This window comes from Idiotropiscis lumnitzeri, chromosome 13, assembly GCF_059441095.1.
Source record: "Idiotropiscis lumnitzeri isolate Australia: NSW breed Sydney's pygmy pipehorse chromosome 13, RoL_Ilum_1.0, whole genome shotgun sequence".
Taxonomy (NCBI): domain Eukaryota; kingdom Metazoa; phylum Chordata; class Actinopteri; order Syngnathiformes; family Syngnathidae; genus Idiotropiscis; species Idiotropiscis lumnitzeri.
Genome location: NC_142403.1, coordinates 21,201,696 through 21,469,333, shown reverse-complemented (window position 1 = coordinate 21,469,333; position 267,638 = coordinate 21,201,696). Strand labels below are relative to the sequence as shown.

The following is a 267,638-nucleotide window of genomic DNA, read 5'->3' as shown; positions in this document are numbered from 1 at the left end:
CCCTAACCCTAACCCTAACCCTAACCCTAACCCTAACCCTAACCCTAACCCTAACCCTAACCCTAACCCTAACCCTAACCCTAACCCTAACCCTAACCCTAACCCTAACCCTAACCCTAACCCTAACCCTAACCCTAACCCTAACCCTAACCCTAACCCTAACCCTAACCCTAACCCTAACCCTAACCCTAACCCTAACCCTAACCCTAACCCTAACCCTAACCCTAACCCTAACCCTAACCCTAACCCTAACCCTAACCCTAACCCTAACCCTAACCCTAACCCTAACCCTAACCCTAACCCTAACCCTAACCCTAACCCTAACCCTAACCCTAACCCTAACCCTAACCCTAACCCTAACCCTAACCCTAACCCTAACCCTAACCCTAACCCTAACCCTAACCCTAACCCTAACCCTAACCCTAACCCTAACCCTAACCCTAACCCTAACCCTAACCCTAACCCTAACCCTAACCCTAACCCTAACCCTAACCCTAACCCTAACCCTAACCCTAACCCTAACCCTAACCCTAACCCTAACCCTAACCCTAACCCTAACCCTAACCCTAACCCTAACCCTAACCCTAACCCTAACCCTAACCCTAACCCTAACCCTAACCCTAACCCTAACCCTAACCCTAACCCTAACCCTAACCCTAACCCTAACCCTAACCCTAACCCTAACCCTAACCCTAACCCTAACCCTAACCCTAACCCTAACCCTAACCCTAACCCTAACCCTAACCCTAACCCTAACCCTAACCCTAACCCTAACCCTAACCCTAACCCTAACCCTAACCCTAACCCTAACCCTAACCCTAACCCTAACCCTAACCCTAACCCTAACCCTAACCCTAACCCTAACCCTAACCCTAACCCTAACCCTAACCCTAACCCTAACCCTAACCCTAACCCTAACCCTAACCCTAACCCTAACCCTAACCCTAACCCTAACCCTAACCCTAACCCTAACCCTAACCCTAACCCTAACCCTAACCCTAACCCTAACCCTAACCCTAACCCTAACCCTAACCCTAACCCTAACCCTAACCCTAACCCTAACCCTAACCCTAACCCTAACCCTAACCCTAACCCTAACCCTAACCCTAACCCTAACCCTAACCCTAACCCTAACCCTAACCCTAACCCTAACCCTAACCCTAACCCTAACCCTAACCCTAACCCTAACCCTAACCCTAACCCTAACCCTAACCCTAACCCTAACCCTAACCCTAACCCTAACCCTAACCCTAACCCTAACCCTAACCCTAACCCTAACCCTAACCCTAACCCTAACCCTAACCCTAACCCTAACCCTAACCCTAACCCTAACCCTAACCCTAACCCTAACCCTAACCCTAACCCTAACCCTAACCCTAACCCTAACCCTAACCCTAACCCTAACCCTAACCCTAACCCTAACCCTAACCCTAACCCTAACCCTAACCCTAACCCTAACCCTAACCCTAACCCTAACCCTAACCCTAACCCTAACCCTAACCCTAACCCTAACCCTAACCCTAACCCTAACCCTAACCCTAACCCTAACCCTAACCCTAACCCTAACCCTAACCCTAACCCTAACCCTAACCCTAACCCTAACCCTAACCCTAACCCTAACCCTAACCCTAACCCTAACCCTAACCCTAACCCTAACCCTAACCCTAACCCTAACCCTAACCCTAACCCTAACCCTAACCCTAACCCTAACCCTAACCCTAACCCTAACCCTAACCCTAACCCTAACCCTAACCCTAACCCTAACCCTAACCCTAACCCTAACCCTAACCCTAACCCTAACCCTAACCCTAACCCTAACCCTAACCCTAACCCTAACCCTAACCCTAACCCTAACCCTAACCCTAACCCTAACCCTAACCCTAACCCTAACCCTAACCCTAACCCTAACCCTAACCCTAACCCTAACCCTAACCCTAACCCTAACCCTAACCCTAACCCTAACCCTAACCCTAACCCTAACCCTAACCCTAACCCTAACCCTAACCCTAACCCTAACCCTAACCCTAACCCTAACCCTAACCCTAACCCTAACCCTAACCCTAACCCTAACCCTAACCCTAACCCTAACCCTAACCCTAACCCTAACCCTAACCCTAACCCTAACCCTAACCCTAACCCTAACCCTAACCCTAACCCTAACCCTAACCCTAACCCTAACCCTAACCCTAACCCTAACCCTAACCCTAACCCTAACCCTAACCCTAACCCTAACCCTAACCCTAACCCTAACCCTAACCCTAACCCTAACCCTAACCCTAACCCTAACCCTAACCCTAACCCTAACCCTAACCCTAACCCTAACCCTAACCCTAACCCTAACCCTAACCCTAACCCTAACCCTAACCCTAACCCTAACCCTAACCCTAACCCTAACCCTAACCCTAACCCTAACCCTAACCCTAACCCTAACCCTAACCCTAACCCTAACCCTAACCCTAACCCTAACCCTAACCCTAACCCTAACCCTAACCCTAACCCTAACCCTAACCCTAACCCTAACCCTAACCCTAACCCTAACCCTAACCCTAACCCTAACCCTAACCCTAACCCTAACCCTAACCCTAACCCTAACCCTAACCCTAACCCTAACCCTAACCCTAACCCTAACCCTAACCCTAACCCTAACCCTAACCCTAACCCTAACCCTAACCCTAACCCTAACCCTAACCCTAACCCTAACCCTAACCCTAACCCTAACCCTAACCCTAACCCTAACCCTAACCCTAACCCTAACCCTAACCCTAACCCTAACCCTAACCCTAACCCTAACCCTAACCCTAACCCTAACCCTAACCCTAACCCTAACCCTAACCCTAACCCTAACCCTAACCCTAACCCTAACCCTAACCCTAACCCTAACCCTAACCCTAACCCTAACCCTAACCCTAACCCTAACCCTAACCCTAACCCTAACCCTAACCCTAACCCTAACCCTAACCCTAACCCTAACCCTAACCCTAACCCTAACCCTAACCCTAACCCTAACCCTAACCCTAACCCTAACCCTAACCCTAACCCTAACCCTAACCCTAACCCTAACCCTAACCCTAACCCTAACCCTAACCCTAACCCTAACCCTAACCCTAACCCTAACCCTAACCCTAACCCTAACCCTAACCCTAACCCTAACCCTAACCCTAACCCTAACCCTAACCCTAACCCTAACCCTAACCCTAACCCTAACCCTAACCCTAACCCTAACCCTAACCCTAACCCTAACCCTAACCCTAACCCTAACCCTAACCCTAACCCTAACCCTAACCCTAACCCTAACCCTAACCCTAACCCTAACCCTAACCCTAACCCTAACCCTAACCCTAACCCTAACCCTAACCCTAACCCTAACCCTAACCCTAACCCTAACCCTAACCCTAACCCTAACCCTAACCCTAACCCTAACCCTAACCCTAACCCTAACCCTAACCCTAACCCTAACCCTAACCCTAACCCTAACCCTAACCCTAACCCTAACCCTAACCCTAACCCTAACCCTAACCCTAACCCTAACCCTAACCCTAACCCTAACCCTAACCCTAACCCTAACCCTAACCCTAACCCTAACCCTAACCCTAACCCTAACCCTAACCCTAACCCTAACCCTAACCCTAACCCTAACCCTAACCCTAACCCTAACCCTAACCCTAACCCTAACCCTAACCCTAACCCTAACCCTAACCCTAACCCTAACCCTAACCCTAACCCTAACCCTAACCCTAACCCTAACCCTAACCCTAACCCTAACCCTAACCCTAACCCTAACCCTAACCCTAACCCTAACCCTAACCCTAACCCTAACCCTAACCCTAACCCTAACCCTAACCCTAACCCTAACCCTAACCCTAACCCTAACCCTAACCCTAACCCTAACCCTAACCCTAACCCTAACCCTAACCCTAACCCTAACCCTAACCCTAACCCTAACCCTAACCCTAACCCTAACCCTAACCCTAACCCTAACCCTAACCCTAACCCTAACCCTAACCCTAACCCTAACCCTAACCCTAACCCTAACCCTAACCCTAACCCTAACCCTAACCCTAACCCTAACCCTAACCCTAACCCTAACCCTAACCCTAACCCTAACCCTAACCCTAACCCTAACCCTAACCCTAACCCTAACCCTAACCCTAACCCTAACCCTAACCCTAACCCTAACCCTAACCCTAACCCTAACCCTAACCCTAACCCTAACCCTAACCCTAACCCTAACCCTAACCCTAACCCTAACCCTAACCCTAACCCTAACCCTAACCCTAACCCTAACCCTAACCCTAACCCTAACCCTAACCCTAACCCTAACCCTAACCCTAACCCTAACCCTAACCCTAACCCTAACCCTAACCCTAACCCTAACCCTAACCCTAACCCTAACCCTAACCCTAACCCTAACCCTAACCCTAACCCTAACCCTAACCCTAACCCTAACCCTAACCCTAACCCTAACCCTAACCCTAACCCTAACCCTAACCCTAACCCTAACCCTAACCCTAACCCTAACCCTAACCCTAACCCTAACCCTAACCCTAACCCTAACCCTAACCCTAACCCTAACCCTAACCCTAACCCTAACCCTAACCCTAACCCTAACCCTAACCCTAACCCTAACCCTAACCCTAACCCTAACCCTAACCCTAACCCTAACCCTAACCCTAACCCTAACCCTAACCCTAACCCTAACCCTAACCCTAACCCTAACCCTAACCCTAACCCTAACCCTAACCCTAACCCTAACCCTAACCCTAACCCTAACCCTAACCCTAACCCTAACCCTAACCCTAACCCTAACCCTAACCCTAACCCTAACCCTAACCCTAACCCTAACCCTAACCCTAACCCTAACCCTAACCCTAACCCTAACCCTAACCCTAACCCTAACCCTAACCCTAACCCTAACCCTAACCCTAACCCTAACCCTAACCCTAACCCTAACCCTAACCCTAACCCTAACCCTAACCCTAACCCTAACCCTAACCCTAACCCTAACCCTAACCCTAACCCTAACCCTAACCCTAACCCTAACCCTAACCCTAACCCTAACCCTAACCCTAACCCTAACCCTAACCCTAACCCTAACCCTAACCCTAACCCTAACCCTAACCCTAACCCTAACCCTAACCCTAACCCTAACCCTAACCCTAACCCTAACCCTAACCCTAACCCTAACCCTAACCCTAACCCTAACCCTAACCCTAACCCTAACCCTAACCCTAACCCTAACCCTAACCCTAACCCTAACCCTAACCCTAACCCTAACCCTAACCCTAACCCTAACCCTAACCCTAACCCTAACCCTAACCCTAACCCTAACCCTAACCCTAACCCTAACCCTAACCCTAACCCTAACCCTAACCCTAACCCTAACCCTAACCCTAACCCTAACCCTAACCCTAACCCTAACCCTAACCCTAACCCTAACCCTAACCCTAACCCTAACCCTAACCCTAACCCTAACCCTAACCCTAACCCTAACCCTAACCCTAACCCTAACCCTAACCCTAACCCTAACCCTAACCCTAACCCTAACCCTAACCCTAACCCTAACCCTAACCCTAACCCTAACCCTAACCCTAACCCTAACCCTAACCCTAACCCTAACCCTAACCCTAACCCTAACCCTAACCCTAACCCTAACCCTAACCCTAACCCTAACCCTAACCCTAACCCTAACCCTAACCCTAACCCTAACCCTAACCCTAACCCTAACCCTAACCCTAACCCTAACCCTAACCCTAACCCTAACCCTAACCCTAACCCTAACCCTAACCCTAACCCTAACCCTAACCCTAACCCTAACCCTAACCCTAACCCTAACCCTAACCCTAACCCTAACCCTAACCCTAACCCTAACCCTAACCCTAACCCTAACCCTAACCCTAACCCTAACCCTAACCCTAACCCTAACCCTAACCCTAACCCTAACCCTAACCCTAACCCTAACCCTAACCCTAACCCTAACCCTAACCCTAACCCTAACCCTAACCCTAACCCTAACCCTAACCCTAACCCTAACCCTAACCCTAACCCTAACCCTAACCCTAACCCTAACCCTAACCCTAACCCTAACCCTAACCCTAACCCTAACCCTAACCCTAACCCTAACCCTAACCCTAACCCTAACCCTAACCCTAACCCTAACCCTAACCCTAACCCTAACCCTAACCCTAACCCTAACCCTAACCCTAACCCTAACCCTAACCCTAACCCTAACCCTAACCCTAACCCTAACCCTAACCCTAACCCTAACCCTAACCCTAACCCTAACCCTAACCCTAACCCTAACCCTAACCCTAACCCTAACCCTAACCCTAACCCTAACCCTAACCCTAACCCTAACCCTAACCCTAACCCTAACCCTAACCCTAACCCTAACCCTAACCCTAACCCTAACCCTAACCCTAACCCTAACCCTAACCCTAACCCTAACCCTAACCCTAACCCTAACCCTAACCCTAACCCTAACCCTAACCCTAACCCTAACCCTAACCCTAACCCTAACCCTAACCCTAACCCTAACCCTAACCCTAACCCTAACCCTAACCCTAACCCTAACCCTAACCCTAACCCTAACCCTAACCCTAACCCTAACCCTAACCCTAACCCTAACCCTAACCCTAACCCTAACCCTAACCCTAACCCTAACCCTAACCCTAACCCTAACCCTAACCCTAACCCTAACCCTAACCCTAACCCTAACCCTAACCCTAACCCTAACCCTAACCCTAACCCTAACCCTAACCCTAACCCTAACCCTAACCCTAACCCTAACCCTAACCCTAACCCTAACCCTAACCCTAACCCTAACCCTAACCCTAACCCTAACCCTAACCCTAACCCTAACCCTAACCCTAACCCTAACCCTAACCCTAACCCTAACCCTAACCCTAACCCTAACCCTAACCCTAACCCTAACCCTAACCCTAACCCTAACCCTAACCCTAACCCTAACCCTAACCCTAACCCTAACCCTAACCCTAACCCTAACCCTAACCCTAACCCTAACCCTAACCCTAACCCTAACCCTAACCCTAACCCTAACCCTAACCCTAACCCTAACCCTAACCCTAACCCTAACCCTAACCCTAACCCTAACCCTAACCCTAACCCTAACCCTAACCCTAACCCTAACCCTAACCCTAACCCTAACCCTAACCCTAACCCTAACCCTAACCCTAACCCTAACCCTAACCCTAACCCTAACCCTAACCCTAACCCTAACCCTAACCCTAACCCTAACCCTAACCCTAACCCTAACCCTAACCCTAACCCTAACCCTAACCCTAACCCTAACCCTAACCCTAACCCTAACCCTAACCCTAACCCTAACCCTAACCCTAACCCTAACCCTAACCCTAACCCTAACCCTAACCCTAACCCTAACCCTAACCCTAACCCTAACCCTAACCCTAACCCTAACCCTAACCCTAACCCTAACCCTAACCCTAACCCTAACCCTAACCCTAACCCTAACCCTAACCCTAACCCTAACCCTAACCCTAACCCTAACCCTAACCCTAACCCTAACCCTAACCCTAACCCTAACCCTAACCCTAACCCTAACCCTAACCCTAACCCTAACCCTAACCCTAACCCTAACCCTAACCCTAACCCTAACCCTAACCCTAACCCTAACCCTAACCCTAACCCTAACCCTAACCCTAACCCTAACCCTAACCCTAACCCTAACCCTAACCCTAACCCTAACCCTAACCCTAACCCTAACCCTAACCCTAACCCTAACCCTAACCCTAACCCTAACCCTAACCCTAACCCTAACCCTAACCCTAACCCTAACCCTAACCCTAACCCTAACCCTAACCCTAACCCTAACCCTAACCCTAACCCTAACCCTAACCCTAACCCTAACCCTAACCCTAACCCTAACCCTAACCCTAACCCTAACCCTAACCCTAACCCTAACCCTAACCCTAACCCTAACCCTAACCCTAACCCTAACCCTAACCCTAACCCTAACCCTAACCCTAACCCTAACCCTAACCCTAACCCTAACCCTAACCCTAACCCTAACCCTAACCCTAACCCTAACCCTAACCCTAACCCTAACCCTAACCCTAACCCTAACCCTAACCCTAACCCTAACCCTAACCCTAACCCTAACCCTAACCCTAACCCTAACCCTAACCCTAACCCTAACCCTAACCCTAACCCTAACCCTAACCCTAACCCTAACCCTAACCCTAACCCTAACCCTAACCCTAACCCTAACCCTAACCCTAACCCTAACCCTAACCCTAACCCTAACCCTAACCCTAACCCTAACCCTAACCCTAACCCTAACCCTAACCCTAACCCTAACCCTAACCCTAACCCTAACCCTAACCCTAACCCTAACCCTAACCCTAACCCTAACCCTAACCCTAACCCTAACCCTAACCCTAACCCTAACCCTAACCCTAACCCTAACCCTAACCCTAACCCTAACCCTAACCCTAACCCTAACCCTAACCCTAACCCTAACCCTAACCCTAACCCTAACCCTAACCCTAACCCTAACCCTAACCCTAACCCTAACCCTAACCCTAACCCTAACCCTAACCCTAACCCTAACCCTAACCCTAACCCTAACCCTAACCCTAACCCTAACCCTAACCCTAACCCTAACCCTAACCCTAACCCTAACCCTAACCCTAACCCTAACCCTAACCCTAACCCTAACCCTAACCCTAACCCTAACCCTAACCCTAACCCTAACCCTAACCCTAACCCTAACCCTAACCCTAACCCTAACCCTAACCCTAACCCTAACCCTAACCCTAACCCTAACCCTAACCCTAACCCTAACCCTAACCCTAACCCTAACCCTAACCCTAACCCTAACCCTAACCCTAACCCTAACCCTAACCCTAACCCTAACCCTAACCCTAACCCTAACCCTAACCCTAACCCTAACCCTAACCCTAACCCTAACCCTAACCCTAACCCTAACCCTAACCCTAACCCTAACCCTAACCCTAACCCTAACCCTAACCCTAACCCTAACCCTAACCCTAACCCTAACCCTAACCCTAACCCTAACCCTAACCCTAACCCTAACCCTAACCCTAACCCTAACCCTAACCCTAACCCTAACCCTAACCCTAACCCTAACCCTAACCCTAACCCTAACCCTAACCCTAACCCTAACCCTAACCCTAACCCTAACCCTAACCCTAACCCTAACCCTAACCCTAACCCTAACCCTAACCCTAACCCTAACCCTAACCCTAACCCTAACCCTAACCCTAACCCTAACCCTAACCCTAACCCTAACCCTAACCCTAACCCTAACCCTAACCCTAACCCTAACCCTAACCCTAACCCTAACCCTAACCCTAACCCTAACCCTAACCCTAACCCTAACCCTAACCCTAACCCTAACCCTAACCCTAACCCTAACCCTAACCCTAACCCTAACCCTAACCCTAACCCTAACCCTAACCCTAACCCTAACCCTAACCCTAACCCTAACCCTAACCCTAACCCTAACCCTAACCCTAACCCTAACCCTAACCCTAACCCTAACCCTAACCCTAACCCTAACCCTAACCCTAACCCTAACCCTAACCCTAACCCTAACCCTAACCCTAACCCTAACCCTAACCCTAACCCTAACCCTAACCCTAACCCTAACCCTAACCCTAACCCTAACCCTAACCCTAACCCTAACCCTAACCCTAACCCTAACCCTAACCCTAACCCTAACCCTAACCCTAACCCTAACCCTAACCCTAACCCTAACCCTAACCCTAACCCTAACCCTAACCCTAACCCTAACCCTAACCCTAACCCTAACCCTAACCCTAACCCTAACCCTAACCCTAACCCTAACCCTAACCCTAACCCTAACCCTAACCCTAACCCTAACCCTAACCCTAACCCTAACCCTAACCCTAACCCTAACCCTAACCCTAACCCTAACCCTAACCCTAACCCTAACCCTAACCCTAACCCTAACCCTAACCCTAACCCTAACCCTAACCCTAACCCTAACCCTAACCCTAACCCTAACCCTAACCCTAACCCTAACCCTAACCCTAACCCTAACCCTAACCCTAACCCTAACCCTAACCCTAACCCTAACCCTAACCCTAACCCTAACCCTAACCCTAACCCTAACCCTAACCCTAACCCTAACCCTAACCCTAACCCTAACCCTAACCCTAACCCTAACCCTAACCCTAACCCTAACCCTAACCCTAACCCTAACCCTAACCCTAACCCTAACCCTAACCCTAACCCTAACCCTAACCCTAACAACACTATTACACGGAGGTAAAACAAAAACTACACCGTAGCTCAAGCATTAACCGTCAAAACAAGCATTAAAATGAAACCCAGCAGCAACGCACATCATATTAATAGCATAAAACAATTCCACCGTAATACAAATAGGCGCCCCATTTAATTAAAAACATCGGCGAGGAGAGGTGCTTACCATTTGAAGGTCCGGAGGAAAATGGACGAAAATGAGCGGCTCACAGAAGGCTACGCCTTAACTACGGGATGCGCCGAGGGACATATTTCATGCACGCGATTCTGCTGGAGGGAGGGGCGTACATGCGTGAAGAAGCAGTGAGACAAACAAGTTGACGTTTAAATTTTGAACATGGACACGTGACTTTCAGAAAAAAAACTTTATCTAATGAATAGGCAGAGATTGTTTTTTTTTAACCTTTATTGAATTAATGAAACAATGAAACTATATCACATATTCAATTAAAAATAATTAAACCAGTGATAGAAGATTATATTGTATAAGGGTGTCTGATTATTAGATACATTCTAATCACTATTAAATAAAACATTATTAATATGATATGTTCAATAGATTAGTGAATACACGTGAGCATTTTACTGCAGTAAATTTTTATAATAGCAGATTACATCAAATAGTGTTTCATAATATTTGTTCCCTTAACACAATATGTTCAACAGAGTAATGCAAATCAGCTTTTCAGATGTTTTAAAATAATCCTTTCCTCGCTGCCATAGTCTTCATTCTATTGAGCGGATGGAAGTGCAGCTTTGGATCCGCTTACTTGGTAATTGCTGCCGAATACAAAAACAAAAAAAAAAAGTCACAAATGTCCATTAAGCAACCCTTTGGAGTGGTCAGGTCTCACCCAAGGAAGTATTTGCAACTTGGCAAATGTCATTTTGATGAGAATGATTCCACATCAGCTCAGTAAATGAAATTAGCAAGTTAGCTAAATGTCATTTTGGCCATAAATACAATTTGCTTTCGTTCTACTGTCATTTCCTTCAACTTGACTAACTCGATAAGACACAACGCTTGAAATTACATGAAGCTGTTCCAATGTCAAACCTTTTGTCATCATAAAATCTTTGTTTGTCATACTCATACATGAAGGTGGAAAAGATCCTAAGCTATGTACTTCATATAGACCAATACGTTTGTCATGTAATGATGTCAAAATATTAAGTGCTATTCTTGCAAACAGACTTAAGACGGTTATTAATAAACTTGTTCACATTTGCCAGACACGGTGGCCGACTGGTTAGCACGATGGCCTCACAGTGAGAGACAGCATCGGGTGTGGTTTCGATCCCGGCTCCGGCCATCCTGTGTGGAGTTTGCATGTTCTCCCCGTGCCTGCGTGGGTTTCCTCCGGGTACTCCGGTTTCCTCCCACATTCCAAAAACATGCATTGTAGGCCGATTGAACACTCTAAATTGCCCCTAGGTATGAGTGTGAGTGCGCATGGTTGTTTGTCTCTGTGTGCCCTGCAATTGGCTGGCAACCAGTTCAGGGTGTCCTCCGCCTACTGCCCGAAGATAGCTGGGATAGGCTCCAGCACCCCCCGCGACCCTAGTGAGGAGAAGCGGTACAGATGATGGATGAATGGATGGATGGACGTTTGCCAGACAGGATTCAAACCAGGGAGGTTGTTATATAGTGGTTAGGCGGAGTTACTGATTGTTGCCAATAGAGGGTGCTAGTGGTTTATATATGTCAGAGTTAGGAAGGTCTGGAACTTGAAGTAACAACAACCGTTAGTCAGACCTGTTGTATGATGTTCAGTGCTGCATTAAAACAGCCGACATAAAGTGAGCCGTTGTGTGGGCGCATCTCTTCATTGATATCTCAAGATATCACAGAGGTTACGGCTAAGCATTATTAGACATACCCTTCATATAATGTCAACAGCCGGAGAGAATCTGCAACCATCAATGCTTCCACGGATATAGATTGGATGTTAAATCTTCTCCCTAAATTATGCTTCTTTTGTCGTTGCCTATCTGGATCCCAGTTTTTCGATTTAAAAACATCGGTGTCTTCTTTTATTTGGTAAAAAAAGAAGCCCAGAGTTACATTCAAATGCCTGACCAGCAGTAAAGCTTGTGATGGTCTTTTTATTTCTAATAGTGGGCAGTGCAATTGCGTGGAGCTGTGTAGTGGCAGAAACAAAATAAAGAAACAACGTGGTTACGTCTGGAACAAAGCGCATACGCTGGGTCTTTGCCACAAGATTTGATATTCTACTCAATAGAGGGATGGAATGAACTCAAAATGAACAATGTGTGGGTAGAATGTACCGATAGTCTTAACTAACATCAGAAAAAAAGATGAATATCCAGGGCTGTAAAAATATCGGGCCATTGGGAAGGCAAAGGTCTTGCCCTCACTAAATAATCTTACCAGTTTAATTCCTTTCATATAAACAATTAATTGCTCGGCGTAAGTGTACGCTCGCGCACGCGCACGTTCGCGCGCATTGTTGAGCAGCGGGCGCGGAGGAATTCGGTGACGTTGTCGGCGCACACGCCCTCTGCGTGGTCTTGTGCAAGGCGTGTGAGTGTGTGTCTGTCTTGACTTTCTTGACTTTTCTTGCCGCTGTCGCTGTCGCCTCCCTCCGTCCACGGCTGCGTGGTCGCTCGGCTGGAGGGACCGGAGGGGGGAAATGGTCGCGTCCTCGGGGAGGAACTTTCCCGTTGTCTCGGTGTCGTGACGTACTCATTTACCTGAGGTAAGATCACCTTGCTGACTTTGCTCCTTCTTTACTTTAGATTCTCGTGGCGCTACTTTTTCCCCGTTGACAAGCTGAGCAGAACAGGTTGTAAAGTTTGGTCGAACTCGTTTGGACAAAAATGTACTTTAGACTCCCTTACGTGGAAGTTTTTCTTTTCCTCCTCTAAATCTGTAAGGCTTCTATGAATGCCGTGTCATGGCTGCTATGCTCCTTTTTCTATCGATATTTTGACCATAATAAAATAAAGATAAAAAACACAACCCATTTAAAATGAATTGCTTTCTTATTGTTCATATCAAGTGGCTCAGGCGAAATATCCATCACTCGCAACGCAAATGCAGTCAAGACAAGCATTAATTTATTTTCCTTGATATTCATCTTAAGGTCAATATGACCTACTCGTCTAATCTTCGTCTTCACTATTTGTAGCCTGTGGAACAAATGCACAAACAAGTTGCCATTAAGGTTTTCCAGCATTTATTCGACATCAAATTCTGAATTGAAAAATGGCTCGTTTTGAGCATTTTCTTTCCGCGCGCTGCATTCGATGACAACAAAACGCAAGCGCAAAATGGATTGAAAATCCTCCATGCATGGTAGTGGAGTGTCTATGTATATGCATGTGCCTTTAAGGGGCGAGGCCTGATGATGTGACGCATGAGTTGGTGAGACTGCATTTGATTGTCTGGGCATGAAGTGTGGCAAGCCCCTGCGTGAGTTTTTTCCTGCCGTTTAATAAATGACCAAAATGTACATCGGTGACTGTGCTTCTGTTTTCCACATGCGAGGGTATTACAGTTGGGATACTGCACAGTACAGTGGTGCCTATAGACACACGATACAAACCCCCGTTCGGCCAAGTTGTTTTTGTTTTTTTTTATTTTTTTTTTTATAGAATTGCAAGCACAATTTTGAGATCCAAATACTGTATGGTAGCAGCGAACTAAACCCAACTCACCTCACAACAAGCAACGGTTTTGACAGATAGTGAACAATTCTGCAGTGACATTTCTTGCCACTCCGAGTTGAAGATGACATCGGCCCTCATAGTCATATATTCTATATCCTCTGCAGAACACAACTAGCACTGCAGCTTACTAAGCAGTTGTGAGCGTCCAAGTGTTTCTTTCGCAGAAGGAATCACAAAGAAATAATTATGCTCTACGAAGTATTTCATTTTCATTATTACTTTTTTTTGCTAGGCTGACACAAATTAATAGAGTCTCCATTCATTTCAATGGAAAAGACGATTTGCGAGAAGTTTTATCACAAGGCACAACTGTACCGTGAAAAGCCATCAAAAGATTCCTTCGAGAAACAGAAGAACTGAAAATTAATTTCCAAGTAGATCAACTTTCATTGAAAAATTAACTTGATTCAATGCAGCTATTTACACGTTTCATATTTGTATCTTAGCTTTATGCGCTGGAATGAGAAAGTATCGCTTTCTTCTACTTTTCTTCGACCAAATCGTGACTATTTTTTGTTTTGTGTAGAAAATGGCCTTGCAAAACATCACGTGCCACTACGACAAGCCCATGAGCTTTTTCTACAACAACAGCGGCGCTGACGACAAATGGGACAAGACCCAGCTGATTCTGGTTCAAGTGGTGGGCTCGCTCTTTTGCTGTTTCATCCTCCTCTCTAACGCCATGGTCATTGCGGCTGTCATCACCAACAAGAGATTCCACTACCCTTTCTACTATCTCCTCTCCAACCTCGCAGCCTCGGACTTCCTGGCGGGCATAGCGTATGTGTACCTCATGTTCAACACGGGTGAGATCTCGCGGAAATTGACGGTGAAAGGGTACTTTATCCGGCAAGGTCTTCTGGACATTAGCCTGTCAGCCTCGCTGGCCAACCTGCTCGTCATTGCGCTGGAGCGTTACATCTCCATCATGAACTTTAAAATCCACAGCAACCTGACGAAGAGGAGAGTGACCTTGCTCATCGTGTTGGTGTGGGGCATCTCCATCCTCATGGGCGCTGTGCCCAGTCTGGGCTGGAACTGCATCTGCAATCTGAATGACTGTTCCCAGCTGGCCCCCATTTTTAGCAGGGGATACTTGGTCTTCTGGTCTGTGTCCAACTTGGTCGTGTTTCTGGTGATGGTCGCCATATACATGAGGATCTACGCCTACGTCAAGAAGAAGACGTCGTTGCTCACGCCGCACACCAGTGGCTCCATTAACCGCAAGAGGACGCCTATCAAGCTCATCAAAACTGTCATGGTGGTGCTAGGTAAATACTGCTCTGAACTGTTTTTCTTTTGATTCTTACTGCGTTCTTCTATGGCCAACTTTCAACTTCTTAAAAAAGCTCAGATTCCAGGAAATGCAGTCATTGCTAAATAACTTTACAACAAGTATCCCCAAAACTCGAAGCAACAAAAAAACTTTGCCTTATGGCCTTTTAATATGACGGCATATGCCCTCTATAAAAGGTAATAGCGCTTTTCTAACCTTGGGTTCTCGTCGCGCTTCACACTAGTAGCTCCTCTACCGACTGATGACGTCCCACCAGGAGAAACTGGGGGTTCAGTATCTTGCTCAAGGATACTTCGACGTGGTCACAGTAGCCAAGGATCGAAGCTACAACCGTCGAGACATCCAGTCATGTTTTCTGAGGGACAGACCAAACTTTTTGTGGGTACTGAAAACACAGCACTTGTTAATAAATGATGAACAGTGAGATGAGAAAATTTCATATATCAAAAACTCAACAGCTTCATTATAGTAGTAACAATGTCTCTTTGAAAGCCAAAGAACCTTATTAGTTCTTTTTCTTCTCCGGTATTTTTATCAGTCAAATATACCCATCATAGATCATGAATAAGTTGATTATGTTCTTTGTTGAGTGGGTGATTTGCAACGTTATCTCTCTCAATGGAGTCAGAGTAGCCATTACCATGTCTTCAAACTCAATACCCAGCATTAAAGTCAAAGGATGATTTGCTGAAGTCGTAAATTTCAACCGCAATAAGAAAAATGTGTTTGTAATGTGGTGAACAAACGTTTGTCGTCAGCATTTTGAAAGGAATCCAGTTACTTAAGGGCTTTCCTTTTCTTCACTTGTTTTGTTGTTGCAAAGAGGAAACGTGCTGATACTGACCATGGAAGTCACAATGGTACATGACTTTGTGCCTACATAGGCATGAAAACAACAAATGTGGCCATGGCTGAAGAAACAACACGTTTGCAATGCGTCTGTAATCAAAGAAGAAAATATTCAGATCCAGTTTTTTTGCATTTGCCTCAACATTTCGCTTCTGTCATTCATCGTTTAACGGTGAAAAGATATATTGTTACTTTCATTTATTTGTTTAAGCAGTTAACTCGTTTATATGCAAACTGTACATTTAGGTAGTGGTTAAGAAGCGATCCAAACGCCAATCTTGATTTTATATGAGAGGCAATGGAGGTCGACGAGCTTCCCAAACAAGTGTTCAAACTCAGATGTTCCGTTGTCTTGGTGATTGCCAGAGATGACTCAATTTTGCTGGTCCGTTTTCCGTCTGCAACCTGGGCAGCCTTTTGTCATCGTCCCTCTGTCCTTATTCATAAAATAAGCCTCCTCTCCTCCATCCGTGTCCTTTTAAAGGGCTTTGGTCCTTAATTTTCACCAGCCCGCAACCGCCCCCGAAAAAACCAGAAAAAAAAGACGTCCATGCATGACGCCGTGGGAACGAAGCTCACGGCAGAGCTTCCAGGCTTAGATGCATACAACACAGCCATCTTTCTTAACCGTCTGGGAGGATCTTGTGAGTGGATTGAATTGTTTGCAACCGTTCAAGTGTCAACAAGACAACCAACCAATGTTGGTCACCAGACTGACTGGCGATGTTTCAACTTTTTTTTGTTGGCGGAAGAGTGCTCTTCCTTTTGTCCGCTTGAAGCCAAGTGAATTCACTCCCTCCCACATATAAACATGATGAAGATGCACGAGACAATATTTCACATTTGCTCTGAAGAGCGAGGCAGGCTGGGCATCTTTCTGTCAGTCGTCTGTAAAATGGGCATGCGCGAGTACTTGACCCGGTTCGTGACGTTTGCGGACACGGATGAAAACCCACTTCCGTCCTTCCTTAATGAGTCCTTTTTCGAAAACTTCTCATCCTCCGTTGTCTGTCCCCAAAATGGGAGACCGTCATGGACGGAGAAGACGGACCATTCCGTCCTTGGGACGGAGAGCTCATCTCTGGTTCTTCCTAATCTACACTTTAAGCGATCTAACGTTAAACCAGGAATTCAAATGAGACAGGAACACTTTGCCTTTTCGAAATATTTTGATTAATTCGCTCTCCCCACATAAAAAGAAAACATGTATGGGAGTCTTGCTCAAGATCATATGTCGTTGTTCTTCGTCTACACGCGTCCAGTTCGCCCATCCGGATGGCTCGATTACTGTATGTGTACACGCCGTTTTCCAAACAAATTATCTTATCCTGCAAGGACTCTGCTCTGCTGCAGTCCACTAAACACACAACCTTCACTTACCGTCCCCTCCTCCAGCTAAGAAAAACAGGAAAACATAAGACAAACACACGCTGTGCACATTACAACTGGCCATGATACGCTTTGCAAGCCTTGGAAGTTATCTTAGCATTGAAATGTCTTCCTACTTTTACATTTCCGGTTTGATATTCCTGTGATCTTTCCCTTCCAATGTACTACGACGAGTGGAAGTGCAGACAAGGCCACATTGTGTCATCAAAAGTACATGTCAGGCAGGTAAACTGTTAACTCTTGCTCCAGTTTGCTGAGTGGAAGTGGACAAACCAGTTCTGAAGTGTCTGCATGCTTTCAGGGTCCAGTTTGAATGAGTGATTGCGTAACTTTTGGATGTGTTATCATACAGTTGACATACTGCATGTCTTCACATTAGTTCAGACAAAGTAAAAGAGATCAACATAATGATTTAGTCAGTCTGTCTAACGACGAGATTTTTGGATTCTGCTGCGTATTCATGCTTCCACTGGTTTGGTTGTTTGTCATTCTTGTCTTGTTCAAGTGCGTGCAGACAATAGGATTGTCGGTGCCTGCTTTTCTAACACATCCTACCGCTTAACATTATGTCTTTTTTGTCATATGAAGCCACACACCTTGGCTAAGGAATTGGCGATCTACAAGGATGTTCTGCAGCTGCTGACAAAACAGGAATGCACACGTTTAAAGACATGTTTTAATAATATCCAAATTGTTAAGCTGTGATTGGAAAACATGATTGTATCCCGGGGAAGACTTTATTTTGTCTGTCGACATTCTGAAGGTAGCGACATTGTTGGTGGAAGCAAGTTGAAGCTTGTGGTTTCATTTAAGTGCCAAATCCCTTTGGCAGCCCAGTTGTGTGCCCAGACATGTTAGGAAAGATTTACACTGCATCGTTCAAGTGGCCCAACCTATATATATATATAAGTTTTAGGTCTGAATCAGGCCTCTTCCAAATATCATACAAGATAAGCGAGCTCAGCGCAAATGCATGGATTAGAAATCCTCGTCAATGCACGTTTATGCAACATTCCGAAGATGCTGTCTTTTAAATCAGTTGGGAAAGGTCAGCCCAGCTAAACCATAAAGCTAACCCAAACAAATCATGCAAGCGACTCGCTGTGGTGAAAAGTGGCAAGAACACGCGTTTCCTCTCGTGCACACATTAAGAATCTCAAACTCAAGGCGGATTTCACTACTCAAGCAAAATCACATCATGGATGACAGCCACGCTGAGCTGCTCACCTTCAAAGTAAACAAGAAGTCAACAGAGCATTGCTGGTACACGCTTTGGTTTTCGGAGGCAGATTGGGTGCAAATGTTTGGCCTTTGACTTAATAACACACATTGTGCAGCGCACGTCTTCGTCTTTGTTCAAAATATGTGAACCATATAAAGGTATTTGCGCTTTGTTGTGTCTTTTTTAAATGATAAATTGTAACCATCTATATTTTGTTTTTGTGTTAGACTAGCAGGTTCAAGCAGTACTCATTTAAGGTTACTTGAATTGCAGGTGGGTATTATATATTCGGAACGTTTTTTCTGTTTATAATGTGAGAAAACACGTATAACATCTGGTTCACTAACTTTTCAATAAATATTAAAAAATGGTTGCACTTGGAAATGTGACTTTGCTTGAACATAATATAACTTGGGCATTGCTTCGCGTGAATGTCAGGCTGCAACTAACAAATATTTTTTTTGTTGATCCCATGTATGAACTGAGTAAGATGATCAAAATGTATGATTAAACAGCATTATGTGTTGTCATGTTACCGAGTGCGTATGGTTTTAATAGTTGTGGCTTGGCATGGTGACTGACGTGGATGTTGCAAAATGAGAGTGGAGAGTTGTCTGGCTGGTTGGCTGGCTGGCTTCGCATTACGTTAAATGTGAAACTGCACATCTAATAACTTAGCTAACATACTGTCGCCAGTGTTGCTGATCAAAGTTGCACTATTCTGGTACACATTGCACTATATCATCCTTGTCGGACACAAGTGTCTTCAACTAACTCTTTCATCGTGACTCGTCGTGCGTTGTGGTGCTTGCAACGGTCGTAACCGACGTCCATGTGGAGAAATGGAAGACAATTGGCTTCGACCTTCATTGCCATGGACTGATTTAAGTTATTCCGATTCATTTTGCAGCCTTACTTTGATGTGTCTGTCATTTGTTAGATCTGTAATTAGCAGACTAACAACTCTCAGAATCTTCACAGTCCAAGGGTTTCGGTATCGACAGACACTTTTGATTTACACTCCATGAATCCAATTCTTCTGTATGAGCCAAATGTTTTTGGAATCAAATGTGAACCATGTAAAATGAAATGGATGCGAAATTGGGTCCGATATATGTATTTTTTTTAGGTATAGAGAGGCTGCTCACAATCTTGTTAGGATAATCTCACAGATTTCCATCTGAGATGACTGAAGTCCTGAATTATTAGATGGTACTGGTTTCCAATTAAGGAAGCCAATGCATTATTGGACCGTCGGCCGATATGAAATCCACACGAAATAGGAATAAACTGTGTTTTGTTGGCCTAATCAATCTGTTGTCGTAGGAGCCTTTGTGATCTGCTGGACGCCCGGCCTGGTGGTTCTGCTGCTGGACGGTCTCAACTGCACCAGCTGCAACGTCATGAAGCTAAAGCGCTGGCTTCTGCTCCTGGCCGTGCTAAACTCTGTCATGAACCCGTGCATTTACTCTTACAAGGACGAGGAAATGTGGACCACCTTCAAGAACCTCATGCGATGCATCGGCAACGGGACTCGGCGGCAGCGCTCGACGCGAGCCAATGCCCGGCCGCTAAGCTCCACCCAGGACACGGGCAACAGCCAGCCTCCGTCGGAAGAGACAAAAAGCGGCGCTAAGGATAGCTTCCAGACCTGAGAGTGACATTTGTTCAGAACCTTCATGGAGATAATCCGTCGACTGGAGGCAACAGTTGTTTATCTTCAAAGAAAATGTTGCCTAGAGACGAGCCGCAGCGCAGGCTGACCGTCTGTGTCAGTCAAAAGTTTTCGTGACGCTGAGAAGAAACAACACTTGTTTTCACTTTTCACAATTCAATCCGTTTGGAAACAATCTCTAAATGGAAATTCCAGTCTTCTTCTTGTTGCTGTTATTTACGGCTGAAAAGAAACAGTAAGAAGGACACCCCGGGGCATTTTATTTCCCTTTTCCATCCAAACAAGTCAATAATTGCCCAAGGTTGATGCTACTGACGTGGTTGTGTCTCGTTGGCCAATCGGAGGTAGCATGAAATTGTGCCGAGTACGAACCTTTGAAGACTATTTTCTCAACAGTGCTGTCGTTGTGCAAGCGGCCATTTTTATATTCCATCCTGCAATTTATGAACACAATTCATGTATACCAGGGGTGTCAAGATCCAGTCCTGGAGGGCCGCTTTCCTGCATGCTTTCAATCTCTCCCGGCTGCAACCCACCTGATTCAAATGATCAGCTCATCAGCAAGCTCTGAAGAAGCCTGATAAGTATCCTGCTCATTTGAATCAGGTGGGTTGCAGCTGGGAGAGATGGAAAACATGCAGGACACCGGCCCTCGAGGACTGGAGTTTGACACCCCTGATGTATACACACTCTCTGGTACACTTGCGATATTTTCATATGCAGAGCTGCACTGCGCTGTTGCAGTGATTCACAAACTTCATTCCAAAGGGACACATTTTCAAATGATTACCTCTGTCAATGTCAACCACACGTCAATTAGGTTTCATTTTTGCTATTTGGATCTGGTTATATTTGGAAAGTGCACCTGATATCGTGTCAGCTAACATATTGTCCTCATCCATTGTTAAAGAGGCTTCAAAGATGGATCCTGGGGGATTCATTTCAAGTTTATGATGATAACTTGCCGCCTCAGCTTATTGTTTTCGCTTCCATTTGTAGATTCTGCCTGCGGCCAAACATAATAGTCACTCAATTTTAGCGCTGCTGATTGAGGCAAACTTGTTCTCCGTGTAGCATTTCCCCACATCCGCTGCAACTCCTTTTAATGGCGGCTGCTGCTCTGGTGAAACAAAGGCGAGAGGCTTGTAAAAGGACAAAAAAATGGCGTAATACACACACTGGATTCCAGCTGGAGTTTTGTCACACAATAGTTTACCTGCAGGAAGTAAGGAGGATATGACTGACGTAGACATCGTTGCTCCTTCCCACACACGAGGGCTATAAATAACAATTCGCTTTGACGCTCGACAAACACTGACGCTGACGGCTCCTCATGTCGTGTGGCCTCACTAAAGAGCTTTTGTGTTTTTCTTTCAAGTGTCGACTTGTTTAACTGTAGCATGTCACACAGAGTCCTTTTAGAAATTTATAATAATCTGAGTTTTATAAAAGACAAATATAAAAACACCTGTGACCTACCTTGTTTTTTTTTTTTTTTCATGAATGTGTACTTGATGCCTTCAGCATTCATATGACAAAAGGTAAGTACGAACGTGACTTCCCATGCCACATGCGCTTGAAATAGGGGGAGTGGTTGTATAATGGTGGAAAGACTAAAAGATATACTGTACAGCAGCAGGCTTAAGCATTACCGCACCAAAACTCACATTGTCGCACTCGTTTGTCGAAATTGCTATTGGACTCAAAAAACAAAACAACAAGAAACGAAACAGAGCTACTTGACAGAAATGTATTGCTGTTTCGAAGTACGTACAATTGATTCTCTTCCAACATCTTTTCTTTTCGTTTGAACTAAACCTCAACTCCTTGAGATGTCCTGCGCTCGCTAGCCGCCACTTGAAGATGTTTTGCAGGACTTGGTGAAATTTAGTGTGACCTTCCACTCGGTGGGTCCACAAGCTCTTAAGTGGGGGCGACACAAACTGCCTCCGAATTGAATATGAGTTTAAACAAGTGCCTCAAACCAGTAAATGTGCTTGCTGAACTCTTTTGTTTCCTTGCAAAGTGCTTGGAGGAGATAACTGGCCATCCAAGAATAGAAACCACTTTGGTTTTGATCCTCTGAATGGAGCATGCGTCCCTTGAGTACCAGCGGGAACACGCGTTTGCATAGTTAGCTCGTAAAAAGTCAGGTTTTATTTCAGACCTCGTTAAAGTGCAGCAGTTTCCATTCACAAGACGCTCGTTGAGAAGAGTGAGGACAGTCAATTTTGGGTTTCCAGCATTGCTGCCTGCTGTCACCTTTTTGCAAAACCAGAAACATGTTCACTTCAAAGTGTGTAATGGCAAAACAAAAAAAGTATTCTGCCTATTTTCTGGGGCACCGTATTTTCATTGGCTTTTAATCGCACACCAAATTGTTATAAATAAATGTCAGATGGAGGAACTGCAGCTGATTTTCAAACCCAAAACCTCAAACAAACCACAAGGTCATTGCCAGGCTGAAAAATATTGATCTAAAATTAATTTAATTTATAATATAATTTAATCCTTAATTTATATGTTTAAACTCATTCTGCATTGTCAAAAAAACAAATAAAAAACATGGCGCAAATGAAAAGTGATGGGCTTATCATCATGTTTACAGGGATAAATATGTTGTTCGTTCGGATTAAAGATGAGTAATATTGGAAGCTCCATTGAAGTCTCTTCCACTCGCACGTGCACACTTTTCAGAACTCAAGTTGATGACTGAATGTTGATTGGAGAGCCACTTCTTCTGATTGTACAATTGGGGACTTGACTTGGAGGGAGAAGGGGAAAAAAAGGCAACAAGACGTGGTGGCTTCTACAGGAGGACAAAAATCAGCCACAGAACAGGAGACGATGAGCGGCCAAGGACTGAAAGGAAGCACGGAACTAAATACAAACAACCTGACGAGAGACAGCGAGGAACACCTGGACAAGACACAAAAAAGGTGGAGGGAGCTTATTGGCTGACACGAGCGACCAGCACGAGTGGACACGATCAGCTTAACGAACTAGACAAGGAAAAGCTGCAACTAAATAGGAACCAAAAGCCACCAAAACAGATCATGATATTTTTGGGGTTTCCAAAACTTTGAATCATACTACTACATTCAATTTTGCACTGTTCAAAAATGTGATAGCAAGAAAAACGAAAGAATATTTAATATTTTTAATATAGAATCAAGCGGTTGTTGCCGTTTTTTTCTGATCTGTTTTAAAATTAAAAAGCATTTCGTCTTACTTTTATATTCAATGTGTTGTGAAAGAAAAATAACTCAATCAAGTCATCGCCATCGTAACTGCTTGTCTGATGTTATGGTTCTGTTGAAATCGCGAAAGACTTAGACAAGTTAGGATTAATAGATTTGAAGCCTCAGTTCAAGATGGCGGCTAGGTCTGCATGTCCTCAACTAGCTCGTGCTGACCTTGACAAAACGCAGCCATCAAGTCAAAAGAAAAAATAATAATGCAAAATGTGTGCTAATCTCATTTTGAAACCTGAGCTTTTATTTTATGGGCATGGGTGTGGTCACTCGTGCAAACAAGGTTGCAAGCGAAAGCTACGATTCATCTGAAGTGTTAGGGAACGTGGCAAGCAAGCGTTGATACAATCCATGATGGCAGAATGTGCCGGCCCATCCATGAATCCAGGAGTACATAACAACTTGTGTGAGGGCTCCCACAAACTACCAATATCGGCAATTCATGTGTGCGTACGCCATTGTTGCTGGAGGCGAAAATCCAGAAAATGTGCAAAATTCAGAAATCATTTACACGTTTAGATTTAAAAAATGAAACCAATTGAATGGACGGAGCAGATAGTTACAATGGAAAATAATTGAGGGCAATCATTATTATTTTGACTCTTCACAAGCCGTGGGAGGGGGGAGTACGGGAAGCTCATTCGCTTGCCGTAACTACTCGTCCTTGACACGAGCACATGTGAGGTCACTCACTCAGTCAGCTCTGTGACGCTCCAGAAAGGTTGCAGACTTGGTCATGGCTCTGTGGACAGCGGCATCTTTCTTCTTGGTTTTCTTTTTGGTAAGCTGTCACTTTGTTTTTGACATTGAATATTTGATTCTTTCATTCCGACTGCCTGGGCGAGATGTTGATTCCAAAATATTGTAAATTGCCAATGTGGAGTGCTAGGGAGTTATTTTGGACTAGAAAGAGTCCTGATAATGCAAAATCTGCTGATTTATTCCAGTTTATGGAGGAGTAAGATGTCATGGAGAAATTGTTCAAAATGTTGAATGTTTCCTGCCGTGATATGAGGTGGTTTTATAAAAGCGAATCATCTGCATTTTATATATTGTCTACTCGTTTGCCATATTACTGCTGCAAGTGGTTCAATGAAAGTGGCCAGGCACGGCACTGGCACTTTTTTTCTCTGCCAGGGCTGAGGGGGCACTTGCCACATATCTGTGTGTGCGTGCGTGGGGGTGCGTGCGTGTGTGTGTGTGTTGGTTTGAACTGAATAAATAAAGATTTTCAAGACTTAGCTTACTTGTGAGTCTTTTCAACAAAAGTAAGATACACACCACAGGCAAATGAACGGAAGGGTGGAAGTGCCAATTTGAAGTAAACATTTTTGACTGGCAAACTCATCCGAATGAATTTGGCAAGTACGTTCGAGCATAACGTGGGCTAAAGGCTAAAAAAAATGTTTTCCCATAATGCTAGGGGATGTTCATTCATTGGAGGTTTAATGGGAAATTGAGTAGTCATTGATTGTGCAATTGGTGCATGATGACTGATTATAATTTTATATCAGAATCAGAAATCCCTTTATTGTCACTGTACTCAGTGTGCATTTCATTAATATATTACGTGCGTGAGTTAAAAAAGTCCAATCCTTCATTAGACTGTACTCAGTTTTCAACAGCACTTGCTTTTTGTTCACCTAACGTGTCCCTTATTCGATTGTGTACATTCTGTTCTTTCTTTAAAAAGGAAGTGCTTTCTTTTCAGATGCCTTTTCAAATATTTAAGCTCTCTTATATCGGTGTACACAATTAACCAACGTCACCATTTGAAGTTGCCTCTGCTTAACCCGAACGAGTTGGGTTGTTCGAGTAGGCTCCTCCTGTGGAAAGAGAGGACGTGGTTCTGGTCAATTGATGGCATCCTGCGTGCACAGGTTTGGAGGGCCGCTTCCCTTGCATCTTTTCCAAAATTCCAAATGAGCAGGATACTTGTCCTACTTGTTCAGAGCTTGCTGATGAGCTCATCATTGAAATCAGGTGAGATGGAAAGCATGCACGAAAGCGGCCCTCCAGGTCCCGAGTTTCACGCCGATGCATTTGGGGTTCACTTGGCGAGCTTCAGAGCAGGCAACCTTCCGGTTCAATTCCCACCAGTGACAATGGGAATGCTTTTCTGTCTCCGTAATTTGCCCCACGGTGGGCTGGCGACCAGCACGGGATGTCAACTGCCTTTTGGTTGATGTCAACAAGGCAGCTGACTTCAGCTCTTCTGGACCCTGAACTGGATTACCCGTGTTGAAAATCGCAGCCATGATTGTGTTGCTTTGCCATAAAAATGAGCAAACATGCAAATTCATGTCTCGCATCCTTGCATCAAATTGTTTCCGTAGAGTGTTCATTGCTGGCATGATCTGGACAACACCGAGTACGACTGCTGGCCAAGCAACAATCCAAATGATTACAACATGATAAGCTGCGGTGGTATGTGTTGTTTTTCAGACCCATTTTCTTTGTTTTATGTTAGAGCGACATGTAGTTTGACTGAAAAATGTTTCAACCCTCAATTGAAATCATTTGCTGAATGCAATTACTCTATTGAAAGTAGTTGCCACTTATTCACTATCTCAGGTCTGGAGATGGCGTGGGTGCAGCGCCCCCCGGAGAAAGTCACCAACGGGCAGGAATTCAATGTTTCATATACAGTCACAGCCTCAGATTCCTTCTACGACTACGCTGTCCACAACAAGATTTTCCAGTTCAGGTGAGTGACTTTCAGAAACATTTGGAATCTTTAAAAGTTGCCGTGCCCGGAAGCTTCATATGCACACACACTAACACACGCGTAGGCGCAAACTGAAAAGCTCAAAGATTTGGGCTTAATTACTGTAAAACTTGAATGAACTCAAATGACGGAGGTGTAAAATGAAGGTGACTTTCATGGCAAGTCATACTTCTATATCTTGTTAAAACTGTAAAAAGAATGTGAAAAAAAACCTAAAAAAAAAAAAATCACAAAAACCACAACCCAAAGAAAAAAAAGTATTCCGTTTTTCCTTGATTGTCTTTTAGTTTGCTTCTGAATATGAAACACTTTTTGCGTTTGAGTCAAATTCCACCATGGCCATACCCGACACTTCAAACCTTATCTTGTCGCATTTTTGAGCGATTCCCTTTCGGACTATCGTAACTGCGCTGTAGCAAGGGGGTGATTTAAAAGAAATAACAGTGATGAGGAAGTGAATTGTGCAATAAATCAGAAGGTCACTGAGTGTTGTTGTCCGGATCCATGACAGACGTCCACGCTGAGCACAATCTGTCTGCCTGCACCGGATGGATTTGCCCGACATACACGACTTGTTCGATGGCGATTGCAGAGGTTAAGCCGACTTTCAGGCACCAACTTGTCAGGTGTGCCGGGAACATGTCAAATGAAAAGCTCTTACGCCAGACTACTCAAATTTGGCCAAAAGTTTGCCAAATGACCAAACAGACGTTTGCACCAAAATCAAAACGTGCCACTTTTTACATTCGCGGCAGCGTCGACAAATATTCGGCCCTGGTGGTCACCGGCAAAACAATCCAAACTGCATTTTTTTTTTACCATTGGAGAGAATGGAAACTCTGTGACGGATGCTACTCATATCCATCCTCCCTTTTTGCATCTAGTGACGCTGCAGAGGCGAAGCGGTTCTGTCATGAGCACGAGTGTCCGTCCAACTGGAACAATGCTAATGAGCTCAATTGTTGCGTGTATCACGCCAACATCCACTCGTGTCCTCTGGGCCTCATGGTGAGCGTCGCACAACACTCGTGACATCTCGCCAAATGCAATTTTCTTTGATTTCACACGTGCACTCATTTAGCATAAAAAGGAGCAAATTGACAGAAAAGGAAAGTGATTGAAGCGAGCGCTGGTGCCTTACAGAAACAAGGCGGCATCTGTGGCCCGTGGATTCCCGATGACGGCAAAATAGTCACTCATACCGTGTCCAAAGCAGGAAAGATGAGCCAAAAATACTGGACGTCTAAGGTGAGCGAGCAAACGAGGCTGCTTTGCACGTAAAAAAACATTTGAATGATATCTGAAGATCGTAGCGGTGCGGTGACCCCGTGGTGACTTTTGTGTGTGTGTCCTTTGGGTACGTTGGCTTCCAACTGCGTTCGAAACGTATGCAGGTTGGGTTTATTCGTACGGTTAAATTTGCGTTTGAATTGTTGTTGGTCAAGATGACCTCTGCAATTGTCGGTCTGGATGAAAAAACGCCACAAACAATTTAAAAAAAAGAAAACGTGCGATTCTGCCAAGCCACGCTGCCGAAGGACGTGCATGTACGAGTCCGTTGTCATCATGAAAATGGTGAAATTGAACCAATTTCCGTGCAGGTGGTGCTGATCCACGTGGGCGTCACTTCAGTTATCGCTCATATCAAAATAGGGCAAATGCACGCCGCTTTGGAATCCAAAGTGCTCGTTGTCAGTGCACAAGGTCAGTCTGCGTTGTGCGACGCGCTCGCTAACCCTTTTTGCATCGTTGCCATGACGGGATCAAAACACAAACACAAAGGTGAAATGGTTGCCATCGCGGCTTATTTGTGAAATGTTGCAGTGTGCGGGGACGACGTCTGCGAAGCGGACGAGAACTGTCTCAACTGTCCTGCAGACTGCGGCATCTGCCCCATGTCGGTGGCCATCAAAGTGTCCATTGGCCTCCCGGTGGCACTTTTCAGCGTCGGATTCATCCTAACCATGGTGGTGAGTGTGCGTGCACGAGTATGAGACTCTCTCCCAGATCCCCACACAAGCTTTCCCGCTGATTTTCAAGGCCTAAATATTTGTCTTCATTCCCTTCCCTCCAGTGGCTTCAGTACCAGAAACAGAAGATGTTATGGGATGAAAGCTGGATCATTGACTATAAGAGTATAATATTTGGTAAAAAAAAAAAATTGATGAAATGAATGCTTTTGTGTGCGTGGAAGAGGGGTTGAACCGCTTCAGATGTTTCGTAGTCCAAATCGATAAATCAATGACATTTGTCCAACCTCGTGTGACAGGTCCATATTTTGAAGACATAGCAACAAATGAAATGATTAAAATGACATGAAATGTCGTTGATGTGATTATTGAGAGCCCCGCTCATGCTCTTCTTTTCAGTCGTTTTGCAAAGCGCGACTTTATAAGGCGCGTCATCGTAGACAGGCAAAAAATACATTTCAAAAAACGTTTCACTTTTTATGCTTCACTTTTTCATTTGAAGGTATTTTAAGATAGACGTGCACATTTTGCAAGTGAAAATCTTTGGGATATATCTCACACACGCGTCGTGATGTTAGTGCGCTTCGTCATAAGATTCAAATTGTCATTATCGCACCGTTTTTCCTCGCCATCAGGCTGATGGTACCGCCGGGATGAATATTTGGAATATTAGCAGCAACCGAGCTAGCTTAGCTAGTGAGGCCAACGCTTTCTTCTCATCCACCGCCAACTTAATGTTGTATTCGCCGGACATATTGCTGTTTTATGGACTGTTGCAGATGTTCTTTGTTCTTTTTTAAAACGGATGATTGAAAGACCAGATGCCAAACGATGAAATCAGTTGGGCTGAGCAGGTGTCACGTCCTTGTTCGATAGTCGGGCAGAGTTTTATAAATTACTGAAAATTTTCCGCCTCAAATTGTTTTGCATTTAGCACATGTTTAATTTGACTGACATTTTGTGTGGCAGAGTGCTTTTTTTTTTTTTTGTGGTTGTTGTTGTTTTACGGGGAAGGAAGTCATAAAAGAAGGCAGCGGCCGTTGCGGCAGGTGTGTGAAGCAGGTTTGCTCCGTTCCAAGCGTGACGGCCACGTCGCTCAAATTGGATGGAACGAAGCGCAAACTTTTGTCCGTCTGTGGCTCAGCGGTGCGTTCAAATGTGCAGAGGAAGTGACGAGACACGTAAAAGGGAACAGTGGGCAAATATTTCAATGTCTAATCATATTTCGAAGCTCATATCGACACCGAAAAACAGCAAAAGTCTTACGAGGAGAGTAAATGCAGAGTTGATTTGACAAAATTGTTCAACCTGAGACCAAAAAAGAAAACAATTAAAAAGAAGAAAACTAAAGACTTTTTTTTCTTCAGGTAATATCCTCGTCAGACTACTGTTTTATCATTTACATGATTACATTGAAAAGAAATATTTTGTTCAAGATGGATTTTGCACAGAAGAGGAATAATTTAGAACATTGCCATATCGTCAAAATGATCTTTTTTTGTTTTAGTTTCAACCTATAAAGTGCAGGCATCATTTAAATATGTGCTGTGCAATATATTGAAAAAAATATTATCCATGTGAGACTGGCACATGCAGAGGAGAATTCTTTGATCTGACTTTGACCAATCAGATGCAACCTTAAATGTGCATCGTCATCCAATAGGAGAACAATATTTCAGGGCATTACTAATGAACACTAAAGAACTTAATTTGACAAGGATACATTCATATTTGAAAACATTTCTTTGGGTTCAAAATCTTAAATGACTTCATAATATCGATAATGCAATATGAAACACCGATGAGTGCAAATCCGAACCCGTTTTTCCAATATTGTGAATATATTTCAGTTCAAACGTATGCTGTCTTTGAATATCAATCAAGTACTGGAGGCCGGGCCTAGTGTCCTCCTTTTTGAAATCGAAAATTTAATAAGTTAATAAGTCGTCGAAATTGCAAAGTGAGTTAGTCGACCAATCGGTTCAACCCCCGGTGCGTATGCTTGTATAGAATTAACATCTGACGAAATGCCGCTGCAGGGAGCATGTGCGACTTTGGCAGCACCAGCAGCCCCCAGCATGTGAAGAGCACTTCAAATGTCAGTCAGTTGACTGACATCACCATTTGCACCGGCGTCAACACCTTCTTCAAGCAGGGCTACATCCAACCCGGCATCTAGTAAGGCAACGAGGGGGAAGAGCACTCAGTAGAGCATCGACACCCGCCGAGGAGGGGGGGGGGGGGGGTTGTGGTTGAACATACTGAAAGAGCACCTCTTATTATCACCCAAGAAGACGAATGAAAAGTGAATTGAAGATTATTGGCTTGTGGGCGCCACGTCAGTGTGTCGTCGCCTGCCGCTCATCGGCCGCATCTTACACGCCACCCCAACGAGGAGCCACTTTTAGAGCGTCCAAAATGCTCTCCTACTTGACAAGTAATCCAACTCTCTTCTTTTAGTGATGGCCGAACCGTTGCAGTCAAACACATCCAGAAGAAACATTTCACTCTGTCTAAAAGTATCAGGAAGGAAGTGAAAGAAGTCCGGTGAGGGAAAGCACATTCAAACCGGGATTTTTTTTTTTTTTTTAACTGCTTCATTTCACTTCTAGACAAGTGGACCATCCAAATGTTTGCAAGTTCATCGGGGGCTCCATTGAGGTTCCGTACGTGGGCATCATCACAGAACACTGCCCCAAAGGAAGTCTGTCTGATGTCCTACTCAATGATGAAATCCCAATCAACTGGGGCTTCAGGTAAGGAAAATCGAAAAGAAAAAAACAATTACCCAACATGTTTGTGACGTGGTACAATCGAATGAGATCCAATCAAAGCGTTTTACAAAAACTCTGTCAAAAAGAGAATCGCATAAAAGCAATCGTCACTTTACACAAGAGCTCTTTGTAATATTCGACCCATTTCGTGTTGCTTCAACAACTCAAATACAACAACTGCAAAGTGAAACAACCTGACAATTAGCTGTCGATACTTCAATTGGGTCTTAACACTCCAAATGTTTCACAGACTGTCCTTTGCCACCGACATCGCTCGTGGGATGTCGTACCTGCACCAACACAAAATATTTCACGGCAGACTTCACTCCAGGAACTGTGTTATTGATGATCGCTGGGTTTGCAAGATCTCTGGTAAAAATAAAAAAACCACAACAACAACCGAAATCTAGAGTGCCATATTGGAACCAATTTCATTTTCTTCCCGTCTAGATTACGGCCTGACACTCTACAGAAAAGAAGACTTTGATGCCGTCAGCAACGGCTTCACTTGTGGTGACGTCAACCGCGTCTTCTGCGCTCCCGAGGTCCTCGTGGGAAACAGCTCGACGATGACGCCGGCGGCAGACGTCTACAGGTTGCTGCTTTGATTGGAACGCGTGCATCCGCTTTCGTTTGGTCGGGGCTGACGGTGTCAAATGCAAACTGAAAATCTCGTCTCAGCACATCGAGTGTCTCGTGAGAGGCAAATACAAAGAAGATAGATGAAAATGTTTTTATGATGGAAACATTACGAGTTCCGTTTCTTCAACGTTGTGTTCTTCGTCTCAGCTACGCCATGATCCTGCTTGAGATCGCCACTCGCTCTGACCTCATTTCAGTACGCCGCCATTTTCTTCTTCCCTCTCAATTACGACCTGTGGCGTTGCCTCCATCTTGACTTTCTAATGTTGATGCGAACAGGACCAGTTGGAGGGAGTGAGGATGGACATCATATGGCGTCCTCCTCTCCCCGAACTCAAAGCAGGAAAAAACGACGTGGACTGTCCCAGTCAGGAGGACTACTGTGAGGTGTGACATCACGGCGTATCGTTTTGCATAATAGCTCACACCCTCTCTTCTTTGCTGCAATTTGGGTACCGAATGCTGTGTCCTTTGACAACGGGCACGTACTGAACATTTATATGCTAACTAACTAATTAACCAAGTGTGTTTTGCAGCTCATCAAGAAGTGTTGGGCTCATAACGTCACCTCGAGGCCCACATTTGAGCAGGTCAAGAAGATGCTGGACAAGATGAACCCGCATAAAGTCAGCCCAGTGGACATGATGATGAACCTGGTAAGGTTGCTTCCAACATGTTGCTAAAGACTTTGTAAGTGTGCAAAAAGGTCGATCGCCAAATAATTGATTGTTGCGGGGAGGGGGTGAAGCAACATTCTGATATTTGAGCAAGCTTAACATTCATTTCCATTATGTGCAGATGGAGAAGTACAGCAAACATCTGGAGGCCATCGTTGCGGAGAGAACGCAGGATCTTCTTCAAGAGAAACAGAAGACTGATCGCTTGTTGTACAGTAAGTCTTGCATCTTAAATGATCACATTTCTAATCTCGTAAATAATGTTCCATCCATCTGCACCGCTTCTCCTCACGAGGGTCGCTGGAGGCGCCGGAGCCGATCCGGGCTGTCTTCGGGCAGTTGGGGAGCCACTTAATCCCAATGCGTGGATTTTGCTGCCCTCCATTGGCCAGTTGCCACTTTTCTCTGTCCAAATCCCTGCCACTCTTCATTTATTTCCTCTGCAGGCATGTTGCCTAAACCGGTTGCCGATGACCTCCGCCAAGGCCGAACCACCGAGGCTCAGAGCTTCTCCAATGCTACCGTCTACTTCAGGTCGGTTTGGACTTTTCAGTGACACGCCGATGAACCGGAGTCGACTTGGTGCAGCAACATTTGCCTCTTTGTGACAGCGACATTGTGGGCTTCACGCAGCTGTCTGGGGCCAGCACGCCCCATCAGGTTGTGGACTTCCTCAACCAGCTCTACACCACCTTTGACGACATCATCGACAATTATGATGTCTACAAAGTGGAGACCATTGGCGACGCTTGTAAGTGACGAGTTGTGGGCAAGCCAAAAAAGAAGACAAGAAAGTCGACTACTTGTCAAAAGAAGCTTGTCATTTTGCTGGACTTTTTTAGATGCTTGACTTGGTATGCCTTGGTTAGAATCATTTTGGAAAAAAAATGAGAATAAAGTGAAAAGACACCATTTCAGTGCTAGTGGTCCGATTTGCAAAATCGGGAACTTGGCTCAATAAACACGTGCTGTGAATAATACAAAATTGTAGGCAACAATAAATCCCCCTGAAAGTATTATTTCACAATGAATGCATTTACTGTATTTTTTTTGAACAGTTGAACATTACATAAGGTGTTAAAAGTAGCAAAGCTGCGGCCACAAAGTTGAGCACTCAATTTTGCCTTAACAAGCAATTCCACGAAATGATTAATAATTAATTGTCAGTGTTATTATTCATGATGTCTATCTCAGGATGGCCGAGTGGTCTAAGGCGCCGCGTTCCGGACCCAGTCTCCCCAGGAGGCCTGGGTTCGAATCTCGTGGCTGCCAGGATGGCCGAGTGGTCTAAGGCGCCGCGTTCAGGACCCAGTCTCCCCAGGAGGCCTGGGTTTGAATCTCGAATTTCCCCATTGTGGGACTAATAAAGGCATTATTATTATTATTATTATTATTATTTTTCTGCTTGGGGGTACAAAAAATGGTTATGCCATAATTATTTTCATGATCTTTAAAACTGGTGATTGTAGCTTGCAGGGCACCAATGATCTCCTGCTGTTTCTCTAACGTGATGCATGAAAGTAACGTTTGAGAAAAAAAAAAATAATAATAATTCTTGTACATTTTTTTCATTGTCCCCAACAATGGCTGACTGATCCAGACATGGTGGTCTCAGGGGTCCCCCAAGTAAATGGAATCAATCACGCGGGGGAGATTGCCAGCATGGCCTTAGATCTGGTCAGCGTTTGCCACACTTTCAAGATCCCCCACAAGCCCAAAACGCAGCTGAAGATCCGTGCAGGCATCCACTCAGGTGCTTTTAATATATACGCCGTTGACGTTTGCAAATGTCAAACAAGAGCAAGTGCGCCTGACTTGTGGTGTGCTGGTTTGTCCCTTTAGGACCGGTCGTGGCCGGTGTGGTCGGAACCAAAATGCCTCGATATTGCCTATTTGGAGACACGGTCAACACGGCATCGCGGATGGAATCGACGAGTGAAGGTGAAGAACAGAAAAGTAGATTGCATGCATGCATGCACGTAAGAATTCAACGACTCGAGCAACATTTAACAGCATTGCTGGATAAGGGAAGCACCTTAAAGGCAGACGTGTAAGGTTTTTTTTTTTTTGACATGTTTCCATCAAAGCCCTCCAGCGGTCAAGATTCATAGCACACGTTACGCATGCAATTTCTCGTCTTGAAGAGTGTGAGTGACTAAACACAACAGCTTACTGCTGGGCCAACGGTGTGATTCTGGATTTTATTAACAAGATAATCGGAGGCGGAGCTCGGCAATGGAACGGGCACACGAGCAGCTTCTACTTGCAAAAACCAGCGACCAGATTGGAGAAAAACAGCAACAGCTCAAGTTAACCAAAACATTTTCACTTTGTGCGTTTGTGTTGCACGGCCACTGCATCAACAACTTCACCGAGCAAACAATTATGTGCTGCTTATCACCCTGCATGGGAAGGCCGGCAGTCCAGCGAGCCAACTATTTGGATACAAACAATTAAAAAGTCACATTTCCCTAACTTGTCCCCTCATTTTTCTAGTTTATGTGAATACAGCAGCTTCCTTGGACCTTTGACGTGCAACTATTTGTACGCAAGGACGAAGCGTAGGCTTCGAGCAGATCCCGCCTTTTTGTTGCCGTTCCCTCGATTTGGAAAGAGCTCCCGCTAAACGTTGAGCAAGCCGCCTCGCTCGCGTTTCCCATCTTTTTAACTCGTTTCTTAGCTTTTGACTCCACATGAGACTTGCTTTGACTGTTTTGGTGCTTTTCCAAGTCTTCATTATTCATTTGTTGTTGTATGACTTCCTTTTTCGCTACACATGCGGCAGCGGTCGTCCTAAAGTGCTCGATGAATAAAGTTGAGTTGATTTTTAACTTGAGATGTTTCCATTTGTCCTGGTTGGCAAGCGTTGAGGATCCAAGTGAGCGGAGCCACAGCTGACCTTCTCCACATGTTGAGAGGATACGTTCTAACCTGCAGAGGGATGCTAAATGTGAAGGTAATAAACTCTGGAAAATGCTTTCTAATGCTACACTTTCAAATTGCTATTATTTTAAGTATTGTTATGCTTAGAATATTTTCTAGCGTTAATTTAGGCAAGCAGGGTCTACTCTAAGTGGGAAAAAATGTAAACACTTAAATCCAGATTTCAAACGATGCCTTCGATTAATCATATTTTGAGCATTTATTTACGTTTTACGCAACATATCAACTCCATTGCATTTGAAATATCACAAAAACTGGTCATTTGAACGAGTGTGTTAACTTTTGATGATATCCGCTTCGTGGGCCGAGAAAATAAGCGTTATGTTATTCAACGTTTCCCTCAAAGGAGATAAAAATTGGGTGAATTCTTCCCATTGACGCTCGGAACTTCAGAGCTGCATTCAGCTGTCGTTGACGTGATCTTTTCTTCTCCGTCCACTCTTCTGTTTTGAGCCCAGGCGGGTCATGATGTTTTTTCCGTTGCTTTTGCTTTCATATTTAGTTTCATGTTTTTCCTGGTGTACTGATCGTGTCCACCCGTGCTCGTCGTCCCTCTCTGGTGTTTGCCAATCCGCTCCCTCCACCTCTTTGTGTCTTGTTCAGGTGTTCCTCGTTGTCTCTCGTTCATTTGTTTTTTTCTCTAGTTCCGTGCTTGCTTTCCAGTCCTCGTCTCGTGTCGAGCGTTCCTCAGCTCAGCGTCGTTCAGTTGTCACACTCACAGAACAGGTCCAATTTTATTTTGCTAGGCTTTATTTTTGTTACTTCAGCCATATTAGCCATTGGCTATAATCTGGCATATTTATGGGAAACTGTTTGATTAATATGTACTGTCCCTGTATACTTTCAAAAATAACATAAATACAAATACAAATACAAATTTTGTACTTTGCTATTTTTGTTTATCCCTGTGCTTTGTTTGCCTTTTTTTAAATTAAATTTGAGTGACTTCTTTTTCATGTGCCTGCGTTTGAGTCCTCCTCCACCACAACAAACCTCCTTGCAAAACCTGCCAAGGTGTGGCCTCAGCAGCTGCTGCTGCCGTCTTCTCTCCACCATCACGTTCCCTCTTCCAAATGTTAGGTTGAATATCTTAGTTATTCCATTGATGTCTGCTTTTCCTCTCGTCTCTGAAATGTTTTCATGTTCCTGCTGGTCCCCCCTTCATTCCTGAGGGCAGAAAGCATTGTTGACCTAGGGATTCCCTAATAAAATAGAGGGCTCGGCGGAGTGTGCCTCAGAACGAAGTTGGAGATGTAACTGAGCACACCTCCGTTCGTTTTCCTCGCGAGTAAAAGATCAACCCTTGTCTTCCTTTCATTCATTTTGCCTGTGTTCAGTGAATGCTTAGGTGATTAAACCTGACACATCCATGAAGAGAATTGCCTTATTTCAAATTCAAGAAGACATATGCTTCTAACCCGGACCTCCCGTCCAATTTTCCATTTGAACAGGGCAAAGGAGAAATGGAAACATGGTGGCTTGAAGCCAAGCGAAAGGAGTGTGTGGATCCGCTGCTCAGCACGTCAGAGTTCGAAGGAGGTCCTGCGCCAGTGAGTGACTGAAGCTGGCCAACGTGATGTCATCTATGCGCAGCGACGGATCGATTACATGTCTTGTGCAATTGCTTTGTGTTGCATGCAAGTCTCCGTGTAGTGACAACGCCGTTTTCTATTTATGATGCAGTTGCAATGGCAAGTGACATTCAACTTTTTATTCAATTTCTTGATTTATTTTTTTTGGGGGGGGGGTCATGCAGACTCTGCCTCAATATGAAGCATTACTTTACTGAGGTATAAGACAAGAGCTGTAACATAAATAATCTTCAGAAAATAATGTTCACATTGTCACCGACTTGGTGATTTAACGATGTTCATGTTATGGAGGATGTCATTGGGTTGGGGTTTTTTTTTGCAAGCATCGGTGTGATGTATTCGCAATATAAAAGAGATGCAACGGTATTCCCTTGCAGTTACAGAAAAAAGACTGAATCAGATTACAGGTACATTTATTAAAAATGTGGATTATTTTGCAGGATTCCAATGCCAAGCGAGGCCATAGGCACATTTGTTCATATTTTCGCTAAAATTGTTTTCATCCGGTTGTTAGTGTCATGATCTGTATTTGTTATTTGTGGTTTAGTATTTAGTTTCAAGTTTTGGCCTTGTGTTCCTGTCTTCTGTCTCATCAAGTGTCCACCTGTGTTGGGTTACCCAAGCCCTCGTGTTAATCAATCAGGTCCTTCCAACCCTCCGTGTCTTGTCCAGGTGCTCCTCGCTGTCTTGTAAATTTCTTTGTATTTAGTTCCCTGGTTGCTTTTGTCCCGTTCAGTGATCCGTGTCAGTGTCCACGTCCGCGGCCTTCCTGCCTGTCTCGTCAAGTTTAATTAAGTCATGTCATTGTTTTTGTTGCTTCCAGTTGTTTTTTACTTTTATGTTCTTTTTTTATTAAATTCCACTTAAGTTTCCCATCCCTCGCCTCCCTGTATTTTTGGCTCCTCCTCTTCCTCAACCTTCTCGTCACCACCGTAACCTGACAGTGTCAACAAGTGACACTTTTCCTTCCACATTCGAGTTACGTTGCCGGCGTAGTCACGTAACTGAGGATCCGTGTACGCATAGTCGCTCACAAAATTAATAAATATCTCCTCATTGTCATTCTGACTTGCTTTATTTGACCACATCATCTTAATTATTTCGGCACACTCAAACCTAATGGAAACGTTATTTCAAAATGAAATCCATGAGCCAATCCTATGGGTTGATATTTCAGCCACTAGAAACTGAGTATGAATATTATCGATTTGAATGTGACTTGCTTAACTTGAATTGAAAACTGAATTATTGAATGACAGTATTCAAGTTTTGCAATTCACATTCAAATCGATATTCTGATTCAGTTACTCGTGGCACATCGGGGTGCCTCTTGGATGAGCAATGGATTCCATGTAACATAGATCTCGTCGGCCAATCGGCCCCTTCGTTTTGAAGGCCGTAAACTACGTCATTAGTATTGCCAGCCGCCATCCTCAGTGTTACTTTGATTGTGCTTTTGCAGGACCAAAAGAGACCTCTGGAGGGCGACGTTCAAATCAATATTATTCAGATTCAGTTTCTAGTGGCACAAACATCAGCCCATACAATCCAAAGAGTTGCTGGACGTTGCTAAACGAAATCCACGAGCCAATCAAAAGGATTTTTGTACGTTAATAAGCAAAATCCACGAGCCAATCAAAAGGGGTTTTGTACGTTGCTAAGCAAAATCCACGAGTCAATCAAAAGGGTTTTTGTATGTCGCTAAGCGAAACCCACGAGCCAATCAAAAGGGTTTTTGTACGTTGCTAAGAGAAATCTACGAGCCAATCAAAAGGGTTTTTGTGCGTCGCTAAGCAAAATCCACGAGCCAGTCAAAAGGGTTTTTGAACGTTGCTAAACGAAATCCCGGGCAAATCAAAATGGTTTTTGTACGTCGCTAAGCGAAATCTACGAGCCAATCAAAAGGGGTTTTGTACGTTGCGAAGCAAAATCCACGAGTCAATCAAAAGGGTTTTTGTATGTCGCTAAGCGAAATCCACGAGCCAATCAAAAGGGTTTTTGTACGTTGCTAAGAGAAATCTACGAGCCAATCAAAAGGGTTTTTGTGCGTCGCTAAGCAAAATCCACGAGCCAATCAAAAGGGTTTTTGTACGTTGCTAAGAGAATTCCACGAGCCAATCAAAAGGGTTTTTGTACGTCGCTGAGTGAAATCCACGAGCCAATCAAATGGGTTTTTGTACGTTGCTAAGCGAAATCCACGAGAAATCAAAAGGGTTTTTGTACGTTGCTAAGAAAAATGCACCAGCCAATCAGAAGCGTTGTTGTACGTTGCTAGGCGACACGTCATCCAATCCACGTGTGATTTATTTATTTATTTATTTTTTTTGCTTTATGTGGTCTAATTTGGAGAGACGAGGGTTGCAAAATGTTCCAGCGGCGACGGAGAGAAAATGCACTTTTGTAAGTCGATCCATTTGTTGTTGTTTTTTTGTTTCATTTATTTCATTGATGTACAACTACGTTGTGAACAAGACGTCAGTGGGTTGGGTCGTAAACGAGGCGACCCCTCCGCCACACTTGCCCCTACTTTGCTCCCCACCTAATTCAAATAGCCCTTTTTGCGCTGCTTAAAAGTTGTATATAAACCCAATTTGTGATGATTGCGCTAAGACGTGTCGTTAGCTCATGTTTGTTCCCTCATTGCATTAAAGCACGTCATGATCATGACGCGCTCCCAGTTATTCCAAACGATTGCATATTGCGTCACCCGACTTTCACTTTCACCACTTCACCATTGTAAATTCAAGTAACCACCTTTCAGTTGAACTACAAGGTAAATTTGTGCTTCTGTTTGGATTATTGTGTTATACCGACATGTATTTGGAATAGTTTGGAACTTCCTAATTTAACTGTAAAAATGTGTTTCGCAAATGCACAGATTTTTTGGTTTGTTTTTTGCCGAAACTGCGTCCTGGTCGACACAATTCCAAGTTCAAATGTATTTTAAATGAGTGGGGAGAAACATTGAGGGTGTTGTTGTGCAGGTAAAGCTGCAAAGTGCCTGTTCCGGATTAGCCTGATCAGATCAGCAAAAGAGCTTTAAGATAAGACCCTGTTCGCAATCTGTGAGCTGTAAAATCGCACCACTAGAATCATGAGGAAATAATAATAATAATAATATTCCCTTTATTAGTCCCACAATGGGGAGATTCGAACCCAGGCCTCCTGAACGCGGCGCCTTAGACCACTCGGCCATCCTGGCAGCCAGACTAAGGGGGTATCTGGACCCCCTTATGATGGCTCTTGATAAATTGCAAAAGGCTGGAGTGGATAGACAAGCTCTGATAATAACGATTTATTGAACACTTTATTACTGTCTATAAAAGTTTGTGCTTGTTTTAATTAGTTGTAAATTGCAGCCATCCAAATTCTAAAAACAACTCTCACGGTTTGACTTAACTGTGTCTGTAGTGAGTGTTAACATACTGGGTTTCACTTTTTGAATGAAAATACTCAACAATATTTGAACGTATTACAAATAACTGAGATGAGCAGACTACTACGAAGGTCAATAATATCCTACTTGCTGGAGTCGTAGTTGTGTCGGTTGCCAGCCTTGCATAATAATAATAATAATAATAATTTGTTCTACTGAATTTCATCAATACAAATGGTGATTGAAGCACTAAAACATTCCACCCTAAGAATGTTTATGCTACTCGTTTAGGAGATTTATTAGAACCAATGCAATCATGTCACTTTTTGTCAAGCACAAATGTATCACTTAACACAAATATTCACTTCATTTTCCATTTGTAATTGCGAAATCAACAACACAAAGGAGGACAAACGTCCGCGCTGGGAGGATGAGCTGAGCAAGTACCGGGAGATTAAAAAAAAAAAAAAAAAGAAATATCACCTTGGGTAGGAGTGTGCATTCAAGACAGCTTAGCAACCTAGGGTGGAAGTTTAGGATTTTGGGCCCGATTTCTTGGTTCCATATTTTTGTTTCGCAAAATCCTTCTCCCTCCTCTTCCACATGGTGGACCAAGGACCTGGGTGGTTCAATACTTATTAGCTTAAAACCAACACAAAAGTCAACAAATGAGCATGAACTCTTTTCTAAATCTTTTCCCTTCTTGCAACTGGATAACCTTCCGGCCAAAATATGTTTCATGAAGGGGCAGCGCGTTGGACCAGTTGTGTCCACAATCTACAATTTCCTCACGATTTCCAATATAAATTGTGAAACTTTAATGTTTGTCCGGTCTCTTGTCTCACACACAGACAATGAAAAACGACTTTTAATTTTTTGATGAAATGAACAGCGAGAAATAAAAACATGATGTTACAATGGCGATGAGGACAACAATGTCTTTATCTTCAACCCGATTAAAAATAATCAAATCAATAAAATGGCCATCAAAGAGCCTGTTACTTGACTGTCATTTCTATTTCAGGTGCTGGCTGCATAAGGAGCAAATTGGAAGACAAAACGTGTGCATGTATGCAGTTATACGTTGTGGATTTTCAAAACTTCAACAATGCCAGAATCTTCCTCGTGTGAGTTGAATTTTTGAAAATGAAAACTCTAGGTAGTAACCTCAAGCGGATTAGAGCCCGTCTGATATCGGATATTTGGGGGCGATAGTGATAATTGGGGCTAAAACAAGCCGCTATCCCATAATTTGGGCGATAGACGAAATCAGCACATTAACATACGTAGGATGCTGTGCAGTGTGCATGAAACCAAATTCTTATAACACCCAAAATAGAATTCAACCGGACACGGAGTAGAGACGAGACACATCGGCATTGGAAGAATGCCTTATTGGTTGAAATTCAATTCATTCTGCGAGCACACGTCATTGTGGCTTGGTGTCATACAATGCGACCGTTACTTCCTAAATGCTCAAATGCAAGTGAATTCACGGTAAGATGGACTTGTGATTGGCAGTGGCATGTTCATTCGTCAAACACCTATTCTGAAGACACCACATGTTTTTGGAAAAGAAAAAAAAGTTGCTGACCCTTGAGCGGTCGATAGCCATTTGCAGGGCACAAATATACAAGCAACGAGCATATGCACGCGCACTTTCACACCCTTTGCATGCGTGTTTTGGGAATGTGAGAGGAACTTTGGGAAAATTCCTGTCGGCACGGACAACTCGTGCAAATTTCACAAGGGAAGGCCGGAGCCTCGCTGGCTTTGGTGAACCCTTTTTTTTTTCCTATGCCATCTAATGTGGATGAAGAACAACTACAAAGTAGATCATTTGGAGGATTGGCCATGAGAGGCGGCGTTCATTTCTGTTTCCAGTTTTCAAAATAAAGGTTCCTTCCAGAAATAACTTGCTTGTCTTGCATGCTACGCATCTAACTGACATTTGTTTTGTCAGATGTTTGCAGCAGCTCTATGAAATGTCAAACGTCGCCCCAAATGGGCTACTTGGAGCCGTCACCAGCACCTGTGCACAGGAATTCCTCCATGCTGCTGAACTTCTGCTCGGAACACAACGTGCCAGAATGTGGAACACATATCAATCAGGTTGGTGACCTCTGCTCTGATCACAGAGTAAGAAAAAAATGATTAAAAAAGGCAGCTTGTCGTGAATAGCAACGTTCATTTACTGTTCCCTCAAAATAAACAGTTGGCAACAAAAGTGAGGAGACCCCCAAAGTGAAACTGTTCCCAATTTCCCTACACAGTGTCATGTCACTGAGACGTATTCCAAGACATGGCAAAGAAATCTGTTCTGATCTAAAAAAAAAAGAAATTGGCTGTTCTACATAAACATGGCCGTGGCTGTAAGGTTTCCAAGACACAAATGTGAAATTGCGCACGATGGCCAACACTTTAACAGAAGAGCTTTCTCTCTTCACGACAGGCCTCGCTATGGTCGACCAAAGAAATTTAGTGCACGTGCTCAGCGTCACGTACGTGAGCGATGTTCCAATGCCTTTTTGTGTCACAAATGTTTTGGCGTCCGTTTTCATTCACAGGAAATGTTATCACTGGGACTTCCGCCAGTTTGGATGCCGTCGGGCAACCGCTGGGATATGAACGTCATCTCGGTACTCAACTGCATGTACGAGCTGCTTCAGCTGCACCGCAGAGGCCTCCAAACTCTGGAGAACATGGAGACGGAGCAGTTGAAGTCAAGCAACCACGTTGACTCCCTGCAGCTCACCATCACGCGATTAAAGGTGACGTCATACCGGAGAGATGCACTTTTTTCAGCCACTCCGCTTCAATGATGTCACTTTCTTGTCTATCCTCTTGAAATCACCCTAATTGTGCCCTTTTTTTTTAATGTTCACTTTTTTAATTAAATGAAATTTGCACACAGTGAAGCCTTCAGATCGCTATTCAGATGTGTCGCGCTGAAGGAGCCATCATGCCAAAAACTTTATCATGCTGGAATTGACACTTCCCGTCTCTCAATGTTGTTTCGATAGGAGCAGCTCGAAGTTGCCAAAAGAGAGAACATGGCACATGCTGAGCGGGAACGACAACTCCAGCTCAAAGTGAAGAGTTTGCAGAGCTGCTTGAAAAGTGAAAAGGAAGAGGTAAAGATAAAGATAAAGATGTCCTTTATTAGTCCCACAATGGGGAAATTTGAAGTGTTACAGCAGCAAAGATATAGATATAGATGCTTTAAGACTGGCAATTGGAGTGACAAAACACAGCGTGTAAATCACGGGAACCTGATGGTTGTATATGATCTCATTATGACATCTGTCAGCCCACCATCATCACGCTGACCACATGACACGTTTCACATTTTGTCATACATTGTCATACGAAGAGTGACCAAAAAAAGCAAGTCAGCCTGAATATTGTCCAAATCTTCATTCATGTTGCGATGTCAGCAGTGCTTTCAATTACACTCCGATTGTGGCACATTTCGGGTCAAAGGTCATCCCCGACTGGTGTCGTCGTTCACTCACCTGACCTCTGTGCAAGCAAAAAACAAATTGCGCCGTGCATTGGACATCGTCACTTGCAATGTTTTTGTTCCAGATTCACAAGCTGCAGAACATCGTCTCGAGCCGAGCCAGTCAGTACAATCATGAGATGAAGAGGAAGGAGCGAGAGTTGAACAAACTGAAAGAGAGACTGAATCAGCTCCTGGTCGACAAAAAGGACAAGAGACTTGGTTCGATTTTCTCATTTTTGCCATCGTTGTCCGACTAACGCGCCGATGTATGCAGATGATGACTTTCTGTTGCTTTTAGCTATTGATTTATCAAACAAACTTGGAAGAGCAGATGGCAAGAGAAGCCTTTGGAAGACGGAGAAGACAGAAGCAAAGTAAGTTGACTAATTAACACCAAAAAAAAAAAAAAAGCTGAATTGTGTGTTTCCCCCCCAGGCACGAGGGCGACATGTACAAAACTCTGCTTGGGGACTACGAGAGCAGGCAGAAGGAGCTACTGCTCGAAAATGCGGAGTTGAGAAAACTTTTGAAGCAGATGAAAAAAGAGATGGCGATTATTCTTCGTTCCAGGAAGCCAACTGTCAAAGGAGACAAACGGGACAACGCTGCCCTCGAAGTATGTAGATCACAATCCGCGTTCACAGTCTACAGTACTTGTGCGTACTGCCATGCCCTTGAGGGTGGGAAAGGAGAGCCACAACCAGATTCACTGACGTCACCTCTTTAGACACAGATGCTACACTACGCTACGATGCGTATTTACATCATTCATCGCCATCACTTGAAAGGAAAATGGCCCGTTTGTTGTGCTAATAACTTTCACCACTTATTATATATTGGCCATTCATTTGTAAAAAACGTGGGTCTGAAATGTATCTTTGCAATACAGGGGTATTCACTTTATAATGATCACAAAGCTGTGCTGATACAAGAGAATGTTTTTATTTTATTTTATTTTTTTGGTCCAGGTGGACTCGGATGAAGAAGAAGAAGCGATTGATTCCTGTAAGGAGAGAGTGGAGCTGTTTAGTGTTCACACTCGAGAAAAGCTGCCCAACAGCGTTCGGCGTCAGTGGAGAAAACTGAAGAACCACGTTGAGAGACTGGGCAGTCGAGGTAGTCAAAAGTCAAGTTAAAACATTGCTATAGCCCTTAATCAAAGGAAAGTTTCAAGAAAGTTGACAAATATGGCTAAGGTTTTTTTTAAAGAACATTCCCTGATCTTGAGCCCAAGGAGGGCAAGGAAAAACTAAAAAAAAAAAAAGAAAACGGGAAAAATAGAAACCTTGAGAAGGAGCCAGATGGGGAAATCCCCCTTCCAGAATGATTCCAAGTAGACAACATTTGCACATCTTATGATGATGTTTTACAATGAAATGAAGTTCAAATCAAATCAAGCGCTGTAGGTTGACGTCGTCGGTGAAGTGGCTTCCTGCCCAGTTGTTCAATTCTGAAATCTCCAAAGCAGCGCCTCCCAACTTGTATCGGTCAGTTGCTGTAGAATCCAGTCAGGGTCTTGCAATTCGGGAGTTTTTAAACAAATAAGAAAACAATTGAATTTCATTCAATTCAGCTCACAATCTCTATTTTAGTTTTCTCTTCCACACCAATCTCATCCAAGTATGCCTTGGACAATATTTTTGTAGGAACACAAAACGGAGACTCCTGAGCTGTTCCCTCAAATTTGGAAATGGAATTTTCCAAAGATGTTAAAATGAAGAATTAAGATGAACAGTTCTCAAAGGACAAGTGAACATCTTTGTTTGTCGTTGACTTGGACAGATGACAGCGAAGACGCTGATAATGTTCCAGAGGAAACGTCCAAGGAAATGAGCAAACGGAGACTCGAGGTGCGGCAATGTAAAGACTACATTGAAAAACAGCAACGCCTCTTGCAGGTTAGAAACAAGATTTGGGGCTTGCCAAATCCGGTCTGGTCTTTTTTGCTCCCTTCCTCCGGTAGCAGAAGCTGAGCACTCAGTGTGAGGACGAGATGTCTGCCACGCCGGGCGACTGCCACGTGTTCCACGAGAACGATCGTCTCCGAGATGAGTGGAAGAACCTCGAGGACCAGAGAACGAGGTTTGAGAGGGAGAGGAGGAACTTCACAGAGGCCGCAAGTCGACTAAGTATCGAGGTGATCGCGGCAAAGAAGCCATCAAGGGCCACAAGATGCATGATGAAGACTTTGATCACGCTGCTTCTTTTTGATCTTCTCGTACTTGCAGAGGAAGACCTTTGAGGAAGATCGCGCTACGTGGCTGAAACAGCACTTTTTCGAATTGAGCCCTTTTGCCGACTCCAACGAACCACCGCTGTCAAAGTCACACTGTGCGTCTTTCTCCTTCGATGCACATTGTGCTGATCATTTTGGTGTACGCGCCTTGGCCACCTGGGGGCAGTATAAGACAAACATGGATACGGAGTTGATGGGAGCTTGATGCATCCAGATACGAACAGATTCCTTCTTGGGTGATGCCGACCTGGTTGCAGACAGCGAGAAAGACAAGACAGGTTATCGTGTACTGAAGACTCAGCTCTGTAATGTCATTCTTTGCAGAGGATAAAGAACAGAGTGGGGCACTTGACCCTTTTTTGCCGGTCAGTTTTGCATGCGTCAGCTAAGCATGGCAATAAACACCTGAAAGCTTCTCTTTTGATGAATATTTACTAAACGGCTGCTTGTTGTCAAGTGAGTTGAGTCACAAAGTGCATCATCGGTCGATGATGTTTTTTGATGCAGATGGCATCTCATATTTTGAAAATTGATTGTCAAATCATTGTTACCAAAGCTGTGACTAATTGCTCATTTCTGATGAAATCGTGACAGTCACCGTTGTTTCCTGATCTCCGCAGTAGCTGAAACAGAGCTGAGTGGAGCATCACTTCCAGAAAGGCCCGTCAGCTCGCCCGTCCGTGGACGCGCACCAACTCGATCGTCCTCGTCGGACCTGCTTCACACATTAAGCGTCATGTCTGAAAGCAGGTAGATGTTTATCGTTGTTTCATGATGCTGATTTCAATATTGCTTGTCCAATCTCCCAAACTTGTGACTCTCAGCTCGACCAAAGCAAAGAGGAGCAAAGATGCGGGAGATGCCAGCTTCTTGGCGGCACAGCAAAAATGGTGGAGCAGCGGTGGCGACCACAGCAGACTGACGCTCACGCACGACAGCGGCGCAACCTGAGAAGCGAGCAACGAGAATGGCCACGCACGCCTCTTTGCTACAGAACAATCCAAAGTGTTTTACAATTCAACATTTTGTTGGTCAGTGGAATTTGCACATTTTGTATCAACTGTGGCTGTTTAGTTTTCATTCAAATGTTTTCTGTCCAGCTTTTGTGCAAAATGTTTTCTCCGATACCAACTGTTGTGTTTAGCTATCTTATTAAAGCTCGGACTCCAAAGGAGGTGTAAAGTACAAGAGAGAATCATGAGGCTCGTCGGTTAGGGCTGACATTTGAACAAGACTGCTCAAGAATCGAGTGGACGCTGAATTTCTGAGTTTTCCAATCTCGTTTAGATTAGAAATCCCTTTATTGTCATTGTACTCAAGTGTGCAACGAGATTAGAGGGCTTACATGAAGGGGCATTCCCATTCTGATTATCGGAGCTGGGAACTTGACCCTTTTTTGCCGAATAGTCCGCCGCCCTGCGGCCGCGTTCTCTGAACCGTTCCGGCCTCAACCCCCCGCGCCCCTGGTCTCTTTCAGAAAAATTGTCAGCCCCCCACCCCAGCCGGGCTGGAGGGCCAAACCGTCCCACCCCCGCCGAGCTCTGGAAGTTTCATGAGTGAAATATAGAAATGTTTTGTGTTGTGTTCAGTGCTAGTGAGGAATGGAGACACATTTGACTTTTGGATATAAACGTAAGCATATTGTCTGATGGGATGAGACGTGTTCACACTTGAAATGTGAATTTTTCTATCCTAATACATTTTATACAAACACTTCTGGATGAACTCTATTCTTTTTAACGCCTATTAAAAAATACATATATCCCACAAAGCTACATGTTCCTTTTCTTGTATGGTGAAAAAACAAATGTTGAACCCAATTTGCAAATGATCATGGTTAAAGTTAAAACTGTTCTACAAATCTTGCCCAATGTGGCTTAGTTGTGTTTTTAATCTTCATAATTCACGGAACCCTAATCAACGAATCTTCCAATTCAGACACCCAAACAGTACACGTCGATATTTTTATTTAAGCGTAGGTGGGGCGGGTGTTAATGTCCAAGCAGCACAACGTACTGAAAAAGAGTCCGGTTCAGTTATCCGGTGTTGCCTTTGGGCTGTTGTCGATGAGCTCCTTGTTGAGGGTCTCGATTTGGAACCAGGGGCCGTCTCCTCTCTGCCTCATGTGTTTGCGCACCTCAAGTTGGGCCAACCTGTTGAGCACACGCAGACACAGCATCCACTTCATGAACACACATCGGCAATACTCCAAAGAAAAAGATGACAAAGGAAACCGTTTGTCATGCAATTAAGTGCTTCACTTATTTGGATAGTGCGTGAGTCCGTCTTTGTAGTTGACATTATACTGCACAAGCAAATCATTTCACAACAAGTTTTACAACTAAAGACACACTATTTCTTCAAATCTGAGTATCTGTCAAATCACTTAGAATAACGTAAACAAAGTTTTGTTGTTTGTTCAATTAAAAATTGTACACCCTAATGGAAATTCTCTTAATAGAGACAGAAATATATCCTGATTTATGTTCTTGGGATTTTCTTTATAGCTCACAAGTTTAAAAAAAACAGAAATTTAAAAAAGGAGGTAGAAATTGGCCTTGTAAATCATTTTTTCCTGCTTTTGAAAAATGTGGATAATATTAGATTTTCACTTCATTGAACGAGTGAATTTAATGAACATTATATGATGCGTTAAATTTCAATGAGATCAAAAGACATTTGTCTACTGAAGAACAGAATATTGAGAAACAAAAGCAGTTTCACATACCGCATGTCTGCCTTTTCTTTTTCTATTTGGATGGCAGCCATCATCTTTTCATAGTCCTTCACTGGAGAGTCAAAGAAGGTCCGAGAAATCCACCTCGTGATGGGATGCTGCAATGTCGTGAGAGAGAATTATTTCCATTGAATAGATCCGAGGTGGGCAGGTATGGAGTCTGTGCAAAAAAAATAACTAAATAATAATAAATAAACAATGTAGAAAAGTTGACTTGCACCTCTGAACATTCCAAAAAATGTTGACCAATGTAAGTGATAATGTTGAGGAAGCGGCTCCATACCTTGTAGTATTCCCAGTGCTCAGGCTCATAACTCTCAGGGGTCTCCACCAGCTCTGCTTCACCTTCACAACACAATCACGCATGATTAGAGGCCACAATGAAAGTTGAGTTGAACTCAAAGAGATGGATTACTCACCAATGAAGAGATTCACAGATGTGACGATTATAGCGACCGGAATGCCAGTCAGCAGGATGTAGAATTGCTAAGTGAAAAACCCAAAATGGTCAATCGTCGTCTTCTAAGTAAGATTTGGAAAGTTGCCAACTTGGCAACACTAAATAAAAGGAAGCATTTGTGTCATCCTCCAACGCTTGTGCTTGGCGCCGTCCGTCATCATGATAACAAAAGCGTGTGACAAATTAAAATTCAGTGAATTGTCCTTGTGCGTAATTTGATACGAGAATGTCAGAGAACTTTGAAGAAGACAGCTGGGAACAGTTTTTAAATGGTGAACAATTGCACCAAACTCACCAACAGACGCAGAAATCTCTTGTCATAAAACTCAGTTGGTTTGATGACAAACATTTTCTTCCCATGACCCCAACGAACAGCCACTGAAAACACAAGAGATTAATGAGCATGGAGCGAAATGCGTACAAAAATAATTCTGTATCAGTAGTGAGTGCTTCAGAGTTCTGAGGTTCAGCATTCGAAACTTTGCTCCAGACACTCCGTGAGGGCTGTGTTTGTTTGTGGGCTTTCTCCGGCTTCTTTTCACTTTCCAAAAATATGAATAAAGCACAACCCAAATTGTCCAGAGTTGTTAATATTTTATATGTATGATTGGCTGATGACCAGGCCATTTGTCAGCCAATGTCAACTGCAAGCAACCTCATTGAGGACAAACACTAGAAACAATTTGTGGCTGTGGGGCAACAGTCAAGAGAGATGTTCTAAAATGTTGAGTGTTTTTGTTGTTGTTCTATAAGAGGCAAAAATTCCAAAGTTCAACCAAATTACATTTCAAATTAATTGCAACAGTGTTGCAGATATACAACTCGGACATATAAGTCATAAATTTAATGTCATGAAAATAAAGTTGATTCATAGTGTTACTTCATATTGATTGCAATTCAAACTGCAGCAGCTAGCTATCGTTAGCATGCTAACAAAACCTTTCGCAAGGTCACAGGAAAAAAACGACAAACTTATCTCACAAAATTCCAGCGCTTGACACATTCGTGGTTTCATGTACCTTTGTCCGTCCGCGCTAATGTTCGAGCAAGTAGATTTCTCGCCGCATTTCCCGATTTTGGTGGACTCAGTCTCGCTGCGATAGCAGCCACAGACCTGAGTAAACTCAAAGCCGCCATTGCTACTGTGCGATGACGTTGGCAACAACACGGGCTGTGATTCGCTGTTGGGCCTGGAAGCCAAAACCGCTAGAGGACCAAATTACCTTTAACAGATATTAATTATTTTTAAATTCTCTATAAAAGTAGAATAACGATGACAACAACACACACATAGAAGATTTACCGTCATATACAAATGAATGCAATATGTATTAAAAAACATCGTCACGCCGAATTGCATGCTGGGTAAACGTCGTGAAGATGGCGACGTCCGTTTTAGTAGGACGCGTCTTTAGTCTTTGTAAACAATTCCAGAATGTTTGTCAAATATCTTTGCAACGATGTCCTGCTAGTTTGACAAATCAACCCAAATTTTCTCTTTGCAGGTAGGACTTGGTTGTCTCATTCGAATTTGGGCGAGTTCATCATTAGCTTCGTTTTAAACTCAAGATTATTTTCCCTCTTCGACCTTAAGACACATGGCAGGTGGAAATGAGTTATCAACACGGTTAAACTTAAAGATTAAACTGTCTGCTCATGTATTTCATAGTTTTATTGTTGGATTTTTTTATTGGCTCTCTAGCAATCATTCGTTGTGCGTATATCTGAGAAGGCAGACTGATCATGTTCCCCACCACCAGGAAAAAGTTCCCGGATGTTGCCCATTGCTTGCACAGTCGAAGCGTCTCTCTAGTTCAGTGTCACGCCTTGCACGCAAGCGTCCACCGAAGGGGACTGGAAGAGTTCTTTGACCTCCCAGAGAACTGGGGAGAGAGCACAGTGAAATCAGGTCACCCAGAAACAAGTAGCATTAGCGCATGATCCCAGATGGCGAACAATTTGTATTTGCCACCAGTGTTCTGATTTAATATTGGGGTGGGGTCTGATCGCAGGTGCTCCTTGGACCGCCAAACAACTGAGAACAAAGAACAATGAGGACTTGCATAAACTCTGGTAATGTTATATAGATGAAATGTTATCTAAATGTGCATTTTTTTGGGAGGGGGTATATATTTAAAGCTGTTATCTTTTGTCAGGTATGTGCTGTTGAAAGAAAGGAACATGCTTCTCACAGTGGAGCAGGAAGCGAAAAGGCAAAGGGTTCAGATGCCAAGTCCCGAGAGACTACGGAAGGTTGGCGTCACGCTTGGATGACTTCCTCACTGTGAAGGCAGATTGTGCTTGTTTCTTTTTCTATATTTATTTCTTTTCTCTCTCTCTCTTTTTCCCAGGTTCAGCGGTCAATGATCAGGCTGGAGACGGTGGTGACTGAGAGAGAGACTTCACTGCGCCTGCTCCAAACAGGCCAAGAGAAGGGCAGACCAGGTGCCTGGAGGAAAAACGTGTTTGGATATGTCTATTGGTGAGAGCTTGTACTCTGACACTTTTAAAGTATGACCAGAGATTTCTGGGATAATTATATAAATTAAAAGTAATTTGACCAAGTGGATGCTGATGCAAATCATATAGATAAAGGGATGGATGGCTAAAATTTTGTCCATAATGGGCAGCGCCATATATGGTGTGTCACACCCGCTCTACAAGAGTTAAAATCAAAATCAGATCAAATAAAAATAACTGTTCAGATTTATTTGCTAAACTTCACAAACTAGTATTTTGCCTGAAAAGCATAGATACACACCACACAGACAAAAAAAAAAGCCCTATTTGCTGTTTTTGTGCTGAGGTTAAAGCTAAGTATTTGCTTGGCAGCATCAAGTGGCTTCTTGGTGCACTTGAACTGATATAGTCAGGCCATTACTGGGTGCATCAGCGCCATCTTGTGGCGTCTATAGGTAATTATAAACCTTTTTGGGTGGGCGACACTCGCAAATTTTTACTACTCACAAATGCGAGTATAGCAGTTTTCACTGTAGCTGGAATGGCGAGGGGCTGAAAATGACAAGACATGCTTTGCAACAAATTCCTTTACTCAAATGAACTTTTGCCCCTCATCCAGGTATCGGTTCAAAGAGTATGCCATTCCTTGGTATATGAATACAAGATATAAGAGAAAGAAGTTTTACACGCCCAAGTTTGTTGAACCGCACATCAGGTAGGATACAGCACACAGACAGCGGCCATGACGTCTGGTTGTACATGAAATGTTTTTTTTCTTTTGTTTTGCTGCCCGTCTTGCAGGTTACGCATTGAGAAGTTCTTAAGGCAGAAGTACAGGAAAGCAAACATGGAGAAGAAAAAGATGGCCAAACTTCAAGAGAGGTTCCCCCATATGAAGGTTCCAGCTTTGTGAAAACTGTCAGTTATTGTTGTCGAGTACAAGTCGCTGTCACACACTTCATTGGAGATGGACTCAAACTATTAAATACATATGAGGAATCAACTTTTGTGATCGTGTACTGACTTCTTTTTTAAGATCATTTCGCAATAAGGTGGAGCCACTGAACAGTAAACAATTACCGTCGTTTTATTATGAGTTGAAACTCAGAGTCAAGGAGTTTTCGTTGTAAACACAGGTTTACAAAACACACTATAATTATTCAAAGGGAATGTTCAAAAGTACGAAATCAAACTTGTGTAAAAAAACAAAAATATGTAAAGCATCCAAATAAAATGTTGACTTAGTTACTGTGAGCTTTCCATAAACCGCTTCAACAAAGCAGCACATTGAACATTATGGCAAAGAAATTTAATCTCACTTCAACAAAGTGATAGACATAATTATGAATGTGTATGTTGCTACAACACATCCACAAACACAATATGCTTAAAAAAAATACAAAATGAGATTGGTTTGTTGGTTTTCTGTAAATCAAGGGCACTTTCTGTCCACGCACTGCTTTCCTCCCTCCTCGTATTCTTGTTTGGAGATCCACATTTGCTGGAAGGTTCCCTGGAAGACAAAGAAATCGTTTGGTGCGTCGACTCACGTGTGGCAAATGTCAGCCAGCAGCGCTTACAAGTGATGCGAGAATGGAGCCTCCGATCCACGCGCTGAACCTGCGCTCGACTGTGGTGTTGTTGGCTATCAGCTTCAGTCGCATGCTCTGCAAGTAAAACAAAACATGTCCGCGTATTGTTTAACCCCCAACTTGATTCCAAGACGATAAGAAGTTGTGCAGTCGTGGAGCACACACAGGCGGCGTTTTCTGGGACAATTCTCTGTTAAGGCGGTCAGTGAAGCCCTGAATCAGCGTGTTTCCTCCCGTCACCACGACGCTGCCGTAAAGACCCTGACACAAGACAAGAAGATTGCTTTCAGACGCCAAACTCTCGTCAGGTTTCCGATCACCAAGAAACGTGGTAACACTAAGTTGTGTTGATATTCACCGGCCGAATGTCAATGTCGCACATTCCCACGCTGGTTGTCACCACATGGCCGACTCCTAACATGGTGTTTCCAGACAAACCCTGACGGTGCATCGTAACGCGCTGTTAGTGTGTGTCTGCTGTCGACAAAATGAGCCATGCAAAGCCTACCTTGGCATTTGAGGGGTCAAAAAGGCCCTCTGGAATTTTCAACCTCTCTGCCCCAAAGTCACAGTTGTAGCCATTGGGAAGCTCATAATGCACCGTGGGCATCTGGGCAGCAACTCTGAAGGTAGACGAGGGCATTCGCTCTTAATTCAATCGTCTTCAGAGTGGATTCGAACATGCGGGATAGAGTGAAACGGCTCGTCTCTCAACACTTTGACCGGATGGTTAATACAAATAGAGCGTCAGAATTGGACATGGGTTGTCTCAGATTTGCTCTCGTATATCGAGTGTGTGAAGGATTCGACTTTCTTACTGTTCGTCGTACGGCGAGTCGGAAACCTGCAGCACAGATGCCTGGAAGTCTTGGATGACGCACTGCATCACAAACACGAGACATGTTGCGTTAGCATCAAGTCGAGAAGAAAGTTGTGCGTTTGAGCTTGCTGCTATTACTGACATTACACATGTAGTTGTGCCATGAGCGAGTTACTTGAGGTAGTTTCTCCTTTTTCTTCCAGTTGGCCGGCGAGCCCTCTCGCACCGGATCCTGGCATGAGCAATTAAATAGTCATGGAAATTCCCACTTGACATTGTGCAATTCACTTCAAGTGACCAAAAAATAGCAAAGTAGTCAAAACATAACTCGCTCAAATAAACACCATGTGCAAAAAGTTCCATCAGAAATTCAGAAACGTGAGCATCAGCATGCACGATCACCGTGTGTCCGATAAAAGACGGCTCACCTTTGAGGAAATCATATAAGGTGGAATTATTTCAACGTTTAACTCTTGGAAGAGTTCTCGACACTGCATGCTCATGAAGTCTCCAGCCAGAGGCGACTTGACGATTCCTGTCACAGAAAACAAACCAAACTTGCAGTTGCTTACAAACAGTGACATGACAAACGACAAAGATGTGGAAAGGTTGCAACCATCAATTCGCACTAGTTTCCTTGGAAGGAAAATATCAGTTGGTGGCGGTAATTAGGTCAATAAGCCCCAAAGAAGAGGAAGGACACAGCCAAAGATTACGGCTGTGTCTTCCTAAGGATGCATTTTCCTGCCGCATGACATCACTTTTCGAAAGTGGTGTCCAAATTCCAGAGAGACAATTGGCGGGCTGAGTTCTTCGAGGCCTTGGAGGGCTTGGCCCGTGTCCAATTTGTGCAGGATGAATGTGATTTTGGTGGAGTGACGTCATGCGGCCTTTGGAGGAATTTGGACGCAGCCTCTGTGTTACCTTGCTGCAGGACGTAGCCATCATGCACCGGAATGGCTGTGGTGTGTGTGGCCCCGCTGTCCAGGACCAAGCCCGTCGACCGCCCGTTGGCGAAGCTTCTCTGAGTAAAGGAATCCATGCGACACATGTATGACGTGCCTATTTTCAGTCTTCACTAACTAACATGCATGTTTGTTTGGTTTTTTTCATGTGAGAGGAAGCTTGACGACATGGACAATTCCCACACAAGCAACTCGATGAACATGCAACATTCACACAGGAAAGCCCGAGACAAACTTCAAACCTCAGAACTGTGAGGCAGAAGTACGTATTTACAGTCCAGCATGAAATATGGAAGAACATTATTATTTAAAAAAAAAAGAAAAAAAAGGCAGGCTTGTGCGTGAAGGATACGCAGACAGCACGGCAGATTTGCAAAGAAAGAAGGCGGGAATGTTGTAGTGTTCGAACATCAGTTCAGTCAATTTCTCTCGTTTTGCTCGTGTATTCCACTGTCGAAACAAAACACATAATTTGACAAGAGACAAAAAAAAGATGCCATATGCACGCCCACCTCCAGCTCGCTTGCATAAACTCACGGAGGCTTCAGACATAAGTACGGGATGCAGGCCAGGTTCGGACTTGAAGTGCATCCTGTAGGTGTGATCCAAAATGGCTTGGAAACTGTCCCAGTCTTCAACTATTTTGGAAGCAGACAAAAACTCAAATTCAAAAAAAAAAAAAAAGATGAATGTAGAACCTAGAGAATAAATCAGGGAATAGTCATTTGATGTGGCGCACAGACTTTCAAAACTAGCCATAACTAATAACCAAATTTAAGCACAATTATGGAATATGATGAAGTGATTTGGAGCGTTCACGTTTGGCGTTCGCAAGCTGAGCTGTGATTGGTTGTGACCTGAGCCCCGAGCAGCTGTGATGTCATTTTCAATCGACATCAAGTGGCAAAATGGCCGCCCCCTGATATAGATCCAAATATTCATATTCCATAAACGCAATATTATTTGGAATGCCACGTTTAGACTGGTGGGGGGCTTACAACATATTCGAGAGAAAATGTGGGGTTGACTTCCCTTATAAAACATTCGTTAAATTGAAAATGAGATCATTGACAGGCGGCACGGTGGACGTCTGGTTAGCTTGTCTGCCTCACAGTGCCGAGGTCGTGGATTCAATTCCGACTCGGCCTTCCTGTGTGGAGTTTGCATGTTCTTTCCGTGCCTGTGTGGCTTTTCTCCGGGTACTCCGCTTTGCTCCCACATTCCAAAAACACGCATGCTTAGCTGATTGAGCACTCTAAATTGTCCCGAGGTGTGAGTGTGAGCGCGGGTGTTCGTTTGTCTGTGTGTGCCCTGCGACTGGCTGGCAACCAGTTGAGGGTGTGACCCCACCTACGACCCAAAGGCAGTTGCGATTGGCTCCAGCATGCTTGCGACCCTCGTGAGGAGAAGCGGAACAGATAATGGAGATTCATGAATTAATCGGATGAACTCATTGAATCGGTTCCCATTTACACAAAAGTCAAGTTGTTTGTTTTGCTTTTACTGTCCCGTAAAGTGAGAAATGTGCATAGCCAACCGTGATTTTATAGCAGGCCAACCACAACCGCTGCACAAACAACGTTTACACCTTTGCTATGCACGATACTCCTAAAATGACCTTCCAAATAAGATATGTACTCTTACTGCGTTTATGTGTGACAAGAACAAAAACACGATCGCTTCATTGTCACTACTGGGTCAGTTCCATCGTGAAAACTAGAGCAATGCTAAGTTTTTTTAGATGCTAATTTGAGCTGCGTGCGCCGATGTTCCAGGCCAGGCCTCTAAGGGAGGCCGCTTTGCTGCAATTAAGATTGGTGTCACAATGGCCTTGAAATAGTTTTGTCTCCACGGGTCGCCATCCTCATCCACATCGTCAGCTGGGCCGGCATACTTGACATTTGCCGACTCTATAATTAAGTTGATGTAGCTTCGCTTAGCTTAGCTGGATTGATGTTATTTGGGAGCAGGCGATAAAGTCACATTTTCTCTAAGCTAGCTGCTGCAATTTGGGATCAAAAACACGAAACGCCTCATTTGCAATGTAAATATGGACTGGCGACAGATGAGCGTACAACAATTGATCACGCTGGTGAATTCAAGACGAGAAATGTAAATAAACGACACGACATTCTGTACATCAAACATCGGTAAAAACCATTTCCATGAAAATGACGGCTATCCTTTCATAAAATGTTGTTGTTTCATGGAACTTGGACTTGAAACACTAAAAAGTACTCACTCATGCCGTTCTTGAGGGGAGACATGACCTCCATGCTCTCCCTCGGAACTCTCAGCTGGTTGGTGTCGATGTAATAAGTGGTGCCGCTCTGCTTGCCTTTGTCACCATCCGTCTCCATGGGAGTGGTGCCATCCTCGCGGTCAAGGGTCACACCGATCACCGTCGGGAAGTCGGCCTTGGGGGGGGGGGTCACATACACTCCTTTAGTTTGCAAGATTTCAGTTGACTGACAGCAATACTCGCTCATTTTCGACTGCCTATAAGAGGCGGAATATAAACTTGTATTCTTAATTGAAAGCGCTGACATGCAATGGAAACAAATCTTTGGTTGGCCTTATTTTTGTTCTTTTAATTAGACATTCATTTCTTCAGCTTTTTTTTTCCATTATCTTTTTGAATGTGTTCCAAAATTAAGAGTTTAAAATGTTAGAATCACGTGTGAGATTTGTGAGGCACATTACACCATGTCAAAACTATTACAATTTGACTTAAATTACTTTTCTTTGATAATTTCTTGGATAAATTCCTTGACCACGGATGTTATTTGAGAGGCCCTCTCACCTTGGGACAGTCTTCTCCTGCATAGCCGGCTCTCACCGTGTATGAGCCAATGTCGAACACCAACGCTCCCACTTCATCTGGAGAAAATACAAGGCAACAATTGTAGTTTCCTTTGGCAATCAATATATTCTTCAACCGACTGCTCAATTTTACCCCAACAACTGCAAATTTGCCAACATGCACACACAAAAATATTTTTGGGGGGAGAAGGAATGATTATGCACGCGAGTCCATCCCATCTGACTTCAGGCAAGAGGCCAACAACAACCTGGATTGGCGACCAATCCATTTTTTTACGGTACATGGATTCAATCAATTAGTTCTACTCATATTCACAATATCACCGTGTGGGAACGGAACCCATTCTTACAAATGCTGCCTCCATTAAATCCAAGTGAAGTAAACACTACACCATCAACATTTTTAAAAATCATTTAATGGTGCACACGCACAACCATGAAAGTTTAGCAAAGATAGCTTTTCATTGTGAGTGTTGTCATTTAGTATGGACGCTGTATGTCAAAGCCAATGAATTTGTTATTGCACCAATTTTGGTCAAGACGACAAGATTATAAAAACCAACATCATCATTTTACATAAAGAGACAAGGCAACCATCTTCTCAAATAACCAAATATTAAGCGTTAGATAAAATACAAACATTGAGTATTTACGACTTTTTATCTCCATTATTTCATCTGACACCAATATTATTCAATGATTATGATTATCATTATAAGGAGCTGCTCACAAGAGTCCCAGCAAAGCAGCATGGATTTATAGACAATTCCGAAAAAGGTGTTATGGGGTTGTTATAATGCAATAAATTTGAGCTCATGCTGATTGCAAGTTGCAACGGTAAAAAAGAAAAGAAGTAAAAGAGCTCAACCTTAACTCCCTTAGACATGATTGTAAATTTCGTCCTGTCCACTTTCATTCATTTTATTGCACTAAGACGAAACAATTCAAGGCCATCTTCACCGTGGGGAATTGCAACAAAAACATGCGTCTTGGCGTAACTAATTGCGTGTAAACACGATTGCTCAAGGTTGTGCACGTGATGAGCTGTAAGAAATAACTAAGTATATTCCATGCACACAGCGAACCAGTCCGCTAGCTTGGCTGCTTGCACACTTATCTAGCTACGCACACGGAGAGGAACAACACGGGAAAGCGATTGCTTTCTAGAACTTTCAAACGTCACTCACCGCCCCCGTACACTCCGCCACTCATCTTGAAAGTGTTCACAGCAGAGCGTTTATGCGACAATATGTGCTATTATTGCAGAATCGCAACCGCTAGACGGCTAATCACAACAAAGGAGCTGTGCTAGTTAGCATAGATCCGTAACGAAGCTAGCGCTACCTGTGCGTCACAGCAGCTGTCCAATGAGAGAGCAGTATAATGGTAGTGGCGTGATGACGTATAAATAAAGCGACGACCCTGCTCCATGCTCTAGAGCGGACGTGGCCCCGTGTAGCATTCAACACAGTAAGTGGCAAAGCTGCAAGGTATTCGTTAAATAAAGTTTGAAGTTGGTGATAAATGAAACATATTGCTAGGTCATAGCTGCACGACGGTGACAGTCAGTGAACATAAAATTTAATATATTGAGCCACGATCGATTGGGCGCGTGTCACAGTTCTGGGCCACCATTGCACTTGACAAAATAGAAATGCGTCATGTCACGAGTACGCACTAGTTGGAGTTTGGAAGTTGTGAAAACAGAAATGTGTGCATGGCACCGCAAGTTTTTAATTGGTGTGATGATTATGATGTATAATGCAAAAATATAGAAAATAATCAAACGATAATGTCAAATACATTGAAAATGACATTTTATTTTTGTAACGTGTTTAATATTGTTTGCAAGTGTCATTGGATGACAAATGGACATTGTTTTACACCCATTCGTCATAATATGATCACCTGCACAAGTGTATGTGATCCATTACAAGAGCTGTTTCTAGTACAAACGTTTTTTTTCCTGGCAGTTGTACCCTGCTCATCATTCAAGATGGGGGAAATTAGCGTCTCTTTTCTTATTTGCTGGGTTTAGCAGCAACGTTCAACCTTATGGGGTACTTAAAATATCGTAACTGCAATTATAGAAGTAGTGCAACCATTGGATAATAACCGGTGTCATGATGTTAAATGTTTTTGGGCCAGCAGTGGCTTGAAATGAGGCAGAGGAACTTGCCCCAAAAAACTCTGATTGCAATGCAAGTTGTACATCGCTGCAAATGCCAATTGTGTTTTCATTTAAGTGTGGCCTTTGTCCAAAAGTTTGGGTTGTTTCCAAATTACAAGCTTGAGTAACATTTTTTGTTTGCTTACAGCACTCATGCAGCGCTGTCTCAACTTGACCACTGCCCGATACAGCAGGCTCCTCTTGAAGAATAAATTGTCTTCTGTTCGCCAGTCAGCAGCTATGTCAGGTCTTCTCATTAGCCAGCCCAAATACGCTTGGCTGAAGGAGCTGGGCCTCACTGAGGACAACCCCGGTGTCTACAATGGAAGCTGGGGAGGCAGCGGGGAGGTAATCACCTCGTACTGCCCCGCCAACAACGAGCCGATTGCCAGAGTAACCCAAGCTACGATGCCGGAGTATGAAGAGACAGTTCAGAAGACGAGGGAAGCCTGGCGGTTTTGGGCTGAGATTCCTGCTCCAAAAAGAGGAGAGATCGTGCGGCAGATTGGACATGGGCTGAGAGACAAAATCACAGCGCTTGGGAGCTTGGTGTCTTTAGAAATGGGGAAGATCTATGTTGAAGGGGTGGGAGAAGTTCAGGAATTTGTTGACGTGTGTGATTTTGCTGTGGGTCTGTCGAGGATGATTGGTGGGCCCATCTTGCCTTCAGAAAGAGCAGGCCACGTCCTGATCGAACAGTGGAACCCGGTTGGTCTTGTCGGTATCATCACAGCTTTCAACTTCCCCGTGGCCGTCTACGGCTGGAACAATGCCCTCGCTCTGACGTGTGGCAATGTTTGTCTGTGGAAAGGCGCGCCAACCACGCCACTTACGAGCGTGGCCGTGACCAAGATCGTAGCTGAGGTGCTGGAGCGCAACAACCTGCCGGGCGCCATCTGCTCCATGACATGCGGAGGGGCTGATATTGGCACAGCCATGGCCAAGGACGAGCGGGTGGATCTGTTGTCTTTCACGGGCAGCACTCAAGTTGGCAAGATGGTGGGCATGATGGTCCAAGAGCGCTTCGGCCGCAAGTTGCTGGAACTCGGCGGGAACAACGCCATTGTTGTGTTTGAGGATGCCGATCTTAATCTGGTGGTGCCCTCTGCGGTTTTCGCATCGATCGGAACCGCTGGCCAACGCTGCACTACCACGAGGAGGCTAATGCTGCACGAGAGCCTCCATGACACCGTGATCGAGAGGATCACCAAAGCCTACGAGCAAGTCCGCATCGGCGATCCGTGGGATCCCAGCACCCTGTATGGGCCTCTGCACACCAAGCACGCGGTGGAGCAGTATCTGTCCGCCATTGAGAAGGCCAAGCAGCAAGGCGGCACTGTCGTCTGCGGCGGAAAAGTGATTGAGCGTCCCGGGAACTACGTGGAGCCCGCCATCATCACCGGGCTGGCTCACGACGCAGCAATCGTACACACCGAAACGTTTGTCCCCATCCTCTACGTCCTCAAGTTCCAAAGCGAGGACGAGGCGTTCGCGTGGAACAACGAGGTGAAGCAGGGCCTGTCCAGCAGCATCTTTACCAAAGATCTGGGGCGGATTTTCCGTTGGCTCGGCCCAAAAGGGTCCGACTGTGGCATCGTGAATGTCAACATTCCAACGAGCGGCGCTGAAATCGGAGGGGCCTTCGGTGGGGAGAAACACACGGGAGGAGGCCGAGAGTCTGGAAGTGACTCGTGGAAGCAGTACATGAGACGCTCAACCTGCACCATCAACTACAGCAAAGATCTTCCTCTTGCGCAGGGAATCAAATTTGAGTGACACCTCTTTGTGTTGGTGGTCAGGCACAGAACAGCAAATGACAATGATGATGTCATCGCTTCTGTAAGAGGAAAAAAACAAAAGGTCGGCTTCATAAGCATTTGTTTGAGTAATAGTCGTAGATTTCTGATTTGGGTGTTGGATTGAGGAGTTAAAGTTTCTCGACAATTTGCAACACTGAAAAAGTTGTTGATTTTGTAGTTTCCTACAAGCACTTGGAAATTGAGTTGAGTGATGCGGCTGAATTGAATAGTTTGTCATAAAACAAAATAAACTGACCTTTTATTCAGGCTGAAACAATGGAATGGACAATCTTATTGATTAGTTTCTATTACACACAAAATGAAAACGGAAATTACGTGGGCGTCTTCATCGTCACTGAAATAATTGACTTGTCACTCCTGAAATGTTGACTTGATCAATTTCAGTTTCACAATTTTCCACAGTTCTAATGTGTTAGTTTGGTTAAGTAACCTGGATTAAGTATTAAATGCTAGTTGACATTAAATTAAGTCAACATTTCATTGTGCATTCTTGTGTCACAATATGTTAGGAAGCGCATGAGCGTAAACGTACGTGCACATTTCCTCTGAAAGGTAACAAATGGTGACTGGCAAGATGAAAAAGTATGTTTATTCATGCTCACAATTTATCATTGATCACTGTGAATAGTCAACAAAAATGATTTTATTTCAAATTTGACAAAGTGAGGTCGGAGCTGGGCACTTGACCCTTTTTTGCCGGTCAGTCCCCACCCTCCGTCCGCAATCAGGGTACCGTTCTGGCCTCGACCCTCTGGCCTTATTCATGAAAATTGTTGCCCCAAAAAAAAAAAAAAAAATGCGCCCGTGCCTGACGTCGCCACAGGAGAGATGCTAACAGCAGAGGTTTATTCAAAGATCATCAGCTGGCTAATTTACTATTCCATCCCGCTTACTTTATTCTAGGCTTATTATCTTCTTCATCTCCTTTTTCTTCTTATTCATGAACGTGCCCAATGCAAGTAAGTACGCACAATTGGTGTTCTACGGATTGTGGCATTGCCCCCCCCTCCCCCTCTCTTGTGTGCCGCAGTAGCAGGCAGGTTACGTGATGTCAGAATACGGAAATGCAGGCACGCTTGACCACGCGTGGTACTGTCTCATGTCTCTTCATCCACAAAGAGTTGGTCACGGCGCTAAAGCGGCATTCAAAGGCAATTTTTGTTGTTTGCCCGTTTCGCGTGTCGTTCATCACACGCACGAGGGCCAATTTGTGGGCCGGACTAAAATTAACCTCACGCCTTTGTTAATCGCCCCCTTTTATCAAATCCTACCCTTGTTAAAATGAAGGCCAAGTTCTTAGTTCATAACTGTGGGAACGACGGTACTCGTTTTGTACACTCCAGATGTGCAAAACACAACATTCCATTTTCCTGAAGTCACCGGCACTCTCGTCCTTTCTGCAACTTTCCATCATTGAATTTGTTTGCAACGACTTGCAAACTTGATCACCTTCTGTTGAGGTTGCCGCTCTTGTGGACGCAGCACACTGGCCCTTTAACAAAACTACTACGCCACCTCTCATCTTTTTGTGCCTCCCTTAAGCTCAGCAGCCTCGTACTCCACCTCTGCTTGGCTCTCTCCTCCCCAAAGCCTCCGCACGTCGGCAGAAGGAAGACCCAAAAGCACCGCGCTCGTTCAAGTGCCTGTACACATCCTGTGCTGATCTTCTTGCAATCGGTAGGAAGGCTCCGCTTTTATTTCCTGTTCATTCAGCGCTGCATTTTTGGCCATCCGTAGCTTTTGGGACAGGATAGAGATCATTATTTCATTGTCAGAAATGTATCTTTCTATGATCTGAACTTGAAATTGTATAATAATGTAACAAAGATGGATGGATACCTTTCCGCTCTGATCATTCAAATCTCAAATTAATAATAATAATGCAATGGAATGATCGTGTTTCCACAACGGCAAGAGCAATTTGAAGAGATTATTAGACATTATTCCATGTGCGTTGCTCAATATGTCCTTCCAAATTTCCTGAGTGATTCACTTGTGTGGAAACGTAAGAGCACGTCGCTTCATGTTGAATGTTGCTTGTTGCAACTCTGGTAGCAAAAGAGTTCACTTCGCTGCACATTCAGTCCTTCAAGGCTTTGACATGAATGATTTATCAACGACAGAAAAGTCGCTTCTTTGCATATTTGATTCATTTACTTCACAGTTACCCGATGCCAAGACGACACGATTGATTGGGTCACCCGCTTTCGGGTGTTGTTGCCTTGGAGTTAAACATTCATACATTGAATTTAGCTTATCATCAGAGTTGTGGGTGTGCTGGATTGGTGGGGGGGGGGTCAATTCCAGTTGACTTTGGGTAATTGGCGGCCAGCGTACGCCCTGGACTGGTCGCCAGCCAATTCCAGGGCACTTACGGACAAACAAGCAGTTGCAATGACCTTCACACTCATGTATGGATCATGTGCTTTCCTGCAGTCATCATTTGGGGCGCCACAACATTTGGTTGTCCTGGCGCCACAATCGGCGTCCAGTTCACCAATCTTGCAATTCCAACACATCACGAGAGACATTATCACAGAAACGACGAGGGCACTTCACTAAACCTTTGCTCATGTGCCAACAATAGAACCGTGATTAGACAAGAAGCTGTCAAAGGGAGACAACGTGTACAGTAAGATGTCATCTTAAACCATCGTGGACTCACTCAGGAGCCTCAATTGTGATTTTTTTTTTGTGTCTGACCGCGTTGTGGCAAGCGGGTGTTTCTGCAATCTGCAACACGCGTTTTGACAAGAATAAGGAAACAAACGGCAATGAATGCAAAATCCCTCTTGACACAAATGTCTGTGAGCACTAGTTGGCTCATGCAGCACAACACTAGTGTCCAGTTGACGAGCTTTCCCTCTTGCTTCTTTCCAGTGCCGCGCTCCTCGTTATGTTGACCTTGACATGCTATCACTTTATGACACAACACTTCTTTGCTGCAACCTTCCAACTTCATCGCTCATTTCAAGTCGCTCTGATTGTTTGGATGATGCAGAGTAGAACTGCCACACGTTTGTGAGTGTTTTTTTATTATTATTTTCAATTATATATTATTCAGGATGTTATGTAACAGAGTGTTATGAGAATAATTTTTATGGAATATAATAATGTAATGGCTGCACAGTGGCGACTGTTTAGCACGTTGGCCTCACAGTGCAAAGGTCGTGGTTTCGGCTCCGGCACCAGCCTTCCTGTGTGGAGTTTGCATGTTCTCCCTGTGCCTGTGTGGCTTTTCTTCGGGTATTTCCACCCACATTCCAAGAAACATGCATGGCAGGCCGATTGAACACTCTACATTGCCCCTAGGTATGAGTGTGAGCGCGGATGGTTGTTGGTCTCTGTGTGCCCTGCGATTGGCTGTCAACCAGTTCAGGGTGTGACCCCACCTACTGCCCGAAGACAGCTGGGATCAGCTCTCGCGCCCCTAGTGAGGAGAAGCGGTACAGATAATGGATGGATGGATAATAATGTAACTTTAGGGAGTGAATTGCTATGTTTTTCTCCGAATTCTATGACTTGATTCCTGCATTTTTTTATTCTGTTTCATTCTATGCCCAACATTGCATGTCCACGTATAAGCAAAGAAATGCGCGTGAAAAATACATGGAATGCGCACCGTTGTAAAAAAAATAAGACTTTGGGTATTCTTGAACATGCTATGGACTGTCCAACAAACAACAACATTCAAGACTCTAAATTTGATGATTGGAATAAGATGACAGCCAAATAAGAATTCAAAAAGAATAAGAAAAGTTGTTGCAAAGCATGTTACCCAGATATCTCGATTTAGCTCAGCTCCGCAAAACTTGCATTGCCTTTCTGCATCCTCATGTTGCACATAATCCCCAAGTTTCAAGAGTCTATCTACTTAGTGGCAGCTGGAAGAATTTCTTGTTCTAGAAACGTTAACGTGATCAATAAGATGCAGTGTTTGAATGAAGCTGGTTCATTTCGTGTTTGCCAGCCAACAAGTTAATGCTTTCATTTGATAGCTTTAAAGGGACACTTGAGCCAGCTGAACATTGCCATAGAATCGGTTTGCATGACAAAATGACATGAGTACTAAAATTCTCCCCCTTACAAGACTCCGTTGTGATTGAAAGTTTTTTGTTTGTTTGTTTGTTTTTTCTTGTTTTTTATTTTGGGAGATGAGATTTACGACCAATTGGCACGCCCCCTACTGGAGCTCGGCTTATTTTTTTTTCCGGTGTCAGCTTTTTACGTCACTGAAGGGAGACAAGTGAGGTAATAGTGCTCCAATTGTCAGTTGTGTTGTCTAAAACGACGGCCGATCGCCACCAAAATGCAAATCTTGTCCACCTCAACCTGTGAAAATGGAAAAGCGTTCTGCACATTCCTTTGGATTTATTGACGTCAAACGTGAGCTCATGTGATCACTGCCACAAAATCCAAAATACGGTGCCGATCTCTTCTCTACTGACTCAGGCTGAAGCGGACAAGAGCAAGAATGTGCACACAAACCTCAACTGGTTCGATTTCGGACATTTCGGCACGCTAAAGTTTTGTTAAGTGGCAGGCGGCAACCGGCAGGCAGGCATGGACGAATTTACGATGACTTTGAATGGACACATTGTGATCGGACCCTGGTGGGACTTCCACCAAGACATGGAGGGAGGGGGAGGGGGCGTGGCCACATCCTTTATTTTCTGTGGGAGGTTTTCAAATCATTATTTATTCCCTGGTTCCTCCAAAACAAGTAAAATTCAATCCAATATCATTTTCCTGATCCAGGAATACATTAATGGAGCTGGTTATTGAAAAACGTTGAACGAAGTCCTGAGTTGAGCACAACCGACGTATTTTAAGTCACTTCAAGACAGTTTTTTTTCTCCCTCTTAATAACCCATTATGCATAGAAGCTCTGGCTCTCCCTGATATTTCTCCTACCTTCTTGACGTCAGTAGCCATTTGTGAGAGTTGCCTTGGCAACGGCCAGCCTCCCCGGGTGATGTCTGGTGGATAAGACAGCCCTGATAAAGCCTTTTAAGGTACTACTGTTGCTACACCTTTTAATTGCCTTTGATCGAGTGAAAATGTTAATGCATCGCATGTGGGTCAAAAAGAAATTTAAAAAAAACAAAAAACATTTTCAACGTATTATTTCAAAACTCATTCAAACTTGCCCCTCCTTCTCAGTTCATATATATATATATATATATATATATATATTATTTTTTTTTTTTTTAAATATCAATATATTATGTTTTTAAAACTAAACTCAAAACCCATCTGTTCAGCCTTACTCTCTTTAAGTCCAGATATGTCCCTCGTCCACTTTTGTATTTTATCCAGTTTGTTTTACGTTTTGGTGTTTTTTTTTTTTTTTTTTTTTTACCCCTATTTGTGTTTTTACTTTTTATTTTACTCTGTACAGCGTCCTTGAGTGTCCTGAAAGGCGCTTCCAAATCTAATATATTATTACTAGTAGTATCATTATTATTAATAAGTTTGCCTTCATCCAAACTCCCATCAACAATCCAAAAAGAGGAAGCAAAGGTGTACGTCCTAAACACAGTCACACACAGAATCCAAGTGAGTTTTTGCTAACTCAATAGGAGGTGTTATAAAGTCATTTCCTCCAGAGCCATAAAATGTTGAGTAAAAGTGCTACAAATTCAAATCCTCGACCATTACTCTGCTTGATTTTTTTATTGCAAAATTATGATGTGCTGCAGCTGACAATCCAATTGAGCTACTGTACATCATAACCTGTCGAGGCTCCCAGATGCTATTTATATCCTACCTGACGTGTGACTCTTTTTTCCAAACATAGAGCTAGTGATGTTCTATTTTTATAGAATCAATCTGCCCCCTCCCCTTTTGGTTGCCAAGCAATGGACCGGGGGACCTGATTGGGCAAAGATGCACCTTTGGACACTGACTCTGAATCTCAGTTGGCTGAAACATTCAGCCGCTTTTCACCAAATCTAAATGAATAAAAAGCAGGGGCGCCAACCTGTTGTGTATTCTTTTCCTTAGATAATTTTCTGATGAAAAATACGTAAGCGCCCTTGCGCTGCAAGAATTGAATTACTGGCAAACTGTGATTGCATCATGTTGTTGTCATCTTGTGTTGAGCAACTTCACGTCTGATCTGAAAGACTCTAAGAATTTGGCACTAAGGCCTGACAGGGTTGCTGCTTGGTCTTGCTTGCTTTTATCAGTGCGCATACTTGCAGGCTTAGAATTCGTGATGACTAATATTTGGGGATAAGACGTTTTTATTGGTCTTTTTGTTAATTCACAAGTAAGCATTATAAAAAAAAAGATTGCTAGCTTCGTAACAAAGCTGCCGCACACAGTACGTCACTAATTGTCATTGTGTATTTGGAGGCAAATGAGTTGGACACGCCTAAACTACTGCTGGGTGTGAATTCAATTCGAATTAATCTGACCCCATGCCACTTCGAAAGGAAACCAAATGCTGGGCAACGTCATCTTCTCTGCATTGATTATCGCTCGTGCAGAGATATGGAACAGACTACGCCACTGCTACCTTTCATTGGCCTCATTAAAAATTCATCCCAATGTAATAGAAAGAAATCTCTTTCGATGAGCCAGATGCAAGCTGGCCGTCATTTGTCATTGTGAGATTTGGCACAACTGTGTGAGTCAAAACCAAATATTTGGCCATCCGACATATATACATACATATATACATATACATACATATACATACATATATATATATATATATACGTATATTTGTATATATATATATACGTATATTTATATATATATACGTATTTGTATATGTATATATGTGTGTATTTGTTGTCTTTTGGGGAAAATTTAGATAAGTGCCGCACTTTCTTCAGCTCTGATTGAATCAATAAGTTAAGTGTCTTGTCAGTATTTAAACAAATCCGTGTTTCAACTTGACTCAGTAACCAGTTTTGTAGATTTTTTTTTAATAGTTTTGTAGATTTAACATTTTGCTTCCTGTATCCTGGTCGCTTCCCTTTTCAGTCGGGGAGCGAGCAGACTGTACCATTTGCGAACAGGGAATGCTTTAATTTTTAGGCTTTTTTCAAACGTTACAGGGACTGATTTTTATTGAAATTAACCCACGATAAAAGAGTCATGACTTTAAAAATTGGGAGTATTGACGATTTCTGATGGGTTCTATTCGTTGGGGGAAAGCTCGAGCCCTAATTGAACCCAACGCACCCCTTCGGCGTAGGCTGTTGCCATGTTCCCACTTTCATGGGTGTGGTGATTAGCTTGCTTGGAGAACAATTTGCCAAATGTGGCCACCTCGTAGCCAGGAAATTTGCCAACATTTGCCCAACACAAGCTCCATCTCGGCTCGGACGGATCATCTTGTGACCGGCGTGACAAGGGCACGATTGTAAGCGGGAGGGGAAGAAACAAAAAAAAAGCTCATTTTCAGGTAAGGACGTGATGTGTCTCCCAACGACGTGTTTTGTTTCCTGCTTTTTTTCTTCGCGCCACTTTCATGTTGTCATAAAGCGAAACAAAAACGTTTTTTTGTTGTTGTTGTTTTTTTTTAAACACTCGTCAATTAAAAAAAATAAATCGAGTGACACTTGACGTAAATGTCCGCACTTCCTTCCTCTAAAATGTCTTTCTTGGCGTCATAGCAATCGAGGCGGTCCGATTCCAGCTTTGTTATTTGCTGCATATTTTGATTGGGACAATTTTATTTTATTTTATTTATTTTTCTTCCAAACGGGTTCAACACGCCGCCGCCATCCTTCCAAGCGGCCACTGCTAGCGTGACCGAGTTTTTTTTTTTTTTTGTAATGTCTTACTTGGATTAGGGAATTCTAATAACTATTTTGTTTCTGGCTACTAGGTCAATTGCAGCCTTTTAATTGCATGTTCCTTGATTTACAGCTTTCAAAGTCTGAGCATTAGTGAGTAAGTTGTTCATCTTACTCCGAAGGAACAATTCGTCATTTTCAATCGTTCTGTTGTCAAGATTCTCCACAAGTGGCAAAGAAAATAGCCTGTGCAGTGGTACCTTGACTTCCACACTCGACTCAAAACACTTTTATCTAAAATCTTATTTGTCCATAGAAACAAATCAATATGGCGTTAATCCGTTCCAGCCACACATTAAAATGTATTATATTGAGAGTCGGATCTTTTTAGTAATCAGCAGCAAAACCTGCTTTAGTTTCTCCCCAGTTAAAAAAAGCACAAAAAAAATGCTTCTTGTGAAGATGTTCTGCACAAAGATGTGATGTGCACAAAAGTGATTTTGATATGAGTCATTTTCAACATCTGAACGGTCTTTTGCATCTATAAAATACCACCAACAACAATGAAACAGTGCTTCTGATGGCCAAATAATCAGGCCGGCTGACTATGGCCGTATCAAGCGGCTGATGTCTGCCGATTTAATTTTTATTGTGACCTTTTATGTGCTCTATTTCCAGCAATCTATTCCATAACCTTTTATAGTTAAATATTTATCATGAAATTATCAATGTATAATTGGTTAGGTAATGCCAAACAAAGCAAAACATGCATTTTTACCAGCAATGTTTATGTGAGCAGTGCAAGTTGTGCAAGGAATTGACCTGGACATCACAATTTTTCACACAACCTTAAGCCACTATTTGTTTAAAATAAAATGATAAATGATCAAATAAAAACTGAAATGTAAATATATGCCAAATTAACTACTAGTAACACAAACACGCACATGACAAGGATTAATGTCCTCATGACTTCATCACATAAATCGATTGCCTCATGCAGTGCATTCTAGGGGCTGAAAAGAATGATATTTTTTTTTTTTATTTGTTCACAGGAAAGACCAGGATCGCACGTGAATAGCAAAAATCCGCGTATAATTGATGACCATTGAAATGCATTGGGGTGGGAGGAAAAAAAACTTTATGTATTTGATCATTTTTAATTAATCGGTAATCAATATTTCATATCAGCCTAAAAAAATCTAAATCGGTCCGGCCTGAATGTATTTTAAAATAATCCCGGGTGTAAAAAATTTCCGTTTTTAAAAACGATCTGCACACTAGAGTAATCCCTCGTTTTCGCTGTTAATTGGAAACAGAACCTGCGCAAAAAGTGGAAAACTGCAAAGTAGGGATTTTTATTTTGTATTGGATTTATGTCTCTATTATACCGTTTAGACCCCCCCCCCACCACCAACATGGTTCCAAACCTTCTAAATATTTGTCAAACTGAAAAATGCAACTTTGTAGATAGAAACTGAAGATTGAATACAGAGTTGCAGGTTGTGAGAGGAACGTGATCTTTTACGATGGAATGTTGCCGACTAACTAAGTTAAAGATTTCATATTGATCCTGAAGTTGCCTTCCCTTAACTCGACTGTTGCGGTGCATTTTTGCTATAGGTGCATTCCTGGTGCGTTAATGCAGTTTTTGAACTCGTGTCGTTGTTGTTGTGCTAAGCCGAAGTTACTGTCATACGCCGTTTCTTGTTCGTTGTCTTCTTTGTTGTCGCGTTCTTCTTTATTCGCACTTCTTTTAAACACATGAAGATGACAACGCACTCTCGTGGACGTCATCATGGCTCAACTTTGGCCTCGCACAATAACAACAACGTGCTTTGGATAAAATGCAGCGCAGCATTCAAGTTAAGATTACTGTATTTCGTGGAATATAAATATTCATCAAAAATCAATATCAAATTAAGCTGCTTATGCGTCGATGTAAAAAAAAAAAAAAAAAAAGAAGAATCGATTTCCAACGCCATGTTAACTGGAGCCGCTCTTATGTCAATGCTGTAAACAAACTGCACACGCCCAATGTCTTGTGCGCAACACACATGCGCATAGGTGCTAATCCGGGTCGGCCGTGACCTAAAACAGAAGCATTGTGGGTAATAAAGGTTTATGGCTAAATCGGGTTACTATTAACAACAAAGTGCGAAAGTTTGCCAAAAATAACTTCATGCAATGCCAAGCTCCGTTTCACAGCAGCTCGGCCGTGATGAACGAGCATCTACAGAGGGAGCACGTTGAGGCTGATGCCTGTCTTGAAGTGCTGATACGAAGGCCTTCTCAAATTTTTGAGGCAACATTTTGTGGGCACTTTTTGCCAGGCAACTAAGTTTAAGTGAGTTGAGTTGCTTTACGGAGGGCTTTGCTGCCATCTTGTGGTGTTTTTTGGGAACAGGTGGGCCATTTGTTAGCCTGTCTGTCCTTCTGCATGACGCTAGAAGACTTTCTTTGTTTCTTTTATCATAGTCAATTTTGCAGTTAACGTCACCTGAGCGCGAGAAATAAACGGCTTGAAGTGAGCATATTGTCACTGTCCCGGGAACATTCATTTTTCAATTGTTTTGTTTTTATGTTCATGGAGTTTCTGCGTTAGACATCCCATTAACATGAAGATAAAAAAAAAAGTGACAAAATTGGACGTGTGTTTTTCACAGGACGGAGACAAATTATTTTCCCTCTTATTTGGAATTGTTAATTATTTGTTGAAAAGCACACAGCCGTTCTCTTGGGCCAAAGGGGACATTGGCTGACTTTTTCAGTTCTCTGCAAAGGGAGATGAGATTGGTGGGCAAGATCGGGTTCGTCGCCCAAATGAGGGAAATCTGCAGATTGAGATTGATTTGAGCTTTGATGACTTTTTATGCGCACGAAAATGTATTGTTGATAGCGGTTCTCCAGTTCAGGGTGGCGTGGCGTGGCGTGGCGTGGTGTGGCACAGGAGCCTATCCCACCACAGGCAGGCTACGCTCACTACACGACCGTACTGGTCACCAACCAGTCACGTGGCACTTTTCGACCCGTGACAAACCACCATCTCCAAAGGAACTTACGCTGCATGCACGTGAGTCAGGCAAATGTACCGTTACGCCGTCACTGACTGGGATCAAATATTTGATTAGGAACTCTACGTGGATTATTGTTTTGTGTTTGGAGTGATGAAACGCAAACGACTTGTATAATTTGAGGTGTGTTGACTTTACGCACCGTAAAGTTCACAGGCACATAATGACTTGCGAGAAGCAGCAAGTCGCCTTACCGGAAAATGGACTCGAAGCTACAAGCGCATTGCTGCGCATTTCTTGCATTCTCTGAATGTTTGGCGGCGTCAAGAACCGGTTGTTGGAACATGTTTGTCCACATCTGCTTGATTTGCGCTCGTGGCACCAGTTTTTGCAGACGTTTGTGAATTGCTACTTGGTCGTCGGGACTGACTCAAAGATCTTGATGTTGCTTCTCAGGAAAAGGATGGCGGACCGAAATAAGGTTCAACTGTTGGTCTATTTAAGGCTGTGTTCAGACTGCAGCCAAACGTGACCCAAATCAGTTTGGTTTTTTGTGACTTGTCTTTCTTTACCTTTTTTTTTTTAAGTGACCATCTGAACGACTCAATTTAGATTTAGTTTTTCCAATCTGACATACGTGGTCCTAGATTGGATACGTATGGAAGTAATTTACTTTTTTGCCATGCCACCTCAGTCTGAGGACAGGTCACATGACTCTTAATGTTCCGAATGTCACCATTCTGTGCGGTGGCAGCAGTTGAAAGTTTGCTCCAAAAAATAAATCTCTCTCCTTAAATTTTTATTTTTTTTTCAAACTAGTCGATTGTAATCTTGCGGACTTTGATTGTAAAAGAGAAATGCGACACAAGCGTGAGTTGCTGCGTCCGCATCTATGTGACGCTGTGAGTGACGTCGTCTCTTCTCACTTTTGCGTCACACATCAGATCCACGCCGATCGCAATTAACAATGTGAACGACCGCACAAAAATCGTCTTTTGCTTCTTTCTTTACTTGAGGACACGCACAAGATACCCAATCTGCCGTATTTGTTTTGAACTTTTCCAAATGGCAATAAATTCAGCGATATTTTCGGCATTGCCGCCATGAATTTCCATTTAGCGCACCTGAAAGAGGCACCTCTTATTTTTAGGAAGGCAAATAACTGGCGGTGCCACTCTATGGCTGCAATTACCTTTTATTTTAGCCCCTTTCTGGGTGTTTCTTTAATTCCGAATTGTGTTGTTCACTAACAAACCAGCAAGACATTTATGCTGAAAGTAAACCACTCACCGGTGGATTTAGATGACATTTAATTGCCCTGGTTTTGATTTTCGGGTATCGGCGTACTGGGGGGGTGAACACAAATGCACACTATACTATTCAGAAGTATATTCGCTTACAATTGTGTAAACTTTGTTTCTCATTTTCATTCCACGTCGTACGTTCACATTTGTGAGCGAGCGACATTTTTCATTCTCATGAGCCGCTTTTCCATGTTTGCCATCTCAATTGAAATCGTTCCCAACGAGGATTTTTTTTCCATGCGTTTACAATCTGCGTGTTCTGCCGTTTACGTGCTCCACTACGTTAGTCAGCTCACTCGTGTTGCAGCCGTGCGACACTCGCAAATTGATGTCAGCATTTGTCAAGATGGTATTCATTCATCGATTTAGCGCCGTCGTCGTAACATCTTGTGACAAGTTGCGAGTTCTTTCTCCCGGTGCAGAAGTGCCACTTGGTTTGTTGCTGTCATTTTCAAATGCAGACACGACGACGTCACTCCGCATTGATGCTACATCGAGAGCGGCACGTCTGCGCTACGTCGACTACGTTTGTATCGGCGACAGGGAAAGAACCGTTTGTGCGTCCAAATGGAATGGCGTCCTCATTGTGCCTTTTTTTTCCCTTTTTATTCTGTTGAAATATTAGTCTTAGGGAGTGTCACTGGCCGCGTCCTCACAAAGCGAAGAAGGCCTGTGCGCATGTGGCAGTATTTCTTGTGGCCACCACCTTGCAAAACACAGCCACACCTCCGTGGACTTGGATTTCCTTGTAAACCTTGAATCTTTTTGAATATCCTGGCTGGTCAATTCAGATGTGTCATTTCAGTCTGATACCTCTTGAAGTGGAAAAAAAAATAGAGAGGCGCTCATGTGTTCCAAGAAGAAGTTATGGCAGCTTGCGTGTCAATAATTTGGCTTGGTTCAGAAGTAATGATTTGAAATAAACGTCTCCGTCTTGACATTTGCTGGCTTTCCACCAAGTGTAATTGTTGAATTATAGAAAATGCAAGTGAAAATTTAATCCGGGGCGAGTTTCTAAGTGCTGCGTGACCCACATTCGGGCTCCCCAAGGTCAAGAAAGCGCCTACGTGCACGCAAATTGACACACGGACGTCCTACCAATCAACCAACTGCGTGACCACAACGCGTATTCAACACCGTCCCAGTGTTAGATTTCACACAATCAGGAGAAACATGAAATGAAGCCATCTCGGGCACATTTTTTTATTTTTTTAAATTTATTTATTCATTAATTTTTTTATTTAAGTTGTTAACTGAGCAGCAACATAAATCTTAAGCATTTTGGCCAACGTTTAACAATTTTTGCCTGCCATACAACGAGAAGGAAAAGAGGTAAAAAGTGGGATTTGAGTAATGATTCACTCAAACTTCGATTCGGTTTTCAGTTACTGATTTCCATTTGATTTTCTGCCACGCTTGTCTCGTGCGCTCGTCACAAACGCAACACGTGTAATAATTTTGCTTATCGAGTCTCCATGCTGAACTCTCACACGCAACTACCCTTACCTTGTAGAACTGCCACGTAATGTCTTTTTATTTATCCAATTTCATATTTTTCTATTTAATTATTTAATCTTTAATTAATCTAATTTATATATTAAATACTTGTTGTATTACACTGCAGAGGGGAGCTCTCTAATCTCGTTGCACACTGAGCACAATGACAATAACGGGATTTCTGATAACGTAGTCTAAACAAAATGCGACCACCCTACCTCAAAAAAAAAAAAGAAATTCTTAAAATTTATTGTTGAGTGTTGTCATCATCAAATGAGTCATGTTGTTACTTTGAGAACTCGAATGTCCGAATTTCAAACTGCAACACTCGAGCGCACGTGCTGTTGCTGTTCGCTGTCAATTGCGCGTAGCCAAAAATGCTGCTTTGGTTTTTAATAAACATGAATTTGCTGACTAACGCCGCCATCGTCCACAGTCGATGCTCCAATATTTTAGCGTACCACAAAACGCGTGTGAGGTTCCATTGACGAACATAGTCGTGTGTGCGTGCTAACGGCAGCTGGCGTGTCCTCGTGTCGGAAATGAAATTGCATCAGCATCGAGCGTTTTGCTGTGCGGGGGATCGAGAATGCCAAAAATGTTGATTCTTCTGAACCCAATACGGTCAATTTGGAAACTTAATAATTCTTTTGGTACTTGAGTATTTAAAGTATCGTGCCAAAAAGGAAAGCGATGGCAGACGCACACGTGGAGTTGAGCAGAATCTCGGTGCAGAAAATTGGTTACATATTGACTGGTAGCGGCTTAGTGGATGCAACATCCATATGTGGCGCCCCCCCCACAGATAAAAAGGAAACGTTGTGACTCGGCAAATGAAGACAAAATATGCAAACTGACTGCTGAGCCGATCGGTGGAAATTCTTGCCTTCATTGACGAATGCCCTTCCGCTCCCGGCATCTCACCGCCGCTGTTACAACCGTGAGACAAATTTGCCAAGTTAGTGCTTTTTTTTTTTTTTTTTTCCTCGACGGAAGAGCGAGATGGAAAAAGAAGTTTCTGTGTTGCAGGCCAACTTGTACGATAGTGCGCAACAATGCAAACGGCTCAGTGTGTCTTAAAGGTCAGAGTGTGGCTCAGATGGGATTTTTTTGAACCATGCTGGGGGTATTTGAAGAACCAGCCCCCCAACCCCTTGGCCCCTGCCCCCCACCGGGCTTCAGCCCTGCTCCACCCTTTGCTGCTCCCCAAACAGGATTCCGAATTATGAAATATGTTTGTTGGAAGTGACTGGCCCTCTCGCTGCTGAATTGAATTGAATTGTTTTTCTTCCAGGAGTCAGGTGGGGAGAGAGTGTCTGTTTGTGTGAGCGTGTATGTGAGAGTGCGTGCGTATTCGTCGCTCAGTCAGCATTTGCTGTGGATTGGGACCTGAACACATCGGAGGCGCCATGAGTGAGCTGGAACAGTTGCGGCAGGAGGCAGATCAGCTACGCAATCACATCCGGGTACGATAACGTTGGGTGGAGGTGACCACACACGCGTCAACACCGCCCCCCAAGTAGTACCCCTTCTGCACCCCTGCTGAATGTGCGTGCGTCGTCAATGTGCACACGTGAGCGACTGTCCGCTCACTGGAAGTTATGACGCAAACACTTTGAGATGAGCCAGTGAAACACGCCACGTTTGTCTCCCGTTTTTTTTTTTTGGAACGCGCCGTGCACGTGCTGCTCTTTCAAAAGTATTTTTTTGTTTGTTCCCTGCAGGATGCCAGGAAAGCCTGCAGTGACTCGACATTGTCACAGGTGCGTCACTCTAGACATGAACTTTACTCAATAAAAATCTTTAATTCAAGTGTGGGGGAAAAATCTCACACTGAGAGAGAAAAAAATATTGGGCATTTTCCGATCACGTGATTGCAATTCGGGACTTTTGTTCCGTCGTCGTGGTCCCAACACAAATGCGACACGTACGTGATGTGACACGCATGCGCGCAAAGGTCTTCTAATGATGATGTCATGTCATTGCCATGCTGAATTTGTCCCATCAGCGCAAATGACAACTTTCGGCCTGAAGCGGAATTAAATGAAAGTCAACACTGTCCCTCAAAACGATGCCGCTTGAGTGTTCATAATATAGACGCATTGTATACATTTTCGATTTCACGGTGGCATCCAAAAGAAGCGCAGGTTGGGTTTAGAAAAAAAAATAAAAAAATTAACGAGGCGATAAATCAATTTGTTCTCTCTAAATGAGAGAAGTCACGCTCGTATGGCTCCACTTGAACAATTTGTAAACGTTTTGTTTCTTGTTGGACAAATCAAAAGCGCTCCGAGGATTTTGTGTTCACGCTACATTGTCCATTTGCAAACTCCAATCTGGTCTTTCGATTGTTTTGGCATTTATATCTCTTCTATTCAAGTCTTCATTGACGATGTTCGTAAGTCGCAATCGTCGCAGCAGAATGAACGACGGAGAGAAAAACTCAATCCTCACTGAGCTTAAAGTCTTGCGTAACGTTGATTGTGCGTGATTTTGGTTTGACTTGATTGGAAATGAATTTTTTGGGGACTTTTGAGTTTTTTCCCCCAAAAACTTTGGTCTGTATGCAAATGTCCAACCGGTTGGAAAATATGAATTTTGTGGCTCACACATTTCCCGTCTAGAAGAATTTCCAATTTTGGACATTCCAAGGTGCGCGCAATGTAGCGGTGCAAAAACGGGATGCTCAATTACTGGGTTGTGATTTGCAATTATTTCAAGTCATGTTTTCCGATGATTTTTGTGAAGATGCTTGAGATTATCTTTGTGCGTTTCACATGATTGTTGACAGATATGGTGTGTGTGTGTGAGCACTGACACGCCTTCCTGTGTTTTGGCAGATCACAGCCGGTCTGGACTCGGTGGGCCGGATCCAGATGCGGACGAGACGCACTCTCAGGGGCCACCTGGCCAAGATTTATGCAATGCACTGGGGGAGCGACTCCAGGTAGCAAATATTTGCTTTAGCAAACCTTGTTCGTTTGAACTCAAGGCGATTGTGTGGAGTCAAGTGCCAACAACTTTCTGCGTGTCGTGTGTGTCTTAAATGTTTCTTTTGTCTCCCAACGCGACGCACTGGGCCAGTGACGGCAGTCCCAGGTGTGGGACTTTATTTGGCTGCTACTACTAATACGACTAATATGTGAATGCCACCTGGACTTGGCGTGCGTTAGCACAGACTTGCACTCTCATTCCGATCACACGGATGTTGTTTGCGGCGGCATCAAACCCAGCTTGTTGAATTCCACCTTCAAGATGCAGTTTGACAACTTTTCCAATGTGGCTGCGCTCGTGGATTTTGCACAGCATAAAAAGCATGCAAACTGCACCAAGAATGATTTTTTTTTTTTACATTTGCATGAAGACCCGGCAACAGTTTAGATTTTGGGGGGAATTCCACAACCTTAACCTTTTGATCTCAGGCAGATGTACTAACTATTTTGAACATCATTTGAATGGTTGCCATGACAACTTAGTGTGATCCAGCAGGGAGTTGATTTTGTTCACCGCTGCGGCCAATTGTGCTCGGCGGCTCCCTGCTTGATCGTGGCGCATCCCCATCAAGCCGCCGCCTGTCCCTCGAGAGCAGGAAACATGTGCTCGGGGTGTTTCGGCATTTGCGCTACTTCTACATGGCCGTGTCGTTGAATTCTCTCCTCACTCTTCTCATTTTGTTTTCTCGAGATTTCTCATATTTGCAGTTTCTTTGTCCCCCCCCATCAAGATTGTCACGTAATAAAATGTGTGCATCGTGACAAATTTGACATGAAGCAGGACAATTCAAGACTGAGCACAAGATGAGGATGCCCTTTTGTCAGTCCACCTTCAATTTGATCCACGACAGAACACGCACGGCGGCTGCCTGTCATCGCTTTGAAAGCACCACACGCATGCATCATCGTCCGATGAACGTGTCACGCATGCACACCGCGCCTCATCTCTTTTTTGTCTTTTTCAGGCTTCTTGTCAGTGCCTCGCAAGATGGAAAACTAATCATCTGGGACAGTTACACCACAAATAAGGTCAGAAAAATCACCTGTCACAGTAAACGGTTCATCTAGAAAAGCCTTTTTCGGTGTGTGCCTTAAACAAATTGTCAGGCAGCAGCGTTGGTTAATCATGAAAAGGCTCTCCACAGATGCATGCCATCCCTCTGCGGTCTTCCTGGGTGATGACATGCGCTTATGCTCCCTCTGGCAACTACGTGGCCTGTGGTGGCCTGGACAACATCTGCTCCATATACAGCCTGAAGACTCGCGAGGGCAGCGTGCGTGTCACTCGCGAGCTGCCGGGTCATACAGGTGCGCGGAGCAAATTGCGGTGAAAGAACGTGCGAAATTGGTCCATGTGGAGAAAGACTTCTCGAATCGTGTTGACTAGTTCCAAAAGTGATGCATGGATCTTTCTTCTTTCAGGTTATTTGTCCTGTTGTCGTTTTTTGGATGACAACCAGATACTGACCAGCTCTGGCGACACCACCTGGTGAGTGTGCGTCTTTGTCCTCAATTTCAACACGTGAATTTACTTTTGATGGAAGGCCATGTAAAACAACTGAGTATGAAATGCTGTGCGGCATTTTACAAAGTGGAGATGAAACAGACAAGTCGATAGATTGTCGTTAGACTAATGGTGTTTACAAAAATATTTACGTACGTTAGGTACCTGCCTTTGGCTGCCAGGATGGCCGAGTGGTCTAAGGCGCCGCGTTCAGGACCCAGTCTCCCCAGGAGGCTCGAATTTCCCCATTGTGGGACTAATAAAGGGAATATTATTATTATTATTATTATTATTATTATTACCTGCTACGAAAGCAAAAAAAAAAATGAATTGACAAAACACAGCCACATTGCGGAAAGAGATGAATTGACTCGGCGACTTTGTGGGCACTCAAACAAGACGCGTGTGATTGATTTCCGGCCGTGAGATGGACCAATGAGAGCATGAGTGGATTTATCCCGTGAGCTGATAGGCTGCACAACAACCAATCAATGTTTTCCACCAAATGTCCAGCCCACACAATTGTGAGCAGTCTCAAAGATGAAATTCAATTTCATTCTTAAAACTCAAACTTCAACATTCACCCGTCCCGTCCTTCTTGTGAAGTTCGCTTTAGTCATTGAATGAATGAATATTCATTGCGCAATCATGACGCCTCTCAACCTTCCAGCGCGTTGTGGGACATCGAGACGGGCCAGCAGGCCACTACCTTCACTGGCCACACGGGGGATGTGATGAGCTTGTCCCTCAGTCCGGACTACAAGACTTTTGTGTCTGGTGCCTGCGACGCCACCTCCAAGCTGTGGGACATTCGTGACGCCATGTGCAGGCAGTCTTTCACTGGCCACGTGTCCGACATCAACGCTGTCACTGTGAGTCAAAACGGCATTTTCTTTTTTTTTTTTGATAGCCTGAGATGATCATCAGCTTTAAGAGTGCTCGTTTCAATCAGTACTTCCGTCACGGGATAGCTACATAACATAACATCACTTTCGGTCACGATGGGTGAACTAACGCGATTCGCAAAAATAAGTCTATCAGATTTAAGATAAGAACAATTAGCCAAAGGCAGAAAGGTTTTTCCAAAACGTACTGTTGACAATGTTTTGAACAAAAAGTCCTTGGGAATTAAAAGGCCGCAAAAAAGTTTAGGGTTAGGATCTAAGGATCGCCCCTAAAACGAACATGGCGAGCGTATTTCTCGGTCTGTAAGTGACACTTTTTTTTCATAGGTTGGCTGGTCCTGCGACTTCTCCGTCAAAAAAATAAATACATTTAATAAAAATCAATAATTTCACCGACAGCCACTAGAGGGCACTCTAGAGCAGGGGTGCCTTCTCTTTTTCGGCATGCGAGCTATTTATAAACCCAAGTCCATGTGATCTACCAAAGATGATCAGGATATCGACACTTTGTCTCGTGCGACATTGAAAGTACAAAAGCAAGTGTCTCGGAAAGAAAAAGAAAACGAATCTCGTCGTCATTTGATTTCTCCTGTTTTGGTCCTTGCCGCAGTTTTTCCCCAACGGAAATGCCTTTGGCACGGGCTCAGACGACGCCACCTGCAGGCTGTTCGACCTGCGTGCCGACCAGGAGTTGATGATGTACAGCCATGACAACATCAACTGCGGCATCACATCCGTGGCGTTCTCCAAGAGCGGCCGTCTGCTGCTGGCTGGCTACGACGACTTCAACTGCAACGTCTGGGACACTCTGAAAGGCGAACGGGCAGGTGAGTGGGCGGGGCCACCTCAAAAAACGCCATTGAGATCCATGCACAATTTAAGTACAGTTTGTCAATTTGTATGTTGAAATTGAAGGTATCAAGTTTTATCTGATCCAAATTATTACGGGTGAAATGATTGTAATGCTCTGTGGAGTCACAAGAGGACGACAACAAAATGGATGAGCGTCTTTGTGGCCTCACATTCAGATGGCACTTAGTTTCTTTCAACAGCGTGTTTTCTTACCTGCTAGACAATTTATACAATAAAACTTTATTTATAAAGCGCATTTCACAACAGCCGCAGCTGTAACGAAGCGCTTTTACATAAAATAGCAATAATTAAATTACAAAAACGGTGAAAGAAGTCCATTAAAATACAAATGAATGATACAAACGCATCCAAAAAAAAAGAACAGTCTCAAATTTGGTTGAAGGCCAAAGAATAACATGAAACTTGTATTTTTCTGTCACAGTTCTGTCATTCTTCAGCTAAAATTAAAAAGTGACAGCACACTTTGTTGAAAACGTTGTAGTTGAATTTGGCCTACCGTGTGTTGCTTTTGTTACGTGGCCGAGCGCAGGCATGCGATCGACTCAACGTGGCTGACTTTGTTGCTGTAGCTTTTCGTGTCGTTCTCGAAGATGGCGACACCTTGACTTGTTGTTGCGTCTCGTTGACACGCAGGCGTGCTCGCCGGCCACGACAACAGGGTGAGCTGCTTGGGCGTGACGGAGGACGGCATGGCTGTGGGCACCGGCTCCTGGGACAGTTTCCTGCGGATCTGGAACTAAATCAAGCTGGGCTGTCCTCCATCAGCGCGCGCACACACACACACACACACACACACACACATTAATACACGCACGCACGTAACAAGACTCATGCGGGGCTGTAGCTGAAAAAGTTGACACGGTATCAGCCCTCCAAACAATCTTTTTATCTCTTTGTTCCCACAAAACAGCAAGCTGAATATTTTCAAACAGTCCAATCAAAAACAGTCAAGGGATAAATTACTAAAACGAAACAAACAAACAAAAAAAATCTTGTCTAATTCTGCGTGTCATTTGTAAATTTATATATAAAAAGACAGTATATATGTATAGCTTTGTGTGTGTGTGTGTTAATATGCATCTTATATGCATATATAATGTTTGTGTTTTGAATTTGTTGATCTCATTCGGCTTTGGTGTTTCCTTTCTACTTGTCGCCATCATGACGCATCCGTGTGGCTTTCGCTCCCCAAATACATGCTCATCAGTGACAGCGGGGATTGCGCGTCTCACCCCAAACCAACGAGTTTTCGAGGAAGATCGGCACGCGAAGGAGCTCGCCAGGCGCTTCGATGGAAATTGCAATCTAGTCGATGAAGAGCGCAGGCGGTCGGCCACAATCGAGGACAGGCTTTCCCAAACAGTGTCAAGTAAAATCGCAAAAAATGAGACGGCAATCGCCGCAACTCAACTGATTTGGTCACTGTGGAGAATGCTGAGATCACATAAAAGCACAGGTGTCAAACTTTGAAAAAGAAATTAAATGTCGTCATATTTTAACAGACAAACCTCTGATTTCAAAAATAGATATTCATCAATTTGTTGCGTAAATGTAATAAGAAGCAATCACAAATTAATTTGGCTTCAGTCAGATCGGCGCTTCGTTACGACGATGTGGCCCATGACAAAAACAATTGTGTGACGCTCTTGCATAGAAGTGTCGAAAGATTTTTGAATCAAACTTCAGCTGCGGGACTTTGAAAATTTCACATCACTATAGTCTCTGCTCAATTGTCTTAGAGAGCACAGGTGGGAAACTCAAGTCCTGGACGGCCCCGTTCCCAAATGTCTCGCAGCTGCAACGCATCTGATTCAAATGATCAGCTCGTCAGCAAGCTCTGAAGGAGCCTCACAAGTTTCGCGCGCATTTGAACCAGGAGAGATTTAGGAAAATGGGCAGGGAAGCGGCCCTCCATGACCCAAGTTTGATCTAGAGCACTTTAAAAATAAATAAATACTTAAAAAAACAGAAACCAGGTACCATGCATCAATAAAATTAAAGCTAATAAAATGAAAACCCAAACTACGACATTTAAAAAGAAAACCGAGCTGGCTGCTTACCACCGCTCTGCAAAAAAAGAGAAAACAATGTCACAATTTTCATCTTTGCAACGTATTCGTCACCAAAACTGACAAGAAGACTTCCAAGCTGGGAAACGGAAAGCCAATCCCAAAAAAATGAAATAGTTGAGCTTGGAGAATTAGCTCTGATAATTCGAATGGAAGCGGCGGCCATTTTGGGAAAGTCTGCTCCAGGAAATTGTGCGTACAAGTCCACAGTGTCGAAACGTTTCCGTGGAAACCTCAACAAGTGATGTGGGCCAGAACCACCAAGGACTCATGTGAACTTTTTCATAGAAACCAAAATGAAGGAACCTCAAGTCTTGGTGTCAGCAGCATGGACCTGAAGTCACAAAAAAAAAAAAAAAAAAAAAAAAAAAACACTTTCTGTGCTTTGTTTAGTTTCTTCACCAAAGGTTTTTGGTCAACTATTAATACTGCTAAATAACGGACAATGTGTTGAAGAGAAATGCTAAAAATGCACTCACAAACAACAGCGCATCTGCTACAACCTCAGAGGGATGATTTGGAGAAAGAAAATGCTTAACATCTTTGCTCTGTTAGGATAACGCTTCCTCAGCCCTGATTTTCATGCGAGGGGGATCCTCAACGGCTCACCCCAGTTTTGACATGCTCACTTTCACACTTGAAATTTGATATTGATTTCCATATGGGCACATTTTTACATCACTAGTTGAGGAGCACTGCAGTCTTAAAAAGAAAAGGAAAAAGCTTAACATTGTTGGGCCGATCATACGCCATCTCAGGTGCCAGCGTCCAAACGTTGGTTAACTTTTCTGCCTTGCATCCGCCTCCAAGCAAAAAATGCTCATCGTTTTCCGTTGGCCCACTTGAAGCACACACTCGTGAACACTAAGGCACACTTGGCATCGAGCAACACGAGCCTGTGCGGAGTCATTCCACGACAATTCATAAAGGTGCAAGACTTGAACACGCTATAGCCAACTTTTTTTTTTTTTTTTTTTTAACATTCACGGCTCTTAATTTAAAAAAATCCTTGGCTCGTACGACCATCGCAATCAACATTAAAATACACACGTGTAAAGCAAGAGAGGTTTTGTTCTTCTAGTTAAATCCAACTGAGGCGTACCTGAGTTTCATGTCTACCGTGCTGTGAGCATTTTTCTTTGTTTGAACAGAATGTCAAGCAAATAGTTCCGTTGGGGATCTCGAAGGTGTGTCGGATGTGATGAGCGCGTGCGCTAAACATGTTGATTGACTCATTTTGTGCCAATGTCATTCATGAACGCTTAAACGGTGCCATTGTTGCAGGATGCTAACTTGCAACCCTTAAAGCAGTGTTTCCCAACCTTTATTGAACCAAGGCACGCATTTTACATAAGAAAAAAAAAATATCATGATGCATTATCAAAGCGAAATGTCCTCAAAGGTGGACATGCAGCTTCAAGTGAAACGATTCTACGTATTTTGCTAGCACAGAACAGAGTGCATGTACAACTACGTATTCTATTTTGATATCTTGCGATACGTGGAGTGGGGATCACTACTTTAAAAGAATACATTTTGGGGAGGACACGGTAGCATATGTACTGACGTTAGCTTGTAGCCAGTTAGCCTAGTTTAGCACAAAACAGCCTTTCACCCCAGCGCCTCTAAAGCAAAAAAAATGAATGTCTGACGGGGAAACCGTAACAATCGCATTTCAAAAGTTATTTGTTTTAATAAAACTGAAGTGACTCATCTTTTGAATGGAGAAGGAAGCTGCTAATCGTTAGCATTCCAACCTTTCTGATCTCACAATTGGATCCATTTTCTTTCCGATTCTCAAATTGACTTGCTTTGTGCGGGTTGGACTTAAATTTGGTTCTAATGAGTGATAACTCGTTTATTGCACAGGTTGCCATCTAAGCTAATCAGCTCATTAAGGGCAACAACACTAAAAAGTTGAATATGTGTCCCAGTTAATTTGCGTTGTGGCTTTACTTTCACTCGGACATTATCTTGAATGAAATTAGACTTTGAGTAACACGCTAAGTGTAAATTTGTTACACTGCCAGTGATTATTCAGCAAACCGGCGACCATCACACTAAACAATTGTTTGTAAGCATGAAAATTCAATAACAAAAGGTGCTTGCTTTGAATTTATTTCACAATTTGTACGTGCTAAATGTTTCAGTGCAGATTTTGCTTGATTGTTTTCTACATGGACACGTGTCAACCTCAGTGCCAACATACAATCTAGCATAACAAACGCATGCAGACAGTGTCGTTACATGCCACACGCATGTAATGCACGGCCTTTTTCATTCTCTCTTGCTTTAGCTCCACTTTGTTTGCCGTTTTAAGCCAGTAATGACCAAGGACTTGGTGCCATGATAATTCTCTGACAGTGCAAGTGTGTGAAATAATCACTTAGAGAATAATTTTTATAGTCTCTTTTTCACACCAGATCTTTGTTTTTTTTTTTTTGTATTTGTACAGTGGCTTGGTGATACTGATATGTTGCCATGAGTTATTGTCATCAATAATTATATAAAGCTTTTGACAAAGAACGTTATACTTGGTGTTTATGACTCATACTGTGCAGGATTGTGATGAGAGGCAGCAGAAAACGGTAGATGTCATTTACAAAAAAGTGAGCACTAAGAAGAATGTTAAAGCTGGAAATCATAAAACGAAGTGAGTTGTGCACGTAGGAAGATTAAGTTCTGTGGAAATAAATGTAGCAATTTTTTGGGGGGGTACATTATTGCTTTTTTTATTACAATCCATTTCATAGATTACAATATTATTAATTCGTAATTACTATATTAATTATAAAAACTAAAGTACATTTTAGTGTAATTTTGGGGGAGTCTGGAACGGATTAATGGCCTTTCCTTTCATCCAAATAATATGTGAGTGATTTCAATGTGCTACTTTCAATTGGTAGAAAACAGTATTGATCAAATTGTGTCCGTGTCCCCAAATAATGCATCATCCACTTGATAAAAATGCCAGCCCCACCCTAGTCTAGGTGTCATAATGACATGGCATCTGTAAAGGTGAAGTTTATAGACAAAGTGCAGAGTGAAGAAGCATTCAGGAGTGGGAAATATGAATGACACTCATTGCCGTTGATTAAATAGGTACCCTCGGGCAACGTTTTGAGGGAATTCCTTTCTCCAAATAATCTATTTATACAATAAATATGCTCGATCACAAATATCTTTCATAGTCAATGTATTTATTTTTACTTGCTAAAATGCATGTACAGTCTGGCAGACACGAAGATGATTGAGTTCACAAAAGTTTAGTCCAACCCCACCCCCTACACGCGCACGCACACACACAAAGGCATATTCACAGTTTGAAGTGGTACAAATATAGTTTGTTGGTATTCTTTATGACACTAGCGTCACATCATGGAGTGGACAAGTCCAAGACTTAAATGAGTGGTTGACTCTCAAACAATAAAAATCAATTTATAATGGAACTAAAGGAGAAAACAAAATCATATATAAGCTTTATGGCTGTAAAGATTTGGAAAAATGCTTTTGCTGATGGATTGTTTGTGCCTTTGAGTAGAAGAAGGTCGGGAGGATTGACTTGACTATTGAGGCTGCAGGTACTGCTGCGTAAAGGACTCCAACTGTTTCTCCAGCTCGCTAGCTTTATGCCTGAAGACCACACACAGCAGATTAGCGAGTGAGTGAGGAAAAAAAAAAAGGTCATCCAGCTATGACAATAAATGAGGCGTTAGTAAATGTTTTTTTTTTATTGAAAGACTTCATGAGAACAAAGTCATTGTGTCAAGGGGGGAGGAATTTTTTACTAGAGTGAAGAAAGAAAATGTAGATTTGCCGGATGAAGTCGTAATTACACAAGAACAAAGTTGCATATTAGGATGCAGGAAGTATAAAGTTGAAATACAAGAAAAGTGTTTTACTTGAGAATAATGGTCAAGTTTTCAAGACAATGTACGGCGCTCCAAGAGTTTATTAAATTACAAAAAAAAGGTTGAAATTTGATAAAAGGTAATTTCACAAAAGATTTTGAGAAATAATACGGAATTTCAAGTTAAAACTTACTTTATAACAAGACAAATGTATTATGACAATGACCCAATTTTGAAGAAACAATTGAGAGGCGAAAAAAAAGCATCTTAAGTCTCGTTTAATTGAAGCAAAGTGATCAAGCATCCACTTCTGCAGCGGTCTAAGCTCAGCTGTGACAAGAGTCTGATAAGCCACCGTTGTTTTGGGGGGAACAAAAGCATCTAGCGGTGATTGCAATGTAGATAATACTTATACTTACAAATTAATAACGTGGAGACCCGCATTGATTAGTCTGAAGCAACAAATGTATGTGCAAATGAGTTTTTGGTTGTTGGGGCTTTTAATCAGATGCGTTATGCAATGAGAACATTCCGAGACTTACCGCAGGCTTTTGGAGCACCTCTGGACGTTCTCCAGCTGATTGATGGTGACACTCAGCCGGCGGATTTCTGCCTCCAGCTCCTCCTGCGTCTGCTCCACCTGATGACACAGTCGAGCGAAGGTGGTCGCCATCTCCCTGGTAACGCGCAGACTTTTATTTTTTTGGGGGGGGGGGACTTTTTGTGGGCGCTACGATGCTTACTGCTGCACTTGGTGGCTACAGTTGGCGCTGGTGAAGCTGACGATGAGCTGCAGCTTGTCTGTGGCGTAGTCCACAAACTGGCGCTTCAGGCTGCGCTCTTTGGCCTTGGTGGTCCACGTGAGGCGCTCATACAGGTACAGCAAACCGTAGAGGGACGCCATCGTGCAGATGAGCCTCCAGCCTAGCGTCCTCCACACCTCAAGAGACACACGCAAAAACAACGGCACGCTTGGAAAACCAATAGTAGGTCGAATGCGGAAAGAACATACCACTCCTCCGACCACAATGGCGCTCATAGATGTGCGGGACGTGAGGGAGGCGGCGTTGGTTGCCATGGCGAGCATCAGGTCTTCCTGGTTCATGACGGCCGTCTGGTGGGCGGGCGCTGCGACTGTGGACGGGGGTCCCGACGAGGGCGTTGCAGCTTGCGACAGCGCTGGTCGAGAGGCCTGATGGACATGAAAGTGATGTTGAGCTCATTGATTTCAACTTTTTACAGCATGAATTATTAAACATCTGCACTAACTTTTGGTTTAAACCAGAATGGTGAGTACTGTAAATCCCCAATTCGACTTAATCTGAGAATTTAGCCCACTAGTGCAGGCCGCACCTGCAATTTCTGGTCCACAAGTTTGAGCGCTCTGTCGCCGTTGACGGAGCCCAGAAAGCGGTGCACTAAAGCCGTCCAGCCAAAAGAAAAGCGAAACTCGATGTCCTCCTGGAAGTCGTTACACAACGAGGCACAGTTGAGGTCGTAACTCAGGTCCAGCTGCCTGTTGGGCACCAGCATGTGGATTTGGTTCTGGCTGGCGGAGGGCAGCAGAGGGAGCATACTGTCTGTAGACGGAATAGGAGGGGGGGGGGGGTCACTGTTTGTTACTCACATGTAATGGAATGTCATCACAGTGCTGTCTAAACTTTCCTATGGAGGCCTTCCAAAAAAATATCAAAAGAGTGGCATTTTGGGTTTTTCTTCAAGACGCTGAAACCAATTTGAGGTGTAGTAAAGTAACCCTGTTATGCACCAAACATTGAAATAATGACAACTGTCTAAATCTATCTCGGTGTTGTAGGTGATAAACCGTCAAACCGGCCATCGTTCCAAAAACGTGAGCGTCTCAGGAGCGACCTGAAAATGCAGCAACATTTTCAAAGCCAAATGCAGGCAAGAAAAACTTGTTGCGTCATTTCCAACAAGCTTCTTTTCAATACGTGACCGGACGATATTTTCTTTTTTAATTCATTTGCAAACAAAAATCTATTAAGATGGTCTGCTGCGTCAACATAATCGAGAAATAAAATGACCTTTTGGATTTTGGCAAATGAATGCAATGACAGACAATTGATTTTTTTTTTTGCAGCGGTCTGGTTGTGGTTTGTGAATGCAGAAGTGCAAATATTGATGACACCTGTCATGAATCTCTGAGTTGATTGGACGGAGGCGTTGACGGCGTCTGAGCAGCGGAAAGCCAAGTTTTTGCCCATCCCCTCTTCCACATGGGACAGCAATTCCTGTCGGAGATGCAAAAAAAAAAAGACCAAAATATTTCACTTCCAAATGCACACGACAGAAAAAAAGGTTGAGTGGTGCATCATATTTTTTGGACGACTGAAAAGGCAGCTGATCAGAAAAAGGATCAAGAAACGAGTGTGCGTGTGTGTTTGGACTCACAGACTTGTAGAGCTTGAGCACTTGAGGCGATGGGTGGAAGTCGGCATGGAACTCGTCCACAATCACATGAAGACGGCAGATCTCCTCGCTCATGGCGTTGGACACCTCAAGAAAGGACAAATTCAGCACAACGCGTCTTCCGAGCAACATCGAATCGTTCCCTTTTTTTCAAACGGAGTCGTGTTTGCGCTTCCGCCACCAAATGGACCTTTTGTCACTTTGCTTCCCGAGTACAACCTCCTTTAAAATGTTGGCTTCGGTCACCTTTTAGCGCACCCGAACGGCCGGCCTGCAAGTTGACGACGACGACAACGTCCGGCGTGAAACGAAGCTACGAGCGACACGGAATCGATTTCCACATTTCACATTTTTTCAAGTCAAACCGCTTGAAGAAATTGAGATGCCGGCAATTCACGTGCAATCTTTTTGGAAAGACGCGTCAAACATTCGGCAGTAGAGACGAACCTGTCTGAAAAGCATTTTGGTGGTGCCACTTGGCAACTTTGTTGGCGCCTCAAGTCACCTTTGACTCCACATCCTCAGTGATGGCCTTGATCTTCGCATCGATGTCGTCAATCAGCAGTCGGAGTTGATTCCTCACAAAGTCCAGCCGGTCCTTTTGATATTCGCGGTCCTCCAATGCCGCTACTCTAAACGGCCATCCGACAGGGCGGCCATTTTAGACGCTCGTCTTGCAATCAAAAGCCACGACGTGCGACTCACCTCTTGTCGGCCGCCTCCATGTTGATGGCGTCCATGATGCTCTGGACTTTTTGGGTGATCTGCTTGGCCCTGATCGTGTGCTGCTCAAACTTTGTTTTCACTGCTGACTGCGAGATACACTCCTGCGAGGCCATAACACGCACACGCAAACGTTACTGTGACATTGTCGGGGCGAGACTCGCTCGCTCGCGCACGCACATCCGCTGCTTTTTACCTGAAGTCAAAGCAAACGGCGGCAGCCGATTGTGCGTGGCCCCCAAAAAGTAGAAAGTCACAGTAACGTGGCGGTGAAAAGCAGAAAAACATCAAATGAACACAACGTAAACATCAAAACGCTTTTGTGTGCGATGCCGACTGATTTTGTAAACGCTGTTAAGTGTGCATTAGGGAGAAAATTTAAAGCAACGGCCTCTTGATGTTGTTCTGCTCAATTTGCATGCAAGTCATTTTGCTTTCAGCTTCACGACAGTTACGGAAGCAACTGCGGCCAAAAAATTGTTTTTGTGGGTGTGATGATGGAATTTGCTGATTTTTCTTGTGCAAAACAAACCAACAAAAGGGGAGGGGGGAAATTCAGAACTAAACGGAAAACCTATCGAAAAGGAAAGTAAAGCAGGAGATGCCCTCGCCTTAGTGAATCTAGACTTCAACAATGAAGACGCAAGTTGATGAAAAAAAAAGAAAAAAGCACAGAACACGCAGCAGCTCGTCGGAGGTTGTTTGAAGACAAAGTTGATAGCTCGCGCAAGCTAACAGCGGCTAATGTTGCGATGTGGAAATTCCTGCAAGAGAGCATCTTGGACTCGGGTCGCCGAGCTGCGCCACTGGACAGTAGCGACCGCGTCTGCTCAGTGTGCAACAACTCAAAGCAGCTAAAAGCGGCCTTTGCTTTTGCAACAGCAGCAAAACACTCTCCCAACACACACACACACCAAAAGGCCGCTAACACACCTCAAAGCTCCTTTCAAAGCTCTGGAACTCTTTGAGTCTCTCCTGGAAGCCTTCAGCCAGAGCGCCACCTGGTGGATGGAATCAACATGTTTTTTGATTCAAAATACTGCATCGGTGTGAACGTCAAGTTTGTTTGTCTTTTTGTGCCCAGAGACGGAGCGGCATCTCTCACCCAAGGACACGCGCTATCGAAAACGGATGTCTCGATTGAGCGCATATAAAACTTTCGTTTCTTCCACGACTGGCTTTGTTCTACTCGTGCTTTATTCCGCAATGCCGCCATGTTTAAGAACAGAAGGCGCGGCTCAAGTTGACGAGATGCTGTGCGAGGATTTGCGCCCATTTCGCATCGAGATGACGTTGCCGCTTTGTTGCTCGTTTGGCGACGTAAAATACATGGCGGAAACGACGTCCCGTGTCAAGCGTAGCGACTTGAATTCAAAGGGCAGCACGTCGTTTGTTCGTTCGCAACCTTGACGCAGTGACGTGCGCGTGGACGAGTATAAAGACGCCTTTTGACTGCAACGGGAGGTCGATGGAGGGGTGAGCCCGAAACGCACTTTTGATGCTGCCATCCGGTTCCGAGTTGTCACCTTTTTGAGCAGGTGTCATCGGACCCAAAGCCTCACCTGTCTCGGGCATGCCTTGCGCCCGCTGCATGCGAGAGATGAGCACCTCTTTGGCGGAGACGAAGAAAATGCGGTTGGGCGCTTGGTCACGGTCCACAACCTTCAGCTCTTCCACGAGGAAGTCGACGCAACGATCTGTGTGCTGCTTTCGCACCTGGGAGGACGAGGGCAGAAGGAAAGCATTAAACAAAGAAGCCATCCCATCCGCCCGTCTTCGATATCGCTTCTCCTCACGAGGGTTGCGAGCTTGAAGTGGATGCCAGCCAATCACAGGGCACGAATGAACAAACAGAAGACAAGAGAAAAGCCAGGCCACGCGAGGACGGGAGATGTTGGATTTGAACCGCCAACCTCACCCGGGTGTCACATGACCGACCGTCTTGGAAGGGATCCAAACGTTACTCACGTCTTCCATGTATTCCGGCTCGTTGGCTGAAGCGTCCCAGCGATTGTTGAGGATGAAGATGTTGGGCTTGGACAAGCGTTCGTTGACTTTGTGGAAGAAATGTTTTTCCTAGATGGTGACACAGGAAATAAGGTGAAGTGGTCACTTTTGAAAAATCCCATTTATTCGCGGTTGGGGGGGGGTGCAAACTTTCGCATTAAAAGTTACATCAGCAACATGATTCTACCGATTTTTTTTTTAGAGGCAGCAAAAATGAAGACAAAAGCCAACCAAGCTTTGAAGAGACATAAAAAAACTCCCTTTTTTTCCTCCGAAGAACGCGGACCTCATTTATCAAATAGTGCGTGCATCAGTTCTAAATTTGTTTAAACGACTGAAAGTTAATGTGTGCAAAAAGACCCCCCCCAAAAAAAGTGCATTTATCAAAGCATTAATTCAGTTTGGAACAATCTCGCCTGTTTGCGTCTCGCCTCATTTGCATTGAGAAACTTTTCCAGATTATTTTGGATACTGCCATACGAACTTTCGGTGGGGAAAAAAAAAGGAACGCAAGGTGTAGCAGATTGACCCACTTAGTGGATCGATCCATCCTTTTTTTTTTCATGCAAATTTGCTTATTTTTGACTTGCGTGTTTTTAATGTGTCAGCTTTACAAACACGATAAATTAGCGAGCAATTTAGGAACTTTCCATTTATTTTTAGATCTGCAAATAGCACATTCAAAGGATTTGGTTGATTTTTATTGCGCTTTATGCATTCTAAATGCCAAAAAGATTCATTCAGTGTGTCAAGCTCTCATGTCCACTTTTAAAGACACATTTCTATTCTTTAGTTTTCGACTCAACGTGAGACCGTCGCTGTTCGTCGGATATCCGTTGTCACTTTTAATTTGGTTCCGGCGCAGGCGTAAGGTGACATGGAAGCAAGTTCACAGACATGCGGTCAAGTTGAACGCAGCACGAGTGTCATCACCGTGTTCATGAGCGTGGATTCAGAGTTGGCAACAAGCACAAAGACGTCGGCATCCAGGCAAAACTTGTCGATCCAGCTGTCCAGCTCTGATGTCACATCTGTTCCCGGGCTGACGGATGACACAGCAGTTATTCAATGGGCCACTCGTTTTACATTCCTTCAATTTTGAAGGTGGCACATGATGGAAAATGGAATTGTTGAGCAAATAAGCGGCGCATGATAGATGACTTGACGCCTTTTGTGCCACGTACACACAAATTGCGCCGCTCTGCTCCGGCAAGCGCAAGTTGCTCGAGTTGTTGCCACGGCCAAACAAATAGTAGAGAGTCGCGCAGTTGCAAGCGGGTCTCTCAAAACGGGGGAATTGCAGCGAGACAAGAACGAGTCTGATGAACGCATGTGAGCCATTTCATTAAAACACATTGCAACTCTTTTCAATGGTGAGGAAAAAAAAAGGGTCTACCTGTCTACCAGCACCAGGTCATCCCGAAGCAGGGCACACTTGTTCTTGGGCCAAAATACACGAACGAGGCAGCCGGCATCCAAACTCTCGTCCATGTGGAGAGCGTGAGCCAGCTGGTTGACGGTCTGCAGATTTTGGAAAGACGCAAGTGGGATCCTCTTTTTCAGAGTTCTAACAGGCACCGTTTGAAAATGAGGGAATTGAAAACTTGAAGAACATTAGTCCCAAACCGTAGAGAAAAGTTTCATTGCTCAAATAAAAAATGTATTCTTCTTATTGTTGAGATTTGGATCTTTGTGTCAAATTAAATGTTTGCGGATAAAATAACACGACTCGATTAAGACACGGCTGACCTTGATGCTCTTCTCCTCGTCCGAGCCTTCCGTCTTGAGGTAGGCCTTGTCCTCATCCGTCCCCTCCACGCTCAGGAAGCAGTTGGTGGTGTGACCGATACCGCTGGGCAGCACGCGGTCCCTCAGCATGGCGTTGACAACTGTGCTTTTACCGTTACTTGTCCTACAAGCACAGAATACCTCGTTGACGACAGATGGCTCCTTTTCTTGCTCGCCGGCAATGCTTTCTGCAAATGTGGCTTTGAAAGACGCAATCTATCAAAGATGGCGCAGCAACAATTCAAAGCAGAATCTCTCTCGAATGGAAATCTCTAAACTGCAAATCTCTGAGAGAATTGCGCAAGTTCCTCCGTCACGGGTTTACCTTCCAAAAAAGGCCACTTTCATGTGTCTGCGAGCCAGGACCTCCTTGATGACGGCAAGTTTATCTGCATAGGCTTGGATCTCCAACTTTTGATCTAGACTTGCCATTTTGCCCATGGCTTTATTCCTGCAGGTTTCTGTTCAACAAGCACAGTTAGACAACATCAACACTATGCATCTTTTTTTTTAAACGTGTGTCACCTGCATCTAGCAAAAAAAAAGAAAAGAGAAGAAAATTGAGGTCTATGACCTATTCTCAAGAGTTGCCTTGAGCATTTGATCAGATTCAGAACAAAAACATGCTTGGATGAATACCGCTGCCATCGCAAATTGATTTCATCACAAGTTTTAGACAGGAAGGCTCAGCAACAAAAGAAACAAACACTGATGAAAATACAATGTCCTTAGGATACAGACACAGAATGACAAGGCTTAATACAACATTTCAAGGTTACAGATAGCAAGACTACATACACACACAAAACCAACAAAAGTGAGTGTCACGCCAGTGTCACGCCGTCCCTGCACACAAATAATTATGGTAAATATGACTTTACTACTCCATGAGTAACGATTAGTGATAGCCACTGTAGGAATGGAACGTCGAATGACATACAGTGAGGAGCCCATTTAGATATCGGCGGTGTTCCACAGGGCTCTATACCAGGTCCACATCTGTACCTTATATTCGGCATGACTGCTACAACTGCTTGCCATTCCAATAGAAAACTGCGAGTATCCCACTCCTCAGTTCACTGATTCTGACAGTACAGTAATTTCTACACCAATGTCAGCACTGCAGTCGAAAATGAAGGCTAGTCAAAAGAGCAAACAACCCAAAGTACCTTCCACAAACTCGCTGGTCTCCGTCACGTAACTGAGGAGCTGCTCAAATAGGCCACTTATGGTCTTCTTGGCCACCACAAAATGTTTCAGGGGGGAAAACATTCCTCTGGCTGAATCGGTGCGTTGAAATGGGGGGGCCACGGCCATGGCGACGACAACTACACAAAAGTCACAAAAGGTCAAATGAGTAGAGTACAACAATCGTGACATTGGCGTGGAATCACGTTACTTTATTTTGATCCGTTACTGGAAGGGGGGACCCGGTGGACGTAAACAATAGCAGCTCGTGTCAATGCGATCATTTAACATCTGATACTTCGACCACAAAATGTGTACGAAGCAAGCAGAGATCACGTTTATGCACCTAAAAACGAGTTTAGACGAGTTGCCGCTTGCGCATTTGGCCAGCTAGCCGGTTAGCTGTGAGCTATCTAGCTAGTTGCAAGCAAGCAGTCGTCAAAGCATGAGCGTAGTAAACCTTGTGCTAATTATGTTATTACCACAGTCCTAAAACCTCCAGGGTCCTCTTCTCAATACATGAACAGGCAAATTGCTCCTCTATGACAATGTTGTTAATCCCTGCGTGCGGTGGATGAGCATTTGTTGCTACTCAGGGTAACCTTATGTTGCTCTAATAGAACGTATTGTCAAATAAATTTCAGAAGCAAATAAGGAAAGAAATATTCAAAATAAAAGAAAATCATCTTGACAGCGCATGATGATTTAAAAAAGTCACCAAATAATTTATAAACCTTACAAAATTAAATACTAATACACAATACAGTACTTTTTGAGAGGTAGTCTCGCTGCCTCCGTACATCGACGGAGATTTCGTTACACTTTAGGATTATTGTGAAACTTCTAACAAACAATTTCCGGTCATGGTCGCGCAAAAATTGGCTTGATGATACTCAAAACGCCACGCAGAGGCAATAGCCAATCAAAGAGCAAGGATTTTTATATTATTATTTTCATTATTATTATTTATTTATTTATTTATTTTCAGTTGGCAACTTAATAAGGCTCACTCACCTGTATTACAGTGCAGTAAAGTTCACTCGTCGCCCTGCAAAGCATTGTGGAGCCAACATCTGGACTGCCACTTGTCCGAGCCACCATATGCGTTTGGAACGTTAATAAGAGTTTCGAGGGACGCACATGTTGAAATTTGGGGCGGTGATGGAACTTCCATCACATGCAGATAATGTACGTGATTCACTTTTTGTAGTTTGTGTGAGGTCTGGGCAGCTAGACCTCGTTTTGAACCTATGTTACATTTCTAATTTTAGAGTACGTACTCTTTGGCAACGATGTGAAAATGATTCTGTTGCTTTGTGAGAATTCTAGTATGACTGCGCAATGAACTTGAGTTCATCATTCAAATCGAGTCGTTAACTTTGCATTTTGCTTCTATTGAGTTGCTGTTTTTGTTTTTGCTTCTCGTGTTGCTGCAAGTGGATGGAACAATACAGGAGAGGAAACACCTCTTTGTGCCTCCATGCGTGTGTTGGTGAATGTGTGTGTTTTGTGAACGTGTGTGTCCTTAGCACACCACCGTCACCAGCCAGAGATCCCCAACACATCCACAGTGGCATCCAGCTTCTGCTTGGACTTTGAGTAAACTTCAAACTTGTTGTCACTGAAACTTGGATTTAATCTCTTCCTGTTTTCTTTTTCTGCTTGTCTTGATTTTATGCTCATTCGTGGACTTATTATGGAGAATTAAAATGGTGAGAAAGAAAAAACTGCTTGTGTTTGAGTAAGTATTGCTCCCGTCCTGATGTGTTCTTTTATGCCATTGTGCTTGCTACCTTTGACAGCCGGCGTTCCCAAACGTTTCCAAGACCGCAATTCATAGCAGAAATGAACAGTTCTCTCAGGGAATAATTTACTAATACAAACAAGATTCAGAAAGCGATTTGGCAAGAAAATGTGTGCGTGATAAACGACTCAGGACACGATGTTTGGGCTTCTCCACTGTTGTGATTTATATTGAATGTTTGTTTTTCTCTTTTTCGATTGTCTTCTATGATGGGAGATATGAATTAGAACGTGTTTTGATGCTTCCAATGTGTCATAGGCTTCATTCTTCCAAATAACGTCTTTCTCCTTTTCCTCATGGCTTTATCGTCACACGTTCATTCTTAATGAAACTGCTTTCTTGCAAATGTATCACTCTCATCCACCCACTAGTGTTTTTTTTTTGTTTTTACAGTTTATGCAGACGGAAGTGTTTTTCATGTAACATAAAATGGACTGAAGGATTTTTCTGCCGGCTTCCGCATTGTGTCAGTGCTATTGTGGCAGCGATGTGTGTGTATTGTATGTGTGTGTTTGTTTGTGTGTGTGAGAGCTGAGTGGTATTGTGTGCTGCGTAGGTACGCGCACGTGACCTTTACACGGTGTGCAACTCCATCTAGCATTCTCTGTCATATGTTTCTTAGAAGCCCACTCTTATGCTGTACATTGTAAAACTGTGCAAAAGTCTTGAATCACTACTCGATTTGTTACCCAACTACATTTTGGTGAGGTGCTGGAAGGTTGGGCAGACATGTGTGTATTTGTTTTTACCATTTGAATCATAATGATATAAATGGACGTCCTCCACCGGAGATATTTCTGACCGCCACCTTCAAGATTGGAAATGCTAGCTGCTGTCTGCTTATCGTCCTCTTGAAAGCAGAATGTTGCTTGCTAACTAATAAAGTAGATTGTCAAGGAACGGTTCAGTCTCAGTTGAGGTCTGCGTCGTATTGAGACGTGCTTAAATCAGGTTGCGGCAAAGTTCTGTTCCTACAGAACTAATAATTACAATAAATCTTAGACTAAAAAAACACTTGTAGGTCTTAAATAAATATCGTATCAATGAAATGAAAAATAAAAAGGACGGTTGTAATTCAGCATGCCTTCTTGTGACCACGCATTTTTCCGCCAATGAACAAACGGGTTCAATTATAACCTTGAAACATATAGAGAAAGTCTACACACCCCTGTTCAGGTGTTAGATTTTTGGGCTGTTCCATGATGAATACATCCAAAACTTTTTCCACATTATTGTTTGCGACAATCTGTGAAACTCGGTCGAAAAACGTTTTGATCTTTTTGAGTGATTTTGGTTGCATTTGCGCCAAACATACCTTTTGGAATGATGGCCAATAAATTAGAATTAGAATTAGAATTAGAAATCCCTTTATTGTCATTGTACTCAAGTGTGCAACGAGATTAGAGGGCTCCCCTCTCCAGTGCAATACAACAATAATACAGACAAATATATAAATTAGATAAATAAATAAGAGAGTGCAATGGAATTTAGTACTGAATAGGGTAAATAAAAACACATCACAATGCTGTTCTGCAAGGTAAGGGTGTTCTCGTGTGTGTGTGAGAGTTCAGAATGGAGATGGCTCTCGGAAAGAAACTGTTTCTCAGTCTAAAATGTAACCTTAGTTCAAAATTTGAGTCCAAAACTCTCACAATCTTGGTGAAGTTGAATTGGTCTCATAAGAGCAAGGTTAAATTTTCGATCTCTAATTCCAAAATGCATGCTTGTTTTTTCAATATACGCTATAGCCACAATGTGTATTTCAGGACAGGAGTGGAAACAGACCAACTCCTGTGCAGTCGTTGTAGCTTTGCTAAAACAAATCTAATGATACAACTTCATCTAATAATAAGATTGCAACATTCTATTTGCTCAAAGTTTATTTTTCCAGCATCAGTTGACAGTCAAGTCACGCTGTGTGTGTTTTCTTTTTTCCTCATTAGAACTTGTGGAAGTATGTTGTGGGATGGATAAACGGCAACACAGCTCTAGTGTAAGTTGCAATTCATCTGAAAAGTCTCAACGCGACGTGAAACATCTGCAGCAACTGTTTCATCAAATTCCAATTATAATTCATTATATAATTATTTTTCAGAAGGTCAAGAACTTCATTTGTTTACACACACACAGACAGACAGTCCAATCCAATCCAACGTTATTTCTAGAGTGCATTTCACGACAGCTGGAGCCGTAACAAAGTGCTTTCCATGTGGTGTCGTAGAAATTAGCGGGAAATTAGAACACAAATTAAAAGATAGCAGAAGAACAGCAGAACAGCGACAGTCTCATGTTGAATCGAAAGATCACTCACACACACACACACAAATGCATATTTTATTCGGGTTCTTTTTTTTTTCTTCTTTTGGGTGTTTTTAAAGCAGCGTGCTTCAACTCAACTGTGAATTGAAAAGAGACAATTTGTCCAAATCGTGTGTACAGATGGCCTCGAATGACCCCGCTGATCCCGTCGGCAACCCTCGGCCAGGCGATCTCATTGAGATCTTCAGACCAGCCTATCAGCATTGGGCGCTCTACCTGGGGGATGGTTACATCATCAACTTGACTCCTGTTGGTCAGTGCCAATCGGTGATCACGTACGCAAAAAGAAGACCAGGACAAGAATCATCATCTTTCACATGAATGTCAAATAAGTTTTCACGCTTGCGACATGTTGATTCTCTTGAAGATTGCGGCCGTGCTGGAGCTTATTCCATAGGCGGTGTCGCACCCTGAACTGGTCGCCAGCCAATCGCAGGGCACACCAAGACGAACATCCATTCACACTCACCATCACAATTTAGAGTGCGCAATTAAGCCTCAATGCATTGTTTTGGAATGCGGAAGAAAACCGCAATACCCGGAGGAAAGCCACGCATGCACGGAGAGAACATGCAAATCCCACACAGGAAGGGCGGAGCCGGAATCGAACCCACAACCTCTGCACTGTGAGACGCACGAGCTAACCGGTGTCCATCGTGCCGCTTATCGTATAGTTGGTTCAGAAAATTGGGACGTGATTGTATATGTGTTATGAATTGCAGTTTTTAAGAGGTGGACTGAGTCAGGCAACTTACTGACGGTCCAAAAGCTCGGCCTACCGCCGTTGTCACCTACAGTCGTTATGCTGAAACGGTTTTCTGTTCTTTTCCGATAAATATCATGTTGCAGAAAAACAAAAGTGTTTTTCTCTCATCTCCAGATGAGAGCCAAGCCGCCACCATGTCCAGCGTGAAGTCCGTCTTCAGCCGCAAGGCGGTGGTGCGCATGCAGCTGCTCAAGGAGGTGGTGGGAAGTGACTCGTACCGCGTCAACAACAAGTACGATCACAACCACACGCCCCTGCCCGTCTGTGAGATCATCCAGCGAGCGCAAGTCCTGATTGGCCAGGAGGTGTCCTATGACCTGCTGGGGAGTAACTGCGAGCACTTTGTCACCTTGCTGCGCTACGGGGAGGGCGTGTCTGAACAGGTGCCTCATACTCAAGTCATCAGCGTTTTGTGGATCCGTCCACACCACAAACGGTTCATCTAACCACATCTTCATGGATCCGCTCTGTAATCTTGCGGAAACAGAAAAGAAAGAAAACCACAGAAAGAAAAAAAAAAAGACTAGATATTGAAACGAGTCCATTCACTCACTGATTAATTTCTTAAAAGTAAGAGGAATGTCGTGTCTGTTGTCAAGGTTGCAGATGAAGCAAAAATACCACCCGAGTCTTTTGGGTCTTCTACTAAGTACTTTCAAATAACAGAGGTGTGCACTTGACCCTTTTTTACCGGTCAGTCCTCCGGCCCCGACCTCGAACTCCCGGACTTATGCGTAAAAATTGTGTACGATCTTCAAAGAATGCCGGCATTGCGCAACACCATTTTAACATGCAGCAGGTGCCGCCCTAGCCTCGGTGACATGCCTTTTAGAACTCGGAAGGAGAAAAAAAATTGCCGGCTCCCTCTAGCTTTGGTGTTGGTGCCTTCTATACAGAACAGCAACTAAAAAAAATATTCTGGCTTGGTGTCAAATGATTTTTGTCTGTTTCCTATTTTTCTTTGTTTTGTCGACAGGCTACAAGGGCCATCGGGGCCATCAGTTTGGTGACGGCAGCAGCAAGCGCCTTCTCTGTCCTGGGACTGATTAACACTCGATCCAGAAACCGGCCCTTCTGACGGCTCCTGTGCAGTTGCTGCAGTTCAACATATTTGCGACAGAAAGCCAGCAGATTGCTGGTGAAAGGAATCAGGAATAAAAACAAACAACTCAGGGCTGATTGTGACATCTTTCATTTGTTATTAATTTCTCTCAACTGAGAAAGGCACATAATGATTAGAAAAAAATTCAATTTATTTTTTGTTAGTACAGCACAGCACACAAGAGGTTAGTACGTCCGCCTTACAGTTCACAGGTGCAGGGTTTGATTACGGGCTTTGGCTTTCCTGTGTGGCGTTTGCATGTTCTCCCCGTGCCTGCATGGCTTTTCTCCGGGTAGTCCGGTTTCCTCCCAAATTCTCAAAACATGCCCATTAGGTTGATTGGACACTCTGGGTGCGATTGTGAGAGCCGATAATTGTTGTTCTCTGTGTGCCCTGCGATTGGCTGACGACTAGTTTGGGGTGTACGTCGCCTACTGCCCGAAGACACTTGGGAGAGGCTCCAGCACGCTCGTGACACTTGTGAGGAGAAGCGGATCGGATAATGGATGGATGGACAGTTCATATTGCCAACAAAGACATGAAAAGAAATGGCTTAAAAGCCGGAAGCAATGATACATAGTTTTTGGTCTTCTTACCATTTATGGGCAATAAAAAGTCAATGAGAGCTATTTTTTGTGAAGAGAGAGTTTGTTTTTTTCCTTGTGTAATACAACAGTAAGAATACATTTTTACTTTTGTACTGAAGTACATTTCAAGTTGTATTTTTTTTACTTTCACATAAGTAAAGTAGTTAAATACGTACTTATCCTTTTAGGCAAGCATCTGTACTTCTACTTAAGTACAAAATGCTAGTACTTTGCACTTTCGTAAATTGCCATCATCGTTTATTCCCGCGAAGCAAAGAGAAGAAAGTGTTTTGTGCTCAGGTTGATATGACGAGCAGATGCAGCCAACGACCGCTAAATGCGCTACTGTGCCTCATTGCGGCAAAACAGCAGCACGAGAAGAAGACGAAACGCGTGACGTAGAATGTGTGCGCGCCAAGCCTCACACGTGTTGGTCGCGTCACATGCGAGAGATTTTTTTTTGTTCTGTTCGTTGGAGCTTTCGTATAGTCGTGTTCATATCAAGCGTTAAACTGCCATCAACGTAACTATGGGGAAGAAGCTCAAAGTTGGAAAGGCCAGGAAAGATAAATTCTACCACTTAGCCAAAGAAACAGGTAGCACACCTATATTAAGAAATCTATCAGTTTATATGATGCAGCCTGTGTCATGTTAGCTAATTGTCGCGTTTTTTTTATTTCAGGTTATCGCTCTCGTTCATCATTCAAACTCATCCAACTTAATCGTAAATATCAGTTTCTACAGAAAGCTCGAGCTTTGGTGGACCTGTGCGCTGCTCCTGGAGGATGGTTAGTTAACTGTCCACATCTGAACTCAAGTCATCTTGTTTAAATGTTTCACTTTCAGCATTTAACATATTTATTTGTCAGCTGCTGAAATGAAATTCTGACTTTGCTCGTCTCCCCCCACTCCCAAAACAATATACAAGTTGCAAAAACATTTGTGAATAATGAATGATAAGTAGAACCAAGTTAATCAGGTTAAAATCAATTATTAAAAAAAAAAGTGATAATATTGACTTTTTTTTTATCCAAATCACGCTTTGTCTTTACAGGCTGCAAGTGGCGTCCAAATTTATGCCTGTTTCAAGCCTCGTCATTGGTGAGTGCTCCTCTACTCTGACACAGTAAAAATGTGTTTTAAGTGTATTTTTAGAGGGTGACACAAGAGTGGATTTTCACTCTTGTCCCATCACACTCCCAGAGAAAAAAATCCTGTACGGTGCCGTACCATCCGGACCCAAAAAAAATAAAAAATCCTCTCCCTTTCCATAAAAAAACGACTCCCACTCCGGTACTGCTCCCATTTTAGAGGTCTACAAGTATAAAATGTCACCACCTTTTCCTCATGGACTCTTCCTCCACCGTCTGCTGCCCTGAACTTTTTATCCTGTGTCAATACCATGATTAAAGGTTAAGGTACCTTCCATCCCGCAAAATCCGTGGCAATCCCGAAAAAATGTCAGCCTGTATGTGCTCCTTGCAGGTGTTGACCTGGTGCCCATCAAGCCGATCCCCAATGTTGTGACCCTTCAAGAGGACATCACCGCCGAGAAATGCAGACAGGTAAATCCTGCTTGGACAGTTTTAACTACAGATAAAAAAAATTGCTTTAAGAAAAAAAAAGGCAGTCCAATTGATCAAATGGACTAAGAGGAAAAAGAACTTCTTGCTTTCCTGCGTTGGGATGATTCGTTGATGATTTGACGTTGCACTTCCAGGCCCTCAGAAAGGAGCTGCAAACTTGGAAGGTTGACGTTGTGCTCAACGATGGCGCTCCAAATGTCGGAGCCAACTGGCAACATGACGCTTTCTCCCAAGGTATTTGACACTTTGCGAAAGCAAATTACTTTCTTAAAGTTGACCAATTACATTCCCAAAAAGTAATTGACTCTCTGAAGTCCTTCATGAATGTTCTTGCCTTGGAATGTTATTATTGCTATACTTTTTTGAAAACCATCATACATGTAAAGTATTTTTTTTTTTCTTCCCCATGGCCAGTTGCATGGTGTCGAACAATATAGACAGGTCGGCACTGAATTCAGCTTAATATTTATTGACTCTCAAGCCAAAAAGTGGTCGGCTTAGTAGACGTTAGAATCGATGGGTACCTTTCGATTCGATTCCGATGTTTCACTACATTGGCTTACAGTTTATAGTCCATGTAAAACGCTGGTAGCTTTAAAAAAAAAAAATTGAATAACTAAATATGATTTGGCATAAATTTGAATCGTCTAAAGTGCCAGCATCTGCGTAACTTATTGAACGCTGCTTTTTACGAGGCTGGCGCCGCTTGGCTGAGTTTTGCTTGTTCCGCCGTCTTGTCACGTAGTAGCTCAGCCTCAGCACAGACATCTGACGTACAAATGCACACAAGCACTATTTATGTGCACCGACAATGGTGGCTTTTAGGTTTTTTTTGTATTTAATTTGATTTAAACATTTAATTTCAATTATTAATACCTCTCAATCGACGCTGAATCTTTTTATGATGAGAAACGATGCATCGAATGAACTCTTTGCATTCCCACCCGTAAGGCTGAGTGTCGGCCAGCTTGCCTTTGACCTCAATGACGAGTCGTAACTGTCCGTCCATCGAGAAAAATGTCCGTTTTAACGTGACGGTGTGCTCGGCGCTCGTCATTGTTGTCTTGTGCGGATGTTGGCCAAATGTTGCGATTTCTCACAACAGCCTGAACTTGCATTTTTTACTTGTCAAATTTGTGTGATGTTGACCAGCAGCCGATCTATTTCTTTTGCGACCAGCCCACCTGACCCTCATGGCCTTGAAGCTGGCCTCTGAGTTCTTGACAAAAGGCGGCACTTTTGTCACCAAGGTGTTCCGCTCCAAAGACTACCAGCCACTGCTCTGGATCTTCCAGCAGTTCTTCAAGAAGGTTCAAGCGACCAAGCCTCAAGCGTCGAGGAACGAGTCCGCTGAGATATTTGTGATTTGCCAAGGTGAGTCGCACATTTGGATGCTGTTTGCATTTGTAACGGTGAACCAATGATTGTATTCATGTGCAAACAGGTTTCCTGGCTCCAGACAAAATTGACGCCAAGTTCTTTGACCCCAAATATGCCTTTAAAGAGGTGGAGGTGCAGGCCAAAACTGTGAAAGAATTGGTTCCGGACAAGAAGCCAAAGGTGATTCAGTACCCGATTGTTTAAATACCTCTGAATGGTGACGTGGTGTACAAGTAAACGAGTTCCCCGCCTCTGATGTGCTTGCGCCAGCGATGGCCATGTTCGCCGCGTGACATCACTCTCCAAGTCAAAATAAGGAAAGTAAAATGGGAACGGACTGTTTCCAAAAAGATTAAGTCGTCCTAAAATGGTTGCATACCTCTGAAAGAAGTTGGAGTCGGTCCCAACAAATTGTTGAAGATTCTTGCGTCGTCTTTTAATGACTTCCTGCTGCACTTTGAGGCCTGGCTGCTTTGACACTGGCCTGTCGTGTTTTAACATTTTTGTTTGTGTGGGCCCACATTTCTCGTTTCTTAAAAGTAACCAAAAAAAAGTGCTTTTTTTTTTTTTTTTCAAACGTGTCAGAGCGGGCTCAAGTTATGTCACACTGGAATCTCTTTACATTGGAAATATATTCAAGATGTCGTTTGGCCAATTTTATTTTGGGTCTCGCTTTGAAAAAAAAATGGTATTTTAAGTGCTGCATGGTGGCGACGAACGCAACTTGACAACAAGCAGCACTTTGGCAGGTCGGGAACAATACTTGACAAAAGAATCCTCTCGCTGTTTATTGCTGTCAAACTAAACATGAAACAAAGAGAATTCAAATGATGTTTTTAAAAGGACTGCATGAAGTTAATGCTTACAAACAATGCAGCGCTCCACGTTTCCAACGGCTTTAAAGATCTTCTACTGACCCAAATGATCTTCTTGTGCCTCAGGCTGAAGGTTACGCCGATGGCGACCTGACACTTTTCCACAGTTGCACAATTACGACCTTCGTCAAAGCTGAAAATCCGGTGGACTTTTTGGCCAAAGCCAGCGAGGTGACGAGTCAAGCTATTTACCCGCAGATCAACGTTAAGTATTCTTTATCGAATTTCACGCTATTGATTATTCTAGATCACCTTTGACAACCCAAACTTGGAGTCTCACAGCTCCACCACTGATGAGATCAAGGAGTGTTGTCGTGACATCAAAGTTTTGGGTCGCAAAGAACTCCGGTATAAGCTTTTGTCCCTCGTGCCATTCTTTACAAGCTGACAGGTTACGAGCATGTGATGTTATGATTGTTCGATTTATTGTTCAAAACCAGAATGTTGCTGAGCTGGAGGGCCAAGCTGAGAAGATACTTGGCCAAGAAATTGAAGGAGGAGGCCAAGAAGCTGGACGTAGAAATGAGGTACAAGCCGGCGGGATGATTTCTGCCAAAGTTTGTGAACTGACGATCGTCGCTCTTCCCTCTTTCGGTAAAGTTCTGAAGAAGAAGGAGATGATTCTGATTCCGAGCCGATGAAGAAGAAGGAGGAGGAAGAGGTGGAGGCTGACCAAGAAGAAGAAGAAGAAATGGAGAAGAAACTGGCCCAGTTGAAAGCGGAGGAGGTGGCTGATCTCAAGAGGTACGAACGACGCTACTGCAAAAAAAAAAAGAAAAAAGCCTTTTGGTCAAAGATTGAAAGTGAACCGTCGCTATTTGCGCTCAGGAAGAAGAGGAAATTGCTGAAAGAGCGCCGAAAGCAGAGGGAGAGGGTGGAGCTCAAGATGGATCTGCCGGGTGTCTCCATCGCCGACGACGACGACGTCTGCTTGTTCTCCCTCAACACCATCAAGAAGAAAAAGGTGACGACTGGAACGCACACACGCCGCAATGACCTTCAATACCTTAGGAGCTCCTCAACTTACTTGCCGCCACTGGAATTAATTGAATTCAACCTTTTTTTTATTTGAAATGTGAATATTGCAAACAGTCATTTATTTGTAGCTGCCAAAATCGTCATCAGAAATTTGAAAAATCGTGCTGCTCTCACTAAACATCACGTTTGAATATCGACATTGAATGCAAGTGGGGTCTCTATGATCATGTTGCTGTTAATGCACTTTATTGGGAAAAAGTTTACACCGCAGTGAAATAAGTTGCATGCAGGTGGTGACGCTCGCTCACGCACCCGGTCAGACAAGAATGTCTCACTTTTCTGACACATTGCATCACAGCCTCACAGAAAAAATAAAACTTCAGAGTCAAATATAATCGAATCAGCTCTCAGTATGATTCACACCACTGCAAACTACAACCGCAAAAAGGAACATTATCTTTTGTAAATATCATCATCTTCATGTAGAAATAATGTTGCAGCTGGTCAGTGTACACAAACAAAAGTTTATGGGTGATTAATTTGAGGTGCATTCTGCAAATTCTTGTTCCACCCATCAGGTGCTGGCTGATCTTTCCAAGGGTGACATGCAGGCAGCGGAGTCCCTAGCGGAGGGGGAGGACGACATCCACCTGTCTGATGAGGGGGAAGCAGATAACATGTCCCTTGCCTCTGACTTGGATGACAACGAGCTGGAAGAGGTGGAACGCAGACAGCAGGAGCTGGAGAAGAAAAAAAAGAAGTGAGTGGGCGATATGAGCAAAATGGAACGCTTCAGTCCTCAATTGTTCATATTTTGCCCGCGGCACAGCATGAAGCGGATGCACGTACAAATAGAGAGCGAATCCGGCCGACACTAATACGTAGTCTGCCCGTCTTCAGAGTAACATTCGCCCAGGAAGAGGAGATGAAGGACGAGGAGGAGGAGGAGGAGGAGGGTGGCTTACTGGTGGAACTTGAAGGAAAAGATGAGAAGAAAGAGCGTGAAACCAGCTTGTGGTTCAGCAAGGTATCGCCAAGCATTTGTCCCGTGACGCAATCCTTTAAATGACCTTTTCATTCCCACCTGTAGATGAAGGTTTTGTTTTTTTTTTTTTTATGGGGTGAATCGTTTGATTTTGTAGGACATTTTCTCTGAGATTGGGCTCGACGGAGATGCTGCGAGCGAGCTCAGACAGACGCAGTGGCTTCAAAAGCAGCAACCAGGTAAAAATCGTTGATAGAATCAGAAAAGTGCTGTTCAGATTCTAGGAAATGCTTGATGTGTGTGCGTGGGTTTGCAATTACATTTTCCAAAATGAAGGTCCTTGGTTAAAATCTGCTGTAAGTGGTCCAGAAATTTGCATGGACACAATCAAATAAAGCTGCTGTTTTCTCTTTCTTTGTTTTATGGAACCTGAATAAGCACTCACAATATTTTGGGGGGCGTGTTTGGAAAATGATACATATTGTGCCAAATATGTCTTCAATTTCAAATATTGATATTTGTTGTGTATATATATATATCAAATATTCATTATGGTCTTATTAAATGAATAAAACATCTTTAATTAGATCAAAGGGATGCTAAAACGGTTTTACGTTTTGGCTTCCTTAACCCTGACAATAAATTCATGACGTTAGTCGCAACATGTTTAAGTTCATGCATAGAAACATCAAAAAATGAAACTTTGCAATTAATCAGAAGTGCTCAATGCTTAAATCTTAGCCCTCTATTTACAATTAAAGTTTCTGATAATAGACTAGAGTTGGGTTTTGGAATATGTTTTACTTTTTTTTTTTCTTCTTTTCTTTAGGAAAAGGCAGAAAGAGGACCGCTGAGGCAGCCGAGAAAGATGAAGATGCTCCTCCGACTGTAAAGGAAGTGGCGAGTTCTTCAAAGGAATCTGTAGAAAACGGCAACAGCGACTCGGATGACAGCAATGATGAAGAGTGATTCAATTCATTTCAATTTTCTTTATGTGGTGCACAGGGATGGAATGTTTTCTGGTCAAAAGTTTGGACTAAATTTCCACGGACATTCAAGCTGGGAAATTTGCGAGTTTATTCACAATGAGTAGTTAGCGTTCGAGAAATGAATCAAGGCATTATTCAGCAAATTAATTGAAGTCGTCTGCTTCTTGTAGATTCATTTCCAAGTTGAAAGAGGCTAATGGTGGCACTGGGACCGTTGCGGCTGACGACGACGACTTCCAGGTCGTTCCGGTGGAAAGCACCAGTAAGTACATTTTGCTCATACAAAACGTGTGAAACGATCCGATTCTGATGAATCTGTTTCTTGTTGAAAGTAAACGCGTGTTCTTGTGCTCTACCCGCTAAGGTAAGAAAGCTCGCATCTTGGATGCTGAAGGCCTCGCCCTTGGCTGCCAGATTGCCACATCCAAGAAGAAAGCTCGAGACCTGGTGGACAACTCCTTCCACAGGTGCGTGAATCAAATGAGCCAACTGTAGATGAAACGAGGAGGAGAGGGGGAAAAAAACAAACAGTCCGGGTTTATGCTTTTACAGGTTTGCATCGTCTGACCAGCCTTGGGAAGTACCTGAGTGGTTCATGAAGGACGAGCTGAAAAATAGAAAGAAGCCAGTGCCGGTCACCAACGAGATGGTGGAGGAATATAAACAGAAGTGGAAGGAAATCAATGCCCGACCAATTAAGAGAGTCGCCGAAGCCAAAGCCAGAAAGAAGAGGAGGGTAAGATCATCCGATCGGCTCTTTGACTTGACTGCAATTTGTTTGGGTTCGAGTTTGTGGAAAAAAACAAAACGGAATGCAATTTGTTGGTTTGTCACTAGATGCTGAAGAAGATGGAGCAGGCGAAGAAGAAAGCGGAGGCAGTTGTGAACACAGTTGACATTTCTGAGAGGGAGAAGATGGCCCAACTTAAGAGGTTCTGGCTTCTCAGCACAAGGTGAAAATTCAACTTTGCCCGCTTGACTAACCTCCTTCTCGTTGTTATTAATTCTGTCAGCATCTACAAGAAGGCCGGTGTGGGAAAAGAGAAACGAGAAGTGACGTATGTCGTTGCCAAAAAGGGAGCTGGGAGGAAAGTGAGACGGCCTGCCGGTGTCAAAGGCGCCTTCAAAGTTGTGGACGGTCGCATGAAGAAAGACGTGCGTGGCATGCAAAGGAAAGAACAGAAAGCAAATGGTGGCAAAGGAAAAAGAAGACCAGCAAAAGGAGCAAAGACAAATAAAGGGCGAAAAGGAACATAAATCACAAAGGAACCGTTTGTCTTCAAATGCATTGAAAGAGCTTCCATCAAATGGAGGATTTCAGAGTGCTCTTGGTTAAGATTACCTGTTTGTCTTTCTTGAAACAAAGTGCTTCTTCTGAACTCTCAATTGCAGAAATTGCGAAATGTACCCTTTGTTTTTTGTAAATAAGATGACAAATTGTGATTTTGGACTTGTGACATTTGTGTAACGTTTGATGCCACATGATGTACACCCCATCTTCGGGCAGTAGGCGGGAGACACCCTGAACTGGTTTCCAGCCAATTGCAGAATTTGTGTTTATTAATTAGTTTACGTCACCATATAAAGCGCGCTTTGTTGCCGCTGTTGTGAAATGCGCCGTATAAATAGTTGTTTTATTGTATTGCATAGGCGCGTCCCAACTAGCCTCCAATTCAGAAGGTGGCGCTAATGCGCCACAAGCACCCCCGAAACCGACACATCAACTTCCTCTGATGCTAAACTCGATGATTCTTTTAGCTGACAATAGTCGCGCCTCTCTCAATTTGGAGATTTCGTGAGGTGCAAGCCCCGTCACGATGTTCCTCCTCGTCGTTGTCGTCTTGTTGGCTTTTGTGACGTCGTCGTCCGGTCAGCAGCTGGACGACGACTGGATCGATCCTTACGATTTGCTCAACTACGACGCTGGCACTAAAAGCATGAGGAAGCCCAACCAGGTTGACCTGCTTTGAATGTGACGAGCGAACTTTGAAATGAGTGAGTGGTCGTTAATATCAATGTGTTTATTTGTAGAAGCCAGCAAGTGATTTACGTTTGCCGAACTCACGAAGCGGGCACGTCGACTGTGCCCAAGATGAGCTGACGGCCTGCAAGCAAAAACTTTCTGATTTACAAGCTCAGGTGAGTTCTTTCTTCTGGCAGCATTTTCAGCAACACCACTGTCGATTTGGAATGAAACAGTCGAGTTGTGTTTTAAGTGCACACTCTGAGCTTCCTACAATTCAATCCAACTTTATTTCTAGAGCGCATTTCACAACAGCTGGAGCTGTAACAAAGCCAACCACAAATAACTCAATGTAAACAATCTTCAACTATCAAGTGTAAGCGTTTAAACAGGTCAACATGCACTTATTGTAAGTAAACAAACCTTTCAAATGTAAACCCATTGCGGATGTTGTTCCAGAACAGTACGGGCGCTTTGCGATGTTTCTTCTCAAATTTCCCCATTGTGGGACTAATAAAGGACATTTTTATCTTTTTCCTGTTGTTGAGTCACACAAACTGTGAAACGTTTGTACGTATTTCTTTGGGTGATGTCTTCTATTAAAAGGGAAGTCGTGGCAACGATGTTCTCCACATTAATGTTCAATGTGTCCCTGCTAGTCTAAATTTTGAATTTAGCAGCAAATGCTGACATTTTCATTTTCCAACATTTTTGCCACTTTACAAGCAAGCAAGTGGATCGCACTTGTCAATGTCACATGATCAGACTCCGAAAACAAGCGAGCCGTGATTTGTGATGACCTGAGTCCCAAGAAACTGAGATGTCATTTTCTGTCGACAGCAAGTGGCAAAATGGGAAGAAAACGGCTGCATTTTGCTGATGAATTCCGATTCCACCAATTCCAAAGCAAGCCGAATAATATTCAAAAGATGTTTGCATGGACTTGCGCTTTAATTTTAGATTATTAAATTGTATGCGCTCAGGTCTTGGAGCGTCTTCTTGATCTGGTTGTCAAGATGAGGGAAAGAATTTCTCTTTCATCCAGCACGCATGTTTCCCGTGGCCTTTCCGGATCTTCTGGTGTTGCCGAGCTCACCGGTGCCGTCTCTATGTCTCCATTTCCAAGTGTTAATTTGATCTCTCTGCTGGTTTGTTTTGAGTCTTCAGTCGCGAATAGTGACTTTCAGTCCAGTTGTGGAGGCACATTTTGTTCACCTGATTCGGATGTAAATGCCCAGATAATTTTGCCAATAATTGGAAAACTTTGACGCTGCACTTAAAGCACACCTTGATGGTTTCATTTCCAATCTGTTGTGGTGTTGAAAAGAACTGGAAAATTGTTCTGACGTCCGGTGTTGACTGTAGATGCAGACTTCGTGGCGTGCCTGACCAGCCATCAAGTGTGAAATTAATTAAATCCTGCACAACTTTGACTGACAAGACCTTTAATGAATTCTCTGCTGTCATTTTGAATGTTCTGTATGAAATGTGTCTCAAATATTTAGTTTTCGCTCTTTGCTTTTCTTCAGGTTGACGCTCAAAAGAAAAGTATGAAGCACATCCCGCAGCAGGTGACGTGCAATCCTGTTTTTAAACGATTCCTAAGCCGACTCTTGAAGGACGTACAAAAAGTTGAAGCGGTACGTAGCCGTTGCAGAATGCAAAATGACAATTGGATACGATTGCTCAGGATGTTACTGAGTGTGTTGAAATCTCCTGCACGATGTTAATGACTGCCCTAAGTTACGTGAGAAGACACTAATTGAACGAACCCTCAACCCCACTTTGAATCTTTTGCCAACCTCACCTTCACATCAAAATGTTTTTCTCTCGATGTGTAATTGCCCCATTTGACCCATTTTCATGTCTCCACCCCCGCCTGACACCAATGCAGCCCCAAGACTCCGCGGACTACGACGCCACCATCCGACTGTCCAGACAAGCCGTGGCAGAGATTCGGACCTTTCTTCAGGGAGACGATGGCTGTCGAACGGGCGCTCTGGACGACGTCATCAGTCAGATCCTGGTGGACCTTCGACCGCACGACTACGAGGCCTGGCGATGGCGCTTTGAAGACACTTTTGGCGTTGAGCTGGACACGCTTTTGAAGGTAAGAAGCGGCGAGTCGTGAAGACGTTGCGATCACGCCATGGTGGCTGTCGCGACTCTCGTGATGCATTTTGAAGCCAATGTCAAGCGCACACCAGGCGAACCCTTCACTTCACATCCAGCGGCGTGCGGGGGGGGGGGGCGTGTTTCGCATCACTATGCCAACCGAAGCGCAACAGCAGAAACGAAGCACTTGGACACTTTTCATTTTCGTCACTTTGCTGTGCTTCATTGCTCCCAATCACTTTTTTTTAAAGGGTCGAAACCTGTCTTGATATTGCGAGCAACATGGCATGTTCGCTTGCCCGCCTTTTTGGGCTTTGTGGTGACGAATGAAGTTTCATGTCGCCGTTGTTGTGTCTTTAATCTTTGTACCACAACACTTTTTTTTTTTTTCCCCCCAAAATCCAACAACATGATTCTAAATGTTCGCATCCTCGGCGCTCTTTCCATCGCCGTCGATGTTCGCTTTAGCCACTTGGACACGAGCACGGGCGCCACAACGCTCTCTGGGTTGCCAGGTTGGCCCGACTGAACCAAAACCTCCATTTTGAATTCCCTCCCTAAAAAAGGCAAACTGATTTCAAATGAACATGTCCGACTTTCTTTCCTATCTTGTCCGCCAGTTTGCGCTCTGCATTTTGGTCTTCGCGGTCATCATCTGCACTCAGCTGTGGTCGAGCATCTCCTGGCTCGTGCAGTTCAAACGGCTCTTTGCAATCTGCTTCTTGGTCAGTATCGTCTGGAACTGGTTGTATCTGTATCAGGTGAGTCGGAATGCGTTCGGTCAACAATTGACAAAGGGACTCCGATTGAGAAAACTTTTTTTTTTTAAGACTGCGTTTGCTGAGCACCAAAACAACATTGTGAAGATGGACAGCGTCAACGACAAATGCACCGGCGTGAAGACGATCGACTGGCGCGATAGTTTGAAAGGTACGCGCACGACTTGGAAAGGAGATTCAGCTCTCGGAGGAACCTCGAGTGCACTAAAACGTTGACCAAAAGAACAATTTGCTGCAATCGTCCAAAATGGCGGCGCGACTTGGAAATTTGGTTTCTTGTTGATGGCTGGTGACCTGATGACGTCTCACTCTCTTTGCTCCTTCAAAGTCGCCAGTTAGATGACGCCACCGATGGCGATTAGTTGAACTCCTGCGCAAGTTAGTTTCATATTGAAAGTGTGACGGCAAGTATTTTGGATGAATGAAGCCGAACGAAAAACAGCGTGCTGACACGTGAGTCGCATCTGTGCAGAGTGGTTCCGAAGCACGTGGACTCTGCAGGATGACCCTTGCAAGCGATACTACGAAGTCCTCATGGTCAACCCCATTCTGCTCGTTCCTCCCACCAAGGTACAAAGTGCTTCATAACCTCTAGCGACATTTGCCCCGAAGAGCAAATGGCACTTTCAACAAAGCGCCAGTTGTGTGATGCCAACGAACGCGTTTCCTCGTGTGAAGGCGATCTCGGTTACAATCACGACCTTCATCACGGAGCCGCTGAAGCACGTCGGCGTTGGGATCAGCGAGTTTCTCAGGGCGCTCCTCAAAGATCTCCCGATCACTCTCCAGATCCCCGTTCTCCTCACCATCGTGCTCGCCGTTGTGGTAAAGATGCTTGAATTGTTCGCATCAAAGTTTTGCAGCCGAAAGACTTTTGGCGAGTCGAGCCATCACACTTGAGACCAATTTTGTTCCTTTCCAGGTGTTCATGTATGGAGGCGTGCAGGCCGTTTTCCGGTACGGCATCACCGCCCCTCTGCGGCGCCATAGAAAGGATCCAAACCCTCTGCCGCTGGAGTCGCCTGGTCTCCAAGAAATTGAGGCTGACCACACGCCGCAGCCTCGTCTGGGCCGCCGCGCGGAGGCGGCCGATCGGTTGTGCCGCTCACGCATGGTTGTGGAATCCTTGCGCACCGCCGCTTCCTCGCACACGCGGCATGAGTTAGATGGCGAAGGACACGGGAGGCGCGTCGAGGCGGGCCAGGGGGACGACGCTGACGACCCTCAAGGGGACGCTGACAACTTGGCGGAGGAGGAGGAGGAGGAGCAAAGAAGCGGCAGTGTTTTGAGGTCGCAATTTGACACCCCAAAAAGAGCAAAAGCCGCCGACTGTGACTCGTCCAAGTCCCAACATTCCAAAGACGGCAACGGCAGACAGAGGACGCCATCTGGACTCCCTCGACCTCAACAGGATGTGCGGGTAAAAACGCATCACACAAATGTTGTGCGAACAAATCGTACTTTTTATTTTATTTATTTTATTTCTTTTTTTTTTAAATGACCGTGTCCTGTGGCTGCCTCACAAATAAGACAGCTTTCTGCCTTGCGAAAGAAAACAAAAAAGACAACGACATGCTAATACTGCTTGGAACAAGTTTCCTTTGACTTTTCACAAATAATCCCCAGGAAAAGTTTGGTTCAATTCCAAATTGTACTATTTCTCGTCATAGACAGGCCGATTATCACGTCTGATATTTGGCATTTTTGGACTGATCGCCATCTGCCTTATTTTTCAATTTCAAGGCTGATGAACGAAGAGCCGGTTTATTTTGGCTCGCTGCAGCACATCTTTCTCTTTCTCTTTCTTCCCCCTCCCCTCACAGCACCATCTGATTGGTTCTTTGTGCAGTGGACAGCAGCCAATCAGCTGAAAGCTGCCTGTTTGCACGCACTACGGAAGGCAACAGACTATGCCCAAATTTGAATAAATGTCAGTCCACTCCAACTCACAACAAACAGAAAAGGATTTGCCTTCGTACATTTTCAAGACTGTTTGTTTTCATTGAACGAGAGGAAAGTCTAAATTTGACAACGCTGTTATTTGACATTGCAACATCTGCTCCTGCAGGACGCAAACGTGACGCCCCCAAACGTGGAAACGGTCGGCAGCCCTGTTCAGGAAACGTTACAATGACGACAACGGCCGAGAGCTTGCGGCTTCACCGGTGGATGTCACGTTGCCGAAAAATGGCGGCAAAGCAGCTCTCGTCTTTAACAGATTGGACGAGTTAATCTCTAAATCGAGACGTTTGATCGCGGACAACACTGAAACGCTTGACGGTCGAACGTCGCTGACAGCATTTTTAATGTGGAATATTTTTGACGTGAATCCATTTTCCCTCCATGCTTGTCGAACCGTGCGCTTGTTTACTGTGAGGTGGATGTGCCTAACCAGTCGTTCACGGTGCCAAGCTTCTTTTTCCAAAACGTTTTTATGCCAGATGTAGTCTGCTGCCCAAATTTCTGATTTCAGCTTTTCTCATCAGTCCATAGCGGTGTTTTTTGCTATCTGCAACTTCTTATGAAGAATTCCACCTCATAAGAAGAAAAGAAATGACCCTGCAGTGACTGTGCCTAATGTTGTTTTACTGTTTTGTTTTTTAACTGTTGCGCATTAAATTATCTGAAGAATTGTCTGCACACTCAAGCTTTAATTTAGTGACGGGTGTGCACCTTTATGGGACTGCTGAAGTCAAATCAGTTCCGATCAGCTGAGTGTTAAGAGGGGGGGGGCGTGTGTGTTTGTTTAAATGTGTTTCAATACAAGGCATAATAAATGTCAACATCAAAGTCGATCGCTTTGAAGAGTTGCGTTTGGAAACTACCGAAATAAAAAGGTGAGTTTAAATTGGCAGGAAGGAAGCCCCGTATCGGCCGTTCCCTGCCGAACCTTTCCGAATATGACCCACGCGGTCTCCTGTGATTGGCCGAGCGCTTGACAAGACTCGGCCAATGAACGCGGGCCACAGGTGTGTCTTGTAATTTGTCTGTCAGTCACCTGACTGACTTTTATTCGCGTGTCGGTCGCCGGGCTGCAACGTCTCCAGGCCCAACTCAGCTCAACTAAACCGAGCAAGCGATGCCGCTGCCGGCCGCCGTCCTCGTTTCGCTCGTCGCGCTCGCGCTCGCCTGCTGCAGCCGCGCCAACGCCAACGCCAGCGTCTTCTTCAAGGAGCAGTTTCTCGACGGAGGTGCGGTATGGACGCGCTCAGCTGCACATTTTCTCGCTCTTTGGCCGCAAACTGCGCTTTTCTTTATATATATTTATTATGAGTTCGGCCACAAAACATTGACTTCAGGCCTTCAAATTTAAATTTAGCTGCACAAAAAATGTTGACAATTGACCAATCATATTGTTGGCTAATTTAGGCCATGATAATGATTGCTTTTCTCCCAAGAAAACTGAGGAAAAGGTGACATTAGACCACAAAATGTTAGATTTAAAAGTAAAGTTGCACACAAAAAAACAATGTCAGAGCACAAAAAGTTGTATTTGGGCACAAAATACTTGCTTCAAAAATGACACTTTGATATTTTACGATTTGAAATGGGTCCTTTGCTTTCCCAAAGCCCGTAAATTGCCACGTGAACTTTTTCAGCAATTCGGCCTCCATCCGCGACCTGGGCACCCTTCCGTCCTTTAATCATAAAAAGAATCGCCCGCCGTCGCCGATCATCTGCGTCCCTTTAAAACGCTTCCGTCCTTTCATTAAAAGAAAAAAACGTGCATGACGAGAGGCTAGCGGCAGATGTTTCATAATTCTTAAACATTACTTAATGCTCATTAGCTGGCCAATTTCCTATTCACATCCACTTACCGTAATTTCGGGACTACAGAACTCGCCTGATTAAAAGTCACCATAGCTAAATTTAGCCATAAAAACAAATTTGTAATTACCTCATGAATAGCCGTAGGTCTCCATGTTATCTCTTTTGTGGCTCTTACAAGGCAATAAAGGACAATTGCACTTCATTTTTTTGTAGGCTGAAGAACAAGCTTACACGTATTTTCTACCCTACAATTACAAGATGTAGGGAAGTCAACACGTCCAAATTAAAGTTATTACACAACAGCAAATTACATATCATCCCTGTCTCTCTCTTTCACTTTCTCTGGAGCACAACCGGTAGATGCTGATTCACCATGTTTGTGTTGAACTCTGGGCTCCACTAATTTCACGCGAGTCTACAGACCTAGCGACCTACTGCTTTCATGTCCAACCAGGTTTAGGGATTAGAGATTTATAGAGCAGAAATTTGAAATCTATTCCACAGCTGACTAGAAGCCAGCGTAACGCCTTTAGGACTGGTGTATTGTGTTTTTCGAGCTCTTTGTTGTGGTCAGAATCGAAACTGCAGCGTTCTGAACGACTTGTGGCTGGTTGATGCTGTTTTGAGCCAGAAGAACACAAGGAAAAATGAAATACAATCATCATATTTGGCCTTAAAATGGAATTAAAATTGACTCGTTTCAGACGGTTGGAGGAGCAGGTGGGTGGAGTCCAAGCACAAGGACGATTACGGCCAGTGGAAGCTGAGCGCTGGAAAGTTCTACGGTGACGCCGAGCTCGATCAAGGTGAGTCGAGAACGGTACATATTCTTTATCCTCTCTGAAACACGACTTTTTTTAAACACATCTTTGGGAGTCACTTTCAGTAGTAGAAGGACCGTCCGATTGTTGGCGTGATTTCTGTGTTTGGATGAAGTCCAATATTGCCGCGTGCTGTTTTTTGTGTGTTTTGATATATCGGGCTGGTCTGTTGTTCTGCGTCGTCATCTCTCGTCTTTCGTGCCTTCCTTCGCTTTTCCCGTTTGCAGGCGCGCAGACCAGCGAGGATGCGCGCTTCTACGCGCTGTCGGCGCGCTTGCGGCCCTTCAGCAACGAAGGCAAAGTCCTGGTGATCCAGTTCAGCGTCAAGCACCAGCAAGGGCTCGACTGCGGCGGAGGCTACGTCAAAATCTTCGACGGCCAACTCCAGCAGGCCCACATGAACGCCCGCTCGCCTTTCTACATCATGTTTGGTCAGAAAATCATGCTTGGCACTCTCTTCAAACCGCAACCTCGGTCTGGCTAAAAGAACCCAGTTTGAAGTCCCAAACTTGCCTTGGCCCAAGTTTGAAATTTTAAAGCTCAAATCCATTTTTTCCAAACCATAATTTGAAGCCCTAACCTGTATTATGTTTAAAGCTCGTGCAGAATTAGCTTGGCTTCAGGTGAATCTTTTTCTTTTTTCTTTTTTTGTCACTCGAACTTAGCCTTGATTGTCGTCATTTGTGTTCGGACGCAGGTCCGGACATCTGCGGCTCGGCCAACAAGAAAGTTCACGTCATCCTCAACTACAAGGGACAAGAACATCCCATTAAGAAACATATCAAGTGCAAGGTCAGCAAAAAGATGGATACTTTTTTTTCCGTTACATTTTTAAATGATCTGCTTTTTTTTTTCTCGAGAAAAAAAATGTGGCTTTATTTTTCTGGTGAAAAGTGTGACTGTTCTTTGGTCACCTTTGCAGGATTCTTTCCCTTTCCCTTCTGGAAAAGAAAAAGTCAACAATATTTGAAAAAGACATTTTAACAATTTTCTTGAAGAAAAAAAATGCCACCTCATGGAAAAAATTCCAACTTTTCCTATAAAAATGCAGCTATTCTAATTGCATATTTAGTAAAATTTTGAAAGATTATGAAAAATGACTGCTTTTTCTCCTAAAAAAAACCCAAAACAACAAAAGAAATCCCCCCAAAAAAACACCTCAAGACTGCCTCAGAAAAAAAAATTAAAAATGCTAACTTGCAAAAAATGAGGACGTCTTTGGGGAAAAATTCAGACTTTTTCCTTCAAACAGTTCAGGGTGACTTTTTTCAATGAAAAATGTGTGTATTGTCTGAAACCTTCCAATCGCCCGCGCCCCCCGCCATCCGGCCTGTCCCTCAAGTCGTGCTTGTCTCCGTCAGGACGACGAGCTGAGCCACGTGTACACGCTGGTGCTGCGTCCGGACCAAACGTACGAGGTGAAGATCGACAACCGGGAAGTGGCGTCGGGCTCACTGGAGGACGACTGGGACCTGCTGCCCCCCAAGACCATCAAAGACCCGCTAGCCAGCAAGCCCGCCGACTGGGACGACCGGCCCACCATCAACGACCCCGACGACACCAAGCCCGAGGTGAGCGCGGCGCTCGCCACCTGTCGCACGTGCCACGTCGTCAATGGCGCGCCTTTCGTCTAACTGCTCGAAATCCTTTCTTCCCGTTCTGTAATATTGCCCGACGTTTTTTTTTTTTTTCTCCAAACGTCTTTGGAAGCCGAATCAGTCTTTGCCTTCACTTCACTTTCTGACTTTATTTGACAAACTCTAAAGTGAAGAGAGGCCAAGATTGGGTTTATGTGAACCAACTTCCGTCTTCAGTTAGAAGACGAGCAGCAGCATTTTGCAGTTGGCGACGTGTGAATGAATGCAAGTTGCGCGACAAGAATAACGAGTCAACTTAGAACAAGTCCAACAGCTTCTCATTACGGGAAAAACATTGTCGTTTCCTGCATGGTTACTTACATAACGGCTAACGTTGCATTTTGTTCGCTGTCTAGTCCGGGGGGGGGGTGTTCACACCGTTGCACTCATTCGCTGCCATTTGTTAATTAATTAAAAAAAAAAAAAAAGTTTCTTGCCAATTGGTGGCCACAACTATTTGGGATTAGGAAGGCTAAGGATGGCCGAGTGGTCTAAGGCGCTGCGTTCCGGACCCAGTCTCCCCAGGAGGCCTGGGTTCGAATCTCGAATTTCCCCATTGTGGGACTAATAAAGGCATTATTATTATTAAAAATACAGATTATCAATATTGCCATCATTACAGAAGCATAATCTCAGAATGAAAATTGTAGACATGGTTGAGCGCCGTTTGCTGGTTTATTTAGTGGTTGTATGCAAACTGTTTTTGTGCAAATGTAAAAAAAAAAAACCACCACATTTCCCGAAAAATTGTGCTTTTATTTTGAAAAAATTCTGACTTTTGACTGGATATGTTCCACCGACGTTGCCCAAGCGTTGCCATGGCGACCAGGACGGTCAAAAATCGATTCCTATTTCAGTGGGCATCTGATGTCAATTCCACATCAAATAAGTGATTTGATGAAGAATTGACATCAAATTCCAACATATGAAAACGGAGGTCGGAGGTGTTGAAGTTTGTACATTTGGACTGTTTTTCCCGCCGCTGTCTGCATTGATACCTTTCACGCACAACAGCGACACAAGAAAAAGTAGCGCAAAATTCAGACAGGACGGCACAAAAGTACCTCGTGACTCCTCCTCACTTGAAAGTATGAAATTTTAATTTTTTTCTTTTTCAGGACTGGGACCAGCCCGAAATCATCCCGGACCCCAAACACCGCAAACCCAGCGACTGGCGAGAGGACATAGACGGCATGTGGTCACGTCGCATGATGGCCAACCCTGACTACAAGGTGCGTCCGTAACGGACGCGTGTCGATGCGTCCTCGCCGCCTCATTTCACTCTTTTGTGGCTCGCAGGGCGACTGGATGCCCAAGCAGATCGAAAACCCCAAATACAAAGGCTTGTGGGTCCATCCCAAAATCGCCAACCCGGAGTACGTTTACGACGCCGACATGTACAAGTTCCACGACATCGGCGTGCTGGGCTTGGACTTGTGGCAGGTGAACGGCAACAGACAGACGGCGTCCGTTCCGCGCACAGATGGCGTGCTCAACGGTGTGTCTGTCGCCCCCTTCAGATGAAGTCCGGAACCATCTTTGACAACTTCCTCATCACCGACGACGTCCAGGAAGCCGAAGAGTTTGCCCGGCAGACTTGGGGACTCACGCGGGTAAGGCCGCACGACCGTTCCTTGTCGACGCCGCAGACTGCATGGAGTCGTGCGAGCGAACTTCACTGTTTGCATCGAGCGTTCGCAATACAACAACTCAGCATTTTGAATCGTGACTTAGGGTCACATTTGGCGGCTAATTTTTCTCTGGTCTTTGCTTTCAATTCATTGCTGACGCTTCTGTCAACATGATGCAGACAAATATTTGTGAGACATTCCTTCGAAGCAGAGCTGGTCTCACATGTTTTCTGGCTTGGGTCATGTGATATTCACAAGCTGAGCCCGCCCGGCACTGCAATGTCATTTTCAGTCGACCCGCAGAACATTTTATTGTGAAGAAAATGTTTGACTGAACTTTTTTTTTTTTTTTTGCCTGGACTTTTGCGGACTATTTTTGGTGGTTGTAAGCTGTTGGTTGCCTTTTGTGCTCACCAGGCCGCCGAGAAGAAGATGAAGGAGGATCAAGATGAGGTGGAGAGGAAGAAGTGGGAGGAGGAGGAGAAGGACATGAAGGACAAAGATGACTTTGACTTGGATTATGATGACAAAGTCGCTGATGAAAAAAAAGCACAGCCAATTGAACACATTGAATTGTAGTCCTGCGTTGGGGTGGGGGAGTTGAGTTCGTTTTAACCGCCGGTTGCCCAAAATGCACACTCAACGCAATTTGTACGGCAGCACCACTTGGACAAAATACAGGAAAACACCATCGGGTCTCAAAGTCCCATGCGCAATTTGAATAGAAAGTTGGCGATGAAATATGTTCGTCCAAGGCCCGATGTGATGATCATCTTGCGGATTGGGGGGGGGGAAACAAGGCGGTGTGGGGCCCATTCAACAATTCTTTCCGTTGTATTTCATATTTTGAGGTATAATGTAAATTTCCTCCAAAGATGGTGGCAATGGCAGATTAAATTCTGTTGGCGCATGTCAAAAGTTTGCATGTCCTCCCCGTGCCTGCGTGGCTTTCTTCCGACATGCATGGTGGGTCGTTTGGACACCCTGAATTACCCCTCGCGTTTGTGAGTGCAAGTGGGGGTTTGTCTTTATGTGTCCTGCCATCGGTTGGCAACCAGACCAGGGTGTAGCCCCGCCTACTGCCCGAAGACGGCCGGGTTGGGCTTCAGCACCCCGCGACCCACGTGACAGAAGCGGCCCAGATGATGGATAGAATAAAAGTGCCACTGCCACTTACTGTCGCGGATGTGCAGTTACACTTGGCTATAAAATTGTCACATGCGCCTCCATGGCATAGCTTTGCGCCCCACTATTTGAGAAAAACTGATCTTGTGGTAACTCAACTTTTAGAGTTGTATGATGATCAACAAACGGATTCCTCTTCCTCAAAGTGACAAAATGTGGTTGAAATGTCTGAACCCATTTAGAAAAAGGGCTGTGCTGGTATTGAACCACAACCACTTGCCCACAGACGTTAACGTGCCTGGGAAAAGCGGGGGTGTTAAAACGCTAAACTCTGCCGCAGGCAGGTTTTGTGACGTCTAGAGTCTAGACTGCCAGGGGCAGTGCTGTCGATTTATCGTCAGCACTCTCGTCGGGTTTGCTTATTTCCCACTGTACATGAAGGCAACACGGTACTGCAATACTCTCACTGGGTTGCTAGAGGGCGCCCTTGTGCCACCGACCAGCTTCCATTGAGTTAGACAGCTGAGTCACTCACTGAGTGTACTTCAACGAGGACTCGAGTCTTCAGCAGTCTGAGTGGCGAACGCAGAACGAATGTGAAGTGCGAGAGGAGTTATTTGTGCTCCCACCCCGCACCCTCGTGTGTATTTTGAGTTCTGGCGGCTGGCAGGATGCTGACAGTAACGCTGAGGACGCTCCAGCAGCAGACATTTCAAATTCACATCGACGCCGAGGAGACGGTGAGTCCAAGTTGCTCGAGGTAAACACATCGGCGGCCAGGAGCGAACCGAGATGCCAGCGGACCGGCGGGCTAGCTTGTAGCCTAGCCTAGCCTAGCCTAGCTTCGTCTTGCCGCGCGGTTGTTTGTATTGACGGTATCAGGTCAGAAACGCTCTTGAAATATTTAATTTAGTTAAAATGACAATTAGTTTGTGAAGGGGGAGCACACTAGCTGACGTGTTTGCGGGACCTCAGTTCACCTGCGCGCGGAGAAGTAACCTCAAATGAAGCTAGCTCAAGTCACAGCGGTACATGCGTCTTTTCCCTTCAAAGTAAAAAAATAATAGCGTCCAAAATGGCACCACGATGTTTGGTCAAGCTGTTAATGGCAATTGTGTGTCACGAAAGTTATAACATCGCCATCCAACCTTTGTAATGTTTTTTTAAACAGCTTTAAAAGCGAAAACAGAGTCGCGCTCGGTTGTACTCTGAAGAGCATATAAGGGAAGTGTTGCTCTGGATGTTGTTTTCTTTTTGCACTCGTCTCGGTGTCACCGAATGACTCTGCAATATTCCTCATTGTTTGTGTGTCGAAAAGCCTTCAGATTTCCGTTAAAAAACACATTTGACGACCTCCAACTGGACTTTTGTGTGTTACTCTCCTACTTATTGTAATCGTAAAAACCCCAGTAGGCTTAAAAAACAACGTACAGCGAACACTAGACTCACTTGTGTACTTACAAGTGAAGATGAGCTGCAATAATCAACTTAAAAACTGCTAGCAAGTGGGGAGAGTCTAATTTGTAGCAAGTCAAAAGTATCAACATAATCCACAGCAATGTTGCTGCAGCAATACGAATGCTGCTTAAAATAGTCGAACAGAAGAAACAAGAACATGTGTCCATCTTTCATGACAACAATCTTGTTGAATGAGCTTCATTTGTGGTTGGAAGGAGGCATTTTTATAGAAAACTGACTTTTAAATGTTTGGGCACAATTTGGTACCCGGGCGAAATTTACCTGACTTAATGCACCGCTTAATAGCACCAACTTTCATATCACAAGTAGACAAAAATACGATTTGATAGGTCGCAACTGTGTCAGCTACGTCTTGTGGAGCAGTTCACAATAATCAACATGTATCTAAGTTGAATCTAAATCATCATACTCACCCAAAACGTTGATGATCAAATATTGGAATGTGTGCAGATCACTATAAACATGATTTGCTCTTGGGATGTGATAGTTAATTGATGACTAATCTGTTATCAATTTAATTGACCACTATTTTGGTAATCGGTTAATCAAGTAGAGACTTGCAATTGTCAAAGTCTTCAATTTCAGCCGGTGTCTGATTTCTGACTTCTTTCATGGAAAAGCAATCATTTCCTTTTACTTTGGAAACCAATGATCAACATTTTTGCCCACAAATGTTTCAATCCATTTATGTTTGTGTTATTTTATACTGTCACATAGAAATAATGTTGTTTTCTAATGAAGGGATAGAAATTAAATACATTTATATTCACGGAACATAACAGAGCCGCCTTTGAATTTGCCAATTACAAGAAATCTATAAGAAATATGCTGCATCTGGAATATTTGATCTTCACATTTTTTCCCAATGAAAACGCGTCACTGAAGGCGCCTGAAACATTTTTAAATTGTGTGAAATAGCGTCGTTTGTCTCATTGACATGCATGAATGGGATAAATGACCAGGCGGCCGTTTGCTGTGTCAAGCGGTGTCTTGAATTGTCAACGTTTCTGACTGAAACGTTGTTTTGTGCGTGTCAGGTCAAAGTGTTGAAGGAGAGAATCGCGGAGGAGCGAGGAAAAGATGCGTTTCCCGCTGCAGGGCAAAAACTCATCTACGCAGGTGACGGACAGATGCCGCTCATCAAAATGACAAATTTTGTTTAAAGAAAAAACATGAAAAAGACGCTGCGCTACTCATGTCACATTTCCTCTGCGCCAGGCAAAATCTTAAACGATGACACGGCACTGAAAGAATACAACATCAGCGAGAAGAACTTTGTTGTTCTCATGGTGGCAAAGGTCAGTGTCAATTTTTTGTATTTTATTTTGAAGGGATTTAAAGCAAATTTTCATGAGGATGACTTTATTACAAAATCTGACAAATACAAAACACAAATGTGTGAGCAGTTTTGACTTTAATTTAGTTGGCATCAGAGAGGATGGATGGAAATTCCCTGAATGAATCGAATTCGACTTCCACGAGTGCAATATTAATCATAATCATGTTTAGTTTAGTGCTGGCACAGGCAACTTATTTTTTCACACGCAGAACAAGTAAATGCGGTTTAGTTCCCCTTTAGATACCTTTGACAATTATGATTTTGTCATCTCGCGTATTTCCAAACATTTGACCTTTTTTTTTTTTTGTAGCCCAAAGCAACATCCGTACCTCAACCCCCCCCAAATTCGACTCCCCAATCGGCGCCGCCGCCCTCTTCCTCCTCGACGTCAGAACCGGCATCCTCATCTTCATCCTCGCCCTCCTCAACCGTGTGCGTCCCTACACACGAAGACCCCGGCGCCACGTCGTCTGAAGCGCCGCCACCACCTCCGCCGCCCGCCCCAGAGAACACCCCCACCACTTCTCCTGAAGATGCGTCTCCCTCATCAGCTGCCGCCAAAGATCCCCCTGATGCCGGAACCCCCCCGACGGTCACGACGGACACGGAGAAGCCTGGCGACTCGCCGACGGAGGAAGCGGGAAGTCGAGCCTTCGTCCATTCGTCAGCTTCCAGGTGAACGCAAGATGCAGGAAATGGACATTTTTGCCGATAATATCACTGTGAGGAAACGGGCTTGCTTCAAGCTGTTTACTCGTCACGTCCGGTGTACTGTCAAACTGACACATTAAGCAAAATATTAGTAAAAAAAAAAAAAACGCAATTCACACAGAAAAAACGTTCTGTCAGCTATGCATATCGGTATCGGTGGACTGGTATCGGCAGCATTTGCGAGTACCCGATAATGGTAATTAAGGCGGGTATTGAATACCACGTATCGTATCGGTATTTACGTATCGCTGATATTTTCAATGTTTCTTAGTTTTCTTTCCAATTCGCTCGACAAATGTGTTGGTTTGTGTTTGTCAGCCTGGCGGACGAGCTGGGCCTACTGGAGGAGGCGGCATCCATTCTCGGTAAGAAGGCGACTAATTCGTGAATTGAAGGCGTGGGGAAACAAAATGTCCGACGTCTCTTCCTCCCCGCTTGGCAGTGACGGGCCAGGCCTACGAGAATCTGGTGTCGGAGATCATGTCCATGGGCTACGAGCGCCAGGCGGTGGTGTCGGCGCTGCGGGCCAGCTACAACAACCCCGACCGCGCCGTCGAGTATTTACTCACCGTGAGCGCGTCAAATTGAAAAACGTTCCATTTTCGCATGTCATTAACATTTCCAAAGAGGTTCAAACAATTAAGAAATAAACGAATGGTAGGAGCAGACACGGTGGCCGACGGTTGGCACGATGGCCTCGTAACTGCCCAGGTTGTCCTCATGTAATGTTTATTTTGCTATTATTTAATTTATAAAAAAAAAAAAAAAATCAATGAACCGATTATTTTGAATGAAAATGTCAATGAAAAAAATGCTAACTGCGTTTTGTATTTATGGCGGAGGGTCTCCCTGCTGCCGGGGCCGGCGACATGCCAGCTCTCGGGGACTCACCAACAGACCCCCCCGCTGCTCTGGCCCCCGCTATGCAGACGACGACGACGACGACGACGACGACGACGACGGCGGCGGCGGATGCCAACCGTAAGTGCAAAACAAGAACGGAAACCATTTTGCGCGCAGATGTCTCATAGTTTTGGACTTGGACGCGCTTGTGTCTCATGTATTTGCAACATTCTGTCATAAAGATCGCAAAGGCTTTTCATGCCACTCATGAAGACATCTCAGTGGCGCCTTGACTTCTAAGTTGACCGTGTTCTGTCACGTGTCTTTCTTCACTTTTTAGGCCCGTCGCCAGGTAGCGTGGCACCGTCGGCGCGGAACCCTCTGGAGTTCTTGAGGAACCAGCCTCAGTTCCAGCAGATGCGTCAGATCATCCAGCAGAACCCGGCCCTGCTGCCTGCCCTGCTGCAGCAGCTGGGCCGAGACAACCCGCAGCTCCTGCAGGTGAGGGGGGGGGGGGACCTGATCATCGACGCCCCCGCCTGCCCCCTCAACAGGCTCGCCATATCTGACGCTTTGCCGTTTGTTGTCACACAGCAAATCACGCAGCACCAGGAACGATTTGTTCAAATGCTCAACGAGCCTCAAGGTGGCGGCGGCGGTGATGGCGGCGACAACGGAGGAGGAGGAGGAGGGGGCGGGGATGCCCGCGGCGAACCGCGGGCACCGTCCCGTGCCAACTACATCCAGGTCACACCGCAGGAGAAGGAGGCCATCGAGAGGGTTAGTAAAGCTTCTGTTGCCTGCATAAAGGAATCGGACAAAAAGATTAGGACACAGGAAGGTCAATTAAAAAGTTCCAACCGGTGCCTGCATCTCAAACTGACAAAGATTCCCAGAGACACACTGTGTACCAAAATAAAACTGAAACAAAACAACAAAATTAAAAGCTCAGACTGGCGCCCAAAATTCTCATGCCAAAATTGACACTTCTCAAAACCTCTGGTGGCCACTTTCATTAGCATGATTCAAAAAAATGTGGCAGTAGTAATGCGCCAAAAGTATTTGCCAAAAAGTCAGAAGAACAAACGGAAGAAGTAGTAGTAGTTAAGCATGTGCCAATAAAAGATTTTGCAAAAATATTGCAGTCTCACCGTCTTCGAATGACAGCTTTCAAATCACCTTTGTTGAAGTCAAATCACAACCGCTTTTATTTTTCATCAATTTTTGGAATATTTGGCACAGAAACGTGCAAGGTGTTAGGTTCAAATTGATAATTGTCAACATTTTCTTCTTCGTGTCTCCCAGCACTGTGAGCTGTTTTTAGGACACACCCGTGGGCTACTCTGCTGGCACCATTTTTTTGGTTTAGTTTTTTTCGGACAATGCACATGAATCAAAAGCACTAAAGATATCCTTGTTTGCACGCTGTGTCATTCGTCTTTGGGATGCATTTTCCATTACCCCCAAAAATTGCGTACTGAGGTTCGGCATCGCTGCATGAGGCTACGGAAACCGTAAACATTGAATATTGTCTCTTTTTTTTGTATTCTCGGAAAAACGTTTTCTTTTTACTGAAGCGGATCGAGTTAATTAAACTTTTTTTCTCTTTTGAAAAGACTAAGTTAGGATGTGAATGTGTTATTTTGCCTCAAACCAGATGAGAAAAAGCATTTGATTTTGCCATTAAAATGATTCTTGCCACTTTAGTCTCCGTAAATACAAATATTTTGTCATGAAAACACTATTTGGTCAGAAAAGGCGACGTTAGGCTGGAAAATGTGACATTTGGTCCTGGTCAGTGTCCGCTTTTGTCCGACCTCATTTTTTGGTACAAAAGCGTATCTGCAAACTTCAGTGCGTTTGTTTTTGTTTCAGTTAAAAGCGCTGGGCTTCCCCGAGGGTTTGGTCATCCAAGCGTATTTCGCCTGCGAAAAGAACGAAAACTTGGCCGCCAACTTCCTGCTGCAACAAGCCTGGGATGACGAGTAGTTTTTGATTTGGTTTGCCCCCCCCATCCGCTCGTCGCATGTCAGGACCATGTACGATGAAAGCGCTGTCGTTCGCCTTGGCACTCCATCAGTCTTTGGTCAGTTTTTGTGCGTGCAGGAGCAGTGTTGCGATGGATTGATTGATTCAAATGTTGAATAAACATCACCTCTCATGGTTTCCTTTTCCAAGCTCTTTTGTCATCCACAGTTGCACTGTTCAGACGTTGTCAGTTCCGAGATTTGAATGAAGCGGAATTAGTTTTTTCTTTTTTTATTCTTTATTGGGTCCACAAATATAAGCTTCAATTTCTGCTCCACGTTACAAAGACTCCATTTGGACCGCATGCAAATGAAGAAAAGAAATATTCTTCCTTTGGTGACAAAATCCTAATTTTAGTGGAATAAGATCTATTTTTTCAAAGATTTTGAGGAAATACCAGATATTGTAATCTGTTGAGACTAATCGAACAGTTAGTCGGATTTTGTCACCAAAAAAATAGCATAATGAAAATAGTCACTTTTGTTTTTTAGCTCGTTAATGGTATGAGAATTAAAGTCCAATTTAAACATATCCAAATATGTACATAACTTTTTTCAATTAAAAAGTTGTAATATTGTTATGAATTGTTGAGATTTTTTCCAAGAAAATCATTTACACTATTTTGTCTATCACCATTTAGTCATTTATTTCAAGAAAACTTTCAAATACTTTTACTCTAAGTTTTGATTTAAAAAAATGATTTAACATGAATAATTTGCATCTTATTTTGAGATAAGGTAGCTTTTTCCTGATTAAGAAAGGTGCATAAAAATGGAATTCATCTGACATAAGTTTGTACAAAGTCAAGTCATTTTTTTTCTTTGAATGGGAGAGTAATATTCCATGATTATAGTCAGAAAAATGGCACTGCACAAACACTTTTTTCTTGACTTTGTGCGAATGCCTTTTCATCTCACTCTTTTGCCTCCATTTGAATCATCACTGAAAAAAACTAAACCAATCACAGCCTTTCATGCGCGTCTCTCTCTCTTTCCCAGCATTCTTCCCTTTAATGAGTGAGACAAAGTGTATGATGGTTTGTTTCTATCTTGTCATTTTGAGTTGTGCACATTTGGTTGATTTGTTCTTGTTGATGATGGCCTGACGGCCGTCTTCTTTATTGTCAAATCAATAAATGCAGCGCTGGCTTCAGTGTACTTTTCTTGTCATGTAATTCTCCACACCGCTTATCCTGTACAGCAGGCATCACCAAATGGCGGAACCGGACCGCGGGATGGTTCGGACCGGACCCATGGCCAATCTATGATGATTTTTTTTCAGGGCGCATTCGCAAACGTTGGCGCTGCAATTCTAGTAAATACGGAAAAGGCGTCACTGATTTGAGCCAATCAAATCTTTTGTTTACGATCCACTGCCAATTGCGCAGCCGACCGGAAGAAAGTGCTGCTGACAGTATGCCTTGCTAAAAATGTTGCGAGGTCGATGCGTCTTGTTTTAAATGGATGGATGGAGAAATTTAGTTTGGTTCTGGCTGCAGCCAATTCAAAACCAGTGTGCATCATATGCTCCGAAACCGTCGCAACATTGCGAAGCGCCACTACGAAACAAAGCACCGCCCTTTTGTGCAAAGTTATCCGCTGACGTTTGAGGTGAGCGCACGCAAAAAACATCGAACTTCGAGTGCAGTACAACAGATTTTTACATTTTCGTTTCCATCCCAGCGGCATGCAAACGCGAATATTCAGTAAAAGTATCATGGATTTTGGGGAAACATCAAAAACAGTTCAAGTGATGGGGAAGTTGTGAAGGAGTCCTTAAATGTGGTTGCACAAACATTTTTTATCGGAAAACACAAAGCCCAGATGTGTGAAATAATCGACCAAATCCCAATGGCCCTGACTCCGTTCCAACCCAGATTTAAGTCACTGGCAGGGCAGTCACAAACTCATTTTTCTCATTAAGAGAAGTTAAAACAATATTCAAAAGAAAAAGTGGTGTCAAAGCTCATTTTGAATTCGTTTTTCATGAGGACAGCCATTTTTATTGATTGTGTACTGAACATGTTGACCTAGTTTACTTGGATAATTAGGCTTTCTGGTTTTTTTAGCCTGATAACTCTTTGATTTAAAAAAAAAAAAAGGTAAAAGATGTTAACTCAATGCTTAGCACTCGATATAGTTCTGCAGGCGATATTGAACTTTTTTTTTTCTGGAAGTGGCACCCTTAAGTTCCTGGAGCCACATTTTCTTGAATGTGAAATAAACGCCTTATATTTGTTTGACTGGCAAAGGTGTTTAATGGGAACATTGCAAAATATTTAGTATATAAGTGCGCTCTGTTAAAAATGACTAAATATTGAAACTATATAAAAATGTGAACATAGGCTAGACATTAAGGGAAGTTGGACTTTGGTTCGGACCTTTTAATTGGAAGAAATTTTAGTCGTGGACCTCTGTGACTTTTAATTGAATACCTCTGCTGTACAGGGTCGCGGGAGGGTGCTGGAGCCTATCCCAGCTGACCCCGAACTGGTCGCCAGGCAAGGCTGGATTGGTGATGGAAAAAACTTCTGGGACACTCCAGTGGTTGGAAAAAGATTTTATTGCTGTCAAATCAGCTGATGCCAGAAGTTCCCCAAAAGAAAGGTGAAAACGTTTAATCAAGAATACTTGATGGAATTTGAATTATTTATTGTGTTCTTTTCGTTGATATGAATTTGATTCGAAGATTTATTTGATGTAAAAATTTCCAGTGTGGTATACATACATAATTATGTAAAATATCAAGGGGATGCAATGGGTACCTATTTTGTGTATAATTGACGGCCATCATAATTGCATTGAAAACAAAATCATCTTTTTTTTTTTTTTGTTAATGCCCCCAAATCCTGAATTGTGGTAATATACCTTATATAATAAGCATTTTCTCTTAAAAACCGGGCAAATAAAAGGAAAAATAGAGAAAAAATGACCAGGAGGTGTCGAGTACGTCAATAAACCGAACGCACTAATGGGGGCAGCATTGCACTATAAATGCGTCTCGTCTGTGAAACGAAGGAAAGCGAGCAAAAGCGTCCGTCGCCCTCAAGCAGCGAGGCACACGCTGTCCGCTGGGGGGCGCAGTTTCCCGGCTGTGTCGGGAGGGTGCGTTCCCGCAGCAACAGGGAAGATGGCAGCGCTCACATCTCTCGGCCAGGTAAAGGATGCAAGCCTTACCCACGACATCTTTTCAAACCCACGCGACCGTACACGTTCGCTTCGCGTATCCCCAACACAACGTGTCATTGTCGTTTGCCCTAACGTCGCCAATCCGGAGGGAAATGGGCAGGGTCGGGCGGTCGTGCCAGGCCCAGTGCGGCAGCGGTCCCGTTACGTAGCGAGCTCGTTAGCCGCCACCGACGGCCACCGAAGGCGCCCCGAACGCCGCTCTTTGAACCGAACACCAGTTGTGCTCTCTGCGGTTGTTTGGTCAGGGCGTGTCCCCGACAAGCCGCGTCCTCGGAGCTGACTCCTGCGAGCTGGCCTGCCGCCGCCGCCGCTAGCTGGTTAGCATCGTCGGAGCCAAGCGGGCTAATCTGCAAGCCGTGACGAATTGGTGCTGAAGTAAGTCGGGCCGACGGCAAAAGACAAGACCGAAGCGCACCCTGCTTCCAGCAACGCAGACTTTTCTTCTCGTTTCTTGGGTTTCCTCGCTGAAGCTCCTTGCACTTCCATATGTCTTTGACGGACTGTTGAACTTTCGAATGTCATTTACTATAAGCACACTTTACTTTCGACACCCACAGTCTTCGCATTATTAAGGTCCATCATTTTGTCGCATCCGCTTGCTCTGTTGGTGTTTGATATATTGGTGAAATTGTTCCACATCCACCCAGTCAACACACTGCGTGACCTCAGCAGTGACTGGCATTAGTCAAAATGAAGGTCAGGTTTAAAAGAAACACAAGATTGGCAAGACACATAATACAAACTCACTACAATATCCTGCCTGATGCTTTTTTTTTTATTATTCTTTGAGATCGTAAGACGTGTTGCATTACTTAAATTTGATTAATCATGCCAGACAAGCATTGGTGCAAATACCTTCCACTTGTCTTTCTTGTATTTAATGCCATACTCTGCTGCTGAGCCCCCCAACCGATTAAACAAATGAAAGTAACACGTGTCTGTCTGCGACAGTTGACGAGCGGGAGCCCCGTGTTTGAGAACTTTTACAGACAGGTAAGATAGCCCCTGGAGACTATTTGAGCATTTTAGCCTGGTGTACTAATTGTGATTTTGTGTGTGCGTACACCCCAGGTGGATCCGGGCAACACAGGGAGAGTGGGACCAACAGAAGCCGCGCTGTTCTTGAAAAAGTCTGGACTTCCAGATGTGACGCTGGGAAAGGTAGCCGCCATCTTGTTGTTACGATCTCTTGCCGTTCTTATCAAGTGTGTGAGTTTTGGGCTCCGAAATCGAACCCGCTTTGATGCTGTTCGCCCCTTTCAACATCTCCAACGACAATTTATTTAGCCAGAACTCCAAGGCCTCGCCTCACGCTTTTAATTGTTTTTAATAGAAAGGAGCCGTTTACTTTGCACGCTTGCCTCGTGCACGGCCTTCTGTTTGGCTTTAAAAGACGCAAAACCGACTCGAGAAACCTCACTGCCCTTACCGGTAGCGTACACTCAAGCCTCTTGGGAGGAAAGCGGATGTTGCGGACGCATCACACCGAGCTTCTATCGCAAAGCTAAGTGTGATTGTCCCGAGGGTCCAAAGCGGTAAAAAAAGCTCAATGTGGACCGGCAGGAAATGACAGCAAAGCCCGTAGGAAACGTTGTCAGCAGGAAATGATGTCATCACCTGCTGGTTTCCGGGTTGATTGACTGATTGGAGCGGAACACTATTTTTGTTTGCTTTCTGAAAGAGAATTTTTCACTGGAACATTTGCACTTTTTGCAGGCGTCTATGCTGGCGAATGTTAACATTGACCACAAAAACGCCACAACACAAATTGACAAGCATTTTTCTTTTCATCTGATATGACCGGCCATACTGTGTTTAAGATGAAGATTATTTTGCAGCCCTTCAGACAACTAATCATTTGTCCAATTAGTCTACGTGAAGATGATGATAATATTTTGTGACAAACAAGATGACTGATCTTTTTCTCTTTTTTTTTCTTTTCCTTCAGATTTGGGATCTTGCTGATCCAGACGGCAAAGGCTACCTGGACAAGCAGGTAGGAAAAATGTCCTTGAGTGGAATTTAAAGCGATGACATCATCACATTTAACATCTTTTTCCACCAAAAAGGGATTTTACGTGGCGCTGCGTTTGGTGGCGAGCGCGCAGAGCGGCCATGACGTCAGCGTTTCCAGCCTTAATCTCAGCGTACCACCGCCCAAATTTGTGAGTGGCCTCCCCATCGAGTTCTCCATTTGGAAAAGATATACATGAATATCATATCATTTCCCTCACAACAGCCGCTCACCTTCAAAGCGATCCCATTTCAAATCGCCAAAAGATTTTGTTTTCCATGACAAACTTTTCTTGATGATGATCGGAGCTGAATTTTGATCACGTGATCAAATCGGGACGTCCCTAATTAAACACGATTGTTTGTACAATTTCATTTTGACAGTGTGTTTTTTTTTCTTGACAGCAGGTTTGTTAGCTTTTTGTTTGTTGTTCTTTGTTTCATTTTTATTAGTGTTGGTATCAGTTTGAGTGCAAGATAAAATAAATAAATAAAATAATGGGATCTTTGTAGAGCGCACGATAAAAAAAAAAAGTGTAATAAAGTTGAGTAAATTCCAATTCTCCGACTGTTTGACCTTCCTTCTGCATGGTCGCACAACGAGAACAAAATAAATGGCGCTAATTGAAAGGACATTTTTCTACAAACGCAAGATGTACTTTCAGTTGGTTTTGGGTTATCTAAAAGCGTTTTTATTGTATTTTTTTTGTGCAAATGTTTTTCCAATTTAAATTTTTGTTGTTTCCTACATTTTCATGAACGTCCAAATGTTGCTTGTCTGGTGTTCTGCTTCCAGAAGGACAGCAGCAGTCCCTCTCCGAACACCTCGGCTGAATCCCACTGGGCCGTCCGGGTACGAAAATGCACAATATTCTCGGGTTATTTCTTCAAATTCAAACGTGAAAAAAACTCATCACAAACTTTTGTTTCAGCCGGAGGAGAAGAACAAATTTGACGGCATTTTTGAAAGCCTGTCGCCGGTCAATGGCCTGCTGTCGGGAGAAAAGGTCCGACCCGTCCTCATCAACTCCAAGCTGCCTCTGGACATCCTCGGCAAGGTCTGCACTTGCTTGTTTGTTTGTTTGTGGCATTCTTGTCGTCACCTGACTCCTCCAACTAAGTGTAAACGTCAGTCTCCTGCTGCTCTTCTGCACCGCTCGCAGGTTTGGGACCTGAGCGACATCGATAAAGACGGCCATCTGGACAGAGACGAGTTTGCTGTGGTGAGCCATTTTCGCTACTTTGCCATCCTCAAAAACTTTATTTTTTTTTTAACTGTCATTACACGTCACAAGGCAACTGAAATGAAGATTGCATCGCGAAACAGATCCAGATATGCAAGACTTTATTAGTGCTGGAGGACCAATTCAGTTTTACAGTCAACCCGTCCAAAATGTGTGCACGTGTATGTGAATGTTTATCCATGTAACCAAGTCCAAGACACAATTAATTGGCTCTTAATTTGTCATGAAAACTTTCCATCATCAATGTCCAACATGAGACGCTAACGGCTGAAACATTTTCTCAAAACAAATCTGACTTATTGTTTAAAGATAAAGATGTCCTTTATTAGTCCCACAATGGGGAAATTTGAAGTGTTACAGCTCATTCCTTTTAATTGTATGGTGTAAAAGCGCATTGTAAACATATATGTTCATGAAGCACCTGGAAAAAATGACATTGACGAGCTTTCAATTAGGTTCGGTGCTACCTGCAGAAAAGCTTTTTGCGATTGCCTCCTTCGGATGTTTTGCACTCCCATGAAAACTTGGCAGAAACCGTTGCATTGGTCTCGTTCGGTGACAGGCCATGCACCTGGTGTACCGAGCGCTGGAGAAGGAGCCCGTTCCGAGCCACCTGCCCGCCGCCCTCATCCCCCCATCCAAGAGGAAAAAAAGTTTGGGCTCGGTGGTGAGCGGCGTGCCCCCGCTGCCGGCCAGTCCGCCGCCGCCCAAAGACTCTCTGCGCTCCACGCCGTCCCACGGCAGCATGAACTCGCTGAACAGCACGGGGAGCCTGTCGCCCAAACACACCCTCAAGTCCGGACAGGTGCCACACGCGATCCATCGTTGAGTCGGATCGGTTCAAAAGTCTTACGGAGGCGTTGACGTTCCAGCATTCCGTCAACTGGGCGGTCCCGGCGTCAGATCGCGGTCGCTACGACGACATCTTTCTGAAGACGGATGCCGATCTGGACGGTTTTGTCAGCGGCTTGGAGGTCAAGGACATCTTCATGCAGTCTGGACTCTCGCAAGGCGTCCTTGCCCATATATGGTAGGTTGGCGCTTCGCATCCTCCTCCATTCACGTGCTGTCGCCGAGTTAGAAATCCAAATACGAGCCGCCGGCACCTGTACCGGCAAAACAAAAGGAGCGCAAAGCGCTCGTATGATGACAAAGAAATACGTTTTAAACCTGCCGCACATTGCGCAATACGTGGACCGGATCCTCGCATGGAAACCTTTTGACCGTTATTAGCGTCGTCCTCCTCTTCTGACCTGGCAGGGCTCTGGCCGACACCAGACAAATGGGCAAGTTGACCAGGGAGCAGTTTGCCCTCGCCATGCATCTCATCCAGCAGAAAGTTAGCAAGGGTGTGGACCCCCCTCAGGCGCTGACGGCGGATATGATCCCGCCTTCGGAAAGGGGAACTCCTGTCCCGGTAGGTCACGGCGACCACTTTTCTACTGAGGTCTACGCTCGCCGCCGTCCAAAGTTTTGAGCCGTCATCCGTAATAACATTTGGCATTGCTCACGATGCCATTTGTTAGGGGAGGAAAAAAAAAAGGCTACGTGGAAATTGAAGTGGCCTTTGCATCCTTCATTTGACTCTTGGAGAAAAGACGAGTAGAAAGTGCCAAAATCAAACAGTCCAAATAGAATTTCTTTCAATTTGTTAACAGAGCATGTCTGGGTTCATGACGCCAGTTGGATCCGAGATGGCGGCGCTGTCGGAGATGAGGAGGGTAAGCCCTTTTTTCTTCTTCTTCTTTTCTTTTTTTGCTGTTCTAAGCGTGATAGGACGTGTGCAGCTGACGACTCCACGTTCGGGGTTGGGGTGGGGTTTTCAACTTTTTTATTTCGCAATGTTGTGGACCGTCTGACTCGTCCACAACTAACCTCTCTGCTCTCCTCTTCGTCCTCCTCAGGCCATAATGTTCAAGTTGTGGGTAGGTAACTTAATCGGACCTTCACAGGGCTTTCATTCGCCTATGCTTTCAAGTCCCCAAAACGCCCGGAAGCATTTACAGAACATTTATACCCCCAAACAAACGCCACTCCATACTATTCCTGTGGTGTCCCCCCCCCCCCCCCCCCCCTAATGTGTACGGTACATCCACCCGGCGGTCCGGCATGGAAGGTGACCCATCACCCGCCCGCTCGTTTGACCCGCTCCGCTGTGCTCGTACTCTTTCCTACCACGTTGCCGACTTTGTTTGCCCGCACTTGACTGACTCTTTCTTGTTGTGTCTCTTCCCCCGAATACACCCCCCCCCCTCCATGTGCAGGACAGCTCCAGCTCGGTGGGGTCTGGCGAGTTTACAGGTGTCAAGGAGCTGGACGACATCAGCCAGGAGATTGCCCAGCTGCAGAGGTAAGAGCGAGTCACACGATTCCACAGCCATCTTGAACACCACCGTTCCAACATCTGAACCCCGACCTAAACCTCCCTCAGTAAGAATCATCACTCGCCAAAAAGTTTGAACCACAATGTGACATTGGCGTTAAAGAAGTGCAATGTAAGTGTGGTTTTCAAATTCAGAAACGATAACCAAATACAACAAGCCAGAAATGCCGACCGTTTTTCTTGGCTACACTGGGGCTCTCTTGAAAAATGGTGCCCCCCCCCCCCACACATTCCCGCCCCCAACCATCATGCTGCTTCCTCACATGCGTCTGTCAACCCGATCACAACACGCAAACGTGTGAGTATTTTGTTTGCTCATCACTTATTCTCTCCAAAATGCTGCGTCAGCACTCTTGCTTTTACGCAGTGGAATGCGCTCAGGTAAATCGCACAAGTCACCTACCGGACCTGGACTGGCATTCTCACTGCGCACCCACACGCAACATAAATGATTATGTTTGGGCTTTAAATGGAGCCATGTGTGATTTTGGCCTTTGAACGGAGGGAAAGGCGTTTGTTCGTTAGTTGACAAAATTCGTACGTATGTGGAAATTTCTCGTCGTAGCGTTTAATTTGAGATTTGACTCAATATTTTTGAACCGCCGCTGAACTTTGAACTCAAGCGTTTGTTCCTCTTGAGGTCATGTCCCATCGCCACAAAAAGCGAGCTCATTGTCCACCATGTTTGGAGGCGAGTTCCTTTCTGATGTTGTGGCCTTGAACTTTGAACTTGACCTTGATTTGATTTGTGGAAAGCCGTGAAACTAAAGAAACTACAAGTGTTGTGGCGTTTCTTTATTTTCAAAGTGTGAGAGTGAAAAGTGTCTTGACCTGCGCCGGTGTTGAATGTGGAGCTCTGTGGCGCTCGGCATGTTGTGGGGCAGCGTGGTTGGTTGCACATGCAAGCCGCGTGAATCCAATTAAAAAAACAAGCCGCGTCTATAGCAGCGGTATGCCAGCTCAAGCGTAATATTTGTGGGGTTGATGTCATTCAACTTGTTTGTTTTCGATGCCGTCGTCCGTATTTCCCCTTTCTTGATTTGATTTGTGTTTCGAATATGGTAGAATTCCAGTCCGGTGTCTTTCTAGATGAACACAGCGCTGCTTGTTTTATTGTTGTTTTAATTCTCTTTTCATTTTGGGATTTGCATGTGCGTGCGCGCCAGGGAGAAGTACACGCTGGAGCAGGACATCCGGGAAGCAGAAGAGGCCATCAGGCACAAGAGCGCCGAGGTGCAGGTAAGCTGGCCTCTGGCACGCGTTGGCCAACGTGGAGCCAGCGCGTGGCTTCACGATGGTCGTCTTGTGCTTTCAGGAGATGCAGAACGACCTGGACCGAGAGGCAGCCTGTCTTCAGGAGCTGGAGGCGCAGAAGCAGGATGCCCAGGACCGCCTGGAGGAGATGGACCAGCAGAAGCACAAGCTGGAGGACATGCTGAACGAGGTCCGCATCAAATGTCAGGAGGAGTCTCAGATGGTGAGCAAGAAAACAAACAAGCGTTACGACATTTCATTGAAAAATGTGAAACTTGAAGAAGTGACAAGGTTCTTGGGGGGGCAGCGATACTTGTGATTGTTTTTTTTTTTTTGCAAATTGCGCCATCAACTCACCTCATCACACGCACATGGCGCGGTTATGTTGAATTTTCAAACTCTGGCAAATCTGCATTTCCCCGCCTCGTCCCGCGGCGTTTCTGGCAGATCTCGACGCTGCAGAGTCAGATCCGCTCTCAGGAGTCGGACCTGCAGAACCAAGAGGAGGAGTTGAGCCGCGCCAAGGCCGACCTGGGCCGGCTGCAGCAGGAGGAGGACCAACTGGAGCAGAGTCTGGCCGCCGGCAAGATCCAGCTGGAGACGATCATCAAGTCCTTGAAGGCCACGCAGGATGAGATCAACCAGGTACATGAAAAGAAATTGAAATGGTCTCATTTAGTCGAAAACTCCGATTACATGAAATTGCCTCCTTGTCCAGAAAAGTAAACATGGGTGTCATCTGGTCAGGAAATATATATTTAAAAAGAAAAAAAATGTTTAGTAACCTAGATGTTGTTTTGCCATCGGGAATAAAAACCATTTCATCCAAATTGTATGATTCAACCCATTAAACGAAAATGCCTTTAAAAACGTTCGGGGCTTTCTAATTGGCACAAGCGAGCCAAAAGCAACAATTTGATGTCAACAGTTTTGATCTTTGATCATCAAAGTGCCGAAGTTGGAAATGATCAAATCAGACAAAAGTCACCACCGACGCTAATCTAATCACCAAATGCCGTCGTGAACAAACAAAATGAGTGCTTAGGTGTCGTTAAGTTAGAGCGGAGAGCAACGAGCTCCAAAACGAAAACGACTTGGAAAGCAAACAAAACGCTCGAAAAGCACAAATGAATCATTGAGGGCTGACGTCAGTCGAGACGAGGCGCTTCAAAAGTTGAAATGATTTCCAGTGTTTAGAAAATCGCCAATGTTGTTTGCATTGCTTTGCGCGATTTTGCACCACAGTTTTGAGGTCCAAATGACAAACCTTTTTGAATCAATTTAGCGTAGCCTTGGTAGAGCGCGCATCTCGCTGAGCGCCCAAGGTTTGCACACGTTGCCAAGGTTGGCTTTTCGTTCGCGTTGCAAAGACATTTGCAAACACTTTTTCTTGTCGCCATTACATTTTGAACATGTTCAAAATGTTTTTATGAAAAAAAAATATATATATATATTTACCTCGAGCGCAAAGACTCACAAGTTTAATTCACCTTAAGAGCCTTTTTTATCTGGTGAATCGATTCCATGACATAAAAGAAAAATCCACAAGTTTACAAAAAAAACCAAGCAAAATGTTTCTGAAAAATCTACTTTCTGGCCCTTTTAACAGGAAATGTTTGCCTTTGAAATTTAAAGAAGCCATTCAGCAAGATTTCCGTTCAGTTTTTACACCTTGAATCTACAATACTTTTGAATTTCGGGCCTGCAGTTGCTGTTTGAAGCGGTTGAGTTGCAAGCAAAAATATGGGAAAATATATTGGCTTGTAATCTTGAAGTCAGAAAAGGGATGGCTGGCACTTGTACGTTAGAAAGCATTATGATGTCCACTCTTCCGCATAATTGTGCATGTATGACAGCAAGCGGCAGGTTTTTATTGAACTATTTGAGAAACCCCGAAAACGGACGGCCTGCCTCACTTTGCTGTGCTCGCTTTGAATGTTTCATTGGCATGATATCATTTTCTGCCACGTTTCCAATATCTTCCTGTACATTGGGAATATTTCACGGAAGAAAATGGCTGCCAGAAGCCTCAAATTGTTGGATGACGTGAGCGTGATTGCGGTGTTGACCTGCTTGTGTTGTGTAGGCGCGCAGTAAGCTGTCGCAGATCCAGGATAGCCAGCAGGAAGTGTCCAAAAGCATCGAGCAGTACAACAGCACCCTGAACGGAACCCACGGAGGAAGCATGACCAACCTGGCCGACATGAGCGAGGGCTTCAGCGACAGGGAGAACGGAACCTTCGCCTCCTCGCAGTCGGATGTGGCAAAAGTAGGCGCACTTTCTAGTCGTTGCTCATATTGCTCATTGATGACAAATTGGAAAGATTGAGGACTAACTTGTAAACAAAACCAAACCGTTGCGCTTGTCAGACTTTACGCCGCCACATGAAACAACGATCAAATGAGCTGTCGATTAATCGGTGAACGCTTGCGCCTCGATTTTTAACAAAGTGCCCATGAGAGAATGGAAGCGATCAATCAACTGATGTTGATTTTTCAGGCTTTTGATTGGTCAAAATGTGCTTGAGAGTCAAGAGATGTTTGAATGTGAATGCGGATGTAGATTAAAAAAAGAATTGAGCATGAAGGTTCGATAATGTCCATTTTTAAAAATGTCCCTTTAGTTTTTTTCTCGCCCACTCCAAATTGTAAGCCAAGTAGAAAGAAGTTTATTATCGTTTTTGTCAAAGCCACCCGGAATGAGAACGGCCTCTTGGTGTTTTCCTTCTGGCGTCTCGCAGGAGGATCCGTTCAAAGTGAAGCCGTCGGTGTTCAACAGTCAGCCTCAGGAGCTCCACGCTGACCCCTTCCACTCGGAGGACCCCTTCCGGACGGACCCTTTCAAAGGTGCTCGCTCTGCGCTCGCGCTGCTGCTCTTCATCATCTTGTTGTCGTTGGCAGCGTTTGCTTCGTTTCCTTCTTTGCATCTCCCTCCTTTCTACAGGAGACCCTTTCCAAACCGACCCCTTTGCAAAGCCGCCAGCAGCCTCTGCAGGTACTCGCTTTCACACCTTCATTCTTTGCTTTAACGGCAGGAAAACCCCCAAAACGTTTTCATTGCTGCTTAGAGATTCAACAATCATGATTCTAATGACCAACATGATCACAAGTAGCACAATCGCTGCGTTCTAAGACTTATTTCGCGATGACTATAAAATTGGGATTACAACTGTCGAGTATTGTTTCAATCGATTATTCGACCGTTTAACCCATCGATGAATGAAGTTGTCGGATAGAAATTGATTTGACATATTTCAGCGGCAAAATGTGCATGGCAGGTGCAGCTATTAGTGTTCAATTGGGATCTACATTCAAATATCTGTGACTTTGCGTGTGTGTGTGGCTTTAAAAGGCCAGAAGCAGTGATTAGTATATATGAGCAGAAAAAAAAAAGGGATGATGCAGCCATCACAGAAAACGAAGCCGACAAGCGTTGTCACATTCGGCAGTGAAGAACGGCGACGCCTAAACTGTGACTTGTGCTTCACTTAAACTTGCTGTCTGTCTTCCATTTTGGCTCTCTCGCATATCGTCTTCCCGCTTACTTCTTCGGCTGCATCGTGTCGTGATGCTGCTCTCGTACTTGGCTGGCCTCTAAACCACAGTCGCTCACTCACTCGCCATTTTTTTTTGGTTACGTTTTTAACTCTAATTTGACGATACACTGCTAGAAACAACAAAAGTCAACAAGGATGCTAATGTCAGCGCGTACGTCACAAGTCTACGCCACAGATTTTTTTCTTAAGGTGGAAAAGGAAACTTTTGCCTTCTTCCATTATTGGTTGTGAGCATGTATCGGTCGTGGACTGTTTTTTGTAGTTTTCTCCGTTGAAGATAAACAAAGTCTTAAATGAAGCTAACATACACGTTTCATTTTTTTAAAAGACCATTTTGTGATGTGAACGTCTCGATTTTTATAAACAAAGTAACCATTAAAGCCAACATGCAGATTTTTAGAGGCATTTTTTTTTTAAGTTAATCTTATGAAGTTAACTTTTTTTTTTAGAAGTCTCCAATAAAGCCAACATGCAGGATTTAAAGGCTCAACGTTCACATACTTGTTCTTATTAACATTATTCAAGTCTTTGATGAAGATAACATGATTGACAATTTCATGTCTTTTGTCGACAATTTGATGAAGTTAGTTTTTTCTAAGGAAGATATCCTCTGCATTTTTCTTCGTAGTGTATCAATAAAACCGTTTCAAAGGGGTCGTGTCATTATTTGGCCTTCCAGATCCGTTTGGTGGCGACCCGTTCAAAGAGACGGACCCGTTCAAAGCGTCGTCGGAAGATTTTTTCAAGAAGACGGCAAAGCTGGACCCCTTCGCCACAGCGGACCCCTTCAGCAAGAGCGCCACGCTACCCTCCAAGGTAACACATTCAGGCGTTGCGTTCCATCGCTTCACAATACAAATTCAAAGAATAATTTGTTCACAAGCATAATTAGGCGTCTCAAGTGTTCGTCTGCCCATGAAGTGTCAAATTGGACAACCTACGAAATAAAGCTTTTGGGATCAGACTCTTCCTGAAAATGTGTCTGAGATTTTGCAAATGCAACTTTATTTAAAGAGCACTTTTACGACAACGGCCGCTGTAACAATACACGCACATCCAGTTTCACCGGCCATGACTGGGTGAAGATCTAGAAGGTCAAAGTCAGAAGGTGGTTAGCATTTTAGATTCTGATTAGCCGTGCAGCCTCAACTGTTGAAGAGGAAGTTTGCAATTTGAAAACAAACAAACAGTCACAATCATTGCTCTGGACTGCTTCTCAGCAAAAAACAACCAATCCGAGACCAAAGGTGTGACTTATGAGCTGCAAAATCAAAGTGAAAACGGAACACTCCAGTCAGAAGAACGCTTGTCCCAAAAAGTGAATGCGCTTTATGCATTCCTGGTGTTCATTTCACCTTCTGTAAACCTTTGGAGGCACGTCCAACATGCAGCTCAACGGCACAACATTCACCACAGCTGTTTGATTCCTAAAAATTTGCACGGAAGAGGAATTGAAGTTCAGCATTTTAGGTTCGTCGTGAACGTTCGCCCAAAAGATTTAATCTCCCGAACGTCTTGCTACTGGTGCGGGGGCTCCTTGAAATTGTGCACATTTTGCAAATAAAAAAAAAAAGTGTTGTTCTTTTGCAGCAAGTGAGTCATTTCACGAGTGTCGACCCGTTTTCGGGCGGCAACCCCAAAGCCAAAGGAGCAGGTAGGAACTCGCCCATCCAAGATGACTCCTTCCAAAGTGGCCGTTTTCTTGACTGCCGTCCGTCCGACCGTCTCCTTCAGATTTGTTCGGCTCTTTGGATCCGTTTGGCAGCGGTTCGTTCGGAAGCAGCAGCAACAGCGGTTCTGCCGGTTTCGCCGACTTCAGCCACATGGCCAAGCCGCGAGACCCATTCGAAGGCCGCGCCGGCTGGCTGCCGGACTACCAGAAGGTAGCGCGCGCCGATGCGCTCACGCGAGCGTGCCGGCGACTAATGCGATCCGTCCTTGTGGCCAGGCTGCATTTGCGGACGATCCATTCAGCAGGAAGAGCGACACGCCCGCCTTGCCCCCCAAAAAAGGAGTTCCACCGAGGCCCAAACCCCCCAGCGGTGAGTGCGAAACTTGTGAGTGACCCTTTGAGGGATGACTTTTTTTTTTTTTTTCAACAATTGTGAGGGGGCTGTCCGATTGTGCATTGAAGAGGTTCTTGACGAGGCTCTCGCCTGAAGCTGACGTGGCCTCACCAAACCAGCTTTCATTGACCACTCTTTGCTTTCACGGGCACACAAAAAAGAGTTGTGACGTTTTTAGTTGAGCTCCTGATCTGAAACTTGTCGAATTTGTGAGTCGACCGAAGGATGACCACTTGGTGCCTGCAGGTAGGACGACGCCAGTGAACACGTCGTGCCCGACGGACCCCCCCAAGCCAAGCGACCCTTTCCAGCCGTTCGGCCGGGACGCCGCCGACCCCTTCCAGAGTAAAAAAGGCTTAGGGGACCCCTTCAGCGGCAAGGACCCCTTCGCTCCGCCCTCGTCTGCACCAAGTAAGACTATCCTTCGGTTCTCCTAACCTTCACTTCGGAAGCTTCCGTTTATTCCGTGAATTCGTGAAAGATCGTCGCTATAAAGCTACAGAAGATTGTTGCGGTCAGGGGAACACCTGGCATCTCCGAAACGGCAACTTTGTCACGCCATCCGTCGGTTGTTGCGCAAAAACATCGAGACCGCACCTCCCCCAAATCAAGTTCAATGACTCATTTGAGGGCTAAAATGGATTCCGACTGTCGAAGACGCCATCAACTGCCCGACAAAGTCTCCGCTCATTTCAACCCACTGACCGGACAAAATACTTGAGAAAACTAAGCAACTGCGGTTCCATCGTTTTTGCCAAAGTCTTTTTCAAAGGTCTTGCAGTCATGAGCGCTGCCAATAAAACGACGGGCGGACTTAGCAGGTTAATCGGTGAAATGAATCTCCACGCGTGGACCGGTTCCTCCTGCACTGAAGCAGTACGACAATCCTTTTGGAACAAACGTAGCTAATCAAACTATTTTCACTCGTTATTGTTTCAAAAAAAAAAAAAAAAAAGGCTTTCAAGATCGAGGCACCAGAATGCTGTCCAAACTCCCGTGGACGGAAGACGTGTCGAACGACAGGTCGAGTCAAGGGAGCCAATCGATCTTTTCACAAGTTGTTTTAAGTTTAAAAAAACAACGTCCCACCACGAGACGATACGAATTTGTGGTCATATTTGGACCTTCGGCCTTTCTACCAGACAGCAATATGAGACTTGAGCCGCTGAATTCATGTATCGCTAACGTGTGTTCTCTCACCCTTGACAGGACCTGACAAAGTCAAGGTGAGTTTGACTTTTTGATTTCAAGATTAAAAAAAAAAAAAAAAAATCAGCAAACATGACATTCTTTCATTTTGCGTGGCTAAGATATCACATTTGTGATGAGTTTTCCCGCAATTTAAAATGTCAATCGCCGGTGCAAGAGGTCACAACGTTGCAGATTTAACAGCCAATCAAAAATGCAGCAAAAGTTGTTTGTGTTTGACAACACTACTTTTTTCAAAAGACAAGATTGTGTAGCGTGCAGTCGCTGCTGCCAAAATGCATGCGTGTGCTGCTTCAAGTCAGCGAGGGAGACTCCAAATGTTCACGCGCTATCGTGTGGTCTCGCCATCCTCCTTTTGATGGTTTCCTAAAGGTGATCAAGTTTTAAAGCAAAGCCTAAAAAACAACCGACTGGCTGTGGAGCCTTTCAAAGCGAGACATGATCGCAACGCATCGCGACATGTGTGGGGCTCATTCCACTCGGGTTTGGTCACTACTTTATTAACTTCAAAGACGAGAAACAGAACCTTGTTCTAAAACAACCTTCTAGGGGACAAATGACAAACTATAATGTGGAATATGACTAAATGACATACTGCAAGCTGTGTCAAGCTACCTTCTCAAGAAAAGTCACGTTGTGATTCACCAAATAATTCCAACCCTCCGCACAAAACCAGACGGGGAAAAAAGCGGCCCCGGATGAGCGTGTGAACAGGACTTCAGACGAATGCTTGGACGCGTTAGCAGAGGCTAGCATTGAACGTGCGTTTTTTTGTGTGTGTGTCAGTTTAATAACGAGGCCCAGCAGCTGGAGTGGGCCAAGCGGGAGAGCGAACGAGCCGAACGGGAGCGCCTGAAGCGTCTCCGGCAGCAGGAGCAGGAAGACTTGGAGCTCGCCATCGCCCTCAGCAAGGCCGAGATGTCCAATGCGTGACTGCTCACCCACTGACTCTTAACACACACACACACACACACACACACACGTGACAAGATTGACACCTCCAGAATGAACAAAAAAAAACGCAACCCACCTCTGCATCTTGCCTTGAGCCAAGGCAATTTTGTCTCCTAAAGGAGCGTCGGTTAGCATCCGGTGGTGCTTAAAAAAAAAAAGAAATCAGAACGACTGAATGGGATTAGACGCTCTTCATCATCATCATCATCATTGTTGTTGTTATTAACAATTCACTGTGATGAGAAGGACAAAAAAGGCTTGAAAACCTCAACTCATTTTTTTTTTAAACCTCCATTGTCCAAATGTGCCACTTCTGAACAAAAGAGACACTTGGGATGTTCCTATTTCAAGCATGTTATTTCCCGAGGGGTCCAATCCTGATCTGACTGGACAACAAAATGGAGGACAGGTTGGAGAGTTAGCGCTTAGCGCCATTAGCTCATGGCTCTCAGTCTGTAGTTGCTCATTGAAGACTCGAAATTCTCCGTCAGTGTGATTGTTTGCCCAAATTGTGCCCTGTGATGATTGGCTGGCGACCAGTCCAAATTCAGCTGGTATAGGCTCCAAATGGGTGGATAGATTTCCGCTAACAGGCTAAAAAAAATGGAGTAGCACTAAAGCAGTATTAGCTCGTGATTGCATACAATTCACAATTCATGAGGGAATCGTTTGGTTTTGGTTTTGTTTTATTTTCTTAACACAAATGTTTTAAGCTTTTAATTTTGACATGTTTGAAAATAGAGCTGACAATCTTCTTGGATGTTTGAAACGACAGCTGGTGTTGCTCAGCTGAACAGGGCGCTGGTACAAACTGGAAACGTGCTAACCACTCACTATGTTTTTGTTGTTGTTTTGTATTTGAAGCGGCGGCCTCATGGACGTGACTGAACACACTCACTGCTGACTTTTTTATCATTTATCTGCTCTGTATGAGACCTGGCGTACTTATTCCTGATGACGGGAAGGTTTACATTGTGCTCCCTAAACCACTTTAAAAAAACAACACGTAAATGCGTGTTGGATGCTGTGATTGCAGTGCTGGATGGAGGAGAACCAGATTAGCCACTCCTGGTGGAAAATAAAATGTGCCCATGTCCGAGGATCCCCAATTTTGGGGGGCTAATGTTAGTTGTCTTACTCCTGAGTGAAGCGCAAGTGGTTACCAAAAGAGCGAGAAAGTCACCAAAAATGGCCAATATTTGTCTTTTACCCAATAAGTATCCATCCAGGACCGTAAGAAAAGATGACTGAACTGTAAAACAAGCAAAAGGCTTTCTTTTTATTTGTCCCTATTGCAAATTTTCCTGCGAATGTGAAGTCTCTAACTGCGTCGCCATGTAGACGCCACTTCCACATTTGGTGTCTCATCATGCCTTTTTGGGGTTTACAGTCCACACATCCGCTATGTGCTGTTTTACTTTGGAATTGTGTTGCTAAGCTAAAGGCACCAACACTCCGAACTAGCAAGCCGACCGTTTTCTTGACTGAATTGCTGAAACAAATATGGCGGCTCTGCTTGTGCTTCTTGTTGAAGCATGTGGCTAGCTGGCAGGCTAGCTTTGCTCCTGTTAGCTTGTCTTCTTGCCTGAACTGCTAACCTTTTTTATTTTTATTTTGCTATGATATGTCATGTCAACAAGCTAACAAGCTATTTTGGGGATGTCTTGGCGGCTCGTACATGAATAATTTGCTTGAGTCTGTTGATTAATGACTGCGCCCCTCCAATTGAGACAGTACGCTAGTTAGTAGCCAAACACATAGCATTGAAGCTAGCTCTGCTCATGTTAGCATGTTTGTCTTCCCAGCTGGACTGCCAACATTTTTAGTCACCTATTTAATTTTCACTTGGCTTACAGATTTGTGAACTTGATCACATATCGCTACAATATGATTTGGTTAGTCACTAGCCATGAGCTAACCAGATGTTTATGGGCATCATTTAAAGCGGCTGGTAAGTGTCATCTTGCCGGCTAGCTCTGCTCTTGTTCGCTGGTCAAAGATGTGCATTTTCTTGGAAATTTTGCAAATGGGTTTTGAAAAGCATTTTTCGCGACAAAGCGACACGAACAGTGGTTAGCCGCCAGCTAGCATGTTTCTAATGCGCTGATTTATGATTTTCAAAGTTGCTTCATTACCATTGTCCCATCTGCGTTTGTGCAAAGCTAATTAGCCTAGCTTACCTGTTCCATTGAGCTCTACTGTGAAACTGTTTGCTACTTTTTTTTTGAACGGCGACCATTCATACCGTTCATGCTGTATTTGTCTCCCTTGTGCAATAGATGTTTTATTTTTATGTATCGGTAATGTACCGTATGTTTTTCATATGTTCGTCAGTTTGATGCACTAGCTGCTTCTGATCCGTTTGAGGCAATGAAAACATTTGGGAGAAAGAATATTAACAAGTGTACGTCGTTAACCCCGCGTACATTCAAATGTTCTTTTTCTGAGCTGTCTTGATCCAGATGCTGTGTATACTTTCACATCTCTTGTATGGAAAGAAAAAGAAAGATAACAAGAGTGTTACACAAACAATCGGGTAGAAAACAGTATCTTCTACTCCATCAGACGTTTGTGTTGAAAGAAAAAAAAAAAGACTTCTACCGAATACGCATCTCTTCTTTTCCTTTGGATGCACCCTCACGCACTCACACACACGCAAAAAAAACCGAATCTATGACAATTGTCCTAAGTCGTAGAGGTTAGTAGAAGACATTAAAAGTGGTGGAAAGTAGTAATTTGACAATGGTGTTGAATCATAACACATTCTTCAAGGCACACTTGTGCAAAAGAAGGCAACATTTTCCCAATTCTAAGAAGCCTGACGAGACTTTGCGATTTTACACACTCTTATTACGGTCAAAATACTTAAGCAGAACAAATGCTGACAAAGTATAGTTAACATCTTGATTATCAATGTGAAATTAACTCGCCATAGAGTGTTCAAATGTTTAACATCCGCGTCACCAGGTGGCAATGTTGCCTTTATTTTGAAGGCGTAGCCGGAAGTGTTAATTTGGATGTTGTCACGACTTCATAGAACGGATAGCATGTAGTTAAAGCTTACGGGCGGTTTTTGTTTTTTAAATGAATTGCTCGGCCTTTGAGTGCGTTCTTGGATAAGACGGGTCAAGTGATACGACTTTCTACGCGGAGGTACCCTTTCCATGCTGCCAGATTGTTTGCTAAAGTGCTAAGTGTTAGCTAACATTGACGATGATTGCGTGTAGTTCGAGACTTCAATAAAAACCGAATCACCTTTAGCGCCGTCTCGCACTTGTTCACAAATTCTCTCTTTGTCAGACGCATGAAATGTTACATTTATATCTTCAAATGTGCTGTTGTTTATCTTTCTTTCGTCGTCGTTTAATTTCGACTTTTTTAAGCACTTACCTGTGGCTTCGATGCCCGGCCCAGTAAATTCTTTCGTTATCACGCCATTCAAAAAGCAGTTTCTCATCTTGTGTTGTCAACGGTCAGATGAGGGTGCTGGTGACTGGAGGCTCAGGCTTGGTGGGGATGGCCATCCAACAGTTGATCCAAGAGGAAAGGGCAGGCGACCAAGATGAAGAGTGGATCTTCCTCTCCTCCAAAGATGCCAACCTCACGTGGGCACATCTCACTCAAGTCCTTTTCAAGATTGTTGCTTAACGTCTTTCTTCTTGTGCGTGGCTCTTGTAGGAGCATGAAGGAGACGCAGGACGTGTTCAAGAAACATCAGCCAACCCACGTCATCCACCTGGCTGCCATGGTGGGGGGACTTTTCAAGAACCTAAAGTGTAATCTGGATTTTTGGGTATAATAAATACATGCAAGTGCATTTTCAAAGTATATCGTTTTGGTATGATGATGAACAAATCCAGCAACTGTTGTTTCTGTTTCCAGCGGAATAACATCCACATCAATGACAATGTGCTGCAGGCCGCGCATGAAGTCGGTGCGATTAAGGTGGTTTCTTGTCTGTCCACCTGCATTTTTCCTGATAAGACCACCTATCCCATTAATGAGACGATGGTAAGTGTTTCTGTGGAATGAGATCACTTTTGTGCTTTTGCGAGCAACATAGTCTGCTGACTCTTCAACGTGTTTTGATTGCCATTTACTTGGGCAGTCATGATCCCCCACACTCAGCTAGCATTGAATGTCTGCCTGATTTGTGTTTACACTGCACATGATTTAGTCGATGTCCAGTTTGCATCAGTCAGAATCCTCATTTAGAAGAAGTCAGATTCTGAGCTTGGAAGTTCTCAATTTTTTATTTGAGGTATTTCCGCTGTCGTGGCGCAAATCTCACTTGGATCACTTGGACAATGCAGTGTAATTCCACCTGAACTGCATTTGTTGTGTTCATTTGGATTTTTTTATTTCTTAAAAATCTTTTTCACAGATCCATAACGGCCCACCTCACGATTCCAACTTCGGCTACGCCTATGCAAAAAGAATGTTAGATGTCCATAACAGGTAGGCCAATTGGGTGATTGAATGCTTATGTGAGGATTAACTGCAAAGGAGGACCAAACATGCCTTGTTATTATTATTATTATTATTATCCATGTTTGAACGGATTTGCTTTGAACAGACAATAATGTTTTCGCTTGTTATGTTACCAGAGGACACTCAAAATGAATTTTAATACAACTAAAAGGCCTTATTCTCATCAGACCTCAAAAAGGTTGCCGTTCTCAACAAAACATCTTTACACTTAATGTCGTCACAGGCAGTTGACGGTTAATTCCGTACCCTGCCCAAATTTGATACTTGATATTCCTTTTTACCGCTCTTTCAATTTCAAACTTGCAAGTTTATTTCACATCTGAGCGGAGCCTTACTGCTGATATTAATCCAAGCTATCTTTCTTTTAAGCTTCATGTTAGTGTTTTCAGCCAGCTTTTTGTCGTTTGGAGTTTTCAACTCATTGTTATTCAGTGATCGCTTTGTGGAGACTATCGGCAGTTACCCGTGAATGTTTCCAGTTGTGTGATCAACGGCATTGATGTTGTTGCACAGGGCCTATTTCCAGAAGCACGGATGCTGCTACACAGCCGTGATCCCCACTAATGTGTTTGGTCCGCATGACAACTTTAGTATTGAAGATGGTCATGTGTTGCCGGGCCTGATTCACAAAACGTACATTGCCAAAAGTAAGTTACATCGTCTTATCAAGTCAGGGCGCAGGTTCAGCACTTCATGCATTCAAATTCAACTTGTCACGTTTTCAGTTTACACTTGATCTGAAGTGATGACACGTGTACTAACTAACAGAACTTCTGATCACTATGATCGTCATGCTGCTTAGAAGAGGGGAAGCCTTTGGTGGTCTGGGGCTCCGGCACACCCAAAAGGCAATTCATTTACTCTTTGGATTTGGCACGTCTCATCCTGTGGGTTTTGAGGGACTATCCTGAGGTAGAGCCCATCATCCTCTCCGGTAAGTCTTTGTACTTCATGTACGGCCAACTCGGGAGCGCTGAAATGACAATAGAATTGTTCTGTTTGTCGACTTGAGTCGGAGAGGAAGATGAAGTCTCAATCAAAGAAGCAGCAGATGCGGTTGTGCAAGCCCTGGACTTTCAAGGCCAAGTGCTTGTATCCTTAAACACAGTGCATGCGGAGGCATTCGAAAGGCTGCAACACGAGTCGGTCTATCATCACTCAGCGGTTATTTTGATTTGCATAACTTGATGAAGTCCTGGGAACGGGTCCATGAAAATATTATTACAAATGTACAACACGTAGGTCAACTTAAAGATGTGATGATGCCGCTTAGGAGCAAGTTAAACCAGCAAGCCATGGCTCCTTTGGTGCGAGTGAAATGAATTGGTGTCACCATGACAACAGCACTTAGTTTCTTGGTGTGGTTTTATAGCCGACAGCCGTCAATCTGAATATGGATATTAGTTGAGCTCAAAGCCTCTCACTTTGATTTCCTCCAGACAGGACAAACGTGACGTTGAGGCAAAAGCCTCCTTTTTTGATTAGCGGGACCAAGATCGGATGATCGGACGTTTTCTTTGGATGGCCGGCAAACACGATGAAATCAAAAGGGCCTCCAAAATGGAACGCCCCAAAAGTCTGCCCGTCATGTTCAACGCAAAACGTACATCATTCATCCGTCGGACTGTGAAACGTGACCGTCAATTTAGTGATCTTGGTTTGATGGCAAAAATATTTGGGACAAAAATGATAAAGCGTCATTGGCTAGTGTTTACTGGAAAGGGACTCGTGCCAAAAATAGGCGGTTGACCGTTAACAACTTCTTTTGTAAAAACAGATCTCATTTTGACAACATAACAAAATTGCTCTGCTTGATCCGTCAGCAACAATTAACTTTCAAATAATTTTTTGGATCCATTTCTGAAAAACGAGAACAAAAGAGCATTTCACTGTTGTGGAAAAACAACAATGTGCCAAAAGTAGATTGAATATCATTTGGTTTGCAATAACCATTTATTTTAAATTGCTAGTGAAAAGATAAATTACTGACGCTGCTTCTACAATGCAAGAATTAGGGGAAATATTCTGTCATTAAATAGCGAGTTTGATTTCTCTCAAACGTGTTTATTTCCCTTGACCATGGCTGCAGTATGATAAGAGCAAATCAGACGGGCAGCTTAAAAAGACGGCCTGTAATGCAAAGCTGTGTCGCTATCGCCCGGATTTTCGCTTCACGCCCTTCAAACAAGGTGGGATGATGAGAAAATGCTTCTGTCAAGGCTGTCAACTGACTCTTCTGTTCTTACAGCTCTCCAGGACACATGTGACTGGTTTGTGACGCACTACGACACAGCTCGCAAGTGAAACAAGTGTGGACAAAAGCACGCACGTCTGCAAAGTGAGCTTGCTGCGTTGAAGACCAGACAGGTGACGTTGAGAACGTTGCGTTGCACACAACCTCTTTTTTTAGGGTTGCACCAGCAAATTAAAAAGAACTTGCTTTCGTTAAATATTTTCACGTGCAAGCCACTTTTCACCCTTATAAAGTTTGTCATCCGAGTCAAACGTGGAAGTGTCGGTTTGAATGAGTTTATTTCAAGCTTTTACAGAAAAAGGATAATCTTGGGGTAGGGGCTTGATTTTTAAAAAGAAACTAGAATAAATTAAGCTTAAAAAGCTGAAATCCAGCTGCTTTAAGAGGCAATATTTCACTTCATGTGTGAAAAGAGGGGTTGAGTCTGCCTTCGTGGACTCTGCAGTGATCTAGTCCGAAGAGCGCTTTCTTCTTGCATGCCGTCCCAGCTTTGGTGATTGAGTTGCAGAGTTTACGTCCTGACAAAGAGCTGAAAAAAAGCAGCAGTTGCATTTTAAAAATAAAATCATGGGATCATTAAGATTTGAATCTTACAAACGACTCTTAAAGATCGATTCTATAATTTTGTTTCAGGAAAAAAAAAAAACACTGCTTTTTTTTTTTTTTTAATTATCTGTCTTACAGCTGGGCTGTGTATTGAGATGAACAATTTTGTACCACTCACCTGTTGCAAATTGATGGCGTTGGAGTTGAACATCTTGAGTCAGTCACTAAATAACGAGAGTCATTCAAAGAGTCATCAGCGCCGTTGATGTTTCTGGAAGGAATATTGTCAATCAAAGCCTTCAAAACAAAAATCAGAAATGCACATTAGTCATTTATAACTGGGCTGTGATTTAAACATTCCTTCATTGTGCTTACTGCTGAAAGAACAGGCTGTGGAAGAAATTGGGGTTCAGGTTTCCTGTGAGAAGATGCTACAGGTATACCAACGTCACCTGTATATAAAAAAGAATATAGGACACATCCAACTACTCTGAATTTGAATATGGTTGGAAAAATATTCAAACTTGATGTAGCGCCATCTTGTTTCAGTAGGTTGGTCTGCTCAATGCTGCTCTGCTCTTTCCTGAGGAGGAAAAAGATGCCAAGTGCACAGTTTTCAATTCTCTTGCCTAACTTCAGCCAAGTTTGAAATAAAAAAAGCTTTGCAAACCAACTTCTGAGGTGTGGAGGATCGTGGATGTACGTTACGGGACTTCAAAGGCTCCGCCAAGTCTAAAGTAAGAAATGGCAATGCAGCAGATGGGTTTCCCCTGCCTGCAAATCGAACCCACAACTGACCCACAAACCATTGTCCTGAGGAGAGACGGAAAAAAAAAAGGTGACAACAGATCGTCATCAAATTGTATTTGCACTCAGCTCGGAGTACGTACCCATGGAAAGTGTCACTAACAGCAAGCTGAGACTTGCCAGATCCAGCGCCGGCTGCCGGTTCACCTCCGCCACCGCATTCAAGGGAACAGTGAGCAGCAGCAGAGCACGAGAGAAAAGTGGACAACCCAGGAATGACTGCAGGACAGCAAACAGGACAAAATAGCTGCTGTGTGCGATGCACGTCCACATTGCAGCCATGCTTAAACCTGGAAACACAAGAAACACGAGTAAAAGGGGCGGGGACAAAAGAGGCAAAGCACCAAAATGCAATTCACCTGCCCAGCCAAGGAAACGCTGAATCACACGAAGTCTTTCCTCCATGCGGTCTTGCATTTCATCCAAGAAGTGAAGCGCAAATCCCAGACTGCTGTTCATGCGCTCCAGTTTGCTCATGAGATCCGTGTAGTAGTGCAACGTCTGGTCCTGATACTCCAGAAACTCCGACATGCTGTCGTCTGGAGTCGCGGGTTGAAAATCATGTGACGGCAACATGTCCAAGCGTGAAGTTGGACATTCGTACCAAGTTTTTGATGAATGCCCTGAGCTTGATGTCTGACATCGGCAAGGTCTTGTAGGATTGCTCGATGGCTGTCCTGCACTTCGGAGCCTTGGAGCTGCACATTCTCACTCACAAGAGCTTCAGCAGAAAACATCCGTTCACATTTGCGTAAAAATGACACGAATAATCGGAATGTGCTTGGTGGAAGGGAGTGAAGCTCAAAATCATGGATTGGATTTTAAGGTATCATTGGGTAGACATGATATAAAAAAAAATTTAAAAAGTCATGATTACTGAATAAGGCGTGTAAATCACAAACGTGTTTGATAATTGACCTCCAGGCAGGGTGAGGGGAAAAAAAATAAAATCGCAAAAAATAATCTGCTAGGCAATCTCAAATAACGTGCGTGTGGCAGGCTCACTAGTGTTAGTAATGCATATGCCTGATTTAAAAAAAAAATAAAATAACCTTAATCCAAAATTTGATCTTCACTCACACCCCTAAACCCACTGCCATTCTTCTGACCAAAAGCATATACAATAAATCAATGCATGTTGCCATTTTAAAAAGTAGGCTCCAGAATGCAGAAATAATACTTAAGTCAAAATCTGCCAACACGGACTCATACTGGTGAACGCTGCGGCCTTTGTGGAGGAAAAGCACTCACCCATTCTCTCTGTGATTCCCTGAATGAGCTGCGCCACCAACTCCTGTCCCGAGGCAATGAGGGCTTTCTCATGACCCAGACGCTCCAGGTTGTCCCTCAGGGAACTTTCCATTTGACCCTGACCTTCTTGCAGCTTGACCTGCTGCTTCTGGAGAGCACCGTGTCCCTTCACAAGCTCGTCCAGTGTTGCTGCAGTCATCTCTCTTAACGCCAACTGGCCATCCTGTTACAAAACACTCAATCGGGTTTCATATTCCCACCTCCGCACAAGTCATTGTTACTTCTACACCCCCCCCCCAAAAAAAAGTACGCACTACCTTGAGCTCTTCCATGGCAGACAGTTGGCCGGCAGCTGTGGATAAGAGCATGTTTACCGTTTGCTCTGCCCTGCGCCGAAAGAGCCGCTGGCGAGTTGCATAGCACACAGCGCGAGCCCGGTTGCTCACGATGTGATAGGCATTCCATGTGTCTGAGTCCATGTTTGCTGTACATTCTTTGATACTCTGAAATGGCACACGAGTCAACGCCATAAGACCCAAGAATTTATTATCTGAAAGCGCCATTTTTGCTCCCTTAAAAATCACAATGCGGGAATGGGGCCAGCGCAACACGAGGTGGACGCCAGCAAACCGAGGAATCATATCGCATAATACACGAGAACGAGGGAAGATCATTTTGGAGGGCGATCTGCACACCGGTTAATTAAAAGTTTAAAAAAAAAAGCATTTGTCTAACATGCGTCTGTAAATATGCCATGTTACAACACGCAACGTGCTTTACAGTACAGAAATGTTCCATCATTTAGTAAAAAAAATGGACAGCTTACCATCTGCTCTGTACATGGATAAGTTTTGCGACCCTCAATCTGTGCTTGGCAGTTGAACAATATGACACCAAGTTTTGCCAGCTCCTCCTCTGAGAGACCTTCACAGCTCGCCTTTAACTGAGCAACCACCTGCGAGAGAACAGCATGTTAAGCCCGTGTTAAAATGCCAACACGCCTGTAAGCAGAGCATTCATACGGTGCAACGGCAAAAACATCGGGAATCGAAAATTGGAAATGAAAAAAAAAAAATCTGAGTTGTATGCTGAGCAGTCCCGTTACCTTTTGGTGGCAACTGTCTAAAGGATTTAGCTCCATCTGCTTGGCCTCAGCCACAAACTTGTCATCAGCAATAAACATTTCAAACTGTGCATCCTTAGCTACAATTGCTGGAGCTAAATCTGCAGGTGGAGAAGGAGGAGGCGCCGTTTCTCCTGGAGGATGCTCAGTCTGCTTCAGCCATTCAAAGAGCCCAGTGACTGCAGGAAACCAGACGGCAAAGATGCAGAGCAGCAGGAGGTAATTGTGGGAGGCACCCATGTCTGCAACAAGAAAACATTGCTGCAAGAACTTCAAAAGAAGCGCCCGACAAATGTTTATCATCATAATGACCAATACACTCTTTGGATAGGAACTTTTTCGGTTTTGCAAGATTGCTCCAGCATTTATTGAACAATACACACAGCTGTTATAAATGATATGAACAAAAATCACAAGATCATTCCAAACAAGAGTGTGACAAAAATGCCCTAATCATTAACGAGGCTTTGCCCAGACATGTTCGCTACGAGGCTGAGGCTGAGCTCACATGCGCCATGAAAATAAATGTTGCTTTCAGATGAAACCACAATGAAACTTTTCAGGGCAATCGCAAATCGACCTTTTCTAAACTTTTGAAGAACAAAAAAAAATTAAACGTGGGCCAAAATTTGTGACAAAACACAAAGGCAAAGCGATGCGCAATTGAAGTTTAAAACATCTAAAATAAAGACCGAAAGCAAGCCTACCTGTCAATTAATGTCGCAAGTTAACGTTTCAAAACGGGCTTTTTGTGCTTTCTCACAGCTGATGGAAATGAAGAATAATTTGGTCCAACCAATCTCCGCCCTTTACAACCAGAAAGTAACCAATGAAATTTCTCGATTAACAAAAGTGGGCAGGCTGAAGGTGCGCTCGATTTAACATCCAGATTGACACGGAAGTGCTTCTATCGGTTGTCCTCACACGATGCCGGAGATCGCGGAATTCAATGCACGCCGCCTATTTAGAACTCTTGAATTAAAGGGAAATACTTGAGTTTTATTTCTCAAAATAATGTTTCGCCTCACTTACTTGTAGACGATTGCTCGATAGTTCACAACGCAAGTCTCTATGGTTCATAGACGAAACGCGATTAAAAGAAAAGAATCACTTGTCCTCCGAGTCTCATTTAAAGAGAATACAATACAATTTTATTTATATTGCGCATTTCACCACAGCTGGAGCTGTAACAAATCGCTTTCCATAAATTGACAACTGCTGAAAAACGATTAAAAGAAATATTGGAATTGCAAATAAGATGCTGGCTGATGCTGAGAGATCTACTCTGTAAGATTGAAATATTTTAATGCACCTTTGCATGAAGTCTCAATTTTCTGAATACTGTTTACACCACCGTAGCACTGAAGTTCAGAATTTTGTACTAGTACCTGTTTATATTTTCAAAATGACGATTAACACCCCCCACCCTCAATAAAAAAAAAAAGGACGAATGCGCAAACAATGGTGGCCGCCCATCTCGTGCAAGCGAGGTTCAAATCAAGCGAACCGCCTTGACAAGGTTGCGTGAGCCTCCTTGTTTGGTTGATGCAACGGCAACATTTGGTGAGTCCAACTCATAGAAAGTTTGCATTTCGACAGTGTTGTCACTCTCAACTCCAAAAGCATTTGGCGATTATCATCCAGGGGCAAAGTCGTTGTTTAATTCTCTGCTTGTGTCTTCTTCATCTGACGACCATGCAAGTGCAGCTGAAGAGTACTTGTCGCGTGTCGCAAACGCAAATGTCGCCATTGGTCCAAACCGACATGACAAGACACGCCAGCGCTCGGTAGCAGCCGACGTGCTCGCGTGTCGCCATGTTGGCAGGGTCCACATTACTTTGAGAGGCATTTGCGCATTTCGCCACCGATTTTTCTCGAGTCTTGTTTTTTTTTTTTCAGAGCAAGCAAATTCGCTGTCGTCCGATTCAATTTTTGACATATTTCAGTGAAAGCAGCACGAAATGCAACTCGGGACCTTTCCCATCCTGTTTTGTGTGCGCGCGTGCGCTTGCGTGTCTCAAAGCGGACTAAAACATCGAATAAACTTCTATTACGGAAATATATTATTAAAGAAAAGCACAAATCTAACGTTCTGTTTGCTTTCAAATCCGCAGGGTCATCAAATCTTAGACAAGGTCTTAGATTTCATTTTAAAATGTCTTAAAAATCGATTGACGTTACTTTTGTTTTTGTTTTGAGGATGCTCTAATGCAAAAGTCTTCAATCCTGTGGGCGCGTTCCTCCCTGTTTTCCAGCTCTCCTGATTCAAATGATCTGGGCGCTGTGTCTCAGTTCCCAATCTAGAGGTTGTCGGCAATTGTGACCACGTCAAAGTATCCTTGAGCAAGATTTTGCTCCTGATGGGATGTCATCAGTCGGTAGATGAGATAATAGTGCCATGCGCTTTGAGTCCTGGAGAAAGGAAAGCGCTTTACGAGTGACAGCCCATTTAGCATCAGGATGGTTATCTCGCTTCTGCAGACTTTGTTGATTATCCGATTATTTGAATCGAGTGTGTTGCAGCAGGACGGCTCCTTGAGGAACCCTGCTCACGTAACTAGAAAGCGGGACTCAATTTAGCCACATTTCCTACCTGTGCTGCCGGCTCAGCATTGATCAAACACCACAAGCCTTTGCTGCGCTTGTGCCGTGAGTTTCGTTGCTCCGTTTGTCTAGCGACGGAGAAAACTTGCAACAATACCGACTACGGGCGTTGCATACGTTGGTACGGGAAAGTTTGTTGTGTTGAGGACAAACATTTCAATGCATGATTGAAGCCCATTGGAAATCTGGTAAAGCAAACGCAGTCTGCCAGCCATTTTTTGATGCATCAAGATGTGCTGCAACTCCAGTCGTCCTTCGGACGGTGTCGGGGTTTTCACTCACACTAAAAGCAGAAGCGCTCCGGACTTTTCACACGCTAACGAGGCACCGGTCATATACATCAATTGAGACCTCATCTGATAATCCCAACCTCAACATCAAACTACTCGTATTGAAATCTGATGACGTTGCTCAGCGCACAACCAAATATTCTTGCAACAATTGATTAGTGTTGGTCTTTGTTTCAGTGATTTTGTTTGTCTTGTGAATTTCATTTCATACACCCGAAAAAAGGTGCTTGAGTTGACCGATTCTCCTTCTGTCACCTGACCAATGCGGATTAAAAGGCAACCTGAGATGGAGTCGTGCTTACAAATTGGCTTCATTGGTGCAGGGAACATGGCTTTTGGCATTGCAAAGGGCATCTTGTCTGGTCCGTATTTAAGATTTCACGTAAGCAGGCAGAGGTGTTTAAAGGAGTTGATGATGTCCTTGTGTCATTGAAGGGAACATTTTGCCGACTCATGTCAGAGTGAGTGCGCCATCGCTCAAGAATCTCGGACGCTTTCAGGTAACATCGTCCTTCTTTTATGTCGCAACCCTTCAATGCATCTGTCGGATCATTTTACGTCTCACTTTTCCTAAAATCCGAAACGTAGCAAAATAACGGATTAATAATAAAAAGGAGAATACAACAAAAATGACGATGCAAGTCAAATCCCCTTTTTATTTCTTCAAATCAAAATTTGGTTCCTTGTGAAAAAAAAACCAAAAATCGACATGCTCCTTTACAAAGGGCAAATTGTTCTCACGAGAGTGGCTGGCGATGAACATGACAATGTACAAATTCACTTTTTAAAAAATTTTTTTTAAGACATCGCTTCTGCAAGGAAGCGCGTGACGCCGAGTGCTCGGTGGCTTTAAATTGCTGTTTGGTTGCGCCACTTGAAAGCTGGTGGCCAGTTGGTCGCACGGACTTCCCCCATTGGACCAATTTGGAAACGGCTTCGGAGCAACTAACGCCTTGCTTTGCTTTCAGGAACTGAACATCTCCACAACTCACTCCAACACAGAAGTTGCGTGCAATTCCGATTTTATTTTTCTAGCCGTCAAACCTCATTTAATTCCGACGGTTCTCCGTGAGATCTCGCGTCACGTCAGTGACAAGCACACCGTTGTGTCCGTTGCAGCGGGCGTCACCATAGCAACATTAGAGGAGGTGAGTGACCAAACGTTTCTGTCAAGCTTTTTTGACTTTTGACTTCTGATTTCTTTTGCATCACCTGCACAAAGTTCCTGCCAGAGGGTTCACGCGTCATCAGGCTGATGCCAAATCTTCCTTGCGTGGTCCTGCAAGGTGCACTCTTATTTACACGAGGCACTCACGCTAAACAAGAGCACGGTGCCGTGTTGCGCTCCTTGTTGCAGCGCTGCGGTTTGGTCGTCGAGGGTCCTGAGGCCTGGATCGACATCCATACTGGACTGAGCGGGAGCGGAGTTGCCTTTGTGAGTGTGCCCTGACAACCTAAGGCCAGTGGCGGATGCAATCATTTATGCGTTTCTCGTGGCATGAAACGGATTACTGATCGTTTTCACTGGCACGCTCTGCAAGTCAAATATTCATCCCGTTTGTGAGTCACATGATTTTGCTCTGCAGGTCTATCTGTTTGCAGAGGCACTGGCAGAAGGAGCCGTTAAAATGGGCATGCCCAGCGCTCTAGCCCAAAGAATTGCGTCTCAGACTGTTCTGGTCAGTTTCATTCACGCTTGTGCTGTCAATATCAATGTTCAATTTTTTTCGCGTCGTATTTGCACCGGATAAGTTTCACTGCCATCTGTTGCAGGGTGCCGGTCAATTATTACTTGAGTCCGACAAGCATCCGGCTCAGCTTCGTTCGGAGGTCTGCACGCCAGGTGGAACGACCGTCTATGGGCTTCATGCTTTGGAACAAGGAGGTGTGAGGGCATCGACCATCACTGCTGTGGAAGCTGCAACGGAGCGAGCGAGGGAGCTCGGTCGAAAGTCTGCGGCACCAGAAAGCAGGAGACCTTAATTGTTCGCTGCTTCTTAAAACTCTCACGTCTTAATCGCAAAGTACATGTTCTTTTCGATCATGAAATTTGAAGATAAAATATTTGTTCGGACTACTTTATCATATTGTTGTTTGTCTGCTCACTATTTTGATCTTTGAAACAACAACAAATATAACAAAAATAGAAATCTAAAACTAGAAAGGTTGCCACTTGGTTGCTCGAGTGGCAAAGGAAACGGAAATACGTGATTGCGGGTAAGGCGGTTGACTGAACTCAAAAGCGAAACGGTTAATTTTGTCTTCAGCGATTGGTCAGGCTGAAAATTTAGTGACGGCGTTCAACTTCCTGTGGATCCTTCAGAAGTCTCGAAAGCAATTAATCCCATCACCCTAAAAACAAGGCCAAAATTAATGTGAAAGTTTCATATCCAGTTTTTAAATGACTTACAGAATGTTCATATATGATTTTATGATTGTAAAAAGAAAGTAGTCGAATGTAAAAATTAAATTTCAACAAATCTGATACTCTTAGCGCAGATGCATGGCATTTACTGCCTGGATGTACTACAACGTCCATTGTCCTCCCCACTCCGACTTTGCAACTCGGCCCAGTTAAAAAGGTTGTTCCAGTGCCCTTTTGCAGGTCGGAAATGTTCCGATTCCCACGTTCCTCGAATGCAGCATAAGAAGAGACAGTGAAAGCGCAACTAAGCCACGACTGCCACCTAGTGGTGATATTTCAACTTCAAACTACAGTCGATGTTCTGCACTCGCAAATTTGCTGAGATTTTTCCATCCAAATCAAAATAAATTACATTTCCAGTTTTTTTCACCATTCAGCCCCCATTTTCATGGAAAATCCGTATTGAAGGTTTATTGACGAATTTCTTGGATTTATAAAAAAAATAAATAAAATAAAATGAATCAGGGGGCCGCCAGTTGCCCATCTCGGTTTAAGTTGGTCCCCCCCCAAAAAAAAAACGGGCTTGCTACAAGACCTATTACTATCAGCGATGGCCACTTTTTTTTTTTGCACGACAGTTTTGTTTCAGCACACTCGTGACATCACAACGTCACAAGAGCAAGGCGCAAACGTGCTTTTGTCCCCTTCCTCCTTGTTGGCACATCATCAGGAGGAAGCGTCCAGCCTCTCCTCGTCTCCTTCCTTGCCGTTGTCACGTTTCGTCCGCTGGCTGCCGCATCCACACCGACCCGAGCAAAAGCCCAACAGTAAGTAAATGTGCCACCGACTGACAACCGCGACTTGGGAATCGGGCGTGTTTGCTGCCTTTCGTTTCAAGAGAGCGCGAGGAACAAATCGAGAAGCCGCCGCGAGTGTTTTTTTTTTTTCTTTTGCAACTGGCCATGTGTTAGCCACGGCTAGCAAAAAAAAAGCTCGCGAGCCGAACGGGGCCGACAACAAAGCGGCAGAAAGCTGGACTCGCCGCTTTTGACGCCGTAATGGTCAATTTGAAACGAAATGACGTCATTGCTAATGACATCCGGTTGATGTGACGAAGCTTGTGAAGGTTGCAATTGAAGGACGACATCGCTGGCGAGCTTTTGCATTGTGCGACATCTTGCATGATCTCCTCCTCCTCCTTTTCTTTCTCCTCACGACGGCGACGTCACCCCCCAAATTTGCTGAAGGGCTTCTTTCATTTTCCCCTGATGGCCTTTCGCACTCGCACTTTCCATGAACTTGTTCCAGTCGCCTGCTGCTGTGCAAAGGTTAGCGGAGTGAATATTTAACACCGCAATGTCAACGGGAAGTAGTTCCCTCAAGCTCAACTGGAAATCGCCAAATGTCATTATTCAGTTGCCAATCGGCGAACTGTTAAGCAAGACAAAAAAAGAGAGAGGAAAAAAAAACGTTTAGCGAGTAGTTGAGACGCGCTTGCTTTTCATCTGGAAGAAAACAACGCTCAGATTTCCCTCAACTAGATCAGCAGACACGTCACGTGCTCAAAATGACGTGGAACATTTTTAAAAATGATTTCTTGTGGTAACAAACAAAAAATGTTCATTTGTGTGTGTGTGCGTGTGGTTTTGGTTGAACACAAAATAGAAATAAAATAAACTTGAGCAATGCATGTAAATGTTTCGTCTATACAACGCTAATGAACTGAGGTCATCATTTCACACGTCGTTTAAAAACTACAGGCAACATGAACCTCATTGTGCATAAACGACCCGCATTTCAGATGGCGACACGTACTTGCTAATGCACGACCACATTGCGAATGGAGTCAACTTGCGGAGGAACTCAAACCCGTTGCGTTCGAGAGTGGGTCTTAATGGAGGTGGCCAAAAACCTGCAAATGAAAGTGCACTCGTAAAGTTGTGCAAGTGCACACATTGAAAACAATCTGGCCTTTTTAACAGATGTGCTGCGACGACCATATCGTCGACATTTTAATATTGCGATATTGCCATTTTCGTTCCATCCGTATAATTCGCCGCATCTGAGGCAAAGCAGCCCCAGAACAGAACCGAGCCTCCTACTTGATCTCGTTACCGTTCGTCTCTTCGGTTTGTCATCCCTTTTCCTCCCGTGGCCGCATCGATCCGGGACGTGTTCCTTGCACAATAGTTCTTTTTCTGGACGAGGTTTGAGGCATCATTTGCGATGGAGAAATTTGTTTTGAAATTGGAACCTCGTGGAGGTCATCTAGTGTCACGTTCAACTTTGGAGCTTCGACTGAGAGCATTGAATTTTTTTTTTTTTTTTTCAAAATGATTTATTTTGTACGTTCTGTCCCACTAACTTGTTTTCATGCTTTGCAAGATGGTGATTTCTTTTTTTTTTTTTTTTTAATTTCTTTTGCAATCGCTCGCGGCTAACTGGATGAAAAGAACATTTGAGCCTGGATTTTAGACTTGAGACTCGCATCTTCCCAAGGACGGTGAGTTCCGACTTTGATCGCGACGTGCGACTTGACTGCAGCAAATGACTTCCCGAAGACGACGAGCAATCCGTTCGTGGCTTGTTCAACGTTGTTGACGTGCAAGCGAGAGCGCAAAACATTTCCTGCACTCAAGCCGACGGCATGAACATCATCCGAAGCGCACGGCCTTGGCTCATCATGTCCAATTTCTTTGCCGCACCCCGTCGGGACAATTCGGACCATCCGTCACTTATCATTTCATTTTCTCGATACGTTTACTCTCGTTGAGCACATCGCAAACTTTTTGTGCCGTCTGCACTAATTGATAAAACGATTGGAATCCATTTAGCGTAACTTTCTGTATTTATGTCGTCGTTCGTCTTTGTGTTTTCTAAAAATGCTCTTTCAACTTTTGACATTTCTGTTGTCGGTGACGCATCTCTAACGCGTTGTTTTTAACGCAGCTGTGACCCAAAAATATCCAAATCAAATCCGAATGCGTCGTTAAACATTTCGATCGTAAGTGGCAAAAAGCGCGCGCTGTCAGTCTGCGAATTCTCACCAACGACACGAGGCTTCCTGGCACTTTCAGATCCGCAATTTGAAGTTTCCGTGAATGGATTGGTCAAACTTTGCGTTTGATGAGCTGGACGTTTTGTCTTTTGAAGGTTTCGTTGTATTTGGAGCGGCTCACTCACAGGTCGCTGAGTCGTAATTATTCCCGAATCCCAAAAGAAAAAAGATTTGCTTCTGCTCGCCGCGCTCATTTGCATGATCATTTCGCTCTCTTGCATGCTGCATGATGATTCCAAACAATTCAAGATCTTGAATTCCAACTTTGGAGTTTCCTTTTCACACTTGCCGCAAACACTTGAAGTTTTTTCTTCCTGCCGGGCCGGCCGAGCGTCTTCAGTTGTGAAGTCATAAAAACGAGGCCCGGTTGCGGCCAATGAATCCAACTCAAATGTTGATTTATTTTTGGTCTTATCAAAGTCTGTCAACAACAATTTTGTTGACATGGGCGACACCCACCTCACCTTTGACCTTAGTCAAGATAACACCTCACCTTGTGTGTTTGCAGCTCCCAAAGCGATTTCTCAAATTCCCAATTTGAATTCATATTGAAGCTGAAAATGAATTTCTGCCCATAAAAGTCAAATGTGGCCAAAAATCCCCAAAAAAAAAGCAACCTCAATTTGCAAAGCTCGTGTGAAACGATCTTCAATCGTTTGTCCCTTTTGAGCAGTTTGTTCTCGCTTTGCTCCGACTAATACACGAGCGTGTACTTGTTTTCTTTTCCCTGCGAACTGATCAAAGATGCCACAGAAGACGGCCGATCCGTTGGATCAAAATAAAGCTTTCGAGCGTAGCCCGGCGGCCTCTGCGGCCAACCTGCTCACCGAGTGTCCAAGCCAGCAAAACGGGGGGGCGTGGTCCTCCCCGGAAAGCGGACGCTCCGATGGCGACGCCAAGCCGAGTGGAAAACGGCGCCGGAGCAAAAAATGCACGTCCAAATCCGCCAATCACTCCGATGGGAAGATTCACGGCCGAGGCAAAAATGAAGAGAAATCCGAAGACAACGGCAGCCCGCCGCCGCCGCCGCCGGAGCGCCGAGCCGGATTGGCCGCCCTGCGCTCGGAATGCGCCAATGTGTGGTTTCAACGAAGCGTTTACGAGCACGCCGAGAGCTTCTATCAGTGCCGGTTGGCAAACTCCTCCAAAACCGGCGCCGAGTTGAACGGCTCAGCTCCGAGTCCGCAAAACGACTCCTCGGCCACCAAAGTCCCCGAGAAGAAAAGTTTTCGCCAAGATGGCCGCCAAACGAAAGAATCCTTGCCGTCGGCCGCTCCCGACGCTTCGGACTCCCCCCACTTGATCTCACCCCGATCGCCGGACGAAGGCTGCCCTTCTCGAGCGCCAACTCCTGGACGTTCTCGCCCTCGGCGGAGCGAAGTCGCAGCGGCGACGGGGCCGGCGCGTCACGAGGTCTTCCCCGTTTTTGCCGAAATGTTTCAAAAGGTTTGGCTGGAGAAGCCGCTTTACGATCGCGCCGAAGCCGCCTTCTACCAAAATGCGTTTGGCGACAATTCACGCAACCCGTCGTCAGGAAGTGGCGAGCGGCCTCAAAGCGCCATCCGAGCGGCGGACGAAAATGGCGGCGCGGCGCCGGGCAAAGTGGAGCTTTTCCACGCTCTGCAGCCGATCCGGGAGGAGGACGAGCCCGCTGAGATGCTCGCCAAGCGAGACGGCCCCCACGCGGGACGTCGCTACTTTCTTCATCCCGACAACGAGCGCGCGTGGTTGGACAAGTGGAGGTACGATGCCGCCGAGATCCGTTTCCACGCTTGCCGCGGAAGTGAAGCGGCGGCGGCGGCCAAGAAAACAACGCTTGTCTTCACTGTCCCACCGAGGGAAAAGTACGATTAAAGCCGCACATGAGATGCGCTTCGGGCATTTCGCTTCTTTTCATTCTCATGTGCTTTGAAATTGAAAACAAAAAGAAACATTCATTTTGTGCAGCATTTTTCCATTTGCTTAAATGATTGTTTGAATTGGCTTTTGTTGCGTAGGACGTCACAAGTTTCCTTTTTCTTCTCATTTTGAGTTGTTTAAAGTAAAAGTGGTCCATATTCATGGAACGATTGAAGAGGTTTGTGTTGCCATCCAAAAATTGTCATTGCAGAAAGTTTACATGCCAGTTTTATTTTTGTGATGTTAAAAAAAGAAAGAAAAGGAAGCCAAGATAAAGATAAAGATGTCCTTTATTAGTCCCACAATGGGGAAATTTGAAGTGTTACAGCAGCAAAGATATCGATCACTGATTCCAAAATGTTTCTCATGGTTGACGTGACCTACAACCCGTTCAGCTCATTTGGAGGGAAAAAAAGTCATAACGACTCAACTTCGATCATTTGTTTGTTCGAGTGTGCGCTCGCTAAGTTGTGTCGTTGCGCCGCTCACGAATAATCAGTCTCGTTTCGACTCAAGTTTGTGACCTTGAAGTGGCGCTCGTTCGCACGAAATGAAGTTTAGTCTGCCGCTTCGGAAGGGGCGGGGCCTCCGTTTGAACGGATCAGCAAAAGAAGTGAATTTGCAAGTGAAAAAATGATGAAAGTTGGTCAAGAAGCCGACAGCGTCGTTGAATTTCTGAGCTTGACAAAGCCCGATTGTGGAACTGTTGGCCAAGAAAAAAAAGAAGCAGGAAGCGGAACAGAAAGAAGAACTTGATTTTGCAATGAGCTCGACTGCGCTTAAAAATGGCTCAGCCAGAGTCCGGACCCGAATCCCATCAAAGATCACAAGATTTAAGATGTCCGACTGCGGTCCTCGAGGGCCCCATTCAGCCCGTTTTCGATGTCTCCCCCCTCTCCAACACAACGGATTCCGCTCGTCTCCTCTGATGACGAGCTCTGCGGGAGCCTGATAACGATTGGAGGAGGGAGACATCGAAAACTGGATAAATGTGCTATTAGTCTGAGGGTGTGCGTATTTATGCAACCAGGCTATGCCATGGTTTCTATTTGTATCCCCCCCCCCTCCAAATATTTCAATGGAGTTGTTCATGTTCCAGAAAACACGAAAAGTGTAAACGTTTTGAAATTTTCCAAACGTTCTTTTTTGACATCACAAAAAGTTGACGTTTGATTTGGCTCGTCTGATTTTCTCGAATGCTTTCCGCGTCTTGTGGGTTCACGTCGCTCTTGTGCTTCCTTCGGTCTTCAGCAACATGAGTGCCGTCAACTTCCTCGCCCACGAGAAGATCTGGTTTGACAAAAGTCGCTACGACGAGGCCGAGCGACGCTTCTTCGAGCGCGTCGGCGGCTCCTCGCCGTCGACGCGAACCGTCTGCGTAAGTGCAACCTCGCCGTCATCTCCATCCTCTTTTTCCGAGCACTCGTCTGCATCCTTCGAGAATAAGAATTTGGTTCCGATTGGAGCGCGTTTGATTTGAAAAACTTGGATTCTTTGGAAGCGCCGTTTGTTGATGTCGTCATCGCCGCTCAGACTTGAATTTTGTAAAAGCTCAATTCCAACTTCCCCGTGCGACTCACGCAAGTCATCAAATGCGTTTGTTGTTCATCTTCAGGATGCGGGAGCCAACGCCATTCTTCAAGACATCGCTCGTGCTCGAGAGAACATTCAGAAGTCACTCGCAGGAGTAAGTTGCTCACAAAACAACAAAGCCGACGATGACGAACGAAAGGGACGGCTCGACTTTTTCCCTCATCGGTTCCCCCGTTTTGCTGATGCGGCTTTTTTATTTGAGAAAATAAATGGAATCTTTTTGCTCTTTGGCGGTAGAGCACCTGCAGCGGCACCGCAGCCGATCAAGAAGTGATCTCGCGAATCAAAAGTTTGGAGCTGGAGAACAGGAGCTTAAATGGAGGTGCGTCACGTCCTGACTTGTCTGGAAGAAAAATGGCGTCGACTGAAATAGTCGGGCGCTGAGTGAAAGTGGACCGAGCAACATTGCAAAGCTTTTTGTTTAGTGGTGGAAGACTTGCGGGCGTCGCTTTCCAAGCTGGAACGTCGAGTTGCCGTCTTGGAAAGAAGTCCTGCCGCCGTCCGCTGCACAAACGTTAGTCTGCTCATTTGGTTTTTGTCCGTTCCTCCTCGTGAGCGACTTTGTCCATGTGTTCAGGGAACGAGCGGGGGCCTCGCAAAGCCGCCGCCGCCGCCGCCGCTTGACGACGACGACGACGACGTGGACTTGTTTGGAAGCGATGACGACGAAGAGGCGGACAAACTCAAAGAGCAGAGGTTGAAAGACTACGCCGAGAGAAAAGCCAAGAAGCCCAGCGTCATCGCCAAGTCGTCCATCTTGCTGGACGTCAAACCCGTAAGACTCGAAATGAACGCCAACGTTTTTTTTGGGGGGCGGGGCCCGGCTCAACGCGTCGCCGTCCTCGTTTCTCCTCAGTGGGACGACGAAACCGACATGGCCAAGCTGGAGGAGTGCGTGCGCTCCGTGCAAGCGGACGGCCTCCTCTGGGGAATGTCCAAACTGGTTCCGGTCGGTTACGGCATCAAGAAGCTGCAGATCTCCTGCGTGGTGGAAGACGACAAAGTTGGAACGGACTTGTTGGAAGAAGAGATCACCAAGTTTGAAGACTACGTAAGTCGCCGTCCGTCTCAAACGCGCCACCGTTTTGTCCACATCGCCGACGTGCGACTTGAGTCGGCCCGACTTTTTCAAAAGTCTTAAAAGATCTGACGACAGGTTTTGGCCCCGCCCCCTTTTTTCATGCGCGCCATTTTCATTGTTGGCATGAAAGCGAGTGCAACGCACGCAAGCCACGTTTTTTTTCTCTTCACGTCAGCGGCTGCAGGTTTGTCTTCGTTTTTTTGGATGACTCGTATCATGTCAAGAAGCGCAATTAGTTTCGGCGACAATTTGATGGGAACGATTTGCGACTGGAAAACAAACGAGGCAAGTTGGTTTTATTTTAAGGGCAAGTAGACAACAAAATGAGACGTTAGTCGTTAAATGGATCTCTAAATAAGTCAACGGGAAGCCAACAATGTTGGTCCTTAAGTTCGGAATACGAGCGGAAAGCTGCACCAAAAATCTTTTATTTGGTCTTAAGAAGTTCTCCGCCATTTTGATCCATCGTATTTTGAATGCGGCTCAAAATGTTTTCAACAAAGTCAACATAGAATTGACGACATTCTCGGTCGTTCGCATCGAATGATGCCATTCAAATTTTTGGCTGAAACTAATGCAAATGTTTTTTGTTTTTTTTTGCTTTCAGGTTCAAAGTGTGGACGTCGCAGCTTTCAACAAGATTTAAATAGTCGTCGTCTCGTCTCGTGCCGTCCTTGGCCACACCTTGTGTCATTGTCACTAAATAAAAGATTCTTGCACTGAGGCCCGCCCGCGTCTCGTCATTTGCAAAACGGAGCCGCTCCGGAGCTCTTTTTGCTGCAATCCACCTGCGAGAGGAACGCGGCCAATCGGAATTTGGAGCGGCACAAGCGCCGACATTTTAGCGACTCTCGTTTTGATTGTTGGCCGCTGGTGTCAGTCGATGGGGCAGAGGCTGACGGTGGCTCGAGCGCCGAGCCGCATTGCCGCGTGCAGAGGCCGCTGGAATTTGCCGTTCACCTGGCGCAAGAGCCGAACGCCTTCCGACTGCACCGCGTAGAAGCAGAGCAGTCCTTCATCGCGGTGCAGGAAAAGCCCGATGCGGCGCCGACGGGGAAGCAAATTGTCCGATCGTCGTGGATGAACGCGGAAGAGGAATCGCTACAGCAAAGACTCCACGAGAGATTGTTGTGTCCCAGCCTGCTGCCGTTGGATGAGCCCTGAAAGGAGCAGAAAAGAACCGACAGAGAGAACCCATTTGTATTTTGTCTTACGCCAAAGACCGCTTCAAAATCAGTTGCTTGCCATGAAACAAAAGCGTCTCGTCGTCATCCGCAAACGCAAGTGGTCAACTTTGCTCGCGAGCGCCCTCAATGGGACTCACCTTTCTCTCGATGGTCTCGTAGGCGAGCCCCGCCGCCACCTGATGGCCGTCCCACTCCATTTCCCAGTAGCTGATTCCTTGCAGCCCCTCGCGGCACAACACCTGTCAAAGCGGTCCGGGTGGTCCGAGTAGGGCTGCACGTGTCCTGTTCGACTGGCCACGCGGTTCCCTCGAGTCAGAGCGAGATCCCGGTGTGCCGTGAACGGGTCCGGCGGAAGTCTGCCAAGAAAAGAAATATTCACCGGCGCCGGCGGAAGACAAATTGCTCTCGGAACAACTTTTGAGAGTGACGGACTGGAGCGACTCGCACTGCAGGAGAGCACTTCGGTTATCCAAAGCGGGGACGGCGCTCAGCCTTCTGCACGTCTCCAACTCTATCAAAGAAATGCAAACCGTTCAAAAGAAAAGGGAAATATCATGGACATTTTTTTGTGTGTAACCAAGTTAAAAATACTCATAGTTTCTACTGAATGTGGTTAAATAAGTTCGTAGTTTAGGAATAAAAATATCAAAAGTACAACTATATTTACAAGCAATGAGGTTATGGGGTTTCTTAATATGGGAAGGTTGAATAGTGGATGATGTTATTAAATGTCTAACTAATTGTTTGTTGTAATATTTCTTTTGGAATATTTTTGTTATAACAGCCCATGAAACGATTTAGGTACATGTTATGTTATGAATTTGTGTATTTCTTTTCGTTATCCAAATGAGCAGATCACTTCCGGGTGGGGGGGTAGAGAACGTAACGAAGGCGAGAGCTCATTCAAGGGACCTTTTATCATTGTTGGCGAACGTGTCCGACTAAAAGTCTTTCAGGAAAGTTTAACAGTGATAGAGTTGGTCAGTTTGAGTGACTCGATGCAAAACCGACGTTCGTGGAATTAGCAGCTAACAGGCTAATCAGCGCGTCTTTACCCTTGGGGGGGTCTTGGCCATCGGGCAAGTTAAGTGGCAGACAACTTTCATGGATTTGTCTTTTGTCTTGTAAATTACTGTCCTCGTGTGTTTCCGTCTTCGGGTTTTAGATGAACGCTGAACCCTAAAATGGGTCGTGGACAGGTTGTAAAAAAAATACTGGTGGTTTCGGCCGGTGCCGAATGATTCTTTGTGTCTTTCAATGAGTTTGCAATTTATTTTGTTATAAACAAGAATTAACAAGCGAATCTAAATATAGAAGCTCATACCTCGTGCTTTTGTCCAGCTAAATTATGCTTTTTAGTATGTAAACGTTAAAAATAGTTAAATAAATGCCTCGTCCAACTCAGTGGTTGCAAACTTGATTAGTTTCTGTCAAGCCTTCAAATGCGTCGACATGCGCGAGTTAAATACTACTTTGATTTATTTGACCCGCCTACAATCCCACACAATATCCAAAAAAACGTGAGTTTGCAGATTTACCGGTGACGACAGCACACCGGAAAAGGAAATACCCGCCCATCCCCGTCGCGGAGGGGCGGGGCTTCTCTAAGTGTAGCCAATAGTTAGCCTGCAAAACAAGCAGCCGGAACCTGCAGCCTCCGATTTTTTTTTTCCACAGCTTCCCTCCAGGCAATTTTTTCAAGACGTGCTTATGTTGTCGATGGAGTACTCCATTTTTCTCTCAACCTGCCAATTTAATTTGATACACATTAAAGACCGCCCCCTTTTTTTTTAAATTTGTTTGGGCTTCAGTGTTGCCGGCAGACCAACTTCAATGCTGGAGGGGGCTCATATTTTTCAATTGCTACAACATAGGACCACTTCCGAGCCAAATGACATATGCCACTTTAAAATATGGACAAAATACACGCGCCTGTGCAAAATACATGCTTAGAATGTCTTGAAGTTTTCGTCATACATCTTTCAATTCATGTCTAACGAGCCAAAAAGGTTTGAAGGAAACAAAAATAGATGCATATTGTACTTTTTCCCCCAGTGCAAAGGTTTATTCTGCATAAAAAATACAATTCAGGGATGGCCCAAAACTGTTAACAAGAAACCAAATCAAGTCCAAGAACTCTTGTTGTACATTTTGCCATGATAAGTCACTCAAAATTTTAATATTATTTTGGTCGTGCATTTCATTCCAAAACTGCAAAAAAATAATTTGGCCCACTCACGTGGTATGGGGCAGTATAAGACCCAGTGTAAGCACCACTAAGACATGTCATCTTGTGGCGATTGACTAAAACTTAAAACTAGGACTGTCCAAATTGAAGCGTTAACTCGAGATTGATTTCACATTTTTTGATAGTCAAATATTTGAACTCGGTTAACTCCCTTTTATTTGCATGAAAATAATTTGCATATCTTGCAAAGCCAATTTAAAATACTGTATTAGATTAGCTGTCCATCTTTGTCGGAACTAAACGCCAAGCTCAAGTTAACACTTGGCCTCGCAAACCAACACTGCTGGAGTGTTGCTACGTGTGGGCGCAACGAAATGTACTGTCGACATTTGGAGAATTGTTTCGAGGAAAAATACCTGCAAAGATGATTCCGTTTAGATGGTATTCAACAGTCTTTGAATTACAAGATGCTTCATATTTGGTGATTTTTGAATTTCTTACAATGCATTATTCAAGTAAATTCCTGTTAAGCTTCATAAAAAAATAGTTGTTGTACATTTTGGTGAATCACAATTAATTACGCATTTGTTTGCGATTAATTAGTGATAAAAAGTGACAAGTGAAATGCTCACCTCCGTTTGGACTTGTTCCTACTCTCCTTTGAAGATGTGGACTATTTACGTGCTTTCTCCTCCTTGAATTGACTTGTTTACTGTAAATGTTCAATAAACGACACACGCGCACATACTGGCTTATGTGTTAGTTGCAGCGGGCTGGGTGCGCGCCGGACCCGCACGCGCGCGCGCGCGCACGCCCGTCCAGCTGCTGCAGGAACTTCAAGTCCCAGCGATCCTCTTCGCGAGAGTGGACTTGGAACGCGACTTTGCTAAACATGGCAGCGCCTTGCAGCGGCACACGCGAGGCCACGGAGAGGTCCATCCTGCAGCGGGTTCCGCCGATGCTGACCGATCTGTACCAGTTCACGATGGCTTACGCCTATTGGCGCGCCGGGCGCCATCTCGAGCATTCCGTCTTCGAGCTCTTCTTCCGAGAAAACCCATTTTGCGGCTGCTTCTCGCTCTTCGCCGGCCTCAACGATTGTCTGCTCTTCCTGCGAAACTTTGGCTTTTCGGAGCCAGGTGAGGAACCACTTTGGATTATAAATGCTTCTCAATCTTTTTGATCTCGATGAAAGCTCGTCCCTCTGCCGCGCGCACGTTTCACGTTTGCTATTTGGTTGCGCAACCGCCCAGCGCGCGTCCGCGTGACTGGGGCTCTTTGCAGAATTTGAATTCCGAACACACCGAAGCTCGAACTTCCTCAACTGCGGCGGGCAGTGAGCAAATGTTTGTTTCCAGTCCAGAAACGTGCAGGAGTTGAAATCTCAGTAGCAAAGTGGCAAGGACGCTTTTTTTGTTGCGAAGAAAATTACGGCAATGTTGAGGAACTTCAGTCTGCGGGTTTTAGTTCAGACGCAAATAAATACAAAGAATCCAGAAACCCTTCGTGCAAAACCCAAATGTCCCAATGCAGTGTTCAGACAGAAGAACAAAATGAAAAGATTTATTTGGGCGCTGCAAAAGTGTCCAAATTGTGAGGCGCGTTCTTTGATTTCGTGTTGACGTGAAAGCACGAGACAAGAGTGTTGCGTTTTCGTTGACATTGGATGCGCAATGCCGAAGAATGCACCTTAAGTTTGAACCTGCCAATTTGAGAAAAAGTATTGGAACTCTTTCTTTTTTTTTTTTTTTTTTTTTTAGGTGTTTCCACGAATAGCGTTTAATGTTGATTCTCAGTTTCACATTTGAGGTGTGACTTTTTGTGCCGGACATGATGCGAGAGGAGTTGGCCAAGTTTCTTATGACGAACTATGTGGATATTTGGAAAAAAAAAACGTTTCCCTCTCAGCAACGTGCATTTGTTTTTTGTGGCTTGCGTAAAAACGAAAGCAAGCGTTTCCAAATAAGAGTTGGTAACGTAAGAGTGAACTGGAACTTGCTTGGCAGGCTAAACGACACCCAAGTGGCGTGCTGGCTGCCCAGCCCCATCAAGGAGGAGCCACGCCTCTCGGAGTGCCGCTCGAGGCGTGGCTAAACCTTTAAGTTTGACTCCGCCCACATACCCAACTACCTTTTGTTTTTCTTTACTTTTCTGTTACACTCTTTCCTTGTTTTTTCTTTGAATTTTTTCCAAACTACTGTTTGGAAAGGTGTTTAAATGACAACATTCTTTGAATCATTCCAATGAACAGCTTTTTTCTTTTTTTTGCTGCGTTCAAACGTCTTCAGCCGTCACATCTGTAAATGCGTTTGCGTCTTGTGCTTTAGCTTGTGTGAAGCACATTGAGTTGTCTTGCTCATGAAATGCCTGCGTTGCCTCCTGAGAAGCTTGAAAACGGCCTCGTCACAAGCGAATACCGAATAAAAGCAAAGCGAGCCGACGGCGCCGCCGCCCAACACGGACGGTTGTCCACCATGTGGATGTCGTCCGGCACAAATGTGAGCCGGACGTGAAGTCAGCCACACTTGTTCACTGCCACGTCGGCGATTTCACTCATGAAGCGTTCCATTTCGTTAGCGACGACGCTCGGTCCGTGATGGCGAGGGAACGCGTCACTTGAGAACATTCTCAATAGCAAACTTTACGGATGCAGATGTGGCGTTCCTGCGTTCCGTTTTACCGACAGCGACCGAGCCCGGCTTCTTCCAATTCCTGCGAAGTCTTGACTGTTCCGGTGTTACGCTGCGCTCTGTCCCAGAAGGCTCGGTGGTCTTTGCCCAGGTGAGACGCGCGACGTGTGCGACAGCAAGCGTCCGAATGTGGACGCTAAATTGTCATGCATGCAACACTCTCTGCAGGAACCTCTGATGGAGGTTTCGGGTCCGCTGGCTGTGGTGCAGTTGCTGGAGACCAGTTTACTTTGTTTGGTCAACTATGCCAGGTGAAACCACCGCATATTTGAATTCATTTAAAAAAAAAGCGGCATTTGTTTGCATTGTGCGGCGTTCAGCTCAACTTTATTTGCAATCCGTCACTTAACGAACAATTTGGCTTCTTCTAGTCTAGTTTGCAGTAATGCTTCCCGCTTCCGCCTGGCGTCCGGCCCCCGCAGGAAACTTCTGGAGATGGGCCTGCGAAGGGCTCAGGGGCCAGACGGGGGGCTGACGGCTTCCCGATATTCCTACATTGGAGGTGACTGCTGCCGCACGGGAGACGATGGGCGGCCGCGGAACACCATGACTCCCGTTTCTCTCTTTCAGGTTTTGATCTCACCAGTAACGTTCAGGCGGGCTTGCTGTTCGGGATTCCCGTGGCCGGGACCATGGCTCACTCTTATGTCACCTCCTTCAGCTCTCTGGACGAGGTCTCGCCACAAGTGAGCGTGCACTCTCATCGGGTGACCTAAAAAAAAAAAAAGAAAGTCCAAGATGTGCAGAAGGCCTGCACTATAGTGAATCCGTTCGGCTTCTGGTGTGAAAAAAGGGGCGTGGTCGACGCCATCTTAAACCTGGTTGTGGTTTTAGTGAGACAACTTTGGGAAACACGAAGCCCTCCGCTCTCCTAATTAGACGAAACAAACAAAGTGAATGATTCATCGCACAGCTTGTTGATATCAAATCGGATTACATTTTGTGACGGCGTGACGCTCGTTCGGCGGTGGAGGAGGCGTGTCATCTTTTCCGAAGACTCACCGCGTCCTTTCGCTCCCGATTAGACCCTCGCCGATTTGAGCGGAGACCGGCGGCCGATCGACTTCATCTCGCTGACCAAGGGTCGGCTGTCTCGGGTGTGCGAGCTTTTGGGGGCGGAGCCCGCTCGCATCCATGAAGGCGAGTTGGCTGCCTTCGTGTCATACGCCGTCGCTTACCCGCACAACTTCCTCCCGGTGATTGACAGCTACAGCGTCCCCCGGTAACCGCCGCATTCTTCTAAAAACTCGTCAATTCGGCGCCAAACCTCCAAAGACGTCTTTTGGCCTGCCGGTGGCGACTCTCCGTTTGTTTCTTTTAGCAGCGGCCTGTTGAACTTTTGTGCCGTGGCGTTGGCGCTGTGCGAGCTGGGCTACCGTCCGCTGGGCGTTCGCTTGGACAGCGGCGACCTCTGCAAGCAATCGGTGCACGTGCGTCGCGTCCTCGCACGGTGTAGCGAGCGGTGAGTGACGAGCCGTCTTGCACATTTCCGCAAATGAAAATCTCCTCGTTCCGAACTCGACTCGCGTGCGCGTTGCCAGTTTCTCCACGTCGGCCTTTGATTCGCTGATCATCGTTGGGACCAACAACATCTCTGAGCAAACGATGGTGGAACTCAACGACAAGGTGAACGCCGAACTTTTTGAACTTTTTTTTTTTCCAATGAATTTCTGACTTTGTCTCAGGAGAACGAGATCGATGTGGTCGGCGTGGGAACGCATCTTGTCACGTGCACTAAACAACCCTCGCTGGGTTGCGTGTACAAGGTACCATAAGATGGTCGCGTCGGACTCGTTGCGCGGCAATCGTGTTGCCGTTTGCGTTTTTGTGACAGCTGGTGGAGGTTGGGGGCAAGCCCAAGATGAAGATCAGCGAAGATCCACGGAAGAGCACCGTCCCAGGAAGGAAATGTGTGTACCGGCTAATGGATGCTGAGGGTAAGAAGAGTTCCTTCACGGCAGCTGTGGGAAGTCGCAAAGTACACGTTTTGCATTTTGCCGCTGTACTTGACGAGATTTTTATTGGATGACGTTTGCGAGATGCGTGACTTTAAGGTGGCTTGATTGACAGTGAACTTAAAATCGACAACTTTGCGTCAGCAACATTGAGTTTTTTGTGCAGGATATCCCTTTTTGGACCTGTTGTGTCTGGCGCTGGAGCCTCCACCAGACGCCGGACGTCATCTCAAATGTCATCCGATGGCTGCTGATGCGACTCCTCTCACTGTCACGCCAGCTCAGGTCATTTGTCTGCGCCAGGAAATGTTCACCAAAGGGCAGGTGCGGAGTCTCCATTTTGTCTTTATTATTTGTTGCCTTGAAAATGTAATTTATGAAAATGAACAAGACTGAAGGAACTATTTTGCTTTTTTTACGAGGTGGGCGTCGGCAGCCTTCATTTGGAATCATTGGATGATGAATTCAATTTATCTTCGCACTTACCGTATTCCTTTTTAAACCATAAACCAAAGAAAACATTCACAACTTGACAAAAGCTTAGCGCGCTGCGCTCGCTGGGGTGGCCGCAAACGCACGCACGCATGTTAATGAGAGTGACCTGCATCTGTGAAGTGCAATCTTGTATTTGTGTCTGCCACGTTTTCCAGGTGACCCAACCTTTGAGCAGTGCTGCAGAAACGAAAGCCAAAGTCCAGGCCTCCCTCCAGAACCTTCACCCTCGACATAAGCGACTGCAAGAGCCGGACTCGTATACTGTAAGCAAACATTCCAGAAATGTGTCGCCTGAACCGCAACGGTCCCAAAACATCTTTGAGCTTGTCACTTTGGGCATCTTTCCACCAGGTGGCGCTATCAGAGAAACTATACAACTTGGTTACAGATCTACGAAGAGGAAGCACAAAGAACAACTTTATCTTAGGCAATTAAATCTAGAACATATTTTATGTTTTTAAACCCTGGTTTTGTGTCTTTTTAAGATGAATCTTCACAACTGCAAGTGCCAACTCAAAGTGTAAAAACACAATAGTTGTTCAAAGTCAGACTTCTTAACCGTTTGAGTGAAAATATAAAACAATGAGACAAAATGTCACCAGGTTTCTGCTTAGTCGGTTTTCTGTAAGAAAACAAAAATGGATGATTTGAAATGTCATGATCGTGATTAGCTCATTGAGCTGGCATTTTTCGCCTCTGAAACGTCTTTCACCGCAGAACATGCAAACGACAGAGTGACACACCGTGAACTTGTACTCGCTCTTAGTACAGAACTTAAGTCACCCCCTTCCTTGACCTGCAGTCGAGTGGGAGGCAGAAGCCGCTCCTTCCGAGTAGCGGTGGCTGCAGAGCGCAAATGGAGGTGTGGCTCAAGCCAAACGTTTGACTCCGCCCACATGAATTCTCGACGTCGAAGTGGCTTCTTTTTTCATTTTGGGCGGTTTAAATTATTTCCTTGGCGGCTTTGACGATGCGGTGTCTTATAGCGTCACATTTTAAAACATAAATTCACATTGTATATTTCAAACTAGCAAGTGAATGACACTCAAAGGAACCTTGAAGGAATGCGCCCTCTGCTGGGCACAAGTGGTACTACCAATTCCACTCACTCAAAACCAACACCAACTCTCCCATTTTCGGGGCCCCTGAACACGAATCACACGATTTGGTGGCGCTACGACCCTCTGTTGACCCAGAATGGACGTCCAATTGCTGTATCGAACACTACTGTCAAACATTTCGTAGCTCTGTCCCGACTGAATGAGCGTTGAGAGTTTTTAAAATATAAGCGTGACATTTTAAGACGGCACCACCAAGGAAATAATTGAACCAAAACGTAAAAAAGAAGGCGCTTCGAATCCGTGTGGGCGGAGTCTCGCCGCGCCTCCAACTGCGCGAGGGGGCGGTACAACTTTACAACGAACCGCTGCTTGCGCACGGAAAAAGTCTTCGCTGAGGAGAGTTTGAAGCCAGTCGGATGGGGAAGTGCTCACCGCGGTCTTCCGGTTCTCCACGTGGTCTCGGTGAAAACCTCATCGCAGCACCAGTCGCTTTTCCGAATCTCCGCGTATTTCACCAAGTAGCCATGACCCACCCCGAGTGTGTTTGTGCTTCCCGCCCCCCACTCACTGAGTTCTTTTAATGTGTAATCAATCTCATCGCCACTCGTTTGCGTTGGAAACCGGAGGCCAGTAGTGATGAAAAACACACCGAGTGGATTTTGGTGCTGTGCTGCCTGCCAGACGCATCTGGAAAAGATAACACCCCCCTGTTCTTTGCACTCCCCTCGACGAGAGCTGAGGCGCAGTCAGTCAAATTTCAACTTTGTGCGAAGTGGCGTGCAGCGTAATTGGGTTTCAATGTGAAGCTTGTCCACTTGAGCCTCTTCGCAAAGTCACGCGCAGCAGTCGTCGAACTTGCGGTGAGGATGCGTGCAGCCAGGGTCGATGTATGCCTCAACGGCACCGGCATCGGTACCGGAACCGGCACCGACGAGACGTCAGGGCTGCCTGCTGCAACTTCCAGGATGACGACGAAGATGCCGGACTGGACCGAGGCCGGTCCGCGTATCCTCCACAGCCTGCGGATTGGCACCGTCTTGACCCTTTTCCACCACAACGGATCGAAAGGAGGACGGTCCAGATCAAGCAGGACACCAGACAAATCGTGTGGCGTCGCAGCTCGGACAAAATGAGTAGAAGGTTTTGCTGATTTCTTTTTGAAATTCCATTTCAAGTTTCACTGAGGACATGCTGACAAAAGGAAGGACAGAAGAAAATAGTTTGGCAGGTTGGTGTTTCTTCCGTTTGCCTTTTATGAGCGTCAATATTTCACAAGCATTGGCCGAACTGTACTTCAAAGGAGAAGATTTAGTTTTTCGCGAATTTGGTAACATAATTGTTTTGCAAAATGAAACTGCACACCTGAAAATGTAAGTTGTTTTTAGAAGAAGATACACAAAGATTATAAACGTTTGCAATTTGGATTTTTCCACCTACAAAACATGAAGAATATTTGTGATTTTTGACTGTAAAAGACATCCAACATGTCCGCATTGTAAAGATGTTTATGATTATGACAACTGCAAGTTTCAAACGGATGTCGTAGGCGAGTTTGCTTTTGTTCTGTCGTGATGTCGAGTGAGCTCTCCAACAAAATTGCTTTGTTGGAAAGTTTGGGCTCACCGGATTTCATCTACCAGCAAAATGCAGAAGATCTCAAAGTGGCTCAGGATCAACTGAGTGAGCTGGTGGAGGCTCGCAACCGCAGGTGACTTCCTATTGAGCTTACTCAGACATTTTCTCCCTGGCGGTGCACAATTGAAACGCAAACGCAATCATGCACTTGACTATACATTTCAGGCTCATCGAGAAAAAGAGGCGAGAGAGGCTGAGGCAACTGGCGGCAGCCAAGCGCACTTAGTTGCTTTGTCCAGCAGAGGGCGTCAAACTGCAACACAACTTTTCTTTTGACTCTATTCAACTTTTTGGGGGGGACTCAAATCAACTTTTTTTTGGGACTCAACTCAATTCCACTTTATTTATTCCGAGATGGTGAAGTTAGAGGATGGCCGAGTGGTCTAAGGCGCCGCGTTCAGGACCCAGGTCTTCGAATCTCGAATTTCCTTCCCCATTGTGGGACTAATAAAGGGAATATTAAAAAATTAAAAGTAACGTGCAATCTTTCAACTGGAAACTTATTCACAAAAATGATGGATGCTTTTTTTTTCCATGTCACAAATGTGATTTTTTCCCCCATGTTGTAGATGATGAAATTGTAGGAAAGAAAATTATGGAGGACTTCAACTTCGGTCTGAAATCTCTGACGAGCAAATTGGAGCTGGGCTGCAATGGGCTTTTTTTTTTCTTTTTCTGCCATTCGATTTTAGTCACAGCAGCCTGGAGGGCAAAGTTATTTTTTCAGCAGAAAACCAAAGGTCCCAAACTTAATACTGTACTGGAATTTCTATTCTTATTTTTCTAATCAATATATTTGTATTTTGTATTATCAAGATGCTCAATGTCAGAGGTTTGCATGAAAAATATAGTGGAAGATTGTAAGTTGGAATTTCTTTTTCAACTGCTCAATGCCTTTGTTTCTATCCTCTGTATCTTGAAATCAATACAATTTAGTTTCAACAATTTGCTGGAATTGGAAATGAAAGAATGGACCTTGTCATTATTATCAGAGTTCTCTTGCAATCGAAACGTGAGGAAATAACAGCGATTATTAAGAAACTATTACTTTCGTTCTTTCTTTCTCAAAGATTGTGAATGTGTGTGCGCCTTAAGAAATGAGGACAGAAGCTTGTTACAATGTTGTCGTTTTTTTTTCAGGGCTAAGTTAGGAAGAACAAAAGTCAGGTTGCAAAAGCTTGGCTGGATGTTGTGGCACGCTCATGTCCTTTTTTGTTTGTTTGGCATCGAAAGCGACCAAGAGTTTGTCTCAACTTTGATTAAACGAGTATTTTTCTGATGAACTGAGTGTGTCTGTTGGCCTCAATTAAAATGCGCCTTTCGAATGTGCGTTGCATTGTCGGAGTTTCCGCGCAAACAAACCAGTTTTGCTGTTTGCAAGAAATGCAGACAAAAGCACACGCAAGATTTCTTTTTGTAAAGAAAGATGGCGCTGCACTGAGGTTGTGTCAGCGTGGCGTGATGACGTCATGACGTGATGACGTGTTGGCTGCTTGTTGTCATGGTGAGGCCGCCACTGCCCTTGAGCAAATGTGGCCGTTTGTTTGTCGCTGGTTGATCGTTTGGCTCACATTGAAGAGGAAAACTAATAGTTTGGCTTTGAACTACCGTAAATCCATCTCACGTGACACCAGTCCTGGAAATGTCCAGACAAACACGTGGCGCATGTGTACAGCAAGTAGACACATTTTGCTCTGAATTCAAGTTGGATAGATTGGACTGAAGTTCACGGGAGAAATAAAAGTCGTATAAAATGATTGATTTCACAATTTATTTTTTTCTAAATTCATTTCTTATCTTATTCAGTGGTAATTCATGTGAAAATCTTCATTTTTTTTGTGCTGTCATTTGCCATTGTCATGGTCTATATTTGTTGTTTTTGATTTTGTCTTTTGTTTCATGTTTTTCCTTGTTTGTGCTCTGATTGTGTTCACCTGTGCTTGTCGTCTCACTCCCAAGTGTGAACCAATCAGCTTCCTCCATCGCTTGACATCTTGTCCAGGTGCTCCTTGAGTTTGTATTTAGTTTGCTGGTTGCTTTCACTTCTTGTTGCTCCATCGTTGTCGTCGTCGTTTTCTGATGTTTTCATACCCGTCTCACAGTCAAAGTTTAGTTTAGTCAAGTTGTTGTGTTTTGTTTGTGTCTGTTGTTTTGCACTTTTTCATCCTTTAGTTTTTCCAAGTTCCTTGTTTGCCTTTTTTTGTTTGTTTTATTCAATACCCTTTAAGTTTCCCCTGCCCCGCTTCTCTGCATTTTTGGGTCCTCCTCAACCTTCACATCACCACAAATCCTGACAGACAACATTGTCGAGCCACTTTTCATTTTTCCTGGTTGCGCTTTGGCTGACTTCTCAAATGCAATTAGATGGTCGTGTTAATCCAATCGCCGGAACGGACTGTCTGTGTTGTTTGGCCATCTGCCTGCCAGCCTGCATTTCCACAACACGTTTGACGGCACATCTGATCCTCTTAGCGATAACAAAAACAGCCAAACAATTTTTTTAAATGCGTGGCCGCCATATGTGTTTGTATTCACTTTTGGTCATTGGTAGTCCTCCCCATCATCATCGTCATGATGATTTTCATTTTTATACTTGGGCCCCGATAGGGTGAATTCTAAGTGGGGAATTTTCTCCCTCCTTTTTGCTTTGCAGGCTAAAGTGTGCAATCTGAATTTCAGCAATGCGTTTTCTCCCTCCTTTTTGCTTTGCAGGCTAAAGTGTGCAATCTGAATTTCAACAACGCGCTGCTACTTCATCTTTTCCTTCACTTTGACTTCTGCTTCGTTGATGAAAACAAGCAAATAAAAATCCATTTGTAAGCAGCCACAACATAACATGATGACGTTTTTCAAGAGCCTGGCGAGTTTGTCTTTATTTCAAATGTTAATTTGCCTCTTTTGCGCTTTCGCCATGTGCATGAAAAATGCAAGCTGCGATGTCATTATCGCGCTCCTCGCTGGAAAGGCGACATCAAATCAATCTTGACCAGAAGCGCAAATGGTTTTCTCCTTGCTCGGGTTGCGTACCAGAAAATAATTGAGAAGCACCTGGTTGGGGTTAGGTTAAGGTCAGTCTTTGGGCTTAGGGTCGATCAGGGTCTGGTTTGGGATTTGAGTTCGGGTTAAGGTTGGCGACCTTTAAAGGCCTCCGTGTGCCAATCGGACGACGAGCCAACTGTGGCGTCAGCACGTCAGACTAGAAAATGACAGAAGAAGAGATGCCAACGCCGACGCAACCTCTGCACTGACGTGAGAAGTAGTACCCCTCCGTGCCACCGGGGGCGATAGTCTTTTCATATAATTCCAATAACGGCGGTCTTGGGTGATTCGCCTTCACACTTTCCTGTCCAGCCGATGTTTTTGTCCAGAGAGGAAATGTGAAACATGAGCAAAGTTGATTTAATTCTCGTGGAATGGCTTCACATTTCACGCCATGTCTCATATCTGAGTTGTCTTGAATGTGGCGGCTCGTAGAAACCGCGACAAATTCTCTTCAAAACAAGTCCCAAGTCGTCATGGAGCAAAAGGCGCGCTTGTTTTTTTACACCGAGTGTGCGCGAGGACCGACAAAAGTCTTCATCATCACCTCCCAGGAAAATGTCCGCCGCTTTTTGCCACCCCGTTTTTGACTCTACGGGAATTGCTGATTCCTAAATTGGCAGCAGGTGGGCAGTGACACACGAAACTGCAATTTTCCCAATTCCAGTAATGACGGCTGTGTGTGCGTGTGTGTGTGTTGTCGTCAACATGGTCGATTGTGCGCGACGCCGTGGCGATTGAAGACCAAGGCCTTTAACGACACGACTTGTCGGTGAAAGTCATTTCTATTTTGTCAAGTAGGTTGAAAATGTTGGCGCTGTCTGACGATTATTTAATTGCTGACGGGAATGCTCGTCAAACCGGCCCGATGACGACCTCTGCCAATCCACAAACCCGTCGGGACACATTTGGGCGGGATGAGCTTGGCGACAATGTTTTCTTTTTTTTAAGCCGCAAAGACAATTTGCAGGCCAATTAAGGCCGACGACGTTCCGGCAGCGCCCGGAGCAGAACCGCAAGCAAGCAGAGATGTCGATGAGCTGCCAAATGTCAGCGTTCCCGACAGGACAAACCGAACCAAGAAAGATGGAGTCATGCTGCAAAGTTAACGGCTCCACAAATGTTTGGTTTTTTTTGGGTGAAAGGTGAAGGTTGTGAAGAAACAAGACGCTCACCTTGACTGGCGCTGCTTCCCGTTCAGATGCGATTCTGACTTCATGTTCATCTCTTGAGGTCGCGACAACAGCAACGACAACACCGTTTTTTTGAACGCGTTGAAAAGTGACATTTGTTTTTTCTTTGATGTTACACAATCAGTGGAAAATATTGCGCAACGAAAACCGACGAGACATTTTGCCCATCGTCACCAACGTAAATAGTTTGGCCGGCGAGTCCCGGACGCAGGTGGGCGACGACCTCCGACATCTGCGAGGGGCGCAAATCCGCAATCATTTCTTGCTGCGACTTGACGTGAAAGACGACACCACTGTCCGCGGCCGCTTCCTATTCAACCGGCCGCCGCAAATGTCAGGTGATGCATGTTAAACCGCTGGCATTTTAATGAACAATGCTGAAGGGGATCAAGCGGCATTTCGTTTCACGTCTAAAAAAAAAAAAAAGTCTTCACTTGTGCGGCACGAGGCTTTCGTCTCGCGGTCCTCGGTGTGCGGAATCCGACCCAGCTCGCAACTTCCGATGTGTCGACCCACAACATCCCAAATGTCGTCTTACAACCAAACACGAAACGATTATTGTCGTCATTTGGACTTTGCAGACACTTTGTCATCGTTTGGAACGCGTCTCTTACATCCTGAGTAAAAGAATCTCGACCCACCATCAAAGTTGCCTTCCTGTGTTCTAACCGACGCACCATCCTGTGCCCGAAATGCACCCAAAAAAAAACAAAAAAAAAAACAGACACTCACGCGCAAGACGGCGGCCATCTTTTCTTCAAGTCCCCCCCACGCGGTCCTCAAGGACGTCGAGCTTCCGGCGGCACTCGCATCCCCTTCGCATTCAAATGGGCTCGTTGCTATGACAACCCGCACGGCAGCATAACATTCTCCTTTCACAATCCGAAACAGGATCAATGAGTGATGACATCGCTGCATTGTGCACGCCGCTCAAATCCGGATCATCGTTTCGTCACTGACAGGCCCGCATGTACAAACAGCGTGTGCGTGTGCGTGTGTGTGTGCGTGTGTGTGTGTGTGTGCACGCGATGCCACACACTGTCGGGCTCCATTTTCATGGCGAGCTCAAGTCGAGCGCAAATCGCCGTCAAAATGTGCACGCGGGTGCAGTTTTGCTTCTTTTATTTTCCTTTGCATCGTTGCGCGTCACTGCAGGACGGAACGTGGCCCACTCAAAAGAAAAACAAATTGATAAAGTTGCTCGTCAAATGAAGTCATTGATCGGAAAAACGGCTCGGCAAAGAAAAGAAGTTAAATTGAGCCCGTTCAACTTCTTTCTGGAAGTTGGCCCGTTGCCATGGACAACAAACGCAGAACCGGGACACGTTCGCGACCTTGTTGGGGATTCCGGTGAAGCTTTTATGTCCCAACGAATCGAACGTAACAAGGATCGGGTTTTTTTTTGGGCTCGCTTGCGGCATCCCAAATACGACCCCACTTCCATTTTTGGGACGTCCACATGGGGTGCACTCGCTTTTTTGGAGCGAGAAGATGACAAAACTGTCAGGATCTGTATTTGTTGTTTTTCCTTTCGAGTTTTGGTCTTGTCTTGGCGTGTCTTCTGTCTCGTCAAGTCGATTGTGGTTTCCTCAACCAATCAGGTCCGTCCGGGTCTTGTCCAGGTGCTCCTCGTTGTCTCGTCAATTTCTTTGTATTTAGTTCCCTGCTCGCTTTCACTTCTCGTCACTCGTCGCTCGTCTCCTATTAATTGTCTGTCGTCCGTTTCTTTGACTTTTTCCGTTTTCTCAGTCACCGTCTTTTGTTCTTTTTGTTATCCGTTCCTGCTCGGTTTCCTCCTGACCGTGGTCGGGGGGGCGCAGGGGAGATTCGTCTCCAAGGCCGGAGTTGCCCGGGGATCGTGATCGGCGCACGTCGTCGGAATGCGGAGTCCTCCCAATCAATAATAACACGCCAGCAGGGAGACAGTGGTGTACCTGTAGCCTCGCTTTATTGTTTTCATGCTCTTCCCTCTTCCATTTTCCACTTCCTCCTTTCATTCATTCAACACTCCAACAACATCCGCCCCCTCCCTCCTCCACGCATGCGCTCCCCACACGTCACGCAAGCTTGTCACCATACTTGCAACATTTTCTAGTCCGTGTTTTGTTGATCTTTTTTTTTTTTTTATCTTTTTGTCGTTCTCCGTGCCTTGCTTGCCTTTTTATTTTTCAATTAAACGCCATTGAAGTGACCCAATGGACGCCTCCCGACGTTTGGGTCCTCTTCAACCCCGACCCGCAACGGGACGCGGGCACGCTCGGGAGATCTTTCGGCCCGAGTTGGAGAATGTCAGAAGACGCGACATGTCAACAGAAAGTCTGCTCTCCTTTTCTTCGGCAACGCAAGAGCACAAACGTTTACAATCCAATTTAGAATTTGAAATCTATTTATCCGCGCAAAGAGCAAGCTGCAGCGGCGCCAAGTCAAAATTAATCTTCTTTGGACAAATTTGGATTTGACTCAACGACGACGTGCCAACATCACTTTTGAGATAAAAGCTTCTGATGTTCACGTTCCTGAGATCCGTTTTTTTTCTTCTCTTGTTATTGTGTGTGTGCGCGCGCACAAGTCTCTCACTTGACATCTATAGCGAGGAGAGAGAGAGAGGAAAAAAAGAGCGAGAACAAGAGAGCAGCAAGAGGGAGAGCAAGCGAGAGAGTTCCATCGGGAGCGCAGCTTCGTCCTTGGAAATTGTGTTGCCTCAGTTTTTCATCCTCAAGACACGTTAAATATTCTTTTTTCTTTTGTGATGAAAATAGATTTGGAACTTGGAGTAATATGCCCCCCCCTCCGCGGAGATTTTCATCAGCAAGGCAGCAGCGAAATCAAGACCAAAGGTTGAAATGGTAAGATCATATTTTGCTTCCATCACACGAAGCTGCTGCTGCTGCCGCAGTGTTGGCGTCGTGTGTGTTGTTTTTTTTTTTGCAGGATCTTGCGGCATGTGTGGCGCTTGCATACTTGCTGACGCTTTCCCTCGGCGCGATTGTGTCTTGCACAAATTCCAAAAAATGATTCAAATGTGCCGGAGTGTCCTTCACCGTCTGGGTGGGAGGGAACTGTCAGATGCTCATGTTCGTTTAGGTAACTGACTTTGTTTTTTTTAAACTGTTTTTATTTATTTGTTTCAAGCTCACGCTTAGGCTTAAACGATTCCGGTGTTCTTCACGATTCTTGTTTTGGTGTCGAGCCACCCGCCCAACATGGCAAGTTTACCGTGCGGCGAATGTTCGTTTCTTTCCCGCAACAAATCAAAGAGTTGGCGCCACCTCCTCCTTCCACTCTTGTTCGCTTGCATTCGTGTGCTCTTCCCAAATCACTCAAGACCGGAAGTCACGTCCGCGTCGATTAATCGGCGCCAGAATTCCGAGGGCTGAATATAGAGCGGCAGAGTTGAGCGAGCGCCGGCGCCGACGCCGCGCGGCTTGATGAACACGAGAGGAGGATCATTTGGGTTCGGAATGTTGGCCGCCCCGCCGGACGTTGCCGCGTTCAAAATGCACCAAAAAGTCGAAGGTGGCGAATCGCTGCTCGAAAGCGGAGCTAATAAATTGCGGTGAGGAAAAGTCTTCGAGTCCGCCGAGCATGTCGAAAGACAACGACATCATCTCGTGCGGTCCCGCATCCGAGAGCCCGTTCGGCGGCGGTTGCGGTCAAGTCGTTTCCTTTGTCGCTCGCATCCAATTGGAAGCTGACGATTCTTCTCGGTTTTCGCCAGCAGCCATTTTGTCGTCGAAATCCGTCTTCTTCTTTCGCGGCAAAAAGACGCTGAGACGATGAAGAGGCCTTCAATTTAGGGCTCATCGAACATCAGACTGTCTTGTTGAAAATGTGGCAAGTTAGTGCGCGCACACACACACACACGTGCACACGCACACGTGCACGTGCACGCGCAAGGGCTGAATCAGTTGTTGAGCTTCTCCATGGCGGAGTTTTGGCAGCCCCGCGTGTGGCCTTGGCAAAATTCACCTCAATTCATCTTGGGTTTTTTTTTTTTTTGTTCGGACGTATTCAAGCTGCCGACAAACCAAAGCGCTCTCATTTGCATTTTTGAGAACGACAAGTCTTACTTTGAAGTCAAGTCAAATAAAAAAGATTTTATTTTGAGAACGTAGAAAAAAAAAACTGCAGAAATAGTGTCGGTAAAGTCTTGCCCAAATCTGAACTCGGCAGTCCTCTCAGCTGTTGCCCTTGACAACAGTGGGGGGGGGGGGGGGGGGGGGGGGGGGGGGGGGGGTTGTCAGGCTGTTTCTGGCCGGGCAACACGCGAGTAGGACAGCCAAGCTGCCAAGCAAAGACCGCATACTCGTTTGAGCAACTTGGCTTTACGTCGACGACCCCCCCCCCCCCGATGACATGATGAACATTCACTCGAATGCAGAGCACACTCGACAGGCGAGGAAATCGGCGCACTCGTGTTGGGTCGACCGCAAACGATTTCCAAGCAAATTTTGTCACTCGGCGGATGACGATCAACGTTTCAATGGAAAGAAAAATGCAAAGTTTGAGAAGCCTGCGTGTGATAAACGATGACATTGCGCCAACTTTGAGCAAGTGCACGTGACGTCGTTTTGGTGAAGAGAGGGCGACATTTTCACGTCCATCCTTGTCGTCTCTTCCGTTTGTCGTGTTTTTCGTGTTCAGATCCCGAGCTGAGCCGCGATCCGCTCGCTGCGCTCGACGCTTCCGCCTTCGGAAACAAGATGTCAAGCGCCGACCTCAAGCCGCTCGTCTTGGTCTTGTTTGTCCTCCTGCGACGGGTGAGCACGAACGTCTTGCCGTTTGGGATTTTCTGTTTGCAGGAAGACTCAAATTTGAAGGAAATCAAGAGAAAAACTTTTAGCGGGCGAATGCCGGGAGGAGAAAAGTTCCGCGCGCGCGATCCGGACGGTGGAGCCGATGAGCCGATGGTCTCCGCGCGGCCGTCGCTGATCTCGAAGGAGGACGCCATTTTGATTTGGCGAGGCCGACGGTGAAACGGCTCCAACGGCGCCGACGCCACTTTGGCTAAACGACACAAACGTGATGTGGAAATCAATTTTTCTCGCTTGAATTTTGCTCCAGAAACCGCGCCGGCTCCTCTCGCAGCGTTTATTGAAAAAAGTCCACCGAAGCCGATGTCAGACTTGAAGTGTCGTCAAACGAAGGCGACGAGTTTCTTGCGAGTCACGCCGACGTGACGCGCGTTTTCTTTTCGTTGACAGTTTTCATGCCAGCAAGTTCCTTCCAATTGTGTCATCAAGAGGGAGGCGGAGAAATGCGGCGAGATGATGGCGGCCTCGGATGAAGCGGCCAACGCGTCGCAATTTGGTAGCCGCAAGCAATTGTCTCTTTCTCGCCATCAATGCAAAATGTTGAATTTCAAAATTCTCAAAATCTGGACGAAACGGCGAGTCGGACCAAGCAATCGCGTGTGGAGACGGAAGTGTGTGTGTGTGTGTGTGTGTGTCGAGGGTGTCCGTGGCTGTGGGACAACCTGACGTGTTGGCGGCCCGCCAGCGTCGGCGACGTGGTCGAGGTCAACTGTCCCGAACTCTTCTCTCAGTTCAGGACGGAAGACGACGAGGGTGAGTTGCGGAGACGGCTGAGTCGACGCCGAGAGACGTCGGCCTCATTATTTGAAAAAAACAAAAAAAAAAAAAAAAGGTCGCCCAATTTGATGATTCCGACCTCACATTATCGATACCGACATTGGCAAACCGAGCTCCGTCTTTGCTCGGTCTTGGATCGATGGCAAACTTTGGCTCCGACCAAGTTAAGCGTCAAAATACATCAAATGCGGGAAATGAAAAGAAAAAAGCTCAAAAGTTTGAAGTCGTTTCGACGCTTTCCGATTGTTGCCGTTGAGCGAATGGCGCCGTTTTGTTTTGCATTTGCAGAGCTGGGGAAGGTCCGTCGGAACTGCAGCGAGTTGGGCTGGTCCGAGACGTTTCCGCACTACGTTGACGCTTGCTTTTATGAAGAAGGGAATGCCACTCATCCGGTTTGTGCGCCACGTCAAAGAAAATCAAACAAATTCTGTTTTTCCAAATGACGGATTTTCCTTTGAAAGAATTCAAAACCTTTGCGCGTTTTATCCGATTGTGCTATTTTACAAATCCAAAAAGAGAAAAGACACCCGGTCGATGTTTTAGATGCTCTTCTAGCCCATGAGAATCGTTTTTCTGGCCGACATTCCAAACGGCGCGACTTTAACGTCACCTCAAAGTTTTTCTTTGTTTGGCTTCCAAACCAGGAGGCGTATTTCGCGTCGGTGAAGGCGCTCTACACGGTCGGCTACAGCACGTCTTTGGTCTCGCTCAGCGTCGCCATGGTGATCTTGTGCAGGTTCAGGTGAGGAAAACAAAATTGCAAAAAAATGCAATTTATGATGGAGATTTTTTTCTTCAAAATGTTTATTCCACGTCGTCTTTTTCTGCTCAACTGCAGCTCTCGTGCTTCGAACTTGATTTAATATTGCCACGGAGTCGTCGTTTGAACAACTTCACTTAAATGTTCAAAAGTTGAACAAGACATCAAGAGTTTCGCTTTGATGTCCATTTGTGGTGCGCAAAAGTTTTGGGACGACTCGATATTTTGCGGTCAGCTGCTTCTCCGGTGAAACTTTTGAGCATCAAATGGAGAGTCAGGCCTCCTTGGGTGTCGTTTAAACGTTGTCGCTGTAACTCTGTTTTTGTTTTTTTTTATTCCTATTCAATGTCGTGAGAATGGAATGAGCGGGACGAATGAGAACATCCAAAAGTTGATGACGGAAAATCATCATTTGGTCCATCCATCAAACGCGGTCGGCTCCTCTTCTGGCGTCGCCTTCGTATTTTTATTTTCCCGTTGCTGACCTGCCGAACGTTTTTTTCTTCAGGTCTTTCTTTGCAGCGCTAAAACGTCCTCGACGACGATTCCGCGCTTTCAAAGTCTCATATGGCAGTTTTCAATCTTCACTTCTTCAGATTCCTCCGCTGAGATTTCAGCTTCTTAGAATCACTCGAATGTTTGAAAAGTGAATAGAACAAAAGACAATTTTCATCTGACTGGATGGCCGAGTGGTCGAAGGCGCCGCGTTCAGGGCCCAGTCTCACCAGGAGGCCTGGGTTCCAATCTCGAATTTCCCCATTGTGGGACTAATAAAGGGAATATTTTTTATTATTATTATTATTATGAAAATAAAACGATTGTGTTGAACATGAAGGTTTGTTTTGAACTTTCCCTCCTCTTCTGCTTGGTTTGCAGGAAGCTGCACTGCACGCGCAATTTCATCCACATGAATCTTTTTGTGTCGTTCATCCTGCGAGCCATTTCGGTCTTCATCAAAGATGGCGTCCTTTACGGCGCCCAAGAGGACAGCGAGCACTGCTTCATCCGCACCGTGAGTCACCCGCGCGGCCGCTTGGCCGCTTGGCGACTTTTGTGACTTGCTCTTGGGACAAACGTGCGTCCGCTCTTCCTTCTCTTCAAGTTGGAGTGCCGGGCCGCGATGGTCTTCTTCCATTACGGCGTCCTCTCCAACTATTTGTGGCTCTTCATCGAGGGTCTTTATCTCTTCACCTTATTGGTGGAGACCTTCTTCCCCGAGAAGCGATACTTCTATTGGTACATCCTGATTGGCTGGGGTGAGGCCGATGACGTCAGACGGCGACGCGGGGCGGGATTTGATTTTCTTTTTGGTTTCTCGATCGTCCGTGACAGGAACCCCGACGGTGTTCGTCACCATCTGGGCGGTGCTGAGGCTCCATTTGGACCACATCGGGTAGGACGGGCACATTGTTGAGCGCCAGGTTGGAAGGAAAGTGGATTGTTGTCGAATTTCTTTTCCATTTCAGCTGCTGGGACACGAACGACGACGCCGCCATCTGGTGGATCATCAAAGGCCCCGTTTTGGCTTCAATTCTGGTGCGTTTTCTGACACTCGCTCGGCGATTTTCTTTTGTCAACATGATGCTTTCATATTTTTTGCTTCGCCCCCACTAGATCAACTTTGTCCTGTTTATTGGCATCATCGTCATCCTCGTCCAGAAATTGCAGTCCCCCGATATTGGAGGAAACGAATCCAGCATTTACTTGTAAGAGTCTTTTGAAACATTTCTCTTCATTTCAGGACACTTTCAATTCTGCAGTGGCAAAATGATCAACTGTGAGGACGTTGCTCACGTTTCAAATTCACAAAAAATGCATTTCAGTGAGTGTGAAATGAGCTGAAATGCGTTTTTGTTGTCCCGAAACATCTCTCGGCATGGATTTATGCATCGTGCGCGATCCATCTGATGTGCTCCAACTTGAAGATCGTTCGCTCCTGAGCTCAAGTGGGCAAAATATGTCGCGGCGGTCGAAATGGAACGCTCGACGGCTTTTTCTGGTCCGCTTGGCCTGCGCTCGACACTTTTCCAAGAATACGAACGGACTCGTACTTGGAGGTAATGCCAATTCTTTTAAAACGAAAAAAAAAAACTGGAGCCCATCAGCACCTGAAATAAAAAAAAAAAAACAACTAAAAACCAAAATCTTCAGACAACAACGACCGCCATCGCTCTTGACATCGATGACCTTTCACTTCAACTTCTATTTGAAAAAAAAACAAAAAAACAAAACATGAGGCCCGCCTTAAAATGGTTCCACAAAGAGGAACATTTTCCTGACGTGATTGACGTCATCATGCTAATGAAATCTCCCCCCCCCCCAAAAAAAAGGTCCTATTTTAGAGACAACCACTGCTTGCTGAGATGATGTGATGGCCGCAAAAGATTGTTTTTGCGCTCACGATGACATCATCATCATCGCCCACGCGACTGTAAGATGCCATTTTCCATCAAGTTCGGTTTGGGAACTAACCGAAGCGGACGGCGATGTTTCGCTTCGGCAGGAGGTTGGCGCGGTCCACTCTGCTGCTCATTCCGCTCTTCGGGATCCACTACACGGTGTTCGCCTTCTCCCCCGAGAACGTCAGCAAGAGGGAACGTCTCGTCTTCGAGCTCGGCTTGGGATCCTTTCAGGCGAGTCGCTCGCTTCTTCCGACGATGAGTTTTGCGGCAACGCGACTTGATTTGGAAATGACAACATTTTGCCGCAAGTTGAGCAAGTTTCTCGTCATTTTTTTGCTCGCTGAACGAGACGTGGCGGGCGGCTGTGAACGGATTTCAGCGTTTACATTTTGTTCTTCTCACTTGCTTAGTTTTTTTTTTTTTTGCTCACTCAACATTCGGTCGCCACCGGAACGACCGCAACGATCCTTCCCGTTCTTCCGGCGGTCTTCAAGAAAAACGTCGGCTGCTTGTTTTTTTTTTTTTTTTTTTTGTCGGTCAAATTTGAATCACCTGCAATGAACATTTTTGCATCTCCTAATTTGCCATCGTTGCCGTTTTAGGGCTTTGTGGTGGCCGTCCTCTACTGCTTCCTGAATGGCGAGGTAAATTTCTCTCTGGCTCTTTTGAGTTTTATTTTTTTCAGAAATGGATTGAATGATTCAAAGTGACGTTGTCGGGGGCAAAAGTCGTCGTCGTGCGCGAGTCGAAGGCCCGCGCGCGCTCCGAGCCATCAAAATGTTGGACCGCGGGAAGCCGAGCTCGGCGGTCGGCGTCGCGTTCGTCGCCGAACGAGCTTCTGCGGATCTGCGGCGCTGACGAGCCGGTGACGTATTTCCCCGCAGGTGCAATCGGAGATGAAGCGGAAATGGCGCAGCTGGACGGTGAAGCGCTACTTTGCCGTGGACGTGAAGCGCCGGCACCCTTCGCTCGCCAGCAGCGGCGTCAACGGGGGGACGCAGTTGTCCATCCTGAGCAAGAGCAGCTCGCAAATTCGCGTGTCCGCCTTGCAGGCCGAGACGGCGGCCACCTGAGCCTTCGCGTCGTCGCCTTCTCGCGGCCGACGGCCTCGCCCGCGCTTTCCTGGATGCCCGCCCGCATTTCCGCCTGGATGAAAACGAGAAGCGCTCGCAAAGACGTCGCCGAGCCAAAGTTGCAAGCGCGAAGGAAAGTTTCGGACGACGGCCAACCGGACCGGCAAAGTTGTGGTTGGAGGAGGACAACGCAAACCCGAACGACGGCGTGACTTGGAATCGGGCCGAATTGACGAGCCAAAGAAATCGGCTGGAATCTTTCGTTTGCACGTTTTTGTGTCGTATGGAAAAAAAAAAAAAAAAAGCACATTTCATGACTTTGTCTTCATATCCCATTTTTTTTTTTGCATATCGCATTTTCCGATCCATCGACTGCAATTGGAAACGTCCACGGAACAATTTTGCTCCCTCAAAGCCTTTTGTCAGATTTCGTCTCCGTGCGTTTGATTTCGTTTTCGTCGTCATGTGCAACACAAAACCGCCAGGAAAGTAAAACCAAAATGGATGTGAAGGCCAAAATTGTTTTTGCCTTTTCTTGCGTGAGAGCAAAAAGCGAGAAAACGTGTCCGTTGCCAAGCAAACGAGAGCCGCGTGGTTGAAAAATGTACGAAAAACGGCAAAAAAGTCGCAGACTCTTTTGAAGCGTCCGGCGATCGTGAAAGGGCTGAAATACAAAACTAGTCCGTCAAGTTCTTCAAGACAATCGACACGGGTCCGACTTTCAAGCACCGACTTTTTTTTTTTTTTTTTTAACTCATGTGAGACTTTGTTGATGTCCAAAAACACGTTCCGTAATAATCACTGAGCAAACAATTTTCAAGGTCTAAAATTGGGAATAAAAGTGATTGAAAAGGTCTGTAGCAAAATGTTGCGAATAATTCAATTGCAGTTTTATGTGTCAATGTTGTCGCTTGTCAAAGAATTTGTTTGAGGATTGAAAACAATAAAAAGTTGCCTTGCGCCGTGTCCTCGGATTTGTCTTGGAAAGTGTTGAGCGTGTTTGCTGAAACGATGCTTCAATTTGTTTTGTTTTCATGCAAAGCACAAATAAGAATAACAAATGAATGCGGAGCTCTCGGGTTGGAGGGCGACACAAAAGGAAACATGACAAGACGGTTTTGAAGATGCAAATATTTTGTGTTGTTGGGCTGAAAACAAAAGTCTCTTGGGCCATCAAATGTCAAATATTTTGTCACGTCTGCTTTGCTGGTTTCGTTTTTTGACTTCCTTTTCATCTTCTGCGTCGTTTGCGTCTCGTCACGCTGATTGGGTCCACCTGCGTTGGTTTAGCCAATCACGAGCGTTGACCAATCGGCTCCCGCCAAAAGCGTCACGTTTCGTCGTTTGTTTGGATTTACTTCCCGCTTTGCTTTCACTTTCTGTCGCATCGTTGATCTCGTCCGTTTCCGTTTCGGTTTTCCTTGTCTTTTGTCATTTGTTATTTTGTATTTCCCCGCCCCTTGCTTGCTTTTTTTTCTCTTTAATTGAATAATATTTAAGTGAGCTGCGCCTCGCTTGCCAGCGTTTGGGTCGTCCTCCACCTCAACCGCCTTACAAAATCCTGACATGTTATTTTTGCAGCGTCTTTTAAAATTGTCGCAATATCTTTTAGTGTGTTCGTTTTTTTAATGTGCTTTGCAAAAAAAAAACGCACAAATGACACGAAAAGTTCGTTCATGTTAACGTTCTCGTCATAACTAAACATTTTGAAGCAGTTATGCAACTGAGTCTTCTAAAGTAACACATTTTTTTTATCACCAGGCTTACAAATGTTTAACATTTCATGCAAGGGCAGATGAGCGGTCAAATGTAAATGGTTTTCGATCACGTGACGATTATTTGTCTGCCATGTTGGAGATGACAAAAATAAGCAAGCGTGAGAGGACGACGAGTCTGAGTCCTCCTCACTTTTCTTCCATCCGTTGCTTGCTTGCGTTTCATGAGTGCCACCACATGGGGGCGCTGCTTTCACAAATACCAACTCATGAGGAAAGTCACGCCGGAAGTTTGCTCGGTCTCTGCATTTCCTTTCGCTTTGTCGACTGACGTTTCGTTTGAATCGCTCGTGCTGGTGGCAAAGATGACAAGCGACAGAATTGTTTGTGTGACGTCCGTCTCAGCAGTTTTGCTTCTTCTTGGAGTTTGTCAGGGTAAGAATCCGGCCACTTTTAATTTAATGTCGATAGTTTCTGCCTCAGTCGATGTCTGTTATCGTCGTGACTAAACATGAGAAGAACTTCAAGCGAGACCAACATTGACATTTTTAATGAAGCAATTGGGGCCTTGCGGAACAGATTGATGTAATTGTGAAGCGCTCTTTTTGTTCATCGGTAGGAAGCAAACGATTACCTCGGGTGACGTTTGGGCTCATGGATTGGTTGATGCCAAATTGTTCATGGCAATAATTGGTGCTTTTCAGCGGCATTTCCAGACAATAAAACGATATTGAAAAGCGGCACTTTTATTGGACTCCATGCCAAGTGCAATAAGCGACAACAACAACAATTCTTCAATTCCTGTCGCAAAATGGAAGCAGTGAGAGCAAAATGCACTTTGCGCGCATTTTTGCATGAAACCAACTTACAACTCTTTTGAACTTGACTTAATTTGAAGAAACGGTACAGTAGTTCCCGACAAAGATCCAAAATAGTAGAGCAGGTGTTTTCCTTTCCTTGGATCAAACTTAAACTGGTCGTAACAAACTGAAAATGGTACCGACACACCACAAATGCGTCGAGCGTTGGAAAAAGGAGTTGAGAACATTCAAAGTGGGTTTTGATGCTGCGACCGTAAACAAGGATGGAGTTTTTTGTTTTTTTTAACTAAACATCGCACAAAAGGTAGCAAAGGCGGCTCCTCAATATCTCTGCAATCCTTCAACGACGTTTATTGATTGGATGTTTTATTTGTTGGCCTGACTCAATCCGTTTCCTTCATTATGAGAGACTCCTTTGTGCTTTTTGGTTGGCAACCGCCTTAGCAACAGAGTTCAAATGGGAACTTTTTATTGCCCGTGTGAACAATTTGGCATCTCAAACCTTCTGAAATATTTTCTTTCCCGGATCTGAAAAGCAAAGGTGATTAACGCATCTAAGCGAGGATGTCGTCTTGAGCCACCGGTTGTAGAACGACTTCTTATTTCATTGTTCCTTGAGGTTTTTTCTGCTTTTAGTTTGAATCTTTATTCATAAAGGTTTTCTTTCCTGGAAAATAAATGTGGAAATTATTCATTTAGTTTTTTTTTTCTGCTCTCAACAATTTCAAATTCCAAAATGTTTTGGGCCTACAAAAATAACAATGAAATAAAATGGACACAGCGAGCTTCAATGCGCAATGATGATTTTACTTGACGGCATCCTCCTCGTCATGATCCCAAATGTTGATCACGAACATAATATCTGGCTATTTTTCAAACGCGATGACAAATTTGCAGGCGAGTCACAAACTGAAAGATTCCTCTTAACGAGCTGCGCGATTTTGTCGCTCGCTCGCTCGGGTTTGAATCAAGCGCGCCACCGAATTTGTATAAAGCGTGCGGCTCGTCAAACTGCGGAGATGTTGCGAGGCGTGACGACACTCGCGAGAGCGTTTGCGCCGCACGCCGGCTGCTCTTTGGGACTCGTTTTGTCAAGGACGCAAATTTGAGTCACGGTGCTGCTTTCGGTGAACAACGTTCGCCGACGTTTACTGTAGCGCAGGTAATTCTGAGTCTGCCACTTCCAAAAGCGCTTCTTCAGTTCGGCCTGCACCTGCGCACACGCACACGCACACGCCCACACACACACACACACGCGCGCAAAACAAAAGAAGTCACTTTCCAAATCTTTCCACTTCTGACGTGATGACAAGTGATTGTGTTCCAAAGTGGCTCACCTCCCCATTTAAGAAACAATAGAGCAGGGCCACCACAAATCCCTAAAAGCCAAAAATGGTCATTGTCATTCGATATCGTTTCGCCAATGCCGCCAATTTTCTAAATCAAGTGGTTTCCGAATGTCCGACAAACGCGCGGCGATGTTGAGATGGCACCTGAAAGGATCCCAAGCCGAGCTCGATGAAAAGACGAGCCTCCGCTCCCGTGTTCTCGGGTAGGAACGCGAACGCCACGTAGTGCGTTCCAAAAAGCGGAATGAGCAGCAGAGTGGATTTGGCCAATCTCCTGCCAGTGCGCAAAAACGCGAAATTCAGACGAGCACGTTTTCCGCGCGCATCGCGGTGGCGTGGCGCCTCACCTGAAGTGATTGCTGTGGTTGCCTCCGACAGCGGGCGATCGCAATTTCTGCACCAGGATGCGGATCACGTTGAGAAAGATGATGAAGTTAACCTGCACAAAGAACAAATTGCCAGCGCCAAACAATTTTGTGGGCTAAAACATTGGGCTGTCAAAGTGTGGCTTTTATTGTAAAGAACAAAAAGTCCTCTTCTCTAAGGATCAGACTGTCACTCTTGGCTGAAATTCCGATATAATCTATATTGTATATATTTTGAATGTTTGTATCTATTTTTGTTTTTGATGGCGCTTGCCGCGTCGCCATCGTTGTTCGCACCGTAACTCACCAGTAACGATGCGGTTATGGGCACTTTTATGATCCACCAGATGAAGGCCACATCTGTGTCGTCCCAGCAGCTGAGGCACACCACAAGCGTTAATCACATCAAGAAAATCTTGTCGCGCTTCCCGCCAACTACGCGACCACTTTGCCACCAAAACACATTTCGACGACTTTGCTTTCGTCTTCGCTTTCTTCTTGACGGCTAATCTTTTCTCTTGGAATGATTTCCGTCACCTGTGGCTCGTAGGCTGGAATCGGCGGGACACAAAATGGATGAATGCATCGAGTGTGTTCTTCTCAGTCGGCGTCACCTCACCCTCGGTTGTCCAAGAAGTGGCGAGTCAAGATCCACGCGGTTATAATTGTCGACGGGACACCTGAGGAGCGGCGAGACGGTTTAGCGTGAAGATGGCCCGCCCGCCGGCGACCACGGCCCGTCGACGCTCACCCCAGCCGACGAGGAGGCAGCACCAGAAATATTTCTTCTGGAAGACAAACGTGAGCGCCAGCAGCGTCTGCAGGTACATGCCCTCCACCAAAAGCCAAAAGTAGTTGGCCAAGATGCTGAACTGGAAGAAGGCCACGGCTGCCTTGCACGACGTCTGCAAGAAAAAAAAAAGGAGGGGCGCCATTCGTCAACGTCAAAGCCTCTCGCAGCAATTTGTTCGACCGCTCGCTTTGTGTTTGGAAACGCAAAACGGCCCGCTTAAAAATTGAGCCAAGATCGGAATCGGATGACGCTCGATTGACGTTTCGTTCATGGAAAAGCGAAACGACGGGCCACAAAACGTTTTAGATTATTTTTCTGAACAATTTTATCAATGTTTGGATTTTAAAATGGCATCTTTTTTTTTGGTTTCCTTTTTTTTTTTTCTATGACTCTCTTATCTCTGTCAAAAGTTTCATGGCGTTTCCACCCAAAAATAATTAAAAAAAAAAAAGAAAAGAAAAGACGTGTTGAATTGACTCAATTTGGTCTTGTCAAGCGGTTGCACAAAATGGAATCGTCCAATCAGCTCCCTGTGCCGCTCGTGTCGTGTCCAGGTTTTCCTCGTTGCCTCGTCGCTCGCTTCGATTTACGTTTTCGGGTTTCTTTCCGTCCTGCTCAGTTGCGTGTTTGCGTTTGCTGTCCGAGTCGAGTTTAACTTTTTTTTTTTGTGGCTTTTGTGATTTTGATCATCCAAGTAGCTTGTCCGGTTGTTGTTTTGGAAACTAAATCACTCATTTTGTTTTGGACGACGTTCTGCTTCCCTCCTCAACCTCTCGCGCGCACTCTGACAAAATGGTGAAATGCGCCGAGTCTTTCCGCACACGATGCAAAACTAATTTGAAAAACGGCGGCCGCTCCGTTTTGTGACTTTGCAATGCGCCGACGGTTTCGTTGGCGGTGGCGCTCACCGTTGACATGAAGCAGTGGTCCAAATCTTCATTGGAGAACAGAATTTCATCTTTAATGAAGACGGCGCTCGCTCGCAAGATGAAAGAGAAGAAGAGGTTCATGTGGATGTAGTTCCTCGCGCAGTGAAACTTCCTACACAAACACAAACAAAGCCAAAAACGCTTTGGTAGACAACTTTTATTCTCGGACCACGGTGCGCGTTTCAATCGGCGCCGCTTGTCGTCATTTTTACCTGAAAACGCTGAAGACCAAAATGGCAGATAGAAGCGAGATGAGGGAGGTGGCATAGCCGGCCGTGTACACCTGCTTGAAGTTGGAGAAGTACGTCGTCTGAATCGCAAGACACAAAAAGGAAAATAAGTTAGTGTCAGCGTTCATTCGAAGGCGTCCGCTAAATGGAACGCCAAGTAAAGACGTGGTGAAAAGTTGAACAAACGTAAAAGGTTGAAAATGTGAAAAGTTGAACAAACGTAAAAAGTTGAAAATGTGAAAAGTTGAACAAACGTAAAAAGTTGAAAATGTGAAAAGTTGAACAAACGTAAAAAGTTGAAAATGTGAAAAGTTGAACAAACGTAAAAAGTTGAAAATGTGAAAAGTTGAACAAACGTAAAAAGTTGAAAATGTGAAAAGTTGAACAAACGTAAAAGGTTGAAAATGTGAAAAGTTGAACAAACGTAAAAAGTTGAAAATGTGAAAAGTTGAACAAACGTAAAAAGTTGAAAATGTGAAAAGTTGAACAAACGTAAAAAGTTGAAAATGTGAAAAGTTGAACAAACGTAAAAAGTTGAAAATGTGAAAAGTTGAACAAACGTAAAAAGTTGAAAATGTGAAAAGTTGAACAAACGTAAACAAGCTGCCACAACTGTCAGAAACGTTAACCCAAATGATTTATGTTTTAAAAAGTTAACCAAAATCGGATTTTGAATCCCAAAATATAATTAGCATTGTTGCAAAAATGTGAAATGTTTTAAGGTTGCCAAACCGGAAATGGAAAAAAAGTCTCCCGAGTCATGATGCGCAATCGTCTTTTCTCATCTACACACACACACACACACACACACACGGTCTAAATGTGTGTCGTGTAATTTGTAGAAGCAAACGTTGGAGTTGCATCCACAAACATTTCTATTCGTCAATGTCTAACGTCGATCGGAGCGGACGTCAACGCCCCCCACGTGAGCGAGCATTCGTCAAAGCCGACGCTACGACTCCCGACTCAGCACGCGGCGCCCATCTGCTTTCAGCGGCCGCGCCGGCGTTTAAGAACACAAAATACGGTCAAAGATTTATGTCGAGCGCGTGCGTATTTCTTGTCTTCTGATGTTCTTCGTTTCGAGTTTGAAGCGTCTTCAATCTGTTTTTCCAAGTTTACTTGACATAAAACTCTTTGAATGCGCTGACGGTTGTTTCTCAAGAGCTCTCCAAGAAAGTTTGTTTCATGCTCGCTAACGAGATGGCGCGATTGTGCAAAGTTGCGGAGACGCCACGAAATCTCGCATGAGCCGATTCATTCATTGGAAAAAAATCTTTTCCGACTCTTCTCATCTTATGCCAAATTCTGAAATGAGAAAACAATTCGTCTTGTTTTGATGATGTCATCATCTTGCGACATTTTCGACTCTGCAAATGTCTACCTCGGATTCGCCTTCGCTGTCCTCCGCAAACTCACAAGCGTCCGTGTAGGTCGGGTAGAGCTCGGACCAGCCGTTCTCCGTGCAGTTCCTGTAGATGGAACCTACGACGGCAAATTTGTCGGAATCAGAAAACGCACGTTTGGAAAAGCGAAAAAAAAAAAAAAAAAATCGAAACGCAAAGAGAAATAATCGTTGACAGGACGCGTCAACGTGGCCAATCGAGACGATTTATCGTAGACGTAGATTAAAAAAAAAAAGCATCGATGAAGAACGTGTCGTCTGACGCCGACCAAATGCCAGTAAAAGGAAAAAAAACAAGAGGGGTGAGCGAACAAAACTTTCAGGAACTAAAAACTGAATTCATTTGGATGAGGGCAAATGTTTTTAGGCTGCAGAACGACGACAAAGAAGTAGAAGACGGCAAAACGTCAACATTTTCAAAAGAAGCTTCCTCTCAAAGCCGCGTCGTACCAGTAAGTCCGTTCGGGACTTTGTTTGGCTGGCGCCGATGACCCGGACCGACCGGACCGGCCTGAAATGCTGACGCGGCGCCTGATTTTAATCTGCAGCTTCGTTTGCAAAAACAAAAAAAAAACTTTGCGAGTGTGCAGCTCCTTCCCTGCACTCGGGGCCACGTCCTTTTTTTTTTTTTCCTCCTTCTCACCCTGACAAATGCGCCCCATGCCAACAAATTGCCGTCACGTAACGGCCCGAAGTGCCGATGATGGAGCTAACTCGCTGCGCTCGTCAGAAATGCAAGGTCACCGGGTCTCCCGTTTTGGCGAGCGCGAGACGGAGCGATGCGAACGGCTCACGCAAAGCCGCCCGCGCGTCCAAAGAGATTCAGTCGTGGGAGGTTTTGCTGCAGCTCCGTTTGACTAAAGAAAAAGTCAGGTGACGCGGGCGCCCCCGCAGCCGCGCCGGGCCGTAGGCTGAGGCGACTCGGCCTCACTTCGCCAGCCTCGCGATCGACGCTTTGATTTTCCAATTTTTGATTTGGCCCGCAGCCGTGCCGCCGTTTGGATCCACCGGAGCGAACGGCGCGTCGAGGCGTCGAGCGAGCTTGACTTTTGCCGGCATCCGCGGGGGCGGAAAGCCGTCGAGGCCGCCGACGTCCGGTTATGAGGTCATCGTTGTGCAGGCGGCTCCAATTGGAAAACTCGGATCGGCGATCGGGTCCGGAGAACGATTTCTCTCTTCCGAGATGCGAACGGCAACGGGCGAGCTCGTCTTCTCGGTTTGCGAAACGTCACCCGTCGTTTCGAGCCGATTTCAGGCGGAGCGAAAAAAAGGACAAAGATGAAGCGAGACCGCCTCGTCACGTTTCGTCCACAAAACTCGACTCTTGCTTCCATTTTCTTACAAGAGTTCATCCAAGAAACGCTCGGCAATCGCACAAAAAGCCGCGTGGAGTTTGCGCTCATTGCATTTATTTTTTTTTTCCGCGCGTGCCAATTAATTAGAAACAAAAACCAAGGTTTGAGATTCGGATTAAGAATGATTTTTTAAAGTCAAACTGCAGCAACGATGACACAAAAGGAAACCCCCAAAAACGCGAGCGTGTCCAAGTCAACAAAGTGCTCACAAAAAGGGCAAAATTGCTCAAAACTGAAATGGACGCTTCAGATGCCTCATTCGCTTTTGGGGATTCCTGCAAAAGATTTGACATCCCATCATAAACAAAGACACAAAACATAATTCCGAATTGCCGTTTACTGTCAACGTAAGCGAACCAAAATGTTTCTTTTGTGTTTGCTTCCAAAGGAAAAACAAAACCAAAACCCAAACGTTTACCTTTGTCGAGAAACATCTGCGAGACGTTGGCACACGACACGCCGACCACCTGACCCGTCTCCACGCCGAACCAGCAGCGAACGTCGTCCCACACCGTCGGGCAGCCTGAGGCGGGAAAAACACAACCTGAAGCGCACGCCGCGGCGCTCGCGTTGCCGTGACGACGACAATGACGTCCAAGGCCACGTTCGCACGGCACATCCTTCCGATTTTTTTTTTCTCCACGTACGCGTCCCACATCTGATTTTGTTGATGCGGCGTGAGCATTTTTCCCAACTTGTCATGCGACGCGTCCGCGGTCGATCCCGCCCCAAATCCCGTCAGCAAAAACGGGATTTGTTCGCGGGAGACGAGCGACGTCGTCTCGGTCCGATTGTCTTCATCGGGACCAACTGCGCCAAATGTTCCTTTGGTTCGATTCACGGAAGGTGCGCGCCATCGCACCTTTTCTGCGTGCGTTCCTTTTCATTCGCTCGCCGTTATCTCGAAGGGACTTGAAGTTGACGATGAGCAGTCCCGACATCGCAATGCAAACATTCAAGATTGCGCCGCTTTCTGACGTCTGCACAATCTCGACGCGTCTCCTCAAATTCTCCAGATGAAAAAGTTCCATCGCGGGCGACGGTCTGCGAGGAATTCGTTGGCGCGTATTCAAACGTACTCGAGTGCCGCTTCACCCGAAACGTCGTCCTGCCCAAAATTGACTCCCCTCCCCACCCCCTCCAAAGTAAAAACAAGTCATCTCGTTTCACGTTTGCTTCTCGCTGCTTTGCGGCCACATTCGGAGATCGAAATCCTGTTTTGCCGCAATTTCCGTTCCGAGCCCAAAATGTCCAGCGAAACGTCTCGGGAATCCTCTCGGACGCGCGTTCGTCATCTCGCCGCTCGCCTTCGCCTCTCCTTGTTTTGTCGTGTCAGCCAATAAAAGATTTTTCTTCATTGCGGCAACCATAATATTGTTGCAAGGATGACGAGAGAAAAGGCGCCGCTGGGAGATCCGCGCCAATATCCTCCCTTTAATAAACAACAAAGTGATAAGGCGGAAGCGACGGCCGACAAGAGGCACAAAGGAGGAAAAATGCGGCGCCGCTTCGTGTCCGATGACGAAAACAAACGTCTTCTTCCGACGACTTTCCGACATTCTCGCAGACGTCAAACCGAAAGCGCAAAATAACAAACGTGTCGAGCTAAACTCGATTTGCGGACGAGAAATAAAAGGCAATTGCCACGTTTACGATGAAGTCGACTTGTCTGGAAAGCAAACCGACGGCAAATGTTCGCGAAGGACCTGCCGCCATTTATTTGATTTGATTTTTGAGCGATCATCAATTTTCTGGGGGTGAAGATTTCCATTTGGGTTGAATTCCTTTCATGTTCCATTGTTCTGATATGACGCAATGTCAAGCGATTACAATTTTTGAATTCATCGCGTCGATTATTGATTGCGATTAATCGCATTTTTCAACTTCTTTCATTTCCTGAACGGTGAGCCGTCGAGCAACTTTTCAAGTAAAATGACGTCAAAGTTTTTCACTTTAATCTCCAAAATTGATGCTTTAACTTTGACAGCTAAGTAAAAATGCTTTGTTTACCTTGAACATCGAATTATTATTTTTTTATGCAAAAATGGATGAATTTGAGAGTTACATCAAAGTCGTCCCAAGATAAACGTTTCTTGTGGTTTACAAGGACATGAATTTAAGCAAGATGGATTCCCTGATAAAAATGTAATTAATTATTTGGGTGGGCAGGCCCGCCTTCCTTTTGTCAAGTTTCGTCTTCATCCGGCGCGACCGGACATCGCGGCGGCCGGACTTGGCGTCATTTTTTTTTTTAAAGGTCACCTAAAACATTTGAATCGACTTTGAAGCGTGTGAGTGGGACCCAAAAGTGCCTCTCGCTTGCGTCTTGCGTACCCGTTGCAGCGCCGCGCTTCTTTTCTTCCTGGGCGATGATCCGGCCGCATTCTTCCTGAGCCTTCATGTGCCGAAGCACCAGGGCGCAGTCGGGGTGCATCGCCGCCGCCTACACGGCAGCAGAAAACATTTGCAATCATCGTCGTCATGACGACACCGAAGACGCCCGACGAACACGCCGGGCCGAGCAAACGGAGGCCGGGAGGCTCGGGTCCGAAAGTGTCCCCGACGTGCAACCGTGAAGACGTTTTCATCAAGTTCCCAAAGCGCGCCACGGTCGTCGCGAGCCGTCCGTGCGGCGACGCCAACCCAGATAATGCCGATGGAAGAAGGAACGAGCGAAAGCGAGGGAGAGGACAACGCAGAGCTTCCTCGTGAAAGTCGGGACAACAACTTAATCGGCGAAAGCGTTTGAAATGGAAATTCTACGGGAAGCATTTTTGCATTTTATTGTTGAAGATGTCCAACAATTTTGTTCATATCAGACAGATCCCGCAAGTCCAAAAAAAAAATGCGGGCGGGGGGGCGTTAGGATATTCGAAGCTACCGAGCGAGTTCTGCCTTGCTGCAAAAACGATTTGGGCCTTCAACAAAATTACCGCTTGGATACAAATCAAATATTTTGCGAACGTGACAAGAAATCTTTTACAGAATTGCTTCAATTAGGCAATTAGGGAGGCTTTACACACACACACACACATCTATATATGTGTACTTTCTTCCTGAAGCGCATTTCACAACAGCTGGAGCCGGAACAAAGCGCTTTCCAGATGGCGTCTTCTATGTGTGTGCGTGTGTGTTACGGCAAAGGTGAATCATTTCCCGTCTTTCGTATCTGTTCAACGACGTCATGAAAACAACAAACATCAAGACCTCTCCATGTTGGGAGCGGCGATTGTGCGGGTGTGGTAAATTGCAAATTGCTTTTGAAATGGCGAGCGTGAATCGGAAAGCGACTCCAACGAAATCAGCGTCATTATTGAAGGGCAACGATGGCGTCAACCGTGTCCGGCGCCATCGTTACGATGACACGTAATTGGCGTGCCCTCGAGGCCGATGAAATGACGGCGGCGCCGCTTTGTGCTTCTCGTCCTTTGGTTTGTTGTCGTTTCGCGGCGACACAATAATTGCCAATCGTCAGCTCGGCGACGCGCTCGCCTGCTTTCCTCGTCTTCGTTTTCGCGTTCAAAAACGGACGTATTGATAACGTCAAACTCCTTTTTCCAGTACGCACCGGAGACAATTTGACCGGAAAATGTCGAAAGTGCGTCACTGCAATCTCACATCCAAATTGCTGCCGGAGGAGGTTTTGCAAAGACGATGAAAGTCTGTGAAGGGAAATTCGGGCCGGGAAATGCGTGGAGAATAGCGTCCATTTTCAAAACCCGGAAAGACCGAGCCACTTTTGGTCCGCGGACGACATTTTTGTCAAAAGAGTCCGAAACTCAAATCAAGGACAGCAAGTCGGGGACGAGGGAACGTTAGCCCGCCCGTGGACATTCCCGCTTTAAACGCACTTTGACCAAACAAAATCCTTTTTCGGAGAATCATTTCCTTAAAAGAAGAACACCGCAACGTCTGTCAAAAAAGGTTTTGCAGCTTTGCTCACGAGCGCCTCAGAAATAAATCATTTTCACGCTCAAATGATCAATCAACTGGCAGATTGTGATTTTAAAAAAACACGTCTGAAGCGTTTTTACTTTCTCATCGACAATTTTAGCAAATGGAAATAAAAGAGGAGCGCCGGTTAGCACGATGGCCTCACTTTCCAGAGGTCGTGGCTTCCATCCCTTCCTGTGTGGAGTTTGCATGTTCTCCCCGTGCCAAGGTGGCTTTTTTTCCGCCCACATTCCAAAAACACGCCCGACAGGTTGATTGGACGCTCTAAATTGTGTTTGTGAGCACGGACGTCTTTGTGTGCCCTGCGATTGGCTGGCGACCAATCAGGGGTGTGACTCCGCCTACTGCCAGAAGACAGCTGGGATCGGCTCCCGCGACCCTCGTGAGGAGAAGCGGGACAGATAATAGATGGAAGAATGGGAAGGGTAGTTGACTCGGGTTTTACAAATTTACAGACGTGACATTTGGAAGGATTTACAAATGAGATTTGAGTTGCAGAGGTTTTTCCTCTTGAAAGTATTTATTTTGTGTTCTTTAATTACCCGCTTTTGTATAAAATGATTAAGAAACTCCAATCAGCTATTCAAGTCACATCACAATTTAGATTTTCCGGATTGCGAGATGATCTGGATGGAATCTGCGCATTGCTGCTGGAAAATCATGATGACAAAATTGCTGCACATTTGATATGAAGACCATTTCATGTTTACGCTGTCTGAGTTATATTAGCCCTCGGATCCTTAATTGAGGAACGTGAAGGGATGATCATCACGTGACGAAATATTTGAACGTGATCAAGTCGAAATTCGGAAAGTCACTCACCGTCTTCAACAACATCTGCAGCAGACACAGCTGGACAAATGTTGGCGCCCGTTTGCACCAAAATTCTTCAGACGCGGACATGCTGCGCACGCTTTTCTGACGTCGTTGCGGTTATTTCCCGGCAAAAAAAAAAAGGAAAATGAAACAAACACTTTCTCGTTTGTGTCACGAAGCAAACAAGTCGCGGCGAGATTTTTTGGAGCCTCTTTCAAAATGAAGGCAAAGAATGGAGTTGCTTTTCAGTCCCGGTGCACGCTTGACAATGAAGAGCCGGACTCAAGTGAGCCGAGGAGGATGCACGCGCACGCGCTCGCTCGCGCGCACTCGCGGACAAACGCGCTACCCGGAGCGCGAAAAGACGCGCCCGCTTTTCGATGGCGTTCAAGTCATCAATCACACGAAAGTCAAAAGTCAAAAGTCAAAAGTCAAAAGTCAGCGTGCATTCTGGCCTAAAACGACGACTCGCTTTCACATTAAAGATAAAGATGTCCTTTATTAGTCCCACAATGGGGAAATTTGGCTTGTCGTGTGATGGCGGTGGGACGCTCTTAAAAAAATCGAAATAATCCAGAAACTTAGTTATGACATCATTCGTTTGATCCATCCATGATGCGCTTTATTGGGTCTTGATTTCATCCAAATTCAAGTTACAATTTGAGAAAGTGAGCAAGGCGCAGTTCGTGTTTGTGCACAAAACGGGACGCCGACTGTTTGCGGCTGCGAGTCCACAAACATTTTGCAGAGACGCAAGTGGAGGAGTCGTGCAGTGTTTGCTGTTTTTTTTCCCTTTGTTACGATGCGTGCTTGTGTGTTGTGCACGCGCCACTTTCACAGTGATTGGTGGCGTCACGGGGGGGGCGTGGTCTTTTCTTATAAGGAGGTTCACACACCTGAGGGTCATGATTGCTTTTATGTTAACGTATGTTTGCTTTCAACCTCCCGCCACTTGGGGGCAGTGTGGTGTCCATTGGCCACAGGGCTATTTAATCAATGGGCTAACAAGACCCAGGTGGTTACTATTGGGGAAGCAAAAAAGTTTTAGAGCGTGACGGTGACAAGGTGGGAAGAATGGCGTGAGCTGACTTGACGGACAATTGGACGACTTTACTTTGGAAAAAGCGGAACGGACACGCGTCGAAACAACCCAGGCCAGTAGCAACCATAGTGACCCGTTTGATAGGCAAAGGGGTCACTACAATTGCTTTTGTTTGGATCATGCGGTGGAGAAGAAACCTTTTGCTGATCATCAAATTCTGCGTAAAGAACATCGTCGAAAGCAACGGTGAGCGCACATGTGGAATGGACTTGGGGGTGAAACAAACGTCCAACGTCGGCCAACTCGTGCTGCGGAGAGAGAGCTGATCGGTCCAAGAGAGCGACCTTGAATGGCAACTGAAGTAAGCGGCTGACATTTTCCTCCGCGATGGATGCGCCTCGAGATGGCGATGATGCAATAGTTGGGCTGCGTGCCATTAATGTTTCAACTGCTCTTGTCTCATTTTAGTTGGACAAAACAAAGCCGCTGCACTGCTCAATCATGATTTCTTTTCACAAATCAAAATTATTAGTCATGCAAGAAATAGGTGACCTTCCGTCATAATCTATATTTTCTTTTTTTTCCCCTCAACTCGTGGAAGACGGAACCAATAAGACAAGTTGTTAAGGACCAGAGAAGACAAAATTTCCATCGGTGCCAGTGGCGGGCGGTCAAGGCCTGCAAGGCCTTCTCTGCTGGCCGAACACAATTAAGAAATCCTGATCATATTCTTCACGTTGATGTCATCTTTTATTTTTAGGTCAGTGTTTTTATCCAATCAGAATTCAGCTCGCTCGTGTCGCCAGGCAGATTTCATGATAGGAGTAACGCGCACTACTCGTCCGAGGCCTTCGGTCGCAATCTCGCGGCATGAATGAACTTTTGCAGTCATTTGCGATAGCCAATCGGATCACGAGTTGGCGACGGTGACGCCTTCTCGCTGACCTTACGCCGAAGGTGATGAACGCGGCTTGCGATTGGATACTCACTCGTGAGGGGGCGGCGTTCTGCGGAATCAACACACCCGAAAGCGCCGTTTGGAAATGTCAAATAGAATTGAGCTTTTTTTAAACCCCAACGGCCGAAGGAGAGAATTGAATTGCAGTTCGACTTGCCAGGACATTTTCAAGAGAAGCTCGGTCGTCCAACACTCGCTCAGTGTCTTTCTGTATCTTATTTCTCCAGCCGTGGCGCCATGAGATCCAACTGCAGTTCAACACCACTGCAAAAGTGGTCAGAAATCCGATTGGCCGGCGCAAGCGATCGTCGTCGTCGTCGTCGTCGTGTCAAAGCGGGCCCGAGGTGGGCGTGAATGCCGGCGCGTCTGACGGCGTAATCGTCCGTTTCCAGAGCGCAACTCCTCCCAGGGAAGAAACGTCGCCGATTGGAAATGAGCCAAAGACAGAAAACGCCATCGCGTCGTCGCTGGAATGCGGCAGCTGAGCCGGAGCCAAGCGAGCGACGTTTGAGCGAGCCGCGCGACATCTGGAACGGCTGCAGGGCACACCCGAGAAAACCAAACTCACGACGACAATCGAGTTTCCAGAAGCGAGCGTCTCTCCAACGTTCGATTCTTGAGGGCGACGATCGGATTTGGTCCGGCTCGGTTCGAGAGCCTCGCGGATGAAATGACATTTTGCATCCGCGCGGACCGACTTGTCAGGCCGAAAATGTCGCGGTTCCTTGAAAGATCTCTCTCTCTCCTCAACCTCGATTTAAAAGCGCCAGTTGGATTTCATTTGAAGAACTTGAAGTCGCCAAGTCGGCAGCGGAAGGCCGCCGGGATTCAAATCGATTTGATTTGATTGATGCGAGCAATTTGCCGTCCGACTCAGGAAGACGTCACTCCCAGCTCATCAAGACGGACGGATGTTGGCTTTTTCCGGACGGCGCGTCGTCAAAGAACGAAGACGGATCCAAACGTGCTGAAATGCAACGCGGTCCCATCGATTGTTTGACTCCTCCCTGAACTCACAAAACAATAAATTGTACAAGAATAATTAGAATTCTGAGTTTTTTTTATTTAGGGGAATCGTGTCACATAATGAGAAATAATCCCATTGCAAAAGAAAAATAAGATGCAAAAAATGTCTGCCTAACGACCACAACATGCGTAAATTTATTTTAGAACAGAAGCCAAACTCGTCTTCGGGTCCGGAAATTGCGGCAAATTTTTGTAACCCAAGTGAGAGAATTCCGTTTCGCTGTCGGGATGTCGAGACGACGTTTTCTTGGAATGCGACTTTTGAGGCAAAAAGTTGAAAGGCCGTTTTTGGCCTCTTTCGTCAGTTGAGAGGTCGACCGTCCGGAGCTTTTCAAGTGCGGTCGCCTGATATCGGAACAAACTCGATTTGTTCCGCTGTCAGATCAGCTCAAGCGGCCGCCCGAGACCACGTTTGAATAATCATCGAGACTTTGGTTGCAACATTTACGGCAGTTTGACTGGTCCTGAACACATCGTGAATCATTCCAAACGGAATGGAAAGAAAAACCCCCAAAATATTTAAATGTTGCGGCCGAAACGTGCCGACTCGGCGACATTTTTTCTTCATCGGGCAATTTAGGTGAGATGATGAAATCTTTGTCCAAGTTGGCTCTCGTCTTTTTTGTTATCGACGACGTACGAAGCAAATTGAAACATTTCTGCAGTGTGTCCCCCCCCCGCCCCCCCCCTTCAGCGATAAAGGCACGTGTTGGTTCTCTGATACAAGTACATGTAGGCGTCACAGAAGAGGCGTTTAGCCACGCCTTTCATGTCGCGAGGAATCTGAGCGGCCAGCTCGGCCGGAGACATGTCCAGGTAGACGGCAACTTCGGGGCACGCTCGCACTTCGGGGATGTTGAAGCCGTCGCTGCCGCCTGCGTGAGCGCAGCACCGCATTGAGTGGACGCACGGCAACGAGAGCGCCGACATCGCTCACCTTGTCGGTCGGCCATGCTGTCGAAGAAGATCCAGTGGTGACGGTCGGGTCCGTATTTGATGAACGACACGTAGTGGCTGGTCTCGATGCAGAGGACGGCAAACAGGTCCACGGTGTCCGGCGCCGGCGCGTCACCTTCGGGAACGTGCAGAGCGCTCGTTTGATGGCCGCGTCGCCGGGGATGCGAATGAACCTGAAACGCGCGGAGCCGATTTGGATTTCCCGCTCGGGCGACGAGACGAGCCGTTCCGGAGGCCCAACGCGAACGGGAGGGAAAGTCGACGCTCCGAACCTGAAGCGAGCACATCTCGCAGAAGACTTTGCATCCCGTCCGGCTGAAAACGGGCTCCGCAAAACAGCGGCGGCACTCCTCGCGGGCCAGACGTCCGCAGAGGATGCACTGCCGAGGACCTGAAACACGCAAAAAAGCCCGTCGGTGGCCGAGACGGCGCGAGTCGGCGCCGTACGGAACGCGCTTACCTGCGGAGAGCAAATTGGTGACGTCTAAGTCCAGGGAGGGCACGATTTTGTCAAACATTTTGAATTTCTTGCCAAAGCGAGGCATCTGAAGAATGAGGCAGGACGGCGCCTGAAATCATCACGCGGAGAAGGTGAAGATAGAAAAAGTCATTTTCAAAAAGAAAACATTTTCATCATTTCATTTGAAAAAAAAATCTTTTGGCGGAGAAAAAAAAAAAAAAACCAAAGCGCCTGGTTATGGAAGGACGGTCGACAACTAAAAGTAAATATTCTTCAAAAGAATCTTTTGGGTTTGGCCCATCCTCCGTCGGAAGACTCGTCTTCGAAGCGGGCCTCGGTTTTGGTTCGACCGGGAGGACGTACGTTGGGATCAAAGCGGACAAACGCCCGTCTCACCTCGGCCAGTTTGAGTCGTGCGTCGTGAAAGGAATGTTCCAGCAACTGCTGCACCGTGGGAAGAACCAAGCCGTGGTTGTGCTCCAGGAAGATCTGATAACAATAACTCTCCTGCACTTTGCCGCCCGCCGACCTGAAGCGGACAGCCAACAACGGCACGTGTCAAAGGTCAAGTGCGCATGGCCAGCGACGCTGGCGGCCCGCGGCGGCCACGTACAGTTTGAGGAGAGGATCGAGCGCCAGAATGCGATGCATGACGACGGTGAGAAACTCCTCGGGATCTGCAAAAGAGCGGCTGGATGAGAGCAAAAGCGCACGCGCGTGGCGACTCACCTTTCTCGTCGGTGGTGAAGGAGGGCGAGTAGCCGTGTTTTTCCAGCTGCCGGCGGAGCTTCATGATATGTCGTCCTTGCACAAAGCCCTCGCTGAAAAAGCATTCAGAGAGAATTGACGGCGCCGAGGCTCCGGCTTCAAAGCGGCGCGCACGCACGCACCTTCGCAGAGGGTTGACGATATCGTTGAGCAGCGTTCTCTGAATCGGAGCGTCTTGCGGTTCGAGCGCTTTAAACAACATGGAGTCCAGCACGGATGAGCACGAAAACAAACTGCAAACCCAAAAGAACCAACCGGGTTACATTCAGAATAGCTGCAGGGAAAGCCGTCGCACTTTTTCAAATGCATGTCGGAACGCTTTGGCCTCAAATGGCTCCAATTGTTTTTGGAAACGACGCTGGTTTTGACACGTCGAGTTTGGACCGCGACCGGGCCGGAACCCCAACCAGCTTATATGGGAGGTCATTTTGAAGAATAAAAATGGCAGCGATCCATCAAGATTGAGATGCAAATGCAATGAAGACGAGCAGCCGACGGGTGCGTTTCTCCTCCTCACCTGAAGAGGGCAGCATCCATGTAGCAAGAGTTGCAGTGTCCCTGGATGCCTTTCATCCGTCCGATCAGAATGTGCTCCACTTGATCCCAGCCGATGGGAGCCACGGGATCCGTTTTTTCAAGACTCTCTTCTCTTTGTCCGCCTGAAGCAAAAGACATTTTCGGGGTGACTTTCAAGGTCGCCGGGTCCATTCAAACGTGCAAGTTCGGAGGCTTTCCACCTCGACACGTTTCGACTTCCGCGTCGACGTTCGACAATTTGTGCCGCTTTGGATGGAAAACGAATCCGAATTGTGTCCCGAGTCATGTTGTCAAAAAGGAATCGTTTCACATTTGCATCGAGTGTTTCTTTGCTCTCCGGCGCTTGGATGATGAGACTCGGGTCTGCGTTAGTCAATTGAAATTCAATTGCATACTTGATTTCATGTCTACAATTTCAGAAGCACGCATACTTCTTCATATCGAGGGTTGGTTGGATGACATTCCCAATTAGTTTTTGCTCGATACAACTTGGCTATCATCGCAAAGCGGCAGAATCCATCCAATCGCTTTTCTTTTTTTTTTTTGGTGTCAGTGGGCTCACTCAGGCACGCTTTTTTTGTTGCAGCATTTGTGATGTGATTGGAAATGTTTGGCTTGCAAACGGAATTTGCATGAAGCAAATTTTGCAGCCTTCGGGTGCACACGTGGCAAACCCGCAAAAAAACAAAAACGTGCACACGGAGAAACACGTCAAAGGTCCAACTTTGCCGGCTACGTCGGATGCCGACCTTCGACTTTGTGCTTCGGTGACACGTCGGGCTCACTGCAATTGAGAAATCGTGCATCGGGACGGCAACAGCTATACTTGACAAAGAGCGCTCTCCTGGGAGGACATTGGAAGAAAGAGACGTTTTTGAAGGTGCCGTCACTCACGCCGATGTCCTCCTCCTGCAAATGACAGCAAAAGTTTCCGTCCAAATCAGATTGCGTCAACTCGAGGTTCACACAAAGGCAAAAGGAAGACCTTACAAGCTCAAGTCCAGCCATGATTTCCGTCCGTCCGGGAAGGCTTCCGATCCAGCGGATTATTCCATACGAACTGCCTCGACCCAAAGAAACCTCCACCAGGGAGTTTACGCCCATGTCCGATTTGGGTTCCAATGCAGGTTTGTCAAGCGCGGTAAGATCGGACTCTAAGAAAAAAAAAAAAAAAGCGTGTTTGGGCGGAACGTCCCACAAGTAGGATTGAAACTGGCATGATCCTACTGGCAGGATATTCCCCAACAACAACAAACTGGAGTGGGACTTCAACTTCGCCAGTCTTCCCAGTGGCATCGATGTCCTGAAAAAGAACAAAGTGAAATTGGTCATCGCATTTGAATATCAGATTTTTATTTTTTGCTTCCAAAATGGAACCTTGGCCCTGGCGCAACTGCAAAGCACACTGGCGCCACCTGCTGTTCAAATGAAGCAAAGGCCAATGAGCCTCGACCCTACTGGTGAGGAAGAAATGCTTCTAAATTTAGGATTTTTGGGACACAACATGTGCGCGGGATCGAAATAAAAATGATTTCTCTCCAAAAAAAAATAAAAACAAGTTTGCAGCAGATGTGGCAATTGATTGCTTGTTACTGACAACTGCTATTTGAATCAAGTTCCAATGCCCGAAACCATTTTTTTTTTGCTTACAATATCAAACTTGCCTGTTTGAAAATGGGCGTGTTCCAACAGGAGAACTTTTTTTTTTTCATGTTTTTATTGCGCCAATTTCAGGCGAACCTCAACCGGTGGCGTTTAAAAAAAAAAAAGTCCATGTGTGTGTCAAGACCGGTTGCTTGCAAAAACATTTGAGAACTGATGACTTACGGTAGAGATCAACACAAAATGTTTGCCATCCTTCTCCTTGACGTTGAGCACCATTCCGTAGCAGCAGTAGTCTTCGATGAAGTACGTGACTCTGTCTCCCGGGACCGGTATTTGCGTTTCGGAACCGGAAGACGACTCGGCGTCAGCCGCTGACGACGACTCGGAATGACGTGGGCGAATTCTGGAAAAAGGAGCGAATATGCCGCAGTCTGGGTCACAAGTGAAGAGCGTGGCGTGTTCGTAGCGGCCGTCCGTATTGCCTTTGCCTTTGCCGTCGCCCTGCAGCAGCGAAAAACGGCACACTTGACATGTGCATGTGTTTGGAAATGTGAGATCAAGAAAAAAAAAAAAAGTTTCCCGGGAAATGAGACGGTGTGATTGCGTGTGGAAACGAGCCGTATCGCAAAAGTCCTACCTTCAGTTCAATTCCAAAGAACGTTTCCTCCAACGGCTCGTCGGCCGCCGCTTTTGACGGATTTCCAATGTAGCGGATGATGCCATTCAAGTTCTCTCCTCCTTCTTCCACAACGACTTCAGTCCCCTCACGAAATGTCAGCGCTCGATGGAGAACATCTTTTTCTCGGAACCATTTGAGCCGTTCAGAGTCGTCTGCGAGGGCCAGCAGCAGAGCGGCCTCAGTTGCACTCAGTTCTTCCAAACATCTCTTGGCGATCTCGTCGTACAACGTTGGATAGGAGCCCAGGACGAATACTTGCAGTTTAGTGTCAAAGCCCAAACTTTGTTGGTGGCCGTACATGTAACAGATGCAACCGGCGTTATAATGTCGAAGATCAGGTGTTTCCGTGACGATGAAGTACTGGATGCCAGTTGACGTCATGATCCTGAAGGAGGACGCTGGAGCCACTGGAAAGCCAAAAGAAGTCCATTAGCAAAAGCGAGAGTTGCAAAAAAGGGTTCTGTTCGGAGCGATGGTCGATTTTGTGTGGTGCTGGAGCAGAATGTTTGGGATGACGGGATGAATCGCGATCCGTCGGAAAAATCAACCGAAGCGTCTTTGTTCCCCAAACGGAGAGAACATTGCAGGGGTTGTGTGGAAACATTGAAGATTTCAATTCCGAATTCAGTCTAGGGCTGGGCGATAAACCGAAAATTTACCGTTGCCGAAATTTATTACAATGACCGTGCATTTATCGTTATCGAGGTAAAATTGCTCAATTTCTCGCGATATTGATTTGAGGTCATATCGCCCAGCCCTAATTCAGTCTTCTTCTAATCTAAGAAAATGTTCCGTGTGCTCTGCAATTTGTGTTCCTGGGTTGACGAGTGTTTTGTTCCCGACAATTCAAGTTGAAATGCCTCTTTAATGGGAACTTTTTCAAATTAGCTCCATTTTTGGGGGGTTTGGGGGGGGCAGCGCCGATAAATATTATTGGTTATTCCCAACAAAGACATGTTTCTGATTCATTTCAATGTCATATTTGATGTATAACCTGTATTTAATTTCAAGGCGACAAATTATTTTATTTGGATCAAATCAGTTGTGTTAGACTCTACTTTTGGAGAATTATGAACCTTAATGACGGGGATGTCGTGGCTCAGTGGTCGAGCGGTCATTCACATTGGGCCAAGTGTTCTTGAGCAAGAAATTGAGGGCCCAGTTCCTCCCGATCGGTGTGAAGGGCTTTGAGTGTCCGAATAAGTGGAAAAGCGCTAGACACGTGAACGATCATTTTCCATTTCCTCGATTTAACGGTGGTTGATGTAATAATACATGAACTGTGCATCATATACGAACTATGTGGTTGTGTATATTGCAATATTTGGTTTGATTGCGTCTTATTTTGCAAGACTTACCAGTCTAGAATGACTTCACATTATAACACCGTCATGCATATGAATATGCCAAAATGTACTGAAACCATTCGAAAAAGAACATAAATCGCTTCTCTTGGCAGCATCGTCTCAGTACAACCTTGCAAAATCTCAAACGTGTCAACAACGAGCACGCGTTTAAGGTTCACTTCAAATAAAGTAGCAGTCCAATATTTGGACGCACTTCCTCAAGCGGAACGATAAGAAAGGTTCGCTTATCCGACTGATGCTAAATCACTAATCACGGCATTGGTTTTTTTTACCACCCAACGAAAATGTGTTTCCAATGACAACGCAATCATAAAAATGATCTTTTCTGTGCTTTTGGCCCCAGCCAGAGAAATAAATTGGCTCGTACAACCTTCGATGTGCAGTTTGTTCGCTGTTAAATTGGAGGGACAGCAAATGGTCACTCACTCATTTCGATTAAATTGCGTCATTAAAACCAAATTAAAGTAGCAATATACCTTAACTCGTCCGAAAGAGTTTGCTGTTATTTTGTCACCATTCGATTGGTCTTGGACTCTTGATCGTCAGAAGAACTTCCCCCTTCGATTTTAATTCAGAAAGACGTCGTCTGTCATATTCATTCTTGTGAGAAAAGTGGCCAGTTTTCGGGCAACTTGTCAAATGCGTCTACAAGTTCGATTCTATATTCTGCGTTGGCAACTACTTGTTGTGACAGCGACATAAAAACTGCGTTACTTTCGCTTGAAAAGACGAAGGCCACATCTCATTTCTTTAAATGTTCCTCGGTGTCCTCACGCCTCTGTTGACCACAAAGCTCAGCAAGAAGACTGATACGGGGAGCACAAGAGAGGACTGACCTCAGTTGGAGAACTGAGACGAACGTCAATGGCTACGTCATTTTATGGAGACGGCAATTAAAGATGACGAAACGTCATTTACTAATGTGTAATGTGCATGCATTTGCGCTTTGTACTTTGTGTGTTCGTTGGGATGACATGAAATTCAAATATGTTCAACACTGTTACTTTAAGCAAGTCTGCAGATGCACAGACGATCGTGAAGGGGCTTTACACCACATCACAACACACACACGCACACGGACACACACTCGAGTGTGGTTGAAATCTAAAAGTCCTCCAAAAATTACTTGTCCAAGATTAAGCACAAAGTGGAAAAATAACTAACACTTACTGAGTAGCTTTCAAGTAACTATTTTTACTCAGTCTGACTGGCAAATTGGCAAAAATATGAAACGAATGTGCAACTTCAAATAACTGCCTGAAAATAGAACCGTAACTATCTTCATAAAATAAGAAACGAAAGCAAATTAAGATGCACAAAATAGTCATCATAAAAGGATCTTTGTTCACACACATTTGTAATGTAACCCGAACCTTCACCGCGCACAGATTGATTGCGGCTATTGTTTTTTCGAAGTGATTTGAAAGTAAAAACTCAATTACTTAATCCGCCCCCAGTGGTTTATATATTTAGTGTTCGTTTTTGGTAAAATATTGAATATGAAAACAATTCGTCAATCAAAATAAATTATGACCTTATTAAAAAAACACAAAAAGAACACGTGTTGTAATTTTCAGGATCTGGTGGTGATCATTTACAGACAGATTTAATATTTGATGCTTGTTTTTTTTTGTTTTTTTAGCGGGTGCGGGTGTTTCATCCTTTCCTCTTCCGGAGCAGAAGGGGGCGCTGACACGAATAATGTGGTGGGAAAATACCGTCATTACAGGAAGAAGAAAGAAGTGAGATAAACATGGAGCAACGTGAATCGCTGAAACGACAAATTGATCTTCTACAAAGTACGTGTTTGTGTTCCTATATTTTATATGAGAAGGTTGACATGGGAAAGAACTTGTTTTTCCCGTATGGCTGGCCTTTTTGTTTGTCTGTAATTTCTCGATAACCGTTTGTTGTTACGTCAGTTGAGCTCCATCAGACTTTTCCGACTAAATTTCCTGAACGTTAGCTGGCGATTTATTGAGCGCTATCAATGTTGGGCTGCCGTCATTATTGTCACGTCTGATGTCCAACCTTAAAACACGAATTTACACTGAATGGCTGTTTGCAGCTTTAACGTGATTGAACGAGCACACGCAATTTACATTTCGCTGTCAATGATTCTCACTAAAATGTTAATCTGTTGTCATCCCAAGTCAACCCATCAGAACTTGGCATAAAAAATAATGTCAATGCTGTCGTCAACAGTGTTGGTATTGACAATTGGGACGCTATGTGAATAAATATTTTGTTTTTAAAAACTGCGGTTTAGTGTATTAACGCTCCATTCTTACAATTACTGTTGGTCAGTATCTGAGAGTTCAAACCACATATCAGGTCCAAAGGCCTTTCAGTAACAGAATCATAAAAGTGGTCAACAGCAAATTTGAGCTGACTTTCTGTGCAGTTTTAAAATGCGCATCAATCTGCTTCCAATTCTGTGGGCCAACTCTGAAGATGGTCGTTTTTGGCCTTTGCTTTTTCCCCACTGGTGACGTCTTTATGTCTGGTGACGCGTCCATGGAGAGAAAATCATATTGCAATTCGCTCACTGAGGTCGAGATTCAAATTGCTCTGGTCAACAGCAAAATTGGAGAGGAAAGTCCGTCAGTGATGCACTTCTGTTTATGCTGGCGGACGGACGGTAACTTTGGAACTCTGAGCGAATAAGTGCCAACAGAAGTGATTTTCAGCCATCCACGGACCACCACGCATCCACAAGAACAGATGAAGGATGAGGAGGAATAATAATAATAATAATATTCCCTTTATTAGTCCCACAATGGGGAAATTCGAGATTCAAACCCAGGCCTCCTGGGGAGACTGAGTCCTGAACGCGGCGCCTTAGACCACTCGGCCATCCTGACAGTACCACATTTTCTTGCGGTCCAAGCTGTTTCTAAATGAATCCAATTTTGTGCTGTTCCCCTCGTAAACTTTTGTATCGACGGTCCTAAAATAGTGGTGACGAAATGTAATTTAGCAATGTAAGAAGCGCGTTCAACATAACTGATGGAGTGACAATGCTTGTTTTAAATTCAATCGCTTTCTTTTTTGTCTTCGTTTTTTTACTTGTATTTTTTGTAATAAAATACAGCAAAACCACAAATTTGTTTTTTGGGGGCAGAGAATTGAACGGATGGGATTTGCATTCCTTTCGATGGCAAACGCCGATTTGCGATACAAATGTTTTGAGTCGCAAGTTTGGTGACGGAATACATTCAACTTGTATCGCAAGTTAGAGCATTCACGTAGGAAACGAAAATACAAAATGGACATTTGACCAAAGCCAGCTCAGATGGTTTGAAAATTTCACGGTGGCCTGCAAATGATGTCGATATACGCCTCGCCGCTTTTGTGGGAACTGTAATCGAGACAAAAAACAAAACAAAATGGCACAAGCTTGAAAGTCAGTCTTCTCGATGTTTTCATGTCCATTTATCTTTCTTTTCACATTTTTAGGTCTCATCGATAAACATAAGAGCGTCCACGGCGACAGGCCGAGGCTTCCAGAGGCGGCAACCACATCCAGGGGGCGGAGCCAAAGTGCATCGGTCACGAATCCGCACGGCTCGCACGCTTGTCCGAGCCACGGTAGCTGGAGGAAGACTTACTCTCTGAAAAATAAGAACCCCGCGTCCACCGTCTCAACCTCTTCCACGGAACGGCACGTTTCATCTCGCCATCCGTCGCTACCCGGCCCCACCGGTCACAAAAACATTCCATCCACTGCATCGTCAAAGAAAAAAGGGCAAAGAGAAACGCTTGACCCGGGCATTCACAATGTGGCCACAGAACAAAAAGACAACTGCAAAAAAGTGGCAGCTGAGCCCAAGCCGCTTTTGTTCGCGCAAAATCCGCAACAACTGCCGGTTCAAGAAACGCCAATTCCAAAAGCGAGACTTTCCGAAAGCCGCCCCGCGGCCAAAGCCGGCGCGCTGAGCAGGCAACTCCAGCGTCGACCTTTTCTCAAAAGTCAAAGCAGCAACACTGACATCCAACCGCCAGATGCCAAAAAACACATCGCAAGCTCATCACCGCAAGCTTCGCCTTCGAAGGTGCCAAAACAAACTTTCAAAGAGCATCCTTTGTCTTTGTCTCAGTCAAGCCGGGCCACAGGCAGGCAAACCAAATCCAAGTTCACTTGGGTGAAGAACCAAAATTGGGACGCCAGATCAAGTAGCTCCGTTTACCCAGCAGCGAGCAAAGATGTGCGAGCCGGCGCTAAAGTTTTGGTTTTAAGCGCAGGCTCCCCCTCGTCCTCAGTCGGCAAGAAAACCCCTGGCAAAAAGGCCCGCAAACTGAGTCCGATCATCGCCGGCGCCAGGGCCTCCAAGTACAAGTGGGTTTCCTCCTCGGCTGCCGGCGTCCAAGCCAAGACTTGGAGAAAGTCGTCATCTCCCAAGACTCCGAGCGCGGATCGGAGAGCTCCGGAAAGGGGAGACGCTCCGAAGAAACTCAAAGCGGGCTCCTTTGCCTCCACAAAATTGAAAAGGGGGTTTGCAACTTCTTCCCCGAGTTCGTCGTCGAGCAGATACCACTGGAAGGTCGGCGGTCTCAGGTCACCGGGGGGAGGGGCAAGAGCGGAAGCGGTGGCCCAACGTCCATCTTGTTTTGTTTGGGCATCGGAAAAACACCACAAAGGAGCAAAAAAGGCTTTGAACGTGCCGCAAGGTGACGCCCACCAATCTGCAGCCAACTCATTCAAGCTTCGCAGCAGGATGAAAATCATCCGCAAGTCGGCCACGAGGTATGTTGTGGAAGCCGTCACGATTCATTTAAAAAAAAAAACATAGCGTATATTTTGGAGGGCGAAAGTCCAAATAAGCCACAAAGATCACGTGGATAATTGGCAGAATTGAAGAAGACGAAGATGTGTCGTGGATTGCGCAATCGTATTGCAACTCACGTCGAATGAAGGTCCGCCACCGTAGCCTTATTTTTCTACGAGAAAAAAACAAACCCGACTCACTTGAACTTGCGCGCATGAGAGAAATGTTGTTGTCGTCCGCTGGAACCGCGGTTGAACTTTTTAGCCAGAATTGCAAAAGTTCCACGAGCAACATTCGCCACTTCCTGTTTGGATTTGAAACCTTGGCTTGTCGCTCCGCAAATGCTTTTCTTTTCAGTTTCAAATGTTCTCCCTTAGCGAGAATCATCCAGCGGGCCAAGATCGTGTCTCAAGTCGGACTTTTCACGTGTTGTGAGAGGACAAAAGTGTGTTTGCGCTCCAAATTGTTGATGACTTGAATTGCTGACCACCATTTCAACGCAATTTGACTTTTGTCCACCTCAACCTTCACTTAGTTTCTGTTTTGCTCTCGTCTGTCTTTGTCGTTGCGCAAGTGCAAATGGAAGCGGCTCGATGAAGGGAGGCCTCTTATTGGCTACGAAACAGTCGACGAGGGGCCACGTGCACAGCCTTCCGAGGAGGACGCCCCCCCGGGAACTGGTTTCCTTTGGGAGACACAAGTTGAGGCGACTCCTTCCGACTTCATCGAGAACAAGTCAGTCATCACACGCACTCGTGTCTCTCACCTCCACCGCCGTTTTCCTTTTTGGGTTGACTGACATTTCGGCTGCGCCGTGAGAAAGGACGACGGGATCGCTCTGGTCGGGAAGTCGGCTTGTAGTCGCTGTGGCGTTAATTTGTGGAATTTCTTCTCTTGTGATGTCGTTAAGAATCTTTCGCATTTCTGGAGAAGAGCCTGCCAAAAGTGTTTGTAAAAGAAAGAAAGCTTCAACATTTATTGTCAAGAAAAAAGCCGCCCTTCCCCAAAATTAGATGTCCGTTTATGCCTTTCACTTTTTGATTATTAAATGATTGATCAAAATTGGCGAGTCGGTTCTGTAGATTTGGACTTGTGAGGACAAGCAAGTTCCCAACGATTGCAAAGTGTGGCCCGTCTGTCCGAACGCTATTACATTTTTCTTTCACCACTAGGGGGCAGCAGGTGTTGCGTTTATGTGTCTGGAAGCTTCTGGAAAAGGCGAGAAAAGAGGAAGGAGGTTAATTGATTGCCCGCTTCGGCTGCATTGGGGAACAAGTGCAGATAGCAGATAATTTGCAGAGGCGGAGGCACTGCTATCATGTCTTGCCACCGCTCTCCCCTCCAGTAGATAAAAAAAAAAAAAAAGAGCTAATGCATAATGATCATTTTGCAAATTGGATTGTTTTAACGAAGTGCAGAATGTCGGCTGAACCTAATTGAAAGCAATCATTGTTTTTACAGTCCCATCCCCCATCCTCTTGCCCCTCCAACCCTGCGGTCAATCTGCGTGTACCCTACACGGCACGCCTTACGCCGTCATTTTCCACAGTCGGTGGAGTCCGACCGCATTAAAAAAAAACAAACATTAAGCTTTATTTGTCCCAATGGCTCGGTGTCTTATCGGTGCTCTTTTCGGATTCTTTCATCCGACTTCATCCATCCTGTCAAGCCTTCTTCTTCCGTTCACTCGCTCTTCATTGGCTCTTCCTACTTTTTTTTTTGTCATGTGTGCGACCTAATACGCCTGCACCGGGAACACATGCGTCTCTAATTAAAGATGGGGGCTTCGGAATTCTCGACAGAGAAAAGGTGGCGCTGGGGTGAGTGAAGAGGAAGATGGAGTGCGCAAAGCTGCTTGTTGCTGTCTGTGTCTTTGATAAGGGCAGCTCATAAAGAGCAAATTGAATTACTAATGATGGCGAGTCCCTATAGATGGGCCCATTAAAAAAAAAAAAAAGCAACCTGATGACCACTCACACATGCCGGCGCTACTCTGGCAAGCAATGCGTCTTTATTTCTTGCCCCAATGGCTGCCTTTTGCTCTTCTTCAATGTTTCCTGGGGAGTTTTTTTTTTGAAGATGCTCTATTAAATTCAAGCATAGAACAAGCGTACAGTACATCGACTCGAGTCAGCAGTTAAGTTGTGGCAACTAGTCGAGGTGCGCCTCTTCAATTGGCGGGACGGAGCCATGCAATCGCGATTATCTACTAAAGCGACGTGCACAAACGAAGCGTCGTGACGTCCTTGTGACCGATTACGGGGCCAATAAATAACGCAATCCCATTTTTATTCTTACTTTGAGGCTTCCTCGTTCAGTAGTTTCTTTGGAATTGTAATCCCACTTTGAAGACCTTTTTTGATTTCATGTTTTTTTTTTTTTTTATGCACTGCATGGCACTGACAGATTTTCGGAGGTTAAAAATGAAAGCGGACCGCTCACATTTTGCATTTTGAATAAAATGTTGCGCTGGACTGCAAATCAGGCGTAGCAGAAATGAGGTGAAAATAATCTGATTGTTGAAATCAAATTGACTTTGTTGAACTCGGTTTAACGTTATAAAGAAACCGGGCGAATTAGGACGCCATTCAGCCATCGGTTTCTTAACAAAAATGTTTTGTCCTCTCATTCCGACGTTGAGCAGCGAAGCCAGACTTGCTTCTTCCCAGCCGCTTCAGTTCCGCTCTTCTGGGCGATCCAGAGGCGTTCCGAGGCCAGCCGGCGGAACTTTTCCTTCAAGTTCGACTTGAAATGAGTTAGCGCGTGTGTTTAGTCTCCTCCATTTTCAATCCATTTTTTTTTTTTCCCAAAAACTTCTGAATACTAAATGCTACTCAAATAATGTGTTATTGGTGAGGGGAACTTATATTTGGTGTGCTTTATTTCATTTTATCTTCTACTCAGAGTGCTGCGAGATCGCAGATGGCCGTGTTCTTTCTTTCTGTTTTCTTTTTTTTTTTTTTCAAGCTTGTGCATTGAACTGTGGCGGACGCACGTGTTGAAATTGATACGATGAAACTCGAGACAGATTTTAGTGCGTCTCCTTCCCCATTTAGGAGGTAAATATTTTCTTGGGCTCCAAAGCAGCGGCACATGCGCGATGCTGTCTGAATAAATCAGAAACCCAACATGACAAGCCGTGCTAATTATTTGAGAACACACGGCTGTCCAGGCGGACGTCATGTTTGGTAAATGGCATGGCAGGAAAAGCGCTTCCAGTATAAGGGGAAGGAGAAGTCAAAAGCATGATTTAAAAAAAAAAAAAAAAAGTTGAATTAAGTCACCATTCGAAGAACATGTCAATGACTTTTATTGGAAGCTAAATTTTGAGCTTGAGGAAAAAGAAACGGGAGGAGAGCCGCCGTCGCCAACTCTCTTTTTATGAAAAGTCAAACGCACAAAAATTAGGACTCTCAAAAAAGGCCAAACGTCGAGACCGCTCACAAGCCGACGGAATGGACCAACATTGGCAGAAGTGGCTCCGGCCTGTGAGGTCACTCGCTAGGCCACGCCCCCTAACGGCTCACCTTGAACGTAGCTACAAGTTGACGTCATGACGTTTGGCTTGTCCAATGCGCAATGATTCCACTTTGGAAAATAAGTTGATTTATTGACATTCAAAAAATTGTTTTGAGTGGCCTGCAACACAAAAAAAAAACTCGTAAAACTAGTCTGTCCTTCACTTGTTGACAAGCTTCAGCACAATATTTTCCCGTCTTCCAAACCTTTTTCATGTGTGAAATTGGTGCTCAAAATGTTCCTCCAGAGACGCCGTGTGCTCTTGAACGTCCAAGATCGGAGAAGCCTTTGAAGGACCTTGAAGCGTTCACGTCGTCTTTGGTCCCTCCGTGTGGAGCGCTCAGTTCGGCCGTCCGAGCTCCGAGCTGATGCCGGGTCTCCTGGCTTGTGATGCGCGTTTCCTTTCCTGAGCCACTGGCCGCCCGCCGCCTTTCGCCGGCCCAAAGGGACCAATTAGGGCCGAGCTGCCAGCTGCGTCTCGAATGAACGAAGGCTCGGTGGTGCCGCAAAACAAGGGCGATCCGAACAAAGTTCACTCGCGGATGAAAGAAAAACATCAACCTTAACGTTTTGTGCACAACAAGAAACTTGAAGACTTGAAGGAAGTGTGAGCGTGTTTGTTTGGATTTGGATTTTTTGTTTTTTCCCACTTCCTGTGGTTCTCGAACACGATGGCAAAATTCTTTTGGGCCTTCACGTCAACAATCGCGTTTGGCTCGCCTTCACCCGCTTTTGCTCTTCTGACCTTTGACCTTTGCCCCCTCGCCTTCACCTCAACAAATGTGGTGCGGTGCCACATTAAGATCCTTTGGCAACGGCGCGACTTGCGTCGATCGGATTGGCCGAGAGTCGAATTCAACATTTTGAAAAAAGAAAAGTGAAAAAGCTTCTGTCGAAACGCAAAATCCAAATAAAACCCAAACAAATGCGAGCTTTGATAACTTGATCTGCTAGCCGGGCCGCTAGCTAGCGGCTAATATTAGCAGCTAACGTCAATGCAGTTATTTGCAACGCGACCGTTTCGCCATCGTCGCTTTCAACTTGCTCCGCTCACGCGTCCGTTGAGCTTAACGGCTTTTCGTTTCCGTTATCTGACGAGGCATTGGCTTAGCGGGTGCAATCTGGAAAAAAAAGAAAATATTGTATTGAAGTCCAAATTTTGGTATTGTGACAAAAGTCTAGTCCCATAACTGACGGGACTTTATTTGACATTCTGATTTTCATTCGTCTTTGCACGCATCCGGCCCGAAGGTCTCCAACGTGCGTGGCATCTCTCCGATTGCGTGCCTGCAATCGGCGTTGAGGGAAGCGTTTGAGCAGCTGACGGGGCTCCATCACTCATTGCCCCAAAAGAATTAGCACCGTGACGAATGCAAGACCACGCTGGCATTCGCAAGCAGAACCTCACCCCGGAAGGAAATCCAAACCGTGTGCGTCACTCCTTGCCCTTTTTTCTGTTTTTTTCAAAGCGACGGCTGCTTGACTTTAGACTTTTCACAAATCTAAATATCAAATGTCGTCCAGAATGTGGTCATATCGTGATTTGAAATGTTGCACTTTCTGCCTGCGCTCTCGTGGCGTTTTTAGGGACGAAATATCAATGGCTTGGCCTCGAGGGATTCGCTCACCTTGAAGTGGCCCTTTGCCGCTCTCGACGGCGCGCATGGCCTAACGCGTCGTAACGGCTGACGCCCCTCAAGCGGACAACGCCGCAGGCTGTGCGTCTCGATGCTTCCGATGGCATTTGTTGATTGACAGGCTCGCTCATCGTTTGACCTCACCACGAAGTGGCAAACGCATCCCCGGGACGGGACGGGAGGGCGACGTCGGCCCAAGTGAGGGTCACGGGTGGGTCAGAGGGGAGGAACGTTTGTCTTAGCTTGTTGCAAACGGACGCTGTTGGATTTGGAGAGTTGGTCATTTTGTTGTACTTGAACATTGTCCGGTCGCCGCCTAAATGTTGTGACATTTTTGGAAAGCGTCGATATGATTTAGCTTTTATTTCAGGACACGCTGAACTACGATGTGGCTCGGGATGAAAACGACTTTGACACCCCCGCCACAGGTCAGCTGGTGACGAGAGTTGAAGCCACAAGCCACACCCCCAACAATGACATCATTGCCTTCCATGCTTGCAGCAACTGGGCTCTTGTGTTGGTCTTTATTCGCCATGAGCTTTTTCTGCATCAACAGATCACGGTTAGCATTGCCGTTTCGAAATGGCGATGAGGCTTGCAGGAGACAAAAGTGCAAAAATGCAAACGTTTGCACAACGTCTGTCGGAAAGTTGCGTGTCAAACCTACGCGGATCATGTGAAGAGCTTTTCGGGCTTAAGCCCAGTTATTACATTTGACGTTAGCATGGCCTCGCTGACGCGCACAAGAGCGGCGGCGCTGTGGGAGTCAGAAGATGAACCCCCGGGAAGGGGAATATGGCACGGCGCTGTCAAAAATCCCATTTTGTGTCGAGCAGCCCGAGACCGATCGAGCGTGGAATTTGCACGCGGGAATGGCGGCGACTGCTGGGAACGTGGCGGAGGGGGCGACGCGTGGCCCGTCGGTGGGCCTCACGTTGACGGTGCTTAGGTGAGAGATTCTTTCGAGTGCTCTGCGGTTCCACCGGATCACGATTTGTGACAGCTCTTGGGCAGGATTTCGGATCGGTCCGGTTTCACCATTTGCGCTCTCGGTAAAGCTGAAAAAAGAAGGAAAAAACGAAAAATGTGGCAAACGGCGGTGCGTGTGTTTGTGTTTGTGCAGTCCTGCCCCAATGCACAAGAAAATCCAGAAATTTCTCAGTCAGCAAATCGGCCACTTGAAAAGCCGCTCGGGTTGTTCACGTTTTCAATAAGCAAAGCAAACGTCGTGAGCATTTGATTTGTTCTCTGGTCAATGTTCTCCCTTGAATCAAGAGCCGCCTCTCTGCTGTTAAATGGAACGTGCGGCGGGCGCCGCGCCGTGGAAACAATTGCTGCGTTGTGGAGAAGGAAAAGTGGTGCCAATCGTTTTATTGTTTGCAACTTTGTGCCTGATCAAAAAGGTTAATTAGAATTGCAAGCATCCTCGCAATTGCCAATTGAGACTTGAGGAGAAGGAGCAGGACGGAATTAGCCCCTCACAAGCGGCATAAAGCTCTTTATTAGCCCCGCCCCCCCCACACCTCTCGTCTTTGCACTCAATGGTAGAAGCGATTGTATTGAAGATTTCGCTTGCGTCTCATAACTGTTTTTTTTTTTAAAGGGGGGGGGGCGCAATGTGTTGTCAAACTTTGAACTCAAACGTGTTATGCGCTACTCAATTGTGCCCCTCCCACAAGAAAAGCATTTCAATGCATGAATTATTTGTCAAAGTAAACTTTGGGAATGGTTGCCTCCATGAAAAAAATGTCTTCTTCAAGTGACCGATGGAAGCAAACAAATTTGGGGAGTGGGACAATTTGCACGCTCACTATTAAGTGTCGAAATGTGACTTTTCTGAACGGACTTGAAACGTTTCAATACAGGCTGCTTTGTATTCAAATCTTTGACTCCATTTTGTTTTCTCTGAACACTTGTAAACGTTTGTAAATGTGAACGAGGCTGTGACAGACGGCAAGCAACAAGCGTGGGATCTCCGAAAAGGTTCTCTGGCTTTTTCAAAGCAAATTATTGGGAATATGATTGTCATCGGACTTTGCTGTCCGCAGGTCCGACGTTTTCTTCTCATGGAACTCCCGCCTCGCTGAGGATCTGCCCGACGCCATACAAGATGCTTGGCCACGCCAGCGCCAATGTGGCGTACGCGCTTCCGTCTCGTCATGCCCTCTCCTGGAGAGCCAAGAAAATCCAGTCGGCGAGGTAATCCCTTGAGACGTCACCGAGTGCAATATCTCTCCGCTCTCTTTCGAGCCTCCTCTTTTACATTTCAAACGTCGCATGCGGAGAGGCGGTCAGCAATTTACTGCGCTCGAGCTTCTTCCCGCCAAAGAGACACAGAGTGGCAGACTTTTGTTAGTTGAGTTGTTTTTTTTTGGGGTTATTGTTTTACGTGATGTGAGGAGGGTTGGTTGGTGGGCGTCATCCAGATTTGGTTTGCCGGCGAAGCCCAAAATGTGGCAAGATTTGGGTGACTTACTGCCACGGTGTTCATTTAGCCGCGGCCGTAAATATTGATTGGTCACGAGAATTTCAATTGGAGCGCCTTGACATCCCGTGAAATATTCCTCCGTGGCAAAGTGCGATAGTGAAGGAGAGGATCCTTCGGGAGCCGCTATCTCGCCCTTAACTAACTCGGTCACTTCTTTTTAATGCTCGCGTTGAAGACCTCTTCACGTTTTCAATTTTCGCTTTTTGAACAGAGCGGGAGGCGGTTCCAACGCTCCTCTTCATTTTTAACGCTCTCGGTCAAGCGCCGACCTGAATATTGAAGAATCTGAGCTTCGGTTTTTTATTTATTTATTTATTTTGTGTCTGCGGAAAATGTCCCTTTGGCTTCCGGTAATGCTAAGGCGGTAAGACGAGATGAAGTCTCCCGATTTGGAAGGTCTCTCTCTCGTGTGCGCGCGCCGTGCGGCCGCTCATCTCCTTTAGTGCTCGTATCGATCATTTCAGGATGGAAGACTCGAGCCCATAAAGTGAGAACGCTTTCCCTTTTCTCTTTGTCTCGTGCAATACTGCCGCATAACTTTGATCATCTGCGCTTGTGGTCCAATATTGTGCACCCAAAAAAAAAAAAAAAAAAAATCCTCAGCTCAAAGTGAACGTTGTGTCGAGGTTAACGGATCATGTCATGTCGCTCGCGGTTCGCCGGGCCGCCCGCTCCTCGTTTAAGCGTCCCCGCTCGGCACTCGGCGCTCCCACATTAGCCTCCTCCGTTACGGCCCCCCAGGCTGCACTCGGCCTGCGCCGGCGTTGGCTACTTCCTAAAGAGTTGTGTTGGCAATGCGGCACGTTGAGCGCAAGCCTCTTTTCGCTCTAATGGGAGGCATGAACTCTTGCGCCAAAGCCATTTCCAAGCCGTCTGAAATCCGGCAGCAAATTACCCGCCGTGGCACGCTGCACAAGAGCGGCGGCCCGCCCCAAATCCAAGTGACAGGACAGTGCAATTTATCGCCATAACCCTTTCACATTCTGCTTAACACGGAATGGAGTGTGTTTTGAGGCCTGTTGCGCGTTGTGCGAGTGTCTATGTGCATGCGTCGTGTGCGCTCGGGTGGTCTGTGCGCGACGTCGTCTTGGGTCAACCTCACCTGCCCTGCCTATTATCTCATTGATTTCCTCCTCTCCTCTTTTCAATTCTCTCCATTTCCACACTGCCATCCTTTCCATTAGAGGAGCAATTCAACAGAGTGCTGTGACATGGTGGAGAGCCTTAGGGGGGGTCACACTGTTGGGGGGCTTGCCGGTAGGATGGGAAACATAAAAAACAAAAACAAAAACCCTGCTGATAACAAAAGCATCAACGTGCTTGACAAAGCGATGATCAGATAAGAACGTCCAAACTCAAATTATACTGTAGGAGGGGCAAGGGGGGGGGGGGCATAGCTTTTTATTGATTGATTTTTTGGTCCCCGAAAAAATCTGATGAAACGAACTTTATACACTAAATTAGGACCAGAACCCGCGCAAGACATATAAACTATGAAAAGAAAATGACTCCGCCCACCAATCAGACGCGTGTCAATTCAGTGCCTCCAGATGATCCTTTTCCATTTTTGAGTGAGTGAATATTGGCGCAAAACAATAACGTTGATTTGTTTTTCACACAATTTGAGTTTGTAAACGAACGCGTCTTCAAGAAGATTGTTGACTTTTTCTTTCAGGAGTTTCCTGCAAAGTCGTCAGAGATCGTCGCTCGTCCGATACCCGGCGACCGCTCACCACTGGAAACAATCGAGCATGTGTTGGATTCGCGGTCATCTGTACCAAGTCTCGGCCAATAAGCTGTCGCGAAGCGTCTGTCACGACACGTCGGTCAACCCAACAGGTAGACTTGCTGCTATTTTCTCTCCGCTTTGTCTTGTTTGGACGATTTCATTCCGTTTGCGTTTTAGAATATCAAAATTGGAGTCCACTTGGTGGCGTTTGCTGGATTTGTTCACATAACCTTTCCTGAAATGCTGTCAAGTGTTGAAGATATAGTACCATTTATTTATTGTGTTTACATTCTTGCCTCCTCCAGACCAACTCTTTCCCAGTATGCTTTACAACTTGAAACCTTTGTCAGAGCGCCTCACCTTTGTTGGCACGTCCAACTTAAAATCACATTTGATCTTTCTGTCCGTCACAAATATTTCAGAATTCCAAATCAAGATGGCCCATCTGGCACTTCCTCTTTGAGGTTTTATTTATTTTTTTTCCCGTCCAAGGTTACTTGAGCGCAGTGAGCGCGCCGTGTTTCTGATGGCGAGCGGGATGTCGCGTTTAACTTTTGCACCAAAATGTCAAGGCACCGTGCTAAAAATAAGCGCGCCATTTGGGTGGCCCACATTGGCCCGAGGTCATTTTTGTTTCCATACCGACACCGGATCAAAAATAATTGAAATGGTTTCAAAAATAAATTCTTGATTTATTTGTGCGCTCGTCGTTCCGTAAGCCCGGAGCATTTTCAAAATGGCCGCCCTCCTGAGATGGCAGGCGGATTTTGCCGCTCACCTTTTTTACCCGCAAAAATGCCACATTTTGATTCATGAAAGCAAACGGAAGATTTAGTTGTTGAGGAGTTGACTTCCCCTTCAACATTTTGCATCCTAGAAAAACGAACCATTGTGTTGAAGGATTGTCATTCGTCCAATTTGTTGGTGAAGAACACAAACTCCAATACAAGTGTAGCATAATATTTCATCTTAAAAGTTGTTGTTTGTCAAAAAAACAAAACAATTTCTGTGATGAAGTGTCATGATTATTTCTTTGAAAAACTTTGTCTTGCTTCCAAACTTAGGAAGAAGCTTTTGCCAAGTCTCTTCTGCTGGCAATCACAACAATAGCCCTCGTCATTTTGCCAGGTAGGCGCATATTTTCTTGGGATCGCCGGCTTTTGAACAACAATTTAATGCCGTTCAAGTCGTCCACGCGATCGCCATCCCGCCCGACACGCAGCCCTTCGCTTACGCGTTTCGGAACTTGGCTTTTGAATCGGATCAAAAATCACCACAAGCATCTTTTCATGGTCTTGTTGCTTCGTTTGTCTTTTTCTAAACCAGCCGCGCAGTCCAGCGCAGTCTTGCCATCATCAGACAAGCTCGCCAAAAGAAGCAGAGGCAGTACTGCATGTACTACAACCGCTTCGGCAAATGCAATCGTGGCAGCGGCTGTCCCTTCATTCACGACCCGGACAAAGTGGCCGTTTGCACGAGGTAACAAAAGAACTTGAAGGAAAACAAAACGCTCTCCTCCGGTCGCTAGCTTTAAAAATCAAGCCCATGGCGACGTTGTTGACTTTGCGAAATGAAATTGGCCGCATTTTTGACATTTGAAATGTCGTGCAGATTTCTCCGTGGGACGTGCAAACAGGCGGATGGAGCGTGTCCATTTTCGCATAAGGTTGCCAAGGAGAAGGTAAAACGCCGCCCGTGTCGTTTTCCGAGTTTGTCACGCCAACGACGGCTCACATTCTCGCGACGCGTTCGCTGATGCCTGAGCGTCTCTCGTGACCTCTCGGAGCGAGATCTCGCACTTGGAAAGATGCAAACCGTAGTTGGACGAGCGCCACCTCGAAACTTCCACTCGATATAAATGCCAACGTAGACGACGCCCGCGCCTCCGTGTCGCTCGTCGCCGCGTTCCTCAAACGTGCTGAAGGTGCTCAACCGCGACATCGGCCTTGTCGAGCCTCTTGCTCGCCGCCGTATTCGTGTTCGCTTTTCTTGAAGTCACCCGGCGGGCTTCATAAAGTCTCAAGGAGAAGGCCTCCATATGTGAGACGGGGGGGTTGGGGGGGCTCCGAGTTTTGCACACAGCACCCATCCAAACCCGATCTGAGTGGCAGTGTGGCATCGTGAACGACGTCCGGCATGCTCTCGGTCCTCACAAACAAACAAACACGCACAATCCACAGCCGCAGTCACAGGCGCGCTAACACTTCACAAACATCCGATGGACAAGATGAGAGCTAGTCCAGGTGCTCCATTTGTAAATATTTCTGGCGCAGTTAATTCCCGATCCGTTGCCATCCTCACTCTGTGGTCAGCGGACGCCCACCCGGCCTGGGAGATATTTTTAAGCACACACAAACAAACACACGTTCGCTCTCAACTGCAATGCTCGGCGACGCAAATGAGCCGCTTGACGCGCGTGTGGCGCACCTGTTGACAAAGTCATGTCATCGCTTGTCGTGTCAATCCTCACCAGCGCCTTCTTTGTCACATGACACTCTTGCTCGCCGTCTCCTTGACACACAACAAAAGTCAATTCCGGATTGAGGAAAAGAAATCAAGATTTGTTCCGGCCTCCGTTGGGAAAATGTTAACCGGCTTTGCTTTTGTTTAGATGCCGGTTTGCTCGTATTTCCTGAAGGGAATCTGCAACAACAGCGACTGTCCTTACAGTCACGTCTACGTTTCCCGTACGGCCAAAGTTTGCAAAGACTTTGTCAAAGGCTACTGCCCTGAAGGAGAACAGGTAATTGCGACAATGCGTGCCGTGCGTGGAAACCTTTTTTTTTTTTTTTATCCCGCCGCGCTGTCCGCTTCCATCAAGCCAAAACATTTTCAACGTCATTCTCACAAATGCAAACGAAAACCGACCAACAAATGGCATCCACATAAGTCCAAAAAAAATCGAATTGAATTGATCGAAAATGAGCTCGACTCGCCGCCGATTAGGAAACGTGACGAGACGCGAGTGCGAGATTGTTTTTTTTTCAAAAGGCTGAAATGATTTTGAGCCCTCAGCTCACTTGGTCTTGACTTGAGTGCCCATCCCCCGCCTTGCTGGTGCACGCCCCCTCCTGCCGTCTTGTGGGGGGGGGGGGTCGCCAATTGCGAAAATCGCCTCAGAATGGATGGAAATGCATTGGGGGGGGTGAGAACCAAAGAATTCTTGAAAAAATGATGAGAAATATTCACCATCCATGGAAATCGGGTGGGGGGGGCGAAAAAAAGCCAAATTTGGAAAGCGCGTCTTCTATTTTCATTTTATTTCGCACAAACTGAAAATGCTTTTGGGGTTGGTCTTGATGGTTTTAGTTGAGGTGCTTCGCCGTGTGATTTTCTTCATGTGGCTTCTCGTCTTTTGGGCCGTCAGCGTGCGTGCGAACGTTGCGGAGGCTGGAGCGGCTCCATGATGGATAGCAGGCAGTAATTATAGAAGTGAAAACCGCTGAGGTCGGCACGACGGGCCAGCGCGGCATAGCGTGCGGCATCACCGAGGTTAAAGCAACGCCTCGCATCCCCCCCTCCCTCCCCCGCTCACCGACATCACGCCTCATTTGGATTTTGTCTCAAGCGAGGGGACTGCATCCGTCTTTAATTGTGGCATCTTTCATGAGGCGCCTCAGCATCGTTCAACACCGTGCGAATTACCCAACGGCACGTTTGCACAGCGCTCCAAATGGTCGCCGCATTTTGGAAACGAATTGCCCCCCCCCCACCCCCACCCCAAAAAAAAAATGTCACTTAGATCCGGAGCGGCTTATCAATGTTTTTCTTGACTTCTACATGATGCATTTTTTACTTTAACGACTTGGAGTGCAAACAAATGAGTGTGAGGTGCTTTGTCATCAATCAATTTCGCAAACAAACAATCGAATGATTTGTTCGGTAGACGTGAATTTTCCAAAGGTCTCATTTAAACCGGCATATTAATGTAACACCAATGAACCTTTTTTTGTTTTTTTTGGGGGGGGGGGAACCTCACCAAAACCCAAATTCAGCAGCGGCGCCGTTCAACAAGATGCTGAACATTGTAACAACGTCTGGCATTCTGTTTAAAAAGACACATTTAGCATTTCCGGGTTGTGTCCGTCATCGTGACGAGTGGCAGCCGAGCTTCATGGCAACTTGATGCGTCAACGCCTCGGCATCCGCGGCACCCGAGGGTGCGACGTGAGACGGAATCTGGCGCTTCGGTTTCGTGTGAGAGGAGCGAGTTCCTGGAAAATCCGTTTGGGGATCGTTCGGCGCTCGCTCTCACTCTCACGTCGACGTGTTGCCGCTAACATTCTCGCCGCTCTATTTCGGGGCTATTCTCCTCGCCGCTCCGCACGCGGGAACGCACTCCTTGGAACCTGCTGCCCACCGTGATTATAATTAGCTTCTCTGACAGGTGGGAGGGATCAAATCTCGGAGAGAATGAAGCGTCCAATTTACACCCGTCTTCCACTGTCACACACACACATGCCTGTGAAAGCTCGCACAATCATCGTTTGCTCAACTTGCATTGTGACATCGCGGCTTCCGAGCTCTAGAAAATGATTTGCAATGGAATGCGTTTCCAAAGGGGGTGCGTGTGTGTGCGTGTGCGTGCCTGAGCTTGACGGGGACGCTTGTGACACGTGTACTGTAAACATGATTGATGTCAACAAGAAGTCAACAGTCGCCAACTAAGCCTCAGTCGTATTTCTCTTCTTTGCTGTCACTGTTATGCGTTCTCTCTCACACACGCACGCGCGCCTCCGAGTAAGCCAAGAAATGGCCAAATCTTGCATCATACACAATGATGTAAGGACCGCCGTCCACTTTCTTTGCTGATTGCTAAAAAAGAATAAATGTTTGAATTGAAGATGAGGAAAAAAAATAAAGAAGGAGCAGCAACCAAGCAAACCGAGACGATGAGCACTTCTTTAATCGCGGCGCTTCTTGTCAGCGCGATTTAACAAAAGTGTCACGTTAGCATGAGAAAATAAAATCGTGAACGATTCGCTCGACGGCACCCGCTGAGGAAAAAAGCTGCTGACCAAAACATTCAAGCCGTTGCAAAGTAAACAACCGTCCGTCTTTTGTGTTTGTTGACCCACCAGTGTAAGAAGAAACACACTCTCGTGTGTCCCGACTTCTCCAAAACGGGTTCCTGCCCCCACGGAAGTCGTTGTAAGTTGCAGCACCGCCAACGTGCCAAACGCAGTGTGAGCGCTCCGAACAATCAACCCTGCAAGAGGTCAGAAAGAAATCAACTTGGCTCGCATGAACGTCGTCGCGTTTGTCGTCACGTTTGTCGTCACGTTTGTCGTCGCGTTTGTCGTCGCGTTTGTCGTCACGTTTGTCGTCACGTTTGTCGTCACGTTTGTCGTCACGTTTGTCGTCACGTTTGTCGTCGCATTTGTCGTCTTGTTTGTCGTCACGTTTGTCGTCTTGTCGTCACGTTTGTCGTCGCGTTTGTCGTCGCGTTTGTCGTCACGTTTGTCGTCACGTTTGTCGTCACGTTTGTCGTCACGTTTGTCGTCGCGTTTGTCGTCGCATTTGTCGTCTTGTTTGTCGTCACGTTTGTCGTCACGTTTGTCGTCACGTTTGTCGTCTTGTCGTCACGTTTGTCGTCACGTTTGTCGTCACGTTTGTCGTCACGTTTGTCGTCACGTTTGTCGTCACGTTTGTCGTCTTGTTTGTCGTCACGTTTGTCGTCACGTTTGTCGTCACGTTTGTCGTCTTGTTTGTCGTCACGTTTGTCGTCACGTTTGTCGTCACGTTTGTCGTCTTGTCGTCACGTTTGTCGTCACGTTTGTCGTCACGTTTGTCGTCGCGTTTGTCGTCTTGTTTGTCGTCACGTTTGTCGTCACGTTTGTCGTCGCGTTTGTCATCGCGTTTGTCGTCTTGTTTGTCGTCGCGTTTGTCGTCACGTTTGTCGTCTTGTTTGTCGTCACGTTTGTCGTCACGTTTGTCGTCACGTTTGTCGTCTTGTTTGTCGTCACGTTTGTCGTCTTGTTTGTCGTCGCGTTTGTCGTCGCATTTGTCGTCGCATTTGTCGTCTTGTTTGTCGTCACGTTTGTCGTCACGTTTGTCGTCGCGTTTGTCGTCTTGTCATCACGTTTGTCGTCACGTTTGTCGTCACGTTTGTCGTCACGTTTGTCGTCTTGTCGTCACGTTTGTCGTCACGTTTGTCGTCACGTTTGTCGTCACGTTTGTCGTCTTGTCGTCACGTTTGTCGTCACGTTTGTCGTCACGTTTGTCGTCACGTTTGTCGTCACGTTTGTCGTCACGTTTGTCGTCACGTTTGTGGTGCCGGCCAGGCCGTGCCTGTCCGTGGTCCTCCCACGAGGCTCTCGCCAAGCTCCGGAGACGCCTGCCACAAATTCTCTGGCGCTGCCGTCCTTCATCTCGCTCTCCAGCTCTCCCGAGGAGGCCGACGCGCCGCAAGCACGGCTCGCCACAAACTCACCGCTTAAAGGTAAGCAAAGCTGCAACGCTCTTTCAACTGCGAGCTGAGCTGAGTCTTGACGGCTTTGTTAAAAAGCTTTCTTGAAAAAAAAATCTCAAATGTCCTGTGGCCTCGCACAATCGCTCTTTATCTACTTGTCAACCTGGACGTCACTCACATTTTTTTTTTCCAACGGTCAACACTTACTTTTGAATCATGTCCATCTGTTGCTTCCTTTTACAGAGAAAAACCTGCAAATTAAACCTCGGTTGTAGAACCCCCAAGACGAGCGGCGCTGGTGGACACAAATATGTGATTATTAAATTATTGTTTGTAATGACAAATGAAACGTGTTTGAATTATTTTATTGACGTTTTCCAACCTGTAATTTTGCACATTTTCAAAGGTCAAATCTTGCTCTTTTTTTGGGGGGGGTGAAAAACATGCTGCGGGAATTCCAACACGCAACTCAGTGAGCGTTTTCGTCTCAAGTGCGTCTCTTCCGCTGAGAAACAAGTTACTTCATCGTTTTGTGTTGCGGCCAGCGCTAGAAATGTTGTTGTTGGATTCAAGATTTAAGAAGAATCATAATTCTTTCTTCGCTGTTTTATGTTATGATTTTATTGTATTGATATGAATTATCTTGACTTGCTGTATTTTGAAATGTATTAAAGAGATTTTCCTTTTTACTGGTGTGAAATGTGTCAGATAAATAAATGCCTTGCTTGCTTTAACAGTTTGGTCATCCTTTTGCGTCTTTTTTTTTTTTTTTACTTGGGCTTAGGGGGGCAATAGTCACTCGAAGAACTTGAAAGAAACAAAAACACCAAAAAACGAATGTCATTCTTTGCTTTATTTTTGGTCCTAATTAAAATGGGCTGGACGATCTGCGGCAAATGTGAACTCTATTCTGGTGGATTTGTTAAATGAATTCAGTTTGTGTTGCAGAAGCGTTCTCTCACCCTGAAAAGTGTAGTCAGCAGGCTCCTCCCGTGGCCACCTCAGTCCCCAGACCTCAACCCCATTGAGAGCGAATCCAGCCAGGTCGCTGGATGGTTTTGAGCTTGGACGAGCAACTTAATTTCTGAAATTAAAAAAAAAAAAAAGCGGCTAAGCCATTGCGTGATGTAATCCCAGTGTTGACCACATGATGGCGCCTCCAAGCCCGAGGCTGCAATTGTGAAGAAGAGCGCCGCTTGGCCGCCACTACGCTGCTCTCCAAAGCGCAGAAACAATTTGCGTTGTCGGAAATCGCCCTTCTGAACATGTTTCAAAGACGTGTGATGTCGTCATTGGGCAAGCCGAAGAGGACGCGTTCAAGACCAACTTGACTGCTCACAGGTGAGCGAGACAGACAATTTGTTCATTTGAGGATTTCATTGACATGCCGGAAGTCTAATGTTAAAATCTTGAGTACGTTTTGTTTTTTTGCTGTGAAAACATGCCCAAAATGAGCTCTTGTTGTCTTGCTGTTGAACTTTTGTTTTGGTTTCGTTTTCATGTCGTCCTGTCGCCTTTTGGGCTTTGCGCACATTGATCACGTTGACTTGTGCAACATTTTTATGCTTTCATGGTTGTCGCTTGTTTGAGTGCAACTTCCTGACCAAATGTCAAGCTGGATTTTTGTCTTTTGCTTTTGTTTGTTTCGACCTTCGAAAGAGGCCACCTTTTGAGTTGGCGGCCATTTGCAAGAATTCTGCTCATTTTCTTTTCTTTATTTTGAACTTTTCCGTCCTTAATCAGTCGATGTTCTTTGTGTTTGGTGCCAAACCAGCTTGGACTGTTTTCATCTTCACGTTCGTTAGGAGGCCGCTTGTTGTTTTGCGCGCTCACGAGAAACATTTTTTGTGTTTTGTTTGTTTTGTGTTGCACTTTTTACAATAATTGAGCTGCTCGGCCTTCCCAAAATCAACTTCTTGCACTGTACGTTTTTTTCGGTTTGTAATTTGAGGAGACTACTTTTGATTTCTCCACTTTGCTTTCACATGTCTTAAATTGTTCCGTTTTTTTTTTTTCATGTCAAATTGTGGACGATTTCTTGATCGGCTGGCAAACGCTTTCGAGTTTAGCCGATTCCTCGTGCACGAAAGGCGAAGCCGCCTTGTATTGCATTGCCGACATAAATTGAGTGGAGGAAGGATTATGTCCGTCATCTTTGTCTTTAGAATGGTTGGGGAAAAAACTGCTTTTTGACAAATCGCATCCAATTTGAACTCAGTTTTGTGTGTACGAAGCATCCAAAGCGTGGAAGTTTCCTATTTGAAATGGTGACATGGTTTCATCCAGTGGCCTCTTGGACTTTTTATTGGTGTGTGATTGAAATGCCAAGTCATTTTTCATCTCTTTTGTGGCGTCTTCCTGTCGGGCTCCTTCTTCTTCTTCACTTGAGCGATGGACAAATGACTGAGTGGCCAACATGCGGCGCAGGAAAGCCTCCACACAGGCACCCATCACTCCTCTCACTTTTGTTCTCCCGCCTTTTCCTCCTCCTCTCCCGCCCGAAAGACACAAATGTCTTAAAGACAGATGCGGGCTTCTTCTTGTCTAAAAGCCGCAATAGGAGCTGCTGAGCTTGGCAAACTGCGATTAAGATCAATAATTAATTTTTCCTCTTTTTTGTGATAAAAATATGTTTGATGGTGAAGACGCAAAAGAGAAATCTCATCAGTTCATAAAGACTTTAGGAGACAATATCGGAAAGGTCAAGTGTGAAGCGCGTGTGCGTGTCACGGTTCATGCGTGTGTGAGTAGTTTCTCTCCACGTCTTTACTTTCAGAAAGATGAACAATTATTTGATATGAGACTGTCACTGTTCTGCCGTGACGCACAGCAAAGCCATTTCAACGCTTTTGATCGGTCGCTGAAGTGTAAAAGTAACACCCGCTCGTTTCAATCAAAATTAGAAATGAATAACAAGCGTCACCACGATAGAAACGCGTCGCATTTGACGCCGTTTATGGTCATCATCATCATCACAGCTTTCCTCTTTGCAATCATGGTCGCGGCGTGCGACGGCTCGCCAATTGGCGTTTAATTGATGCCTATGATAAATTTGTTGAAAATTTTGATTCGTAAAAACATACGAGAGCTGCTTCTTCTACTTCTGCTGCTGCTGCAGTTGAGTTGCTGTTGCAAAAAATGTTTGCGGATTGGAAAAACACATTTGGCAGCGTTGAAATCGGGAAACCACGCTGACCTTTGTTGTCCGGGATTTTCCGGAACGCCCATCGCGCTTCCGCCGCAAAGGTCGTTTACGTTTTGTCGATTTGTTGAAGAAAAAAATGTTGCCGTGTACGCTATATGCAAGACAAGCGCTTTCAAGTTCCCCAATATTTGTGGTGGCATTTTTTTTTTTTTTCTTGACCAACAAACGCGTCGTCTATGAGTCATGCTTCCAAGGGCTCAAGCTCCTGATCTCTCCACGCCGATTCGTCTGCTGCTGCGTTAGCACGCGCGCGGACCTGCGATAACTGGCGCCGAGCCACCTCCTGCACGCCGTGGGCGGCGTGGGGAGCGTGGGGAGGGGCCACCTCACCTCCCCGCCAAGTCGGCCTCCTCAGAGCCCGGCGCCCCACCCGTCCTGCGGCGTGCTCATTGACGTCCGTTTCGCTTAAACCGTCACAAGTGCACTCGCAGCAAAGTCCCGACGTGAATAGGCACAAAGAAAGGCCTGACGTTCCCGAAAAAAGTCTCAAGCTATGGGCTGCAGTCACTCGCCTTCCCCTCGCAACAATGAGCGGACCTCAGGCGAGCTTCTTAACTGGGCCTTTTCAATGCGGACTGCTTAGCTGGGCAAGCGCGCACCCCGGCTCTTGCTTAGGAAAAAAAAAAATCAGTTAATGACGCTGAGCACCTAAACTCGAAACACCTTGATATGATTTCCTTTCATTTTGTGCTCAGCAGCAGATTTTGCACGAGTGAAGCGAGGCGGCGTCCGTTTTGCCGCCAGCAGGTCCGATTGGAAGTTAAGCTGGGCAGCTGCGCAAAGTTTTCACATTCGAGCAAGTTCAACTTCTCACCACCTGTTTTGACCGCCGGCGGGTTGTTGTTGCGTACGTTTCCGAGCTGTCAAGTTATTGTAAATCTGTGCAACCTTCCCACTTGAAAGACGTACATTCTCCGTTTTATTCAATGATCGAACAACAGATTTTCCTTTTTTCTTTTTAACATTCTTTTGTTTGACATTGCGTCAAGACGTTTCCGTCCTTACACGAGTCGGAGGCAGTCAGGTGCAGGAAGTGCATTGAAAGGTTTTAATTTCTATGTCCTGTTTCTTTTTTTGTCCTCAACAAATGAAGCTGTCACTCTTTTCATGGCGTATCGTTCAAAATGGATTAGTTTCTTGCAGTTGTCCTTTAATTAGAAAAATATGCACGCTAAAAATTGGATGATTTCAAATATTTCTCTATTCTCAATCATGAAATCTTTTAACTGTCAAATTCCATTTATCGTGCAACTACAGCGTCATAAACTGAGGCGGGCACTAAAGAGTTAATTCAAAGCGAGCAAGAAAACGTATTTGAAATGAAATCCCATTGCTCCTCTCATTTCCATTCGCTCGCATTTGCTTTGGACTTGAAATGCAGAGTTTTTTGTAAGAAGTCGTGCCATTTATTGATTTCGAGGCGATTTGTGGCGCCCCCTAGCGGGCAGGGCGCCCTTCGCATCTGCCTGCGCGTCGTTGCGGGCTGATGAAAAGACAAAAGAGGTCGGAGGCAGCAGCCCCATCCCAGTTGAGGTTCTCCTCCCCCGGTGCTCATCACCGGTATCGACCACCCCCCCCCCCCCCCCCCTCCCCGCCCCCCAGCGCGCGCGCGCCCAGGCTGCAGACGCGCGCGGCGGGGCTTAACGACGCGTCGATCCTTGCAGATGCAATTTGTGCTTAATTGCGAATGAAAAGCCTGCCGACCACCGGCGGGACCATCCAATCATACTTAAGCCGCGCACAGCCACCGCGCGGCCTCCTCACTGACTCGCGGAAATGCGAATTGATTTTTGGCCGAGGGGAGCGCGGCCTTCAATCGATCAGTGATTGATAGATTGGCTGCAGCTCTCCCACGCGGCGATGCGAGACAGAATAAAGCTAATAAACACGAGCATCTTCAATTAACACTTCAAATTTCAATGTTTTTTTTCCCTCTTTACATTTTCCAATTTATAGGCATACCGTTGCATGCCTTTTAAATGAATTGGGGTTGACACGAAGCCATTAGCAGCCTGACACGCCCTCCAAAATGGCCATTAAAAGAATTAAAAACACCTTTCTCTTGCACATTCAACAAAAAAATGGAGCATTATCACTTTTGCGATTTATTAGAAGGCCGCGAGTCATAGATTCTTCAGGCAATTCTAAGGTTTTTTATGTCAGACGCAAATGTAATGTCAGTCACGTGTGACGTTTTCATGTTTAAAAAAAAAAAACACAGTAACTATGCACTTTTGTCCCCAAAACCGAACCATGAATGTCGCGGGCTGTCTTCACTTTGCGCATCAGTGACTGTTGGCCAAACTCTGACGACTCAAACGGGAACATTTGTCTCACTTTTTTTTTTTCATGCAGTTTTCTTGTTTCCGCGTCGTTGCTCTTTGAAAGTATTTCGAAACGGTTTACCTGCCGCGAGGCAGCACCTGCTCGGTCCTTTTGTACCTGTTCTGGTGGTTCGGCTCTGTTCGGCTGCGCTCGGACGCCGCCGGTGTGCGCGGATGCTTCCGCGCCATTGAACGTGTGCGCTCGCCTCCCATTGGCTCGTCACGCGTCTCGAGTGGGAGGGCCGCGCTGCCTTTATAAGTGCACGTTGCCTGTCCGCGCCTCAGAGTGTCACTGCGTGTTGGCACCGTCACGCACACACGCGCGCGCGCTCACACGCACACAATTTGCCGAAGGCTCGAGAGAAACGAATTAAAAAGTGGAATTTCTCACTTCCTGCCTTCAGTCTGCGCAGTGGGACCAAACCTGTAAGTAGAACGCTGCGTGCATGTCAGAACTGGGCTGAGCACGACCCGGGACCAGATTGTGCTGTCCCAGCAAGGAGAACATCAGCTCCAAGCGAAAGTTTGCGGACCTCTGCACAGTGGACTCGTGAGGACTTTTTACGCTCGGCGGCCCGTGCACCGATTTGACTGTCACAAAGTTTGATTCCGAGCCACTCCTTGCCGGACTTGAGCTTCATTTGGCGAAGAAGGATATCCGAGAAAGCGACCGAGTCGCCGAGGTGAAGCAAGGACAAGGCAGGTTGCCGTTTCCAAATTCATCGGCTTCAAGTTTCAGCCACCGGAGCGGGAGGGGGGGCGTGGGGGGGGCTCCCGGTATGAAATTGTGCATTTGACCCGGGATAAGTTGTCAACGAGAAGAGAACGCGGACGCCAACTGGCAGGTGGACAAGTTGATTTCCATGCATGCGTACATCCAGGCCGCTATAAATAAACGTTGGCTGAGGGTCGAGCAGCGCGAAGAAGTTTGTGCCCCCCATCGGCAGGAGCAGCTCGACACGGCGAGCGTGCGCGTTCCAGCCCTCGCTAAAAATAGGCCCGGCCGGCGTGTTGAGTTCTCGCTCGCGACAATTTGCCCAACGTCGCTTTGGCTGTGAGGGGGGGCGCCGTCGCATGGACTGACATGGCCACCGAGCTCGCCATGAGCGCTGAGCTGCCCAACAGCCCGCTCGCCATCGAGTACGTCAACGACTTCGACTTGATGAAGTTCGAGGTGAAGAAGGAGCCCCCGGAAGCGGAGCGCTACTGCCACCGGCTGCCGTCGGGCTCGCTGTCGTCCACGCCCATCAGCACGCCGTGCTCGTCGGTGCCTTCCTCGCCCAGCTTTTGCGCCCCGAGTCCCGGCGCGCAGCCGAACCACCAGAGCGTCTCCAGCGGCGTGGCCAGCACCGGCGGGGGCGGCAATCACAGCAGCGGGGCCAAGCCTCAGCTGGAGGACCTGTACTGGATCCCCAGCTACCAGCACCACATCAACCCCGAGGCGCTCAATCTGACCCCGGAGGACGCGGTGGAGGCCCTCATCGGCAACGCGCACCACCACCACCACCACCAGGCCTACGAGGGCTTCCGCGGCCAGCAGTACGCCGGCGAAGACCTGTCGGCGGCCTCGGCGGCGCACCACCACCACCATCAGGCCCACCACCACCACCATCACCACCACCACCACGTGCGCCTCGAGGAGCGCTTCTCCGACGAGCAGCTGGTCAGCATGACCGTGCGCGAGCTCAACCGGCAGCTGCGCGGCTTCAGCAAGGAGGAGGTGATCCGGCTCAAGCAGAAGCGGCGCACCCTGAAGAACCGCGGCTACGCGCAGTCGTGCCGCTTCAAGCGCGTGCAGCAGCGGCACATGCTGGAGACGGAGAAGTGCACGCTGCAGAACCAGGTGGAGCAGCTCAAGCAGGACGTGGCGCGCCTGGCCAAGGAGCGGGACCTTTACAAGGACAAGTACGAGAAGCTGGCCAGTCGGACCTTCAGCGCCGCGACTGGGCCCCCCAGCTCCAGAGATCCCAGCGGGAAACCGGCCGACTTCTTCATGTGAGACTGTCACACGCTCGCTTGGTTTGCGGCGCCTTGCTGTAAAGTCCTCCGTTTGGTTTTTTCCTTTCCAGGTCGGCGCTCCCAATCGGCGCATTGTGAGTCTGAAAACTTGACGTCCAACCTGCTCCACGATCAAGTCTTAAGTGACATTCGGCGGGACACGTGCAGCGGAGTGGGGGGGGGGGGGACACTCGAGACTGAAGCCGAAAAAAAAGCAAAAGCAAAAGCAAACCAACACACAGAAGCGTTTTTTTTTCTCATCTTGCAACCCAGCATGCAGGACATGTTTGGTCACCTCCTGTTCCCACGTGTCTGGTCAGCATGCAGCTTCGATCTTCATCCTCACTTCATGCGCAAGGCCTGCAAGATGTTTCGCCACAATTGCAACGCGAGGGCTGCAAGGACTCAAAAGAAACACAATCTGCTAATCGCCAGAAAAAAAAAAAGTATTTAACGGCTATTTTCAATCCATTTTTCTAAAGACATTTGCTGAGCCAGATTTTAGACTGTATTTATTTCCAAGTGTACATAAAATGTAGAGAAGACAGTATCGTGTTTATTTTACATGCTCCCTTTTTTAAAACAAAAGGAAAAGAAAGGACGAAAAATCAATAGCGTTTGTTGCTCGGATGCTTCAAACATGTCTTAATCACAAATGTTTGGATGTTTCAGCATGCAAATCGTCTCTTTGTGTCGACTGGAAGACAAACGAAGGCCGATTACGCAGCACTTACAACGATTTTTATTTTTTTAAACGAAGCTCACTTTTTTTCTAGGTCGCAAAAATCATATTTAAATTGTTACGCAACCTCCTTGCTTCTGTGATGTCATTTCTGCTTTCGCTAAAAACACCAACTGGCGATTCAAATGTGATTTTCCTTTTCAACTTTATTTGATTTATTTGTATTTTTGCAAACGAAAAAAGTTTATTGAACCGTTTCATTCAGAAGATGTCGCGTCTGATCATCGGACGATGCTTGAAATGTTTTCTTTTCGGCAACTTGTCCTTTTACTCAAATTGGACTAAATCAACAATTTGTTGACTTGTCAATAATCATTTTTCACTTGCTCAATTTTGTGCGCAAGTTTCCGCTGCTCTGCTGAGCGCAAAGCTGCTAATGAGCATTTGAAATTCAAATGAAAAAAAAGAGACCCTGTTCATGTGACTTGAATATAATCGTATATTTTTCCAATATATTTTCCTTTGTCTTTATTTAATTTATCCGGCCAACAACCCGCTTCCTCTTCGCCAAAACATTTCAGTCGCTGTTTTTTCAGCAGTAAATCAGTCTTAAAAAAAAAACCAAACGAGCCCAATTCCTGACTTGATCCTCATCAATATTAGCGAGATTGATGGGAAAATTAAGTAACAAAGTTCTGCACAGTGCTCCTGATGTACATCTGTAAATAGTTTCTATATTTATTCAATCAACGTGTCCGAAAGTGTCAGCAAGTGGAACGGCAACAAAATGGAACGTTGTTGAGCATCTTCTTTTCATAATGTTTAATAAAAAGACGTGTTCAAATGTTGTCAAACTGCTGCTGTCCTCATTCTTAACAAATCGCACTTGAGCTTCAAAATGATTATTTTTCTCGTCCGAATTCCTAAATGTGCCCATTTTGCCGCCCGTTAAGCCAAGAAAATGCTTGAATGTTCTTTAATGATATTTTTTCACATTCACAATTCGTTTATCAATTATATGGCCCACGAATCGACGATGAAATGATTGCAATAAGCGGATAATGACATGGTCGAAAAGAAAAAAACGTGTTGCTTTTCTTTCCCCTTTGACGCGGTTTATTTCCTTCTGATTTATTCTCGACTACAAAAATTGACCCGCTCAGCGTGTTGCCGTGTTTGGAGCGTCTCTTTCTTTCTTTTTTATTTATTTTTAATTTGTTTTTTTCTTGTTCTTTTTTCTTGTGTGACGCTTTCGCTGCTGATAAGAAATGTTTGAAATGGCTCAAGGCCGCTCTCGTCCCTGCGCGTGCACATGCACGATCTGGTCGGAGTGTTTGCAGCCGCAGCGGCTCTCGCGCGTGCCAGCCGGCCTGCGGTTGCTTCGTCGCCCGCCGACGGTTGGCCCATCTCGGAAATGGACCTTTTCGTGAGAAATGCCAATGGCGATTCGCGTGCGTGTGTGACGTGTCAGTGGCGAACTTCAACTGCAGCGGGGCCGCAGATGCCGAACCTCAGACGGGGTTGCCTGCACTTGAACGCATCATGAGCAGCCTTCTGTGACGATCGTGCACGCGACTCTTGGCGAGCATTGTGCACGCGCATCGCCGGTTGAATGTCAAGTCGTCATCGGAAACGTCGACGTTTATTTGATTTAATAAATTCAAAATCGTCTCGGCAGAGGGAAAAAGGAAAAGCACAATTGTGGCAATTTATTGTTTCCCTAAAATGGACTTTGCCACGTCATCTATCATTTTTTAGTTGAATGTTAACTCTGCGTGCCTTATTTATTCTCACCAATGTTTATATTCGTGCTCAATTGCTCTTATTATTTAAAAAATCACTTTATTCCATGTATGAATATTCTCCAAAATTCTCAGCACTCATCATCGTCAGACAAGTTAAATTGCTGATGAGCCAAACTTTTTTTTTTAGTAACTCTGAACTTCGACTCGATTTAAAAATGTTTACTTGCCATCTCTCCGGCTTGTCAACTTCTCACTTCAAATGTTTCCACTTTGTGCTGACTCGTGCACAATTATGTGCTGACTCGTGCACAATTAGGAGCGACGTGACAAACGTCAGCGAGTCAAAGAGAATCTTTGGATGGTTCACCTTGCAAACGTTTTATGCTGCTGACACACTCGAGAGCGAACTTGACGTGAGTGCGTTCGAGTCGCGCATCGGCTGCTTGAAATCGGAAAAATCGCCTTTTTATCGGAAGGAGACAAAAATCAGGCGATAAAAACCGGGCTGACTTCTGCAGCGTGAGAGGAAAGTGGCAAGTGCGTGTGTGTGTGTGTGTGTGTGTGTAGGATTTCCCACAGTCAGCATCTCTTTTCCTCTGCATGAAGACACGCACACGCGCACGTGCACGCGCTCACACGCGGAGCTGCACGACTTCTTCTCCAATGGAAATCCTCCGTCAACACAAACAGAACGAACATTTCATCCGATACAAAAAAAATTGATTTGTAAAGCGCTTCAAGCTTTCTGGACAAAAAGACGTTCATAAAAATTGCGGACAACATTTGGGCAAAGTGGACAACAAACTTTTGAAGTGAGGCAATTGTATTTTTTTTCTAATATTTTGCAAATATTTGCAGTTTTGCTGCACAACAAGCAAATTGTTGTGAAGCAAAGTTTGATTTTTAATTTTTTATTTTTGGGGCAAACGACTCGCTTGCGCTCTTTTGTCCCAAATATTTGTCGATCATTTGGATTCTCAAGTTGTTGGAATTCTGCCGATTATTCCGACTCGTTTTCTTATGTCCCGTTTTGCTGGTCGGGACTTTTGTCTCGCAAGCGTCTTCCTCGGCCGCCAGCGTGGCGCGCGGGTGTGCCTCATCGTCTCGTCTGTCGCTTTGCATTTTCCTTTTCTGCTTCTTTTCACCTCGTCGTCGGCTTCTCCCTTCGAGCCTTTTTGTTTTTGCTTTGCTCGCCGCGTTGACTTTTGCTATTTTCGCAAATGTGTGGATTTTGGTTTTCCTTTTTTTTTTTTTCACGCCGTCCCCTTTGAGCGCGTTTGTTCATGAATTGAATTCAGCGCGGCCTCCGTCCGTCACTTGTTTGCCCGCTTTCGATTTGCCATCGTTCCAACTTGAATGATTTTTGAGGCACCGCAAACGCAAGTTGCAAATTCATTTTTTCTTTTTTCTGTGCAGTAAACGGAATGTGAGTCGCAAAATTGTTGCGACTAATTCAAAGGTGCAAAAGTTCATTTGGGTTCTGACGCGCCGTCGCCGACTTGTGGTTGGTTGCAGTCCGTTTTCCTCGGCACGTTGGCGTGGCGTGTCCGGAGCCGCCCACTCGGTCGCCGCTCGCCGCCGCCGGCGGAGCGACCTGAGCCGCTCCGCCTCGTTGAGTTTCGTGGATCGCGAAATGTTAAATGCGTGATTTGAAAAAAAACCAAAACCAAAACGGTGTACAAAGAGCGGTAAATTGTGTTGTTTGCAAACGTTTTGGTGCGTTGGATTCGGAAAACGTCAAACGTCACATTTTCCTTCGTGAATATCCGAGCGGACGACCTTTGCATCTCGTGCTCATAAAATTTGCCGCAGTTCCAAAAATGTGGCGGACGAGAAAGTCACGCCAGAATGTCAATCATTTTCATTTTCTGGATTTGGTCTCGGCGGCGAGAAGCCAAGCTCCGAGCGCGTTGCAATCGGCTCCCTCCGCACGCTCGCGTGCCGTCCCGGCGTCTCGTCGGTGCGTTTGGATCTCGTTGGCTTTCTTTTCTCGTCACGGTTTGGAGCCATAAAATTGCCGGCATCTTTTTTGCCGTTGCGACGCCCCGAGCGCGTTTTCCTTTTCGGACGGCTTCATGTTTCGTTTTGTTTCGCCGTCTGCGGTCGGGTCGGCCAACGTCTTCACTTTGGCGGCGCCGGTGGCCGACTTTCAAAAGTGCTCCAAATCGAATGGACGCTTTTGATCAATCGCCTTCTTGCTGCCCACGCCGGATTCCGAATTATTTTGATTGAGTTAGTGACCTTGAGGGCCGGCGGGACCGGCGGGGGGCGGGGCATGTGGACAGGGGTCTCGCTTCCTGCCCGACAACACCCAGAAAAGCAATTTGGCGCAGGTGGTGCGCCGCTGCGACCCCTCGCCGCTCGCCCCTCGCCGCTCGCTTCGCTTTCAATGGCTCCAAACTGTCACACACACACGAGAGCGCGCACACACGCTGACGTGCCGCATGCTGAGTAGGCAGATTCAAACATGCTATCGCAGGAGAAAATATGCCCAAACCAGCAGAAAAAAAAAAGTCACAAATAAATAAATAAAAAGCCGGCTTGCCATTTTTGAAGCGTGCGCGTCGTCCCGAACAAAGCGCCGCCGCAAACAAACAAACGTCTTGACGAGCGCGCAAAGACGAGGCGCCGATCGCCGAGAAGCAGTCGGCGAACGTCAAGTCGGGAAAAAAACGTTTGGGAACGCGCCAGGAAGGAAAGTGACGGTCTCCAAGCTCGTCGTCCCATTTCAAAAGTTTGCTTTTAAAATTGCCATTTGTGGCTCTTTGCAAATTGAAAATGCAAAGTTTCATTTTGGAGTCAGCCAGCCTGCGTGAGGCCAACCTGAACACGCGTCGCCGATCGCCGATCGGTCGGCGTCTGGCTTTGATGCGCTCGCTTTCCGGCACGACAACGCGTCCGAAAAGACTTTGGCCGCTCCCAACGCGTTCGCGACTCGCCGCCGGCTTGACGAGACGTTTGTAAGTTTTTATTTCTGCATTTTTTTGATTTTGCCGGGTGCCAAAAAGACTTTCCTGAGTGACAGTGGCGTGCCCGCGGCACACCGCTTGTTATCCTGCCGCCCGTCTGCGCCACGCACGCACGATGTGCTCGATGGCGATGTTTCCAAAGCCGCCAAGCCAAAGTGACGGCGCGCGTCACCGAACCCGACGCGCGTTCTGCTGACCCGAGCCCGGCGGCGCAGATGTGCTGTCCAAGACCATGTTTGTCCAAAAGGTGCCATTTTGTTTTGTTGTTTTTTGTTTGCCTTCTGCGGGCTGCGCCGACGAAGCGTTTTCGTCTTCAGCGAGGGCCTTCCTGGCGCCGCCGTTCACAATTTGTCTTCTGCCTTCGCTTTGGTTTCTTCTTCGTCCCGTTTGTCGTCTCGGGAGGCGGCGAAGAAGGAAACGGAGGCGAGGAACGTGGAAGACGCGTTTGTGGCGAAAGCGCGCCGAGTCAGCGCCACTTGTGAAACTGTCATGGCCGCCCTCGTTTGGTGACGGCTTTCGTGCGAGCGCACGTGAGAAGAGCGAAGCAGAAAGGAAGGAACGAAAGAAACGTTGAAGGAAAAAAAAAAAAAAAAGAGATGAAGAAGAAGAAGCTTCCTTTCTTGTCTTTTGCTTTGGCCCCCACTCATGTCAGACGGCCTTCCGGCTGTCGGCACGTCAATCGGCGGCGGCGCTCGCCGATTGACGTGAGCGCTTCCATCGGCGTGTCCACAAACTTGGCTGAGCAAACAACATCGTTTGCGCAGAATCAGGTGGAATCGGACGCGCAAATCGCTGAACGGGCGCGAATTGATGAAAGGAGTTTGCGAGCAGCCCAAAATAAAAAGCGGCCGTCGAGGACAAAAAGAAGAAGAAACAACAAAAAAAGCTGCTGAAACGATTTTGGCCTGAGGGGCGTCGGTTTGCGTCTGGCAGCAAATTGGTCGGAAGCTTTTATTGACGACGTCTCCTCCGTCGGGCTCGGGGGTGGGGGGGGGGCTTTCGTGCGTCGAGGTCGTTGGACGGCGCCGCCCCAGCAAAGCGGACCCGGCGGTGGAAATGCTGACGCTTATTTGCGCTTGTTTTGTTTTTTTGATGCGGCAAAATGCTGCGTTTGCCTCTCGCGCGGCAAAAAAACAAACTGGAAACGTCCACTCAGGTGATGTCGGAGGCGTGAATGGCGTGCGAGCGGCAGCCAGCGCCCAAAAAAAAAAACCCAAACTTTTTGGCAAGTTCACTTTTGGGACGTCCCCTTTCGGTTCCGACTTTGATCAGCGCCGATCAAATCCGATTCTTTTTTCTTTTTTTTTGTGGTGTCTTTTTGTTTTCATCTTTTTTCGGACGAAGCCCGTTTTTGTTGCTCAAAATGCAAACGGCAGCTTTGGCGAAGCAATCCGGGTCAAGGCGCCCGCGGCACCGCTCCGTTTCTGGCAAATTTTGCAACCGGAAATGAGCCGAAGACGGAAAATGTGCCGATGCGGAAGATCTTTTTCGTCCGGAACTTTTTCTTGGCTTTTCGGCGGTAAAGATGTCGCGCCAGGACGAAAGTCACCACGTGCCAAAGAAGCCAAATGGGAAAATATTCCGATCCTCCCGAGCGGCGTGCAAACGCTTGGAGTTTGCTGCAACCCCAAAAATGCGCAAAAGCGGACGCCAAAACGTGCACGTTGGCAAATCGGTCGCCGCGTTCGAAACTCGCTGACTCGTGCGTTCCGCTTCCAAACGGGCCGGCGCCGTTTGGAACTCCGTCGGAAGGATGACATTGTCCTTTTTTTTTTTGTCGACTTCAATTCTTTTTTGCAAAAACGCAACGATCGATTTTGGTCTCTGGCAATCCTGGTCATGGTTGACAGTTGCGCAAAAGCTCACATTGGCTCGTTTTCTCGTTTTCTCATTTTCTCATTTTCTCGCTTTCTCACTTTCTCACTTTCTCATTTTCTCGCTTTCTCGCTTTCTCGCTCTCGAAGCGAAAAATAGCGTCCCACGATTTTTGCATCTCTTTTTGGAGTATTTATTTCTGCGTGTGCGCGATAACGTTTTATGTCGGCGCCGTCAATTTCCTCTGTTGTCCAAGTCCTCATTAATGAGCGCGAGAGCGTCGACGTGGGCGTCCTGCGCTGGAGCGTGAGATTCGTAATTAATGACGAGGCTAACGAAGGGAGAAAAAAACCAGCTCAACAAAGTCCGTCCACGCAGCAGCCGAGACGCGCCGAGCGTGAGAAACGCCAGAAAGTCGCCGACGCCGCCTCGTCATCCTCAACGTCAGCGTTCGTTCTCGGCAAACGATTTGCATCTCCACGTGATTTAGTTAGTTTTTTTTTTAATTTGTGCGAGCCGGTCCAAAACGGCGCTCGCTAGTTGCCATTTGCAGCATCGGCCAGAAGGGCGGAAGCAAAAACGCAAAAACATTTCGTCGTGGACCCAACAAATTCCAAATCCGAGTCAACGGCGGCGTTTTTGATTCCGGATGGCATTTTCGCCGTGACGACGGACATCCGCCGGCTTGGAGCCCAACGGACGGAACCCCCCCCCCCCCGCCCGCCGTCGTCCGGTCGGCTCCAAGCCGGCGCCGTTCCCACTTCGGCGTGCGGCTTAGAGAAATCCCAGAAATGCGAGCCGCCGGAAGTCGGCGCGGTTAACGATGTCACGGCCTGATCCGTTTGGCGCGTCCCACCTTGGCCTCGTTATTCGTGGGCTCCGCCCCTCCCTGAGCGCCGATTTGGCCGCGTTCGGAAGGAAGCAAAGTGGGAGGAGGGGAGAAGAGGCGCTCGCCTCGCAAAATAATTCTTCAGGCGTCCGACGGAACCTTTTTTTGACGCGATTCGGGCAAACGTTTGCTGTCGGAAGACGACGTCAAGTCGGCGATGTTTCAGCTCATCGCAAAAGCATTTGATTGTTTTTTTTTTTGTGTGTTTTTATTTTGCAAGCTGCGCGAATAATGGATCGTAAGTCGATTGGAATCTTTTTGGATCCGTCCGTTGCCGCGTCGCCGTCCGGTCCTGTCCGATGTCTTTTCGCCGCTCGGGTCCATCGGAAGCGAAGTGACTAAAAGCTCGGAGAAAAGTTGCTGAGCGCGGCAATGTCGCGAGCTTCGGAACTTAACGAAGTCCCGTTCAGTCCGATGCGTGCGCGTAGACGGAAGCGGCGGCGCCATTAGCGGCCCGACCGCTAATGGCGCCGCGAGGAGGTCATCTCGGAGAGCAAGTGGGCCTCGGCTGTCACTCGCGCTCAAGCTAACGCAAGTTCGGCTCCGACTAATGCGGGCCGTCATCCGCCACGCTGGGCTTGATCCCGATCGAATGTGACGGGACGCGTGCGGGCAAATGTTGGACGTGCAAACCTTCCTTTGACATTTTGTCTTTGGCGACGTGAGGCAATCGTGTTTTTAGTCTTCTGCTTCGTCCGATGTGGACCGAAAGCTGCACGAGAAGGAAGCGGCCGTTTCTTTTCATCGCGGCGCCGCATAATGTCCTCCGTCCATTTCCCAAAGGAGTCGTCTCATCCGGCAGATTTCGGAAGACGAGGGCCGAGCGTGTTCTTTCGGACGAACGGCGCTCGTCCTTGACGGATCTTTTGAAAAATTCAAAACGTCGTCCGCCCGTCCCCTTTGGCTCGTCTCCTCGCTTCACGCGCGCATTTCTCTCGTCCTGTCTCTTGGCATAGGTCAAAGGTCGTTTGGAGTCTTGTGAAAGATTGTGGACAAGAAGAAAGAATTAAATTTGAATGATTTCAATCGCTTTTCTTGTGCAATGGAAATGAAAATCATTTTGGGCGTCATCTTCCAACACAAATTGGAGAAAAACATTTCTCAAATGGAAATCTCTTCATTTAAGAGACCAAAGTTGATTTTTTTTTTATTCGGTACGTTTTTTTGCATTTCTAGATAAGCTCGAAGTTGAATTCGTTTGTGGTTGTGCGCTCAAAGATGATTTTTGTTGGAATTGATGCCGACGGCCGCTAGAAAATGGACGGCGAGCCGCCGTTTGGAGATTTCCTGAAGCCGCTCACGCGTGAGCGAGGTGCAAACGTGCGTCGTGGATTTCATTCACGTTGCTCCTTTGTCACGTCGGCCCACTTGCCAACATTTGTCGCTCGGCGCCGTCCGCCGCCACGTCGTCGCTTTGCTTTTTACGTCAACGAGATCGTCTTTTGTGTGTCGTTGGCGCGTATTCGTTCACGGCGAGCGATGACGAGGACGCATTCGCTCTTTTTTTTTTCATCTTGTCCTCGTACCGAAAAACAACCTTTTGCCGCTTGTTATTCATCAGCAAAAGCAAACGGCGGCGCCTGGAGACGGACGTGCGCTGGAGCGGCTTCGAGCGAGCTTTTTGCTCCTGCAAAATGCGTTTCTGCGGCCGCCGCCTTCCCTAAGCCGCAAAGAACATTTTTTTCTCGATCCCGCCGAAGCCGTTTGAAGAGTTTGAGCGGCTCCGACGGATCGCCACGCTCCGCTTGTCGCGAGCCGGCCCGAATCCGCCGGCTTTGGGTCGCCGTCAACGGCTCTGATCCGCACCTTATTCCCGAGGGGGGGGGGCCGCGAACGGCGTCCGGACGGATTTGACGGCCGCGTCGATGTCCGAAGCGCTTTTGTTGCCAAGCCGACGCCCTCCGTGTGTCCGTTCATTCGGAAGTTTTCATCCATTTTTCTTTCTTTTCGGAGTGTGGAGAGCACGTCAATGTGGGTCCATGCATTGGCGTGCGCGTGCACGTGCACGTGCGCGTGTGCGTGCGTGCGCCAGACAGGCCATTGACTGGGTCAGGAGGCGGCTGGCGTTTGCAGACAGTAAAGTGGGACCTTCGCTCAGCTTCATTGATAAATTTCCTTTGCCGCCAGACAAAGAAGGAAGCGTTTTGCCGCCGCCGCCGCGTTGGACTTTTGCGACGAGAGTCCAGACATCGATCGGGATCGCAATCGATGGAGGAAGCATCCAAATCGAGCAATCGATGGCGGACAACAAACTGCGGACGTCATTTTCAAAAGTTTGTTTCCCGTTGTTTCGTTGGGACAGCAACATCAAACGCTTTTGCGGGAAACTAAATTTTGACGCTCTGATCGGCCGACTCAAACCAAACTTGTGAATCTTTTCAGGCGTTCCTCCGAACTGGCCTCTTCCAATCAAAGAATGATTTTGCAAATGATTTGAAGATGGAAAAGTGAAGCACGTGGCGGCCGAGACGACGAAGAGAAGCGGGAAAAAAAAGATGGCGGTGGCCTCAACCTCATGTTGGGCGCACGTTGCAATTTTGCTCCCATCTTGAGCAGCCGTAAATGTTTCCGAAGATGAAGTTTAATGCGGCGAGGCCGGCGCCGATCCGCCGGCAAATCGGCCTGACTAAGCTCGGAATTTCCATGCCTAAGCAAAGTTGTTAACCCCGAGCGGCGAGGACCACGCCGCAGCTAATGTCGTTTCGCTCTTAATGAAATTTACAAAGCGGAGCCACAAAATGAGCGAGGGACGGACGCAAAGACGCCGCCGCGCTTTGTTTATGGCGGCCAAAGTTCAGGTGCACTTTTTCAGCCGCTTTTAATCAAACGGAGAAAAAAAAAACCTCGTCGTCGCCCCTCCGTGTCGTTAACGTCGACGGGGGAAGTTATTGCGTGCGCTCGTCACGACCTCGCCGATGAATTTGCACCAAACGTGCACGTGCACATTTTCACGTCTTTTAGCATCGCGGACGATCCAACCGGACTTCCCATTTCACATTTTTGTTATGATTTCAAAGTTAAAGGCCAGAACAAAATTAGGGCAAATTTTATCGTTAAGTAGAAATTTTTTTTTTTTTTGTTCTGCGCCAGGTGAAAACATTTTATCGAATTTTTCACTCTTGATTGCCTTTTTCTTCATGTTTTATTTGTTTTGCTTGAATCCTTTCTTCACTCCGCAGCCAAAAACTTTGGGCGTGCGTCGCGACCAAAGTGGCGAGTTTGGCGCTCGGGCTCGAGAGGGAAAATGGAAACGAACGAACGGATCTCGTCTCGCCTTATCGATCCAAAACGGATCTCGTCGAGAAATTCGGAATCGCCGCCATTTGTGTTGAGCTTGGAAGAGTCGCAGCGCTTCGGCGACAAGATTGCGCCAGGACGAAACCAATCGAGCGGACGATCGGTAAAAAGCGCCGATTAGCGGTCCGATTGGTCTTCCGGAAACTTGAGCAAAGTCCGACACCTTTTCGCCATCTCGGCGTGTGCGCCGGATTTCGGCCTCTCGGCCTCTCGCCGTCTCGGCTCACGGGAGATTTTGATGAGCGAGCCAAAACGAAAACGAGCGAGTGCCGCTGAGGGAGGAAAAGACCCGCGAGTGCGCACATTTCTCTTTTTTGGGTCGGCTGCTGAGGCCGAATTCTTGATGAGCCGCCCCCGCCTCGGCCCCCGCCTCACCTGCGTGAAGCCTCCCTCGGCGGGGGATTGTGGCAAACGTGACGTTGTTGCTGAGCGCTTCCTTTTGCTCCGTCGTCGTCGCCGAAGACGCCGGCCGGCCTTCGCGAGGGTCGTTTGGCCAACGCCAATTGTGGCCAACGAAGAATGCGGCGGCAAACGCCAAGACGGCGGCTGCGCTCTTGAAAAACGAAGATCCACAAAGTCCCGGCGGCTCTTCGTGTGATTTTCGATTTGCGTTCGGCGACGCTGACGATGCGGCTTCTTTTTTTTTAAACGCGTCGTTCATAACTTGATCAATAGTTGACGTCTTTATCGCGCCGTCGATGGCCGCCTCTCGTCCGTCCGTTTGCCTCCGAGGCGAATCAAAGCTCCCGCTCAGCTTTTTCTTTTTTCTTTTTGAAGCCGCCGCTTGACTTTCAAAGCAATCGAGCGCATCTGCAAGTCGTCACGAGACATTAAGTTGAGAAACGCAAAGAAAGTCTCGCGCTTAATCTGCTTTTTTTTTGCTCCAATGGAAAAGTTCTTGGCGACGTTGTTGAAATTGAGTCGTCGTGACATCTCCGCCGGCCGTCGTTCCCTCGAGGGCCCGAGAAGCCGTTAACGATATTTCCCTGGCGACGTTTTCGCCTTCCGAGCGTCGCTGCAATTACGTCGCAATTAGCTGACGAGTAAACAAAGCGAGTGGGTTGGAACCAACATGGAAAAAAAAAAAAGCCTCCCCGGGGTCTCGTTTGAACGGTGGCGTCGTGCGCGGCGGTGCGCTTTACGATCGGAGGCCGCCGCTCGTCCATCTCGCAAAACGGTCGGCGAGCGAAGAAAACGGAACGTGCGCGTAAAAGCAACTTTGGGAAAAGTCACAATCACGTCGATGGTCGCGCGACGTCTCGGAGCGAATGCCGCGCGTGCTTCGGATCACTTCGGGAAATGCGAAAGATGAGGCGCGGCTCACCATTTCTTTTTTCAAATTTGCGACCTCGTCAATAAAATGAGAACATGAATTCAATCGCGTCGCTCTCAAAAGATTCTTTCCAACTTCTTGAAATAACTTTGAAATCTCGGCCAATTCAAATCTCTTCTTTTTCTTTCAAACGTTTCCTTTTTGAACGCGTGCGCTCGATTTGTTGTCGCTCGTTGAGGAATTTGTTCAACTTTGCGGACGCTTCCAATCGACGACTTCATTTCTTGCCGTGGAAAGAATTGGGACAATTTTGGAGGCGAGCGGGACGACCACTTTTTTTTTCTTTTCCGAGTTTGGATTTCTTGACTTTTGACTTTCAACGACGTCGAATATTTTGGGAGCCGGAAAGTCGCGGCCCGGATTTGACCCGACAACCTCGCTCGCCTCGATTCTTCGCATTTATTTTAAATTTTTGTATTTTTTCGAGCGGCCTCGTCGCCGCCATCCTCCAATCTTGCATTTTCTTCGGCGGCTTCGCCATCTTTCCGTCGGACCGGCCGCCGCCGGTCTCGTCTCCTCTCGCCTCGGCGGCGGCCGCGCTTGTCCCGGGTGATAATCCGTGTCACGGCGGCTGATTGGGGATTAGGACGAGCCGTTTCTTGGCGGCGGGGAGAACGATACGGCGCTTAGCGGCAGCGGCTCCCGCGGCAGCCGCTCTCTGCTGAATTAGCAACATGTTTGAATGCGATAAAAAGCGGCGGCTTAGCCCAGCGCGCTCCTCCACCTAATCCTCGCGCGGCCGCCAAACGAGCCACTTTGGCATTGGCGCGCGCGTTCAGAGCACACCTGGCTGCCGACGCAATCGGCGTTCCCCAAAACGTCGCGTTCCAAAAAGATTGGACGCTTCGCGACCGGACGTCCGCTCGGACTTCTTACGAAAAGCAGAATGAAAAACAAAAATCAAAGCATTTTTATTTTCTTTCCTTTTCTTTTCCGGCTCTCCCAAAAATCCCCAGCGAGCGGGAATGGAATGTTTTCCATTTTCTTAATGGTTCTGCTCACGAGGGGGGGGGGGATTGGCCATCTCCGCCAATAAAGTCGGCCGTATATCTCACTTCATTTGGCCGCTGTTGTGTCAGCAAAAAAAAAAAAGGCGGCCAAATAATCCCGTGCGACGATCTACATGCGAGGAAATAATGAAAGCGGGCGAGAAGAAAATGAGCGCGAGACCGGAGAGGCGAGACAATTTCTTTTTTCTTTCTTGGAAATTTTCTCCGGTCATGTTGACGGCCGACACAAAATCTCTTCATCGTGGATTTCGTTTTCATGATCGATTTGCGACCGAAGGTGAGAAGGCACGTCGCTCTCACCTCGACGTCGTTTGTGGTCGTCGATAGCGACCTCCCCCCCCCCCCCCCCCCTCTGATTGCTTGAGCGGGACTCTCCTAATTTGATATTAATGCTAATTTGCGCTGCTTGTGAGGCGCCGAGCGTCTAATGACATGTGACTCCGGCCGCTCGTCAACATTTAATCTCCTGATTGTCCCGGAGTGACCGGACGTGACAAGAGCGGCAGGAAATATGCACGTGCGCACGCACACACGTGCGCGCCCCTCCGCCTCGACCTGCATTTTCTCCACATTTGCGGCCGCTTTGCTCGACTCCTCCGCTGACATTTTTTTTTGTTGTGCTTTTTTTTTTTTTTGTTTCCTTTTTTTGGGGCGGGGAACGCAAATGAGAAAAGTTCGCCACGTCGGCCTCGCGATGTTGCTCGAAAGGTTGTTTGGACGTTCGCGCGAGCTCGTTGGCGGCACCAAACTAATATTGTGGCCCGGCGAGAAGGTTGCGTTCCGTTAATCTGCTCAGAGTGAGCCGAGGGGATCAGACTCGCCGTGGCGGGGGGGCGGGGGGTCGGAGGTTAATAGATGTGTCTGGGAGGCAGACGTTTCATCTCCGTCGCCTTCTTGCCTCTTTTTCTGCCCCCTCTGGCTGGCCACGCCCCTCATTTTCTCCACCACATTTGAGATTTTTTCTTTGCATGGCTTGCTGGCTGGCCGTGCGCGCTCTCTCTCACGTGCACGTGCACGTGAGAGTGCTTCTTTCTCCTCCTTCATGCGTTGGCCACGCCGTATTTATCATCATGGGTCATTTCGGCGCCGCCGCGTCATCTGCCGGCGATTTTGCACGCAAAATGTTCATCCCGTTACGCGTCCTTTCCAAAAGAAAGTCGTGACCGGCAAATGTTTTGGGGGACATCCTTGAACGCGGCGTTGACGCGGAAAATCCTTTTCCAAGTCATGCAAACATTTTTGCCATTGTTGCTTGGAGAAAAAAAAAAATTGTTGAAAAAAACCGTCGTCCGAAATGTTTCGGACAAAGCGACGCGTTCAACTTGATTCTTTTTTTCGGCTCCAATTTTACGCCACTTTTCAAGTTGACAAAATTCTGAAAAGCAAAAACGACATCGGACATTTTGGAACGCAATCGTTTCAAATTTGAGAAAAAAAATTCGATTTGGCGGTCGCTGCATCCGACCCGACAAATGGCGTCCGGTTTTGAAAAGCGCGTCCCTCCCAACGCCGCCGGGACGTCAAACTTCAGCGCTCCTTCGACCGCCCTAATGAGACTCCAACGCCATCATTTGATCCGCCAGGTCGACCTTCGCTCGCTTGCGGCCGGGCTCTTCCCGCCGCTCTGATTATTGTTAATCTCATCAAATGTCACTTTGCGCTCAATAAAGCCCCCCCGACCCCCGCGTGCGCCCCATTTTCACTCCCATCGAATCGCTCGCCAACAGAACCCGGCCGAGTGGCGGCGCGCTGCCGCGCTAATGCGCTTTGTCATCATCTAATGAACGAAACGCTCGGACGGCCAACGGAGGCGAAGCGGCGTCGCCGGCGACGCACGAATGACAAAAGCAATTGAAGGCGTTCGAGTCGGCGCACGCGAGGACGTGAAAACGCGCACGCGAAAGCCCACGCGTTCCGTCGGCAAACCGAAGCGAGCCGACGGCGGCGCCGTTTTCGCCGCCTGGCCGGAATGCAAAGCGGATATCGATCGATCGGAGGCGCTCGTCAAAGTCGCCGCCGTTAATCGAGGCCGAAGCGGACGTCGAAATGTTTTCTCTCGTTATTTCTCGCGCCTTGAACATTATTGACGCCGTTTTGCCGCGGGAGGACGCGTTCCTAAAACAAACGTCGACATTCATTCTTCCAGAAAAGTCGCAAACGTCCAAATCGTGGCAGCCGCTCTCGAAAATGTTTTTTTTTTTATTTTGGCTGCGCGTTTGCGGACGGCTCCATTTTCACGCCTTTCTCAACTTTCAGGACCAAAATGCTTTCTTTCGACTCGATCACCAAAAGAGACGCTCGCTCCAATCGGATTTCCAAAAGCGTTTTGGCTCCACTGACGAAACCCAAACGTGAAATGACGACAAACGTCGGCATTCAAACCGGCAACCAAACGCAAATCGTTCGAAGCGAAAACCGAAAATTTGTACTCGCGTTTTAATCCTCAGTCGACGTTCTTTGCAAGGTTTTTTTTGGGGGGGGGTCTTGTCCTCTTCGCCTTATCGCCGAGGACGTTGCAAGTCGAGTCCTTGACCGAGACGAGCACAAACGAAAATGCTTGGAGCGGCAAGTCATCCAAACTTTGCTAAGTTTCCTCCTCGCCTTCATCTCGCTTCCTCTTATTTCTTCTTCTTCTGGAAATTTCTCTTAGGAGATTATCCCCAGGTAAGCTTGTTACCTCTGCCAGCTTGCGTCAGCAGCTCTTCGTCGCCCCCCCCCCCACACTGACCACAGAGGGATGAAGACACTTGCAGAGAAAAAGGGGGGGGGCGGAGGAGGCATGATTGAGGGGGCATTGGGGGAGGGGTTGCGGCTTGTGGGGGCGGCGGCGGGTCTAAGACGTGACAAATGGGACGTGGGGGGGCGAAGGATAGGAGGGGAGGAGGGGGGAGGGGGGAGGGGCCCGCTCGTGGCCACTAACAAACCATGACGACATCATAAGGCTGAGCAGATGACTCGGGCGGCTTGGCGGGGGGGGGGGATGCTCAAAGCTGTTATCTGGCAACGGCGACCTCGCTTCCTCGCCAGCTGCGGTCACCAGCGAGTCCGACGCGGTGCAAGCAAGTCGGAATCGATTGGCTGCGCTCGCGTGCAATGCAAACCAACGAAAGAAAAAACAAAAAAAAAAGATGCGACGTGCGTGTTTTCCTTTTTTGCAATTTTGTCAACAAACTTTGCTGGAGCGAATGCGAAACGCGTCCGAAAGTTAAAACATCCATCAAAGTCGCGCAAAAATTTCGACTTTCTTTGTCATCGGAAGACAAAATCGGTTCGGCAAAACATCCGCCAAAAAAACCCCAAAATGCGAATGGATTGGCGACCAAAAACGCAATTTTTGCCATTTATGACGAATGTTCGGCGCTTCTAAGCGGCTGCGGTTGTTGAGAACGGAAGTTGAGTTCAGTCTTCTCGTTCGCTCGAATGTCGTTCAAAAGCGAGCGAACGGACGAGCGATGGAAAAAAAAAAAAAAGCACCCGGCTAATAATACGATTGATTCTCTGAAGAATTAATTAAGTCGAGTCCCACAAAAGCAAGCGGGAGTGCGAAAGAGGGGGTGTGGCCATGTACGGAACAACACCGCGGAGGGCGAAGAAAAGGGGGGGGGGGGGCGACGAGGGACTTCGTTCGCTCGGGTGAATTGATGAGCAGGCGCTCTTCACACAAATTTTATCTTGCGAAGGTGACGACGAGTCCGACAGCCGCAGACGCTTCAATTCATCGTCAAATGATCGTCCGAGAAATCGTTTAGTCCACTTCGGGAAAACAAACTAAATAATCTGCGACTCCACAAACAATCGTTAAAAAAAAAATAAAAAACTCAAACAAAAAGACATTTTAAGCACTTAAAAAATGCAACTGGACAAAAAAAATCAAAAAGTATCAGAAGGAACAAAGCTTCATTCAAAAGCCGTGAGTCTCTGTCAAAATATTATTGGATGCCAAGCGCCAGTCATGACAATTTCGCTTTTGAATTGATGACCAAATGCGTTTTATGCGCGTGCTCTGCCAGCCGAAGTCTTCCGATCACTCGCGTGCAATTAAACGAGGCCCGGAAATGCCAAAAGCATAAACGGCAACGTCGCCGTCTCATATCGGCGGCCGCAGGCTCTCGTTTGGCCGCAATCATCGCCGGCATCTTAACGACGCGAGATTTAAGCGCACCGTCTGGCGTCGGCGCCGCCGCCCAAACGAGGACGTGCGTTGATCGACGGCCGCTTCGTGGGCCTCCAAATACTTCCTGTGGCGCTCCGGCATCACACCCGATAAATGAAGTCAGCGCTCCGCGCGTGCGCAAATGATTTGATTTCCAGCAGCAAAGGGCGAATTAACGGCGGCGAGCGTGAGCGCGCACGCGCTCGCTTCCCGACAACGTCGAGGACGTTTGGCAAAAAGCTTGCTGGTGTTTTGCAAAATGTTTGCAGCACATTTCAAGGAGGTGCGCTCAATATCGTCCGCGCGCACCGGCGCACCACTTACGTGCATCGCGGCTTCAAATCACACTTGGGCGCCACCTTTGGTCTTTTGGTCGTCCGCGGCAACTCAAAGCATTTCGTCACGTTGGAGATGTTTCGCGGTCCTGACAATAACGTCGCAAAAAACAGGCCACGGGTTGCGTGGAGGTGTGTTGGTGCGCGCCGATTGATGAGCCATCAAAGTTCTGAAGCGGCGCATGTCTTGCGGGCTTCCGCCCGCCACGGCTTTTCCCGCCACTCGCGTCGCTCCAAATGCTCCGTCAGCGCTTGAGCGCAAAACGTTTTCGTCTTTTGCGCTTTTTCGGCTTTTTTCTTGTGCATCCTCACACGCGCGCCTCTTTTACACAATTTTTTTTGGGGGGGCGAGGGGGGGTTTAAAGGGGGGAAATTGTATCCCGACGCCCATTAAAAGAGAAAAACATCAAGCACTCGAAGCGCGGTCACGGCGCCGGAGATGCGCTTGTTATCCCGAGCGACGCCTTTCTTCTTCCTGTTTTCCAGCCAGCGCGTCGAAAGACCATCAATTATGGATCAAACGGGGGGGGGGCAAGGGGGGGTCTTCCTTTTCATTCACGGCACTTTTTTTTTTTTCATGCTTTCCGCACCAAAAGAAGACGTCAAAATGGATCGATTCCTTTGCCATTTTTCCGGGACAATTTTGCAACCCCCCAAAAAAAAAATCTAATCTGTGGCCGATCATTTAGTCGCTTTTGCACAAATTTTGTTAATTATCCATTTGAGTCATTTAAGAAAAAAAAGAAAAACCACAAATGTTGTCCCTTTTATGATTCGTCATCCAAGCGGCTTCGATTGTGAAGACGACACTTCCAATTTTTTTTCTAGAACAGATTTGACAACAGCCGGAGCGGGAAAACGTCATCGCGATTGTCGGGATGATTAAAATCGCGCATGAAGGACATGGAACGGAAAAAAAAAAGTTTCTCCCAAAACGTTTGACGTGAAACTCGAATCCCAAAATTGCATCAGCGCTGCCACGCAAACGTCTTTGGGTGAAGCTCGTCTCGACTTTCGCTCCTCGGACGTCTGCTGATGATAAAAAAAAAAGAAAATGGATGGCGCTGTCCTCGCGATCCGACGCAGGTGTCGAAGCGCCGCCGAGCTCAGGTGAGGTGTTGGATGTCGGACGGCAACTTGGCCGCGCGCGGACGTGCGGCGATGGCCAAAGTAAAAAGTTGGAGCTTTTCGGTGGCGCGACATTTTGGCCAATTTCACGTTGCGTCTCGTTTCATCGCCGCCTGCTCGTTGGGCGTCGCGATCGGCTCCCTCCGGCCGCTCGTTGTCTCTATTTTGTTGGATATTTTGGGGATTTGTTGCAAATCGTTTAATCGTGTTCGCTTCGTATCGTCGTTTGGGTTTTTTTTTTTGTTTGAGTTTTTTCGATTTTCCTTTTTGTGTTTTTCGCTCATAAATCCTCTCCTTCGCCCCCCCCACTGCGGTTTTGGAAGCATTCCAAGTGGTCACTTGACGTGAGCGAGATGAGATCAACTCTTCATGTCCGCCGCCGCCCATCCCGAATATCAATAAGCAGAAAATGTCCAAAAGTGAGCGTTTGTTCCTTGGCAGCCGCTCGCTTTTGTTTGCCGAAATCGCTCAACCACTTCCAGTTGGCGGCCAGTTTTACATGCGCATTAGGGGAGGCTTTTTGCCTCCTCGGCCTTTTCCAGATGGCGCGCCTCTTAATGGTCGGCATAAAGTGTCCGGATGGTGACGCAAAGTCCATCCTCATTTATTTTTGACCACGTTTGAGTTACGACCGCCGTTAAAAAGGAAGCCCGCCGGAGCGCCACCCGATCGTTTTCATCTTTTATGACGCAATCTTCGGACGTTCCAAACAACAACTTGAACGGCACGAGATCAAAGACGATGACTTGAAATGTGTCGAGCGACATGGAAAATGTTTTTTCTTTGTCACGGTCGCCTTCTTCCAACTTTTGCGCGACGCGGCGAACTTGAACAGGCAAAGTTGAGCGACGTGATCGACTGAAACGTCTCAATTTGTGACCGCGCTGCACAGCTGTGGGGGGGGGGGCATTTTGCGCAGGGGGACTCATTGAGTCCTCAAAAGATAGAAATGTTTTGCACGCTCGCGTTTGGCCGATTTTGGGGGAGGAGAAATCAATTTAGGCGAACGTCCCGAAAAAAGCGAAGCTCATTTGGACGACCCCCAAAAAATTGAACGCGTTTCGGAGGCGAGCGGCCAGACGGAAGACGGACGCGATGA

General features: G+C 45.8%; 25 protein-coding genes and 1 long non-coding RNA gene across 58 annotated transcripts; 20 read left to right on the top strand and 6 right to left on the bottom strand.

The window, feature by feature from the left end:
* The first annotated feature begins 12,795 nt into the window (after positions 1 to 12,795).
* lpar3 (lysophosphatidic acid receptor 3) lies at positions 12,796 to 20,870 on the top strand. The gene is made up of 3 exons (XM_088313956.1): positions 12,796 to 13,007; positions 14,507 to 15,251; positions 20,064 to 20,870. The coding sequence occupies exons 2-3, from the start codon at positions 14,510 to 14,512 to the stop codon at positions 20,390 to 20,392; spliced, it is 1,071 nt and encodes a 356-aa protein (XP_088170082.1). The 5' UTR covers positions 12,796 to 13,007; positions 14,507 to 14,509; the 3' UTR covers positions 20,393 to 20,870.
* Positions 20,871 to 21,087: 217 nt separating this feature from the next.
* On the top strand, positions 21,088 to 37,304 carry LOC148325129 (atrial natriuretic peptide receptor 2-like). 3 transcript variants are annotated; one of them, XM_088314066.1, is made up of 23 exons: positions 24,303 to 24,447; positions 26,003 to 26,093; positions 26,241 to 26,373; positions 27,279 to 27,402; positions 27,538 to 27,642; positions 27,996 to 28,098; positions 28,219 to 28,364; positions 28,469 to 28,541; positions 30,404 to 30,542; positions 30,825 to 30,911; positions 30,977 to 31,120; positions 31,389 to 31,510; positions 31,589 to 31,733; positions 31,928 to 31,976; positions 32,060 to 32,167; positions 32,317 to 32,436; positions 32,579 to 32,672; positions 32,904 to 32,991; positions 33,069 to 33,208; positions 34,058 to 34,210; positions 34,300 to 34,398; positions 35,322 to 35,413; positions 36,852 to 37,304. In XM_088314066.1, the coding sequence occupies exons 1-23, from the start codon at positions 24,403 to 24,405 to the stop codon at positions 36,960 to 36,962; spliced, it is 2,511 nt and encodes an 836-aa protein (XP_088170192.1). In that variant the 5' UTR covers positions 24,303 to 24,402; the 3' UTR covers positions 36,963 to 37,304. The 3 variants fall into 3 exon arrangements, with proteins under 3 accessions (XP_088170193.1, XP_088170192.1, XP_088170191.1); XM_088314067.1 differs by lacking the exons at positions 24,303 to 24,447; positions 36,852 to 37,304 and adding an exon at positions 21,088 to 21,953 and having other exon boundaries at positions 35,322 to 35,561; XM_088314065.1 differs by lacking the exon at positions 36,852 to 37,304 and having other exon boundaries at positions 35,322 to 35,561.
* Positions 37,305 to 39,309: 2,005 nt separating this feature from the next.
* On the top strand, positions 39,310 to 47,880 carry ssx2ipb (synovial sarcoma, X breakpoint 2 interacting protein b). 6 transcript variants are annotated; one of them, XM_088314058.1, is made up of 14 exons: positions 39,310 to 39,392; positions 41,393 to 41,495; positions 42,332 to 42,480; positions 42,936 to 43,139; positions 43,392 to 43,502; positions 43,957 to 44,092; positions 44,172 to 44,247; positions 44,309 to 44,489; positions 44,842 to 44,989; positions 45,656 to 45,723; positions 45,840 to 46,010; positions 46,102 to 46,204; positions 46,730 to 46,859; positions 46,934 to 47,880. In XM_088314058.1, exons 2-14 carry the CDS (start codon positions 41,477 to 41,479, stop codon positions 47,058 to 47,060), a joined length of 1,623 nt encoding a protein of 540 aa, XP_088170184.1. In that variant the 5' UTR covers positions 39,310 to 39,392; positions 41,393 to 41,476; the 3' UTR covers positions 47,061 to 47,880. The 6 variants fall into 6 exon arrangements, with proteins under 6 accessions (XP_088170184.1, XP_088170183.1, XP_088170181.1 ...); XM_088314057.1 differs by having other exon boundaries at positions 45,837 to 46,010; XM_088314055.1 differs by having other exon boundaries at positions 45,656 to 45,771.
* On the bottom strand, positions 42,543 to 50,494 carry ndufb5 (NADH:ubiquinone oxidoreductase subunit B5). 2 transcript variants are annotated; one of them, XR_015846388.1, is made up of 8 exons: positions 50,326 to 50,494; positions 49,602 to 49,684; positions 49,266 to 49,332; positions 49,130 to 49,191; positions 48,838 to 48,944; positions 48,126 to 48,262; positions 46,708 to 47,056; positions 42,543 to 46,356 (listed from the first exon to the last, which is right to left on the bottom strand). XR_015846388.1 is itself a non-coding variant. In XM_088314062.1 (6 exons), the coding sequence occupies exons 1-6, from the start codon at positions 50,441 to 50,443 to the stop codon at positions 48,142 to 48,144; spliced, it is 558 nt and encodes a 185-aa protein (XP_088170188.1). In that variant the 5' UTR covers positions 50,444 to 50,494; the 3' UTR covers positions 48,060 to 48,141. The 2 variants fall into 2 exon arrangements, 1 of the variants encoding a protein (XP_088170188.1); XM_088314062.1 differs by lacking the exons at positions 42,543 to 46,356; positions 46,708 to 47,056 and having other exon boundaries at positions 48,060 to 48,262.
* Positions 50,495 to 50,647: 153 nt separating this feature from the next.
* mrpl47 (mitochondrial ribosomal protein L47) lies at positions 50,648 to 52,769 on the top strand. The gene is made up of 7 exons (XM_088314061.1): positions 50,648 to 50,811; positions 51,067 to 51,215; positions 51,319 to 51,379; positions 51,463 to 51,559; positions 51,658 to 51,788; positions 52,386 to 52,481; positions 52,568 to 52,769. The coding sequence occupies exons 1-7, from the start codon at positions 50,687 to 50,689 to the stop codon at positions 52,677 to 52,679; spliced, it is 771 nt and encodes a 256-aa protein (XP_088170187.1). The 5' UTR covers positions 50,648 to 50,686; the 3' UTR covers positions 52,680 to 52,769.
* A 291-nt stretch (positions 52,770 to 53,060) lies between these two features.
* Positions 53,061 to 59,337, bottom strand: actl6a (actin like 6A). Its single transcript, XM_088314060.1, has 14 exons — positions 59,154 to 59,337; positions 57,947 to 58,023; positions 57,386 to 57,560; positions 55,681 to 55,781; positions 55,496 to 55,593; positions 55,103 to 55,197; positions 54,607 to 54,713; positions 54,321 to 54,410; positions 54,177 to 54,238; positions 53,867 to 53,981; positions 53,717 to 53,797; positions 53,524 to 53,619; positions 53,347 to 53,433; positions 53,061 to 53,279 (listed from the first exon to the last, which is right to left on the bottom strand). Exons 1-14 carry the CDS (start codon positions 59,176 to 59,178, stop codon positions 53,199 to 53,201), a joined length of 1,290 nt encoding a protein of 429 aa, XP_088170186.1. The 5' UTR covers positions 59,179 to 59,337; the 3' UTR covers positions 53,061 to 53,198.
* On the top strand, positions 59,296 to 62,217 carry aldh7a1 (aldehyde dehydrogenase 7 family, member A1). Its single transcript, XM_088314059.1, has 2 exons — positions 59,296 to 59,436; positions 60,285 to 62,217. The coding sequence occupies exon 2, from the start codon at positions 60,290 to 60,292 to the stop codon at positions 61,910 to 61,912; it is 1,623 nt and encodes a 540-aa protein (XP_088170185.1). The 5' UTR covers positions 59,296 to 59,436; positions 60,285 to 60,289; the 3' UTR covers positions 61,913 to 62,217.
* Positions 62,218 to 69,170: 6,953 nt separating this feature from the next.
* On the top strand, positions 69,171 to 82,849 carry LOC148325123 (guanine nucleotide-binding protein subunit beta-4-like). Of its 2 annotated transcripts, XM_088312684.1 has the most exons (11): positions 69,171 to 69,376; positions 76,820 to 76,991; positions 77,250 to 77,288; positions 78,366 to 78,472; positions 78,610 to 78,624; positions 79,484 to 79,547; positions 79,664 to 79,826; positions 79,941 to 80,007; positions 80,693 to 80,894; positions 81,538 to 81,754; positions 82,434 to 82,849. In XM_088312684.1, exons 2-11 carry the CDS (start codon positions 76,935 to 76,937, stop codon positions 82,538 to 82,540), a joined length of 1,038 nt encoding a protein of 345 aa, XP_088168810.1. In that variant the 5' UTR covers positions 69,171 to 69,376; positions 76,820 to 76,934; the 3' UTR covers positions 82,541 to 82,849. The 2 variants fall into 2 exon arrangements, with proteins under 2 accessions (XP_088168810.1, XP_088168811.1); XM_088312685.1 differs by lacking the exon at positions 78,610 to 78,624 and having other exon boundaries at positions 69,172 to 69,376.
* Positions 82,850 to 87,052: 4,203 nt separating this feature from the next.
* mfn1b (mitofusin 1b) lies at positions 87,053 to 96,597 on the bottom strand. Of its 5 annotated transcripts, none has more exons than XR_015846323.1 (19): positions 96,342 to 96,592; positions 95,841 to 95,999; positions 94,997 to 95,132; positions 94,633 to 94,795; positions 94,280 to 94,404; positions 93,817 to 93,925; positions 92,845 to 92,952; positions 92,439 to 92,592; positions 91,810 to 91,877; positions 90,859 to 90,980; positions 90,659 to 90,785; positions 90,136 to 90,240; positions 89,873 to 89,975; positions 89,074 to 89,300; positions 88,733 to 88,912; positions 88,464 to 88,660; positions 88,263 to 88,360; positions 88,140 to 88,172; positions 87,053 to 87,502 (listed from the first exon to the last, which is right to left on the bottom strand). XR_015846323.1 is itself a non-coding variant. In XM_088313207.1 (19 exons), exons 2-19 carry the CDS (start codon positions 95,986 to 95,988, stop codon positions 87,436 to 87,438), a joined length of 2,307 nt encoding a protein of 768 aa, XP_088169333.1. In that variant the 5' UTR covers positions 95,989 to 95,999; positions 96,071 to 96,597; the 3' UTR covers positions 87,053 to 87,435. The 5 variants fall into 5 exon arrangements, 3 of the variants coding, with proteins under 3 accessions (XP_088169333.1, XP_088169332.1, XP_088169334.1); XM_088313207.1 differs by having other exon boundaries at positions 88,263 to 88,397; positions 96,071 to 96,597; XM_088313206.1 differs by having other exon boundaries at positions 88,263 to 88,397; positions 96,342 to 96,594.
* A 440-nt stretch (positions 96,598 to 97,037) lies between these two features.
* Positions 97,038 to 102,473, top strand: plaat1 (phospholipase A and acyltransferase 1). Of its 3 annotated transcripts, none has more exons than XM_088313451.1 (5): positions 97,038 to 97,131; positions 99,607 to 99,656; positions 100,103 to 100,235; positions 100,863 to 101,131; positions 101,725 to 102,473. In XM_088313451.1, the coding sequence occupies exons 2-5, from the start codon at positions 99,630 to 99,632 to the stop codon at positions 101,824 to 101,826; spliced, it is 531 nt and encodes a 176-aa protein (XP_088169577.1). In that variant the 5' UTR covers positions 97,038 to 97,131; positions 99,607 to 99,629; the 3' UTR covers positions 101,827 to 102,473. The 3 variants fall into 3 exon arrangements, with proteins under 3 accessions (XP_088169577.1, XP_088169576.1, XP_088169575.1); XM_088313450.1 differs by lacking the exon at positions 97,038 to 97,131 and adding an exon at positions 97,358 to 97,571; XM_088313449.1 differs by lacking the exon at positions 97,038 to 97,131 and adding an exon at positions 97,358 to 97,600.
* A 327-nt stretch (positions 102,474 to 102,800) lies between these two features.
* On the top strand, positions 102,801 to 110,495 carry ftsj3 (FtsJ RNA 2'-O-methyltransferase 3). The gene is made up of 21 exons (XM_088314137.1): positions 102,801 to 103,033; positions 103,120 to 103,225; positions 103,492 to 103,538; positions 103,923 to 104,002; positions 104,158 to 104,257; positions 105,203 to 105,397; positions 105,468 to 105,583; positions 106,345 to 106,449; positions 106,526 to 106,626; positions 106,719 to 106,805; positions 106,879 to 107,022; positions 107,107 to 107,242; positions 107,835 to 108,016; positions 108,157 to 108,283; positions 108,399 to 108,480; positions 109,071 to 109,206; positions 109,401 to 109,492; positions 109,595 to 109,697; positions 109,783 to 109,966; positions 110,068 to 110,162; positions 110,244 to 110,495. The coding sequence occupies exons 1-21, from the start codon at positions 102,967 to 102,969 to the stop codon at positions 110,485 to 110,487; spliced, it is 2,529 nt and encodes an 842-aa protein (XP_088170263.1). The 5' UTR covers positions 102,801 to 102,966; the 3' UTR covers positions 110,488 to 110,495.
* Positions 110,496 to 110,814: 319 nt separating this feature from the next.
* On the top strand, positions 110,815 to 116,882 carry clcc1 (chloride channel CLIC-like 1). Its single transcript, XM_088314138.1, has 10 exons — positions 110,815 to 111,185; positions 111,262 to 111,369; positions 112,723 to 112,833; positions 113,088 to 113,303; positions 113,929 to 114,069; positions 114,139 to 114,238; positions 114,560 to 114,657; positions 114,766 to 114,912; positions 115,010 to 115,507; positions 116,156 to 116,882. Exons 1-10 carry the CDS (start codon positions 111,048 to 111,050, stop codon positions 116,219 to 116,221), a joined length of 1,623 nt encoding a protein of 540 aa, XP_088170264.1. The 5' UTR covers positions 110,815 to 111,047; the 3' UTR covers positions 116,222 to 116,882.
* Positions 116,883 to 117,062: 180 nt separating this feature from the next.
* LOC148325118 (calreticulin-like) lies at positions 117,063 to 122,876 on the top strand. Its single transcript, XM_088314141.1, has 9 exons — positions 117,063 to 117,278; positions 118,563 to 118,664; positions 118,907 to 119,110; positions 119,377 to 119,471; positions 120,041 to 120,250; positions 121,435 to 121,548; positions 121,616 to 121,759; positions 121,837 to 121,929; positions 122,365 to 122,876. The coding sequence occupies exons 1-9, from the start codon at positions 117,167 to 117,169 to the stop codon at positions 122,524 to 122,526; spliced, it is 1,236 nt and encodes a 411-aa protein (XP_088170267.1). The 5' UTR covers positions 117,063 to 117,166; the 3' UTR covers positions 122,527 to 122,876.
* Positions 122,877 to 123,031: 155 nt separating this feature from the next.
* LOC148325117 (lysine-specific demethylase RAD23B-like) lies at positions 123,032 to 129,610 on the top strand. Its single transcript, XM_088314139.1, has 10 exons — positions 123,032 to 123,812; positions 125,589 to 125,670; positions 125,770 to 125,849; positions 126,201 to 126,565; positions 126,920 to 126,966; positions 127,044 to 127,171; positions 127,444 to 127,582; positions 127,785 to 127,945; positions 128,039 to 128,224; positions 129,320 to 129,610. The coding sequence occupies exons 1-10, from the start codon at positions 123,744 to 123,746 to the stop codon at positions 129,431 to 129,433; spliced, it is 1,371 nt and encodes a 456-aa protein (XP_088170265.1). The 5' UTR covers positions 123,032 to 123,743; the 3' UTR covers positions 129,434 to 129,610.
* A 2,785-nt stretch (positions 129,611 to 132,395) lies between these two features.
* Positions 132,396 to 149,945, top strand: eps15l1a (epidermal growth factor receptor pathway substrate 15-like 1a). 8 transcript variants are annotated; one of them, XM_088313957.1, is made up of 28 exons: positions 132,420 to 132,628; positions 133,612 to 133,653; positions 133,732 to 133,821; positions 134,609 to 134,656; positions 134,730 to 134,825; positions 135,470 to 135,526; positions 135,606 to 135,731; positions 135,837 to 135,896; positions 136,480 to 136,722; positions 136,790 to 136,947; positions 137,178 to 137,334; positions 137,576 to 137,638; positions 137,822 to 137,842; positions 138,182 to 138,267; positions 138,649 to 138,681; positions 139,467 to 139,539; positions 139,616 to 139,777; positions 140,002 to 140,199; positions 141,641 to 141,823; positions 142,296 to 142,401; positions 142,499 to 142,549; positions 143,791 to 143,927; positions 144,702 to 144,765; positions 144,846 to 144,994; positions 145,060 to 145,168; positions 145,424 to 145,588; positions 146,387 to 146,403; positions 147,173 to 149,945. In XM_088313957.1, the coding sequence occupies exons 1-28, from the start codon at positions 132,443 to 132,445 to the stop codon at positions 147,317 to 147,319; spliced, it is 3,027 nt and encodes a 1,008-aa protein (XP_088170083.1). In that variant the 5' UTR covers positions 132,420 to 132,442; the 3' UTR covers positions 147,320 to 149,945. The 8 variants fall into 8 exon arrangements, with proteins under 8 accessions (XP_088170089.1, XP_088170083.1, XP_088170085.1 ...); XM_088313958.1 differs by having other exon boundaries at positions 132,423 to 132,628; positions 145,060 to 145,153; XM_088313963.1 differs by lacking the exon at positions 146,387 to 146,403 and having other exon boundaries at positions 132,396 to 132,628; positions 147,173 to 147,320.
* A 146-nt stretch (positions 149,946 to 150,091) lies between these two features.
* LOC148325115 (GDP-L-fucose synthase-like) lies at positions 150,092 to 155,304 on the top strand. The gene is made up of 10 exons (XM_088313968.1): positions 150,092 to 150,493; positions 150,818 to 150,945; positions 151,019 to 151,133; positions 151,223 to 151,351; positions 151,725 to 151,798; positions 152,345 to 152,478; positions 152,634 to 152,765; positions 152,844 to 152,923; positions 153,921 to 154,020; positions 154,080 to 155,304. The coding sequence occupies exons 2-10, from the start codon at positions 150,818 to 150,820 to the stop codon at positions 154,133 to 154,135; spliced, it is 948 nt and encodes a 315-aa protein (XP_088170094.1). The 5' UTR covers positions 150,092 to 150,493; the 3' UTR covers positions 154,136 to 155,304.
* bmb (brambleberry) lies at positions 154,347 to 158,622 on the bottom strand. Of its 2 annotated transcripts, XM_088313966.1 has the most exons (13): positions 158,520 to 158,622; positions 157,795 to 158,054; positions 157,516 to 157,644; positions 157,007 to 157,192; positions 156,690 to 156,912; positions 156,043 to 156,159; positions 155,798 to 155,977; positions 155,522 to 155,728; positions 155,306 to 155,444; positions 155,156 to 155,214; positions 155,007 to 155,083; positions 154,810 to 154,928; positions 154,347 to 154,614 (listed from the first exon to the last, which is right to left on the bottom strand). In XM_088313966.1, the coding sequence occupies exons 2-13, from the start codon at positions 158,050 to 158,052 to the stop codon at positions 154,485 to 154,487; spliced, it is 1,824 nt and encodes a 607-aa protein (XP_088170092.1). In that variant the 5' UTR covers positions 158,053 to 158,054; positions 158,520 to 158,622; the 3' UTR covers positions 154,347 to 154,484. The 2 variants fall into 2 exon arrangements, with proteins under 2 accessions (XP_088170092.1, XP_088170093.1); XM_088313967.1 differs by lacking the exon at positions 158,520 to 158,622 and having other exon boundaries at positions 157,795 to 158,073.
* A 355-nt stretch (positions 158,623 to 158,977) lies between these two features.
* pycr3 (pyrroline-5-carboxylate reductase 3) lies at positions 158,978 to 162,788 on the top strand. 2 transcript variants are annotated; one of them, XM_088313969.1, is made up of 7 exons: positions 158,978 to 159,375; positions 160,930 to 161,068; positions 161,142 to 161,206; positions 161,675 to 161,854; positions 161,929 to 162,141; positions 162,293 to 162,385; positions 162,480 to 162,788. In XM_088313969.1, the coding sequence occupies exons 2-7, from the start codon at positions 160,969 to 160,971 to the stop codon at positions 162,687 to 162,689; spliced, it is 861 nt and encodes a 286-aa protein (XP_088170095.1). In that variant the 5' UTR covers positions 158,978 to 159,375; positions 160,930 to 160,968; the 3' UTR covers positions 162,690 to 162,788. The 2 variants fall into 2 exon arrangements, with proteins under 2 accessions (XP_088170095.1, XP_088170096.1); XM_088313970.1 differs by lacking the exon at positions 158,978 to 159,375 and adding an exon at positions 160,095 to 160,118.
* Positions 162,789 to 163,655: 867 nt separating this feature from the next.
* On the top strand, positions 163,656 to 171,426 carry eef1db (eukaryotic translation elongation factor 1 delta b (guanine nucleotide exchange protein)). Of its 4 annotated transcripts, XM_088312521.1 has the most exons (10): positions 163,656 to 163,898; positions 165,525 to 165,574; positions 166,874 to 167,973; positions 169,280 to 169,406; positions 169,644 to 169,715; positions 169,859 to 169,943; positions 170,047 to 170,135; positions 170,199 to 170,396; positions 170,478 to 170,672; positions 171,310 to 171,426. In XM_088312521.1, exons 1-10 carry the CDS (start codon positions 163,682 to 163,684, stop codon positions 171,346 to 171,348), a joined length of 2,172 nt encoding a protein of 723 aa, XP_088168647.1. In that variant the 5' UTR covers positions 163,656 to 163,681; the 3' UTR covers positions 171,349 to 171,426. The 4 variants fall into 4 exon arrangements, with proteins under 4 accessions (XP_088168647.1, XP_088168649.1, XP_088168646.1 ...); XM_088312523.1 differs by having other exon boundaries at positions 166,874 to 167,871; positions 170,047 to 170,396; XM_088312520.1 differs by having other exon boundaries at positions 170,047 to 170,396.
* Positions 171,427 to 172,780: 1,354 nt separating this feature from the next.
* naprt (nicotinate phosphoribosyltransferase) lies at positions 172,781 to 179,815 on the top strand. 2 transcript variants are annotated; one of them, XM_088312526.1, is made up of 14 exons: positions 172,781 to 173,013; positions 174,841 to 175,216; positions 176,731 to 176,858; positions 176,936 to 177,018; positions 177,139 to 177,269; positions 177,338 to 177,453; positions 177,793 to 177,989; positions 178,092 to 178,229; positions 178,309 to 178,393; positions 178,453 to 178,533; positions 178,602 to 178,704; positions 178,889 to 179,046; positions 179,373 to 179,480; positions 179,569 to 179,815. In XM_088312526.1, exons 2-14 carry the CDS (start codon positions 174,970 to 174,972, stop codon positions 179,650 to 179,652), a joined length of 1,659 nt encoding a protein of 552 aa, XP_088168652.1. In that variant the 5' UTR covers positions 172,781 to 173,013; positions 174,841 to 174,969; the 3' UTR covers positions 179,653 to 179,815. The 2 variants fall into 2 exon arrangements, with proteins under 2 accessions (XP_088168652.1, XP_088168651.1); XM_088312525.1 differs by having other exon boundaries at positions 172,785 to 173,013; positions 178,089 to 178,229.
* Positions 179,816 to 181,170: 1,355 nt separating this feature from the next.
* Positions 181,171 to 183,196, top strand: LOC148325110 (uncharacterized). The gene is made up of 2 exons (XR_015846273.1): positions 181,171 to 181,986; positions 182,079 to 183,196. It is a non-coding gene; the product is annotated as an uncharacterized LOC148325110 (long non-coding RNA).
* Positions 183,197 to 188,238: 5,042 nt separating this feature from the next.
* Positions 188,239 to 196,114, top strand: adcyap1r1b (ADCYAP receptor type Ib). Of its 2 annotated transcripts, XM_088313395.1 has the most exons (14): positions 188,239 to 188,991; positions 190,790 to 190,905; positions 191,350 to 191,455; positions 191,599 to 191,712; positions 192,025 to 192,128; positions 192,381 to 192,478; positions 193,373 to 193,508; positions 193,599 to 193,752; positions 193,829 to 193,889; positions 193,963 to 194,032; positions 194,111 to 194,202; positions 195,000 to 195,129; positions 195,501 to 195,542; positions 195,783 to 196,114. In XM_088313395.1, exons 2-14 carry the CDS (start codon positions 190,849 to 190,851, stop codon positions 195,969 to 195,971), a joined length of 1,353 nt encoding a protein of 450 aa, XP_088169521.1. In that variant the 5' UTR covers positions 188,239 to 188,991; positions 190,790 to 190,848; the 3' UTR covers positions 195,972 to 196,114. The 2 variants fall into 2 exon arrangements, with proteins under 2 accessions (XP_088169521.1, XP_088169522.1); XM_088313396.1 differs by lacking the exon at positions 190,790 to 190,905.
* Positions 196,115 to 197,977: 1,863 nt separating this feature from the next.
* ghrhrb (growth hormone releasing hormone receptor b) lies at positions 197,978 to 209,946 on the bottom strand. The gene is made up of 13 exons (XM_088313397.1): positions 209,710 to 209,946; positions 207,268 to 207,376; positions 205,352 to 205,456; positions 203,558 to 203,658; positions 202,156 to 202,253; positions 201,923 to 202,055; positions 200,973 to 201,126; positions 200,841 to 200,901; positions 200,529 to 200,598; positions 200,204 to 200,295; positions 200,001 to 200,130; positions 199,845 to 199,886; positions 197,978 to 199,720 (listed from the first exon to the last, which is right to left on the bottom strand). The coding sequence occupies exons 1-13, from the start codon at positions 209,788 to 209,790 to the stop codon at positions 199,514 to 199,516; spliced, it is 1,383 nt and encodes a 460-aa protein (XP_088169523.1). The 5' UTR covers positions 209,791 to 209,946; the 3' UTR covers positions 197,978 to 199,513.
* Positions 209,947 to 213,415: 3,469 nt separating this feature from the next.
* cyldl (cylindromatosis (turban tumor syndrome), like) lies at positions 213,416 to 219,933 on the bottom strand. Of its 3 annotated transcripts, XM_088313394.1 has the most exons (15): positions 219,579 to 219,933; positions 217,694 to 218,142; positions 217,279 to 217,557; positions 216,679 to 216,754; positions 216,442 to 216,605; positions 216,201 to 216,360; positions 215,432 to 215,573; positions 215,037 to 215,147; positions 214,876 to 214,967; positions 214,760 to 214,823; positions 214,543 to 214,675; positions 214,147 to 214,255; positions 213,959 to 214,077; positions 213,667 to 213,859; positions 213,416 to 213,604 (listed from the first exon to the last, which is right to left on the bottom strand). In XM_088313394.1, the coding sequence occupies exons 2-15, from the start codon at positions 218,114 to 218,116 to the stop codon at positions 213,420 to 213,422; spliced, it is 2,250 nt and encodes a 749-aa protein (XP_088169520.1). In that variant the 5' UTR covers positions 218,117 to 218,142; positions 219,579 to 219,933; the 3' UTR covers positions 213,416 to 213,419. The 3 variants fall into 3 exon arrangements, with proteins under 3 accessions (XP_088169520.1, XP_088169519.1, XP_088169518.1); XM_088313393.1 differs by having other exon boundaries at positions 213,667 to 214,077; XM_088313392.1 differs by having other exon boundaries at positions 213,667 to 214,077; positions 214,876 to 215,147.
* An 826-nt stretch (positions 219,934 to 220,759) lies between these two features.
* zc3h3 (zinc finger CCCH-type containing 3) lies at positions 220,760 to 240,390 on the top strand. Its single transcript, XM_088313391.1, has 12 exons — positions 220,760 to 220,901; positions 222,562 to 223,849; positions 224,446 to 224,606; positions 231,076 to 231,226; positions 233,191 to 233,354; positions 234,309 to 234,372; positions 234,571 to 234,723; positions 234,856 to 234,925; positions 235,856 to 235,987; positions 238,326 to 238,462; positions 239,529 to 239,686; positions 239,900 to 240,390. The coding sequence occupies exons 1-12, from the start codon at positions 220,856 to 220,858 to the stop codon at positions 239,929 to 239,931; spliced, it is 2,556 nt and encodes an 851-aa protein (XP_088169517.1). The 5' UTR covers positions 220,760 to 220,855; the 3' UTR covers positions 239,932 to 240,390.
* A 5,069-nt stretch (positions 240,391 to 245,459) lies between these two features.
* mafaa (MAF bZIP transcription factor Aa) lies at positions 245,460 to 248,711 on the top strand. Of its 2 annotated transcripts, XM_088313131.1 has the most exons (2): positions 245,460 to 247,180; positions 247,255 to 248,711. In XM_088313131.1, exons 1-2 carry the CDS (start codon positions 246,270 to 246,272, stop codon positions 247,280 to 247,282), a joined length of 939 nt encoding a protein of 312 aa, XP_088169257.1. In that variant the 5' UTR covers positions 245,460 to 246,269; the 3' UTR covers positions 247,283 to 248,711. The 2 variants fall into 2 exon arrangements, with proteins under 2 accessions (XP_088169257.1, XP_088169258.1); XM_088313132.1 differs by having other exon boundaries at positions 245,460 to 247,334.
* Positions 248,712 to 267,638: the final 18,927 nt, after the last annotated feature.

What these genes read in the sequence shown, in the direction of transcription:
- adcyap1r1b (XM_088313395.1), top strand. Translation starts at nt 190,849, where the DNA reads ATGTCAAGCGCCGACCTCAAGCCGCTCGTCTTGGTCTTGTTTGTCCTC. An exon ending in GTACATCCTGATTGGCTGGG is followed by an intron (nt 193,753 to 193,828) that starts GTGAGGCCGATG and finishes CGTCCGTGACAG; the next exon opens with GAACCCCGACGGTGTTCGTC. An exon ending in CCGTTTTGGCTTCAATTCTG is followed by an intron (nt 194,033 to 194,110) that starts GTGCGTTTTCTG and finishes CGCCCCCACTAG; the next exon opens with ATCAACTTTGTCCTGTTTAT.
- LOC148325115 (XM_088313968.1), top strand. Translation starts at nt 150,818, where the DNA reads ATGAGGGTGCTGGTGACTGGAGGCTCAGGCTTGGTGGGGATGGCCATC. An exon ending in AGTGTAATCTGGATTTTTGG is followed by an intron (nt 151,134 to 151,222) that starts GTATAATAAATA and finishes TTCTGTTTCCAG; the next exon opens with CGGAATAACATCCACATCAA. An exon ending in ACTTTCAAGGCCAAGTGCTT is followed by an intron (nt 152,924 to 153,920) that starts GTATCCTTAAAC and finishes CCATGGCTGCAG; the next exon opens with TATGATAAGAGCAAATCAGA.
- LOC148325117 (XM_088314139.1), top strand. Translation starts at nt 123,744, where the DNA reads ATGCTGACAGTAACGCTGAGGACGCTCCAGCAGCAGACATTTCAAATT. An exon ending in ACATCGACGCCGAGGAGACG is followed by an intron (nt 123,813 to 125,588) that starts GTGAGTCCAAGT and finishes TGTGCGTGTCAG; the next exon opens with GTCAAAGTGTTGAAGGAGAG. An exon ending in AGAAGGAGGCCATCGAGAGG is followed by an intron (nt 128,225 to 129,319) that starts GTTAGTAAAGCT and finishes TTTTTGTTTCAG; the next exon opens with TTAAAAGCGCTGGGCTTCCC.
- mafaa (XM_088313131.1), top strand. Translation starts at nt 246,270, where the DNA reads ATGGCCACCGAGCTCGCCATGAGCGCTGAGCTGCCCAACAGCCCGCTC. An exon ending in AAACCGGCCGACTTCTTCAT is followed by an intron (nt 247,181 to 247,254) that starts GTGAGACTGTCA and finishes TTTCCTTTCCAG; the next exon opens with GTCGGCGCTCCCAATCGGCG.
- mrpl47 (XM_088314061.1), top strand. Translation starts at nt 50,687, where the DNA reads ATGGCGACGTCCGTTTTAGTAGGACGCGTCTTTAGTCTTTGTAAACAA. An exon ending in CCCAAATTTTCTCTTTGCAG is followed by an intron (nt 50,812 to 51,066) that starts GTAGGACTTGGT and finishes CCCCACCACCAG; the next exon opens with GAAAAAGTTCCCGGATGTTG. An exon ending in GAGGACTTGCATAAACTCTG is followed by an intron (nt 51,380 to 51,462) that starts GTAATGTTATAT and finishes ATCTTTTGTCAG; the next exon opens with GTATGTGCTGTTGAAAGAAA.
- eef1db (XM_088312520.1), top strand. Translation starts at nt 163,682, where the DNA reads ATGGCCACTTTTTTTTTTTGCACGACAGTTTTGTTTCAGCACACTCGT. An exon ending in CTCGCATCTTCCCAAGGACG is followed by an intron (nt 165,575 to 166,873) that starts GTGAGTTCCGAC and finishes AACTGATCAAAG; the next exon opens with ATGCCACAGAAGACGGCCGA. An exon ending in CGTCGACGCGAACCGTCTGC is followed by an intron (nt 169,407 to 169,643) that starts GTAAGTGCAACC and finishes GTTCATCTTCAG; the next exon opens with GATGCGGGAGCCAACGCCAT.
- LOC148325129 (XM_088314065.1), top strand. Translation starts at nt 24,403, where the DNA reads ATGGCTCTGTGGACAGCGGCATCTTTCTTCTTGGTTTTCTTTTTG. An exon ending in GATTCATCCTAACCATGGTG is followed by an intron (nt 28,365 to 28,468) that starts GTGAGTGTGCGT and finishes CCTTCCCTCCAG; the next exon opens with TGGCTTCAGTACCAGAAACA. An exon ending in GGAGACCATTGGCGACGCTT is followed by an intron (nt 33,209 to 34,057) that starts GTAAGTGACGAG and finishes TGACTGATCCAG; the next exon opens with ACATGGTGGTCTCAGGGGTC.
- ndufb5 (XM_088314062.1), bottom strand. Translation starts at nt 50,443, where the DNA reads ATGGCGGCTTTGAGTTTACTCAGGTCTGTGGCTGCTATCGCAGCGAGA. An exon ending in AGAGATTTCTGCGTCTGTTG is followed by an intron (nt 49,333 to 49,601) that starts GTGAGTTTGGTG and finishes TTTTTCACTTAG; the next exon opens with CAATTCTACATCCTGCTGAC. An exon ending in ATCTGTGAATCTCTTCATTG is followed by an intron (nt 49,192 to 49,265) that starts GTGAGTAATCCA and finishes TGTGTTGTGAAG; the next exon opens with GTGAAGCAGAGCTGGTGGAG.
- ghrhrb (XM_088313397.1), bottom strand. Translation starts at nt 209,790, where the DNA reads ATGTCCGCGTCTGAAGAATTTTGGTGCAAACGGGCGCCAACATTTGTC. An exon ending in GAAGCGCGGCGCTGCAACGG is followed by an intron (nt 205,457 to 207,267) that starts GTACGCAAGACG and finishes TTCCCGCCTCAG; the next exon opens with GCTGCCCGACGGTGTGGGAC. An exon ending in TTGGTCTTCAGCGTTTTCAG is followed by an intron (nt 202,056 to 202,155) that starts GTAAAAATGACG and finishes GTGTTTGTGTAG; the next exon opens with GAAGTTTCACTGCGCGAGGA.
- bmb (XM_088313966.1), bottom strand. Translation starts at nt 158,052, where the DNA reads ATGGGTGCCTCCCACAATTACCTCCTGCTGCTCTGCATCTTTGCCGTC. An exon ending in GGGAATCACAGAGAGAATGG is followed by an intron (nt 156,160 to 156,689) that starts GTGAGTGCTTTT and finishes TTTCTGCTGAAG; the next exon opens with CTCTTGTGAGTGAGAATGTG. An exon ending in GTTAGTGACACTTTCCATGG is followed by an intron (nt 155,445 to 155,521) that starts GTACGTACTCCG and finishes GTCTCTCCTCAG; the next exon opens with GACAATGGTTTGTGGGTCAG.
- mfn1b (XM_088313207.1), bottom strand. Translation starts at nt 95,988, where the DNA reads ATGGCCGTGGCCCCCCCATTTCAACGCACCGATTCAGCCAGAGGAATG. An exon ending in ATGGAGGCGGCCGACAAGAG is followed by an intron (nt 90,786 to 90,858) that starts GTGAGTCGCACG and finishes ATGGCCGTTTAG; the next exon opens with AGTAGCGGCATTGGAGGACC. An exon ending in CCATTGTGGTCGGAGGAGTG is followed by an intron (nt 88,661 to 88,732) that starts GTATGTTCTTTC and finishes GTGTCTCTTGAG; the next exon opens with GTGTGGAGGACGCTAGGCTG.
- LOC148325118 (XM_088314141.1), top strand. Translation starts at nt 117,167, where the DNA reads ATGCCGCTGCCGGCCGCCGTCCTCGTTTCGCTCGTCGCGCTCGCGCTC. An exon ending in AGAAACATATCAAGTGCAAG is followed by an intron (nt 119,472 to 120,040) that starts GTCAGCAAAAAG and finishes TGTCTCCGTCAG; the next exon opens with GACGACGAGCTGAGCCACGT. An exon ending in TGGGCTTGGACTTGTGGCAG is followed by an intron (nt 121,760 to 121,836) that starts GTGAACGGCAAC and finishes CGCCCCCTTCAG; the next exon opens with ATGAAGTCCGGAACCATCTT.
- naprt (XM_088312525.1), top strand. Translation starts at nt 174,970, where the DNA reads ATGGCAGCGCCTTGCAGCGGCACACGCGAGGCCACGGAGAGGTCCATC. An exon ending in CCGATATTCCTACATTGGAG is followed by an intron (nt 177,270 to 177,337) that starts GTGACTGCTGCC and finishes TCTCTCTTTCAG; the next exon opens with GTTTTGATCTCACCAGTAAC. An exon ending in AAGAGCCGGACTCGTATACT is followed by an intron (nt 179,481 to 179,568) that starts GTAAGCAAACAT and finishes TCTTTCCACCAG; the next exon opens with GTGGCGCTATCAGAGAAACT.
- LOC148325123 (XM_088312684.1), top strand. Translation starts at nt 76,935, where the DNA reads ATGAGTGAGCTGGAACAGTTGCGGCAGGAGGCAGATCAGCTACGCAAT. An exon ending in AGCTACGCAATCACATCCGG is followed by an intron (nt 76,992 to 77,249) that starts GTACGATAACGT and finishes TGTTCCCTGCAG; the next exon opens with GATGCCAGGAAAGCCTGCAG. An exon ending in ACAGTTACACCACAAATAAG is followed by an intron (nt 79,548 to 79,663) that starts GTCAGAAAAATC and finishes GGCTCTCCACAG; the next exon opens with ATGCATGCCATCCCTCTGCG.
- cyldl (XM_088313392.1), bottom strand. Translation starts at nt 218,116, where the DNA reads ATGACGTCAACTGGCATCCAGTACTTCATCGTCACGGAAACACCTGAT. An exon ending in CACGACTCAAACTGGCCGAG is followed by an intron (nt 214,256 to 214,542) that starts GTGAGACGGGCG and finishes TGATGATTTCAG; the next exon opens with GCGCCGTCCTGCCTCATTCT. An exon ending in CAGCATGGCCGACCGACAAG is followed by an intron (nt 213,605 to 213,666) that starts GTGAGCGATGTC and finishes GCGCTCACGCAG; the next exon opens with GCGGCAGCGACGGCTTCAAC.
- actl6a (XM_088314060.1), bottom strand. Translation starts at nt 59,178, where the DNA reads ATGAGTGGCGGAGTGTACGGGGGCG. An exon ending in CTTATATGATTTCCTCAAAG is followed by an intron (nt 54,411 to 54,606) that starts GTGAGCCGTCTT and finishes TGCTCATGCCAG; the next exon opens with GATCCGGTGCGAGAGGGCTC. An exon ending in TTGACCCCTCAAATGCCAAG is followed by an intron (nt 53,798 to 53,866) that starts GTAGGCTTTGCA and finishes ATGCACCGTCAG; the next exon opens with GGTTTGTCTGGAAACACCAT.
- lpar3 (XM_088313956.1), top strand. Translation starts at nt 14,510, where the DNA reads ATGGCCTTGCAAAACATCACGTGCCACTACGACAAGCCCATGAGCTTT. An exon ending in AACTGTCATGGTGGTGCTAG is followed by an intron (nt 15,252 to 20,063) that starts GTAAATACTGCT and finishes CTGTTGTCGTAG; the next exon opens with GAGCCTTTGTGATCTGCTGG.
- zc3h3 (XM_088313391.1), top strand. Translation starts at nt 220,856, where the DNA reads ATGGAGCAACGTGAATCGCTGAAACGACAAATTGATCTTCTACAAA. An exon ending in AAGAAAATCCAGTCGGCGAG is followed by an intron (nt 231,227 to 233,190) that starts GTAATCCCTTGA and finishes TTTTTCTTTCAG; the next exon opens with GAGTTTCCTGCAAAGTCGTC. An exon ending in ACTGCCCTGAAGGAGAACAG is followed by an intron (nt 235,988 to 238,325) that starts GTAATTGCGACA and finishes TTGACCCACCAG; the next exon opens with TGTAAGAAGAAACACACTCT.
- clcc1 (XM_088314138.1), top strand. Translation starts at nt 111,048, where the DNA reads ATGTTCCTCCTCGTCGTTGTCGTCTTGTTGGCTTTTGTGACGTCGTCG. An exon ending in GCATGAGGAAGCCCAACCAG is followed by an intron (nt 111,186 to 111,261) that starts GTTGACCTGCTT and finishes GTTTATTTGTAG; the next exon opens with AAGCCAGCAAGTGATTTACG. An exon ending in ACGTACAAAAAGTTGAAGCG is followed by an intron (nt 112,834 to 113,087) that starts GTACGTAGCCGT and finishes ACACCAATGCAG; the next exon opens with CCCCAAGACTCCGCGGACTA.
- eps15l1a (XM_088313957.1), top strand. Translation starts at nt 132,443, where the DNA reads ATGGGGGCAGCATTGCACTATAAATGCGTCTCGTCTGTGAAACGAAGG. An exon ending in CGCTCACATCTCTCGGCCAG is followed by an intron (nt 132,629 to 133,611) that starts GTAAAGGATGCA and finishes TGTCTGCGACAG; the next exon opens with TTGACGAGCGGGAGCCCCGT. An exon ending in CCCCAAAGCCAAAGGAGCAG is followed by an intron (nt 144,766 to 144,845) that starts GTAGGAACTCGC and finishes CGTCTCCTTCAG; the next exon opens with ATTTGTTCGGCTCTTTGGAT.
- aldh7a1 (XM_088314059.1), top strand. Translation starts at nt 60,290, where the DNA reads ATGCAGCGCTGTCTCAACTTGACCACTGCCCGATACAGCAGGCTCCTC.
- pycr3 (XM_088313969.1), top strand. Translation starts at nt 160,969, where the DNA reads ATGCGGATTAAAAGGCAACCTGAGATGGAGTCGTGCTTACAAATTGGC. An exon ending in CCATAGCAACATTAGAGGAG is followed by an intron (nt 161,855 to 161,928) that starts GTGAGTGACCAA and finishes ACCTGCACAAAG; the next exon opens with TTCCTGCCAGAGGGTTCACG. An exon ending in GCGGGAGCGGAGTTGCCTTT is followed by an intron (nt 162,142 to 162,292) that starts GTGAGTGTGCCC and finishes TTTGCTCTGCAG; the next exon opens with GTCTATCTGTTTGCAGAGGC.
- plaat1 (XM_088313451.1), top strand. Translation starts at nt 99,630, where the DNA reads ATGGATAAACGGCAACACAGCTCTAGT. An exon ending in AACGGCAACACAGCTCTAGT is followed by an intron (nt 99,657 to 100,102) that starts GTAAGTTGCAAT and finishes TCGTGTGTACAG; the next exon opens with ATGGCCTCGAATGACCCCGC. An exon ending in CATCAACTTGACTCCTGTTG is followed by an intron (nt 100,236 to 100,862) that starts GTCAGTGCCAAT and finishes TCTCATCTCCAG; the next exon opens with ATGAGAGCCAAGCCGCCACC.
- ssx2ipb (XM_088314052.1), top strand. An exon ending in GTGGAACACATATCAATCAG is followed by an intron (nt 42,481 to 42,935) that starts GTTGGTGACCTC and finishes TTTCATTCACAG; the next exon opens with GAAATGTTATCACTGGGACT. An exon ending in TGAGAGACTGGGCAGTCGAG is followed by an intron (nt 44,990 to 45,655) that starts GTAGTCAAAAGT and finishes TGACTTGGACAG; the next exon opens with ATGACAGCGAAGACGCTGAT.
- ftsj3 (XM_088314137.1), top strand. Translation starts at nt 102,967, where the DNA reads ATGGGGAAGAAGCTCAAAGTTGGAAAGGCCAGGAAAGATAAATTCTAC. An exon ending in ACATGACGCTTTCTCCCAAG is followed by an intron (nt 104,258 to 105,202) that starts GTATTTGACACT and finishes TTTTGCGACCAG; the next exon opens with CCCACCTGACCCTCATGGCC. An exon ending in ACACCATCAAGAAGAAAAAG is followed by an intron (nt 107,243 to 107,834) that starts GTGACGACTGGA and finishes TCCACCCATCAG; the next exon opens with GTGCTGGCTGATCTTTCCAA.